This window comes from Rhododendron vialii, chromosome 5a (assembly GCF_030253575.1).
Source record: "Rhododendron vialii isolate Sample 1 chromosome 5a, ASM3025357v1".
NCBI classification, from domain to species: domain Eukaryota; kingdom Viridiplantae; phylum Streptophyta; class Magnoliopsida; order Ericales; family Ericaceae; genus Rhododendron; species Rhododendron vialii.
Window position 1 is genome coordinate 40,344,981 of NC_080561.1, and position 283,487 is coordinate 40,628,467.

The window sequence follows — 283,487 nt, forward strand, 5'->3', positions numbered from 1 at the left end:
CACACCCAAACCCACGCTCAGCAAGTCATTCAATTCCTTCCTATGGCCAACAGCCTCATGCTCCTCTCTCGAGTCGGCGCCGCCGCTAGCAGCGTGTTCGCTTGCAAGATGTGCAACCAGAAGTTCTCGACAACGGGCGGAGACTTCCTCCATGTTCAGGCACCGGAAAAGCCAAAGACGCACGAGTGCTCTATTTGCGGGCTGGAGTTCGCGATAGGGCAGGCGCTTGGGCACTGTCCCACCACCTACGGAAAGGCAGAGGACCGGCCCAATTTGGAGCATTCGGTTGGCAGCGAGAAGAGAGAGAGGTTATTGGATTTGAGTTTGACGCTGGCGCAAATGTTTAGTGTTCTTAACTTGGGGTAAATTTTTGTGCAATGTACTACTCCAATCCGTACTTTTGATTGGGCCCTTTTAATTCAGATAAAAATAAAAATTTGGTAAAATATGCTTCTTTTGTCTTATAGATGATCACCATAGCATTGCACTAATTTTTGCCCGTTTTCGTACGTTATAGTGCAATACCTTTTTTTTTTTGGTTGTTGTCTTTATTAGTTACTGCTTTTAAGATGAAAATTTCCAGTAATGTTGTCATCGATAAAGATGAATTTCATGATTCACTCATTGAAAAACACGTAGGAAGAGATAGGAGATAACACATTATAAGAACTAAAGGCCGGGCACACGCGATGCGAGTGCACGTCAGATTTTGACCTAATTTGCAAATAAACGGGAAGTTAAATCTGACTTGCACACGCATCGCGTGTGCCTGGCCTCTAGTAAACAATTATGGGGGAGGAATGGAAACCTCCAAAGGGGATACCATAGCTCTCTCTCTCTCTCTCTCTCTCTCTCTCTCTCTCTCTCTCTCTCTCTCTCTCTCGTTATAGATGCACGTACAATACTACTTCCTACTACACCATCAATATATGTGTGTGTGTGCACACCCAATTTTTGAACCCACTTGATTTATTAACCCCATTGATCTCTTCGTTCCTTAACGGCTACATTAGCCTTTTTTTACCGAAACTGGGGACGAATCCAACGAAGGATATGACGAATTAAAGCCATGACGCCGACGCAGAAAGCTATTAACGTTCACGGAGAAGCGAGATATGTCCGTCTCAAGTGCGCCATATTCCTCGCCCAAAAACGCTTGTTATACTCTGTGGCTTTGAGGCATGGTCCGTTGAAGTAATGCCCCAACGTGATTTCCTTGCCTAGCTTGTTGAATAGATCGGTGGCGTCCTTGATGGGACTCATGTATTTACGCAATACTCCGGCCTTTTCGAGCACTAGGACATCTTTATCGTCGTCGACGAGCATGTCCATGAGCCTTCAGTAGGACGAAAAGTGCTCCAAAACGCCAGGGAAGCACTGTTCCAAGGCAATGAGGTTCCTGAGGAAGAACTCCGTTGTGCTGTATATCGAGAGAGGCGGGATCACGAAACGAGCCCCACAGCACCACCAAAACAGGCCTTTTGGTTCCATGAACTCCATGTGGAACAGATTCTTTCCTGAGTGCGCGGGAACAAACTTGACGCACTGTTCCAAGGCAATGAGGTTCCTGACTCCTGAGGAAGAACTCCGTCATGCTGTATATCGAGAGAGGTGGGATCACGAAACGAGCCCTACAGCACCACCAAAACAGGCCTTTTGGTTCCATGAACTCCATGTCGAACAGATTCTTTCCTGAGTGCCCGGGAACAAACTTGACGCCTGCATAGAGGAGTTCTGATGCCGAAGGCATGGGTACTATTTCACTGGGAGTACTTTTCACGTTTGTTTGATCCGGAGGTGGAAGGTAATTATCATGTAGGTTATGCTGGATATGATAGTACTTCTTGGCACTTTGAACTTCATCTTCTGCTGCTGTTTTTCTTTTTTCTGATAGGCCATCTTCTGCTGAACCATAATCCTAAGGACACAGTCACCGGGCGAACACCAAGTTTTGGCACTGCTACTACTATTGTTGTTGGAAATTTTAACTGTTGCTGGACTCATCAATTCGCGGTAGTGCCCCACATAATCTGAGAGGTTGCGACTATTCGGGATCCCGCCCACAGTGATTGGGAACAATTTCTCAAGCACAAAGAAAGAAATCTGGTTCTCGAGGAGTACCAAGTCGTTTATGACATTGTAATAGGTCAAACTGTACGTTACCAAAAATCGGAAAGCCCAAAGGGTACCAAGTCGTTTATGACGTTTTTTCAACTACAACTTTTTGTTGAAAAAGAATAAGTTTCATTACGTATTATGTTTTTGAAAACATGGTGATATTTAGCTCATAAAGTTATTCTATCTAAAGTTAGCCATTGCAAATCAAGAATAAGTTCTCAAGGAGTACCAAGTCGTTTATGACGTTGCAACACTCATATTATTATTACTTTCAAAATAATACAACTCACACGCATACACAATGGGGAGAAAATGGAAAGCCCAAAGGGTATTCCCTCTCTTTCTCTCTCTCTCTCTCACTGCTTATTTATAGATGCAACACATATATGCATACTAGTTCCAAGTTCCAGCCACAACATCAAGATGCACACCCACTTGATTTATTAACAGGCCATCTCTCTGTTCCCTAACAGCTACATCGATCCATGGCCGCCTTATTCTTTTTTGACGAAATCGCGGATGAATTGAAGAAACGTCATGACAAAAGCAACGAGGCCAACACAAAAAGCTATGAACGTCCACGGAGAATCAAAATACCTGCGTCTCAAGAGTGCCAGATGCTTCGGCCAAAAACGCTGGCTATACAGGGTGGCTTTGACCATCGTGTCATTGTAGTGGTCTCCTGAAAAAACCAAAATGCCTAGCTTGTTGAATAGATCGGTGGCGCCCTTTCTAGCACCCAAGTAGTTACTCACGACTCTGGCCTTTTCGAGCACTTGGACATCTCTATCAGAGTTCACGAGCATGTCCATGAGCCATGCATAGGACGAAACGTACCTTGAAACGCCAGGGCAGCACTGCTCAAAGGCAATGAGGTTCCTGAGCAATGACTCCGTGTTGTCGACTAGAAAAATTGGTGAGATTTCGAACTGAGCCCTACGAAACCACCGAAACGGGCCTTCTGGTTCCGTGAACTTGACCTTGAACGCGTCATCCTTTGTCTTGCCGGGTACAAACTTGACCCCTGCATAAACGAGTTCTGATGCAGAAGACATGACTCCTACTTCAGCAGTTGGATCGGTTGCCATCTCTTTCTTTTCGGAAGAAAGAATAGGTCGTTTTTCAGGAAGGAAGCCATCATGTAAAATATGGAGGATATGATAGTAATTAGCATTACGGCGATCAATAGAATTACCACTTTGACCATTTTTTTCTTCTTCTGCTGCTGTTGTAGAACTTTCCACTTTGTTGCCAAAAATCCTTAGGACACAGTCACAGGGCGGACACCAAGTTTTCGCGCTACTACTGTCGGGGACACTTTCTTCATGAGCTGGACCGCGGAGCAATAGAGACAAGAATTCATCATATAGAGTCATGTTGCGAAAGTACTTAAACACATAATCAGTGAGCGACCGGTCCTCGAGGAGACTATTCGGTATCCGACCCACAGTGAGCGAGAACAATTTCTCAAGCACAAAGAAAGGTATCTGGTTCTCCAAGGATATCAAGTCACTTTCTACGGCGTAGCGGATCAAGCTGTTATCAAAAATAGGATCGTGTCCCTGCTTTTTGAAATGCCAAATCATTAATCATTTTTTTTTTTTTGCTCGAAAAACGAAATTTTATTAATCTCAAATTTGTAATCAAATTTGTGATACTCCTAAAAAAAAAGTCAAAATATCAACGGACTTGTGTATGTTAAGGGTGTGAAGTTATACAATAGTCTAGTAGTACCGTCACGTGATACTCTGGACTACTTTACAACCATACATTTATGTACAATTTATCATTAAGTGTATGGATGTCATAGGAATATATGGTTGTAAAGTGGTCCAGAGTTCTACGTGGCGGTACTCCCGGACTATTGAATAATTACTCGTTAAGGGTTATTATTATTATTTTGCTCGGCACAGAAAGAAATTCATTAAATAATGAGAAAGGATTAGAAATAACAAAAACAATGTTGGCGCGACGGCATAACAGCCAAGTCAATGATCCCAACGACGTTCGCACCAAAAGCATGGACAAATCATATGTCGCCCACACCCCCAAAGGGATTGTTGAGGCCGGGGTTTGTTATTGCTATATATATGGGGAATTTTTCTATGGTACACAAATCATTTTTTGGTGTATGGCATCTATAAAATTACTTTAGTGATAGTACTCCACATTGTGCGGGAAGCAGGGTTTTCAAAAACGGTCGTTACGTGGCATAACGGCTGTTACGTAACGGGTTTTTGAAGGCCCAATACCGTTACGGGTGAAAATAACAGCGTTACGAAAAAAATTCACGTGCGTATCGATCGTTACACCCCATTACAGGACCATTACACCCATTACAGGACCGTTACACTTGCTAGTCCTTGAAAAAAATTCACGAGTGAAGTGTCCAATTACCTAAACACATTGACTGATGCTCCTAATATCCGTTACTCGTGACCACGACCGTTACGCCGACTGATACCGCAATTTATAACCATGGCGGTAAGTATTCCAGATATATAATACTTACCACTTCATGTGGAATACTTACCACTTTACATGAACTAATTCTACACTGAGTGGTAAGTATGTCATATAGAGTGGTAAGTATTCCATATTGAGTGGCAAGTATTTCTATACTTATATCAGAAATACTTGTTACTCAATGTAGAATATTTATCACTTCTTATGAAATACTTACCACTTAATGTGGAATGCCTTACCACTAAAGTGACTTTTTGGTGTGTATCATAGATGGACGCATGTATGGGATGTGTTTTTTTTTTTTGCTCGGCAAACGAAAGATTTTATATAGCTCGAAGGGGTATATCGAGAAAGAGCATCTTAGCATAAAGAGCTTGGATGCTCCGGAAAAGGAAAACATCCAACAAATAGTTGGATAAACACTTTAGACTACATTACAATTTTAATTTCCGAATTCCGTCTAGAAAAACCTTAAAATCCTCTGCAGAATAGACTTTGATGTTGAATTTCGCCTTCATCCACATAGCTACCCTAGTTCTGACCAAATCCCCCACCTCCCATGGTTGTTTAGAAGAGTTGTTGAAGACAAAGTCATTTGGAACCAACCAAATGGACCATAACGTAGCATAGAAACAGAACTCCCAAATGTGTTTCTCTGTGTTACGATGTAATAATCTTTACATATACATTCATAAAACATGCACTAGTATATACAAAAAAAGAGTATTTTAATTAAGCTACTACTTAAAAAGGATGATAAATGTACCAATTGATGGGAAAAGTAAGATTAATTAGTTTTGTCAACTGAGATAAAAGGAGCTGATGCTTTAAGCTTCCTTACCTTTGAGTTGCCATTGTCTCCGCCATCAATAGGCTTGTTTTCATTATCTTCGACCCGGAGTAATCGTGCTCTGTAGAGAAATTCAAGGATGAAACAACCATCGACCAACATCATTTCCTCATCCAGCTTAACTTCGGCAAGATAGCACTTCTTTGCATCGTTTATTGACTTGTTCATTTCAGCTAAACATTCTTGCAACACAGCGTTTTTCTTCTCCACTGATTCCATGCCCTCCAGCCCTACGGTCAATCGACTAAGTAGGTCATTCGTGTATATCACCTTGATGTGTTGCATGGGTGTTTGGAGGTGTTTGTCGTTTCGGTGAAGAGGGCCGACAGCTATGAGGCGAGGGGTGTAGGCGCGATGATTCACCTTACGAAGATCTTTGGGAACCCTATAAATGCAAGCTGAAGAGAACCATTCAGTTTTCTGGGCACCTTCACCGAGTTTGGCACCGATGGTGGATGTAATGCGCCGAAGACCCTCCCCATTGTCATTCTCCCCTTGGTTCATTTTAGCTATGCGGATTTCCATTTGATCAATGAAATTGAGAAGCAGTTGTGTTATACTTGTGTTATACTTGGTGGTAAATATAGGGAAAACATGGGCATTATCAACAACTTTGGAACTGCCGGATCAAGAGTTCGAGTCTTGATAAGAAATATAATTATGAAGCTAATTGTAAAGTAAGCAAATATTTCTCTATCACGCTACTCGTCGTATTTGTAATAATTTCTAATGATTCTTAAAGATGAACAAACCACTCGTCAAGTTTGGAATAATTTCTAACTATTCCTAAAGAGAGTGAAGAACATTTCTTCATCGATTCCTAATTTGGAGAGGAAGGAAAAATATGTCCTCTTCAAAACTTTTTCCTTTTGCAATTTTTGTCTTGCTTTTCTTACCCTAAAGGTGTAGGTGAACTCTCATAATTCATGCATCTTTTGATTCAAATCCTTTTCTCTTGTTTCAAGTTTTAATTTACATCTAAACCGCTCGTCAAGTTTCGAATGATTTCTAACGATTCCTCAAGAGAATAGACCTCTGATCAAGTTTAGAATGTATTCCTAAAGAGAGAAAAGAAGAGAGTGAAAAAAATATTCACTATTAGATTCCTAATCTGAAAAGAGGAAGGATATAATTATGTCCAGATGTCTATTTCCGTAGCACCATTCACCAGCAAATGGCTTAACAACAAATGACAACCAACTATTAAAACCTAACAGTAAATGATACTTAGATAAGGAAAGGAAGAAAAAGATGCATATATGTGAGAGAAACCACATAATCTGGCTGAAATAGTTACACAAACCACATATTTTGGTTGTTTCGCTGGGGAAAAGCGTATATATTAAAAAATAAACGACTAAAATGTTGCTAGTTTCGAAAATCATCTAACTTAAGATACTGTCTATATATCACCGAAATAACATCTGTGTCGCAAAGTGAGAGGTCACCCGCGAACTATCACCAATCAATCCTCGAGAGGTATGTGCCAAATGTACCCCTGGCTCCGTCAATAACTTCTCGTTGAGTATTACTTCTTTGGAAAGCATCTCCACCACTTGCTTCATTCCTTGTCTTTGATTACAAGCTGCTTGGGTACAAAATAGAGCAACTTTGATGAATCGAATTATCTCGTCCTCCGGGTATTCAGTTAGTTCTGGATCAACAATGTCTAATAACCTACCTTCCTCTCTCAGCTTCCACGCCTGCATCTTTTTCTTTTTTTTCTCGGCAAACGGAACATTTTTATAAAACTCGAAAGGGGTACATCGAGGAAGATCAACCTAAGCCAAAGCTTAGTTGAGCCCAAATTTACAAACACATCCAACCGACAGTTGGAGCTTGTCCTGAGAGTTGGGTTACAATTTTAGTTTGCAGATACCATCTCAGAAAATCTTGAACTCCTCAACGGTGTAGACCTTGATGTCAAACTTCACCTTCATCCACATCGCCACTCTAGTTTTTACTAAATCCCCCACCTCCCAAGCTTGTTTCGTAGAATTGTTAAAAATAGTATCATTCCTTGCCAACCAAAGAGATCACAACATAGCATAGAAGCAAGCTTCCCAAACATGTTTCTCCAGGTTGGAGAAACCATTAACAAACCACCAGTTTGGTAAGTCTGGTACCGAACTTGGGCAAATCCATTTGATATTTCACCAATCTGGGATTATCGACCAAACACTCCACAAGAAATGACAGTGAAGAAACAAATGCTGGTGAGTTTCTAGATTCAGGGAGCATAAAGGGCACAAAGCTAAATGAATTTCACTGATCAAAATTTCTGCTGAGAAGGACAGACTTGGTTATTGCTCTTTCTTTTACTGCCATCCACACAAAGATTTCCACCTTTGGGGGGCCCAAATTCTTCCAAAGAGATGCAAGCAGCGCACTACTGGAGTGGGATTGTAATTTCCATTGCCCATAGGCTGACTTGACAGAAAAAATTCCATCACTTGACCATCTCCATTGCAAAGCAGCCGGTTTCGTCGGATCTATGATAACCCGTTGAAGTCGCACTTTTAGATTATTGAACTCCTGCTTCTCTCGCCCAAATAAATCTCTTCGGAACAATAATTCCCATGCTACCTCAACCCTCAAATTACTGATCCCGCATTTCCTTTTGGGTAGATAAAGAATAAAGTCTAGGATAGTCTTCTTTTAATGGGGATTCACCTAGCCAAACATGATCCCAAAACACCATAGCCTCGCCTGAATTTACTTGGACTCGAAAGCTGTCCCGGATGGAATAGCCCAAAGGGGATGAGGGATTATCCAGAGAACAAATATCTGACCAGATTCTTGACGTAGTGTTAGCGCCATGACCATAGGGTAACCAACAATTAGCATCCAAACCGTATTTTCCGCTGATCACCTTCACCCATAGGGATTCTTTATCCTTACCAAATCTCCCCCGTCACTTTGCCAAAAGAGTAGGGCTGCAAACGATCCGAGCCGCTCGCGAGCGGCTCGGAGCTCGGCTCGATAACGGCTCGGCTCGGCTCGGTTCAAGACAAAAACGAGCCGAGCTCGAGCTCGAGTCCTGGGCTCGTTTCATAAACGAGCCGAGCTCGAGCTAGTCGAAACTCGGCTCGAATTGGCTCGCGAGCTCGATTATATAATATATTTATATATTTTTTTTTTACATATTTATATTTATTTATATATATATTTATATATATTTGTTTCATAAACGAGCCGAACGAGCCGAGCTCGAGCTCCGAAAATACATATCGAGCCGAGCTCGAGCTCGAGTCCTGCAGCTCGTCACGAGCTCGAGCCAACTAAATTTTTGCCGACCCGAGCTCGAACACTCTAAAATTCGGCTCGGCTCGGCTCGTTTGCAGCCCTACAAAAGAGCAAGATTTTGTTGCATCATTTTCTTGACCCCCAATCCCATGCCTGCATCTTTTTGTTACTCCAGTTCACATATCACTGAGATAATGGCTCATAAATCGTCAATATTACCACTTCGAACTTCTGTTGTTGTAGAACCAAAAAGCCCAAGGACACAGTCACTGAGCGAACACCGAGTTTTCGCATTGGCGGATTTTCCTACAGGACTCATCTTGTAGCCATAGCACCGTACTGCACATAATCGGTAAGCGACCAATTCTAGTCGAGACGATTTGGAATCCCAGACACCGTGAATGGGAACAATTTCTCAAGCACAAAGAAAGGAATCTGGTTCTCCAGAAGTACCAAGTCGTTTTTCACGTGGTAGAGGGTCAAAAGGTTACCAAAAATAGGATCCATCTCTTGTCTCTGCGCTTAATTCAAAAATGCAAAATCGTTAATTAAATTTGTATAACCTGGTTTATCAAACAAATTAAACGTTACATTTTCATATATAAATGAAATCTTCTACCATTTTGGAAAATAAAAAACGCAACGAAATCTAGAGACAATATTATTTTCCCTTGCCAATGGTTGACGTCTGGCGAGTTAAAACTTTTTTAACATTTCACCGCAAATTGTATCCTTTCGATTATGAAACGTAAATTTTGTCAATAATATGTATTTTTTCCATGCAAATTGTAATCATTAGGTGAGGAAAAATACTTTTCCCGCAATTTTGAAATTAAAACAACTTATTAATGAGGAAATTTCCCATCACGATGTTTAATCTTTAGGCGTATCTTTGGATGTTTGTTTGCTGCGTTGGATTTTGGGTGTGGTATTTCTTTTTGGGTTTTTGGTCTTGGTTGGCTTCTTGCCAATTAACCTTGAATGGTTTTTCTCTCCCTTAGGATCCTGGTGGTAAATGATTGTCGGAGTTAGTTCTGCTCTTGCTCCGGTTTAATATATGCCTCTTTCTCAGGGTCCTTTTAATCTTTGTAATCTGTTTTCGAAGATTTATAAATTTCTTTGGTCATTCAAAACAAATGTAGTTTTCAAGTTTACTAATTTTTCTATGTTTCTCTTTAGGTGAACAAAATTTACAATAAGACAAAGAATTTTTGACTAAAGTAAACTTAAAAACTTAATACTTGAATAAAATTTGTTTTTAAAATTTAGTAAGAAAAAATTGTTGTATAACGACAATGTCAACCGTAAAAAGGACCAAACAAACGAATCGCGAGTTTGTGTGTTGAAAGCTATGCAAAGAGAGAATATTTCTATCTACATAAAAAATTTTACTTTTCTACTACATAATCTTCGATAATAATCAGGGGCGGCTCCAGAATTTTATTTCAGCAGTGACAAAAATGTATGAATTTTCTTGCATTCAAAATACAATATAAATAATCATATTTGTTATGATTGAAAGTTTATCGGGCCCTAATTTTATTTTATTTTTTTGAGCTACATATAATTTACTTTCAAATTTAAGTGAATTTTTTTTATTCCAGCTTTGGACGATTGATCTAGTGCAGTTAGAGAGAAATTAAATTACATGTAAAATATTGGACAATATTAGATGTATATACACGTTTGATTAATTACAAATGAGGAATCCTCACCTTCCAGTTGAGCAAGAAGAACATAAAAAGTTCTTGAATATTTTATGTTGACTATCGTCAAATAGTCATATAATACTTTCTTTCTTTTTTTAACAGCTAAAGGCAAAAAATTTATTGATATGGAAAAACGGATTACAAGTGAAACAAGAGCGATAGCATCACAACGCAAAGGCAACATCCCAACTATGTTGACACCCTGCCCTGCAACAATCATCTACTACACAGTCCAGAGCTGGTAAGAGATCAACTCAAAAGGAAATAAAAACAAGGACATGGATGTATATAGTCATGTAATACATGTATTTATAGAAAACAAAAGGAAATAAAATAGTCATGTACTACATGTATATATAGAAAACAAATCATAAGGGACCTTAGGTTAGCACCTAAGAGCATCAGCATTGGACTCTTTAATGGGAAACAAATCATATATCAACTCAATTGTGTATGTTAAGGGTGTGTTATTATTATTTTCCGCTTGGCAAAGAAAGAATTTTTTTTAATAATGAAAAAGGATTACCAATAATAAAAAGAATGCGGATACGATGGCATTACTAACAAGTCAATGATTCAAACAACGTGCCACCAAAAGCATGGACAAATCATATGCCATGCACCCACACCCCGAAAGGAATGTTATTTTTAATCTTTATATATAAAGCATGCATGCACTAGTATGAAGAGTATTTTAATTGAGCTAATTAAAAATGATGCTAAAAGTAGCAATTGAGGGGAGAAAAAATAACAAGATTAATTAAGTTTTGTCAACTGATAAAAGAGCTCATGCTTTAAGCTTCCTTACCTTAGAGGTGCGATCTCTGTAGAGAAATTCCAGGATGAAACAACCATCGACCAACATCATTTCCTCATCCAGTGTAACTTCTGCTGCGTAGCTTTTCTTTGCATCATCTATCGATGTCTTCATTTCTGCTAAACATTTTTGTAGCACCGTGAACTTTTTTTGCTTTTGTAATTCAAGGTCCTCAATTCCTGAGGTCAGTCAAGAGAGTAGGTAATTCGTGTAGCTCATTTTGACATGTTGCAAGGGTGTTTGGAGGTGTTTGTCTTCTCGGTGAAGAGGGCCAACAGCGATGAGGTGAGGGGTGTAGGCGCTTGCCTTCAGCTTACGAAGCTTTTCGGGCACCCTATAAATGCAAGCTGAAGAGAAGAAGGATTCAGTTTTCTGGGCACCTTCAACGATTTTCTCAACGATGGTCCATGTAAGGCGCTGAAGAGCCTCCTCCCCTTGACTCATTTCAGTTGGGTGGATTTTGAGTTCCATTTGATCAACGAAACCAAGAAGCAGTTGTGTTTATACTTGGTGGTAGAGGTTTGGGTTTGAGCTAAAGACAGACCCTCTCTATATATACTGTAGATGGCACGAGTGCGTTGGATGTGAGCTAGTGCCCAATACAAGCGTAAGTTTGCCCCCTCGATATACCCTTTGTCGAGTTCAATTAGATAGCAGTAAGTATTTGACAAAAATTAATACTTGATAAAATTGATTCAAGTTTTCCTTGCATCTACAGTTTGGCCTCCTCGATATACCCTTTGTAGAGTTCAATAAAATCTTATTGTCGATCAAAGAAAAAAGTACTTGACAAAAATTTTAATTCTGGTAGAATTGGATAGAGCAAAATTGAAGTTTTTTTATTATCAAGTATTACTGATCAATATTCGATTGAAAAGGAGTTTTGCGTAGTAACTAAATAAATTAATGCATAGAAAATAAGTGACTTGGATTATTGCAACAGATAGAACAAAATTGCTCGTAATTTTTGCATCTTTTGGTTCCAATCCTATTTTCTTGTTCAAGTTTTCTGAAATTTACATATATATAGACTGATCGTGAAGATTGGAATGATTGCTAACGATTCCTAAAGAGAAATAGACCACTCATTAAATTTGGAATGATTTCTACCGAATCCTAAAGAGTGAAAAGAAGAGAGTGCAAAACATTTATTCATCATTAGTTAGATTCCTAATTCGGGGAGAGGAAGGAAAATTTTGTCCTCCTCTTCAGAACCTCTCTTTTTTTTGTAATTTCTCTCTTTTTTCTCTACCCTCTTTTCTCCTCTTTTCCTTTCCTTCCACTTCCAGCAACGAACAAAACCTTCAGATAAAAGATGGAAAGTCGAAAAATAACTTTCATATGCATTCCAATTCAAGTTGTTCTCCGTAAAATGTTCCACTTAGTAACAAAAAGAGTCTACGAAAATACAAATTGAAAATATCATGTAAAGCCCCTATTTTTTTGTTAAACTAATGTGTGGTGTCGGGGTGCCGCTAAATAATTTTTCTTCGTGTGTCAAGTATTAATAAAAAATTTCGCAGATCAAAAAATAATAATTTTTCTTCGTGAGGCAGAGAGAGAATTATTATTGGGGGCACCGAGAGAGAAATTAAACTGTAAGAAAAGAAGCGAGAGATGTACCTGCTGGGTACTTTTCATGTGGGACCACAAATGAAGCGTACTAGTATATTTTTATTTTGTTGATTTGCAAATTGCGGCACATAGGATTGTTTTATTTACTTGGCATGTCCAAATCAAAATTTTAAATAAAGACAAATCAATGAACGATAGAAAATATGGATCATTTGCAACTGTATTCATTAGGATTGTTTATTTCTAAAACGAAACACTGCATGTTTTTTTTTTAGGTAATTGAAACACTTCATATTTACATTTGCCTCTTTATATATATAATAATAACAAATGCATGCAATGATAAAAGGGTGGATGAACAAAATTGCTCTCATAATTCATGCGTCTTTTGATTTCAGTTCCTAATTTTCTTTTGTTTTAAGTTTTTTGAAATTTACATCTAGACTGCTCGTTAGTCGATATATTTGGAATGATTTCTAACGATTCCTAAAGAGAAACAAACCGCTCGTCAAGTTTAGAATAATTTCTAACTATTCCTAAAGATAGTGAAGAACATTTCTTCATTGATTCCTAATTTGGAGAGGAAGGAAAATAATCAAAATATGTCCTCTTCAAAACTTTTTTTGCTTTTGCAATTTTTGTCTTGCTTTTCTTACCCTAAAGGTGTAGGTTAACTCTCATAATTCATGCATCTTTCGTTTCAAATCCTTTTCTCTTATTTTAAGTTATGTGAAATTTACATCTAAACCGCTCTTCAAGTTTGGAATGATTTCTAACCATTCCTCAAGAGAAATATTAGACCACTCATCAAGTTTAGAATGTATTCCAAAAGATAGAGAAAAGAGCTGAGGAAGGATATTTTTATCTGGATGTCTATTTCCGTCGAACCATTCACCAGCAAATGGCAACCAACTATTTAAACCAAACAGTAAATGATACTTTGACAAGGGAAGGAAGAAAAAGATGCATTCGTACATTTGAGACAAACCACATATTCTTCTGCCTGAAATAGTTACACAAAGTAAAAAATCAAAAGCCCCAAATGACTTTTCATCTAAGCCCATTCCCTCACTCTTATATACTTGACATACTAAAGACCACATACAACTGTTGGGCTGACAAAAGGAATTGAACAAGAAGAAACTCCAAATAAGGCAGTTCCGCTAGGGAAAAGCATATATATTAAAGAAAAAGACGACTAAAATGTCACAATTTTTTGGTAGTTCCGAAAATCATCTAACTCGAGATACTGTACATACATCACCGAGGTAATTAACATCTATGTCGCAAAGTGGGAGGTCACTTGTGAACTATCACCAACCAATCCTCGGGATGTATGTGCCAAATGTTTTTTTTATTGAACGGCCAGGAAGAAATTTTATTAAGAAGGAAGAGGTGATACAGGAAATAAGGAAAAAGAAAAGGAAAAACGGCATTACAACACTAAGGATACATCCCAACAAGGTTGGCACCAATATATCCCGGCGACAATCATGTGCCAAGAACCCCAAGCGAGTTGATAAGGAATCAACCAACCTAATAGAGATGGACCCAACAATCAATACAGAGTACATAATCGGAAATACAACCAAAACAACAAATATAGTAACTCCAATAAAGCCCAGAAGAAGCGAAATATGCCAGATCGAATAGCAAGTGATTCTTGAATCACAGTAACCTTAATTTGCGGGTCCACAGCAGTTTTCAGCCTCTGATCGAGTAATCGCTGAAGTCTCTAAACATGTCCCTCATCTCCAGGTTGACAAGGAGAATAACCACTGCAGGAATCAACCAGCTTTGAGTAATCACTAAAATCAGCTTTGTAGAGTTGATTTTATTCGGTCTTTTGTAGGTATGGATAATGTTCTAGTTGTGGATCCATCTGGCATAGCTGGTGGCTTGGCTATACTGTAGAAACGAGGCATGAATGTTAGTTTTGTTTGTAGGAGTAGTTTCTTTATTGAAGTTTTAATAAAAGATGATGAGTCTAATCATGAATGGCATTTGATCAACCTATACGCAAGTTCTATTGATAGCATACGCAAATCCCAGTGAGAAGATCTTCTGAGGTATTGACAGCAGAGAACTGGAGATTGGGTGTTATGGGGAGATTTCAATGACATCTTGTGGACAGATGAGAAGAAAGGGGGAAGGAGACGCGAAGTTTGGTCCCTAAGGGTATTCAGAGATTTTGTTAATAGTCTTGGGGCAGTGGATTTAGGATTTCATGGGTACCCATTTACTTGGTCTAATAGACGTGGTGGTGATGGGCAGGTTAAAGAACGATTGGATCGTGTTCTCGTCGCACCAGGATGGAGGTTGAAATATGACAGGGCAAGGGTGCAGCATTTGTTTGCGGTTGGGTCTGACCATGCGCTGTTATTATTGGATACGAATCCCCCCAAATTTACAGGTATTCGGCAGTTCCAGTTTGACAGTAGATGGGCCAATGATCAAGTTATGATATAGTTTGCAAGGGCTGGCAAAAGACTATTCATGGGTCTAAGATGTTTGAAGTATTTCACAAAGTTCGTAATACCCGTAAAGAATTGAGAGTGTGGAGCAAGGTGAAAAATTTCAATGCTAGGAAAAAAATTAATGAGTTACAAGATAAACTTAAAGCAATTGGAGAAGACCGAGATTCAAGTGATAAAGGCCACATCGGTGTTTTAGAGAAGGAATTGGATGATGCTTGGGTGCAAGAGGAGAGATTTTGGAGGCAAAAAGCAAGAAAATCTTGGCTAGCAGAAGGTGATCACAAAACTGCTTTCTTTCATGCTAAAGTTACTCAGCGACGGTGAAGGAATACTATATCCGGAGTACAAGATTCGAATGGAAATTGGTGTGAAGATCAGGATGCAATTGCTGGGGAATTCGTACAGTACTTCCAATCCCTTTTCCAGACTAAGGGGTCGAGCCATGGTACTACAGTAGTGGATTCAATTCAAGCACGAGTAACAGAGCAGATGAACAATTCTCTCACAAGACAATTTAGTGCTATGGAGATTCGTCAAGCCTTATTTGATATGGATCCTAGTAAAGCACCAGGAGCAGATGGCATGACGGCTGGCTTCTACCAAAAGTATTGGGCGGTAGTTGGGGAGGATGTCACCATGGCGGTTCAGCCATTCTTCCAATCGGGTCATATGCTGAAGAGTTTTAATCACTCGCAGATTGTACTTATCCCTAAAGTCAAAACTCCGGTCCAGGTTTCGCAATTTTGACCTATTTCGCTGTGTAATGTCTTCTATAAAATTATAGCAAAAGCCTTGTCTAACAGATTACGCCATATTCTGCCTAATTTGATTAGTAAGAATCAAAGTGCATTTATCCAGAATAGGCAGATTAGTGATAATATTCTAGTTGCTCACGAAGTGGTCCACTTCCTGAAATAGAAAAAAAAGGGGAAATGTTGGGTGCATGGCTTTGAAGTTAGATGTGGCCAAGGCTTATGATAGAGTAGAATGGCACTATCTCGAGGCTGTCATGATACGTATGGGGTTTCATTCGCAATGGGTGAAATGGATTATGAGCAGTGTGACCACGGTTTCGTATTCCATAACTATAAATGGCCAGCAACATGGTTATGTCAAACCTCAAAGGGGGTTGCGCCAAGGAGATCCCATATCACCGTATCTATTTCTTCTATGTTCGGAGGGGTTTTCATGTTTACTTAAATAGAGGGAGAGGCAAGGGCAACTGAAAGGAATTCAAATTTGCAAAGGAGGGCCATATATTTCTTATCTTCTTTTTGCAGATGACTCTCTTGTCTTTTGCAAGGCTACTAAGGAGGAAAGTGGGGCTGTGAAGGAAGTGTTGGATACATATAGGCAGGCTTCGGGTCAATTAATCAACACTTCGAAATCTTCTATTCTTTTTAGTTCCAATACTGCAACTTATCAATGACAAGAATGTAAAGATCTTGGGGTTCTACAATAGCACGGAGGAAAGGAAATATATGGGCTTACCCTACATCATTGGAAGGTCTAAGAAAGATGCTCTGATGTATCTTAAAGATAGCACCATGGGAAAAATTAAAGGCTGGGATGGATCTTTCACTAACCATGCGGGTAGAGAGGTATTAGCTAAACATTTCTTGTTAGCTCTATCAATCTATGCTATGGCGTGTGTAAAGATTCCACTCGGTCTTTGCAAGTTGTTAAATTCTGTGATTGCAAAGTGTTTTTGGAGTGGTACTGAGGAGAAAAGGAAAATTCATTGGATGAGTTGGGAGAAAATGACACTGGTGAAGGGCATGGGAGGTCTGGGTTTCAGAGATATTGAGGCTTTTAACCTAGCGATGTTAGCAAAGCAAGGATGGCGATTGATGACCGGAGATGATTCACTTTTTTTTAGGGTGTTCAAGGCAAAATATTTCCCTCAAACATCCTTTTTAGAGGCTAATCCAAAGCTATCCTCTTCATGGGCATGGCAAAGTATTGTAGCAAGTAAAGAAGTGATTAGTAAGAACTGGAAGTGGAGAATTGGGACAGGTAATTAGGCTAAGATTTGGGAGGAACCATGGCTTGGGGACTTGAATTATCCTAAAATCCTCACCCCGAAACCTCAAGGTAGCAACTAGAACTATGTTGAAGAGCTTATTAATCACAACCAGATGGTTTGGAAGGAGTCAGTCATTAAGGAGGTGTTTAATTCTAGAGATGTGGAGCACATATTGAGCATTCCTTTGAGTAAGACAGTGCTGGTAGATAAATGTATCTGGAGGGGTACAATAACGGGGTCTTTTACTATCAAGTCAGCCTACGTTATTGGCCAGATCAGTGGATTAGAGGCTGACGAGGATATATGGAAAAGGGTATGGCATATGAAGGCTCCCGCTGTGGGCACACGCCCCAAAGATTTTTCGATTTGTGTCGAAATTGGGTGCACCCTTTTTGGAAAGCACGGCGAAACGCTTACAATTCAAAGTCGTCACTCGTGTTTTAGCGGTGAAATACCCAGGGAACCGAACTTGAAACGTTTGCTATGTTGTTTGATTTTGAAAAGGCGTAGATCGGTCCATCGTCACCTTCGATATCTGAGGTTCGGGAGCCAGGTTACGAGAGGGGAAGGGTTTTATGGCACCCCCCCTCGCCCGATCCGAAAATCGGTCTCTACTCAGGCATCTTGTAAAATATTTGTGTTTTTCTCTCATTAATCATTTTCAGCCAATTAGGGTGGGGGAACAGTTTAAGGGGATTAAAACTGTAACAAGTTGCATTTTATTACAAAAATAATGCAGATGATTGACTTTAATGGAATAAATATAATAGATTGAGAATAAGCACTCGTGAGTGTTTTAAACAGACTGGAACACACTGATTTGGAAACGACAAACGCAGGAGGAAAACCTGCATGCACTGGCGAAGCCACTGCATGCAGAGATAACCAGCGTACGTCGTTTATAGACTGGCATGCGCCGGTAAGCCTAAACCCACAACTTCTATTCTCAATTGCTTGACCGATTCCGAGTCCTAAATTAATGGGTTGCCCCAAGCGTAGGGCGGAGACCGACGTAGCACAATATCCGGTAAGACCGGAGTCGAATCCACAGAGACGGTGATGTGTGCTGACTAAAAATTCGGGTTATTATAATTTAAATGGGCTCTTAGGTAGCCACCCCTTGTCGTTTAATTGAGATTAACTAAAACTAAGATATAACTATTCTTTTAAAAATAATTAAAAAGCAAGGTACGGTCGTAGGGTTCATAGCATTCGCAACCAGTCCGGATTAACCTGCTTCATTCAGTGTCCTTAAAAACGTTTGATTTTAGAGAGAAAAAGATACCCCGAGAGATGCGAACCTTTATGGTCGCCGTTTACCCATGCGCAGCGGAGAATAAGTTTTGGTCCCCCATTCTCCCGTTCACATGGGCTCCGACAATGCCTGGGTTCGTCTAACGAATGTTCTTTACTAACCTAAAATTGCCTTTTCTTTACTGTTTGAAAATAGGAGCAGTGTCCGAACTGGTCACAGCGTGCTAATCATCCCGCAACCCTACCTATACGACTACTCACTAATTATTAAACAAAAAGTAAGAAGCAAAATAAACCCTAGATTGAAACATGCTTCTATTACGCGAGATAGCAAATAAACATAAAATAACAACTAATTAAATACCAGCGAATAACTTTTATTAAAAACAGAAATTAAAACGAGTTACCTCAGTACGATTAATTAAACAAAGCTTTAAAACTTGATAGGAACAAAACGCGGAAGAAAGAAAAAATTATCGGAACAGAAAGAGATCTTGGCAACAGCCCCGTCCGTCCTTTCTCTTCTTTTCCACGGCCTGGTACGTTTTTCTTTTTTTTCCACGGCTGCTACCTACTGAAGCAGTAGGTCAATTGCTTATATAGGGATTGAGGATTTAAATCACACAAAGGTCCTTTGGATTTCATAAAATAACATATGAACCATTCAGTTTTGAATCACTTCGCATTTGAACCCCAAACTTCTTTAAAATCTTCTTTTTAGCCAAAGTCTTAGATAACGGACTCGAGCAACCTATAAACATAAAAACACATAATAAAAAACAGTTAACAAAAATAAAGGACTAATAAATGTAGATTGAAGGGCCAAAATATGTATATTTTGGCACTTATCATCAATCTTCTAGGCTCTGAAAAGGACCAGTGCACACTCAAGGCAAACCACGCAGTTTACAGAGCAAATATTAAGCAGTTACAGATAGCAGAAATAGACTTAGAAACATAAAATAAGCAGAACACCCCATAAACAATGTGGGGAAGTAAACAGAGACCAAGGCTTAGCAGCCATGCAAGGGCCAACCACTGGACCAGTCATGACTGCCGTACGCCAGTCAAAGGACCCCGTACGCCAGTTAGACTGCCTAGTCAGTGCTTGGCTTTGCATTATCTGGGCTCTGGAACATGACCAGAAACACCCCAGAGGCCTTCCAAAACGAATGGAAACATGTATTGAACACTATAACTGAACAATTCTAAAGTACAAAAAGCAAAAAACTGGTTCTTAGCATGTTTTAAGGTGATAAAAGAAAAGCAATAAAGTAAGAAACAAATTGTCACGACTCAAAACTGACCCTAGAAGTCATGACCGGCCAAGCGGGTGTTAAGCCGCCGAAGGCCTGCACATATTCTAGTTTAGAGATTTCTAACATCGGCGTCATTTTAAACCATATAAGCAAAGTATGCGGAAGCGTAGAATAAATAACATAATCCCAGGGCTTCTAAGTGTACAAGTATAATAGTTACAAACCATTAGACAATACACGATTCTCCACGGTTATTCTAACACTTCCTTTAGCCACAACTTGCTATCTACCTTAACCTCAAAAATTGGAAAAAGATTTTCATAAGCCGAAGCTCGGGTGAGAAACGTATACCAAAGTTACAAGTTTGACCATAAAAATACCTCACTTAGAAAAATAATTCAAGAGCAAAGCAACATTTCAAATATTCTCATCAAATTCTCCAGTACATGCATTTTGATCCATAAGCTCATTTCTTTGGTCCAAGAGATGGACCCTTTCATTTCATTTCTCTTTTCAACTTTTACACTTTTGAGCGATAATAGCATTCAACGGTATTTTTGCCAGTCAATTGGAGAGCGACCCCATTAAAGAGTGGTAAGATATCATTACCCGGTGATGCCTGGCTGTATCTCCTACCTTATTACTTCAAGCCACTAGTATCTTTATCCATCCCCTAGCGCTCGGGACACCGTTCAAATGAATCATATTATCACGAGCATGTGCTAGCAACCAGTAAAATTCAAGTTTCCAAAACATATTGCCATGATCTAATTTAACTGAAACTCAAAAGATTTATAAACCAGCCATGGCATGCATTAACTTCAATTAAACCAAGTAGGAAGTTCAAATTCTATATTTTCCAGCAAAATCAAGCAATGGCATCTCATTCCAAAATTTCAGAAAATTCATGTAACTAAGGTATGTGCAACTCACCTTTAAGAAGTGCTTAATTTATCACGTATGCGAGATACTTTATTGAACTGGTACCTACTCCATTGAACTGGTACCTAAGTAGAAATGCACTGATTATCACTAACCCATAAATATTGCTCAGTAATTTGTCTAAATTAGTACACCATTGGAGGACCCGTAATAATACTAGCTTGTGAGGTCGGAGTATGACCTTTTAGGACCTCAATTGAGGGTTAACCACAATCACCATATCGGCAAAAGAAGTTTATGAAGGTTAGGGGACTGAACAAACACAATTTGAGGAGTTGGGCGATCATAAAATTCCAATTGGCTACACTACATCTTTTTCCACAACTCAGAGGCTAATAGTATAGATATTTCAAGACCCAAATTGAACAATCAGATCACTGGGTTTGGTTCGGGAGTTCGCAGGTGCTACTCCAGTAAGCAGTCGGGAAGTTTAATTCAAGTTTCTAAGACTCTCATTGGGGTTTAATTCGTTGTTAGTCTGAATCCTAGTGACAAGTCCCTTTTCCGGAAATAATAATTCTAATTTTGAGATGCAAATGGTTATGGGTTACACTACAGATATATATATATATATTCCTACTCTTATATAAACTAGGGACTGAGAAATGAAGTTTATCGTGAGAAAGAGGAGAGAGATTCCGATGAAATATGAATGGAACGACGGTTGGCAATCAGCTTGGAAAGTTGGAGGAATAGGAGTCGTGCTACTGCTACTTCCTTCTCTATGTTTTCCCTTTTTTTTTTTATTTTGTCTTAAGTTCCCTTAAATTCCCTAGAATATGTCATAGCTATAACATATTGGAAGCTTATGCTGAGTAACCACCCATGTGTCATTCCATTTGAATCACATGAGACACATGGCGTTGTGCATCTAATTGTCACAACTTATGTCCGATCGCGTCCAAATTTCAGTCTGCGAAAATTCTCATAAATTCAACATAGACAAATAAAAATATGAGGACTATCGTGGTGGTGTCCGACTTTTAAGGAAAAATCCCGACTTCAGGTAACTCGTACCATGTAACAGATGTAACTCAATTGTCCCCTAGTGATTACAAAATTAAATCAAAATTCCCACATTCGAATCATTCAGATCACGATACACTTCGCGTCGCCTAACTTACTATTAGAATTAAATTAGAGTGTTGAGTTCCTATTCGGATCACGTGACTAGAATTTAAAAGTCAGGATTTTACACAGATGATCAATAATCCCACGCCAGTAGTGCATGTACTGCCACAACTGGCGTACGGCTTGTTAGTACTGGCGTGTGCCATTGTTCATTTCATACGGCTGTTAATATTCTGCCACCTTAAGGCCAGGACTAGTATTGATTACCAGCCTGGATCTCACTAGCTCCCCTCAGGGGTCGGAACAGAGAGCTACACAAAGGTGGTATACCTTTGGTTTTGAAGTTGATAGGAGGTTTGAACCTTGAACTTGATGTTTGAGAGATGGATGATGAGTGTATGAGTGTGGATGGTGTATAGAGGGGTTGCTTGCTTTCTCTTTCAATGGAGGGAGAGAGAGAAAGTAAGGAAACCAACAATAAAGGGAAGAAGAGGCTTGAAAGCTCTTAAAGGAAGTAACTCCTTGTAAATGAATGCAAGGGGTGTATTTATAGTCAAAAGGTGACTGAGGAAGGACTGAAACCAAATGGGTTAAGGGCTGGTTTGGTTAGTAAGTGTGCCTCCCATGCATTAAATGCATGGGACTAGGTGATGGGAGATGTAGGAGAGAGAAGAGAACGCCTCTGCAGAGTATAATCATCAGGGGACTGTGGACTACGTCAGGGTGGTCACAAAAGTCTCGAGCACGTGGTTGAATAGTGATATTTGATCGGCTTTGACTGGCATACGCCAAACTTACACATGCGTGCACCAGTGATAACTGAGTCAACGGTCGATGACTGACACATGGCAGTTTATCAGCGCACGCCAGCACAGTACTGGGGTAAGCAAGTAGGGCTTGGCTGAGGCCTTTTGGTTCTGGCTTGAAAGGTTTGAAAAGGGTTCGACAATGGTTTGAACAAGGTTCAGGACGCTCAAAGCTCAAATACACCAACAGTCTCGGGATTTTCTTGACCTTAATCATCATTGGGGAGTCGACGATCGTAAATAGACTATTCTAGATGGTCCAAAATAGGGTATCTACACCCGCAAAAATTAAAATGTTTATGTGGCGGTGTTTGCATGGTATTATTCCTGTGAATAGTGCTTTGATACAGCGACAAATACAAGTAGATCCTATTTGTAATCTATGTGGTTTGGCAGAGGAAACACCCTCCCATATGCTCTTTAATTGTGACAGAGCATCTAAAGTTTGGGTATTATCTCCATTTCGCTTGTGTCCGGAGATAACATGCAATGCATAGATTAGAAACATGTGGAAGAGTGTAGGGAATATGCCTATTGGGGAAGTGAAGGAGGAAGCTCTGGATTTATTTGCTACAATTGGTTAGCATGTGTGGATAGCGCGGAACAATTGGGCTTTCAAGCAGAATTGGAAATCGGAAATAAAAATTATGCAAGATGCGTTGGTGGAATTTGATTTTTTTTTGTAGGCCACTAAGAAAGATCAAGCTTCTACTTGTGCCGAGAATTGTGGCAATGCTAAGCTATGGAGACCACCAGTACATGGAAGGATTAAGATAAATGTTGATGGTGCTTTTGATCCGAGTTCTCGTAACAGGGGAGTGGGAGTGGTCTTGAGGAATGTTTCTGGAGATATTTTGAGAGCTATGGCTGTTCCTATTCTAGGAAGCTCATCAGCCGAAATGGTGGAAGCAGAAGGATTTCGCATTGCACTGGCCAGTCCCATTTGTTCATTTGGATGCTCATACTCTGTTGAAGGGGATGCACAAACTGTGATTAACGTGTTACAGGGGAAGAGACAGATTACAGCAAGCCTGGAAGTCATAATTAGTGATACTTTATCTTTTGGTAGTCGTTTTAATTCTTGCTCCTTTATGTTTGTCCCTCGTAACTGTAATAGGGTGGCTAATATTTTAGCCAAATATGCCATATCTTAGGAGACCCCTATAACTTGGCTTTGAGATTTTTCAAGTTGGGTTAATAGGGAAGCCTCCCTCGATGTTTTTTTGATACAGCAATAAAAATAATCACCTATTACCGATTGGAAAAAAAAAAAGATTAGAAGCTGCTTGGGTACAAATTAAAGAGAGCTACTTTGATGAATCGAATTACCTCGTCCTCTGGGTATTCACTTAAATCAAAACCAACAATATAATTAATGACAATTGGCTGCTGGTAACTGTTAATTTGTAGATCACCATTGTATAAATTCACATGCTTGAATTGGACCCTTGGCCAATTGAAAGTGGAAAGCGTCTGACCAAGCATGTCAAATTGGAGATTTATAACTTCTTTACGGAAGGGTGGGAACGTGGGGTTCGCAATGTCGCCATTTGTGAGCCCTATTGAAAGTTTATCACAAAACTCTGAATGATTCATTTTGTAAGATTCGCAGATTAGTATGTATATGAAAAAATCAGTTTGACCTAATATTAATAGGTATATCAAAAATTAAGTTTTGGTTTATAAAATCGAAAGTGTGGATAAAAATTATATATTGACAGGATCTAAGCCGTCGATTTTATAAACCAAAATTTATAGCGTTACATTTTAACCGTCCGAACACAAATTCGTATCTATTTCATTGTAGCCTTACATTGATCAGAAACATTCCCTTAGAGGTACTCTTAATTCTACTTGAAAATCATGACAAAATGTTGATAATCATCCTGAGGGGAATAAGAGATTAGAATTTTCACACCACACTCATATTAATACGTCCAAAATAATACTACAACACACATATATCCAAAAAAAAAAAAATAGTAATACAACACACATCTAATCACACACACTCTCAACCTCACACACATAAACAGTTATGGGGGAGGAATGGAAACCTCCAAAGGGGATACCACAGCTCTCTCTCTCTCTCTCTCTCTCTCTCTCTCAATATACATCTCACAAACACACTAGTTATAGATGCACGTACAATACTACTTCCTACTACACCATCAATATATATGTGTGTGCACACCCAATTTTTTAACCCACTTGATTTATTAACCCCATTGATCTCTTCGTTCCTTAACGGCTACATTAGCCTTTTTTATCGAAACTGCGGACGAATTCAACGAAGGACATGACGAAAGCCATGACGCCGATGCAGAAAGCTATGAACGTCCACGGAGAAGCAAGATACGTCCGTCTCAAGTGTGCCATGTTCCTCGCCCAAAAACGCTTGCTATACTCGTTGGCTTGGCGGCATGGTTTGTTGAAGTAATGCCCCAACGTGATTTCCTTGCCTAGCTTGTTGAATAGATCGGTGGCGTCCTTGGTGGGACCCATGTGGTTACGCAATACTCCGGCCTTTTCGAGCACTAGGACATCTTTATCGTCGTCGACGAGCATGTCCATAAGCCACGCGTAGGACGAAACGTGCTCCGAAACACCAGGGCAGCACTGTTCCAGGGCAATGAGGTTCCTGAGGAAAAACTCCGTCGTGCTGTATATCGTGAGAGGCGGGATCACGAAACGAGCCCCGCAGCACCACCAAAACAGGCCTTTAGGTTCAATGAACTTGATCTCGAACAGATTGCTTCCTGAGTCATCGGGAACAAACTTGACTCCTGCGTAGACGAGTTCTGATGCCGAAGGCATGCGTACTACTTTTCCACTAGGTTTTTTCTGTTTTCTTTGATTAAAAGGAAGGTAACCATCATGTAGGTTATGCAGGATATGATAGTACTTGGAAGTACGCTGATCATTAGTATTACCACTTTGAACTTGTTGTTGTTGTTGTTCTTCTTCTTCTTCCTCTTCTTCACCTTCTTCTCCAACTTCTGCTGCTGTTTTTTTTTGTTTTGATAGGTCATCTTCTGGCGCTGTTGTAGAACCATAAACCCGAAGGACACAGTCACCGGGAGAACACCAAGTTTTTGCGCTGCTACTGTTGTTGGAATTTCGTACTGGCCTCATCTTATAACTGTAGTACCGCAGATAATCGGTGAGCGACCGGTTGTTATCCGGGATCTGACCCACCGTGAGTGGAAATAATTTCTCAAGCACAAAGAAAGGAATCTGGTTCTCCAGGAGTACCAAGTCGTACATCACGTTGTAAAAGTTCAAACTATTACCAAAAATAGGATCTTTTGCACGTTCTCCCTGCTTTTTGAAATGCAAAATCATTAATTACATTTCTATATGGGAAATGATAATGCCAAAACAATTTTTGTTGGTGCCAAAACTCTAGTGCACAAAAGACTTGTACTATTTGTAATGTATAAGACTTTTATGCACTGAAGTTTTGGCACTAACAAAAATGGTTTTGGCATTATTACTACTCTTGTATATAACCTGGTTTATCTGACTAATTATTTTGATTAATTTGATATTATTACATTTCAACAAAAGTAGCCTAGCTAACACTACGAAATCTATAGACAAAATTATTTTTCCTCTGAAATCGTACACATTTGGTGACGGAAAAACTTTTCCTTTTGTGGTTTTATTAAAGAACTAGCGAGGAAAATACTTTTCACCGCAAATTGTATCCGTTCGTTGATGAAACCTAATTTTTGTTGCTTATAAGTATTTTTTTTCCATATTGTATGTAAAAAACTTTACAGATAAAAATATATAGACAATATTTTGAGACCTCCCAAATACTGAAAAGGGACACTTAATTTGGGATGGAGGGAATAGTAAACGAGGAAAATATTTGTCGCTTATTTGTATTTATCGCAATAGGACAATTTTCTTGTAGAATTTCATCTAAAAATATATGTTGTAACATAATTGATCCTAAATATAAATTTTAGGTAGAAGAACTTATGAGAGAACAATGTTTGGAATTAGTAGTTTCGACAAAAGATAACATAAATAGGTTTTTCCCCTTTTTCCAAACTTTTCAGGTATATATACGTTTGATTAATTACAAATGAGGTTTCCTAGGCGGGCACCTAACCATATATCCTCACCATCCAGTTGACCAAGAAGAACATAAAAATCTCATGAATATTTTTATGTTGACTATCGTCAAATAGACAAGTAATACATTTATATATAGAAAACAAATCATGAGGAATCTTAGGTTAGGACTCTTTAATGGGAAATGTGTGCCATGTGATAAAAAGCCAATATATCAACTCAATTGTGTATGTTAAGGGTTTGTTATTAAATAATAAAAAAGGATTACAAATAATAAAAAGAATGAAGGCATGATGGCATCACGTCAATGATCCAAACAATGTTGCCACCAAAAGCATGGACAAATCATATGTCAAAGGGGGAATATTGTTATTTTTAATCTTCACACATATATAACGCATGCATGCACTAATACTGATAATGCGCTCAACCTTATCAAACTAAGAGTGGCATTATGGGTTAAAGGGAGATGCAATCTTGTAGCATATTTTGTTGAAGACTTCAAGAGCCATTTGGAAGGCATTAGAAAGCATAAAATTTGATATGTTGTTTCTTTTTGTTCCCTTTCCTCCAACTCTTGGTTGGTTTTTTTTTTTTATGTTCTCTTTTTGGGACTGTTGGCATGCATATGATTGGATTGGTTTTTTACTTTCAATGATGCTTGTTCTTTCTTTCTCGATATACCCATTATCGAGTTTCTAATAATATTTCTTTGCCTATTTAAAAAAAAAAAAACGCATGCATGCACTAATACTATGTAGAGTATTCTAATGGATGCTAAAAGTAGCAATTGAGAGGGGGAAAACAAGATTTTGTCAACTGATGATGAAAGCGCTGATGCTTCAAGCTAGCTTCCTTACCTTTGTAATGCCATGGGATAATCTGCAGAGAAATTCGAGGATGAAACAACCATCGACCAACAACATTACCTCATCCAGCGCAACGTCTTCTGCGTAGTATTTCTTTGCATCGTCTATCGATGTCTTCATTTCCCCCAAACATTTCTGTAGCACCGTGAACTTTGTCTGCTCTGCTAATTCTTGCAGGTCTTCCATTCCTCTGGTCAGTCGAGAGAGTAGGTAATTCGTGTAGCTCATTTTGACGTGTTGCAAGGATGTTTGAAGGTGTTTGTCTTTTCGGTGAAGAGGGCCAATAGCGATGAGGCGAGGGGTGTAGGCGCTTTCATTCAGCTTACGAAGATATTCAGGCACCCTGTAAATGAACGCCGAAGAGACTAAGGATTCATTTTTGTCGGCACCTTTACCAATTTCTTCTTTGATGGTTGATGTCAATTGCCGAAGATCATTCTCCCCTTGACTCATTTCAGTTGGTTGGATTTGGGTTTCCATTTGATCAACGAAATCAAGTTGCAGTTGTGTTTATACTTGGTGGTATACGTTTGGGTTTGAGCTAAAGACCGACCCTCTCTATATATAGAAGGCTCACAGTATAATTAATGGTGCACCCAATATTTACCCTCTTTTCAAAACTGCCCAGAACCTGCAATCTTATGTGTACGTAGGAATAATAATCGTTCAGCGGGGGAGTGGGGGGAGGGCACGTGTGCGATGCACGCGAGCGTGTGCCCCTCGAATTTTGATCTACATATCGATAAGTGAGAAAAAAAAATGCCGAGCAAAAAAAAAAAAAAAAAAAAAAAAGTGAGAAAAAAAGATCCTACTCTCATAAATGTTCTGTCTTAATAAACGTTAAGAAGTGCAAATTCAAAAACATTAATACCAATAATTCATAAGAGCCATTTTGTTCCCACTCGCCTTGGATGCACGAGGGAAACTTTACTTACATTCGGTGAGCCATGTTACGGATGTTCAAAATCTTTTATTTTGTGCAAATTCATTTGTTATATAAAAATAAATAAAAATAAAGCAGCAGCTCAATTAGACAGCAGTAAGTACTTGATCCAAATTTTTAACTCTTAGGTGTAATTTGGATAGAGCGAAATTGGAGGGTTTCTTATCAAGTATTACTGATATTCAATTGACAAGAAGTTTTGCTTAGTAACTAAATAAATTAATGCATAGAAAATAAGTAACTTTGATTATTTCAACGGAACTCCTAACATACCTTACCAAATGTGGATAAACCTACTGTCACTAAAGGTGAGGGTGAACAAAATTGATGCGTAAGTATACAACTCTTGGTTCCAATCCTTTTTTTCTAATATTTTAAAATATAATGATGGTACTCCTTTGTTAAGTAGGATTTCAAAAAATGGAAAAACAAATGGGTCAGCGGCACAGTATTAGTGATACTATTGCAAATACTAGAAAATTATTCAACAAATTAAGGAAATCAACTGTTATTAACATCCCTCTCTGTTTTTTTTTCTAATGTTTATTTGTTAAACTATTGTGTGGTGTCAGGGCGCAGAACCGCTAAATATTTTTTCTTGGTGAGACAGAAAATTATTCTTGGGGGTAGAGAGAGAGTGTGTGTGAGAGAGAGAGAGAGAACACAGTTCATGTGGGTACTTTTCATGTGGGACCACAAATGTAACTACTCCTATTTTCTTGATTTGCAGCACAAAGAGTTTAATTACTTGGCATGTCCAAATCCAAAATATTATATGCATGAAGACAAATCAATGAATGATGGAAAACATCATTTGCAACAACTGAAGCAAAAATATTGTTTATTAAGTATTGGGACGAAACACTATTTACACTGCCTCTTTATATACCATAGAAGAAATACAACGATAAAGACACGGGTGAACAAAATTACTCTCGCAATTCATGCATCTTTAGATTCAAATCCTTTTCTTTTGTTTTAAGTTTTCTAAAATTTACATCTACACCACGCTCGTCATATTTTGAATGATTTTCTAATGATTCCTAATGAGAAACAAACCGCTCGTCAAGTTTGGAATAATTTCTAACTATTCCTGATTAAAGAGAGTGGACATTTCTTTATCGATTCCTAATTTGAAGCTAGAGGAAGGAAAACTATGTCCTCTTCAAAACTTTTTTTTGCTTTTACAATTTTTGTCTTGCTTTTCTTACCTCAAAGGTGTAGGTGAACTCTCATAATTCATGCATCTTTCGATTCAAGTCCTTTTCTCTTATTTCAAGTTTTCTAAAATTTACATATAAACCACTAGTCAAGTTTGGAATGACTTCTAACAAATCTAGAATGTATTCTTAAAGAGAGAGAAAAGAAGAGAGCGGACAAATATTCACTGCTATTAGATTCCTAATCTGGAAAGAGCTAAGGAAGGATAATTTTGTCCGGATGTCTATTTCCATAGCACCATTCACCAGCAAATGGCTTAACCAACAAATGGCAATCAATTAACTAGTAAAACCGAACAGTAAATGATTAAAAAAAATAAAAAAAGGAAAGGAAAGGAAAGGAAAGGAAGAAAAAGATGCATATATGTGAGATAAACCACATCTTCTGGCTGAAGTAGTACACAAAGTAAAAGCAAAGCCCCAATTGACTTTTCATCCAAACGAACAAGGCTGTTTCGTTGGGGAAAAGCGTATATTAAAGAAAAAGATGACTAAAATGTCACAATTTGGTAGTTCCGAAAATCATCTAACTCAAGATACTGTACATACATCACCGAGGTAACATCTGTGTCGCAAAGTGAGAGGTCGCCCGCGAACTATCACCAACCAATCCCCGAGAGGTATGTGCCAGATGTACCCCTGGCTCCGTCAATAACTTCTCGTTGAGTATTACTTCTTTGGAAAGCATCTCCACCACTTGCTTCATTCCTGGTCTTTGATTACAAGCTGCTTGGGTACAAAATAGAGCAACTTTGATGAATCGAATTACCTCGTCCTCCGGGTATTCAATTAATTCCGGATCAACAATGTCTAGTAACCTGCCTTCCTCTCTCAGCTTCCATGCCTGCATCATTTTGTTACTCCAGTTCACATATCACTGAGATAATGGCTCATGAATTTCATGTCCAGCTAGCGCATATGCATACAAGTATATCTTCAGTTTCTGTTCTAGGTAGTGACTTATCAGCCTCTGAACTTTTAGAATTTCCAGGTCATAGTTATTACATAACCTATTTTATCGTTACTGCACTTTTTCCAAATTTATTTCATGTTTCTCACTTTCCCGACGCTTCTCGTCTGGACAAATCGGTTTATGAAAACTTTTTGACCAAAATCTTTAAAAAAAAAAAAAATCACAGACAACAAAAACTAAGCCCTTACGAAGAGAGTGCTCCAAACAGGTCTGATGCATCATCTGTCGGCCAGCATTTCAACATGGAGAAAGGAACAAAAAGCAAATTCTCATACTCCTAGAAAAGCCACAGGAAAACTGAAGCCCCTTTACACAGCGTGGAAAAAACGTGCAGCAAATCAAGTTTGTTTGGATGGACACTAGGAATACATAAAGCTTGGAATCTTATAAACGTAACTGCAATTCCGTACTGCATTTTCAATGATATTCTTGACAACAAAATAAATGGAATAATACAAGCTATGAACAATGGAGTATGCAATGGCAGAACCTACCCATTCCACCAGAACCAACAAATCCACTTCAAATGTCGATTTACTGCTACTTCTGCCACTTAATATTTCAAGTATAATTAAGCACCCCAAAACTATATACGTCTGCTTTCTTAGTAAGCTGTCCTAACAACGCGTACTCGGGAGCGAGGTATCCCCTGCAAAAACGTAACTGGTGAATAGTGAGATACAGAGAGAAAGCAACGACTAGAAACAAAGACAGGGGACAGGACAACTCACCACAGATAATTATGATGTAAATAATTTTCCATGATGGCGTGGTGACATCATGATAACTTGATAATAATAACATGACAAATAAGGAAAATAAAGAACCATGGAGAGTACCATCTACACTTGCTAGACAGTCATTAAAAGTATCTAAAAATATCTTAAACTATTAGAGTCGCAAAATCCACAATTAGTTTCGAAGAATGCCAACACATGCAAATTTAAGCATTAATTGGATAATGCAGCACTTGTGTGCAGACTACGAATCTGCCGTCAACCTCATCTCATCCCACCATGCAAGCAACCACAATCTAAGTTTCAATACACTAAGTAGAACTGCTTTCGAATACCAAACTTGATAATGCATCAGACTACAATCTGTTCATAATTATATTTACCCATACAGACCATATGTCATCCTTAGTAATAATGCAGAGTGGCTACCTAATTCTTTTTCTATATCTTTTAATTACCAGATCAATACATATTCCTAGTAACTTCAACTACGAAGTCTTGAGTCTACCATGAGAGGCCCACTTACGATAATTCAACAGGCAAATAATTCAGGTATCCCATTTTAATGTTTAATACTCTAGTTCAAATTGCCGTTCAAAATATATTTTAATGTTCAATGTATATGTTATATATATATATATATATTAGATATTTCAAACATATGCTGAAAAGTTTGTGTGGTGTAGTTGGTTAAAGCTTGCGTGTAAAATTTAAGAGACTCGGGTTCGAAACCCCGCAGGAGCAAGAAAGTGAGATTTTTTTCACATACAAGAATGTCTTTCACAACAAAAAATTTCGTCACCGATGGGTCACCTTTGACGAGCCAAAGGGAATAATTTGTGACGAAATTTTTTGTCGTCAAAAAACACAAAAGGTGACGAAGAAAATTTCGTCACCAAGTCAATTTTTCCGTGACAAAATTTTTCGTCACCAAAAGGCACTATATGTGACAAAAAATAGATTTCATCACGAGGTAGGAATCCTCGACAACCTTTAGTCAACAATTTTTTTTTCGTCACCTATATTATTTGTAACGAAAAACATACAATTTGCGACGATTTTCATTCGTCACCTAACGCAATTTTTCTTGTAATGTTACCACACTACTTTCAAAATAATACCACCAACATCCGATCACACACTCAGTCTCTCAACCTCAAACACATAAACAATGGGTGGAAACGGAAACCCCCAACGGGGATGGATCCCCCCCCCCCCCCGACATCTTTTTCAACCCCCGCGTTGGGGTTCCCCCCCCCCCCCCCCCCCCCCCCCCACGACATCATGTACAACCGCCACTACTACAATAATAGATATGGGTCACACTAAGGAGATTCATAAAGATCACGATTTTCAGTAAAAGCGTGATAAAAAATTGTGCTTAAAATTTTTTATCTCAATTTAAGTCCAAAGCTAAGATAAAAAATGGGTTTTTGCGCGGAATAAAAGACCTCGCTCTTGCGGCAAAATAAAAGAAAAACAATCTCACCCTTGCAGCATGATAAAAGATTTTAAGGCAAAAAAAATGAGATAAAATATCTCGCTCTTGTGGCGAGATAAAAGAGAAAAGATCTCACCCTTGTGGCGTGATAAAATTAAAGATTTTATGGCAGAAAAAAGGAGATAAAAATCTCATTCTTGTGGCGAGATAAAAGAGAAAAAACCTCATTCTTGTGGCGTTATAAAATAGAGAAAAGATCTCACTCTTGTAACGTGATAAAAGATTTTAGGGCGGAAAAGAATGAAATAAAAAATTTTGCTCTTGTGGCGAGATAAAAGAAAAAAGATTTCACCCTTGTGGCGTGATAAAAAAATTTAGCCCGAAAAAAAGTGAGATAAATGATCTCACTCTTACGGCGAGATAAAAAGTCTACCCATTAAGGCGCGCGGTTTGAATATTCACGTGGGCAGGTTGGTACTCATTTAGGCGGGCTTTGAAAAGTTGTGTGAGGAAAACGGTGTCGTTTAAGGATCTTGAAAAGTTCTCTTTTTTTCTTACAAAAGATAAGAAGATAAACTCTAATTATACTCACCCCAAAAAATCTTTACGTTTCATCTTCATCTTCACGCCCAAAAAGATTGAGAGAGAGAGAGAAGGCAAATCTAACGACTGGGTTCCACCAGTGCTTAGTTGTGTTTTCAACGAGGGGCGGGCTATTCCACTAGTGCCCGATTTTCACGTGGGCGAGCTGTTATCATTATGGTTAATTGTATTAGTGAAACTTTGTTATTTCGGATTTCTTCCAAATGTTTGACACATTAGGTAAAAAAGAAATTATATTAGTATGACTTAACCTTGTTTGAAAAGGATTAAAATCCAATTGAGAAGCCACTATTGAAATTGAAATTTAATATAAACACAAAATCCATGTAAAATGGTTAGTTTATAAAAAAAATCTAAAGTTTGTTCATAATGTTACAATCTGCAGGTTGCGATAATTTTCATAAAAATATAAAACATACACTACAATAAAAAAACACTATTATCTACTAAATTTACTGGTTAAAACTAAATTTTTTGGCCCAAGAAAATTTTTTGGTGACCAACAACTAATTTTGATTGGCAAAAGATCTGTTGTCATATTTTTAAAATTTTTTAAACAATATTTATATATATTTTAATATCATGTTAATTGCATTTCAAAAAATTCAGCAAATTTGAAGGAAATTTTTTTTTTCTCAGTTTAGGAAGTAAGTATAAATATTTTTGTTTTCTTGATGTAACAAAAGTTCTTGGCTAGCTTAGTGGTAAGAGTTTGAAAAATCAACCAAGAATGCGTGGGTTTGAAACTTGACAATGACAAAAAAAGATGGTCTAGTAAATACAAAGAAAAGATCAAGTGTAATGATTTTTCATTTGGTGTGATCATTTTGAACCCAGCCCTCACTTTATTTCATTTATGCAAAACACGCCCAAAAGAAACAATCACGGCTTATAACCGTGATAAAAGAGAAACGATCATGCCTTTTAGCCGTGATTGTTTCTCTCTTTCAATCACGGTTTATAACCGTGATAAAAAAGAGTGACTTACAATCACATTCAGATTCCCACGGTAGCAAGAGCGTGATGAAAAACTTATAATCACGGCTAATAGCTATGATCTTTATGATTTTATTATAGTAGTGCGCAAAAACACGATACTTATTTATAGATGCAACACGTTTTTACTTCCAACTACAACATCAATATGCCAGAAATCCTATGTGTACCGACCAAAAGTGTAGGGAAACCGTACCGACCGCCGCGCGCGGCCGTCTCCAGCCACTGGACGGCCAATCCGAGCCGGCCAAAAATTTTTAAAAAAAAAACCGAAGGGCCTAACGCGGGAATCAACGGCATCCGAGGTGTGTAAGATGCTTGAACAGATTCTTGTTTGTTTGGTCGGGGACAAACTTGACTCCTGCGTACTCGAGCTCTAACGCCGAAGGCATGAGTACTCCCTCACTAATCATTGGTTTCCCAGTCAATGTCTCATCAGCAGGACGGTATCAATCTTGTAGGTTATGGAGGATATGACAGTAACTAATGCTTTCCTTGTTTTCGTGACTCGTCTTGAAGTCATAGCATCTCCGCAAATAATCGGTGAGCGACCAGTTCTCGTCGGGGCGATTCCGGATTCCATCCACCGTGAGTTGGAACAATTTCTCAAGCACAAAGAAAGGAATCTGGTTCTCCAGGAGTACCAAGTCGTTTTTCACGTTGGACAAGGTCAATGTGTTGCCAAAAATAGGATCTCTTTTTTGTCCCTGCAATTTGAAATATATGCGTGCAAAATCATTAACTAAATTTCCGTAATTAACCTGGTTAATTTATCTGACGAATGATTTCTAATAAATTACTCCAATTAGAGTATTACCCTTCAAAGAAAAGTAGCTTGCCTATCTAATTTTGAGGTTTACTAATTTTTCTACGTTTCTCTTTCGGTGAACAAAATTTACAATAACAAAAATAACTGAAAAAAGGACCAGACCCATGAAGAGTATTTTAACTGAGCTACTTAACAAGGATATGCTAAAAGTAGCAATTGAGGGAGGGGGAAAAAAACAGGAGTAAGTTTCATCAACTGATAAAAGAGCTGATGCTTTTAGATTCCTTAATTACCGTTCGGGTTTGGGTGCGATATCTGTAGAGAAATTCGAGGATGAAACAACCATCGACCAACATCATTTCTGCATCCAGTGTAACTTCTTCTGTGTAGAATTTCTTCGCATAGTCTATCGATGCCTGCATTTCTGCTACACAATTCTGTAGCACCGTCGTCATTGTGTGCACTGCTTCATGGTCCTCCATTCCTGCGGTCAGTCGAGAGAACAGGTAATTCGTGTAGCTCATTTTGACGTGTTGCAAGGGTGTTTGGAGGTGTTTGTCTCCTCGGTGAAGAGGGCCAATAGCGATGAGACGAGGGGTGTAGGCGCTTTTTTTCAGCTTACGAAGCTCTTCAGGCACCCTATAAATGCAAGCTAAATCGAAGACGGATTCAGTTTTCTTGACACCGTCGCCGATTTTTCCAGCGATGGTTGATGTAAGGTGCTGGAGATCATTCTGATCCCCTTGACTCATTTCAGCTAGGTGGATTTCCATTTGATCAATGAAATGCAAGAAGCAGTTGTGTTAGTATAATTTATACTTGGTGGTAGAAGTTTGGGTTTGCCCTAAAGACAGACGCTCTCTATCTATATATAGAAGGCTCACAGTTTAATTGGTGCACTCGTATATTTACCTTTTTCTTAAAAGATAATTGATCTTGACACTCCACTTTTTGTTAATTAACCACACTTTATTATTTGTCTTTTAGTGTTCAAAATACGCATTAGGGGTGAGCATGGATCGGATTGGTTTGGTTTTATAGTAATCCAATAACCAAACCACTACTTACGGATTATGAATTTAGAGAACCAAACCAATCCATAAAATTCATAAAACCAAACCAATCCAAACCATTCAAAGGCGGTTTGGTTTCGGTTTTAAACCACGGTTCGTTTAAAATTGAGATATCATTACTATAAACTATTTTAAGTACTTAAAATTGCATAGATAACTTAAACTAAAAGTAATATTGAAATTAATATATTAAAATCATCAAAACTCACTAACATCAATCAACTAAATAAGAATAGAATACATTACAAAGTAAGTTACCGAGATAAAAGAGTAGGAAATCACTTTACTAAGCCCAAACCATGTATGTTTAGCGTAATGAAATTGTAGGAATAGGAAGTTTAGGAAATTAATATTGAAAGTGAAAGAAAAGAATAGGGTGGTGGAATAGAGTATTAGATAAGGAAATTAAGTTTATTAAGTATATCTAAACAAATTATATACTATATGTATGTGTGTCTATCACACGGTTCGGATTGGTTTGGAACCAGAACCATTAACGTAAATCCATAAACCAAACCATTTAACACGGTTTTTATTTTTTTTAAACCAAGACCTAACCACATCATTAAAAAACCAAACCAAATTATTCGGTTTGGATTGGTTTGGACCGGATTCACGGTTTCATGGTTATTTTGCTCACCCCTAATACGCATAACATTAACACTAAAAGATAAATATTGAAGTGCAATTATCAATATATAGAGTGTCAAAATTATTTTCCTTTTCAAAACTGTCCAGAGCTTGCAATCTCATGTGTAGAAGTACTAATTATTCAGAGAGAGAGAGAGAGAGAGAGGCACGTGATGCACGCGAGCTTTTGCCCAATACAAGCGTAAGTTTGCCCTTCAAATTTAGATCTATTGATAAGTGAGAAAAAGGATCCTACCCAAAGAGTTCGAGTCTTGATAATAAATTATGAAGTTAATTGTACAAGAAAATGATTTTACACTCCTTTTTTTTATAAGTAAAATATGGATAAAGTTTTTTTTTTTTTTGATAAGTAAAATATGGATAAAGTTATGGTCTTTAAAGGTGTGGGCGAATAAAATTGCTCGTAATTCATGCATCTTTTGGTTCAAATCCTTTTTTTTTTCCAAGTTTTTTGAAATTTACATCTAGATAGCTTGACAATGATTTTTAATGATGCCTACAAGGAAATAGACAGTTTGTCAAGTTTGGAATGAATTTTAACGATTCCTAAAGAGAGAAAAGAAGAGAGTTTCATCATTAGATTCTCAATTTGGAGACAGCTTCAAGCAAAATTTTGTCCTCCCGTTCAAACCACTTTTTTTTTTTTTTTGCAAATTTTCTCTTGCTTTTATTACCCTATTTTCTCCCCTCTTTCCTTTCCTTTCACATCTAGCAAAGGACAAAACACTAGATAAAAGATAGAAAGTAGAATATTAACTCACATATGCATTCAAGTTCAAGTAGTTTTTCCTTTCCTTTCACATCCAGCAAAGGACAAAACCCCTAGATAAAAGATGGAAAGTAGAAAATTAACCTTCATAAGCATTCAAGTTCAAGTAGTTTTTCTTAAAATCGTAACAAAAGAGAAAACACAAATTGAAAACATCATGTAAAGCCCCTATTTTTTTGGTAAATATAGGAAAAGGAATGGGCGGAAAAAAAAAAGAGAACTGAAAATCGATCAACAATTTTAAAACCGTCAGGTCAAGAGAGAGTCATGTCATTGGGGCATGGTAAACGAATCAGCTCATCAAGGGATATAGATAGACTCCAATCGAATTACGAGACCTCTCAGCTTTTGTTGCACAAGTTCTTTCTAAGTGGTGTCATGGTGAAGCATAATCGGGTGTTGTGTCCTACAATAACCATAAAGAAAGCATACTCTTTCTTCCTAGGGTTCTTAAGCCAAAGAGGAGGATCGCCATTAGTGTACCAAGTAAAGTATAAGAAAAGAATTTTAGACCATCCGATTCTGAACCAAACACTCGAATCCTCCCCTCTCAGTTATGAAGTTAATTGTAAAGAGATCAAATATTTTCTCTCACAATGATCAAATTAAGTTAAATACTCCTCTTGTCCCATATTGTTTGTCCCCTTTTCTACTATCTCATGTCCCAAATTGTTTGCCCATATTAGAAAATCAAAGTAAAATTTTCTATGATTTTCCTCTTTTACGCTTTTTTCTATAATTGAAATTACAGTCTAATTTGGACAGAAGGACATCACTTGGAAAGCCCAAAATTTTAAAAATAATAAATTGGATTGGAGGGAGTATTAGTGATGCTATTGCAAATAGAAAATTGCGAAAGCTAACTCCCTCTTTAATATTCCGTGACATAAGCGATAATGTAAGCAAGGGACTAGTAATAGTAATGATCCAGTATGTACGTAATAGGCTAGGCTAAAAGTCTATGTAATAATAGTACAAGACAATTATGTGTAATATTCCATGATATAAGCGATGATGTAAGCAAGGGACCCTTTTATGCCTATAAAAGGAGGTTACCTCTCCGATGTAAAACCCAAATAAGTGAGTAATGAAATCAAGGTGTTTCTCAATATATCATGTGTCTTGTATTTACTGTCAATTTGATTCTAACCTTACTCCATTTGTCAACTTCTATGCATCACTCAAAAGGAAATTATTGAACAAAGGAAATTGAATGTTTATTTAGGGCTATAAACGAGCCAAGCTTTGTCAAGCTCGAGCTCAACTCGTTTTCTAAACAAATCAAAAATTTGAGCTCGAGCTCAGCTTGAGCCTTAACAAGCCGAGCCCTTAATGAGTCAAGCTTAGTCATTTATTAAACAAGTCTCTTTAATCGAGTCTTGCCTCCCTTAACGAGCCGAAAACTCGAGCCGAAAACTCAAGCTCAAGCTCAAGCTCATATTGTTTACTAAACGAGTCAAGCAGTGCGTTAACGCACTGAGCATCCCTCTCCTTTTTTTTCCTTTTTGTCTTTTTGTCAAACTAACGAGTGGTGTGGGGGCGCAAGACTACTGAACAATTTTTCTTGGTATCTTGGGGCAGCTGAGGGAGATCAAATAAAACTGTGAGAAACATACTTCATTTGTATCTGTATTCACCAGGAACCACTGTTCAACTGAAGCAAAATATTGTTCATTAGTTGAACGAAAACACTGTTTATTGCGCTCCCTCTTTATATATATTGGAACGAAATGATAAAGGTGTGTATGAACAAAATTTCTCTCGTAATTCATGCATCTTTTAAATTTCAAATTTTAATTCAAATCCTCCTTTTGTTTCAAGTTTCCTAAAATTTACATCTTTATGGCTCATCACATTTGGAATGATTTCTAACAATTCCTAAAGAGAAACGGGCCTCTCCCCTAGTCACTTATGTTGTCATCCCGGCCACTTTTTCACTACAAGAAAAACACATTTTGCGACCAACTTTCGGCGACCAAATTATTTTTTGTCACTGATTGTCAACTTTTGGCGACTAAAATAGTTTTGGTCACTGATCGTACACATTTGCCGACTAAATTCTTTTTTGTCGCCGATTTTGTAGACCTTTGGCGACTAAAACATTTTTAGTCGGCGAAGTGCTACCATTTGGCTACCAACGATCATTTGGTCGCCAAAAACAAACAATTGGCAACCAACCAATAGTCGGCAAAGAAAAACATTAGCCGACAAAAATATTAGTCGGGGAAAGCTACCAATTGGCGACTAAATTCGTTTTGTCGCCGTTTGTGTGAACCTTTGGCGACTAAAACATCTTTAGTCAGCAAAAGGCTACCATTTGGCTACCAAAGGTCATTTTGTAGCCGAAAATTTATATATTATATCATGATAAACTTATATATTTATTCCATCTACTTAACCGAAGTCTAACCCATATACCACCGTTAACTTCTTAATTAAATCTCACTTTTTTTTAAATGGCAACTCCTTAAATCTAATGTTAAATGCTACCTAAGTAACAAAAAAAAAAAAAAGCTCCTTAATTAAATCTCACTTTTCTCCTTACATTTCTTTTTTTTTTAAATTCAGTTTCTCTCTCTTCCATATATTCTCAACAAAGCAAAAAATAAAATAAATTGCTCCTATGAATGGAGAAAACCTTCGTTTAAAATAAAGAAGAGGAAAAATCTAATAGAATTTATCCAATTAACTCTTATGCTAATCTTTACAAGAATCAATCAAATTGCATAATCTTGTTATTCAATAAATCATATACAGTCCAACTTCTAGCTATTGTAAAATGAGTTACCAATATCATTTTTCCCATCTACACCGATGAAAATATTTTTCAATTGCGGCATGACATTCAAACGGCAATGACATTTTTGCTCTGGACTATTTTGAATTTGATTGAACGTCCAAATTAGCTATTCTAATGTTTTCTTTTTTAAGGTTTCCCATTGGCGTTCATCTATTGGATATGTGTTGTTTCGTGTTTTTTTATTGGTTTTTTTGGATTTTTCTCTATTATATTTTTAGACAAAGAAAGATTGTCTAGCCTTATAACTAATTCCTCAATGAGAAAAAAAGGACATTGAATTGTTGGAGTTAATGGTGAAAAGGATTAATTTCCCTACAGTGGAATATGGCTTGGGCTAACTTCCGTTAGTTAGAGGTTAGGCAGATTAAGAAGAAAGGAGCTTAGGCCAATGAAAGGTTGTCGTGTGTCTGAGGTTGGAGGAAGTCCTCCTACTGGGGTAGGAGGAGATCTGCGTTCATCATCTAATCAAATAGCGCGCATCTACAAAATGTACCCGAGCGGATGAAAATAACATGCCGTTTGTGGGTCATTTAGTTTTTCTAAGATGCCCATTGGTACATTGCACAAATTCTCGTCATAAAAACCCCACTATGAAAAAAAAATGAATTACGAAGAACTTCTCAAATCTCTATCTAGCCATGGTTTCTCCATTTTTAACTCCAATGAAAAAAATCCTCCTACGCTACTAAGGCACTAAAAAAATTAGACACTAATTTAATTTACGCTTTCTAGGTCCATTAGCAAGACATAACCACAGGTCCATAAAGCGTTTTAAAAAAAAAGCAAGACAAGAAAAAAGTTGCGTTAAACTCATTTGATATGGGACATGTTCGACTATTATGACCTTAGGCATGTAACAAAATTATAAAATAAAAAAAAAGAAAGAACAAGAAGAAGAAGGTTGCTTCAATGTGATAAAGAAACGGAGTGGGACGAGGATAATTTTTTTAGAAGTTAGAGTTTTTTTTGTCGATGTCGAAGACTCAAAGGTAGTGTTTTAGAGAGTCCTTTTTGGTAGAAGAAAGGATTTCGGTTGGGGTCTTGCGATAGTGGACTATCAATTTAGATTAGGTTCTTAGGAATTTTTGAATTTTAATAAAAAAAACAGTTATATCAGCAATGGAAAATATACGAAGAGGATTTCTGATCATTATATGCTAAAAGGCCATAATTAATATTTATCTCTATGGCTTTTATGATTAAGTTACATTTTTCATTTGTTCATATGGCTCTAATATGAGAGCATAAAGTTAAAAATTAATTATCACTATTTTAGAGCAAATTATAAATAAATGTAATTAATCTAACCATATTTTTACTATATATTATATCATAATAAACATAATTATATTATATATATAATTTTTCGTACATAATATATAATATATAATATAATATTTTATTTTATTTTATATAAATATTGTTTTATAAGTTTTATTTTATTTTCTTATGTAATAAATATATTATCTTCAGGGAAAAAGCACAAGTTAAGCGCGTAGCCCAGTGGTTGTGCGCCCTCATAAGGTAACGGAGGTTGGCGGTTCGATTCTTGGCAAAGACATGTGATTGGATTATTCCACACGTGCCACGTGGAGGATCTAGGTTGGTCCACGTGGCGGTACAAAGACGGAGCCACATGGCACCCAAAAAAATTTTAATATTATTTATTTGGCATGACATTTGGCGTCAAAAACGTTTTAGTCGGGGAAATTTGTATTCGGCGACCAAAAGTTTGGTCGCCGTATGTAAATATGATTTTCGAAAGGGTTTGTATTAATTAGATGCGGCGACTAAAGTTAGTTGCAAATACCTTTCGCGACAAAAGTGTTTTGTCGGGAAAAACAATCTTCGGCGACAAAAAATTTTGGTTGGCAAAAACTTTCCCAGACCAAGTGTCGCCGACCAAAGTGGCGACGAAAAATTTAATCGCGGAAAGGTTTTGGCGACTAAAAATAGTCATTTGGCGACTATTATTTTAGTCGGCAATAGTATTTTTTCTTGTAGTGTTTGGAGTTAAGTTTTCATCCGTAATTCTAAAGAAACCCAACTTTACCCTTATTGTGCTATATTACTTATTTTTTCCCTTCTATATTGACAAAGAATTTTGAGACTAAAATATAAACTTGGAAGTCATTTCCATAATTTTTTTAGGGATATACACAAGAAACAAATTAACCCACCGTTATCCCCTTTCCATTCTTTCTTCCCCAACGAAGTACTACCAACAATAGAGAAGAGGGGAAAGGAGGAGAATGCAAGGCAGCCTTCCATTGCTGTGATCCAGGGCCCCAAACCCGGTAAGGGAACCGATCTTTCAAGATTGCGCCATACACTCGTGAAGCTCAAGCATAATCCACCACCCCACATGAATCCGCCACCATCACCACCTTCATCAGAAACCGAAAAAAATGGCAAAGCGGGGCCGTCACCTCCGGTTGCAGCCAACAATTCTCAGCAGGCCGCTGTTGTAGCTTCCAAGGGTTCTGCTGTTGCTTGAGAAAGGGAGAGAGTAGTTGCATGCTGTATATGATTCTCTCTGTGAAAAGTGTTGGAATTCACCCATGTGGGTGATGGTGATGGCTGGCCAAAGTCAAGAACGGATTTGCTTGAGCAACCACTGATGACTTTTGGTAGCTATTGGAGATCTTGGATATCTCACGCATGGAAGAGCATTGAATGCTCTTGGACGTTTTTCCCTAGTTTCTCCCTACAAATACATGTGGTATTTGAGAGGTTGAGGTGTGGGTAGAAAATCAGAGAATCAGGAATCAGAGAGTGTAGAGCTGTGAGGGTTTCTCCTTCGGGAGGGAGCCGAGCTCCTCCGGTGAGAGAACAGACAGAGAGATACACGAGTGATAGCGAGGCTATTGTATCGATTGTGAGTGATTGTAATCCTCCTCTACAGATAATGAATCCTCTGCCCTCCGTGGATGTACCCGTTGTTTTGGGGAACCACGTATATCTCTGTGTTGTGTGTAATTGGTGTTTGTGTTTGTGTGTGTGTTTTGTTCAAGATCCATACACCAGGCACAACAAAAAGGTATTAATTAACCTAAAGTATATGCTGTTGAGTTGTACTATAGATGACTTAAGTGGCCTTGTTAGTTTGACAGAGAGAGTGCATTTATCTTTTGTGCAAAAGCATAAGTCAACCCTATTGTACTGTGAATTGTTTGCTATGCTTCATTACCTTTGTCCTCGAAATATTTCTGTTAGTTTGTTTCTGGATCATCCTTTAGTTTGAATGTAATTGTTTGCAGAATAGGTCAGTTGAGGATCCAAGTGTTCTCCTTTTTGTTCATTACTCTGTCACGAGTGTATCGCATGACAACGACATTGGTGGTAGTCCAAATGGAGTTTTGCTCCGGCTTTAATTGGACTCCCCACAAGTGGACGGTGAGATTAGGCCTTCAGGATTCATCGAGGTGTGAGTAAGTTACCCGGACACCTAAGTTATCAAAAAAAAAATTCATTCTCTGTGCACCTTCACCAATTTTTTCTTTTGCTCGACTCATTTTTTTTGTTTTGGCGAGTTTCGACTCCATTTCTGTTGGGTGGAATTGCTTTTAATCACGGAAATCAACAAAAAATATCTTCGTTATACTTGGTAGTGTTTTGGATGGAAATGGTAGGGGATTATCTGGGTTTAAGCGAGTAATGGTAGTGTTTTGTATGGAAATTGTACGGGATTATCTGGGTTTAAGCGAGTAATGACAGCCGGCTGCTGGTAACTATGTACTCCTTCCATCCCAATTTGCTTGCCCCTTCGGAAAATCAAGTTTTTATAAATGGAATGATGAGAAATATAATTTGTACTGATTTTTTCAATTTGCCCCTATTTTATGCTTTGACATGACACTTCATGTAGAAAAGAAAGAGTAATATTCACAACTTTTTATGTTAACTTTTCAAAATAGACATTCATTTTGGGACATCCATAAAAGGAAAGAAGGACCAGCAATTTGGGATAGAGGGAGTATAGATCACCAGGACCATATATGGTACCAAACTGGAAAGGGTCTGACCAAGCATGTCAATGACTGTTTGGAAGTTTAAATTTGCAATTTTTGTTGAGCTAACAAACATATAGAACTTCACCTTGAAAGGTTTTAATTGAACTTAGCATGTAAACTCGGATACGATGTTGAAGCAAAGCCAAATGGAACTATTGCGCTTGAAGGTTGAGCAAATCTGCACAACATTAAAATACAAATTCGGAGGCAACTGAATCTTGGAACCATTGGATGCATGTGTGAACCGTCCAGATGCAAATTCATATTTCATTGTAGCCATACATTTATCAGAAACATTACCTTAGAGATACTCTCAATTCTACTTGAAAACCATGATTGATGATCATCTTGAGGGTAATAAGAGATTAGAATTTTCAGAGAACGCTCATATTATTACCACTTTCTGAAGAATACAACACAATTATCAAATAAAAAAAGTATAATAATACAACACGCATCTGATCACACTCTCACTCTCAATCTCGCACACATAAAGTCATAAACAATGGGGGAAGAATGGAAAGGGTATATACCACCTCCCTTAATATACATCACACAAACACACTACTTATAGATGCACACCCAAATTTTGACCCACTTGATTTATTGATCGACCCCATCGATCTCTTGGTTCCTTACCAGCTACATCAGGCTTTTTTAGCGAAATCATGGACGAATTCAACCAAGGATATGACAAAAGCAATGAAGCCGACACCGAAAGCTATGAACGTCCACGGAGAATCAAAATACGTGCGTCTCAGGTGTGCCATATTCTTCGGCCAAAAACGCTTGCTATACTCTGTGGCTTTCATGCGCGTGTCATCGAAGTAACTTCCTAACATAATTTCCTTGCATAGCTTGTTGAATAGATCGGTGGCGTCCTCGGTGGCACCCAACCAGTTCGTCAGGACTCCAGCCTTTTCGAGCACTTGGACATCTTTATCAGTGTTCACGAGCATGTCCATGACTGTTGCGTAGGACGAAACATGATGTGGAACGCCAGGGCAGAACTGTTCAAGGGCAATGAGGTTCCTGAGTAACGACTCCGTGCTGTCATATATCACGAGTGGTGGTATTACAAAACGAACTCTACGAAACCACCAAAATTGGCCTTTAGGTTCAATGAACTTGAACTTGAACAGATCGTTTCCTGCATCGGGAACAAACTTGACTCCTGCATAGACGAGTTCTGACGCCGAAGGCATTTCTATAAGACGAGATGTTTCATTTTTTGTTTGATGATCATGAGGAAGGTAAGAATCATGTAGGTTATGGAGGATATGATAATACTTGGCAGTACGGCAGCGATCATCAATTTTACCACTTTGAACTACTTCTTCTTCTTCTGCTGCTGCTGTACAACCAATAACCCCAAGGACACATTCACTGGGCGAACACCAAGTTTTGGCGCTACTACTGTTGTCTGATTTTCGTATTGGACTCAACCATCCGTCATAGGAGTTCTTCACATAATCGGTGATAGACCAGTTATGATGCGGGATCTTTTCCACCGTGAGCTGGAACAATTTCTCAAGCACAAAGAATGGAATCTGGTTCTCCAAGAGTATCAAGTCGGTTACAACTTTGGTGACGATCAAACTGTTACCACAAATAGGATCTCTCTCTTGTGGCTGCTTTTTGAAATGCAAAATCATTAATTAAATTTGTATAATCTGGTTTATCTAACAAATTATTTGGATTAATTTGATACTTACACTTCAAGAAAAGAAGCCCAGCTAAGGCGATGAAATCTAGAGACAATTATTTTTCCTTGCAAATGTTACACATTCGGTGAGGATATATAACCCTTTTTTTATTTATTAAATAAAAAACTAGCGAGGGAAATACCTTTCACCGCATATTGTTTCCTTTCGATGATGAAACGTAAATTTTGTGGATTATATGTATTTGTTCCACGCAAATTGTACTCATCAGGTGAGGAAAAAACTTTTTCCGCGGTTTTTAAACAAAAGCAAATGATTAACGAGGAAATTCCCCACTAACTTTACTCTGTCGGAGAGGAAAAAAACTCGCTTTTTCTAGATTTTACCCTTTTCTTTTGAATTAAAAAACAATACTGTAGTTAACAATCTCATTTTATTAAAAGGTCTAATAAATATTAGTATTTGTTTTATTTATCAACAATGATACTTATACAACAATCCAAACACAACATCTCACATATATGTAGGGTCCACACATAGTAATGTGTGTAAAGCCTACATGTATGTGAGAGATTGTGTTTGATATTGTGTTTGAATTGTTGTATGAGTATCATTTTTGTTTATTGACAGGCAACAGACTAATAAATATTATTCAATTATCTCAAAAGATGTAGTTTTGAGGTTTACTACTTTTTGTATGTTTCTCTTTCGGTGTACAAAATTTACAATAACAAAAAGAATTTTTGACAAAAGCAAACTTATAAAGTTAATACTTGAATTAAATTTGTTTTCAAATAAACTATTTGGCGATTATTGCATCATAATAATTAAACAAGAAAAATATTTTTTTCTTATTTGTTATAAAAACCGAGGCTGTACGTACATATAGACGGAGTAATTAAGTTGGCGATCTTATGGTTACTTGCAAGCAATGTTTTCAAACCCAAACGATAACAAGTAATAAAATGAATGGGGGCACGATGGCATCACAAACAAGTCAACAACACCCGAACGATGTTACCACCAAAAGCATGGACAAATCATATGCCACCACATCCCAAAAGGGAATAATGTTAATATTATTGAACTTCACATATAAAGCATGCATGCACTATTATGAAGAGTATTTTAATTGAGCTATTTGAAAGAATGCTAAAAGTAGCAATTGAGGGGGGAAAACAAGAGTAAGTTTTATCAACTGAAAAAAGAGCTGATGCTTTAAGCTTCATTACCAGCTCTGAGGAGTGATATCTATAGAGAAATTCCAGGATGAAACAACCATCGACCAACAACATTTCCTCATCCAGTGTAACTTCTTCTGCGTAGCATTTTTTTGCATCGTCTATCAATGTCTTCATTTCCGCTAAACAATTTTGTAGCACCGTGAACTTTCTCTGCTCTGCTAATGCCAGGTCCTTTATTCCTTTGGTTAGTCGAGAGAGTAGGTAATTCGTGTAGCTCATTTTGACAAGTTGCAAAGGTGTTTGGAGGTGTTTGTCGTTTCGGTGAAGAGGGCCAATAGCAATGAAGCGAGGGGTGTAGGCGCTTTCCTTCCCCTTACGAAGATCTTCAGGCACCCTATAAATGCAAGCTGAAGAGAAGAAGGATTCAGTTTTCCGGACACCTTCATCAATTTTTCCAGCGATGGTTGATGTAAGGTGCTGAAGATCATTCTCCCCTTGACTCATTTCAGTTGGGTGGAATTGATTTTGATCAACAAAATCAAGCTACAGTTGTGTTATACTTGGTGGTAGATGTTTGGGTTTGAGCTACAGACAGACCCTCTCTCTATATATAGAAGGCTCAAAGGTGCACTCATATATTTGCCTTCTTTTCAAAACTGCCCAGAACTTAAGAGCAACAATTATTCAGTGGTAGAGAGAGGTTGGAAGAGTAACAATTATTCAGAGGTTGGAAGTGGAAGTGGATGCCTTGGAGGTTAACGTGATTTTAAGGGTACTTTAGAGAAATCAACAAAAAAAAAGACTGTAAAAGGCTTGATCTAAGCAATTTTTCATAAATGCTAACAGAAACTGTGTTATGAAAAATTGCACGGATCAAGCTCTTCTTGATATTTTTTTAAACTGATTTCTCTAAAGTATTCTTAAAATCATGCTTTAAACACATTAAACAGTTCGAATTATCAAAATTTGATCAGAAAATGAGAGGTGCGAACTGTAAGAGGTGTGCACTTGAACAAGATATACTGGGCTTCAAATGCGAATGCCCTTAAATAAGAAAAATGCGGATGTCAAATGCCAGCCATCGGACGTCCATATTTTTCTTGTTTAAATGCAGAGGTAAAAGTGTAGGTGAACAAAATTGCTCTCGTAATTCATACATCTTTTGATTCAAATCATTTTCTTTTGTTTCAAGTTTTCTAGAATTTACATCTAGACCGCTTATCATATTTGGAATGATTTCTAACGATTCCTAAAGAGAAAACAAAACACTTGTCAAGTTTGGAGTAATTTATAATTATTCCTAAAGAGAGTGAACAACATTTCGTCGATTCCTAATTTGGAGAGGAAGGAAAAAATATGACCTCTTCAAAACTTTTTTTCTTTTGCAATTTCTGCTTTGCTTTTCTTACCCTAAAGGTGTAGGTGAACTCTCATAATTCATGCCTCTTTCGATTCAAATCCTTTTCTCTTGTTTCAAGTTTTCTGAAATTTACATCTAACCCACTCGTTAAGTTTGGAATGATTCAAGAGAAATAGACGGCTCATCAAGTTTAGAATGTATTCCTATAGAGAGAAAAAAGAAGAGAGCGAAAAAAACATGGCTACTGATTTTGTCACTCTCTTTTTTGTTAACGCCACTCTCCTACAATTGTATTTTTGTAAAAATATACTTGCAGAGGAGTGGCGTTAACAAAAAAGGGAGTCGCAAAATCATTTTCCAAAAACATTCACTATTAGATTCCTAATCTGGGAAGAGGAAGGATAATTTTGTCCGAATGTCTATTTCTGTAGGCACCATTCACCAACAAATGGCTTAAATGGCAACCAACTATTAAAACCGAACTGTAAATCATACTTAGCTAAGGGAAGCAAGAAAAAGATGCATACATTTGAGACAAACCGTACATATTCTGGCTGAAATAGTTACACAAAGTAAAAATGCAAATTAAGCCCTAAATGACTTTTCATCTAGCGCATTCCGTCACTCTTACTTAACTAAAGACCTTATACAACTGTTAGGGTGACAAAAGGAATAGAACAAGAAGAACCTCCAAATGAACAGGCTGTTTCGCCGGGGAAAAGTATATATTAAGAAAAAGACAGACTAAAATGTCACAATTTGGTAGTTCCGAAAATCATCTAAATAAAGATACTTTACATACATCATCAAAGTAACATCTGTGACGTACATCTGTGTTGCAAAGTGAGACGTTGGGCGAACAATTCATGCATCTTTCATAATTCATGCACCTTTCGATTCAAATCCTTTTCTCTTGTTTCAAGTTTTCTGAGATTTACATCTAAACCACTCGTCAAGTTTGGAATGATTTTTAATGATTCCTGAAGAGAAATAAACCGCTTGTCAAGTCCAGAATGTATTCCTAAAGAGAGACAAAAGAAGAGAGCAAAAAAATATTTCACTATTAGATTTAGATTCCTAATCTGGAAAGAGCTGAGGAAGGATAATTTTGTCTAGATGTCTATTTCCTCTGCAGCACCATATATCCACCAGCAAACGGCTTAACCAATAAATGGCAACCAACTATTAAAACAGAACAGTAAATGATACTATGAAATAGTTACACAAAGTAAAAGGCAAAGCCCCAAATGACTTTTCATCTTAGCCCATTCTTTTTTTTTTTTTTTTGGTAAACTAGGTGCATTAGATAAAATTAGAAAACATACAAGAGTCTTGGGTATGAAACCCCACAAGCGTCATCGCGTAGTTGCGAATTAATACAAATTGGAGCAATATCTAAAATAGGATTACAAGCCATGTTGGCTAAAGCATCAGCACATTTGTTTCCTTCTCGATATATATGATCAATCTTCTCCACTCCTAGCTTCCTCATCAAGAATCTGCAATCATGAACAATATTATTGTAGCAGGCCGAGCGATATGGCTCGAGCTATTTCCGAACGTGACCCAGTACCCGTTTCAACTCCAAGTCATCTTTCTCTCAACGTTCGGAACTGCAACCGTTGCCGAGGGTTTCCGTAGCCGAGGGTCTCGTTAATTACGACTTCCTTAAACGCTCCAGTCCCCGGCACCCGCACGAGCAGGAAATGCGTTCGGTTGGACAGCCGTCGAGATCGCACAACACGCTCGGTTCCGAGCGTTGCGTAGTCGACGTTCCAGCCTGTCTACGTTAGAACAATAGCCGTGACAATGATGATGGTTATGACGTCATCCAAACGGTTATGGGGACAACGATGGGAGCACGTGAAGGTGCCAGCTCATCCTGAAAATGGTTGCAAAACCCTAAACGTGACATAAGAATGATATCAGCCGACGCGTGTCGAGCGTTGGTGCAATCTTGGAGACCAAGCTAAGAGGTTCCCTATAAATATCCCATTATTCCTACTTAGAAGAGGTATGCACAAAGAAAACCCTAGCTCCTAATTCCTAATTTCTCTCTGCAAGAAAACTGACTCTTACACCGGAGGACCTCCGGTGTGGTCTTTAGTCGTGCTTTGTTTTACAGGGCAGAGGGAGGAATCAAGGGCGGATCTCGAACCCACATTTAGAAAGCAAGAACCACTCGGAATGGAGCCTCCACAATTACTTAGGAAATGTCGGGGTTGATCAACTCCCATGATCATTTGGACAGCAGCAAGAGCATCCATTTCAACATAAATTGGAGTAATTTTCCTGTCCAATGCTAGTTGTAATCCGTCACGAAGGGCCCATAACTCAGCCTCCAAACTCTGCATTGGTCTCATTTTTCTACGAAAACCTATAATCCAGTTTCCATGCATGTCCCTGATCAACCCACCACCAGATGCTACGCTTACATCTTTCTTGCATGAGCCATATATCAGTATTTAACTTAAAACAACTGGTCCTTATAGAACTGTTGCGTGACAAAAGGAATGGAACAAGAAGAACCTCCAATCGAACAAGGCTGTTTCGCTGGGAAAAAGCGTAATATTAAATATAAAGACGACTAAAATGGAATCGAACAAGGCTGTTTCGCTGGTACTGCAACTTTGTTCTGGGAACACTCCTGGATGGGAGAGATTCCGTTGAAAGAAGTCTATCCGAGAGTGTTTCTTCTATCAAATCAAAAGATGGAATTGATTAGTAATATGAGGAGTGAGGCAGGCGGGGGTTCCTGGGAGTTGTTGTTCAGAAGAAGGGCGTTTGGGCGAGAGTGACAAGAGCTGGACCATTTAATACAGAGAATTCAAGGGGTGTCTCTAAATCCAACAAGGCCGGACTATTTACAATGGAAATGGTCGGCTGATGGTAACTTTAGCGTTAAATCCGCATATGGGAAATGGGAACAACTATCTCATCCTAATAATGCTCTGCTGGGTTCTCTATGGAAAAATTTGTGCTCACCGAAAGTGGAAGTCTTTGCGTGGATGGTTGTCAAGGAGAAGGTGGCAACCAGGTCACTTCTCTTAAGTAGGATCGTCATCAATGAGATCCAATCAGCTTTGTGTCCTCTTTGTCTGCTGCATTTGGAAACCCATCATCACCTGTTCATCCATTGCCATTTTTCTTGGACTATGTGGTCTATGATTTTGGATTGGTGGAAGGTTAAGTGGGCTTGCCCAGCTTCTGTTCCGATCTTGGCGAGTTGGTGGTTTGATAATGGGTACCGCAAACCGAGAGAAACACATTTGGGAGTCCTGTTTCTATGTTACGTTATGATCCATTTGGTTGGTTCGAAATGACTTGGTCTTCAGCAACTCTTCTAAACAACCATGGGAGGTGGGGGATTTGGTCAAAACTAGGGTAGCTATGTGGATGAAGGCGAAATTCAACATCAAAGTTTATTTTGTGGAGGATTTTAAGGTTTTTCTAGACGGAATCTGGAAATTAAAATTGTAATGTAGTCTAAGGTGTTTATCCAACTATCTGTTGGATGTTTTTTCCTTTTCCGGAGCATCCAAGCTCTTTATGCTAAGATGTTCTTTCTCGATGTACCCTTTCGAGCTATATAAAATGTTTCGTTTGCCGAGCAAAAAAAAAAAAAAAAGACGACTAAAATGTCACATACATCACCGAGGTAACATTTGTGACATCTGTGTCGCAAAGTGAGAGGTCACCCGCAAACTATCACCAGCCAATCCTCAATAACTTCTCGTTGAGAGTTACTTCTTTGGAAAACATCTCAACCACTTGCTTCATTCTTGGTCTTTGATTAGAAGCTGCTTGGGTACAAAATAGAGCAACTTTGATGAATCGATCAATTACCTCATCCTCAGGCTATTCAGTTACTTCCGGATCAACAATGTCTAGTAACCTGCCTTCCTCTCTCACTCTCAGCTTCCATGGCCTCCATCACTTTGTTCCAGTTCACATATCACTGGGATAATGGCGCATGAATTCCATGTCCAGTATATGCATACAAGTATTTCTTCAGTTTCAGCATATATTTGAAATATCTAATATATAACATGTAAGTTTAACATTCAATTAAATATATTTTGGTCATTTTGAACCTTTAGACATTAAAATTATTATTTTCGGTAAATATTAAAGTTGTAGCCCTTTGTGTACAAAATTGTTCAAACTAAATTTGAATTGTGATACCCCGTCCGGATATTTTACTAATTTGAATGTTATGACGGGTTTGGTGGATTGTAATATCTGCACTTTTCATAAATATTTCACCCGTGCATTAAGAAATTTGCTTCATGTAATTAGTAGATTTTTTAGTCTAAAAATATATGATTTTGCATGAAAAGCCGTAGGTGGCAATTTTGTGAGGGGTGGGCACGTGAAAGTGCAATGGCTGTGCATGGGTGATGAGAAGATAAGTGTGGTGGTAAAAGGTAAGAAGACAAAATGAGATAAAAGACAAAGGGGGTGGACATATGTCATCTTTATAGTCATATTTGATGAGTCAACTCACAAGGATAGTATATATTAAGGAGGAAATGGTTTTTCGGGGGGGGGGGGGGGGGGGGGGGGGGGGGGGGCAAGGGAATAGGAAAATTATGAAAAGAGGATAGGGGCACTCGTTAAGAGTGGGAGTGGTTGAGTATTGGCCTATTAATTCTAGTTTGATGAGAGTATGGTAACACCTTAATTTTTTTGAGATTAGGGAATTTGGTTTTGGGGTGTTATATGAATTATCTCAATTGGAGTTCTGAGCAAAGAGTTATGCCCGAGATACATTTGATGACAAAGTGTAATTCATAAATTTTGTCACCAAAGGTACACATTTGGCAACGAAATACATTTTCATCGCTGAAAGCATAAAAAATGAGACGAAATTAATTTTCGTCGCAATAGATAACCATTGGGTGACAAATTTTCGTCGCTAAATAGGTATAACTGGTGACGAAATAATTTCGTCCCGGAAGTTTTCAAAACAGTGACAATTTTTTTTTTTTCGTCGCCAAATATTAGCAAAGAAATTTCATGCTTGAATTGGACCCGATAAAAACTGGAAAGTGTCTGACCAAGCATGTCAATGACTGTTTGGAAGTTTGAATTTGCAATTTCTGTTGAGCTAACAAACATATAGAACTTCACCTTCAAAGGTTTCGAACTCTCATGCAAACTCTTCGGATACGATGTTGAAGCAAAGCCAAATGGATCGAGCTATTGTGCTTGAACAGTTTGAACAAATCTGCAGAGAAAAAAGATTACAAGCACGACTTTAAAACACAAATCCGGACACAACTGCGTCCAAAACCGTTGAATGCAAGTGTGAACCATCCGGACACAAATTTTTATCTCTTTCTTCGTAACCATCCAATGATCAGTAACATTCCCTTAGAGATTAGAATGTTGATGACAAAATGTTGATGATTATGCTGAGGGGATCGTATAAGACATTAGAATTTTCACACAACACTCATATTATTACCACTTCTTCCAAAATACAAGACACAGACAAATTAAATTATTAAAAAAAATAAAAATAAATACTAATACAACACACACATCTGATGATCACACACACAAACAATAGGGGAGGAATGGAAACACCCAAAGGGGATCCCACAGCTCTCTCTCTCTCTCTCTCTCTCTCTCTCAATACATCACATGTGTTCTCTCAATACATCACACGAACACACTACTTGTAGATGCACAATACTACTTCCACCTACACCACTTTTCCTTCTTGAGGAATTTGCGGACGAAATAAAAAACATACATGGCAAAAGAAATGAAGCCGGTAACGAAAGCTCTGAACGTCCACGGAGCAACGAAATACCTGCATGCCGCCATATTCTTTGCCCAACGGCGATTGCTATACCGGGTGGCTTTGATGCACGTATCGGCGAAAATTAACTCTCCAAGTGCAGTTTCCTTGCACAGCGAGGTCAATAGATTAGTGGCGTCCTTTCTAGCACCCAAGTAGTTAATCACGACTCTGGCCTGTTCGAGCGCTTGGACATCTTTATCCGTGTTCACGAGCATGGACATGATGTATGCATAGGACGTAACGTCCGGCGAAACTCCAGGGCAGCACTGTTCGAAGGTAATGAGGTTCCTGAGGTACAACTCCGTGTCGTCCAATATTGAGAGCGGTGGGACTTCGAAACAAGCCCTACGCCACATCGAAAATAGGCCTTTGGGTTCGGTGAACTTGAACCCATGGTTTCCTGATGCATCGGCAACAAACTGGACTCCTCTATAGTTGAGATCTAATGCCGAAGGCATGAGTACTTCTTCATCACTGATTAATTTTCCGTATCCTGATGGCAAAACACGAAGGTAACCGTCGTGTAGGTTATGGAGGATATGATGGTAGTGCTTGGCAGTACTACGGTAGTGATCAATATTTTTACCACTTTGAACTCTTGCTGCTGCTGCTGCTGTTGAACCTGCTGCTGCTGTTGTTGTAGAGCCCAAAACCCCAAGGACACAGTCACTGGGCGAACACCGAGTTTTCGCGTTGGCGGATTTTCCTACTGGACTACTCATCTTCTTGTAGGCATAGCACGACCCCACATAATCGGTGAGCGACCAGTTCTTGTCGGGACGATTCGGAATTTGACCCACCGTGAGCGAGAACAATTTCTCGAGCACAAAGAAAGGAATCTGATTCTCGAGGAGTATCAGGTCGTTTTTCACGTGGTAGAGAGTCAGAAGGTTACCAAAAATAGGATCCGTCGTCTCTCGTCTCTGCTTTAGAAATGCAAAATCGTTAATTAAATTTGTACGTATTACCTGGTTTATCTGACAAATTGTTTGGCTTAATTTGATACTTAACACTTTAACAAAAGCAGCCTAGCTAAGGCAACGTTACATTTTCATATAAATGAAATCTCCTGCCATTTTGGCAAAAAAAAAAAATTAATAACGCAACGAAATCTGGAGACAAAATTATTTTTCCTTGCAAAGGGTTAACGTCCGGCGAGGTAAAACTTTTTTTCAAGGTTTTATTAAAAATAACTAGCGAGGTACAAACATTTCACCGCAAATTGTATCCTTTCGATGATGAAACGTAAATTTTGCCCATAATATGTATTTTTTCCACGCAAAATGTTCTCATTAGGTGAGGAAAAAAACTTTTCCCGCAATTTTAAAATTAAAACAACTTATTAATGAGGAAATTCCCCACCAACTTTACTCTGTCGGTGAGAAAAAACACAATTGGTCGCCTTTTCTAGTAATTGGCGAGAAATAATATTCGTTGCACAGGCAGATTACTCCTAATTGTACTTCAATGAGCAAGTATAGACTTACCTTAAAAACATGAGGTTCACTTTTCATTGGAATGGGAAAAAAATACTGTATTTTTTTTTTTTCTCAGTAAAGAAAATTTTATTGGTTCGAAAAGAATACATCGAGAGAGAAACTCACTAAGCACACACGCTTACTGAGAGAGGAAAACAAAGCGGGAAAACAGGAAAAAAAATAGAGGACCATCCAACAAAAAATTGGATCGCCCCCATCCTCATTGCAAGTTTCACTAGCTACACTTTCTCCTTTCTCATTCCATCAATATAGCCCTTGAAATCTTCCACCGAATGCATCTTAATATCGAACTTCACCTTGACCCACATTGCTACCCTAGTTTTAATTAGCTCCCCAAGATCCTCCACTCGCCAGGACGCATTGTTGAAAACAATCTCATTCCGAGCCAAACAAACAGACCAAATTTGTCACGACCCAAAATCTACCTTGGAAGTCATGACCGGCCAAGCGGGTGTTAAGCCGCCGAAGGCCTGCTCATATTCTAGTTTAGGGATTTCTCGCATCATTGCCAATTAAAACCATATAAGCAAAGAATGCGGAAGCATAGAATAAATAAGATAATCCCAGAGCTTCTAGGTGTACAAGTATAATAAATACAAACCATTAAACACCACTTAATTCTCCACGGTTATTCTAGAACCTCATTCAGTCCACAACTTGCTATTTACCTTAACCTGAAAAATTGGAAAAGGTTTTCATAAGCCGAAGCTCGGGTGAGAAACGTATACAAAAGTTACAAGTTTGACCATAGAAACACCCCACATTATAAAACAGTCAAGGCAACAATTCAAATATTTCATTGATCATCAAGCACATGCATTTTTGTCTGAAAGCTCATTTCTTCGGTCCAAAAGATGGACCTTTTCAGTACATTTCTCTTTCCACTTTTGCACTTTTAAGCGATTATAGCATTCAACGGTATTTTTTGCTAGTCGGTTGGAAAGCGACCCCATTGAAGAGTGGTAAGATATCATTACCCGGTGATGCCTGGCTGCATCTCCTACCTTATTACTTCACGCCACTAGTATCTTTACCCGTCCCCTAGCGCTCGGGACACCGTTCGAATGAATCATATTATCACAAGCATGTACTAGCAACCAGTAAAATTCAAGTTTCCAAAACATATTGCCATGGTCTAATTTAACTGAAACTCAAAAAATTTATAAACCAGCTATCGCATGCATTAACATCAATTAAACCAAGTAGAAAATTCAAATTCCATATTTTTCAGCAAAATCAACTAATGGCATCTCATTCCAAAATTTCAGAAAATACATGTAACTAAGGTATGCGCAACTCACCAAAAAGGATGCGTCTAACTTGACGTGGCACCGAATTAGCCCAAGACACTGGTACCTATACAAAATGTATCACGAATTACTATTTGTTACAGTTGAACTTAATTTAGTAATTGACTTGAATTTCTTCGTCATTAGCCGTCAGGTCGGCACAAGTACAGTTTATGAAGAATTGGTGGAGTCCCCTAATTAACGTAATCAAACTCCTAAATTAGTCTTCTAAATTTAGGCTTACAAACAGTCAAAATAATATCGGTAAACAATCTAATTAAATCATTTTACGGCGGTGAGTTCCGAAGCCGAACTCTTTGCCGGAAGGGGTTTCGCTTGTATGAAAATTATAGAAAGGTTCAGGTATAGTGAGTGCGAGGAGAGAGAGTTATAAATAATTTTTGCCCTAAATCAACTTCCTTTATTATAAACAGTATACATTTCTCTAATTACTAACTATAAAATAGATTAATTGGTGAGAAGATTACCAAAAGAGTTGTAGAAATTCTTCGGTGAAAACAAACGGAAACGAACGGAACCGAAAGCGGTGGGAATCGGCAGGAGCCTCTATCTCCTTTACTAATCTTTTTCTCTTTGCTTTTATCTTTTAGATATATTAATACTTATAATAGTAATATATATACCTCGGTGAGAAAGAAGTGAAACATATTAAGAAGACACCTGTTATTTCCTCATGACTCAGCATAGTACGCATTCCATTAACATGAATTTTGACCAAACGCGTTCGGATTTCAGTCTCCAAAAAATTCCAAAAATTCAACACAGACTAATAATAATTTAAGGGTCATCGTGGCAGTGTCGGATTTTTAAGGTAAAATCCCATCGTTGCATAACTCATACAGTGAGCCGGGTTCCCATTCGGACCACGTGACTATAATTTAAAAAATCAGGATTTTACAAAATTGCAGCATGGAAAGTCGTTTCCCACAAATATTTCTCAAGATTTTTGAAACCACTACCTATCCACCATGTGATTAAATCAATCAGAGAGCCAGGGCACACCCAACAAACATGCCACCAGTCTATCAACAACGACCAAACATCCCAAGAAAATTGACAATGAAGGAAAAGATGTTCCGGAGTTTCGAGATGCACAGAACAGAAGGGGCACAAAATCGATTGTCCATCCGGAATTAAGTCTCTTTGTAGGAGAACCGATCTCGTAGCCACTCTATTCTGAAGAGCTTGCCACGAAAAAATTTCCACTTTTGGGGGGCTAATGCTAGTCCAAATCGAACTCATCACCCGGTTGGTTTCGAAATTCAGTTGCTCCCATCTATTGTAAACAGATTTTACCGAAAAGCAATTGTCAGTCGCCCATCTCCAACTCAGTGCATCGTTTTTGGACAAATCCAAAGTCACACACTGTAACCTCATAAGCAAGTCTTCGACCTGACGAACTTCCCAATCCCTTAGCCTCCTCTGGAAAAGCGTATTCCACCTACCATCACTACTTGTATCACATAAATCTCCAACCACCTTTTCTTTTTGAGTAGAAATAAGGTAGAGGCGAGGGAACTCCTCTTTAAGAGTCGTGTCTCCTAACCAAACCTGGTTCCAAAACAAAATCTTCTGCCCAGAGTGAACCACTAACCTGAAACCTTCCTGAATAATTGACCCGATACTTGAGGAGGGTTCCCCTATCGAACATATGTCCTTCCATATGTTCGAGGCCTAACAACCTCAGTTTGTTAAAAGGTCTAAGGTCCCGTTCCAGATTCTCAAACAAGGACTTAGAAAATAAGTATCCATTTTTAAACTTAAAAATAATTGGCTTACGAAAATATTTTTTTAATTATTTTTGTAGGGTTTGATTGAAATCTATTAAACAAGATCCATATTACATATTTTTTTTATTTTAGTAAGCCTATTATTTTTATTCTTAAAAATTATAAATAAGTACTTATTTTTTAAGGGGGGAATGCGGAACGGGCCCTAATACATATTGCTCAATAATCTCAAACAATGTGGTTTTGAGGTTAAGCATTTTGAGAAAGAAAAATGGAAGTAGAAGTCGATTGAACAAATTTAAGGCATTAATTCCTAAGTCCAAGAAGAAAGGTGAAAAAAGAAGCAAAGTTGTGTTATGTTTAGATCTGTTATTGCAACTGCTGCTTTACCAATTTCTTTTGAAGGCACCAACAGGATTTACCTTAATGAAGCTCAGGGGTGGTCTGTAAACAAGATCGATGGGCCTTCATTGTATGGGTGATGAGGAGTAAGTTATTGGTAGAATCATGGAAGCTGAAGATGAGAAAAGGGCAAAGGGTCATGTTTCTCATCACGATGTTTGATCTTTAATTAGGCATATCTTTGGATGTTGGTTTGCTGTGTTGGATTTTGGGTGTGGTGATTCTTCTTTGGTTTTTGGTCTTGGTTGGCTTCTTGCCAACCTTGAATGGTTTTTCTCTCTCTTTGTCAAGTTTTCATAATAAAACTTCTGTTGCCTATCCAAAAAAAATGGTTTTCTTTTGCCGATCAAAAAAAATGTAGTTTTCAGGTTTACTACTCCCTCCGTCTCTTTTTTAGAGTCCAGTATTCTATTTTGGCTGTCCTTTAATAAGTGTCCATTTTGATAAGTTAGCGGGTAAAAATTTGTGCATTTTCTATTTTGCCCTAAAAGTATATTCCATTTTAAAAAGTTAGTGAGTAAATGTGTAATGAAGATGTCTCCATAAAGGGTAAGTAAGCAAAGTGGAGGTAAAAGTTGATGTGAAATGTGTAATGATGATGATTTCTTAATAAGTTGGAGTTACAAAACTGAATACTTAAAAAGAGACGGATGGAGTAATTTTTCTATGTTTCTCTTTCGGTGAACAAAATTTACTATAAAAAAAAGAATTTTTGACAAAAGTAAACTTAAAAAGTTAACACTTGAATAAATTTTGTTTTTAAAATTTAGTAAGAAAAAATTGTTGTATAACGACAATGCCACGGAAAAAGGACCAAACAAACGAATCACGAGTTTGTGTGTTGAAAGCTATGCAAAGAGAGAATATTTCTATCTACATGGAATTTTTAACTTTTCTACTACATAATCTTCGATAATAATCAGGGGTAGCTCCAAAATTTTATTTCAGCAGTGAAAAAAATGTATGAATTTTCTTGCATTCAAAATACAATATAAATAAATTTATTTGTTATGATTGAAAGTTTGTTGGGCCCTACTTTTTTTTTTTTTTTTGAGCTACATATAATTTACTTACAAATTTAAGTGAATTTTTGTTTATTCCAGCTTTGTACGATTGATCTAGTGCAGTTGGAGGAAAATTGAATTACATGCATGTAAAATATTGGACAGTATTAGATGTATATATACGTTTGATTAATTACAAGTGACGAATCCTAGGCGAGCACCTTCCAGTTGAGCAAAAAGAACATAAAAATTTCTTGAATATTTTATGTTGACTATCGTCAAATAGTCATGTAATTCATGTATATATAGAAAACAAATCAATATATCAACTCAATTGTGTGTGTTAAGGCTGTGTTATTTTTATTTTCTGCTCGGCAAAAAAAGAATTTTTTTAATAATAAAAAATGATTACAAATAATAAAAAGAATGGGGACATGATGGCATCACAAACAAGTCAATGATCCAAATGATGTTGCCACGCCCACACCTCCGAAAGGAATGTTATTTTTAATCTTCAGATATAAAGCATGCATGCTCAATAGTATGAAGAGTATTTTAATTGAGCTACTTAAAAAGGATGCTAAAAGTACCAAATGAGGGAATTCAAAAAACAAGATTAAGTTTTGGTAAATGATAAAAAGGGCTGATGCTTTAAGCGTCCTTACCTTTGAGTTGCTATTGTCTCCTCCATCAATAGGCTTCTTTCCTTCCTTTTCGGCAATTTTCTTAAGTTCGAGTGATCGTGATCTGTAGAGAAATTCAAGGATGAAACAACCATCGACCAACAACATTTCCTCAATATTCAGTACTGTGACTTCTGCTGCGTAGCATTTCTTTGCATCGTCTATCAATGTCTTTATTTCTGCTAAACATTTCTGTAGTACGAACTTTGTCCGCTCTGCTAATTCCAGGCCCTCCATTCCTGCAGTCAGCCGATGGAGTAGGAATTTCGTGTAGCTCATTTTGACGTGTTGCAAGGGTGTTTGGAGGTGTTCGTCATTTTGGTGAAGAGGGCCAATAGCGATGAGGTGAGGGGTGTAGGTGCTTTCCTTCAACTTACGAAGCTTTTCGGGCACCCTATAAATGCAAGCTGAAGAGAAGAAGAATTCAGTTTTCTGGGCACCTACACCGATTTTCTCAACGACGGTCGATGTAAGGCGCTGAAGAGCCTCCTCCCCTTGACTCATTTCAGTTGGGTGGATTTCGAGTTCCATTTGATCAATGAAACCAAGAAGCAGTTGTATTTATACTTGGTGGTAGAGGTTTGGGTTTGAGCTAAAGACAGACCCTCTCTATATATACTGTAGATGTCACGAGTGTGATGGACGCGAGCTAGTGCCCAATACAACCATAAGTTTGCCCCCTCAATATACCATTTGTCGAGTTCAATTAGATAGCAGTAAGTACTTGACAAAAATTAATACTTGATAAAATTGATTCAAGTTTTCCTTGCATCTAGAGTTTGGCCTCCTCGATATACCATTTGTCGAGTTCAATAAAATCTTGTTGCCGATAAAAAAAAAATTACTTGACAAAAATTTTAATTCGGGTAGAATTGGATAGAGCAAAATTGAAGTTTTTTTTTATCTAGTGTTACTGATCAATATTCGATTGAAAAGGAGTTTTGCTTAGTAACTAAATAAATTAATGCATAGAAAATAAGTGACTTTGATTATTGCAACAGAACAAAATTGCTCGTAATTTTTGCATCTTTTGGTTCCAATCCTTTTTTCTTGTTCTAGTTTTCTGAATTTACATATAGACCGATCGTGAAGATTGGAATGATTGCTAACTATTCCTAAAGATAAATTGACCGCTCATTAAGTTTGGAATGATTTATAACGATTCCTAAAGAGAGAAAAGAAGCGAGTGCAAAACATTTCTTCATCATTAGATTCCTAATTTGGGGAGAGGAAGGAAAATTTTGTCCTCCTCTTCAGAACCTCTTTTTTTTTGTAATTTGTAGGGGGATGAAAACAATTGGTACTTCGAATCAATTGGATCGCAACGGCTTATTCGTGCCTCTTCACCGGAACCCTAACTCGTCGTCTGAACCCTAATCTGCAAAATAGACAGGGGGTGAGTGCACCTTTGCCTCTCGTGGCAAAGGCCCTCCGATGCTTTTGTTAAGATCACGTACTTGAAAACTCAATCCTAATTATCAGTAGGAAAGCAATAATAATGCAATGTATTGCGTACCTTTTACCTCTAGGTTTACATCATATTTATAGATTTATGGATGCTTGCTGTCCAAGCATCCATGTTACCATAGGATTCCTAACTCGTATAGGAAACCCAGGATATCAAGGAGTCTCGTTTCCTTTATCAGTTTATGGAAAAGATTTCTTTTAGGATTCTTTTCCTTTAAGAGCCGAACATCCCATATTCGTTGGGTATCTTTCTCAGATCCTATATTCTTGGGATCTTTATCCCTTTATGGGACATGACTACTCTGGAATCTTCCAGAGTATTCCCTCTGCTCCTACTCTCGATTAGAGCTCCTTCCTTGTTCGGCTGTCTCATAGCCGAACAGACTACCTGGATCAGGGACTTCACATGTAACTTGGTTCAAATGTAAACAGAATATCTCCTATCTGCCGAACAGATAGTTTACTCCAGTGACTTGTCGTGTCATTGACCTTTATTCAGCCGAACAGATTGCATGGACCAAGGACTTCACATGTCTTTGTTCCATATCGCTGTTCTTAATACTGCCCGGCGATAAGTCCAGTCGTATTTACCACGTGTTCCCAAACATCACGTGTTCGGTAACTAAATGTATCTGCTCGGGAATACCTCCCTACAATTGCTCCCCAGCTTCATGTATTTACCACTGTTCGGGGGCAATATATGATGCTTAGAAACAGAATTCTATCTAGACCAAACCCTTTTGATCCCGTGCAGTCATAATTTCAATATCTCATTGATGCCTTTTGGCGCCTCTGTCATTATACCATCTCGAGGTAATGACTCTACGTGGCACGTTTCGTATGCCAAGCATTAATTTCGAACTGACATTCTATGAAACGGCATCAGAACGGTTTCTTCTTTCCGTTACTTTTACCTGTAACGGCGTGAGAGGAGACGTTTCGTCTCCGTCTCTTACCCTTAAACCCCTGAAAGGGCTCTTTTTGGGTTTTTACCAAAAACTTAAACGCGCTCCTTCTCTCTCTAGAAACCAGGCGAAAGCATCCCGCTATCCGCCATCGCCGCCACCTGCAAATTCAATTGCACTCCAGGGAATCGTCACATTATTCTTGTAAGATTCTCGTTCTTACTCCATTTCGTCTACTTAGGCTTCCCTCTGAGATCTCACTCTCAGATTCGTGGGTCGTTTTTCTAGGGTTTCAGTTGCACCCTTTTTCAGTCTTTCTTCTTTCCTGAGTATACCCATGGCTGACGATGCTGAGAATCCCTTGAGACCCAGTAAATTTAGGAAATTATGTGAAACCCCTACTGCCATGGCGGCATTTAGGAGGGAATATAACGTTCCAGAGAACGTTGGTCTCGAACTCGCCCCCCTGGGCGCAGATAGAGACGGAGGTTCCTGGGATCGAATGTGTATCCCCATTGTTGCTATCGTCGAAGGCGGAGTTCGATTTCCCCTTCACCCATTACTCCGCCAGATCCTAAACTGGTATCGTCTTACCCCCGTGCAAATATCAACAAACGTTTTTAGGTTGATAATGGGTGTAATAGCTTTGAATAGGATTCTGAGGACCCAGTTAGGAATTTGGGATATTCAGTGGTGGTACAGCATTGTACTAAACCCTGAATACAACACCTATTACTTCAAAGTTAGAAGGGCCGACAAGCGTCTCGTGCTAAACCTGCCAGACTCTGCTCGGGATCATGAAATCGATTTCCTTTACGTCACTGGAGCCTTTGAGCCACTAGGAGAGGATGGTCAGGTGGTGGGTCTCCACTGCCCCCATATATGGGGATACCCACGTATGCTTCTTATTTTTCATCTTTGCTATTTGTTTGTTTGCTGCTTTCTCATAGCTTTCTATTGTGTCTAATTTTTGATTTAATAACTCCGATTGTGCAGCTGAAAACGTCAACAAACGTCCAAGACGAGAGCCTAGTTACGTCCAAACAGAGGACATCAACAAAATCCTTAAATATAAAGGCGAACCTGGTACCCGAACAGCTGGTCGGGGTCGAGACGCTGATATACTGCTGGGATACGACCCTTCGTACAGAGGGGTCATTGACAGAAGACTCGCCCACCCCAGCACTAGTGCCGCGTCTACATCCACTGCTCCCTAACCACACAGTTCAAGGCTTCAAGCTGGTGTCACTCTTGCCGGTCAGTCAGGCGATATTGTTATTCCTGACGGTATACCTCAAACACGTGTGGTACTCAGGAGATCAAGCCGCAGGCAACTCATTGCCGAACAACAACCCGTTCCTCATCAAATTACCAGTCAGTCGTCCTCATCCGGATATTCTCGATCACCTCCAACCTCAGGTACGATGACGCACCAACCCATTAACCTCAGCTCTTTGCTCACTGTCTCCTCATGGGGACGAGGTGCTACCAATAGGGTAGCATCAACTGGCGCCCATCCCCCGCGTTCACGTCGCAATAGGGGGGGATCTGCAAGATCATCATCTTCTCCTCGGGAAGATAGTCCTGTTGAGGCTACCGATGCTCATCGGGACAAACGTCCCAGGAGCGAAGAGACTGGAGAACCTCTCAACCAAACTGTAGTCCAACAACCCCCTTCTTCGAGTACTCCAGTGCTTCCCGAAAGCTGGACCCCTAATCTCATTAGGGGTGATCGGCCTGTTCACATTGGGGACAGTGCCAGCTCTTCGGAGACAGCACTCGCCCTTGCCCAAGGTCTACTGCTCCCTGTAGATATGCAGAAGGAGTCTGAAGCTACTCCTGATCGGCTTGTTGCCACTGGACTTGTCAGTGGTATTAAGGTAATGTGACTTAACTTTTTCCATATAAGTCTTTGTGCATATTTCGTGTACCACGGATATTCTCATTATCTACTATTCGGTGTTTTGTCAGTTCATTCAAAAGATGGTCACATTGGGCCAAAAGTTTGAAGATGCTGATAATGAGAGGATCACATTGCTGAACAACAATACCAGACTGCTTCGTACGATCACTAGACTTGAAAGGGAAAGAGACAAAGCCAAAGCAGACTTCGTCGAGGCCAAAAACAAGCTTGGAGCTGCTGAGGAGGGCCTCAATCAGGCACTGTTGGAGATTGATAACACTAAAAAAGCCTCCTACGAAGAAGGGTACCGGAAGGGTTTTGACACCACAACATCTAGCTACGTCGAACAGATGCCAGCTATTCAGGACCAGATCTGGATTGCCAGCTGGGAAACCTGTCTGACAAAACTAGGGGTTGCTGATGATTCACCCTTCTGGGTTGACAACGAGCTGCCTAGCACCCGTGATCAGAACATCGAAGACATTCCAGAGCCAGCAGGACATCCAGAGGAAGACTTTGAACGGCAAATTGAAGAATTTGCCAATGCTGAGGAAGATATCCCCACGGATGTGGACCCTACTGAAGCTCCTGCTCGGGATGTACCTGTTGAGCCTATTAATTTGGAAGAGAATGTAGTCGAGGGTGGTGCTAACACTGAGATCAACACTGATACCTCAGAGGTCCAGAATGTGGATTGATTTGGTAAGTACATGAACTGTTTTGGTTGCTGGTCCTGCGTGACCATAAGCATATTTTGGCCCTGTGAGGCACCAGTACAGTTAAATACTTTGTTAACACAGATATTCGGCCCTTCGTGGCATAACCTTAATGTTTTGCTCGGCTTCCCTGTTTGCTGCATCTGTTCGGATGCAATTAAGTATTTCGTACTGTTAACCATCATTCGTTTGCATAAGTATTTCGTACTTACACATGATTTCCTGTTCTGAAGTTTAAGTTTCACGTACTTTAAAAACATTTGTTTCCCAGTATCTCGTACTATTTTTTAGTACATACAAGTGTATTCATACTTGTATTCGTTATGTTTCACGTACTCACACAAAAACCTCTAAGTATCACGTACTTAGAACTACTCGTGTGTTGGATAACGTTTAAGTTTTCTCGTACTTTAAAAATCCATACAAGTGTTTCATACTTGTTAAGTATCACGTACTCACATAAAAATGCCTAAGTATCACGTACTTAGAACATCACACAAGTGTTTGTGTTTAAATTTCACGTACTTAAAACTTTGAAAATCTTACAAGTTTACAAGTGTTTCATACTTGTGCTCAAATGTATACCCAAGTTTTACATACTTGAAATTCTATACAAGTGTTTCGTACTTGTATTCGTTAAGTGTCACGTACTTACACAAAAACGCCTAAGTATCACGTACTTAAAGCTTTGAAAATCTTACAAGTGCTTCATACTTGTAAAATCTTACAAGTTTACAAGTGTTTCATACTTGTGCTTCAGTTTCACGTACTGAACTGTATAACTGTATACCCTGCTCCCCAATACGAATGAGGGAAACTAAACTTGCAGTTCGTATTAAAAACAAATACCACAACAGTTATACTAAGAAGCGATTGTATTCATAATCTGCAAAACTCAAGAGGGTATTATTCGTACCCCTTGTAACTAAAATAGTCAAAACTAGAACAAGGGAATTATATTCGTAATTCCCACACAATCACGTAATGCAAATCTAAGACAGATTTTAATACTTTTAAACAAAGAACTTTCGTAGATTATGAACATTCCAAGGCCTTGGAATTGGATCACCATCCAAATCTGCCAATCGATAGGCTCCTATGCCTACAATCTCAGTTACTCTATATGGGCCCTCCCAGTTGGCCCCCAGCTTGCCTTCGTTGGCCACCTTGGTGTTGCCGAGCACTTTTCGTAGCACGAGGTCCCCAACACCAAATTCTCGAGGATGAACATGCTTGTTGTAGCTTTTCATCAGCTGTTCTTGGTAAGAAGCAAGATGAACCAAGGCTTTTTCTCTCCTCTCCTCGGCGAGGTCAAGCTCGATTTCAAGAGCCCTGTCATTGCCTCCACTTTCAACCAAAACTGTCCTGTTGGTCGGCAGGCCTACTTCCAGAGGTATGACAGCCTCTGTTCCATAGGCCAATGAATAGGGGGTCTCTCCCGTAGACCTCCTAGGCGTTGTTCGATGAGCCCACAGGACCATTGACAACTCGTCTGGCCATTTTCCCTTAGCTTTGTCAAGTCTTTTCTTGATTCCATCAAGGATAGTTTTATTAGACGCATCTGCTTGCCCATTACTCTGAGGGTAGGCTGGGGTGGAATAAAAATTTCTTATTCCATATTGGGCACAAAAAGCCTTAAATTTCTTCTGAAATTGGGATCCATTGTCTGTGATCAATGAATAAGGGACCCCAAAACGAGTGATGATGCTTTTCCACACGAACCTTTCTATCATAGGCTCAGTGATTTTGGCCAATGGTTCTGCCTCAATCCACTTCGTAAAATAATCAGTTGCTACAAGCAGGAATTTTCGATTCCCAGTTGCTTTATGCAATGGGCCCACGATATCCATTCCCCATTAGGCAAAAGGCCAGGGACTCGTCAAAGGTACCAGATCCTCGGCAGGCGTTCGAATCATTGGTGAGAATTTTTGGCACTTCTCACAAATCTTTACATAAACCTTTGCATCTTCTTGCATGTGTGGCCACCAATAGCCTTGAGTAATTGCTCGGTGGGCAATGGATCTCCCTCCAGCATGGCTCCCACATGTTCCCTCGTGGATCTCATGAAGGAACTTCTGTACCATCTCAGGATGTACGCATAGCAAATAGGGACCTGTAAAGGATTTCCTATACAACTTACCCTCTGGGGAGAGCCAAAACCTAGCAGATTTGACTCTTATCTTGTGGGCCTCCTTTTTATCAGAAGGGAGTATCTCATCTCGTAAGAACTCCATTATTGGATCCATCCAACTTGGTCCTTGGTTCACGTCCAAGACCAAATCTACACTCTTCCCAATGCTAGGCTCATTTAGGTATTCTACTGCCACCCTTCTCTTGAACTCTGTTGGTACTGCTGCAGCCAACCAAGCTAAAGAATCTGCATGAGCATTCTGTCCAGAACTTATTTGCTCAATATATACCCTCTCGAAGGTATCAAGCAAGTCTTTTGCTGCCTGCACATAGGCTACCATCTTTTCATTCCGAGTCTCGTACTCACCGGACAGTTGATTCACAACAAGCTGGGAATCACAATACACCCTGACCCGTTCTGCTTTAAGGGTCTTCGCACTTCTTAACCCAGCCAAGAGTGCTTCATATTCAGCCACATTATTCGACGCACTGAATCCAAGCTGAACAGAGAGTTCAATCAGAACTCCTTGAGGAGGAAAGAGGACAATTCCAATTCCAGAACCAGTATTACACGCTGATCCATCAACGAATAACTTCCATTCCTTGGGATCCTGTTCGGCTACAGGTTGATCCTTCAAGGATGATGTCCTAGCTGCCTGTTCCTTTCTCGTAGGGGGCAAGGGGGCAACAGTGGGGAAAAATTCTGCCACAAAATCAGCCAACACCTGGCCTTTAATTGCTGTGCGTGGCTGATACTCGAGATCATACTGACTTAACTCCACGGACCACGTCGAGATCCTTCCCGAAAAATCTGCCTTTCGAAGCAGCGATTTTAATGGATATTCAGTATAAACCACAACCTTATGGCTTTGGAAGTAGTGTGGCAATTTCCTGGTTGCTGTCCTAAGTGCCAGGACAAGTTTTTCTAAAGGCAGATATCTCGTCTCTGCATCCAACAATGTCTTGCTAACATAATAAATGGGGATTTGCTCGATCCCCAAATCCCTCAACAAGACTGCACTTACTGCGTGCTCGGAAACAGCTAAGTACAGAATTAAAGACTCACCTGGCTGGGGAGTTGACAATAGTGGGGGTTCGGCCAGGTATTTCTTCAAATCCTGGAAAGCTTGCTCACATTCTGCTCCCCATTCAAATCCCTCCCTCTTTTTCAGTAGCTGAAAAAAGGGTCTGCATTTGTCACTTGACCTGCTGATGAATCTGTTAAGTGCTGCTACCATTCCAGTCAGCCTCTGGACTTCCTTGGTAATTTTGGGACTCTGTAGTCTCTGTAAGGCATCAATTTGATCGGGATTTGCCTCTATCCCTCTCAAAGTTACCAAGTGGCCCAGGAATTTTCCTGAACCAACTCCAAACGCACACTTCGAGGCGTTGAGTTTTAGTTTATACTTCCTCAGGATTTCGAATACTTCCTTTAGATCAGAAATATGCCCTCCCTTTTCTCGACTCTTTACCACCATATCATCTATGTAAACTTCCAAAGTCTTCCCGGTGAGCTTCTTGAACATAATGGTTGCAAGTCTTTGGTATGTAGCCCCAGCATTCCTTAGTCCAAAGGGCATGACACTGTAACAGTATAACCCTCGTGGTGTGATGAACGAAGTCTTCTCTTGATCAGGTTCAAACATAGCAATCTGATGATATCCTCGATATGCATCGAGAAAACTCATTCGCTCGTAACCAGAGGTTGCATCAACCAATTGGTCAATCCTAGGCAAAGGAAAACTGTCCTTAGGACATGCTTTGTTCAGGTCTGTGAAGTCTACGCAGACACGCCACTTTCCATTCTTCTTCTTTACCACAACATTGTTGGATAACCACTCTGGGTAATAGACTTCACGTATTGCCTTGGCCTCCAATAAACGATCGACCTCTTCAATCACAGCATCTACATGCTGTACGGCTGCCCTTCGTTTCTTCTGAATGATCGGCTTATGCAGAGGATCAATGTTTAAATGGTGACAGATCACATCTGCATCCACCCCAGGCATTTTCTCAGGCACCCATGCAAAAACATCCATATAATCTTTTAGGAACTTTACCGATTCAGCCTTTTCATCTGCTGGCAGTGATTCTCCAACTAAAAAATATCTTTCAGGATCAATCTCGTTGATCTGAATCTTTTCCAAGCCCTCAACCACTTTTTCAGCCGGGCTTCTTCCAACATCCTCGATGGTTGGTTGATCTGGTACTTCTAATGTGTGAACATGGTGGACCTTCGGGGCTGTTTTGATGATGGAAATCAAGCACTGCTGTGCCACCTTCTGGTTTCCTTTAAGGACTTCGATCCCGTTTGATCCTGGGAATTTCACCATCTGGTGATAAGTCGAGGAGACTGCTCTCATTTTGTGCAACCACGTCCTCCCTATAATCGCGTTATAGGAAGATGGGACATCGACCACCAAAAAATCTGTTCTCAACACCACTGATCCGGCCCGAACAGGTGACGTTACCTTTCCAATGGGCCAGACTGCTCCTGCACCGAACCCAATTAGAGGTGTTGTTGATTGTTCTAAGTCTGATTGGGCCAGGCCCAGCTTTTTGAATGCATCATAGTACAATACCTCTATACAACTCCCCGAGTCTACCAGAATTCTTTCGATGTCGTATTCCCCAACTCGTAGGGTTACGACCAATGCATCATTGTGGGGTATTTGGACCTCCGCCAAATCATCATCACTGAATGCCATGCTCTCATTGCATACATTAGTCTCTCGCCCTCTCTTGTTTTCCAATCGCATCACGTGCTGATCGTGTTTGACCTGTCTTTGCAACAGCCTCACCTCACTCCTCGTATAAGGTGCAGCTAACCCATGTATCATATGGATCACGCCTTTAGGGTGCTGCTCGTAACCCAACTCCATAACCTTCCCTTTCTCTTTAGGGTCCTCCTGGATAAACTCCTTGAGATAGCCCCGAGAGACCAAATCATCAAGGTGCCTCTTGTATACCTCACAATCCTCGGTCATATGGCCCCAATCTTTGTGATAACTGCAGTGCTGATTCGTAGCACGTTTTGCATCTTTGTCTCCTCCTAGACTTGGGGGCCATTTAAAATATGGCTGATTCTTTATTCGATAAAGAATCTTGTATATTGGCTCCTTCCAAACCGTAGTGATAGAAAAGAAGGACTTGGGGTCAGGAGCTTGCTTGTCCTTGTATGGCTCTTTCTTAGCCTGCCCGTACTCCCTTCTGTCTTTGTAAGACTTGGGTTCTGGCTTATCCACTTTTTTGGCAGGTGCCTTCGGCTGTTCGGCAACCGTCCTGCCATCCTCACGGAGTATGTCATCCTCCATTCTGGCGTGTTGCTCTATCCGTTCCATCAATTTAGCCAAGGTGGCTACTGGATGTTTATTCAATGAACGGCGCAGCTCTCCCCGAACAGGCAAACCAGTTTTGAACGTAGCAATTGCGTACTCCTCACTGCAACTTTCAATCTCGTTGAAAGTTTCCCAGTACTTCTTTGCATAATCTCTAATTTGCTCGTTCTCCTCCTGCTTCATGGTGGAAAGACTCTCAAAAGTCTTTGGGGTCTTTCTGCTTGTTAAGAACCGAGCAGTAAATTCCTCTGCTAGCTGCCTCCATCCTCGTATGGATCGTGGGGCCAACTTATGAAACCAGGATAAAGCTACCTTGCCAAGACTGGAGGGAAACATCTTGCACAAGATGGAATCATCCCCCTCATGCATAAACATGGCCTGTTGATAATGTTGTATGTGAGCTACGGGATCCGTATTTGTCTCGTAAAGTACGAATGCACCGTGCTTCACTCTGCTCGACAACCTTGCTTCTTGTAGCCTCTTTGTAAAGGGGGAGGCTGCAATATTACTTAGGGCCTTGCATGCTGCTTCTCGTGTAGTCACTGTCCCATCCTCTTACTCCTTTGACTTGTGGGCCGAAGCCTTGACCCAGTCAGCATCAGGCCTCTCGTACCTGTCTCGATGATGCTTTCTCGTATCCTCTTCCTCGGGGGTAAAACTTCGGTCTCTGCTCCTCCTTTTTCGTGAAGAAGTCCTTCTCTCTGGTGTTCGGCTTTTACTTTTTCTTCCCCTTTTTCGTAGAGAAGCTTCATGATGCCCTATAACAGGACTTCTGCTCTTGCTTCTGCTCCTTCTTCCTCGTGAAGGAGCTTTTCTGTATTGTACCACAGCATACCTACTGCCTCTAGAATTTCTTCGAGACAGTCCAGAATCCTCCGGATGCTCCCTAATTCTTTCCAATTCTCTGATCTCATGCTCTCGTTTTTTAATCAGACGAGCATACTCCTCGACTTCTTGCCTCTTCCTATCAAGAACGTCGTCACTACGGTGCACACTCCTGGAGTGCGCGATCGATTCATCCCTGTGATGGGATTTACTCTTTCTCGTGGATCTCGAAGCCGTCTCTCCATCTCCTCTATTTTTGGAGTTATGATGCACGGTAAGGGGGCGGTCCTTACTCGTGTTCCTCCTGTGCCCACCCTGGGGCTTTCTCGGAGCCCCAGGTGGAGATTTGTCCCTTCCTTCATCTAACACATCTTTTGGTTCATGCGGTGTTTTTGGAGTTCCTTCCACCATGGTCGTATTTCAAAAGGGAATTCTTTCGTTTCCCACAGACGGCGCCAATTGTAGGAGGATGAAAACAATTGGTACTTCGAATCAATTGGATCGCAACGGCTTATTCGTGCCTCTTCACCGGAACCCTAACTCGTCGTCTGAACCCTAATCTGCAAAATAGACAGGGGGTGAGTGCACCTTTGCCTCTCGTGGCAAAGGCCCTCCGATGCTTTTGTTAGGATCACGTACTTGAAAACTCAATCCTAATTATCAGTAAGAAAGCAATAATAATGCAATGTATTGCGTACCTTTTACCTCTAGGTTTACCTCATATTTATAGATTTATGGATGCTTGCTGTCCAAGCATCCATGTTACCATAGGATTCCTAACTCGTATAGGAAACCCAGGATATCAAGGAGTCTCGTTTCCTTTATCAGTTTATGGAAAAGATTCCTTTTAGGATTCTTTTCCTTTAAGAGCCGAACATCCCATATTCGTTGAGTATCTTTCTCAGATCCTATATTCTTGGGATCTTTATCCCTTTATGGGACATGACTACTCTGGAATCTTCCAGAGTATTCCCTCTGCTCCTACTCTCGATTAGAGCTCCTTCCTTGTTCGGCTGTCTCATAGCCGAACAGACTACCTGGACCAGGGACTTCACATGTAACTTGGTTCAAATGTAAACAGAATATCTCCTATCTGCCGAACAGATAGTTTACTCCAGTGACTTGTCGTGTCATTGACCTTTATTCAGCCGAACAGATTGCATGGACCAAGGACTTCACATGTCTTTGTTCCATATCGCTGTTCTTAATACTGCCCGGCGATAAGTCCAGTCGTATTTACCACGTGTTCCCAAACATCACGTGTTCGGTAACTAAGTGTATCTGCTCGGGAATACCTCCCTACATAATTTTTCTCTTTTTTCTCTACCGTCTTTTTCCTTTCCTTCCACATCCAGCAACGAACAAAACCTTCAGATAAAAGATGGAAAGTTGAAAAATAACTTTCATATGCATTCCAATTCAAGTTGTTCTCTGTAAAATGTTCTACTTCGTAACAAAAAGAATCTAAGAAAATACAAATTGAAAATATCATGTAAAACCCCTATTTTTTTGTTAAACTAATGTGTGGTGTCGGGGCGCCGCTAAATAATTTTTCTTCGTGTGTCAAGTTTTAATAAATTTATTTACCCAAAAACAAGTTTTAATAAAAAAATTCGCAGATCAAAAAATAATAATTTTTCTTCGTGAGGCAGAGAGAGAATTATTATTGGGGGCACCGAGAGAGAAATTAAACTGTAAGAAAAGAAGCGAGAGATGTACCTGCTGGGTACTTTTAATGTGGGACCACAAATGTAGCCTACTAGTATATTTTTATTTTCTTGATTTGCAGCACATAGGATAGTTTTATTCACTTGGCATGTCCAAATCAAAATTTTAAATAAAGACAAATCAATGAACGATAGAAAATATAGATTATTTGCAACTGTATTCATTATAGGAACCACTGTTCAAATGAAGCAAAAATATTGTTTATTTTTTAAACGAAACACTGCATGTTTACATTGCCTCTTTATATATATATAATAATAACAAATGCATGCAATGATAAAAGTGTGGATGAACAAAATTGCACTCTAATTCATGCGTCTTTTGATTTCAGTTCCTAATTTTCTTTTGTTTTAAGTTTTCTAAAATTTACATCGAGACCACTCGTCGATCAATCGATATATTTGGAATGATTTCTAACGATTCCTAAGGAGAAACAAACTGCTCGTCAAGTTTAGAATAATTTTTAACTATTCCTAAAGATAGTGAAGAACATTTCTTCATCGATTCCTAATTTTGACAGGAAGGAAAATAATCAAAATATGTCCTTTTCAAAACTTTTTTGCTTTTGCAATTTTTGTCTTGCTTTTCTTACCCTAAAGGTGTAGGTTAACTCTCATAATTCATGCATCTTTCGTTTCAAATTCTTTTCTCTTGTTTCGAGTTATGTGAAATTAACATCTAAACCGCTCTTCAAGTTTGGAATGATTTCTAACCATTCCTCAAGAGAAATATTAGACCGCTCATCAAGTTTAGAATGTATTCCAAAAGATAGAAAAAAGAGCTGAGGAAGGATAATTTTGTCTGGATGTCTATTTCCGTCGAACCATTCACCAGCAAATGGCAACCAACTATTGAAACCAAACAGTAAATGATACTTTGACAAGGGAAGGAAGAAAAAGATGCATTCGTACATTTGAGACAAACCACATATTCTTCTGCCTGAAATAGTTACACAAAGTAAAAAAGCAAAAGCCCCCAAATGACTTTTCATCTAAGCCCATTTCCTCACTCTTATATACTTGACATACTAAAGACCACATACAACTGTTAGGCTGACAAAAGGAATTGAACAAGAAGAAACTCCAAACGAATAAGGCAGTTCCGCTAGGGAAAAGCATATATATTAAAGAAAAAGACGACTAAAATGTCACAATTTTTTGGTAGTTCCGAAAATCATCTAGCTCGAGATACTATACATACATCACCGAGGTAATTAACATCTGTGTCACAAAGTGGTAGGTCACCCGTGAACTATCACCAACCAATCCTCGGGATGCATGTGCCAGATGTTTTTTTTGTTTTTTTTTGAACGGAAAAGAAGAGATTTTATTAAGAAGGAAGAGGTGATACAAGACATAAGGGAAAAGAAAAGGAAAAACGGCATCACAACGACAAGGATACATCTCAATGAGGTTGGCACCTATCCCGGTGACAATCATGTGCCAAGAACCCCAAGCGAGTTGATAAGGAATCAACCAACCCAACAGAGATGGACCCAACAATCAATACAGAGTACATAATCGGAAATACAACCACAAAACAACAAATATATGTGTGTGCCAATCCTGTGTTCCACTCCCGCATGAAACACGTTGCAATTGACTTCCATTTTGTGCGTGATTTAGTTTCAAAAGGTCTTCTCACAGTCTCTCATGTGGCCACGGCGGACCAGCTAGCTGATGCACTCACCAAACCGTTGTCTCGTGAACGTCTATCTCTTCTATGGTCCAAGATTGGTGTCTCCGATGGGAGCACCATCTTGCGGGGGCGTGTAAAGGATAAGCATCAAAATCTTTCTCGATCACCATAGCAAAGTCCTTGCATCAAGCTTGTTAGTTAGGATAGAGTACATCCAAATGTTGTTTAAATATTTTGTATTCATTGTAAGCCTTATCTTGTAACCTCTTTATATACTCTAGCAAAAGATCAATAAAATTAACAAAGAATTCAGAGCCCTATTATACTTTATAAAATGAAGCCCAGAGGAAGCGAAATGTGCCAAATCGAATAGCAAGTGATTCTTGAATCACAGTAACCTTTGAGGGTCCACAGCAGTTTTCAGCCTCTGATCGAGTAATCGCTGAAGTGTCTAAACATGTCCCTCATCTCCAGGTTGACAAGGAGAATAACCACTGCCGGAATCAACCAGCTTTGAGAAATCACTGAAATCTTGTAGCCACGACCTTCCACAGAGTGTAATCATAGAGTTGTACTATACACAGCAAGTTCGGTTTGAACTCCGAAATGAAAAGAAGTTCAGATTATGGAATAGAAACCATAGCTGATAGCTAGCTCCGTCAATAGCTTCTCGTTGAGTGTTACTTCTTAATTTGGAAAGCCCGCGCATCTCCACCACTTGCTTCATTCCTGGTCTTTGATTAGAAGCTGCTTGGGTACAAATTAAAGAGAGCTACTTTGATGAATGGAAAATTCTAAATCAGCTCAATGCACTACAACAAACATGAGTTTTCATAGCATAATTTAACAGCATTCTTTAAAAAATGCTATCATAGGGTTGCATTTTAAAGGCGCCAGTCTCTATTATAGCGTTCTCGGCACTGTAGCAGCGCGGAAGGATTTCCACAGCGTTCCACCAAACTCAATTACAGCATTCACCCCTAAAAGGCACCAGCTGTCTCTATTTTTTATTTTTTATTGGATCGGCAAGCTGTCTCTATTTTGGGGGAAATATTACACCCCAAAATCAATCCCTTCGTGGGAAATCCCTTTCTCTCTCTTCGCCGTTTCAATTTCAAACCCAACTCTCTCTGTCTCTGAACTTAGCTTCATTAATTTCATCTGCAACAAGCATGGTGTCGCAAAAGATGGAGAATCGATCGATCTATCTGTACGAGTAGATGGACAACCAATGAAAATTCCAATCGATGTGGGAAGAAATGGCATCGATCCCTTCCGGCGTCTCAACCACTACCGTTGCCTCCCTCTCCACTTGCACGCTGCCGTTGCCAAAAAATTTGCACCGTTTTCTTGGAGATAAAGGGCATCACCGTTTTCTTTGGGGTTGAAGAGTCGATAACCCGCTGTGTTCTGTGTCCCTGCCAAAGGTTTGGTCTTCACCTCTATTTTTCCAAATATCTGACCTAAATGGGGTTCTCTCTCTCTCTCTCAATCTGCCATCAAACAGCAGATTGAACCATCGCACAAACTCAGCTACTTCGCAATTAGAGTGAGAAGCTTTCGATCATGTAAAACCCAGCCACAAACCTAGTTGTGGAGTGAGACGCTTTCGAACATGCACCAACCCAACCACTTCGAGAATGATTATCTTAAATACTTGATTGACATATATGTACAGTTTTAGGGTTGGATTTGGGGGTTTTGTGATTCTGAATTGTTAATCAGAAATTAGGGGTTTTGTATGCATAGAAATTAGGGGTTTTGTAGAACGGGTTACTCGTTCTAAGGTGGAACACTTAGCAGTGATATACTGGTACCACTTTTGAGTCCCCTCCGTTAACAAACTACCTGTAGTGACTAGCTTTGGAGTGCTTAGTATATTATGCAATTCCAACCATATGTTACATGGATTCAGAATGCATTAAGCATGTGACCCAAATGAAACACCACAAGCCTGGGTATCTATATGAGCTTGGATATGCATACTATTTCATACACATCTTTCATTTTAGTTCCATTTACATTCGAGTCTAGAGAAAAAAAATGGAAATTGAAAACCTGACCGGTATTATTAAGTCTGTGAGGTTTCACTATTTTATAGCATCTTCAAGACATGAGCACTTTATGAAATAGTGACACCTCCATAAATGGAAGGTGGGGAACGTAAATTTGGCTTGATTAATGGTAAAGCCGTTTCTTAAGCCAAGAAATGACCGACTGTAGGAACTCATTTTTTGGAGACTTCATGCGAAAGAATTGATTTAGATTGGGAAATGGCTTACCATTGTAGTTTCTCTTAAGATGAATATATCCGTATACTCCCCCCGTCCCAAATTATTGTTCTCTTTTCGGTATTCATGCTCTTAGATCAGGTTAACAAATAATGTCTCTACCTAAAATGAAATTCATAACCTATCTGTGTAACTCAATTAGTTGTTTCCAAAGTAGTTTTTAAAATTATTTAAACTAGAATAAAGCATAAACTATGGATGGTTTTTTCAAATGTCTTAAATAGTGTGAAATCAACAGATTGTTAGATTGGGACCAAGGGAGTAAATACTTTGGGTACACCATCTTCGGGTTATACTATTTTTTGAGACTGTCTTTGCGTAACACGCACACGCATGGTATTTGTATTGATTCTATTGAAGTAAGAAATATTACTTAGGGTTAGCAAGTTGTGTAGAGGTTTTTTCAATAGCTATCTGAGACTGAGGCAGTGAGGTTATCTTGTTTATTTGTTCTATTGTACCTATTAGGGAAGAGAAGGGTGACAATTCAGGATTTCAGAGGGAAAACTTTGGTGTCAATCAGGGAGTATTATAGTAAAGATGGCAAAGACCTTCCTTCTACATAAGGTAATAGGTATTGTATTCAACTTGTTGAGGTGTGTTTCTTTGTGTTGTTGGGCTTGTCCATTGTTGCATACTAATTGGAAAAATTGTGGCTGGGTGAGCACATGTCGAGTTTTGTTTGTTATAGGGGATATGAGAAATTTGAATTTGGGATTATGTTTCACCCTGCACAAGTTGGTTTATGAAATCATTAGTTCAGTAACATCTCGGATATTATTGCGCTCCTATTCACTGCCTCTACATTTAGTGACTTTTCTATTGTTGACCATCTGTGTGCGTGCGTTTGTGTGTTTTTTGAAATAACACGTGTGTGTGTGTGTGTGAGAGAGAGAGATGGTAAAGAAAATTCTTGTGTTCTTTAAGACTTCCAGCTTCCTCCTTTAAGAAAGGTGTAATCTTAAATCTGCCCTTAAGCTCTTAGTACCTACTGTCAATGCGTTTGTTATTATCAATCCCCTATAATTTTTGGTCTGAGGTTTTACTCTGTGGGGCTTGGTTTGGGTATGCCCTGCTAATCTGGATGCTTTACTTCAAATGTGGTGTGATTACAAATTGAAATCTGGATGCTTTTCTTTTTTGCTTTGGGTTTCTTATGGTTCCTTTGGTTGGGGTGTTTGTTTCTCTCTGTGTTTGGGTGGTGAGTGGTGTAGTGTATTTGGTTGGGGGCTTCTTTTGTGGTGGCTTGCTGTCTGAGTCTAGTTTTCCTTCTGTTTTGGGCTTCTTTTGGTTTCTTTGGTTGGGGGTGTTTGTTTCTCTCTGTGTTTGGGTGGTCAGTGGGGTTGTATCTTTGGTTGGGGTCTGTTTTGGCTTCCTGTTCCTAGCAGATCCATTTGTGGCTTTTATTTGGGGTGCATCTGCCCTTTTCGGATCTGTATGCTACCTCCTTTTGTGCTGTTGCTGCTTCTGGGCTGGAAGTCTCACTGTCTCCAGGTTCATCCATGATGGTTTCTGTTTATAGTGCTGACAGTTCTGGACTTAGAGCTTTGTCTCTCCAGGTTCAGCACTGTATCTGTTGCTGCTGTTTTGGCTGGTGGACTATTTTGGTTGCTCTTTCAACTCCTAAATCTCGAGAGGTTGATAGAGAATAGATTTATTTATGTACTCTTTAGAGGGCAAAGAGTTGTTCTGTTGCTATTTCTAGGTTTGGAGTTCCTTTGTTTTCAGGCTCAGAGCCTCTGAATTTGGAAACTAATTTCTTTTAAGTTCATCATCTCTTTTGCTGATTTTGCTGTTGTTTGTTTCTGGACTTGGAGCTTTGTGTCTCCAGGTTCAGCCTTGAATCTGGGGCTGCTGTTTCATGTTAGGTACGTTGTTGGCAGATGTTATTTGAGTTGTTCTTTCAACTCCTAAATTTAGGGGGGCTGAGAGTTCCTTCTTTTCTCTTATTTTGGATGAAGACACTTATACCAGTGCTGTTGCTTTCTGCCTCAACTGATGGGCATTATGACACGGTTGTACACTGCTTTTCTCAATAATTGTTTGAGTCCCACTTACTTCTATTGCCAGCAATCCTTTAATCATGTTCATGATCAGTCTACCACTTCAAAGAAATCCCCTTCTCTATGAACTCGATTGATCAGTGTTTAAATAACTTCTGTTCCACCGATTGTAGTCACATGCGGATTTCAATGAAGACCAAGTCAATGCTTTTCTTTGTGATGTTATGACTCATGATCTCTATGATACAATGATGCCTTCTTCTATTAATGTTGTTACCTTGTAAGTGTGGACTATAAGTAATTGCTTACTTGCGGTCTAGAAACAGACAAGGGGGGAAGTACATCAGTACATGATCTTCTTCTTGTTTATGCTTGTTTCTATACTTCTGGTTCAAACATAGTTTTTCCTGTCGTGTTTGGGAGTTCTTGTCGTTGTTTCCTAGAGTATGCCATCACTGCTTTTATGAAACACTTAACATGGTAGATTTTTATGTAGTCTGCAGTTTGTCCAAGGAAGATGCACTTGATACTACAGAATGTCAAGAAAGTATCAAAGGTAGCTATCGCTTTGTGTTGCTTGACATAACCATCTTTTTCATGCTCTTTTTTTTTTTCTTCCCCAAATTGCTACGATGACGTATTATGGTGTTCTCAATTTGCAGCCAGATGGTCACATTCTTTTACTAGATTATGCAATAGAAGATTATGCTCAAGTGTCCAAAATCTATACCTATTACAGCTTATTAATACTTGTTTCCCGCACTTTTCCTGCACACTACTAGAGAGTAGAGAGTGATAGAATTGTTGTACTCACAAATTCTTTTCCACTACTACACGTAATTGTCGTTCTTCAGCTGGTAGCAACTTGGGGCTATTTAACCGCTAGATTGATGTAAAAGATTTAATTTTTTCTAGTCTAGTTGTGAACCATGTCAGTGATTTGTCCCATTTGCTGTCTTTTGAATATTACTAGAGATATGTCTACTATCTGAAGCAGTTATGTTTGCATATCTTTTTAAAGCGCAGATTTTCATGATTAAGATTGGTATCTCTCTCTGGTTGGAAACTTCTACAAAACTTTTTATCTCCAAGTGTTGAACCATCTAAAGGGCATGTTAGTAGTTGCCTTAATCTATGTTAGCTCTTTGATATGTCGAATTATCAATTTCAGCTTTGAACAAGTGTCCTTCAATTTCCTCTGCTTCTGTCAATCAGATATATGGGATTGATGCAACATCTGGAGCTGGTGTTTCAGCTTTGAATATCTCCTCGGGAGATCACGTCTTTGATCTCTGTGCTGCTCCTGGTAAGTCTGTTTTGTAATTAGCTTAATGGCCAATTCATCTACTTTTTCGAACATGAACTTTGTTTGTTGATAGAAGAGTCAATTTAGATTAATACCATCTAGGGGTTCACATTCTAGAAATAAATTTATGAAAGGCAAGAAAGAAAAGTTCTAGTGTCTAGGCAACCCCACTGCTTCACCTTTCCTTTGTTGCTCTAATAAGTTAGCAGAAGACTGAAGATTCTGCTAGTAACCCAAATAAACTCAGAATATCGTCCCAATGCACAAGATAGTTGGCATTTCCTTGCATTTCAAAATCGAAATTGGATTTTCTTGCATAACAAGTAGGATCGAACTTATCAAGAATTGGTAGGAAGTAGAAAATTGAGTTTGCCAAAGATCAATTTCCTGCTGGAGTTTCAGTTTAGTTATCCTCATGATTTGTCTTCTTTAAATTAACCTAGGATTTGATTTGTTTAGTGTACTTGCTTCTTAGTTACAACCATTTCATGAAGTCATCACGAGAGTGCTTATGATAATAACTGTGAGATGATCTTCATATAGTATGTGGCATTACAACAAATTATACTTATGACAGCATGTGGCATTACAACAAATTATACTTATGACAGCATAAAGTTATAGTGGTGAATATATAGCGTTTGATTTTGCAGTTAATCATATTTCTAATATGTTGTGTTCCTTTCAATAATTTTATATTTATAGGTATGTGGATGACTTTGGGAGCAGAAATGGTATAAGCTCGGCAAAGAAGTACGCTTCAAGAAAATCTGCGGCATGAGATTGTTGGCCTAGTACATGATTACATTTTTAGAAAGGGGGAATTACATTAGTTTTTTTTTCAATGAGTCTAATTAGTCGGACTCTTTTATGTAGTTTGTGTTGGAAAATTGTTTTTCCAAGCTAATGTAATGAATCTTTATTCAATATTGTACATTAACGTTCGGATATAGTTGGTATTGTATGGAATAAATTATTTTTATTTCTTAAATGAAATTGTCATGATCTTATTTGAAAATGCACTATATTGGTATTTATGGAATTTTTAAAAAAATGCCAAAAATTGGCTAATATAGCGTTCATGGGAAGTTGTAAAAAGGAGTATAGGATAGCGGGCAAAATATAAGATAGCGTTATGAAGAATGCTGTATTAGTCGATGCTATTAAAAATCTTGGACATATGATAGCGTGCAAAGGATGCTATTAAAAGTTTATCTAAGACAACGGTTAAAGAACGCTATTAAAAGTATGATAAAGACAGCGTGCAAAGAACGCTATAAAAAGGTTGAATATCATAGCGTGCAATGAACGCTATTAAAAGTCTTGACTTTTAATAGCATTGGCTAATAAGGCGTTCTCCGGAACGCTATCTATGACATTCAATAGCGTTTTTCGCACGCTATAAAATGTGATTTTTGTTGTAGTGATGGGCTGACGATAGTAGGTGTATAAATGTGTATTAAAGGATGTAAAAAGTGCAAATAAATACGTGTTTTTCTTGTCTTTAAGTATGTTTATCGTCAACCCAGAGGGCTGACAATAGTAAGACCGTTGATGAATTAATCGAATTACCTCGTCCTCTGGGTATTCACTTAAATCAAAACCAACAATATAATTAATGACAATTGGCTGCTGGTAACTGTTATTTTGTAGGTCACCATAGTATAAATTCACATGCTTGAATTGGACCCATGGCCAATTGAAACTGGAAAGCGTCTGACCAAGCATGTCAAATTGGAGATTAACTTCTTTACGGAAGGGTGCGAAAGTGGGGTTCGTACCGCCGCCATGTGTGGACCCCATTGAAAGTTTATGACAAAAATCTGAATTATTCATTTTGTAGAACCCGCAGAGTAGTGTGTATATGCAAAAAAATCAGTTTGACCCAACATTAATAGGTATATCAAAAATTAAGTTCTAATTTATAAAATCGAAGGCCCGGATAAAAATTATATATTGACAAGATCTAAGCCGTCGATTTTATACACCAAAATTTATAGCGTTTCATTTTAACCATCCAGACACAAATTCTTATCTATTTCATTTTAGCCTTACATTGATCAGAAACATTCCCTTAGAGGTACTCTCAATTCTACCTGAAAACCATGACAAAATGTTGATGATCATCCTGAGGGGAATAAGAGATTAGAATTTTCACACCACACTCATATTATTACTTTCAAAACAATATAATACACATCTGATCACACACTCACACTCACTCTCAACCTCTTACACATAAACAATTATGGGGGAGGAATGGAAACCTCCAAAGGGGATACCACAGCTAGCTCTCTCTCTCTCTCTCTCTCTCTCTCAATATACATCACACAAACACACTATTTATAGATGGACGTACAATACTACTTCCTACTACACCATCAATATATATATGTGTGTGCACACCAATTTTTGAACCCACTTGATTTATTAACCCCATTGATCTCTTCGTTCCTTAACGGCTACATTAGCCTTTTTTACCGAAACTGCGGACGAATCCAACAACAAAGGACATGACGAAAGCCATGACGCCGACGCAGAAAGCTATGAAGGTCCACGGAGAAGCGAGATGCGTCCGTCTCAAGTGTGCCATGTTCCTCGCCCAAAAACGCTTGCTATACTCGGTGGCTTGGCGGCATGGTTTGTTGAAGTAATGCCCCAACTTGCTTTCCTTGACTAGCTTGTTGAATAGATCGGTGGCGTCCTTGGTGGGACCCATGTGGTTACGCAATACTCCGGCCTTTTCGAGCACTAGGACGTCTTTATCGTAGTCGATGAGCATGTCCATGATGTTAAAAAAATGTAATTTGTAATCTTCTAGAATAATGTAGAATAAGTGTCTAAGTTAAAAATAATTAGAAGTGTGTGGAAGTAATAATTGTATTAGAAGTGTGTAGAAGTAATAATTGTATTTATGCACATGGGTAGAATTAGATGATTCTAGAAGATGGGAGATCTTTCATGAAATTAAGCACATGTGCTTATCTCTAGACAATTCTAGAGAAGTGTAGGTTGGTAGAAGTGCTCTATAAATAGAGCCTTGTTGTACTCATTTTGTGTAATGAAAATCTACCAAAAAGCCTTTCACAACTCCTCCTTATAACATCTCTCACTCATCCTTTCCCACTCTCTTGTCCAATTTACTTCAAAATATAACCAAGCACCCCAACAATTTTGGTATCAGAGCCAAGTTTAACCGATCCATCCTTGTCCTTCTTTCATCCACCATGGAGACCAACTCTTCCACTTTCAACTATGCACAAAATCTCATCCCTATATTTGAGGGAGAGAACTATGACTATTGGAGCATCCAAATGCATACTTTATTTGTCTCACAAGAATTGTGGGATCTTGTTGAAAGCGGATACGAGGCACCGGCACATGCCGAAGAAGAAGCAACTTGGACGGAAGCAAGGAAGAAGAAATTCAAGGAGAACAAGAAGAGAGATGCTTTGGCCCTCCTCAACATTCAACGTGGGGTAAGCAAATCTATCTTTCCACGAATTATGGGTGCAAAAACTTCAAAAGAAGCATGGGAGACATTAAAAATTGAATATCAAGGTTATGATAGGGTTATCTCCATTAAACTTCAAACACTTTGGAGAGACTTTGATAATCTAGCAATGAAGGAAAATGAATCCGTTCAAACGTTCTTTTCCCGAGTTGCTGGAATTATCAATCAAATTCGAAGTTATGGAGATACCCTTCCGGATAAAAGAATCGTTGAAAAGGTTCTTAGGAGTTTGCCTCCAAAGTTTGAACATGTTGTAGCCGCTATTGAAGAATCCAAGGATTTGTCTAAACTTACTCGACATGAACTAATGAGTTCTCTCGAGGCCCATGAACAAAGAATGAGCAGGTTCACAAATCAATCATTGGAGCAAGCATTTCAAAGCAAAATCAATTTTGGAGGAAAGAATCAAGAAGATCAAGAGAAGGGCTCATCTCGAGGAGGAGGCATGAACGGACAAAGACAGGGAGGCCAAAATGCATTTCAAGCTCGGAACAAAGGAAAAGGATACGACAATCAGAGAAATCCTAATGGCGGTAACTCTAACTCTTCTTGCATTATTTGCAAAAAATCTAATCATGCATCCAAAGATTGCAGATTTAAATGCAAGAGATGCAAGGTTTCTAATCATTCTGATCGAGATTGCTGGTTCAATCAAGAAAAAAACAAAGCTAATTTTTCAGAAGAAAATGAAGCTGAACACCTATTCTCTTGCATGAATGCTCAACAAGAGTCAGATAACATTTGGTATTTGGATAGTGGATGCAGTAATCATATGACAGGCGATCGTAAAAAGTTTGTGCAGCTGGATGATAAAGTTTCTTCACAAGTGAAGCTCGGAGATGGAAAGCTGCAGAATATCGAAGGAAAAGGAGTTATTGCCGTCTATACCAAGGGAGGTAACAAAAGACTAATTTCTGATGTCTTTTATGTTCCGGGGCTTACTCAAAACTTATTAAGCGTGGGGCAATTACTGCAAAAAGGCTATGCACTTAACTTTGATAGTGATGAGTGCACCATCATTGACAAAAAGAAAAATTTTAAAGTGGCAACAGTCAAAATGACTCCAAATAAAGTTTTTCCGTTAATAATGCCACTTAATGAAAATTTTGCCCTTAAAGGAGAAAAAATTGATGACTCATATTTGTGGCATCTAAGATATGGCCACTTAAATTACAAGGGCATGAGATTACTAAAGGAGAAAAATATGGTGAAAGGGCTACCAAATATTGATAAAATTGATAAAGTTTGTGAGGGATGTATATATGGAAAAATGCATAGACTACCATTTCCAAAGTTCGCTTGGAGAGCTAAAGCGCCTTTGGAATTGGTGCATTCTGATATTTTTGGCCCTACCAGAACACCATCTCTTGGTGGAAAAAGATATTTTCTCCTCTTTGTTGATGACTATACAAGGATGATGTGGCTATACATCCTTGACAAAAAATCAGAAGCTTTCTCTGTATTCCTCAAATTTCAAGCCTTGGTGGAGAGACAAAGCGGAAGACAAATAAAGACACTTCGGACAGATCGTGGTGGCGAATTCATCTACACTCCATTCATGGACTATTGCCAGGAAAAAGGAATCAAGAGGCAACTTACAATCCGGAAAACACCTCAACAAAATGGAGTGGCAGAACGAAAGAACCGGACAATTGCAGAGATGGCACGGAGCATGCTTAAAGGCAAAGGGCTTCCTAACACATTCTGGGCCGAAGCTGTCAATACTGCTGTTTTCATCCTCAACCGTTCTCCCACTAAGGCAGTTCGAAACAAGACACCATATGAGGCGTGGAGCAAAGAGAAGCCTCAGGTAAATTTTCTAAAGATTTTTGGATGCATTGCATATGCATTAGTTCCCTCAGAGAAAAGGGAAAAATTTGACGAAAAAGGGGAGAAATATATTTTCATCGGATATAGTGACGAATCCAAGGGCTATCGTCTCTATAATCCAAACACAAATAAATTTACTATTTCTCAAGATGTAATATTTGATGAAGCTGCGGCGTGGAAGTGGGAGGACAATTCCTTCCAAGAGCCAAAGCTTTTTGAGGCTGATAATGCAGGACATGAGCAAGAAGCTTTGACTCCAGACCCAGGTCCAAATCAAAGCCCACGAACCAATCCAGAGAGCTCATCGTCGGATGATCTCAATCCAATAAGAAAGGTACGTTCCTTACGAGATATATATGATTCTTGTGATTTTGCCTTCTTCACTTGTGAACCACATAATTTTGAGGAAGCAGCAAAAGAAGAAATTTGGCTAAAAGCAATGAATGAAGAAATTGCAACTATCGAGAAAAATCACACGTGGGATCTTGTGGAGCTACCAAAAGGAAAGGACGTAATCGGACTCAAATGGGTCTATAAGACAAAATACAAAGAAGATGGATCAATCCAGAAGCACAAAGCACGCTTAGTAGCAAAAGGCTACTCACAGCAGCCTGGAGTGGATTTCAATGAAACATTTGCTCCTGTCGCTCGCATGGAGACCATCAGAATAGTTCTTGCCTTGGCAGCACATCACGAGCTTCCCGTATATCAGCTCGATGTTAAATCTGCTTTTCTCAATGGTGAACTAGAAGAAGAGGTTTACGTGGAGCAACCACAAGGCTATACAGTCAAAGGAAAAGAAGGCAAAGTGTATCGACTTCGGAAGGCCCTCTACGGCTTGAAGCAAGCACCGCGAGCTTGGAATAGCAATATTGACAAGTACTTCTGTCAAAGCGGATTTCAAAGAAGCCAAAGTGAACCATCCTTATATGTCAAAAAAGGAGGTACGCAAGATTTTCTCATTGTTTGCCTTTATGTTGATGATTTAATCTACACAGGCACCAATGTAGCAATGCTCGATGAATTTAAAAATGCTATGATGAAGGAATATGAGATGACAGATCTAGGCCTTATGAGATATTTTCTCGGCATTCAAGTAAGGCAGTCTAAAGGAGAGATTTTTATCTCTCAAGAAAAATATCTTGAAGACTTATTAAAGAAATTCCGCATGAGCGACTGTAAACCAGTCTCTACACCCCTCTCTTTAAATGAGAAATTGCAATTAAATGATGGAGCGGAGAAGGTCGATGCTACGGCCTATCGAAGATTGGTTGGATCGCTAAACTATCTCACTCATACAAGGCCTGATATTGTGTATTCTGTAAATCTTATCTCGAGATTTATGCACGAGCCGAGCAAGCTACACTATGCAGCAACCAAGCGGATCCTCCGTTATCTCCAAGGGACGAAGAAATTTGGCATCAAGTATACAAAAGAGAATGACTGCAAGCTTATTGGCTACACCGATAGTGATTGGGCCGGATCAATTGACGATCGAAAGAGCACATCTGGCCAAGTATTTTGCTTGGGAACTAAAATTATATATTGGAATTCAAAAAAGCAAAAGACAATTGCCTTGTCCTCAGCAGAAGCAGAATATATTGCAGCAACAGATGCAGCATGTGAAGCTGTATGGCTCAGAAGAATACTTTCTGATATGGAGCATAAAGAAGAAGGCCCTGCAGTCATCTACTGCGATAATATGTCAGCCATAGCAATGAGCAAAAATCCAGTCTTTCATGGCAGGACAAAGCACATTGAGCTCCGACATCACTTTATCAGAGACTTAGTGCAGAAAGGAGAAATTCAGCTTGAGTTCATCAACACGAAGGAGCAGCTAGCTGACATAATGACCAAAGCAGTGGCAACAGATAAATTCTCTCAATTTCAAGAGATCATGAAGATTACAAATTAAGGAGGAATGTTAAAAAAATGTAATTTGTAATCTTCTAGAATAATGTAGAATAAGTGTCTAAGTTAAAAATAATTAGAAGTGTGTGGAAGTAATAATTGTATTAGAAGTGTGTAGAAGTAATAATTGTATTTATGCACATGGGTAGAATTAGATGATTCTAGAAGATGGGAGATCTTTCATGAAATTAAGCACATGTGCTTATCTCTAGACAATTCTAGAGAAGTGTAGGTTGGTAGAAGTGCTCTATAAATAGAGCCTTGTTGTACTCATTTTGTGTAATGAAAATCTACCAAAAAGCCTTTCACAACTCCTCCTTATAACATCTCTCACTCATCCTTTCTCACTCTCTTGTCCAATTTACTTCAAAATATAACCAAGCACCCCAACACATGAGCCATGCGTAGGACGAAAAGTGCTCCAAAACGCCAGGGCAGCACTGTTCCAAGGCAATGAGGTTCCTGAGGAAGAACTCCGTCGTGCTGTATATCGAGAGAGGCGGGATCACAAAACAAGCCCCACAGCACCACCAAAACAGGCCTTTTGGTTCCATGAACTCGATATCGAACAGATTCTTTCCTGGGTGGGCGGGAATAAACTTGACGCCTGCATAGAGGAGTTCTGATGCCGAAGGCATGGGTACTATTTCACTGGGAGTACTTTTCACGTTTGTTTGATCCGGAGGTGGAAGGTAATTATCATGTAGGCTATGCAGGATATGATAGTACTTCTTGGCACTTTGAATTTCATCTTCTGCTGCTGTTTTTCCTTTTTTTTTGATAGGCCATATCTGCTGAACCAAAAATCCCAAGGACACAGCAGTCACCGGGCGAACACCAAGTTTTGGCACTGCTACTACTGTTGTTGTTGGAATTTTGTACTGTTGCTGGACTCATCAATTCGCGGTAGCACCCCACATAAAACGTGAGGTTGTGACTATTCGGGATACCGCCCACGGTGAGTGGGAACAATTTCTCAAGCACAAAGAAAGGAATCTGGTTCTCAAAAAATACCAGGTCATTTAGCACGTTGTAATAGATCAGACTGTTACCAAAAATAGGATTTCTTTCTCGTTCTCCCTGCTTTTTGAAATGCAAAATCATTAATTAAATACTTTTTTTTGTGGTTTTATTAAACAACCAGCGAGGAAAATACTTCTCGCCGTAAATTGTATCCGTTCATGGAGGATTAAGAGTAGGGTGGCAATGTGGATGAAAGAAATGTTCGATATCAAGGTGTATGTAGCGGAGGATTTTAAATGTTTTCTTCAAGCTATTCGTAAGCTGAAGTTCTAATTATGGGTTTGAGGTGTAACACATCCAACCCCTAGCTGGATGGTTTTTTTTAATTTTGGTATTTCCTTTTTCATGGTTGAGCATGTTTGCTCTTCTTTCTTTTTCCCTCAATGTACCCTTTTCGAGATTTCTAAAATTGTTTCGTTTGCCGAGAAAAAAAAATTGTATCCGTTCGTTGATGAAACCTAATTTTTGTCGCTTATAAGTTTTTTTTTCCATATTGTATGTAAAAAACTTACAGATAAAAATATATAGACAATATTTTGAGACCTCCCAAATACTGAAAAGGGACACTTAATTTGGGACAGAGAGAGTAGTAAACAAGGAAAATATTTGTCGCTTATTTGTCATAAAAAGCGAGGCAGTATAGGCGAATGCTTGACGATTTTCTAGTCCTAAATAATGGGTTGCCCCAAGCGTAGGGCAGAGATCGACGTAGCACAATATCCGGTAAGTCCGGAGTCGAATTCACAGAGACGGTGATATGTGCTGACTAAAAACTCGGATTGTTACTTATTTAAACTGGCTCTTAAGTAGCCACCCATTGTCGATTGATGAAAAATTAACTAAACCTAGGAATTGATTGTATTTTTTAAATAATTAAAAGAAAGGTACGGTCATAGAGTTCATAGCACTCGCAACCAGTTCCGGACTCATCTGCTTCATTCAGTGTTCTTAAAAACATTCGACTTTAGAGAGAAAAAGATACCCCGAAGGATGCGAACCTTTATGATTGCTGTTTACCCAAGCGCAGCGGAGAATGAGTTTTGGACCTCCATTCTCCCGTTCACATGGTCTTCGACAATGCCCGAATTCATCTAACGAATGTTTTTTATTAAGCTAAAATTGCTTTTCCTTTATTGTTTAAAAATAGGAGCAGTGCCAGAACTGACCACGGTGTGCTAATCATCCCGCAACCCTACATATACGACTACTCACAAATTATTGCACATGAAATAAAAGAAACTCTAATTTGAGACATGCTTCTTTTGCGCAAAGTGAAAAATAACCAAGAAAAAATAACTAATTTAATACCAATAAATAACTTTTATTAAAAACAAAAATTAAAATTAATTATCGGAGTGCAAATAATTAAACAAAACTTGAAAGCTTGAAAAGAAGAAAACTCAGAAGTAAAATCGTATGTTCTAAAACTACAAAAACAATATTCAGAACAAAACCTCTTTTCCGCCGCCCCGGTTCTTCGTTTTTTTTCCTTTCCACGGGCAGCAGCTTTTTTTTCCTTTTTCACGCCGGGGGAATCTGAAGCCACCAGGGTAAATTATTTATATATATAGGGATCGAAGCCTTTAATCACACAAAGGTCCTTTGGACTTCATGAAATAATAAATGAATCATTTAATTTTAAATTATTTCATATTTAATCTCAAACTTTTTTAAAATCTTCTTTTTATCTAAAGTCTCGGACAACAGGCTCGAGTAACCTATAAACATAAAAACACATAATAAAAATCAGTTAATAAATCTAAAAGACTAATAAATGTAGATTGGATGGCCAAAACATGTATATTTTGACACTTATCAGCGAACAAAGTTGGCGAGCACCTAAGCATATATCCTCACCTTCCAGTTGACCAAGAAGAACATAAAAATCTCTTGAATATTTTTATGTTGACTGTCGTCAAATAGTCAAGTAATAAATTTATATATAGAAAACAAATCATGAGGAATCTTAGGTTAGGACTCTTTAATGGGAAATGTGTACCATGTGATAAAAAGCCAATATATCAACTCAATTGTGTATGTTAAGGGTTTGTTATTATTAAACAATGACAAAGGATTACAAATAATAAAAAGAATGAGGGCACAATGGCATCACGCCAATGATCCGAACGATGTTGCCGCTAAATGTATGGACAAATCATATGCCACCCACACTTCGAAGGGAAATATTGTTATTTTTAATCTTCACACATACAACGCATGCATGCACACTAATACTAGGAAGAGACTGAAGAGTATTTTAATTGACCTACTTAAAAAGGATATGCTAAAAGAAGCAATTGAGAAGGAAAAAGCAAGATTTTGTCAACTGATGAAGATGATAAAAGAGCTGATATATCTATATGTAGAAGGCTCACAGTATAGGAATATTAATCGTTCAGAGAGAGAGGGCCGGGGCACGTGTGCGATGCACGCGAGCTTGTGCGGCTGTGCCCCTCGAATTTTGATCTATATATTGATAAGTGAGAAATAAAAAGATCCAACTCGCATAAATGTTCTGTCTTAATAAAAGTTAAGAAGTGCAAATTGAAAAACATTAATAGCAATAATTCATAAGAGCTATTTTGTTCCCACTCGCCTTGGATGCATGAGGGAAACTTTACTTACATTTAGCGCGCCATGTTACGGATAATCAAAATCTTTTATTTTATGCAAATTCATTTGTTGTTTTAAAAAAAAAAAACAACTCAATTAGATAGCAGTAAGTACTTGATCAAAATTTTTAATTCTTGGGTGTAATTTGGATAGAGCTAAATTGGAGGTTTTTTTTATCAAGTATTACTGATATTCAATTGACAAGACGTTTTGCTTAGTAACTAAATAAATTAATGTATAGAAAATAAGTAACTTTGATTATTTCAACGGAACTCGTAACATATCTTACCAAATGTGGATAAACCTACTGTCACTAAAGGTGAGGGTGAACAAAATGTTGGGTCGAGACCCTGACCTCCAAATCCGCACCCTAAGTATAAGCACGCAAATAAACCAAGCACAAAACGAGAGATATCCAAAAAAAAACTTCGTAATTGTATTATTCACAAATCAAATATAATTTACATGAAAAAATCTCATTGGCACGCCACAACCCGACTGCCATCACTCCTCACTCTCTGTCTCCCTCGTTCCAGTGCTCTCCGATGGTATCTCCGAGGAGCCTTTGGGAGGAGCCCCTCGCTCACTCTCTATCTGCTCTCACCTTTCTGTCTAGCACACACCACACACTGCCAAAGGCAGTCAATACAAAAGGGAAGAAAAGCCAAAGGGGTTTTATCCCCTACACTCACACCCACTCCACTTGGGTATACCCAACACAAAATTGATGCGTGAGCATACAACTTTTGGTTCCAATCCTTTTTTTTCCAATATTTTGAAATATAATGATGGTACTACTTTATTAAGTAGAATTTCAGAAAATGGACAAACAAATGGGTCAGCGGCTCAGTATTAGTGATACTATTGCAAATGCTAGAAAATTTCGATGCTAACTCCCACCCCCTCTCTCTTTTTTATCAACTTCTATACATCACTCAGAAGAAAATTATTCGACAAAGGAAATCAACTGTTATTAACATCCCTCTAATTTTTTTTCTTATGTTTATTTGTTAAACTATTGGGTGGTGTCAGGGCGCAGAACCGCTAAATATTTTTTCTTGGTGAGACAGAGAGAAAATTATTCTTGGGGGCAGAGACAGGAAAAAAATTCCAGTGCGGAGCTGCTACCACATGGTGCCCGCTCGGTGCATCTGGACCGTTCATTGCAATTTTGGACAGCTCGGATTTGAAATGAGAAAAAAGAGAGAGAGTGTGGAGATGAGAGGAGAGAGAGTGTTTTAATATGGGTCGTCCAATACTCTTTTGGAAGGCTCGGATGTGCTCACTCAGACACCACGTCAGCCGAGTGACGTGATACCCACCCGACACTGAAAAATTTCTAGAGGGAGAAGAACCGAGAGATGTACCTACTGGATACTTTTCATGTGGGACCACAAATGTAGTGTACTACTCCTATTTTCTTGATTTGCAGCACAAAGAATTTACTTGGCATGTCCAAATCCAAAAAATTACATGCATGAAAACAAATCAATGAATGATGGAAAACAAAGATCATTCGTAACAACTGAAGCAAAAATATTGTTTATTATTGAGACGAAACACTATTTACACTGCCTCTTTATACCATAGAAGAAATACAACAATAAATATAGGTGAACAAAATTGCTCTGGCAATTCATGCATCTTTAGATTCAAATCCTTTTCTATTATTTCAAGTTTTTTGAAATTTACATCTACACCGCGCTCGTCATATTTGGAATGATTTCTAACAATTCCTAATGAGAAACAAACCGCTCGTCAAGTTTGGAATAATTTCTAACCATTCCTGATTAAAGAGAGTGAACATTTCTTTATCGATTCCTAATTTGGAGAGGAAGGAAAAATATGTCCTTTACAATACTTTTTTTTGCTTTTGCAATTTTGTCTTGCTTTTCTTACCCCAAAGGTGTAGGTGAACTCTCATAATTCATGCCTCTTTCGATTCAAGTCTTTTTCTCTTAGGAGTATTTCAAGTTTTCTAAAATTTACATCTAAACCGCTCGTCAAGTTTGGAATGACTTCTAACAAATCTAGAATGTATTCTTAAAGAGAGAAAAGAAGAGAGAGGACAAATATTCACTGCTATTAGATTCCTAATCTGGAAAGAGCTAAGGAAGGATAATTTTGTCCGGATGTCTATTTCCATAGCACCATTCACCAGCAAATGGCTTAACCAACAAATGGCAATCAATTAACTAGTAAAACCGAACAGTAAATGATTAAAAAAAATAAAAAAGGAAAGGAAAGGAAAGGAAAGGAAGAAAAAGATGCATATATGTGAGATAAACCACATCTTCTGGCTGAAGTAGTACACAAAGTAAAAGCAAAGCCCCAATTGACTTTTCATCCAAACGAACAAGGCTGTTTCTTAAAGAAAAAGATGACTAAAATGTCGCAATTTGGTAGTTCCGAAAATCATCTAACTCAAAATACTGTACATACATCACCGAGGTAACATCTGTGTCGCAAAGTGAGAGGTCGCCCGCGAACTATCACCAACCAATCCCCGAGAGGTATGTGCCAGATGTACTCCTGGCTCCGTCAATAACTTCTCGTTGAGTATTACTTCTTTGGAAAGCATCTCCACCACTTGCTTCATTCCTGGTCTTTGATTACAAGCTGCTTGGGTACAAAATAGAGCAACTTTGATGAATCGAATTACCTCGTCCTCCGGGTATTCAGTTAATTCCGGATCAACAATGTCTAGTAACCTGCCTTCCTCTCTCAGCTTCCATGCCTGCATCATTTTGTTACTCCAGTTCACATATCACTGAGATAATGGCTCATGAATTTCATGTCCAGCTAGCGCATATGCATACAAGTATATCTTCAGTTTCTGTTCTAGGTAGTGACTTATCAGCCTATGAACTTTTAGAAGTTCCAGGTCATAGTTATTACATAACCTATTTTATCTTTACTGCACTTTTTCCAAATTTATTTCATGTCTCTCACTTTCCCAACGCTTCTCGTCTGGACAAATCGGTTTATGAAAACTTTTTGACCAAAATCTTTAAAAAAATAAATAAATTCACAGACAACAAAAATAAGCCCTTACGAAGAGATTGCTCCAAACGAGGTCTGATGCATCATCTGTTGGCCAGCATTTCAACATGGAGAAAGGAACAAAAAGCAAATACTCATATTCCTAGAAAAGCCACGGGAAAACTGAAGCCCCTTTACTCAGCGTGGAAAAAACGTGCAGCAAATCAAGTTTATTTGGATGGACACTAGGAATACATAAAGGTTTGAATCTTATAAATGTAACTCCAATTCTGAATTCCCTATGCATTTTCAATGATATTCTTGACAACAAAATAAATGGAATAATACATGCTATGAACAATGGAGTATGCAATGGCAGAACCTACCCATTCCACCAGAACCAACAGATCCACTCCAAATGTCGATTTACTGCTACTTCTGCCACTTAATATTTCAAGTACAAGCACCCCAAAACTATATACGTCTGCTTTCTTAGTAAGCTGTCCTAACAACGCATACTCAGGAGCGAGGTATCCCCTGCAAAAACGTAACTGATGAATAGTGAGATACAGAGAGAAAGCAACGACTAGAAACAAAGACGGGACAAGACAACTCAACACAGATAATTATGATGTAAATAATTTCCCATGATGGCATGGTGATGTCATGATAACTTGATAATAACATGACAAATAAGGAAAATAAAAAACCATGGAGATTACCATCTACACTTGCTAGACAGTCATTAAAAGTATCTAAAAATATCTTAAATTATTAGGTAAATCCTAACAAGTTACAGACTTTCCCATGGTTGCTTTTAGCAATAGAGTCGCATAATCCGCAATTAGTTTCGAAGAATGCCAACACATGCAAATTTAAGCATTAATTGGATAATGCAGCACTTGTGCGCAGACTATGAATCTGCCGTCTACCTTATCTCATCCCACCATGCAAGCCACCACAATCTAAGTTTCAATACACTAAGTAGAACTGCTTTCGAATACCAAACTTGATAATGCATCAGACTACAATCTGTTCATAATTATATTTACCCATACAGACCATATGTCATCCTTAGTAATAATGCAGAGTGGCTACCTAATTCTTTTTCTATATCTTTTAATTACCAGATCAATACATATTCCTAGTAACTTCAACTACGAAGTCTTGAGTCTACCATGAGAGGCCCACTTACGATAATTCAACAGGCAAATAATTCAGGTATCCCATTGGCATATAGTTATACAAAGGGAAAGTAAAGAAAGATAATGCTCACATTGTTCCTGCCACCCGAGTACTAACGTGAGTGACATTGTCAGGAAACAGTTTTGCCAGCCCAAAATCTCCTATTTTAGAATGGAAGTTTCCATCAAGAAGTATATTGCTGGCCTTAATATCTCGGTGGACAATAGGTGGTTCGGCTTCCTCATGAAGAAATGCAAGACCAGAAGCCGTACCCATACAAATAGTGGCTCTCGTAGGCCAATCCAGAAAGATACCTTTACTCTTTGAACCTGCAATTAAAGACTTCAGAAATTAGTTTAGTCTAAAACTCAATAAGCCGTTATTCTATCATAGTGAACATATAAAGCAACAAATGTTCATGGCAGACAATTTCGAAACCTTAATCCAATCTAGTAATCCAAAAGCGCAAGTAAATACTGACAGATATCACAGATTCTTCTCGGAAGAGAGGAACAAAGAATGAAGGGAATGGAAGCTGGTGTCTTGCTTTCAAACACCCAAATTAGGTTCAATAAACACTAATGTCTTTATTCTTTGACAAGGACTGATTACTTTACTACTATCCGCTCGCCAATTTCCGGAAAAAGGTTGGAGACAACTTGGAGTGAAAAAAGTCTCAAATTTATTACTCCATAGTATGTTTTACTTTACAATTCCTTTTCCCTCAAATTCACTCCAATTGAATTCAGAATAGCCTTGCATCTAATTTGGATTTTTTTGGAATTTACCAAGCAAAGCACTAGCCAGATTGTTGTTCTCGAGATATTCGTAGACCAATATCCGATTGCTGCCCTCAATACAGCAACCAATTAGTTCAACAAGGTTTGGATGACGGATTTTTGAGATCATATTAATCTCTGTCAAAAATTCCTTGGTCCCTTGCTTTGACTCAGCAGACAGACATTTGACGGCAATGCAAGTACCATCCCTTAAAACTCCCTGCAGTTACACAGAATAAAGATGAATAAGCAGCAAATCCCAAAAATTGTGTGGAAGAAAGCCAGAACCAGGCTACAAGAGCATGTGAGCTATCGACAATTTTTTACTCTCTTTCTCTCCCTTCAGCAACTGATACAAAAGTTAAGTGATCATCAAAAAATCACATTGATCTTACCATATAAACAACTCCAAAACCACCACCGCCTATTTTGTTGGATGGATGGAAGTCCCTTGTTGCTGATCGCAGTGAATTATAGCTAAACAGCCTCACATTGTTGGTAACAATCTCTAACCATGCAAAACCACATAAAATACACAAGTGTGTAAAGACGTGCAGAATATTGAGGACACAACGAAAAAGGAAAGGCAAACAAAAGGGGGATTAACAAACAAAACTAAAAGGAATATACAGGAAAGCCGTCCTAATTTTCTTATCAACATGCATAGCTAAATCTTAGACAAGTTTAAGGGTCCATATACACTTGATGCTGACCTCTATGTATTTAGTGATTTCAAGTTGCAATTCTTGTTTATAGGACACCTTCAGTGGTTTTCAAAGACACGTAAGGTTTAGATAGAGCTCTTGAAGTTTTTTCCTTTCCCATCCGGCCTTCATGTGGATTTCAATGAACACTGTCACGTTATTGGCATTTTTAACTTAAACACGAAGATCAGTGCAAACGTTAGTAGCATTCATTTGGTTTCTTGTGAGCGTAAAGTTAAGGCCATGATTAATTAGATAGGCATGAGACCACTCAACAGGCTCATTGTGTTGGCTTCTCCCAAAGTTCCAGTGAGGTGAGTCTCAAAACAAAGTTTTTGTGCCCAAAAAGCATTTGATAGGCATTACACTGCAGTGCACATGAATTTTTTATGATTGATACTTTGATAAACATAGGCTAAGTGGCTAACCACCACTAGTTAAAGTCTGAACTGGAACAGTTTACTAAGCTTGTTCTGATAATGGTACAGTTTAAGGGAGTGGACACACAAACAAAAGAATGAAAATGTTACGCCCATAAAGCTATATATTGAAGAACTATAACTCTGGTTAATGGTAAGCATTCAATGTGAATGCAATAACAGTGGATCGCCTTCAAGAAGAGTATATTAAAAACTCATTCTCAAAGCAAAGATGAAGTAGGCACGCAATTGGTTTAGACACAGACGCATTCCAAAGATTATCCAGGACTCATAAGTTGTGTGCCAATCATATGTTTATCGAGCCATTGCCGGAAATAACTTTTTGTCTTGAAAGTGCACAGCTTCTGTTTTCTGCTAATGGCAAAAACACAAACTCCATTTTGACTTTTGAAGCTGGAAAATTGAAAATTTTCCGCAAATAAAAAAACTGGAAATGAGATTTTTGAAACACTCCATTTTGATAATTGTGGCTTCTGCTTTTGAACAAATAGCTTTTGCTATACGATCAGCTTCAACAGCACCCACTAAGAATTGCCTAATTAAGTTCAAATTTCAGATTATCAAGAAAACAAACTTCAAATGAATCAGACCCATCTCTCTAGCTTAAAAAACAAGAGTCACAAATCAAACAATAAATTGTGCATACCGATGCTCTGGACTATCAATAAAAGAAACATGGTAACGTGCACAGAAATTGAATTGGGTCTCTAGGCCTGCCCTCTCTGATGCCATTTGGCTTTATTTGAGGGCATGGCTCTGCAACAAAATAGGTATAGGGGGGCCACTGTTTCAGTGGTATTCTGAGAGTAGCCACTTTGTGCATAATGCCAAAGGTTAACTCTGTCTCCAATCTTCTCCACATACCCCCAATGATTAGAGACTACATGGGTTCTGTTGTTATTGTTGTACAAATCAAACAATAAAAGAGCACCATGCTCCAACAAGTACATGCTGAAGAATTTCAGCCAAAAATAGAGAAGTTTCATGAAGCCTTTTGATTTTCAATGTAGGTATGCACAAGGTTCTCAAAACAGAATATATATTTAGTCATGTACCGTATTCGTTTCAAGTATGTAGGATTTGTTAGCAAGTACCAAAAATATATAAAGTAAATAAATACAGCCAAAGCTAAACGTATTGAATCATAGGATACATATCGCATAGAAAACAATAACTAAAACATATAGAATGAATTATAAAATTATAACTAAAACGTATCGAATGAACCGTAGGATAAATCTCGCATATCATAGGATTTCGTCATCATGGGTATGCATATAGTTGCATAAAATAAAATAAAAACATGTTCGTATCTTTACCTTCTGCTTGAGTCTCAGTCTTCCGCTTACGTGATCTGCATACTCCAAAGCCACAGTAATTCATCGCTTTCGCTCCCATAAACTTCAATTGGGCCTCCACAGATACAAAACCTGTAACAGAATCCTCTCTTCAATACAGAACTAACCCAACTCTTTTTATGGGTAATCTGCACCAACCCAACTTCCAATCGCACAAACAATTTTTGTTGTACGTATATATCAAGTCTCTTGACCAACTTATGTGCACTTCGACTAATCGAGTGTTAACATCTATGCACAGAATTATTAGTAACCCAAAAAAGACACACCCAATAACAAAAGAACTGCAAATTAGTTCAATCAAAATCAAAACCCAACCTGTGTTCGGAGCAACTTCGAAACCCAGGCAAAGGGAAAACCCAAGATTGTTTTGCAAGGGGAGAACCCTAGACCCTTCGTTGGAGCATAATTGGGGAAGACACATTTATCCAAAAGATATATTAAGTGCTTGTGAATGTGTACGTATAGTATATCACAAGATATGGGGGTTAGTTTTTTCTTCTGGGTTTGGGAAGATTTTAACGGGTGGAGGACAAACGGGACAGCCATAGGGTTGGGCATTAACCCAAGAGTTGGGCAAAAGCGACTGGTGATGGTGACTTGGGTTTACTTAAAGAGATAATATTCTACACGGCCCCTCCGTTCATTCCTGTTGAACGGACCCTCTCTAAATAAACGACACTTCATCCAAACAGAAATTCCTCTCACTCTCACACATGCAACCTCCCTCATGTGATCACAGCTCCCTCTCCTTCTACCTTGTCCTTCGTCCAGCAGCAACCATCGTCCATCGAGCTCCTTACGGCCTTACTCAACCAGGATTTCTGGCGACACACATGTACCTTCCCTCACCTAATCAAGCCCCTTCCCTTCCCGTTTCTTCCGAAGCATCACGTTCCAAACTGAACCAGAACTTGGTCCCTTCCCCTTACCCAACTGCCATCGATCTAGACCAATCGCCGAGATCCGTCGGCTATTGCCTCCCCTTTTCTTCCTTCTCAGTCGATTGCCCCTTCCTGATTAAAGACCCAGTGAGGGATTCAATTATAGATTAACTTCAATATTTATAGCAGAATAATTCATCTGAGGCTTTGATAGGGATTTATAAAATGCATTTCTCAACTGGAAACTCTCATTTCAATGGACGAATGATGGAGTTTCGTGGCAAAACAATTGCGTTCTTTTTTGATACTTGATAGCCCAGGGTGTATGCAATCTGAAACACACTGGACGTACAATTAATATACATGGAGGAATAGTAGATCCCAACTTACGGGTCAGTTCGTTGTTTACTGAGAATCCGTGCAGGTAAAATCCCTTAATCGATCCCATATGTTCAATGATCCCTAAAATTTCATGAAAATTAAGAGCTTCTTTTTCTAATTTATTGGCACGTGTTGATAAATAGTCGGAGAAGAATGAGCGTTGGGGAAGGGGAAGGGGATGAAAGATGGAGTGGGGTTTTCAGTGGAGGCGTTGGCTGTCGGCGGCGTTGCTCGGTGGTCACCGCTAACGAGAGGATGGAGGAGCAAGTAGAAGGAAAGGGAGCTATGATCACATGAGGGAGGTTGCATGTGTGAGAGAGAGGAATTTCTGTTTGGGTGAGGTGTCGTCAATTTAGGAGGGGTCCATTCAACAGGGGTGAACTGAGGGGCCGTGTAGAATATTACTCCTTCTGTCTCATAATGTTTGGCATTTTCAGGAATGCGTGCCATTTTTAAATTGCATATATCTTTCAATCCATAATGTTTTAGGAAATTTTTTGAACTTTGTATAATAGAACAAATTAAACTCTATCAAACAACATCCATATTGCTTATAAAAAAATATTATGGATTAAAAGATATTGTTAATTTTTTCATAAGGCTGAAATAGTGAAAGTGTCAAACATTATGGGACGGAGGGAGTATCTCTTACTTAAATGTGAGGCGGGGGTTGGTAACCCAAAAGCACGGCGATGGCGGCGGGAGAGAGACCAACCGTTTTCACACTTCTGGAGAGAAAAAGAAAGTCGCCCCACCATATCTTACTTTTGTGCATGCGGTAAACGAAGAAACCCTGTTGAGCGTTGACTAACATATTGTGTACAAACACGTCAATAATTTTCGTTGATGTATACAATTTTGAAAAAATAAAAAAGTCGAATTGAACCGAGCTTTGGAATGTTCGTGTTCATTCAGTAAATTTTTAGACGAACTCAAACCAAAATCAAGCTTAATGAAAATTTGACGAGTCGATCTCAATCGAGTTTGCCTAGGCTTGACTTAAACTTGTCCACGAGTCAAAAAATAGATATTTTATCCTCTCATACAACTGTAGGACTGCAAACAAAATTTTATTTTGTAGTTTGTACATAAATAAATTCATCATATATAAAATCCTAAAACCATATTAATTAAGATTTTAAGCTTATAGTAATTTTAAGAGTTTATACATGTACATGTTATAATATATTCATTAGAGATCTTTTCTTTGGCTGTTCATTTCATTTTATTTTTAGGCTCTTGTTTCTTAGGTTGATATAGATATTGTGAACCCTCACATAGTTGATATTGTGTCTAATTTTTTATTTCTCATGATATATATGACATGTAATTCACACCTGCCAAAATTTTGTCTCTCTTGAACTATTTTTGTAAATGAAATCTCTCTCTCATAGATATTCGCGTCTTGGGGTCAACCACGTAACCCGTTCCGTTCATGTAATTTTTCAATCAATTATATCTTGTAATTTATAATGTTTTATGTAATTTTGAAAACATTGTCTTACAAAACTAATTGAAATCTATCAAACAAGATTAATATTTGATATAAAATTCATTGTCAATTTAAATATATAACTCATTTTTTTATCCAATTAGAATTGAACGAATGACTATTAAATCCGGACAAAGGGAGTACCATGCAATAATGGACAAAATTAATTTGGATTTTGATGAAGAGAACAAAAACAAATGTCCAAACGTTCAGCACAAGTTACTAGTCCTTTTTCAAAACCAACGACTGTCTGGAAAACTACGTGGCAAGAAAGGTTGGAAAGAGACTTGGCAACCATTTCACGTATCAAAATTTCCTAACAAATTTCTCTGCTCAATCTTGAAATCATGAAAAGAAGATTGCGGAAAACGTGAAAAGGAAACCAACACGGTTTAGAAAGAAACCCAAGCTATATTTTCTAAGGGGTAGGTTGAAACGATCTTTATTTTTTTGATATAAAGGAACATACTGCCCTATAATAAACGGACCCGGGGTGATATAGTGTACCCATGCACTAGGCTAATCCGGCCGTCTATCTCGGCAATGGATGATTCGGATTTGTAGAAGTTCGAATTATATCCAACCATTCATTATCAAGATCGATGACTCGTATGCGCCCTACAGGGTGCCTAGCAAAGCCTTATACTATAAGAATATTTCCCAATCCATAATAAATGGATCAATGTTTGTGGACCAAGGACGCTCCTAATGATGCTTCTTGGACCATTAGAAAAGTATTCACCGTAAGAAAAAGGGAAAATGACGGCCCAGAACGTGTTTTGATAATTAATACCGGTCAAGGACATGCTAAGAACAATTATTAATGCTGAAAATGTAACAACCCGGATTTTTGCCTCTTTTTTTTTTTTGAATAAATAAATTGTTTTTAATCAGATAATCGATGGTAATCGATTAATTACTTAAAAATGTAATTAGATTAAACCAGAACCTAGATTAATTTTTCGTGACTAAAATTAGTTTAGCAAAAATTTTAATTCAACTTGTAACTATATATGCATATCTTATATCTATATTATAGATATTGTGGATACAAGTAATTATCCCACAAATTATGGGATTTTGTTTCCACAATCCTCATCTGATTCTCTCTCTCTCCTTTGACCGAACCACCTCTATCTCCTACTCCTTATTTTTGGCAGCCATCATCATCTCCTATCTCCCCCTCTGACTCCAATATTTGCCCACCACCATCACTGTAAATATAGGTAGAAAAAGTAAGAGAGAGCCAGAGCTTAGGTTCCAAAAAAAATGGTGGTTGAGAGAGAGAGAATGTAAAAGTGGGTTTCGATATTTTAGAAAAATTCATAGAATTAGAGGAACTCCTACACTTATCCGAGCACCCATTTCGATTGCCATCTTCTAGAACGACCCGAGCACCTCCAAACGAATCCTCAATCATCCGAAGTTAGCGCCGGCATCCCGTTGCTCCGTCGTCTTGCCTGATTTTTTCCGAAGCCGTTTGAAACTGTCCGGAATACCGTTACTTGCTTTATCGGTCGGAACTGAGGTAGAATAATCGTTTCCCTATTTCCCTAAGTATATCCCTACCCGTAAGTGTTAGTTTTAATACTTAGCAACGAGAAAAAAAAAAATTTCAAATCCATGTTGTACCAGAACAGAACCGAAACTTTGTTTTCTTTTCCTCCTACGTGTTCTGTTTCTTTTTGTTTTGAAACCATATAATGTTATTTCACTATTAGCCCTGGACTTTGTTTTCTATTCGATTTAACCCCAAATAGTTTATTGCTTTTACAAGCTAATCTCAACTATGGATTTTACTCCACCGAATACATCTCTCTTGTTATGTAGTGTTAACTTTTAATGTTCACAAATGACAAATGCATGGTATAACTATTCCAATCCTGACCGGGTAAAAAATAAAATAAAATAAAATACTTACACACAGTACATACTTAATAAAGTTAATACTAGCCTAAGTAAGATTCAATATACTTTTGCTAAACAAGATAAAATTTTAATATAAGTTTAAGTTGAGAATATAAGAATACATGGAATATTATTAAAGGAGAAAAACTCATTAAGATAGTGCAAGTCATAATAAAAATCTATAACAAGAACTAGTCGGAAAACTAGACTGACATGATAGTTTAATGAAACCATAAAGATACATTGGTCTGACAAGTTATTAAATCTGTGAAGTTAGTAGGTTATTAGATTAAACCTAATTTTAGAAGGAAAAAAAAAAAAGGGAAATGTACTCTCTCTTTTTTAACAGAAAAGGGAAATGTACTTCCTGGAAACAAAATAAGGGAACATTTTTAACTCTGGGAATAAATACTAATAATTAACCATAAGAATTAGGTTTGACCTTTAACATAATCACATCAACCAATGGACACGTAACATTTCCTAGACTACCAAATTACCTTGAGATTACAAAATTATTAAGTGAACCCTTACCGAAATAAAATTTGTTAACACTTGTTGAATTAGATTTACGTTAATCCAAAAGACATTGGCCCAATCCTAACTTCTACGTGTTTATTTACTCGCACTTATATATTGCCATGCTTATGTTCAAATTGGAATGTATGATGTTATTGGATGAGTCGTTTATGAAATTTTTATGTTGTACATATTAACGCAGACTTAGATTCACTGGGTGATTGCGAGTAGTGACTCACGTAGACAATGTTAAGTAAATGAAAATTGGTAAAGTGTTAAAAGTGTGAGTACTATGTGGATTGTGAATTGAGCCATAGCAATGGCAATGGTAACTTATAGGGCCCTATGTTGAAATGGGTTACCTGTGGGGCCCAATGTTGTGACACTAACGTATATACGTCATGGAAAGTTTCTTTTCGAGGAAGAGAATGGGTCCCATGAGACGGTTATAGTTAGTGAGACGCTAACGTATGATACGTCATGGGAAGTTTCTCCTCGAGGAAAAGAATGGGTCCCATGAGACGGTTATAGTTAGTGAGACGTTAATGTATGATACGTCATGGGAAGTTTCTCTTTGGGGAAGAGAATAGGTCTCATGAGACGGTTGTAGTTAGCGTGGGGTAGTGGATGTCCGACCCTAATGTACGATACGTCATGGGATGACTCGATCCTCCTGTTATGGTCTTAAGTGAGAACATACTCAGTACATAACTTAGATAAGCTCACATAGGACCCTGGTGCAGAATAAACAAGAGGAAGGGTGGACCCATAAGACGATTGTAGTTAGTGGATGTGGGAGGAAAGGATCTCGTGAAGATAATCCTTAGATTTCATGTAAGATGATGGATAGTAAAGAAAAAGACGATGTGCTATTATTCTATACCTCTCGTGTATTATCAATTGTGATATTATTGTTTTTTTTTTTTGAATGCTAATTGTAGAGTAAAGGGTTGGTAGGATTGGGATTATTCTACTGGGTGAATTATCACTCACGAATACGTTTGAATCCTGGTAAATCAGTTGCTTCGGCGATCAATTTGCCAGAGGATGCAGGGTTCAATGATGGAGCTATTTGACACAGGAGGAATGCCAAGACCGGAGACCGAGTATGCTTGAGATCTGTATCAAGAATAGTTGCTCTGAAGATGTTTAAATCAAATGTTAGATTCTTTTTTTGTATTTTTTTTTAGTACATTTTGTATAACGACAAATAGGGGCCTAGTAGTTTATAAAATTTAGTATATTTTAGGGTTAATGCTTCCGAAATTCCTTGAAAAATCGGTGCGTTACAGAAAATGTCCTTAACGGGTATTAATTATCAAAATACGTCATTGGCCGTCAATTTCCCTAAGAAAAATTGGGCCAATAAATCTCACTCTCTTTCTATTAGGCACCTTGAACTCTTATGCATTTGACACAGTTCAAACCTTACCAACTACTACTAATAATGCTAACTTTCGCCAAAAAAAAAAAAAAAACTACCTTTCTATGGCTGGATAAGTTACGTCCATTAGGCCCCCTGCATAATAAATTTGGTGATAGCGTAATAAAACCTTGGGTTTTCTTGGGTTGGGCCTGGCCCACTTTGTTGGGTTAGGTCTTTTAGGTGTTTGAGACTTATTCTTTCGGGTGTTTTTGGGCTTTGTGATCCCATCATGTATATTTTTTAACTATTGGTTAGAACCCTCTCCCCCTAACTTCTTGATGTACTATATCAAGTTTTTTAATATAAATGTTACTTTTGCCGTAAAAAAAAAAAAAAAGCTTGGAATTGAAGGTCCTTCCATGCCATGGGAACTCAGAGTCTCAGACTCTAATAAGACAGACTCCTTCACAACTTAATGCCTAAACATGATAATTAAGAAAGACTATGTTATGTGCTACCGCATCCAAATGGGAATACTTTGAACTCTGCTTGGAATGCTAGAAGGCACAAATTCGATCCCTTTCAGAAATGGACTAATTAGGTGACATGGTTCACAAAAATGTCCAAAGGAGGGCATTCGTCTTTTGGTTGATTGTGCCGCTAGCAAAGGTTAACTACTGGGGGCGGGCTTGAAAGTTGGGGAATGAGGGTGGATGAAGCTTGTTGGTTGCGTAACAACACGAAGGATTCTCATCGGCGCCTTCTATTCGAATGTCCTTACTCGAGAAGTCGAGAACTGTATAGTAAGAAGTTCAGAGCAAAAACAGAAGCACGAGTGTTCCTTGGCACTTTTGAGTGATATTATAGCCTGGATTATACATGTGAAACGGGAAGGATTGAGAATCTCCTTAGCTGCTACCATGTGTTGCCTGTGGGTGTAGAGGAATCAGAGAGTGTTTCACAACAAAGCTACTACAGTACAAAAGAGCATATATAGGCCTGGTGGTCCACATGTTATTTGGTCGGATCAAAGGTTGCAATTTCAAAGCATGCTATCGACACCCCAATAAATGCTGGGGTGGTGGTCTCTCGACTTGGGTCTATAGACCCCTCTGACTCTCCCCCTATGGATTGCTTTTGGCCCCATGTGGAGCTATATGCATCTTTGAATTTCGATTTCCTTGGTGACTCGTCGCAGGTTTGGAGGCTTTATGATTATGCCTAAGGACAGATTGCCGAGCGTGGTCGCCCCCTCCATTCCCTTTTACTAAGCCAAAAAAAATACTACTACAAAAGAGCATATCAAAGATTTCTTTGAGCACCAAAAAGAGGGTGAAGCCTTCTAAGTTGTCCCTTTGTGGGAGTTTGGGATTAGCAAAGAAGAGTACTCCTTGGGTAGTGGGATATTTATTTTGCAAGAAAGTTTTGATGTGTGGCTTTACATTGTTGTACCGTTTGCTCTACCTATTATTTTAGAGGGTTCGGATCATTCAGTTGGTGTCGCAGATCTAGGAGCAGCTGATTTTGAGTAATCAGCCACCGTAGGTTCGAATACGTGGCCACAATGTTCGAGCTCCAATCCGCAAGGTTGGAGAACGTGGCTGCAATTAATGTTGAAGTATGTGACCACAATGTTAGAGAGCCTGGACGCAAGGTTTGAGAGTCCAGCCACAAGATTCGAGTACATTGCCGCTTGGTTTAAGGGGCCGCAAGGTTTGAGTTTATGGACGCAGGTTATATAGTAAGAGGCTGCGAAGTCTTTCCAAAAGACCGCAAGGTTTTAGTACTTGCCTTCTTGGCCGCCATGTTTGAGTACATGGCCGCAAGGTTTTGGTATTTGGTCGCAAGGTTCCATCTGGGTCGGTCACTCGTTTCCCCAGAACGCCAATTTTTCTTTCGTTTGGATTAGTACACAAACTAATCTTTTTGTGAATTCCGCTACATCTATTACTGTAAACACGCCCTGAGTTCCTTCACGGCAGGATCACTCTCTCTCTCTCTCTCGTTGTGTAGAGGGGGCGGGAGTTGGATGGGGGTTTGTTACTCATTTTAAGAAATGAAATTCAAAATACAATGCACAGTTACACAAAACGAAAAAACTGAGACTGCAATTTATTTTGATTTCAGAAATTAGGCTCGTTAACCATATCAAAGATTTCTTGAGCATCCATAAGAGGGTCAAGCCTTCTCACTACTTCTCAGTTGTCTATGAACTGGTTTGGGATTACCTAAGAAAAGTGTAACGAAGATTATTTCACAAGAAAGTCTTGATGTGTGGCCTTGATTGTGAGCAGGTGTTTGTAATCTGGGGAGTGCCCCTAGAATGTTGTCTCTTCGGTTCGAGCATTTAGGAAGTGAAGTACTTGTTTAAAAAGAGAATGAAACAAGAAGCAGAATAGTGCCATGTTTTGGGCCGATTTTGTCGTTCAGATGCAGAAAAGCTATTGCGAAAACTTGTGAGTAGCGAGAGAGAATATCACAGTCCGGCAGCAAATATATGACGTTACGAGAACAATACAATAGGCGAACCAGAGGTTCCTCCACATCGAGTAAGGATCCTGGAAAAAAATGTAGTGAAAAGACAACTTTCCATCAGGTTTTACTAAAACATAAGATACCTCTCCGGGGCCGTTTCTTTCGTGGAGAAGATTACATCTCCCTTTCTTCCTACTTGATCTTACACACAACAGTAAGACAAGTGGACGTAGTCTGGGATCAAAATGCGAGTTTATATACCCGAATCATGACCGATCTCATTGCCAAGATTAGTGTCTTCTACTTCTCTCTCACCCAAGCAATTAGAGCTGTTGTTGAAGCTTGACTCGGAACTGGCATTACTACTTGTTGCAAGAGGAGAGTCCCATGTTGTCCTGCTTTTTGAGGACCCTGATCCCACACTGGACACAGAAGAGTCCGAAATGTTTGTTACTACAGGGCTTAGATTACCTGGAATGCTTCGCCTTATATCCTGCTCAAAAAGACAAGTATCAATTAGTACAAGATTTGCAACAGCACTATTGACCAGAACAAAACTTGATTCTTATTCAATAGAAATGCAGAAGTCCCAAACAATGATAAGTACAACTTGTCCAAAATACTTTCGCCTAGGCATGCGCAGTACCGTCTAGTTTTATGATTTCCTTCTTCATTTTCTGAAAACACAAAAACTTTTTTGGAAATTTTTTTTCATTTTCCAAAAGCAACCCATTTTTCAGGAAACAACAAAATGATATTTCTGCCCAAAAATGTAAACGACATTTATTGCCTTGCAAGTAAACATAAATAATGTGCTATATGGGCATGGTTGGGTTGAGTTTCAACAATTGCAGTTCCTTGCCACTCGAGGAAAGAACAATGACGCGAAAAGCAATGACAAAATTTAGCTTCTTTCACTTCATTTTCTTACAGAGTATCTTTTTGTTTTATCTTTTCTTTCCATCCATAGATCACTTCATAAATCCATGATCCAAAAACAAAGTAAAAGTTAAGCATGCTGATGTACAAGGAAAAGCAGTACGTACCATATGCCTCAAAGCCATGTCTAGGGATGATCTTGAAAGCGTTCTTCCGAAGCCAGATTTTTCTTGGGACGACAGAGACTTCTCTGAGGAATTATTCTTCTTAGAGGTACAGCCATCTTGGTTTGGCGGAGCTAGTTTCCTCATGTTCACCACTCTTTCAACCATCTTAGTGCCCATTACCACAGGGCTCACATCATCATTGCAAGTCGAATCAGCTCTACTCATGGCAACCACACGTATTCCATTGATGTATGCAATACCATTTGAAACCCGTCCTCTTGAAGACGATCGAGCACTAGGTGTAGGTGCCACTGGTCTACCCTTAGAAGCTGAAACCGGCCTTTCTGGCAATGATGTCTTCAAATTTGTGGCACCCGACTTTGTTACTCTATTTTTCAATGTGGGTGTTGTAGATCTAGATGTGGGCTTGGAAGCTGCTAGTGCTGGTACCGAGGGTCTGGCAGTTGGTGTAGATGAGCGGGCCATAGGTCTGGTTGGAGTTGAAGATCTGAACACAGGCTTAATGAAAGGCTGTGTTGCTCGCGAAGTAGGGGTGGAAGCTCTTGGCTTTGCTGTTGTGGGTAATGTGGCTCTTGAAGTAGGTGTGGAAGCTCTTGAGGGCTTTGTTTTGGCGGGTAATGTGGATCGCCCAGTTGGTGTTGCAGATCTAGAAGGTGTTGCAGATCTAGAAGCAGCTGATTTTAGTCCCCCCGTTGAAGATGGTCGTTTATTTGCAGCCATGGAAGCGTTTGAACCAGTGGATAAACCTGGTTGACTGGATGCTTCATTTTTACTCGGAGCTGGTTCTGCAGGGGGATTAGCCAGCTGCAACACAAGAAATTGAGAATAGCACCACATGAGTTTGCAAAATATGAGACATAAATGATCAAGACGCTCTACATTCTAAGTAAACTGGAAACAATCCCAGGCAAAAAAATTCAGAGAGTGATTCATCAGGAGTCCTTACCTCAGACTCTGGAACAGCATGATGACTTCCCGAAATACCAAACTCACCCGTTGCAATTTTTTCCATTTCTGTCTCCAATGAGGGAAACATTGGGTTTCCAGATGCTGTAAGAAGCCTGAATACACAATGACTTCAAGTAATCAGCAACCAGCAAAAGGTGATTTTGCCAGACTAACAGAAGGATCCGAAGCTGATGGAAAGCAATATTGATTGTATCATAACAGCTATCTGTGTCACTGTGTGATCAGGTCTCTGGCCATAAAAATCATATTGGCTTCGAAGGGAATGTAGTTGATGAAAAAAGAAGGCATCCACAACTTCCATGAAAATGTGGAACTCTACATGGCTGATCAAAAAAAAAAGTGGACCTCTACATTGTTTGGGTGGCAGAATATTAGGCTATTTCTTGACTCGTTGACATGCATTGTGATCAAAGGTGTGATTCAATCAATTTGTTCCGTTTCCTTAAAAAATGTACTGCGAGAATCAATTGCGAAAATTCATAGGAAATCAAAAGTAAAAAAAGGCATCCTACGCTGCAAGTGTTGGCATAATTGTGGTCATACAAAAAAATATTTTCCAACTTAATCGGAGAACACAACAGTCAATTTCAGGACCCAATGGGATTGATTGGTACATGCTTAATTTTCTTCATTTTTTGCTCAGCAGCTTAATTTTCTCAGGTACTCTAGTGACAATCATTGAGATACACAACTCAGACGTCGTCAGAGTCTTTACATTTTAGAAGACAAGTGGCACAACATCCAACTAACCCTCCAAGGCAAGAAATCTACTTCTCCCAATAAGTTCATGCCGCGTTATGATACGGTTTAACCAAATCTTTGGATGATATTTGGACTGCTCTCATATGGTTCGATGTAAAATTTTTAATTTGCAGTTGCACACATAAAACAATGCTCACGCGTGCTAATGTTGCATAACCATTAAGTCAAACAGAATACAAAGATTCAATCAAGATACAGGAAATCTGTGAATTGTTATAACTATACCACTCATAATCTGTTTTATCACTTTTGGAGGTCAGGAAATCATCAGCACCGCTCTTCTGTTCAAGCAATGTTGATGTTATACCTTGCGTCAAAGAGTTCTCCCGCATAGATCCTGCATCCAAAAAATACTAGTAACCCATCAATACCAACTCAAGAACAAAAAAAGAAAACAAAACAAAAGTCTCTCTTTCTCAGATTTGAAATCAGATTAGAGCCAATTTATGAGAAACTAAAACAGGTGACCTAAAAGCAGTTGATTCTTCACAATACCGAATTGATCACTGAAATCATTTGGATCCTGAAGAAAATTTTGGCTGGTCTTGTTCTCGTGGCTCCACAAGTCGAGGGAAAATTCCACATCATCGTCCACCTCCTTCATCACCATCCCAATGCTCCTACACTGTACGGATGCCTGCATTTGGGATTCCACCACTTCACAATTACTACTTCTAAATTTCTAATGACCACATCGTAAAAACAGATTCCTACGCATTTTTTACTGAATTCCAAACTAAACCAAAACAAAGTTCTCCCATATGAAAAAGAATGTATGTCAAATCCCTCTAGACTGGTACAACACCCCAAGGCACCCAAAACACACATACACACCCAAACACAAACACACAGAAACGACAATATTCACGTGGTTTGGCAATTGCTTACTCCACAGGCAGCGAATTTGTATTATGGAGGAGATTTTACAATCACTCAAATACCCCAACCTCAGTGTATATCCCCTTACCAAATCACTATCTTTTCTGCTAAAATTCAGAGCTATACAAAATAAAAATAAAAAGGTATATATATAGGTGATAGTTGGTATATCCAAGAAAAGGGCTATGGCTAATCCCAAGTCTAATTTAATACAATCCTCTACAGATCTTCAGCCTTGCACACAAAACATGAGCTCAACAAATCCAAAGACATGATAGCATTTGAACCAAAAGAATTGTGAGATTTCTCCTTGGATCTGAATAAAAGACAGAAGTGATAAAGTTGCAATATTTGGTTGAACTATATCACAAATGAGATCTCTCCATCAGAAATTAGATTTAAAGCAACACCCTTTTTTCCAAGGAAGATTCTTACATCAACATTTCTTTCAAACATGCGCGCTACATATCTACACAGGCCACAAAGTTATTCAAACTTAGTTGAAAACTTGACAAGTTACAAACAACGCATCAGAGATTGACTTGTTTTTCGTTCGAGTCGATTTCAGCTGAGCTCAAGTATGTAGTTGCTTTAGCACACTTACACAAGCTAATATATCTATACGTATACATGTGTGTGTGTGTGTGTGTGTGTGTGTGTATATATATATATATATATAGAGAGAGAGAGAGAGAGAGAGAGAGAGAGAGAGATTTGAGTTGTGGGTTTGTTGTAGAACTTACAGCCATTGATGGAAAAAGCAGTGCTGATAAATGTAAGCAGAGGTGCTCTGTACAGACGTTTGAATCTTTGGAGGTGGATTGAAGATGAACAGAAGCGATCTAGAGAGAGAGAGAGAGAGAGAGAGATGTGGGGGGAAAGACGAGGAAGTTGATTGCTAATAACAGTCTGTTTGCTGTTTGTTTGGTTTTCTACTGATTCCTTTGACGAAGGTTTCTCTCTGTATGTTTCTGACAGTTTCCTTAAACAATGCGAAGATTTGAAATAGTATTTTTTTACACCAACCTCCCTTGAGGTTTCTTGCTAATACCAAAGGCCCCAATCTTTCAACTAATTACACCGGCCGCCCTTAATGCGAATAACGTAGATCAATTAGGTCCACTCCGTTAGCCTTTCATTAGATTTGTGCAGTCCAAGTTAATGACCTTAAGAGAAAAAACCTTGTGTAACTCCTATTTTGCCCTTAAGTTCCTCCCGGGAAATCCATACGAAAGGAATTGAAGCTTTTTGGAAATAAAATGGTTGGAGGGTAAATTGATTTGATTGTAACTTTGACTTTTTAGGACCAAAGGAAATTATTTTCTTGAGGGCAACATGGGAGTGCAAAGATTTAATGAAAAATTTAATGGCAAAATGGGAGCTACACGAACCTCTTTTCCTTTAAGATCGTAACTTGAAATCCACAAATTTAACACAAGACTGAGGGTGGGAGCTACACGAACCTCTTTTTCTTTAAGATCATAGCTTGAAATCCACAAATTTAACACAAGCCTGAGGGAGATCGGTGTAATTGGTTTAAAGGTTAGGGGCGCAGTGTATTTGTCAAAAATCTCAGAGGAGGTTGGTGTAAATTGCCCTCTCTTTTTCAATTTTATAGTCAACTTATGTCCCTAAAGGACAAAACAAGAATAATCCCCGAGGAGAATCAAAATATGTTACTTTATCCAATATGTTGGGTTTAAAATATAAGTAAGTAAATAAGATAACTTTTGGCTTTATTACTTTATCTTTAAAAGTCGTATCATGCTATGGATTAAAAAAAATTACCCATTGCCGTCTAATGAGTTTGATTTAACTACTTTTGAATTACTTATTTTTTAAAATTTTATAAGTAAATGTACAATTGTCTCCAATGACATTTTTTGTTTTTCTGACAGGCGCAATTAAAGACAGATAAACAAAATATGACGGACTTATAACATGTATACATACATACATATATATATACGTATAATGGAATTTAAAAACCAATGTTTTGAATATCGAACCAAACCAGCCAGTCCAACCGATTAGACCGTTGACCGATCTATGCTCGGGCTCAAGTGAACCAGAGAAGAGAAGTGGTAAGATTTTGAAAACTGGTGCGGTTCGCTCACTGGCCCAATTTTCAAAATATAACTAGGAACTTTTGACATATACTGTATATGTATACGGTCTTGCTATTGTCAGCCCACTGGGTTGACGATAAACATACTAGAAGACGAGAAAAATACATATTTTATATACTTTTTATACCCTTTAATACACATTCACACACTCACTATTGTCAGCCCATTGAGCTGATTTTAAAATTTTCCATATGTATATGTTCCTTTAACCAACTTTTTACTTCAGAGGATTTTATTTATAAAAAATAAGGGAACCCATTGCCGTCCAAGTCCTAAACTGATCAAGTTCAATTTAATATACTCCAACTTTCTGCTCTAACTTTTTGGAAGGCTTTTACAGTACATTTGTAATGGTAGGAGTATTAAATTCAAAATCCAAGATAGCCCATTTAATTACATCTGAAGTTCAAATTTCAAAATACTACTGCAACATTGATAAACTTCTTCTAGTGACTACTTTTGGATATTCTTTAGTACGGAGTATTAATCTAGGTTAATTGCAACTCAACAACAATTTGTACAATGTGTGAATGCGACACCACATAATTGATGATTGTAAAATAATTATTCATTCAGTTTTTGATTAGTTCAGCGTCAACGTATTATGCACAGTTGTGGTAGTACTAGGTTTTCTTGGAATGTAAACATGCATCGAATCAACTACCGTGCATTGGGAGTTGGCTAGTTTTGAATTATCCATCTAAAGATGTCTAATGAATGTAAATTTTCGTCGAAAGACACGGTTGAAAACAGATAAACAAAATATACAATAGAAAACATATATTAGGATAGTTTTTTACTTTATTTTCACCTTAACCTAGGAGGGGGGAAAAAACCAGTTAAAACAAACCGAAAATAAAAAGAGGACCAAACCGGTGATTTGATTTGGTTTTTAGGGGTAAACGATTCGGTCCGGTTTTAGTTTGAGCCAACCCAAAAAAATACCTAACCGAACCGTTTACACCCTTACCTCAATCGCACTATATTATTGTTTAAGAAGGTATTCTGAAACGGAACCTAAACCCGTAAGTATTGGAATTGGCAAGAACCATGGTTTAAATAGTCCCACGTAGATAACCAATTATTCTGACTTGAGAGGATTTTGACAAACCAAATAATGGATCATGTATTTACAACTGTCGTCCAAGGCCTAAAGTGAAATTCAATAATTCACTTTCTGCTGTAGTAAGTTTTTTGAAAGGATTTAACAGTACATTTAATGGTATTAAATTCAAAATTCAAAATCCAACTTCAACATATACCTACTTCTAGTAACTACTCTGTGAAATTCTTTATTAATCTTGGTTAGTTGCATATAGTGTGAAAAAAAAATAAGGAAATAATAGAGCAAGTTCACCTACACAACAATGTATACATAATTTGTGAACGTGACACTCGTGATTGGTGATTGTAAAATAATTATTCAGTTGATTGCCAGTTAGTGCAGCGTCAACATATCATAGAAACTTTTATGGCAGTAGACTTTCTCAGACTGCAAATATGCAACAAATCATTCAAATCAACCTAATATCATACCCCATGATGAAGCACTTCGCATATTACAGGTTAGCTAATCTCTTGGTTTTTTTGGACTTTATCTTGGCAAACCAATTATGCATTAATTCAAATCATAGCTCTACGCACAATGCTGGCGAGCTCATGTGATAGCAATTTGTGCCCCTCAATGTTTTTTTTTTTTTTTTCTTTCGGTAAGTTTGTACCCCTAAATGTTAATGCTGATGAAAGTACCCACTTCATCCCATCCCCTAAACTAGGCTAGAATAGAACCGCTTGCAAATTTTTTTCCTATAGCTCGACGCTTTAGAACCTGGTAACCAGAAGTATGTGTACTTGCCGTTCAAAAAAAAAAAAAAAGTCCGGGCATGTTTGATGGTAAGATTATAATCCCCGACCCACGATACAAGGAAACATGCGGGCCACATGCTCTTCAGAATTAGCTAGTCCCACGTTTGACGCCGGGAACTACAGTTCAGAACTAGACTAGAGGTGGATTATGTGTACTCAGAATCTAGAGTAAACCCACTTTGGGAAACTGATCAATTTTTGGGGAGAGAGCAAAAAGAACACTTCGACCCATCTCTTGGACTGAGAGAGAAAAATGTAAGTAAAACAATTAACCAATCCCAAGGGAGAACATGTTCATGCCTTTAATTCAAATTTCTTTCAACTTCTTTTGCTTTTTCTTTCAAAAGATGCCAGACTCAAACGAAGAGTTGTTTCCATGTTTGATTCCTCGGGAAGGACGAGTCAAATTCAATAATTTGAAAGCCAGTCCTTAGAATTCGGATCTCACTTCCCTTTATGCATGTTTCAGTTCGATTTATGAGGACATATAAAGAGCAAATCGATGATTCGAGACATTCATTTTATAAGAATCAAAGGTGTGAAACATTAAATCGATAAGTAAACGGTGGGAAAGTCTTCAATACACACCCCTTTAAAGTGTAACGGTACTATGGTTTACGGTGGCCTTTTTTTTTTCCTTTTGTAACGGTGGCCGCTTGATCGATACATGTGTATGTTTTCCAACATATGATCAACTGTCGATTTCCGAGATGAACAACCAGATCGGCTGCTCAGCACTGCTATCAAACACCCCCGCTTTGACAGCATCTCTTAATCCATGATGAATCCGGTCATACTTGTAACCAGTTATCGGTGATCGGATTAGAAAAGGGAAAAGAGGAGAGAACGAGTCCCTTTTTTTGCCTTTTCTTTTTTTGGCAATTGGAAATATGACCAAGAAAAGACAGATTGTCCACCTGTACATGTATCCGATGAATATTTATTTGTTTATAATCAGGTGGTCTGGACAAGCTTGTTCACACCTTGACTAATCTTGGGACTCTAAAATTAACGACTGGAAAAACCTCCAACAACCGCAAAGGAGTTGATAACACTTGAGAGGTTTCGAACCTGAAACTTTAGAAAAGAGCAAACCCCTAAATCCCAGGCCGACTTCTAATAAATTATTTGGGACAAAGACTCGAGCACCATCGTCACACGGAAAAAGATGGTCATCTTCTACAGAGCCCAAATAATGAATTTTCAAGAGAATTGATTTTAGCCCTCCACAAATTAATCTACACTCCAAAAGTGGGGAGTGAAAATCAATTGCATACAGAGATTAATTTTCGCACTCGACTTTTGGAGTGCAAGATAGTTTTTTTTCTTTTTTTTTCTTTGCTATTGTGCAGATGCTGTAATAATTTGTGGAGACCGAAAATTACTGTCCTTTTTCAATTATTCCAAAACCACACTCAACTGAACATCGGACAAGAAAATTTCAATTTTGGCACTGTTCGTGAGGCTATTTTGTGGTTGCCTAGCAAGTAGCACTGCTGCAGTCCAATGCACAATATTGTGCTGGGCCTGAGTGCTAGGGAGCAAATGAGAAACTGCAAACTAAACCACCACTGAATAAGAGACCCTGACCAGGTCCCGATACTGCAGCGAAAAGAATTGGATGTACACAATCTTATCCCCCAAGCGGAGAGACTATTCGACTCGAACTCGTGACCACCAGGTCACAATGGGGAAACAACCAGGAAATAGAAACCAAGACTCATCATCCAAACATCAGATGACTCAGAGAAATCATTGGAAAATCTACCTGAACGAGAATATTGAGAGGCATCTAAGAAAATCTTGCATAAGAGAAGCCACTAATTGAGCTTTGCGAACTGGTATAAATACCAAAAACAAGATCTAAACTAGGGGTGTAGAACAAAAATGGGAAGGTGCAGAGAATGTACAGTATCAACTCATGAATCGGGAATGGTTAATCTAAAAAAAGTCCAATCAAGGATCATCAACATCGCTTCCACCCGCCTGAGCTTCGGGGCTGAGTATATAGAGGCTTCCATCGGGACCTAAGACTTTGAACCTGTAAAAGAAAAGCAGCAGAAATAACTCAACAAAAATGGCAATGTACAGTGTAAAATTATAGAATCAGTTTTCAACAGCAAGTATTCAAAAACACAATTTTGAAAACATAAACACTCACTATTTTTTTTTTTTGTATATATTGTTAAGTGAAAACGATGTTGAAGAATTTGAAACCATGTAATCAGTGTTTTCTTTAAGCAAAAAGGGTTCTTTCACCAAAAATTCCTTTAAAATATGGGGTGATTCTCCCAGTAAAACAAGTTTTTCTAAGAAAGCGTAAAGAAAAACAAATAGGCACAAATCATTTTTGCACCTCTCGATAATGAATTTCCCTTCCTTGTACTTTTGGCTCTTCTCATAAGCAGCCTCCTAAAGGTCACAAACAGATACATAAGGCAATAGAACAAAGAGACCAAAAGCTGCATCAAAAAACAAATGCAGTCTTACATATTTCCACCCCACAATTGAGCCACATCCAACACAGAATATGTCAACGACGGTATGCATTCCAGTCATCATCATCCTCTCTTCTTTCTCTCCAACATTGACATTCACACTATCAAAATTGAGAAATCATTTGATGCCTTTTACAACAATATAACCACTTGACTGCAAGGAATTCTAGCAACTATGAGGGAGTAGAAATTTTGACAAGCAAAAACAGATCACATAAAACTATCCATTCATGCACTGCAGATGCAAGTATACAATCATTAGACATCAAAATTCAAGAAGGTCCTAGTCTATGTTACATGAGTCCTTCAAATTTTAGAAGTACAAGTGTCTGACACTCGGATAAGGGTAAGAAATCCATGTCGGACATGTTTAGTTGGATTATAACTTGGGGAACATATTTTCCAAGTCAAACTCTAACTAGAAATGCACATAACTCCTGTAATATGAATGAAAAGGTCCAAGTAGCTAAGTAAACACCCATTTCGGATAAAAGTAGACATTATATACTAATGATTTTAAATATACCAGTGTGTCCCCATATCCGTAAAGTAAAACTTAGATGAATCCGATACTTGGACCATACCACACCTGACATCCGTTCCTGAGTCCATGTAACATTGGCCCTAGTTACCAGTAATCTACGAGTTATAGGCGCAGTATTAATTGAACACGGAGCACTGGAATCAAAGGACACTTACACATTATTGAAGAGATAAGCCTTTCCATACCTGCAGTGGAATGACTGGAAGCACAGAAAGCACTAGGTTAGGATTTGTGCCCATCAAGTTACAAGAAGTACTAACAGGCCTCATTAGTCATAAGGACCACCAACAGCATCTCGAAGATGAACAAATTTATACAGATCCCAAAGTTTCTATGAAAATAAGTTGAACTATGAGGAAGCAAAAACTTCCTGCTGTACATGGAAGCATTCTTAAATTACCTAAAAAGGAAGGAAATAACAATGAACAGAACATAAGCTGGTCCACAGTGCGCCAATGATTGACGAATGGATCTCCCCAGGTGATACTTGAATTGCAATATTCATTGGCTGTGTTAGTTTGTCTGGATTAAAACAGGGATTTGGATTTTGGAGTAACTAGACTAAATTCAATAGGACAAATATCTCGTGTACGGCCAAAACTTCTGCGTCTAGAACTAAATATCCCTAATATCCCATGAAATACGAGATATACAATACCTTTGGCATGTGGCATTATTAATCCCCTCACAAATATTTCAATAGGGTTAGTTATTAGCATATTAATCCCCTCCATCTTTGCATATTGGGATGTCCCAAAACATGTGTCCACTTTGCATATTGGGATGTCCCAAAACATGTGTCCACTTTAACAAGTCGAAGCCAAACCTGTGTAGCTTCTCAATAAATATCTTTCACGAAATTGATATGAGCACTTTGAAAACTTGGGATAAAGGGACAATTTTGAATACTTCTTCGTTTGACTTTTGGGGCATCAAATGCAGGTCCTCCTAAAAATTCAGTACTCCCAAAGAGAACTAAAATTGTGTTTCGAAGGGATTATGCAAAAAGCCTCATAAGGAGACTAAGATGCAAAAATAACAATTGGTAAAACCAATATGACTAGTCTATATGGTTTCAAAGGCATTCAAATTTCAGCCAAAGCAAGTAAATTAGAACAAATTACTTAAGAGTGTGCATAGAAACACGCGTAGAGGCACACACAGAGACACCGATATCATAGTCATGGTAATCCGAGTGTTACTCATCACCTGCACCAGGAAGGCTCTTGATGAAGTTAGGAAAATGATATTTGCTTTTAATGGGTATTGATTAAAGGCATCTCAGATTCCATTCAACAGGTTTGCAATGTTAACATCTCCAAATTTGAAGCAAAGATGGAGATGCTCTAAGTGGCCTAATCAAATTGCAGAACTGAAGTCGATCACCATAATCGTTGAAACAAAATTAAACCACAGAAAGGAATCCAGAAAGACAATGTAAAGTGTAGATTCAACCTTAGTGTAATACGGGTCATTATCCCTGTTCAAAAAAGTAATAGGGCTCATAATCCAACTCAAAGTGAATCTGATGATCTGATCCATACATTTAGCTTTATTGACCATTTTACGTAACTTAATTCCAAACTTAGACTCTGACTCTGAAAAACTGTGTTTTCTTTTTCCTGAAAATATCACCCAAGGAACAATTGTTACCTGGAGTACGATATTTTAATCTGGAGAGGATCCTACTCCAATCCAATTTTTATTTTATTTCTCAATTTAATAGTAATGGGTTAAAAACTCAAACGGTAATGGACACTGGCACAGGCATAGATATGTGAGTTATAACACATTACACACACACAGAGAGAGACAGAGAGAGAGAGAGAGAGAGAGAGGGAGATGTACACACACACACAGAGAGAGAGAGAGAGAGAGAGAGAGAGAGAGAGATGTGGGAACCTTAGAAAGGATGTCCTCCGAGAGAGCGAAATGGGTCTGGCAGTGCTTGCAGCTATATAGGTTCCCTTCAAGTTTGATCAGAAAAGGTCTACCCATGTCCAGAATCAAACACTCTCTTCAAAAAACAAAAAGAATAGAAAACGATCTCCTCATCAGAAAATTTACAGATACACGAATATTTGATTAAGAATTAACCCACCCAACGTAAGAGTGAAATTACCGATCAGATCAAGCAAAACCAATAATCGATAACCAAAACAACGCATATACCCATTACAAAGGAGGATTAATCATGTAGAAAAAGATGAGATACGAGAGATATAACGAGATGATTTCAGATTCCATGATGGGCTTACCAGGAGTTAATAAGAGAGTAGAGAGAGAGAGAGAGAGAGAGAGAGAGAGAGAGAGAGCACAAACCGGCTATCATCGTCACAAACCGCCTGAAACCCGCGTCTATTTATAATAGAGAGAGAGAGAGAGAGAGAGAGAGAGAGAAGAGTTCTGGTTAAACATGACTCCCACGTTTTGCGCCAAAATGTTACACTTCCGTTTCCACTTACGTTCCTTCTCCACTAACACTTTCTATCTCGAACTTTTTCAAAGGTAGGAAATAAGCCGGAGCAGTGGTAGATACAAAAGAAATCAACCAGGAAATTATTTCGAATGGACAAATCAACGGTACATATACAATTCAAAGTGAATCTGTACCATTGATTTGCTCTTTCAGAATAGTTTCCGAGTAATTTTTTTTGCAGTTAGAATTTTTCAATAAGCTTTCTTGTATGTACGCATTTAAAAATAATCACAATTCGGTTAACGACACAGATTTTGTGCATTGATCCGGAGACAAATGTACTTATATGAAGTAATTGTTTAATCCATGTAGATCTTGCGACATAATAAGGAGATTATGCGTATCTCAAATAATTATAATAAGGAGATTATGCGTATCTCAAATAATTTCTGACACATTTGTGTTTGAATACCTAGCGTTACTCTTCGATAATTTGATCAGATTGCCTCACAGCTCCTCCCTTACTATTGGTTTGCAATCAAGGAGCAACGATCAGCAGAAAAGTGGAAAAATCACACACGTGCTTTGTTCAGAACATAGGAAAAGAAAGAAAATAATTTTTTGATCGGCGAAAGAAAAAAATTTGGAACCTCAAGAAAGCAAGAGAAGAAAATAACCATAATCAACTTTCTCTGCATTTTCTCTGATAATTAATTTTCTTCCTCTTTTTTTTTTTTTTTCCACACCTTCCAAACAGTGTAAAAACAATGTTGAATGAAATCAAGACAATAAGTACTTATGTTAGGTCTATGAAAACAAGGAGATTATACAGATTTCAACAAATTTCCATGATTAAACAACCTCCCATATGGCATCTAAAACTACAGTATCACCAATGTGAAGTTCCGATTCCAGTTTTTTTCCCTCTGTAATGTCATGCCAACGCCGCACCCGCAAAGATGCTCCTCGTCCTCTTCTCCCTCCATCCATGGTAACTCACAGCCCTCAGAGAGTTTTGAACAGATCAGGCGTAACGTTGACAGTTGCCCGAGGGGGTTGGAGAGCTGATTGCAGTGGCAACGGTTTGGCAAGTTTACACTTCCGCAATTCGCAAAATATCACAAATTTGGCCACAACAAACAACATTAACTTGAAGGGAGTAAAAACGAATTCAACAAAAAAATTAAAAATAAAGAAGCACTTGCAAATATTCGGTTCATATAAAAGAATCCACATATGCATCCACGAGTGTAAAAGAAATAATGAATCATGTCAAAATTCAGAGACGACTGCCATAAGCTTAACATCATGGTCTAAAGGTACAGAAGGAAAACTCAGAGACGAAACAAATTAAGCTTGGTACAACCAAAAATGGCACCTCTAGCAAATGCTCAGAATAAAAATCAATCAAGTAATAAATTTTCTTGACGAAGAGAAACCTGCCGTTGAAAAATAGTTTCACAAGGGAAGTCTGTCTTGAGGAACTCTAGTCGCCACTTTCCCAACTCTCTGGGGAGGCCATACAATGTGGGTAACCCGGCCTTGAACCAAACCCAAAGGAATCTGCCAATATGATAAAATCAGCAACTTCTAATGTTAAAAATAAAAACTGCATAAAATTCGCTGCATACATTGATATAAAGGAGATACTGTTCTACAAACACCAAAGATTTGAAGCTTTATCTTTTCCAATTCTAGCTTGTCACAAATCCCTGCTCCTTGTGCAGAGAATGCTGGATCATCCAGCCTGGATGTCCATTATATTATATAAAAGACAACGTATTTGGCAATCTTCATACACTGAATTGTCTCATGTACTTCACAAACTATATACTGCCCTTACATGATACGAATTATAACTTATGAACAAAAGGGGCTTGAGCGGAAATGAATCCCAGATCTTCAGGTACTCTTACATATTAGCGAGTTAAGCAATCACCACTTCTCTATAAGACCTCGTCAAGCTTACTTTAGCTTATTACAATATGCAGAGTTTACCTATATTGCTCCACAAATACCATCCAATATCTGTAAACTATAGGGCTATCAGACTTGCACATTCATAACAAGGTAAATATGTGAAATACATAGGTCTATTACCACTAATGGGAATAACCTCGGTTAACCGATACTAGAATGAGAGAGGGGTAACATACTGAGCCAAAGGATCTTGAATCCATGCTGGAAGCAAAATTATCTCCCTCAACCCAACAGTGGCCTTCTGGAACCCTTTGAACATCATATGAATATGGACTTGACATCCAGTCACCTGGCAAGGCAACTATTCTCTTTACGTGTTTCTCCTTGTGGTCACTAGGAGAGCTGCAAAAGATATCACAACATCGCAATAAATACTGACATTGAATTTTGCATAAGTATCATATCTCATGCATACATAGAAAATCAAGTACCAAAACTTGCTCTGATCACACAAACCAAAAAGGTACAAACTAGAGACCTGTCGGATAGGGAGAAGGGTGCATTATATGCTCATGTCCATACAAAGTATATTATAAGCTTTGTGACTCTCACATACGTCAACCCTAGTAATGATGAACGTTCGATGTCAGTAATTGATACAAGTCACGGGATTAATGGTACGCATGAACTTTTACAAGCACATCCAGCTCAGTTTTAAGCAACCTAACTAGCATACCCAGACCACCACTTAACAAAAATTACTTTCACAAAGAAACTGGGATTCTACTTGGCAAAAAACTCCGAATACAAGTTAACAACCATAGAAGTTATGTACTTCATACCCTACAGTCTACAGATGACACCAAAAAATGCACAAGAGCTATCAAACAGAAGCAAGTAAAACTTACCAGAAAACTACCACATCACCATGAGAAAATTGGTACTTTTGAAGGCAAAATTTCTCCACCAAAACTCTGTCATCTGCAGCCATGTATCCATAATAGATGTAACAAATTTTGCTTTGTAGTGAGTAACTCGGTCAGAGTGTTAAAATGTTACCAAATGACCCCACAGAAGAGCTGCTACGGGGATTGAAGGTGGGAGACATAGAGGCACCTCGAACAGGAACGATACTGGCATAACGATCTGAAATTGTAAGTGCTACAAGCCCACACGTGAAGCACTTCTTAGCAAAACCCCACAGAAGATTTTGGGTTCCCATATCAATATTTGCACAAAAAAGTGTGCCGTGCAAAGAAGTAACTCATCTGCATAAAAGATGTCAAAATATTAATTATAAGAGCAGTTATTTGCAGTGTTTTGTTTTATAGTGAAATGTCATCTCAGTTTTTTACTTATATGAAACAAAAATGTGCATTTCTTAACCAGTCAAGAAACTCATTAGTTTCTTATTGACTCCAACCTATAGCTATTTCGAAACTTATTTCAAGCAAACCTGCATTCTCTACTTAGATGAGAAAGCCATACCTAGAAAGTCAAATCTTCTCAGAGTATTATGTGGCCCATGTGGGTGTAAAGATCTTGGGCGGATGGGCCATATATGGAATAGGATAATATTTCTCTGGATAGGATTTGGTATTATATCCAGCTGATACAAAGGTTTCCTCTAATCCTGTCCCATGTTTGGGCCAGAGATTTGTGAAGACAAGTGTTTACGGAAATTACTTAACAGAAGTTCTACCAACCAGTTGGTTTGCAGTGAAAATTTTACATTCTGGAACATACAGAAACTCTGAAACATCTTTGACGATAGTCTATGCTTTAAAACATGAGCAGCACCCAAACCAAATTTCCAGTAAAATAACATATACCATTTTGGTCAAAATTATGACACGTTTAACAAGCCCAAATTTTCCAATCATAAACCCCTAATATCCTATTTGAAGATGGAGAATAGATTAGTAAAAATCAATTTGAATCAACAAGAGAGAGGGGCAAAGAAGAAGAACGCTAGAAAATTGCCATATTCATTCTCCCCCCTTTAAAAACAAAGTGTACTGCTATTTCCTCCACTGGATATAGGAGGCATGCAAAATATTTTGATTCCCTCCCTTGTTGTGTACTATATTGGCCATATAAACTTCCAACATACAAACGGATATTTGAATATGGAACCAACATTCCGAAAACAATGCCTACCTCTTTCTGATACACCCAACATGAGCAATGACATGGAAAACACTTCGAGTTCAATCTTATTCTAAGTTTCTTTCTTTCTAAATTACTCCTATATAGCAAGAACATAGAAGTCTCCTTCCAAGATTTTTTGTACTTCTATAGGCTTTAGGCTTTACCCTTTATTGTCCAAATACAATGGGTATGCCTGAGGTCATACAGATTTTACAATTTCAAGAAGAAAAAAAAGAAGATATTTTTCAAGAGAAATGTTCAGTTTATGATGATCGATTTTAGCAATGCGGTTGCTCTTTCATAAAACCCACCAAAGTTTTTGCTACATATAGACATACATATTTTCTATCAACAACATCGATTCTAACATAGAAAGGGGAACACCAATGGCGTGACCAAATCTTCCAAACTGTGTCACGAAAAGTGATTTCCAACATTGTCATGATAAAAAAACAGACTTTACAATTACTTTTATTATCACATGAATCAAACTGTTAGGGCAAAGCAGTAAAACCACTCGAGCTCAACTACCCGCTCCCACACCCCACGTATTCACACACGGCGTGTGTGCCCAACGTCTCGTAAGTACTTAAACTGATATTAATATATGGTAATTAAATACGTGCCGGTGGCTGCAACTTGACTTATTTCAATCATTCATTCAAAGACTAGATTCAACTGAACTTCAAAACAAATTATTTCATCTGAATTATAAACCAGGCGCAACATAAGTGCAGTCATTGATTAAGTTAGACAGTACAGATCATATGGAAAGAGTAGTGCGAGAACTTACGGGTAACAGAGGCAGTGCTACGACGGCCCTACTGACGCAGCTGTGTTGAAACGAAAACCGGAGAGAGAGAGAAAGTCGGGGACTTTTCGATAGACTGCGGCAGTGAGGAATGGGGACGGCGATAACTGGTGGCAGGCGGTGGCTCGGAAAGAGAGTACGGAGAGAAGTTCTAATTAGGGCTCAAGGGAAGGATGAGATGGAAGAAAGATAAAATATGATTCTGGTCCTTCGAGTATACATTGTGTTTTCAATGCGGTCACCAACGTACCGACTTGCACAAATTTGTACCCACCTATCCGATTTCTTATAGCTCATGATGTCTCGACAAATTTACGCGCATCTCATAGCAACTGAGAACCTAATCCTATAATTCACTAGTGGAGGCTAAGGGTCATCATTTAGCCCGAAGGCCCGCGACCCGCCCAAAGCCCGTCGGGCTTTTACTCGGCCCGAGCCCGTAAAACAGGCAGGCTAGCCCGGCCCGTAGTTTGTAATGGGCGGGCTCGGGCCTATGAATTTTTACTCGGCCCGCTCGTCGGCCCGGACCGTGAGCCCGCCGGTGGTACCTCTCCCAAAAGCCCGCCAATGGGCCCGCCTATTAGCCCAAAATCCCACAAAACTCTTTCTTTTTTCCCTTGGTTTAGTTTTGCCCAAAGAAATTTAAACCCGCCCCGCTTTTGGCCTGCCAATTGAGCTAGCCCGTGGGCCGGGTTTGGGCTTCAATTTATGGTAGGTAGCCCGGCCCGCCAAAAAGAAAATGCCCGATCGGCCCGGCCCGTGGGTGGGCTTGGGCAGCAACTTGGCGGGCTGGCCCGGCCCGGCCCAACCCGATGATGACCCTTAGTGGAGGCTCATTTAAAATCGGGATAAAACCTTATATGGTCTAGGTCTCTACGAATTGATAACATTTAGAAGTTTTCGAACTTGAAACTTTGAAGGGAGTAACCCTTAAGTCCCAAATCTTGACCTCGATGTTACCCATAGAGATTCCTATTGTATTTGATTTCGTTCAAGTGGTCCAATCTATAAGAGTATCAACCCATCTCCATAAATCCATTTTGGAGAACCAAAATTTTATTTTGGAGAATCAAATCTCTTTAATCCAACTCCATTTTGAGGTCTCCAAATTAAAATTTCAATTTTCATTCCCAATAATGTCTTCTTCCACTAAATGTAACCCTATCTCCATTGTTTTTTTTCTTTTTCCAAAATCACCATTATAAAATTTATGTTCGAAATCAAATTGTACTAGCAATAATATGTGTCGGACCGCTTTTTTACCATCTCTGCTAAAATCAAGCAATCCAGGCCCAACAAATTCCTCCCTCACGATGACGCTCCCGCGACTCAAACCCATAATTTTCTGGCTCTGATACCACTTGTCGAACTACTTTTCCACCATCTCTCCTAAAACTAATTGGTGTTTTGGAGGGTTTCAATTAAGTCTTTTATGATATTCAACATCACACCCACAAGTCTTTTTTTAGAGCGGTTGCAGGAAGTGATATTGTATAATCAAATCCGTGGGGACACTCTAAACCTAACAACATGTTTCTTACACTATTAATTCCATTTTGTCTAAAATTAATGTTGTAGATTCGGTTTTACGAAATTGATATTATTGAGAAGATATGGATAATACGTTTATACCTAGGCCCCGTTTGATAAACTTATTAAACCTTGGGATTGGACTACCAATCCCAAAGGACTACCAATCCTTTATTTGGTAACCCAAAATGGGTTAGGATTATTAGTCCCTTGGGACTAGAAAGGTGGGCTTTAAGGGGTATTATGAATATCCCGGGAGAGATAGTATTACCAATCCCAACCCAACCCTAACATATTCTCATTACTAATTTCTTCTATCAATCCAATCCCATTATCTAATCTCATCTCAAACAAACATGATATTAATAATTCCATCATCCAATCCCATCTCAAACAAACATACTCATTACTAATCCATTCTCATTATCAATCTCAATCCTAATCGCATCTCCTTACGAATTTCATCCATCTATCACTGTTATCAAACGGGCCTAGTCTATTATTGAATGCGTTTGATAAAACTTTAACACTCAAACAATTGACAGAAAATTTGGAGAAATGTTTTGGAGATGAAAATGTAGATTGGAGTTTGGTATAGATAGTTGCATTCTCTAAACTTATTTTTTCAATATAAGTATCATTTTGAGTCTCCAAAACGGAGATTGTGTGAGAGATGGGTTCGAAATGCTCTTAAAGCTACCTAAATTGACAACTGCGGTTGTAATCAAAAGAGGAAAAAAAAAAACTGATGAGGACCTTGTTCATTGCTCTATGAACATGCCCTTATAAATTAGTAGATTACTATTGAAATATCAAGACAATTATTTGACATAATCGGAATTTTTCGAAACATTAGGAGAGTAATTACATCCGATCCGATATAGCTTCCACATAACCCGACGAACTACAGTAGACATGGTTCCTTACCCGGTCCGTAGTACTGAGTAATACACAATACAAGACAATAGAAAGCGTTAAACCATTAAATTTCACAGTTTTTACAAGTAGGGGACTGAGAGAGAACAGATTCATACAAAGAAAAGGAGCTCAAGAGAAAAACCCAAAGGTGTCAAAAATGGTAGTGTGGAGCGGGTCACTCAGATGGGTCGCCCAGTTGTTGAGCGGGCCTTTCCCGGTAGCCGCGGCCTGGACAGCAAACCCGAGGAAGCCGACCATGGCTAGGCGGGCGTGCTTGATTTCAGCAAGCTGGAGGGTGGCCTTCTTCTCCGGGTCGGCCGCCAGGCCAAGCGGGTCGAAGAAGCTGCCACCCGGGTACAGCCTCTTTTCCGGGTCGAGCTCGGCGTTCCTCTGGAACTCGATGTAGCCGATGACCAGGACCTCGATCCAGATCAATGTGGTGATAGAAAATGGAAGTGGCTGGCCCAGGTAGGATGATCCGTCAATTAGCTCCACCTGAATCGTTAAAACCATCAGCAAGTCTTTTCAGCTGCTTACTTTAACAAAGTGGCCACCAGCTAGTGCATTTTAGTAATGTATCCGGTCTAATAGGCCGACTAATTTGAATTAAATTTTAGACAGCCGTAGGTATTGAACTTTAATACCTTCGTTGCTGATTAACTCTATCTACTTCTTGGATTCGACACGGCAATTATAATTCACTAGCAGAAGTTCAATTAAAGCCGAAACAAAATTTAGTATGGTAACCCGCAGTAACAAAATGGCACGGTGTCCAACACGAATGCAGCGAGCACTTTTTAGTGTCTGTGTGTATCTGACCCTGGATCGAATCGAAATCAGAACTAGGGACATACATCCAACAACTGCGATATGGTACGATTATTAAAATCGATCGTTTCTTGCATATATAGCGATCTTGTATATATAGTCCAATCTGATACTTATATCGTTGAATAATACGACACAACTAACTATGAAAGCATGGATACGTACCTTTCCAGCGTCTTGCCAAGTGACACCGGTGAGCCACTCGACGGTGAGCGCGCCCAGCGTAGCCAACATGGCCCACCGTCCATGGATCAACTCACACTCCCTGAACCTCTGGAGCCCAAACACCTCGCTGTACGGCTGAAACGGCGTCGACTTCACGTCCGAAGTCTCGAACCGGGTCCCTATGACATCCCCGGCCGAGTTCTTCGACAAGTTCTGGTCCAACGAGTCCAAATCAAACTGCAAGTACTCCGCCGGCTTTCCCAGCCCAAACGGGTCAAACCCGTAATCCCCAACCAGACTCCCGTCTAGGTACTCTGGGGCCTTGGCCCCAGGATACCATAGCGGGCGGTCTGTATCTTTCGATACGGACCGCTTTGGTGGGGCTTTCTTTTTGCCGAATCCGAACCGGGCTTGTATCCGAGCTGATGCCCGGATCCTGCCCGAGTTGTTGGGTTGTTTTACGTCAGGGAGGCGTGTGCCGAGGAAAGATGACGTGGCGGCGGCGGAGGTGGTGGTGGCCATGGTTGCGGAATGTGCGCTACTGAGGTGGGGAAGATAGTGGGAATTGAAGTGTGTGAGTTTGGTGATTTTTGGCTTTGGGTTATAGTAAGGGGACATTATCTGGGGTGTGGAAACAGTGGCCGTTGGATTTTGGAGCGTATCCATCTGACGGGTGTGAGAGCCTCGGCCTTATCTACTGCCTTATCTGGTTTGTGGATGCTGGAAATATGTTCCTTTCGCGATGTTGTGGTTGGCATTGCAGAATGCAGATATTCTCTCTCTCTCTCTACATGTTCTTTTCGTGATATTGTGGTTGACATTGCAGAATGCAGATATTTTCTCTCTCTCTAGGATTTCAATATCGGCCCGCTATGTATCTTATTGGCCGCTGCTTAGGAATTTTTCGGTCCTTCGGTATCATTACACTCCACTATATATGAGCTAAAAAAAATTCACACATGTCTCGGCCGCTTTAGGTGCATCGGTCACAAGAATAATTTCCAAAAATTCACACTCACGACACCCAATTTCCACTACATATCATATAATATTCCTATATACTACCGTACGCAATCTGCTATCGTTATTTAAAACCCCCCTCTCTCCCTCTTTCGGGCCCATGATGGGAGATGTGTTTTGCTAAACTTCTACTGGACTTCCATCTTGTTTAGAGCTTTGTGTAGCTCGTAAACTTAGTTTAAAGGCCCGCAATCAAAATTGGGGCATGAAGCATCAAAAAGCATGGGTTTTTTTTTTTAAACCGACGCATGCAAAAAGAGAGTATGTTTTTACAATTGAACAAGCTGGTCTAGAAAATCTTCCTAATAAATGGGTGTTGGTGTCAAATTACGCAAACGATCGATCTTCAGGTCTTGAATTTACCCATCGTACAAATTTTCTAGTGACTCCGAAACTTTCTAGCTCGCATAGATAAATCTTGTAGTAAGTTTCAGTGTTGTGTTTTTTTTTTTTTTTTTGATAGGCACAATTAATTCTAGGATTCATCCCGAAAATACAAAAAAAAAAAAATTAAAAAAATCAGTATAAAACAGTAGAAAAATAAAAGCATTGAGCAACTTCTTCTCGCGATATCTTAATCTACTATTTCACCCCTCAACATTAATAAAAATTCTGTTAGCACGACGCCAACAAAATTACTCCTAATGTTAGATTTGAACGCACTTTTAGTTAGCCCACCTCTTCCTTTTTCTCCATTTGTATATCTTTAACTTCCCATTTTAGGTAGCAAAAGGTGGTCTCGATTATATAATCATTTTTTTTTATCTGTTGCTACTTGCTACGACGTTATAGAGAGAGAGAGAGAGAGATATGAGAGAGCTAATGGAAAGACAAAGAGGGTCAGGGGATAAGTCTCTTGATTCACAAAAAAGACAATAAAAAAGATATATAGCTCCCGTTTGTTTCGATGTAAAATATTTTATTGTAAAATATTTTTTGTGTAAAGTATTTTTTATTGTTTGATTCACATATAAATTTATTATAACAAAACATAAAAGGAAAAATAGGATAATGGTTCACAGATAAATTTACTATAACAAAACATAAAAGGAGAAATAAGGTAAGAAAGGATAAGGGAGGAATGGGAACATAGTCAATGATCTCCGCTTATATACTCCACATGTATGTATACATATTCTCATGATCGATGAAAGGAAGGGGAAAAAAAAAGAAAAAAAATCATATTTACAAAAGAGAAGATCATGGTCATAGATACAATCGAAAGCTCTAGGCTATAGTTTAACTGCCTGTTTCCCTCATGTTGTCTCTCATCCTCATGTTCTCTCTCTCTCTCTCTCTCATTATTCAAGATTAATAATCACTTTATACTTTAATTTTCAGGAGACTAGGAGTGAAGAAAGCGAGAGAGAAGACCGGCGTCTAAAGAGATAAAAATGACTTGTAGGCAATTTAAGAGAAAAACATTTTCAATCATATAAAGTAAAACGTTTTATTGTGAAAAATATTTTCTATTGTTTTTTTCCGGCCAAACAAAGAAAAATAAATAAAATATTTTACATTGAAACAAACGAAGCCAAAAAGAGAGCGAAGAGAGAGAAAAAGGTCAAAGTACATGCATGCATCCTCAATATAAAAATGGGCTCCGTGGTTGAGCTTCCCTTGGAGCTCCTTCATCTACCATATGAAGAACACTTCAAATTTTGTTTTTCCGAATAGATATAGTAGTATATTTTCGAATTTTGTTTTTAGCAGTTTTGTAATAAAATAAAAAGGTCTGCTAAAAATACTCACTTGCCAAACTAGAAATGTAGTAAGAAAATGATTTTCACATTTTTTTTACTATGGCACTCTTTTTCTTGTTTTTTTAATGAAAAAATGCATACAAAACTTTACGGAAAAACAAAAAATAAAGTGCAATAATTATTAAAAAAAAAAAAAGGGTATGAAAATCATTTCTGTACTCCTACTCAGTAATCATTTTCCAGACCATAAAATTTGAAGTCATACTTCAACGAAAAGTCGCCTGCAGGTCCACACGTGTCAACGCAATTGGCTATTGGCACGGACATTATAACTTTTGTCAGTAGCCCAAACCAAACTTGTTGTACCCGGTCACCACCCTTTTCTTTCCAGCAGAAAAGCTATGAGTACCGACCATGGGGAGAGAAATCGTACCGACGGCCGCTGGCGGGCCGTCTCCGGCTACCAGACGGCCGATCCGAGCCGTCCAAAAATTCTAAAAAAAAAAACCAATGGGGCCAATGCTAGAATTAAAGGCATCCGAGGTGTATAGGGTGCTTGATCCAAGCACCCTTTTTTCTTGTATATATGTGTATATACACAAAAAAGGGGTGCTCGGATCAAACACTCTACACACCTTGGATGCCGTTGATTCCCGCGTAAGGCCTGATCGGTTTTTTTTTATAGAATTTTTGGACGGCTCGGATCTGCCGTCCGGCCTGGCCCGCAGGTTGCGGTCGGTACGATTTCCCTTCCCCATGGTCGTTACATATAGCACAACTCTCCCTTTCCGGTGCAAAATCACTCCGGAGTCCGGAGTCTCCTGAGGCGAGGCAGTAGCATAATCCTTTAAAATGACAGGCAATATTTTGCTCTCTTATTATTGTGTGCTCGTGCTTTCTATCTTCACTCTTGCAAATCTAAGTAGGAGTAGTTTGGAATGTATTTTCGAAAGGCCTTTCACTCATGCACACGCATGCAAATTTAGGCAACCACTTAGACCCAAAATTAAAGCATCTCCAATGTGCCTGACCCTAGCGTTTCTAGGCGCATTGTTGTTTTTTTGCACTCAAACCCGAAATTTTAAAGTAAAATCACTTAAAATTCATCTCCAATGGCATACCCTTTTTACCTATCCTTTTTTAATTCTACCCTCTTACCCAAATAATGGGAGACCCAAATCGGTACCTTTTTTTTTAAATACCTCATATCACTTTCTTAGTATTGACAAACGTGCAATTTTGAACCAAATTTTGAAGAAAAAACCTTAAAAATTACTCCTCCAACTCTATTTAATTGTTCTCTACGATTTTGCGTGTATTTTTAACGATTTATATCTCTGGACATATATTATATTTTACATTTTTAAAATCATTGTCTTATAAAAAAATTTGAGATCTATCAAATAAAATCCATAATATATGTTTTTAAAATCATTGTCTTATAGAAAAAATTGAGATCTATCAAACAAGATCTATATTACATATTTTTAAAAATATATGTTAAAAGATATAAACTATTGAAAATATATACAAAATTGTAGTGAACAATTAAATAAGGCCGGAGAGAGTAGGTTTGAAGAAAATGAGCCTTAGGATTGGAGATTCAAACAAGGCCTATGAACCATATTTTTGGGTTAATAAAAAATGGGATAGGCCTGAAGATGCTCTTAGGTGCGGAACTGTAAAGCGTTTACCGGTTGGAATCGGTCACTTTAATCCAGTTCATTTCTTACTCCACTCACTCGGTCGCCTCTCTCTCTCTCTCTCTCTAGGTTTCCTCCATCTGTGGTTTTATTCTTCGCATCTCATTTCTGCTCTGTTTCTTACTCCCTGATCGCCGATCTTCAAGGTATTTCTTCTCTTTAGATCCGTTTCTTTTCTTCAAGTTTTGATACATATGCATCTGTATATCGTTGTATAGTTTTATCCTTTACCCAAATCAAACAAAAAAAGCTTTTTGGCCTTTTTTCCTTCTTTTTTCTGAATTTTTTTTCTATATATTGTTTCAATTTCCGTTTCCTCTAAAAACTGATTTGCAAAAAAAAAAAAAGAAAGAAAGAAAGAAAAGAAAAGAACTTTTTTTAAACAAAGGAAGTCAATTACGGAAAAAATAAAGCTTGAATTTTCAAACTTGGCCTAATTATGTTGTCATGTGAGCTGCAGGTATGTAATTTTGTTGCTTTAATTTCTGGACCACTGTTGTTTTGCCTGAACATTTTCTAGGATAAATCACTGATTTGTTTTCCTCGGTTTCATTTGTTTTTTGATTGGTTTTGTTCGATTTGGTTAACTCAATTCCTTTCCTTGTTCAGTTGTTAGCATTTCTAGGATAGCTGGTTACTTTGAGTTATGTTGAAATTTAGTTCTGTTAAAATTATGTGTTTTCGATGCTCTGGACTATGAAGAGGGTATCATGGTAATGTGCACATAAATTGATTTCGGTCTCTAGGCCGGCCCTCTCTAAAAAATGGGGTCATGGTTGTGCAACAAAACGTCCGTTTAGCTCCTCGGTTCTTGGAGGTACAGGGGGTCACTGTTTTGGTGGTAATCTGCTAGCAGTCACTTTGTGCATGTATTATCAAAGGTTAGGTCGGGCTCCAATCCTCTCCCGTCGATTACCCCAATGATTGGGTACTTGATGGTTTCTGTTATCGTTATTTTTTGTGGTTCTGTTAAAAATGCTTCATTTTGTCTAACGATGAATAGTTGGCTTTGAAAACTCTTTTGTTGCATAGTTCTAGCTATGTTCTTGAACAAATCACTGTGTTGATTTAGCACTCTTGTTTCATACTGTATATTTGTTAAAATTAAGGAATTTACTTGTAGTAATGAAGCCTGTCAAAGGTAAGGCAGCGGTGAACAAAGTCTCCAAGGATGCGTTGAAGACCGTCAACGACAGGTTAGCTATGTTTTGGGCATGAATTTTGGTAATTATGCGTGGAGATTTTAAGGGTATTCAGTTTTTATGGATATGAATTATTTTGTTTATGTAAGGTTATTGGCAAACGGTTTTGAGTTAAGTCCATTGAGTTCTATTGACATTTAAACTGTATTTTCAATTGTGGATACAGTGGTGACAGGAATGTCATAATGATGGATGGTATCTGTGTCTCTTTTTCAGAAAGGTTGGGAAGAGTAGCAAACCACCATCTAAGAAGGTCGGGGCAGCCAAGAAAGACCCCAACAAGCCCAAAAGGCCTCCCAGCGCATTTTTTGTATTCCTGTATGAATTGATTCTCCTTTTGCAGTATTAGTAAAAATTATATTATGGGTTTTCTACGTAGTTGAGAAATATCCTTTGATTTGAGTCTGTAATGTTTCAGGGAGGAGTTTAGAAAGACCTTCAAGGAAAAACATCCTAATGTGAAGGGTGTTGCAGCTGTAAGTTTTTTACGGGCTTAAGTTTTTGCACTCTGTTGTACAATCTATTGCGTAGATCAGCTTGAAGAATGAGATACTAATTTCATATGTATATCGTGTGCTTGAAGGTTGGCAAAGCTGGTGGAGAGAAATGGAAATCCATGTCCAAATCTGTAAGTGCTAAAAAGCTTATCGTAAATTGAATAGGAGCTGTTTGGATGTATTGTTAAAGTGAGATACGAGCATTTTAGTGATTAGCTTTGACTTAAATTTCCTATAGATTTTTTCATATGAAAGCTTGAAAGGTCACTGTGGATAACCCAATTTGATCTGCCCATACCCCCAATGATTGGAGACTACATGGGTTCTGTTGTTGTTGTTGTATATGTATTATTGTAAGTCCAATTTGTTGTCTTATACACAGTGGTTTCGAGGGTTTAATGAATTTAGGTATTGTTCAGTTTTATTCTTATCTAGGAGTCAGACATCTGTGATCTGTGGCTACAAGTTAATTGTGGTTAAATAAGGCTAATTGCTTTGCATATTATTGATCTTGTGTGCTCTTTATGGTTTTGGCAGGAAAAAGCTCCCTATGAAGCCAAAGCTGCCAAAAAGAAGACTGAGTATGAAAAGGTTATGACTGCTTATAACAAGAAGCAGGTGAACATAAGTTGCGATAGCATGCTGACATTGTAATTTATATGTTCAATGTAGTCCCCTTAGATCCCTTACTTTTTTCTGTTATTTTGCTATATTTTCTGCCAGGCAAGCAGGACTGATGATGCTGATGAGGAATCTGAGAAGTCGAAATCTGAGGTTCATGATGATGACGAGGAAAGCGGGGAGGTACTTCCGTCTTCTAGTATTGCATATGTTGTCTCATGATATAGAATTTCTATATTGAAGAAGTCAATGATAGTCGAGTACGGTCATGATTAGCTGAATAATTTAACCTGTGATGTGACCAAAGAAACAACATAGGGACAGGTATGAACTGTTTTAATGAAGCGATGAAAACATGTTCCTTGGAACTTCCAGTGGCAACAACCAAAGACATGTTGTCTCGAGTTTCCCGCATAGCAAATTTTTACAGATTTCCTTGCAAGTACAGTTTTGTGACTGGGGCTTTTCTCAACTATGCATTCTGATGGCCATGAAACTAAAAAATCCTCTACATGAGATGGTTTATTTGTCATGCCTTAGAAATCTTATAGTCAGGTTCACTGGAGAGAACCTCCTGTGTTACAATGTAAAAACCACTTTCTTGCTTCAGATCACGATGTTGAAAATAAGAGACTAACACGAATTTTTGGAACCAAACGTTTTCTTGCTCCCTTTTGCTAATTTGAGTTAACCAATTCCAACTTACACGGCTTGACTTTCTGTAGGAGGATGACGAAGACGAGGAAGACGACGAGGATGAGGATGATGACTGAAAATCGATGTTTCCTGACTTGTATGTGTAAGGCTCATCCAGGGCATACATGATTTGTATGCTCATATTATCTGGTTACAAGTGGTTTCTGGAATGGTTGAACATGAAGAACATACTTTGTGCATTGTTGTATTATCACGTAAGATTTCTGTTTATCTCGGGTGAAAGTATTTCTTAGCACATCTTTTAGTTCTCACCGTCACTCTTTAGCCTGCTTTACATTACATGGCGTTGCGAGCATGTTAGTACCATATTTTCCGAGTAAGAACTATGTAAAGAAATGCTGGTTTCGCTAGGACTAGAATCAGCTTGTTGTCAAGCGTCTAATTTATCTTTTGCTGACATTCTTCAGTTCCCGCTAGATCCAAAGATCTTTCACTAGATATGACCAGGATGACTAATGAGCAACCTTGTGGTTTGGTCGTTAAAGAAGCGTTGCCTGTCTGGTGTATCAAAATGTTGTATTCCCATCTTTTCTTTTTGATGGGCTAACGTTTCATTGAAATTGTCCAATCTTACGAAAAATGGGTCACAAAATTGTTTCACCACAAATTAGCACCTGCCAATTCTGGGTTTACAACAATACTAAGAAAGGAGCAGTTAGATGATTTACAAGTAGGACAGTATTTAGGCTCTATTTGTTTCAGCATCTCGCGTTAGAGGAGCAGTTAGTCTTGAGTCTGCGAGCACAGCATCCGCTGGCTGTCGGCTGTGGTCCATTGTTTGGTTCGGTGGCCATGGTGGACAAGAAGGTATTCAGAAATGGTGGTTGAAGAGAATGAGCGGTGAAATTTTGAAAATTGGATCACTGATTAGGTGGGTTAAGTCATTCTACGTCAATTTTGGGAAAATGAATGGACCTTTACAATGTTTTTCTCAAAGTTTTGGGCAACCAAAAGCACACAATTTGGAATATTCAGTTCAAACAGAGCTTTAGTGAGGAGTTCTGCCCAAATTTTCAAGGGTTTTTTTTATGGCTTTTTGGTTGCTTTCTTGATCTTTACAAGATTCGGGTATGATTTTTACCTCATATTTTTTGTCTCGACAAATAAAATCGATAAAAGTATAAAAAAAATAGACCAAAGTTAAAATATAGTATTCCATTTAAGATGACGAACAAGATCCAAAAATTTGATTTTTTTTCAGACTTTTTGGATCTTTTCGTCTTCTTATATGTGTGACATACATGATTGGAAGCCAATCGAGGCTCGTGGTAACCTAGCTTATTACATCAAATTATCTTGTTTATGCAAATAAAATAATTAACGAAGCCTCAAAATGGTAAATAAATAATGCACTGAAGGTTCCGAAAAAGCTCTCCAACACCACTTTTTTCTTTTTTTATCATCATTTTGAGGTCACCCACTTTCTTTCCAAAGGAAGCCGTGAATCAAGCTGATTGAACTATACACAATTGCTTAATTTGCCATTCTTTTTCCCACAAAGTAGTCAGGGCCTGTCAATTCGGCCGGATCGAACCGATTTCATTTGCAACAGATAGTAGGTACTTATGCAAGGCATGTATTTGATGAAATGAGCTAATTTTAAAGAATTTGAAGAAATAAAAGCTGAAGAATGTGGGCAATAAAGAATTTCTTCTATATTCAAATGGAATAAAATACAGTTCCAACACCAAGTAGAGCCTGCTTACATGTATTAGATGAAATGAGCTAATTTTAAAGAATTTGAAGAAATAAAAGCTGAAGAAAGTGGGCAATAAAGAATTTCTTCTATATTTAAATGGAATAAAATACAGTTCCAACACCAAGTAGAGCCTGCTGACAATGGCCAACATGTATGCACAGGTTAACAAATGAGTGTCTAAAAAAGAGGAACAAACAGAAAACTTATGTACAACAAACCATCTACATTTACAAAACATTCCAGCTACTGAAGAAGCCCTACTCACCGGTAACGGGGATCATAAGCCACGAGCATTGGATCCGGAATGACAAGAGGCAACTTCTCAATGTACATCATCAGCCTCTTCAAATTTTCCTTTGCGATTGAAGTCAGGTCAACATATTCGCAGCCGCTGGTGTAGATCCAAAGGTCACCGGAGTTCACTCTTTTGAGACTATCTCGACAGAAGGGGCACGACTGAGATCGAGCGCGCCTGAAGCAAATATTTGGTACAATGTTAACAGAGTAGATTATTTGAACGCAGCAAATCCAATTCTACAGGAGTTGAAAATTCGACGAAGTTCACAAACTAAACAGCCAAAAGGGTGTCCTAAAATTCAGCTAGGGATGTGCCGCACATGTAAATCTATAAAGATCCTATCAACACCTTAAGACAAACTAAACAGCCAAAAGGGTGTCCTAAAATTCAGCTAGGGATGTGCAGCACATGTAAATCTATAAAGATCCTATCAACACCTTAAGCACCGCACTATCGGCAATTGAAATAGGGTAGTGATTTCCAAAACATAGGGTAGTGATTATTTTCTTACTCCTTTCTGTAAATCTACACTTATTCTTCGCATTATTGATATAAATAAATAACGCCCTTTCCATTGATCACATTTTCACATAGAGACATTGTATGCATACACATGAAAGAAGAAAATGAGTGCAAAAATCAGTTCCCATGAAACCTTTTTGAGACTTTCGGCATTGAAGCCTTTGAGTCGGAATGATAGATTCAGCATCTTCTAGTATTGATTTTGGACATGGATACGATATCTGTAAAATGGTTTAAAAAATCCACGCTCAATCCCAAAGACCATCTTGCTTAAAAGCAAGTATAACCAATCTTTTCTCGCGGCAGCTTAATATGGCAGCCAAAAGTTTAGGCATTGAAGATTTTGCATGCATTGCCTTTTCAGAAGAGAGCATACAAAATATCAGACATTCAGGAACAAGTAAAGAAAGAAAGTTCGAAAATAATGGTATGCCGACCAGCTGACAATCGTCAACAACACAATTTGCTCACCAATTTCTGTAGCACTTCATACACATGGAATGATTGCATTTGGGGAAGACAACCTTGCTGTTTACCTCCAGGCATATGCCACATTCTTCTTCTCTCTCTATCTCAATCTCGGACAGCTTACCCTTGTCCGTCTCATCTCTTCTTTGGTACTTGGCTGCACAAAGCTCTCTCTGTTTCCTATCTTCAACATCGGTGATTCCTCTCTGAAGTTGCAATAAAGAGGGGAATATCACACCTGCCCACAGGGTGAGTTCATGAGGTGGTGAATGACAAGTCTTTCGACCTTGGTCAGAGATGAAGTCCCACAGATAATGGGATAGATACTATAATGAGGGACGGTGTGATTCGAGTACCTGTTCTTATATGAACAAAATCATAATGCAACCAGGAATAAATGAATGCAAACAAAGAGACCTAACATCTAAGAACTCCATAAAACGACTGCTGCGTTGACATGATATTAACTTACCAATTGTCCCAAAAGCTTCAATGGTCAGGGAATTGGTCTTACAGTACCACAACAAAGAGAGTAAGAGTACCATTGTAAATTCGGAATAAAAAGTCCACTCACCGTAGAAATCTCTAATACTAGCTTTTCTTTCATGTAATAACATGGTAGTCTTGCCATCATCATAAGCCTGCAAATTCCCATCATGTTAATGGGGTTCAATCCCAGTCAGCAGGAAAAAAAAAATTGAAGTTATGGATAAAAAATCATAATTGTCATAACAACAGAAGCTGCATATATAGAAAATGTATTGACCTTATAAATAAGGATTCTAAGAAATCCGAGGGCACCGGCAAGGTTACAATCGCTCCATCGAACAAGAAAGAGAAATATTCGTGCGCAAGGACTGTAAGATAATCTCATCTGAAGGCAAGCACCATCATATTCTTGTGGATAATCAGAAGCCCTGTATCTCAAGAGAAAATACTCAAGTCAAACAAAGGAAAAGACCATTGAGCCCTGACAATAGAACTAATACAATCCTCTGCCTTCGGATAAAAAATTATCCGTTTCTGAAATATTTTAGTCCAACCATCAAATAAGAAGCCCATGAGTGCTGGGGGAAGAAACTAAATTTGAGGAAAGGAAGCACACACTTGTGACAAAAAAATGAGGAATAGTCAATACTGATGCCGATAAAATCAACTTTGTGCCCCCGTATCTGGCCTAACGAACCGACTAATTCGGAAAGCAAAGCAATCCCGCCATCCTGACCCAAATTAAAGTCGGGGAAAAGCTCCGTATCGACTGACCCAACATAGAGATTGATGGCACAAGGGTCAGAGTCGAACCCAGTCCAGGAATCAACGCCAAAAAGAATTTTATACCGGGGGTTTCGGCAGAACCTTCGAATCTAATACGTAGGAAGGGGAAAATTTGCAAGTTTGGTCTATTAGTAATTCATAAGCAATCATGAGATCTCCACCAATTGAATTTATACAAGCCTTATTATTCACAAGACAAATACTGAAAAATATAAGAGCAGACATCAGATTTTTGCACTGTGGCTAATTCGAACCTTTCAGCTTCAATTGTTCATTCTGATCAGAAAGGGAAAAAGGAAAAGAATAAATAAATAAATAAAACCTCACACCGACAAGCAACAGATTGCTACAGTTATTAACAAATATATTCTGTGCACCAAAAATCATTATGTCATAGAAAAAGAGAATTTTTTCTCCATGGATCTCCAATTTTGATCGAAATTTACTACTGGTCACAGAGAGAGAGAGAGAGAGAGAGAGAGAGAGAGAGAGAGAGAGAGAGAGAGAGATTTACAGGGTATTAGCATGATGAATATCAGCTTGAAGAGCTTTTAGGGAATCTTTGAAAGACTTTCTCATCGCCCTCCCTCCAAATTCCCAATTCCCATCCAACAAAAACCCCAACCACAAATCTCAAAATCCCTCCCACTCTCTCTGCTCTTCAAAAACCCAAATAGCAATCTTTACACCAAAAACCAATAAAAACCCACATCAAGAAATTCCCAAAAATTGCCCCTTTTTGAACCGGTCTCTTCTTGTAGTGGAACAAAACCCAGAAAAAGGTGCGAGAGTGACACCCAATTCACTGTATCTGTTCCTCTCTCTCTAACAAAAAGAAAGAGAGGCTGCGATTTTCTCTCTCTACAACTCTACATAAATACTTATAAAAACAGGTGTAGGTGTCTCCGTCTAGAAAACACTGGAGGGATGATGCATCTTGGTTTGTGTTTTGGGGTTGCGTTGGCAATGGAAATTCTCTCCCAACTCCGAGGCTGATGAGGTGGGGGCCTCCACTTTCCTCTTTCCCCACAATTTTCGCTTGGCGCGCACGTCATCCACAGCAGTAGTATAGTATTATCTGCTTCTACTGGAGAGTATTACGACTCCACGATGATTACCCGGATATCATTTGCGATTGAGAATAAATTCTTTCAAGGCCGGTGTAAAAGTCTATTTTTCAACCGTAGCATATTGTGGCTTTTACCATATATGTATTGCTGTAATTTGAATCATTCACCTTGTAAAGTCCGTATAGTATTATATTTTTGCGAAAAATAGTTTAATCAAACATCGATAAGTATATAAAAATTTAAATTTTTGTTTATAAAATAAATGATCTGATTCTGCTAACAATTTTAAAGTCAAACTATTTATTACCGTTAATTTTACAAAAAAAAATTCAAAATTTGATATATTGATATCCGAACAAGCTGATTTTTTTAAATGAATTTCTACACTGTAGGCCCAACTAGATTAACGATTAACACATAGTTGAGCCCACAATAACAGCGGTGGGAAAGTGATCTTTCCACCGGCACCGTAAAGAATTTACTCTCCATGCAATTCCCCCCCTTTTATTGAAATGCCCTTTAATTGATGGGTCATCGGTATCGCCAAGTGATGCCTCACACTCCTTAACACCACACCTATAAACAATATTCATATGTAGTAACTCTAGAGCACCTATTAAATTTTTTTTTTAATTAAATAAAAATCCAAGTGAATGATAAGAATGAGTAATTCAAATCCTATTTGTCACGTGGGAGTAACTCTAGAGCACCTAAAAAATTTATTTTCAATTGAATACCCAAGTGAATAATAAAGAGAGTAATTTGGATACTACTAGTGTACATGTGTTGGTAGTCTTCAAAAGTAGTGCTACTAACTAACTAACAACGACCTATAGTTGTGATTAATTTAGCTCTCCACTGCGGACAGTACAATTAATCTCGTAATAATTAGTCAAAATACACGTAAATTAGCAAATTATCAACAAATTATATATGTGCACGATCGATTTTTTTATTGACCAAGACCGTAGGTTAATTTGATTTTTTCATTTTACATGGCAGTAACTCATAGTAATAAACACAAGTATCTCTCTCTAACCCTAAAACAGCCGTTACACTTTCTCTTCGCATTCCCCTCTTTCTTGGGTTTATACCCAAATATGGGCAGTGGGAGGGGAAGGATCAATTCCTGCCTTCAGATCTGGTTTCCCTTCGCCCTTTTCCACCAAAATCGTTTGTCATTCGCCGTCGCACCGCTTCTGGGTTCGTAGTCGCCGGTGGCTTCATGGGTCGCTGACTTAGGAGCTTAATCGGTAGGGGGCTAGGCAAGAGAAGGGTTGTTTAATGACGAAGGGAAGTGTATTTTTTTTTTTACTTTATTTTTTTTCGTCCTAATTTAGTCCGGTTTCTGTCCGGGTTTAGTCCGGTGGTTTGTTGGTCATGGGCTCAGTATTAGTTTTATTATTTGCGAATCTGATGTCGCTAGGCGAGTTTAAAATAGTATTGCACATACTGTGTTCTGATTGTCTTCTCTAATGGTTTGTTTGATCTGTAGTTGCCCATTTGCCCCCTAATGAGATTTCTCTTTGTTGTGTAGACTTTTGCCTCACTATTGAATATAAATTCTCACATTTGAAAACAAAAAAAAAAAAACTCGTAGTAATAACTTTATGGACTAATTAATCAAAATATGGTCCGATACGATCACAGTGAAGTCACAAAAAGCATTCCTCAGACCCTACATACTGTATCAAACAAAATTTGGCCGACACATAATTGCCGAACGAACACGAGAAATGTGAGTGCTAAGACATTCACGTCATTTGGACTGATTTCGGTTGGGTATCACGTGGTGTGCACACGTAGTGTTCGAACAGCTCATTCGGATAATTTAAAAGTGTGTTGGACAGTTCAAATTAAAACCCTCTCTTCTTTTTCTCTCTTCTTTTTTCCTCTCCAAATCGAGCAGTCCAAAATAGAAATAGACGCCTTAGATGTGACGAATAAAAACCACGTGGTACCCATCCGGCACCCAAAAATTTGTCGAGTTTTTACGCTCCGGAATATGTTAGAGAAAGACATGACAGCATGGTTAATTGCTATATGTGGCAACAACTCAACAGAGCCGGGTGTGGTCGTGAGCAAAGACAAACCAACCACAGACCTCCTAGGAAAGGTGATGACTTGTCTCATAAACTGACTGACACGTGACACACATGCAAAAAGCCCAAAAAAAAAAAAAACAAACTGATTTTTGAATCCAAGCCTTATATCAATGGACTCTAGCCAAGTTACCATCTCTTGATCCTTTCCACGTGGGATACTAGGATTTGAATTGAACCCCGTCATGTGTGCTTTAGAATTCAGAGTTATAGATAGCATCTGAAACCCACCGTAAACTAACGTACTAATGTGAGAGCCCATAATGGGCTACAGTCCCACATCGGGAAAATTGTAAAGAATTAAATGAAATATAAAAGAATCCGACCACCTACTATTACTTGAGGTTAATCTTTTTAGCCACGTAATTAAGTGAATGGTTAGCAGGTTAGCCGGGTCGGGTTGCTACAACTAACTCCTCTTTAACCCTGTTGATGTATACAAACTATTTGGAAAAAAAATCATTCCAAGCGTGACATTATATTGTACTAGTTTGAACATGCTTTTAATAATTGTACCTTACGTACCATATTAGGTGATACGTAACAGTTTGTGCGCCTTTTGATAGTCCGGTGACAATGTGAGATGCAAACACGCATGTGTACCAATCGGTTCCCGTTACGTAGTGGTCTGTTTTTCATTCACAGATCGGTTTACAGCCGACTGTTATCGGTGATTTAAACAACTTAATTTTTTTTTTCCCAATCAATGATTTAAAAACTCGAGACTTTTACATCCGACATTTCTTACGTCTCACTCTGGACTCCCGAAATTGTTACACCGCGACATGTAAGGTGTCCCAGGACCGTTAATTAATACTACCTTGCGAGTTTGGTGATTACAACCACTACAATATCACTTATATTTCCTTATTGTGTTGGATAAGAGTGGTTGAAATATTTTTTTTCTCTCTCTTAATTAATATATGAAAATACGTACAAGTATCGTGTGAATTACGTCAAATTGAACAGTTAAAATAGGAGAAAGTTACTAAAAAACAACAAAAAAAAGGAATAAGAGAGGTCAACTGAGCTAATCTAGCCTATTATCGAGTTTAAAGATAATATAAGGGTGAGTTATTGTAAACTTGTTTTTTTTTTTCTTTCTTTTGTGTGTGTTTGTTCTTTTTTAAAATTTTTGTTAGAATTTGCATTATATTTTTTGAATTAATCGTCCGTCTCGGCAAGAGGAGTCTGCAAAGTAAAAAAATTATGACTAAAAGTGAAAAAAGTTCACTAGAGACGAAAAAAATAACCAAACAGCAGTCTTTTTTTTTTGTCTAAAGTGTCGTCTTATATAAACTTTTTCCAACATCGGTTCATGTTTTTATATTTTTTCAATTTGTCTCGTTGAGACGAACGATTATAATTCTAAAAATTACAACAAAAAACAAAACAGAAAATTACGGAAAATAAAAATACCAAAATAACTTCTAGACAAATAAATTTACCAGAACGCAATTAGTAAGTTTTTATAATCCATGAAAGTTCGAGAAAAAAAAAAGCCTTACACCTTTATTTTAATTGGGGATCGCGTCCTCCAAATCTTTATTAAAGCATCACCAATCACTTAATAGAAGTCTCCAAAATTTACACGTGTGCATAAATATCAGAAAAAACAAAAATGAGTATACTCCTGTTGGGTCCATTGTGAGCTCTTTTTGAGTCCACTATGGGACAGAAATCGTTTACTTTTTTGAGCTCGTTGAGAATACTATGTATGTCAAAAATCTTGTGCATCATGTATCGGTTGATATCTTTGGAAAGTATTCATGTTGAAAAAAAAATATAAAAAAACACAAAATAGTACTGAATTGAAATGCATTCATTTAGTACAAAGGCGTTTCGAAAACATACCAAACCGTAATTGACATGGAGTATAGATCATATGACTTTTTGGCATGATCAATGATCTCGACAATCTTTAAAATAAACGGTATGTACCACAATGCGGTGTACAGGATCCTCTCCACTGTTCCAATAAATTTACGTTAGGTTCTCATATCATAGCATAAAAAAGTCAAGTTTCTTACCTATTTGAAAATACTATGTTCATCTAATGGAGATTAAGAAATCTCATCAATCAAACCATCTAACAATAAAATCACACATTAATTAGGTTCTTGATGATCACCGTTATCTTAGGTGGTGTTCCACTTTTAGAATTTTAGTAAATTAATCTTAGGTCCATTATGTGAGCTTCATAAGCCTATAAATACATCTATTAATTTTGTAAGGTCTCAAGTCTATTTTAGGGTACCCTGGGGTTTAAGCAATCATAAGATTTTAAGATGAACTTTTTTATTATAGAATAGGGTACCCTAGGGTTTAGGCATTTTTATAAGGTTTTAGGATGCACTTTCCTATTATAGGGTTTTAGTAGTTTAGACATTTTCATAGGGTTTAGGATTTTAGGTACTTTCATATATAGGGTACCATAGGGTTTAGGTTATGTGGACTTGTGGCTTTACAAAACTATTAGGTGAATTTATAGACTTGTGAAATATCTATAGTGGACTTATCACTAAATCTCCCACTTTTCCTTCATAAAAATTAAGTACTTATTTTCAATTTTCAACCTCAAAAATAATGTATTTATGAAAATAATTTTTTAATTTTTTTTACATTGTTCAAAAGATCTCGTCGAGATCTATCAATCAAGATCCATATTACTTATTTTTTAATTTCACTAAAGCATATTGAAAATAGGTTCTTAAAAAATAAGTACTTATTTTGGAAACCACCAAAATAAGGAATTGGATCCTCCAATGCTTAATTAATTTGGATTGGATTGGACAGGATAAGCCAAATACGGATTGTCCATTACTGCAATTAAAGGTTCGAATCTGCTCGGAGATTTTTACCGTTGAGAGTCTGTATGAATCTCAACCATTGATTATCCCAATGTATGGTGATATGGTCTAGATTTGGAGTCTTTGGGCCTTGTTCATTTTGGGATCCCAAAACTCCCAGGCATGGTTTTTAATAATTTTTTTTTATCTATCTCTCTTCATTTATTACTTTAAAAAATCTTTCTCAAAATCCAAACGGAACAAGATTGTCACCAAAACTTAGACCGAAGAGTGTCCGAACCCCAAAAAACTGCACCTACAAACATACATTTTTCGTATTATTTCTCTCATCAAATCCTATATACTCCATTCACAGCAAATAACAAGTTCGATCAAGTTTTAGAAGGGAAATGATTTTCAATCCCTTTTTTAAGGATTTGGAAATCCTGGTGTGCACGGTCCTGTAAGGCGTCCTGTAAGGTGTACACAGGTCATTGATCTTGACAATGAATGATTGGATATAATCTAAACTTTTACAAATCCTACCCGTCCATTATTTGAATGAAAATCCGAGCCGTCTATTGCCGAGATGGACGGCCGGATTAGCCGCACTACACGTGTAGTGCGGGAGGTGCACTACACCGCCTCCGGGTCTCTTTTTTTTATTATGACACTTTTTTTTGTCTTTTAGTGAATCTTTTTTATTTATTTATCAGCTTTTAGTGAATCTTTCATATGCATTTTTTCACTAAAAGACAAGGAAAAAAGTGTCATAATAAAAAAAGGAAGTGTGAAAATTATTTTCCATTTATAAATGTGGAACTGTGCTAAATTTTTAATACATGCACTGTTTCTTGGACTTTCTACAACCAGCAACTTCACTTGCTCGATCGTAGAATTTTTCATAAGCAGGCAAGAGGAAACTCAACAAATAGCAAAAAACTATCCACAATTATTCAAGGGGAAAATTTCCGAACTAATTATTAAGGAGCCATCTGTCGCATAATCCTCTATTTTCAGCCGCGAGCTCCACAACAAAACAACAAATAGAATATATAGGTATCCACTTCCTCCTCATTTTTCTAATTATAAAACAACAAAGATTTTTTTATTTTTATTTTTTAAATGTTATAGTAGATCCAGCCCGACATTCAAACTGATGTGAAGAAGAAATGAAAGGTGAGAGTAAAAGCTTAACCTTCAAGCAAATGGCAATTAAGTTTCTTAAGAATCGATTTACCAAATAGAATAACTTAAGGATAATTAATTGCCCCCCTTATATTATTGGTTACCCATGATAATGACTTGCCAACCTCAGCTCTGAAAAAACAACAATCATTCGGCGTCATTTGTAGAGTGGGACGCAACCATTTGCTTCCAAAAACACACACGTCAACTAATTTTTTTAGAGAACAAAAAAAGGCTAAACAAAGACGGCAAAATCTAATTTACATCAAGAATAAATTATATCCACCGTCGGTGTAAAATTTTATTTTTCTTCCACCGCCTATTATGGGTCCCGCCGAGTGTTTATATTATTGAGATTATTACCACTAGGTACAGAAAATAAAAAGTATTTCCCATTCAGGTAAGATAGAATACTTAATTATCACTAGATACAGAAAATACATTTACTATTAATGGAAGTGTCACCCTAGGATTTTAGGGTACCCTAAAACCTTAAGGTACATTAGGTTTTAGGATACCATAGAATTTTAGGGTACCTTAGGATTTTAGGGGTTAGAATACCCTAGGGTTTAAGTTAAGCACTTTCATAGAGCCCTAGGGTTTAGGTTTAGACACTTTCATAGGTGCACTTTCTTATTATAGGGTTTTAGCGATTTATGCACTTTTATAGGGTACCTTAGGGTTTAGACATTTTCATAAGATACCCTATGGTTTAGGCACTTTTATAGGGTACTCTAGGGTTTGGGCACTTTTATAGGGTACCTTAGGGTTTGGGCACTTTCATGGTCTTAGGTACTTTCATAGAGTTTTGATGTTTCATTAATTAGAGGTGACCTAGTGGGAAAGATTTTTTATTTTCTGTACCTAGTGGTAAAAAGCCATATTTTGTTGTGATCTAACCGTTCATATTTCTAAGACATGCAATATAGTATTGACATGCAAAAAAATCAACTTGATCGGAAGTCGACAGATATATCAAAATTTGGATTTTAGTTTATAAAATAGACGATCTGATTTCTGTCAATAATAATAAAGATAAACTATCCATTTTACAAAGCAAAATTCAATTTTTGATACTCTTATCGATGTCCGATCAAGTTTATTTTTTTGCATGGATACACTACTATGTGCGGTCTATAAAATGAACGGTTCAAATCAACAATAAACACAAGATATGACCAAAAAAAGTGATGGTGGAAAAGTAAAGTTTTCCACTGCCGGTGAAAATAATTTAATCTCATTTACATCTTGTATCATTACACAAGAGAGATAGTACTCCTACTACATGACTACTAGGGTTTGATTATTGAGGTGATGTTGCAAGAAAGAAATCTTTTATGAATCTTCTAGTTCAAGTGTCGATGATGTGCCTTTGACTAGACCAGAAAGGGAATCAGTAAAAATGCACATAGGCTGATCTGGACACTCCTGACGTTGCGACATAAAAAAATAGATGTTACTAATGAGTTCTAAGGGCACAATAATGGGGTTTCAATTCATTGGGACCCAAACCTTAAAAAGAGGCCTCATTTGTTAAGGTATCATTTGTTTTAAGTACTCCCTTCGTCTTCTTTTTAAAGTCTAGTATTCCATTTTGGAATGTCCCTTAATAAGTATCTATTTTGTAAAGTTAGTGGGTAAAAGTTGATACATTTTTCATTTTGCCTCTAAAAGTATATTCTATTTTGAAAAGTTAGTGAATAAAAATGTAATGATGATGTGAGGGTAAGTAGAGAAAGTAGAGATAAAAGTTGATGTGAAAGATGTAATGATGATGTTTTCTTAATAAATTGGAGTTACGAAGCGGGACACTTAAAAAGGGACGGAGGAAGTACCAAATATGAACAAGGAGTGAACTACCAATCAAAAGATGCCAGATATATAATGTTTTGTTAAAATTCTCATGACCTAGATTAAACTAGCATTGGATATACACTCTGAATACCTTACAAATATACAACACGTAGGGTACGACATACAACACCATCAGAATTGCCAGTACTATTAATCTCATCACTATAAATTTCGATGGAATTATATATCCTATGAAATCATATGACCTTTCACTATTGGTTTTGTCAAACAAATGAACTCTAAGAATCTATGTATACTGATATCCTAAAGAGGTATATAATGTTGCATTCTATTAACTAATATGGCCCTTCACTATTAATCTTGTCAAACAAGCGCCCACCCTTAGAATTCATTTGTAAAAAGGTCTGTGAGATTTCAATCCAACATATTCATTCCTGACCAGTAAAAAACTTCAACTAAATGTAGAAAATATAGTTCCCTTCGGCTTGTAGTCCAAATCTGATGTTCAAATTCGAACAAAGAACTGAACCTAGTAAGACCCAATAATCTGATCCCATCCTATCCTATCCTATCCCAATAATTCGTGAACCCCACTTATCCTCTCTATGCCTATTCTCCATCCCATCCTATCCAATCCTTCTTAGAAAATAATCTGGCAATCAAACGTGTGTTCGTCAGCTATTTGCTCAAGAGTCTTAAGATTCACCCACTTTCTAACTTGAATCACAATGGAATCTTGGTTTTTCCATGACTTGTGGTGGGTTCCATCTTTATCCACTCATCGTACACGCAAAGCAAGCTTAGGCTCAGCTTGCGGGAAGGAAATCACTGTGTCAGGCCAATCAGCCCACATTTCTGACTTGCAGTTGCTCAAAACTCATTTGAATTTATTCAACGAAAGGAACATATTATAAGCAAACCAATGGTCCATATGTGAAACAGGGAAAACAAAAGAGAGAAGCAAATTCACTGCATTTCTGGAATTGTTATAATCTACAAACAATCTCAAAAATAATCGCTCTCGAACACCTCCATATTTCTGATGAGCAAGTATTATGTACAAGATTAAGTGAGGCACAGGATAACAAGAAGAAGAAGATGAAAAAATAGAATGGACCGACATTTGTACCTCGATATCAGTTTGTAGAGTAAACTAGGACCAACCCTTTGTTGTATCTTCGAACATGTTCGGAAAAAGTACACGGAGGCTTTTCGTGTTGAAAAAAACAAAATTATGAATCTGTAACCGTATAGAGTGCCTTCGGGACTAGATTTTTCCCGGATAACAACTTTTCTGATTTCTGATAGACTCCTTCCAATAGCTATTCTTGGTTGATGGACATGTGAATTTCCGCACGATATCCTCACGAGTCATTCTGAAGCAATCTTCAATCTGTGCATCAACCCTGATGCTGAGTAGTAGTTAATTTCCAGACCCCAGGTATTTCAAGCGCAATATTATCTTATTCCCAGAAGACATCCTTCATTCATAAGGAATCAGGAATTGCATGATAGACTGCTTTAGCTGTGACATCTCATTTGGACACCGAACTGTTTATCTCTTTCCAAAAAATTACTGATTCCAGAGCAACCAAAAGCTAATGCTCCTTCAGTTCGATTCCAAATGCACCCACAGTTTTGTCAATCTCTGTACTCTACTTCCACAATAACAAGAAAGGTTGGTATGGTAGGTATTGTAATTCAAGAATCTCGCTCACCATATCGTCTCTGCCTTTGCTGAAAGGATCGTAAAGCCATTACAAATTCGGTTTCTCCAAAATCAGGCCAATGCGATTGGGTGAAGTACAACTCAGTATATGCCAACTGCCACAGCAAAAAGTTGCTAACTCTAAGCTCGCCACTAGTTCGTATAAGTAGATCAGGGTTTGGCATCTCTGCACAGTTTGTTTGCAATTCCTGCTCTATTAGAAACTCATTAATGTCTTCAGGTTCAATAACACCATCTTTAACTTTCAAAGCAATGCTTTGACATGCTTGCACAATGTCATATTTGCCACTGTAGCTAACTGCTACAATCAATTGGAGTCCTGAATTATGCTTTGTCCTCTCCTCAGCATAGGTTATCAGTTCCTTCACTGAATCTGGGAGCTTCGATGTATCCCCGATACAAGAAAACCGAATATTATCCCTGCTGAAAACCATCAGATTAGCTGCTTTTTCAAGCATATATAGCAAAACTATCAGGTACATCCATTTGAATGTTAAAAAAGGTGAAGGCATCCAAGTAGAAAGAAATGAGAACACTAAGAATGAGAGTAATGATATGAGGATCATAATTTTGGGTACCATCTAATGTGCCATCATTGGTGGCACCAATCACGTCACCCGTAGAGCTTTCTGAAATTTAATGATAAACTCTCAGTGATGACCAATAGAAATGATCACGGAGGAGATTTTTCAACTTGAAATGGCCGATTTAAATGAAGTCCCAATCCACAGAAAATCGACAAGTTAAAATCAAGACTAAAATTACTTAAATTGGTGCCTCCTCAGGAAAACTGGAAATAAATGCTAGTATGTTCACCAAGAGATTTTGGCATGAGCAATTTCTGAACAGATACAATTCTCGGTTATGTTGTCCACCTATGGTGCTTCACAATCAAGCTTTAACAAGAAGAATGCAAACCTGCAAAGACAAAAATGAGGGAGTAACTGATGATACATTGATGATGCCATTTACATGAAGGACAATTCAGCCACATAACTAACATAAACACGAAAACCAGTGAGGACTTCCACCTCCAAATACGTTAAATTTTTGTACATTTTGTACAAGAATGGACACAGTAAAGGAATAACATGAACATAGTTATGTCTATGGCAATGCATGATGAAATTGTTGTCTGCTCTGCCATTAATATGCTTCTAGCAAGATGCTTTCGCTCTAGGATAATCTGATTTTTGCTCTTAGATTATACTAAGTTGTATCACCATAGGCTTGTTCGTGTGAAGAAATCATTTGAATCAGTGGGACTTAAATTATAGCTTTTTCTTGATATTATATCTTAACTAAAATCTAACACACAAATATGAATAAAAAAATTGAACTAAACTTCATTTGACTTAAAAGAAAATGTACCTCATGAAATTGTTTACTTCATCCTTCATTCCTCTTTCAAGTAACCTCATCAAGAACCCTACTTCTACCTGCAAAACCCCAACAGAAACAGACCACCGTCAAAGAAATTTCACAATAAGAGTGCTACATACCCAGAACCAGACGCAACGTTTAATATGGGTCCCATACAATGCACCTAAGAGCCACACATATACAACAACTCCAGGTCCAAAGACATAAATGTCTGGGCGCAAACTTGTCAGGAAGCATTCAATAAAGTGGGTCACATACGATCCACTTAAGATTCACAAATATCCAACCGCTCTGTAATCGGATCCGTGTCTGGAAGAAAACATACACAAAGTTATAGTACATGTAGAGTTCATACATACATAGGTTATAAAATTTTCATTACGTACATTGTGTTCGTATATATAATTTCAGACATATACAAGTTATATATCTTTATTCGTATTCAAGTTATAGATGAAATTTTCAAAATAAATTTACAGCGCATGTATGTAGAGTTCATACAAACACACAAGTTATAAAATTTTAATTACACACATATATAATATCATACATACAAGTTATATATGTTTATACATATTCAAGTTATACATGAAATTTTCATTATACAAATATACTCTATGTTCTTGAGCTCATCAAGCCAAATACTGTCAGCTTGGCTCATTTATTAAACGAGCCTAAAATCGAGGGTCAAGTTCCGTTTGCATAACATACCAATCAAACTCGAACGAGCTTTTACTGAGCTGAGCCTCTAACAGTTAGCAAGAAGCTCGGTTAATCATTCGCAGCCCTACTCTCTCACACACACAGGCACAGAAATACATACGAAATTCACACTCAATCGAATACGCACAGTTAAAAATCTGACCTTGGGTCGAAGCCAGTTATCAGAAGAGAAAGCGAAGACGGTAAGAACCCTAATCCCCCACCTGCAACACAGCTCCACCATCCCCTTCAGCGCCCTCAACCCCGCTTCGTAACCCGCCACAACCGGCAACCCCCTCGTCCGGGCCCACCTCCTGTTCCCGTCCATGATCACCGCCACGTGTTCCGGCATCGCCTCCCACCTCAGCCCCGCCGGCAGGCTGACGACGTCGTCTTCCTCCACTCTTCCCCCGACGAAATCGTCTATTGCAACATTCTGGGCGGCGGAGCAGAGGAGGCGGGAGACGGTGCGGTGGTGGAGGCGGAGGAGGAGGGGTGGGAGAGGAGAGAGAGTGGGACTGGTGATGAGGGGAGGAGAGAGAGGGAAGTAGGTTAGGGAGAGCATAGTAGAGTAGAGTAGATTAGTGCTAGGGTTTTGGTATGGTGGTTGTAAGAAGGAGAGCAGGGGATGCATTTGACGCGGGAGAGAGTTTGACTATCTTATGTACGATAGAAACGAATGGTCAGAGACCTTGGACTTCCCGTATGCGACGTCGTTTCATCAGTAAGCCACCACATTCAAAAAGTGTACGAACACAATTTTAAAATACAACTGTATCTCGATCCTCCTTTCGATGTACGTGGATTTCCGACGCAATTTTGTTTTAAAGTTACGTTGATACCATTGATCATAGGAGAAATATCTTACTCAAGTATACGAGGTGTCATATCAAAATGAAAATAATAAAATGTACTATGTGAAGCTTTGTTTGATAAAAATGAAACGGAAAAATAACAAGTATATTGAAATTGAATGCTGAAGTTGTTAAATTGAAAAATTATTTGATAGAAATATTAAGAGGTCAAATGATTTTAATCATTTGATAACTAAGTTAGTGTCAGTAATTTTATTCATAATCGTTCCCTTCTAATTTTTATAATTGGTCGTCATGTGCTACGCAGGCGGTAGAGATACGGTGACTCAATGTGGTGGTGTGGTTTGCTATGGTGGTGATATTGGCCGTGAATTGATCATGATAGGTGTTGGTCGTAGCTAGGGTGAAAGGAAAACATGTTAAACAGAACGGAAAAGGAAAATCAGACCAAAATGGTGTTTGGTTTCATTTTTAGAGGTAATCGGCTCAGTTTGATTTGAGAATGGTAACGGACTATACTAAAATGTAGGGCAAATTTCACTGACCTCCCTTGAGGTTTCTGACACGAACAGAAATCTCCCCTGAGGTTTCTGAAATGACACTGCCCTCCCCTCCTTTACCCGATAATACCAAGGGACCCCCCTGCCGTTAACTTTCCGTTAGAAAATGGATGGAAAATGTGATGTTGTACTATACTTTTTACAATACCTATACTACTCTCATCAGACTCTTTACCCATCTCATTTATAAAATATAAAATACAAACATTTCTACACTTTGCGCTCATTTCACTTTGAGATTTTGTCCTTATTTAAAAGGATTCATATTTGTTAATTTTCTGTCAAACTCTTGTGAATTATTGGTTCGTCTTGATAAGAGGAATTGAAAAAAGTAAAAAATTAAGACTTTTACCAAATATTTTGAGAAATTCAACATTTTGGGTAAAAGTAATAAATTTACTCTTTTGATTCCTTTCGTTGAGACAAACCAATAATCCACAAAAATTTAACGCAAAACTAGCAAATACGAAAAAAATTCAAATATGAACAAAAATCAAAAAGCCTAAAAATCCCACAAACAAGCCTGCATGAAAAAATTGAATATGAACAAAAACTAAAAAGCCTAAAAATCCCACAAACAAACCCACAAATTTTTTTTTCGTGCGGGCTTGTTTGTGGGGCTTTTTAGGCTTTTTGGTTTTTGTTCATATTTGAATTTTTTTCGTATTTGCTAGTTTTGCGTTAAATTTTTGTGGATTATTGGTTTGTCTCAACGAGAGGAATCAAAAGAGTATAAATTTATTACTTTTACCCAAAATATTGAATTTCTCAAAATATTTGGTAAAAGTCTTAATTTTTTACTTTTTTCAATTCCTCTTATCAAGACGAACCAATAATTCACAAGAGTTTGACAGAAAATTAACAAATATGAATCCTTTTAAATAAGGATAAAATCTCAAAGTGAAATGAGCGCAAAGTGTAAAAATGTTTGTATTTTATATTTTATAAATGAGAGGGGTAAAGAGTCTGATGAGAGTAGTATAGGTATTGTAAAAAGTGTAGTACAACATCACCTTTTCCATCCATTTTCTAACGGAAAGTTAACGGCAGGGGGGTCCCTTGGTATTGTCGGGTAAAGGAGGGGAGGGCAGTGTCATTTCAAAAACCTCAGAGGAGGTTTCTGTTCGTGTCAGAAACCTCAGGGGAGGTCAGTGAAATTTGCCCTAAAATGTATAGAACTGTAACGGATTCGTGCAATCACAAACAAAATCGATTTTTAATTAACGTAATCAAATACTACCAAATTCACAACCTGCCGAAATTCAATACGTTGCAGAAAGAAAACTTGATGATATATGTCGGAGAAACATGTCATGACCAAGACAACAAGGTCAGGGTTGTCATTGTTTCGCAAAGTTGGAATTTGCCCTCGCCTGGTACTTGCGATTGTCGAGCGTCTGCCTCTTGGAATACAATCACCACTTATAGAAGAAATATTGACAGTCTACACACAGAGCAAACCAACTCGTCATTGCAGTTTCTAGCACAAAGTCCGAATATTGGCAAAAATTGGCAACTGGTCGGACAACGGAAAGGGTGTGGGTCGCGACTGTTCGTCCCCGGGGAAGACACGGGTGCAACTATTCATAGACACGCCGTTTCAGGAAAACCTGCTTGTTGGGGTAACGCACACACCAATTCGGGTAAAAACTAAATTTGTATTACAATAAATGAATAATTAGTTGAAAAAAAATTGGCCCAAAAGGATATTATTGTAGAAAGGCCCAAGCCCAACCCACATCTGTACCCAGCCCTTTGAGCGCCCTCATGATCTATGGGCTAAAGCCCACTTTGTCCATGCCCTCTCTCCTTACAAATCTGGGAAAATGACGGTCAATGACGTGTTTTGATAATTAATAGCCGTCATTTTCTTAGATTCTGGTGGGTATTAATTATCAAAACACATTATTGGCCATCATTTTCCTTACAATCTGTGCACAGATTATGCACAGATTTCTTTGTGGGGCCCACCACGGGTCCCACACAAATCATCCGAGCCGTTCATTAAATGTAAAACATTTTTTCGAGGGTCCTTGTGAAAAATAATCTCAATCCGATACCTATAGGTGCTTGATCCAATCATATAACTTTTCATTATCCGAAAACCTGAATGAAAAGTTAGATGGTTGGATGAAGCACCTATAGGTATTGGATTGAGCTTATTTTTTACGGGAACCCTTAAAAAAATGTTTTACATTTAATGAACGACTCGAATGATTTGTGTGGGATCCGTGGTGGATCCCACAACGAAATCTGTGCACAATCTTTGTACAGATCGCTGTGTGTGTAGCACAGTTCATTGTTATAAGATATAACAATGCAAACCTCAGGGGGTGTGCGTGAAATTTACTCTTTATCTTTAAGAACAAACCCCAACCAGAGATCCAAAAAAAAAAGAGTCTTTTTACCGTCACACCTATTTATACACTCATTTACGTACCTATATTCACAACAATGGTGGAGCCCGCACACACTATACATCCAGTGTGTACGGGCCTCACCCTTATTATGAGTGTGAGTGTGTAAATGAATGTGGTGTTAGAATTATTATAAAAAAAAATAATCCAACCACAAATATATTCCCATGGCAGATGGTATCCGAACTACATCAGAGGAAGAAAGCAAAGATATTAATGGCTTTTTTGGTCAGAGATATTAGTGGTTTTAGCGATTCCGCTGTAGAGTTGTTCCTCCGTTAAAGGATTGGGGGTGCTGTCAAGCGAGGGTGCCATCCTTGCTTGACAGGGTGCTTGTCAGCGGTGTCGAGCGACCGATCTAGCCGTTCATCTCGGCACTGACGGCTCAGATCTAATCCAAGTACATAAATGGTGTGATTGGCCGCTCGACACAGTTGCCAAGCACCCCCGGTTGGCAGTATCCCCGAGTCCGCAAATTAAATGTATACAAAAAAAATAAACATGCATTGCAATATGAATAAGCATCGACTCTAGAAAAAATTAAAATAACATAATAAAAACTGTAGTAAATGATGTTTGTCATTTGCACATAGAGTACAAAAAAGACTAATATAGTTTTGAAATACTATTTTGGGTCTCATTTCTTCAAAAAAATTGAGGATATGGGACTATTTTATATAGAAAAAAATAACGAAAAAAAATCTAGCAGTAGTGAGTCTATATAAGTTAGGGATAACTTTTTTTACATATAATAATTGCATTTCTAAAATTCTTGTTATGGTGACTACCCCTACTAAACCCCCTAGCTCCATCCTTGTGTCTGCACCTGGACATATATCTTTGGGGGACCAAGTATGATGTGACAATAACTTAACAAGGTAACACGGCAGAGTTATCAATTTCGATAGAAATTTTCCTTTCTCTATCCATGTTTGTTAGATGGGTCTTGAGTCTGGACTCTGCTATAAAAATCTTTCAATCACTAACAGCCACGTTACTAAAACTCTATAAAGCAACAAAGGCTTAACAAAGTCGCATGTCATTATCATAGAACTGATGAGAAGAGTATTTCCTCATCTTTCTGTGTTGATTCCGTTTGTATAACAATGTGAGCTTAACTCGTTCAAAAAATCTTTCAATCACTCACGGCACATATTCCATAAAGCCGTGAAGACTTGGAATTTCCAGATTTGGGCGTGGCTTGAGAAGTGTACAACGGCTGCCACCTCTATCCAATCTTTAACCAAGGAGAGAATTGGAGCCACACTTGAGCAGTCCATGTGCTGAATTCAACAGCAAATTCCGTGACGGCATGTTTTGAAATTCCGTGACGGCATGAAAAACGTGACGGCACGGGTTTATGTTATGATAAATAATGATCAGAATCCATTCGCACATCGACCAAACCACATGCAGTTTAACTGAAGTTTGACCTTTGCCCCTTTCTGTTATATATCTCCATCCACTGCTCGCTGCTCTCTACACCATTCACAGCTCTTGGCTACACAGATAACAGAAAAGCTAGCCAGTACATAGAAATGGTGAGCATACCTGAGATTCAGATACCACTGTCAGTACTGGGTTCAACGCCCAATGCTAGTACTCACTGTTCTAGTATTCCTCTCCTGGGCTATGGAACAGCTTCGTGGCCTTTCGGGGAATCAGAAGAAATAAGGAAGGGATCCATTCTAACGGCTATCAAGCTCGGGTACCGCCATTTCGACACCGCTTCGGTGTACCAGTCCGAGCAGGGCCTCGGTGAAGCGATCTCACGAGCTCTCGAACTCGGACTGATCGAATCTCGCGGCGAGTTGTTCGTCACGTCCAAGCTCTGGTGCTCCGACGTGCACCCCCACCGCGTCCTCCCCGCGCTTCAGGATACGCTGCAGTAAGTTCCATGATTTGTTACCATACTTGATACTCCTTCCGTCCCAAATTGCTCATTCTTTTTGGACAGCCGTGCCACTTAAACAATTGTCTATCTTTTACGATCTAGATATGTCCATCTAAGAGTAAATTGTCTATCTTTCAAGGAAATTAAGTTGATCTCAGTTTTTCACTTGTTGTGTTTAGGAAACTTGGGTTGGAGTATTTGGATCTGTATCTAATTCACTTTCCAGTAAGCATGAAGCCAGCGGGAGGCTATGTGGTGCCTTTCAACCAGAGTGATCTTCTTCCCATGGATTTCAAGTCTGTTTGGGAAGCCATGGAAGAATGTCATAAACTAGGACTCACTAAGAATATTGGAGTGAGCAATTTCTCTGTCAAGAAGCTTCAACAGTTGCTTCTAACGGCAAAGATCCCTCCAGCTGTTAATCAAGTCAGTTTTTTTTATTTATTAATTTATTACTACTTTAATTACAGGCAACAATAGAATACAAGAATCTGAATTATGACGTAAGCAAGTAATTAGTCAACGCTCGTGGTACTCTTAATTATTTACGTGGCGATTACTAGACCTACTTGCATGTGCTTACCATTATATTTGGGGTTGAATCATGCAAGGTGGAGATAAGCCCACTTTGGCAGCAAAAGAAGCTGAGGAAGTTCTGTGAGGACAAGGGCATCCATGTCACTGCATACTCACCTTTAGGTGCTAAAGGAACTCTATGGGGAACCGACCAAGTCATGGAGTGTGAGATACTCAAAGAAATTGCTAGGGCCAAGGGGAAGACTCTTGCTCAGGTAATTAACTAACCTCATGTTCATTCCTACGGATAGTCCAGTTGGTTGGTGAATTTTTTTTGCTTCCCACAAAGTTAATCAGGGTTCGATTCTTGGGATCAAATTGCAAGAAATTTCTTATGAATTCTCTAGTCCCGGCATGAATAGTCTGCCGGCTGCCTTAGACCAAACTGGAAGGAGATTAGTTGAGGTGCATATCTGGCTCAAACACCTTTGACCGTACGTCAAACCCAAAAAAAAAGAAAAAAACTCTTGTTCTCAGTTGGTTCTCCGAGCAGTCTGGGCAACTTATGTTCCACCTCAACTAATTTCTTTCCTCGGTTCGTTCAGAAACAGATCATTCACGTCGGACGAGAATTTACAAGATTACTAGTAGTACTTTTTCCGGCATGACTCCAAGAGTTCAAGGAAAAATTATACTATGCCCCAAGGGCATAGCCACGTGGCGCCCCAGGGGCTCTTTGTACCACACAAATATATGTGGGCCACTTTTAGTGTGGTGCAGAAAGCCCTGGAGCACCACATGGCCATACCCGGAGGCATGGAATAATCTCTCGAGTTCAAGAGTACTGGGGTACGACCTATCACATTGATGTGTACATTACATCAATATTGTACTTTGATGAGTACATTACATCATTGAGGAAAGAGATCACGTGGATCATGTACTTTGGTGTGTACATTACATCGACTTTTTGTTCGTTCGAATGGAGGGGACCATTTGACCTGCCTTTCAGAAATTAGTTGGGGGATCGTAAATGCCTCGTTCATCCTAATTTATACTCCTAAGAATTTGGTTTATCAGTAGTCTGGTGTTAAATTTGGTTCATCTTGTTGACATCGGTGAAACTCATTTTTTCAATGAGAATAGTATTTTACGAGCTCTACAAGATGAATAGTTCAAATCGAAAATTAATGTACTGTGGGACCCAAAATGATGATGGTGTAAAACCCATAGTTTCCAATGTTGGCGGAAGGACTATAATCTCGTGTGATTTTAGCTATTCAAAAGAATTTTTTATGGCTTAGATTAAAAAAAAAAAATAAACCACTTTCTAGGAAGAGTAGTTTCTTCCGGAGAAGAGTCTTTTTAAAATCTAGTCGTTGAAAGTAAAGATGAATGGTTGGAATATAGCAGAAGCTCTCAGCAGTTGGATCGCAGGAAAGCTGAGTCCTATATAAAATGGTCGTATAACTTTTATCTAACCACTCCGGTATGTGTTGATGAATAACGCCCTTGGGTGAAGTTTAGACATTCTCATTGAATAAAAAGAAGAAAAGAGTGAATATTTTTTGTTGATTAATAGGACATTTGCACTTGTGCATTACCGATGCTCTGGATTTTTAATGAAGGAAACAAGGAAATGAGCACAGAAATTGAATCAGGTCTATTAGGCCTGCCTTTTCTATTTCCTTCCGATTTTGATTTGGAACATGGTTCGACGGCATTACTCCTCTTGAGTTCCCCGATTTTCAAAGGTTTAAGGGACATTAATTTAGAGTAGTAAAACTTTCTAAGAACAATCACTTTGCATATATATAGACAAATTGATCTGTCTCCGGTTCTCCCCGCCCATACCCATCAATTGGGGATTATATGAAGCCTGTTATTAGTTTGATATTTTGTTTGATAGTTAATTCAATGAATTCACAGCCCGGTCTATCTGTTAGGCAGCATACTCAATGAACAGACTTATGTGCACAGATTCTATGCCCGTGAAGTCTAAACCTGGTCGTCTGTTTGGCAATCCAACGGTCCAATCTCATCTCGGCACCGTGGAGTTTCCAAGCCGTTCATTGTTGAACGGACGGCTCAGATAGTGCACAGCACCTTACACGCCCCCCATTTGTGAAGTCCTTATCTGGGGTCTGAGTTTGTGTAGATAAGTCAATGCGCATAGGCTTTCTAACCCCCAATTTATTGTTGTTTGTTTGCGTGTGAAAAGGTTTGCTTGAGATGGGTTTACGAGCAGGGAGTGAGCGTACTGGTAAAGAGCTTCAACGAGGAGAGGATGAGAGAAAATCTCAACATATTTGGTTGGAAGCTAAGTTCAGAAGAGTGTCAAAAGATTGATCAAATTCCACAACGGAAGGCGTATCCTGGACTCGAGTTCGTATCCGATGCTGGCCCTTTCAAATCTGTTGAGGAGCTCTGGGATGAAGAAATTTGAATGTTAATGAGTAATATAGTAGTAGAATCTATTAACTACGAATAAGTTGGATTTGGTTACGACCAACGGTTATAACTGCTAGGAATTGTTATTTGTTCTTTTAAAATAACACTTGTTTGGTAATTTCAAGTCCGATCCCACCAACTGCAATCTAAGGTCGCATGTCACCCTGTAAACCAGAGTCTCCTTTCACAGCTATATCACACGAGTTTTATTTTGTTTTGACAAGGCAAAGAAATTATACTCCTATTTTGGCGTGAAAACTTGTCAGATTTTGAAAACTTTACCAAATGGAATTCAGGCAAAGTATATATATCCAAAACAAAGTTGGAGGAAGCAGGAAGGTTTCACTAAGCTCCTACTCTACAACTCAAAACCCAACCCAAATCACCCATACGAAAGACAATTTCATTCAATAAGATACACCCAATCCAAATTGAAATATCCATAATCAAACACGTGCAATTCCTTGCACAAAATAGTCAGGATGGTGTACCTGACCTGCACGAGACATCATCTGAACCAAAATAACAGCAGTTGTGCATGAGGGAGGGTGTGAAGGAAATTCGCACATAGTCTGGGCAAGGAATTCCCTTGCAATATATAAGCATGAGGGAAACTAGAGAAGGTGCATTCTGGAGTTGAATTCTACAGTTCTACTCAAACCTAGTAACTGTGGGTGCGCAGAACGTGCATTGCCACAAGCACGATGACCTTGTGTGGATTTCTTATTGGGGGGAAAATCTGGAAACTGAAACGATTAAGAAAACACGGAGGAAGTCAATTCTCGTCTGGTCGGAGACTCTTTGCTAAAGTTGTGCAGGGAGGTAGGTGGGAGGACGCTGGCGTGGTTTCAGATTCCGAGTGAACACAATTTTGACTTCGACTCCAATGAAGATGAAAACTAGTAAAAAACAGACCCTCGCTTTGCTAACTTATGCACACCACACTATTGAGATGATCTGGTTTGCTGGAAAGTAATGTGCATACTCAAACCTGTCCGGGAACCTGCACAGGGTATTATGCTACAAACAAACATTGATGGGCAATGCCACCAAATTCGGATGTGAGAGTAGATTGAGATGATCACACCTGCGGAAATTGAGAGACAGAGACACAGAGTTCTTCCATACAGGTATAGTCAAGACCTTCGGTACCACAGATATTATTAACTACTTAAACTCATATCAAGGTTCTCACTTCTCAGTGCCATAATGCACCAGTTATGTTATCGACCTACTGCCGATCAGAACAGAAGTCTACAACACTACTTTACCCACTCCCGGGGTTTCCTTTAACGAAAGCACTTCAACACAAAAGAAATCAGGAAAGACAAAACTTTCAAGCATTCTACAAAACTTGGCCTAGAAATGAATCCACCACATTAAGTCCAAACTTACATTATTCCCGTGCCTCCAAGCATGCCTTCAGCCATCAAACTCCTCATGCAGCCACCGTCTGCTTGTTGGCAAATTCAATGCCCTTATCAATACTAGCCTTCAGTTCCGGCTTGAGGGCTTCCAGAGCCTTCTGCTCAAACTCACTCAATCCCTGGAGGTCAGAAGAAATGACTGCCTCAACTCCTTTCTTCCCAAGCTTCACCCTCGATGCAAAGAATGGAAGATCAGTGATTTCAGACTCTACAAAACAACACTCATAGACATCGCTATCTCCGTCAAGAGCACGGAGAGACGATTCGACGAATCTCGCCGCTGCATAAGCCATTGACAGGGTCGCAGACCCCGCCCCAGCCTTCGCCTCCACAACCTCAGTCCCCGCATTTTGAATCCTGACGGTTAGCTGTTGAATTTCCTCATCCGTAAAACTAACCGAAGGTTTCGTTTTTGACAGCAGAGGCAAAATAGTAATCCCTGCATGTCCTCCAATCACCGGGACGTCAACGTCAATAATCCTCAAGTTCTTCTTCTGGGCAACAAATGTGTTTGCCCTAACCACATCAAGAGTCGTGACACCAAAGAGCTTTTTCGGATCATACACCCCCTTCTTCTTCAAAACCTCCGCCGCAATGGGAACTGTTGAGTTAACTGGGTTGCTTATAATGTGGATGAAGGCATCCGGACAGTTATCCGCTACAGCCTCAACCAAGTTCTTCACTATGTTGGCATTTATGTTGAATAGGTCGTCGCGAGTCATACCCGGTTTTCTTGGAACTCCTGCTGGGATAACAACAACATCAACGCCTTTTAGACAACTGCCCAGTTCAGAAGCTCCAGTGAAGTCCAATGTTTGGGAGGGAGTGTTGCAGTGGCTGAGGTCAGCAGCGACTCCCTTGACATTTGCTATATCGTAAAGGTGGAGTGCTGAAACCAATGGGGACATCTTGATCAAAAGCGCTAGTGGTTGACCAATCCCACCAGCTGCTCCAAGAATTGCTACTTTGTAAGAAGCCTGGGGTCGAAAGGTTTTCCCCGGTGTCTGATTTTGTTTCAGGGCCTTCCCCAACAATGATGACCCTGTTGCCGTCTTGAGGCCAGAGAAACTCTTAAGACTGTTCTGGGGATTGAACCTCACACCCCAGGCCTTCGATTGCGGATTGAGGCTCATTTTGGGGCCAAAGGATGCGGTTGAGCCAATTGAAAAGGTTGTCGCTGATGTAGCTTCCATCTTGTACCCTGTCGGGCAATAAGAATATCAGGGGCTTGCATCTAAGGTGTTTGACCACATAAAGTAGCTCATCCACTGAAAAGAACCCATAACAATGACAAAATTCTAAGCATGTATAAACATGCATTCTACTGATTCGAAGTTTTACGTAATGCTAAACTAGGAAGTAGTAATCTTTTCCTACTCAACCAATAAACAAAGATGGATTGCCAGTCAAAGAAAACAAAAAAAACAAAGATGCATTTATTCCTCCAAATGGGCATTAAGGTGTTACAAAGGAACCATCAGAATTGCACAAGATGCTGAACTTTTACCGACTACTGAGTCGAGGTAGTAAAACTAAAGCCTACGTTCCCATTTGATATGAACCAACTCCATCAACCCAATTGGTCACCCTTGTATACTTGGATTGTTGGGGCCCAACCCTCGCCAAAAGGCAATTATTGATCATTTCTTGTTCATTATGAACTCTTCATGTGGTTTTTCTTCCTCCTATGTGGTTTAATGTTGGGCTGATTGTGTAGTTTGTCGTTTGTGTGGTTTGGACTTTCACATGTAGTTGATTGTCCAATTTAATGCACCAACTAAATATTCCCCTATCGACTAGCACTATGAAAACATTCTCATTTGCAAATAAGTGGAAGTTCACAAATCTATGCAGCGTTGAGTTTGGGAGTCACATCCGCAGTAGGTCAAGCAATGTTGCAAGTTTTCAATCTCAAGATGTCTCAACCCTTGCAAAGGTAGCAAAAAGATTCTGAATCTATGGAACCAAACAAATGCTCTTTGACCCCGCAACAAAAAAATTTGATTTAGCAATTAGACTGAAGAGAAACATAATCTGCACGAATAACTATACAACTCAAGAATAAAGACCATTGTATATTTAAACCAGATGCAGAAGTCGGAGACAGGAGTCAAAGAGACAAGGATTAGTTATATCTGAAAAGACTTAGTGACAGACAGTTGGGTTGACAGCTTGTTGAAATCTTGTAGGTAAAAGATGGGATGAGACAGATACATAGCACACAAGTTTGACTTTGGCTGCAGCTAGGACAATAAGAGAGCAGTGAATGAAATGGGCACAAATAAGAGTAAAGGAGTTCACGGTGTCAAAGCCATCACATAACAGTAGAAGAGATGGAATTGCCTAGCTTTCCTTATTTCAGTTAAAATCTTTTACAAACCTAAATCAAAAGCTCTTATGGTCAAACTAATCTCAGGGAGAGAAAAAATATCCACTACTTCCACTAAAAACTGAACCACAGGGAACCTTAAACCTCTATAGCTTTCTACGGAATATAAGTAGATATGATGAATAATACTTTTAGTCTTCACTCTTCAGTCTTGGCAAATATCTGTATGGTGTATTTTCATGTTATGAAGGTGTGAAAACATTATTTTCTTTGTTGAGACTCTCCACTCGTAAATTTTGAATGCAAATTAGAAAACTTCTAATTGAGGAAGAACACACCGGACAACACGTATTTCCACATCAACCAGATGAAACAGTACGGTAATAAGTAATAAGTAATCCAAAGTTGCAATAGCTTATGGTCGGGTTAGTGAAGCTTGACTCAGTCTTGGTCTATCACTTTGTTGACTATTACGGGGTTCAACCTTTTTTAATTGATGAAGAAAACCTTAATGTATACTGATAAGAGTTGCAGCAGCTGATCTAAATCTGGCATTCCCTTAATTCAATGCACAGTGAAAAGTGGTGTGAGCCATGGACATACCGAATTGCACATTTGGAAACCTAACTGCCCTATTTTCTTCATGAGATACATACTGAAAACTCCTGTGAGCCACGAATGTACCCAATTGCACCTTTGGGATAAATATCTGCGTCTTGCATTCTTTGTTCCTACTTAAATTGTTCATCTTTGCGCATCGTTTGTGTTGTGATTTGGCCGATTTTTTAGCATGTTATTTGGGGAAAAGAAAAAGTGACATGCTAATTTTCTTTTACAAATTGAAGGGTTTTTTAACTCACTTTTTTCTTTTCCCAAATGACTAGCGTAACATATTAACTTCATAAATTTATTATTCAATTTAGTGAAATGCTTAAAAAAGATAAGAAAACTGTAAAGGAGGGCAGCAACCAAGACTTGACACATGTACCTACGCATTGTTGGTCAGAAAATAGCGAGTTCAATCACAAACCAAACCAACACAAAACTCACGAATATCCGAAGCTACAAATCCACAAGCCTGGGAAGAAATACAGACTTTCCAAATTTATCAAGTCCTTAGGATATCCGACTGAGCTGATCTTTTATAGGGATTCTTAAGAAATAATCTGAAAAAAATTGAGCAGCTCCAATCATTTGTGTGGGACCTCGAGGTGGGTCCCACACAACGCGGCGTGCAAATGGTGTACCCTAAATGGAGTACCCATAGAAGGACTCTAAGTCAATCGACAAACCAAGCCAACACAAACTCACGAATCTCCAAAGCTACAAATCTACAAGCCTGTGGAAATAAAAATAAAAAACTTTCCAATTCTAGAATCGAATTCATATCAACGGACGGATCGGAACAAATTCATCAATAACAAACCCAACCTCAATCAAAATGTCATTACTATGGAGCACAAAACAATCAGTTAAAGCAAACACGAACTCGCTTTTCTTCGAAGCCTTAAAAAATTTACAAGAATCCGTATAACATCAAACACATCCTTCAAACAAATACGAAGAAGAATTTAGAAGCTCAAAAAAATTAGCAGAAGATTGAATAGGAACGAATGCGATTACCTTTGAGCTAATAGCGAAGAATCGAAATCAAGGGATTGAGATATAGAAGTAGGAACGGGGAGAAATAGTTTACCTAATTCAGCTGGGAAGTGTGGGGGTTAATCGGGGCCCTCTGTTTTGGTTTGGTATCTCCGCCGTTTGGCCTCGTGAAAAACTATGAGAGAGAGAGAGAGAGAGAGAGAGAGAGAGATGAACCAACAGCCGTTGTTTGGGACACGTGATAAAAAAAACAAAAATGCTAGGGGTACATATGAAATGTACATATTATGTACATATCAGTTTTGTGGGGCCCACTTCGGGTTCCACAAAGATAATTCAAACCACTCATTATTTTTCAAACATTTTTTTATGGAGCTCCGTAAAAAATCAGAACAACCCGATATCGGTAAGGATTTTTTCTTAATTTGTGGAGGCGAAACTACTTAACTGATTAGTTTCGCCCTTACAAATTCAGAAAAAATCCTTACCGATATCGGGTTGAGCTGATTTTTTACAGGGCTCCATAAAAAAATATTTTAAAAATAATGAGCGGTTCGGATTATCTTTGTGGGCCCCGAATTGGGCCCCACAAAATCTATATGTACATTGTATGTACATATTGTATGTACCAATAGCAGCACTCTAAAAAAAAGGAGAAATAAACATGTTTGGGTCACCGAATCTCCCTGGGGAATCCAATCGTTCGATTCTTTCTGTTGAGAGATCTTGATCGTTAGCCCGTAGAAGGCTCGTTTGACGGCTGTGATTCAATTTTGAGAAACATGATTTTGGCTCTTTTGACCTTTTTTTTAGTAGTAGTAGTAGTAGTAGCGTGAGTGTGTGTGTGTATATATATATATATATATATATATATATATAAAGTCATGGAATAAATTATAGTACAATAATATGCTCGGATCATCGAAATTCGAACGAAAAAGAGAGGTCTGCATATTATTAAAATGATGTGGTCTTTACGGAAGACTGTATATATACACACACAATTGAATTACTCAATCATTTGCGTGGGGTAATACGCAAACATTGAGTCAAATGTTGTATCAAATGTTTTGTGAACTAACCGGCCCCATATATAAATAGAAATAGAAATAGAGATTCTTTTGTGACTTGTCTTTTTTTTTTTTTTAAGGAAATAGAAATACCATTAAAAAGGACCCATCTTTTAATAGGTTTGTTTGTTGTAATTTTGATAAATTCATGTTAACTTTTTTAAATTAATCATTGGTGTTGACGAGCAACACCTACAAATCATATAATCATGATCAAAAAACTTTTTAAAAAAATGACAAATAATACAAAAAAAAATACCAACTATCATAAAAATGATTAATTTAACCTAAGAAAATTTCTACAGCAACAAATATTCACAAAAATATTTTACAGCGTGTATGTAAAGTGTTCGTGCGAATATTTGCGATCGTAGTAGAATTGATAACCTAAACCCAAGCAAAGTCAGATACAATCACATAGCTGACCTAGCCAAGCCTATGGGCAGCCACCAGCATCAGCCTAAAAACCTTAGTAACAACTACTAGAGCAATATCATTGCACAATAGCCTGAAATATCACAGTAAACTATGAAAAAAAGAAATGAAAAAAAAAAAAAACATCGCTTTCTCGCTCTTACGTGTTCAAGACATGCCTTAAAATTTTTGTCAAGGAGCGACGAAGAGAGGTAATCGATTAACCTACATAGGATTTTTATAATAGCTAATCAAATCGTACTTTTATAGCGTCTGGTTGATAACTTGAAATGTGACTTCAAGCTGTCACTATCCTTAGAACCTTCAAGTAACCTGAAAAGACACAAGCCTTTCGCAAGTATTGTTAACGCGACTCGAACTTATGTCCTCCTGGTCGTCAAATTATACAAGAACAAACTTTTAACCACCAGATCACTGACCGACACACTCCAAAGCACATTGTACACAGGTTAATGCACGTTTCAAAATGTGGTACTCGTCTGTTATTGAACCCTGTTCTTCTTCCTTCACCAACAACCTCCGAGGCAGTACAAGCTTTTCGGTCAGGACGGAATGCAACCAAATTGACAGCCATCTGTGCATCTCTGTCATACCGAACAGCTCCTCTCCTAACTAGAGAAGCACCAAATGCATTCATGTGTCCACCTGCACTTCAATCGTTACAGATGCACTTTCTGAGGCACGATGGAGATGTCTCCAATCATGATAATCATGAATCAGGGTCAGATAGTGATCAAACAGCACCAATTTCTTCAATGGAATGTTCCTTGGGGACCTTCAGGCTTATTTTCTGTGTATCCCATCCACCTACTTTCAACTTTTCCATGAAATTCTGAAACCTATCTTCCAATTCCGCTAAGCTTTGCCCAATCTGATCATAGCAATCAGCATCACTCTTGTAATTCAGATGGAGCCAATATGTCTGCCACACGCTTCGCAAAACCGCTTGACTTGTGGCTCCAACCTGTACAATGTATAATGTCTCTTATATCAAACAGATTAGTAGTTTAGTACCATAGGCCCATAATTGCTCACAGGTGCGGAGTGCATACCTTGAAGGTCACAAACACCTCAAAATCTATCTTGTTCTGTTTGTTCACAACGAGGACATATTTCTCCTTCTCAAATAATTTCAGAAGCATCTTCACCTGTAGCAACCAGATAAAATTCAAGAGTCCATCTCTGTCAGCCTGAGAGCTACTTCATTTCAGATAAATGGCTCTCATGAAACTGATAAATCATCTAATACACAAAATTCAGCACATCAAGAGCTTTTATGTGGCGGTAGATTGCGTTGTCTTCTTTCCTTAATGGCAAAGATCTGTGTCTTGTACTAGAATGTGATCGTGAGATATGTTCAAGTCATTGATTGCTTGATGCATCCGTAAAAATCTTGTATGCTGGGAAAAAGGACACATGTTAAGGGAGTAGCCCAAATGTCATTTCATAAAAAGGTATCAGCAAGGGTTCTTAAGCATAAATTGCCGAGCAAAAAAAAAAAAAGGATTCTTAAGCATAAATTAGAAAGTCATATTCGGCACCACTTCATGCACCACAACATTCAGCATGGCCCGTTTGAGACATGCCCAAAGTCCAGAACTTATCTGCATCACTAGCCTAAGTAGCCATGCCATCAAACCAAGCGTACCTCCAGAGCTATAATAACAGCCTTTGCCAATTCGCAGCTAAGCAAACTCCAGAAAACCTTCGAAAGTGTTTTGAGTACAAATAAATTACTTAAAACTGACTTCTTCAGAAGTTAATTTCGTTCTAATGATCCAAGTACTACAACAATTTTCATAAAACAGAATTTCAAACTCCAGTCCTCCAAGAAGATCAATCTGAAATGAATCTAGTGAACTCTTATGGGCATTTCATGTCAAGTTCAAACATCAGTGACCCCAGATCAAGATGGCCTTTCTATCTCACTTGATGAGGTAAAAAGCACATGATAGTATCAGATACCTAGAACAAATTTGTAGAGTCTACAAGTGGGAAATGAGGCAATACCTTGGAAACAGATATATCCTCACCAAGCATCTCTTTCAAGCAAACTCCAAAGATGATTCGTGGTTTTAAAAATCTTTCCCATGATAAGATATTTTCCCGTCTGTTGCAATCAGCACATCCTGATTCAAAAATACTAGAAATTTCCTTATTGTTTGTTGAATGAAATAACTAGAATGTGACAGGGATGACCCATAACACTACCTGGGACAGAAGAGTGTTTAACATGCAATTCTACCAGCATTCGAGCACGCTTGAGATTTATCTGCAGAAAAGGCGAGTATTAAATATGGTTAGCTAAAAAAAACCTTAACACAAAGATATTGCTTTCACTTCATCTGAACTTCTATTCTCCAGCTCAGCAATGTGTAGGAAAGATTGATTCAAATAGAGAACACCAAAACTTAAGGCTGCAAACAAGCTGAGTCGACCCGGGATTCCAGTGTTTGAGCTCGGCTGATAAAAATTAGTTGAACTTGAGCTTGAGTCAAGCTTATATTTTTTAGCCGACCCGATTTCAAAATAAAAATCAAGCCTAGACTAAAGTCCTATTAAGGATCAAATCAAGAAATGATTAAAATTAATGTACATATCTCCATAAATAGGATTTAACTAGTGTAAAACTGTGCTACGATCCTACCTACACCGAGCAAGGGATATGCTTGAGCTCAGCTAGTTAGTAAACGAGCCTAACGTTTGGCTCGAGCTACTTCACGAAGAAAAAATACTGAACTTCAACAAGCTTTTAACAAACCAGCTCGAGTTGTTCATGGACAACTCAATTTGTGTGCTGCCCTTCTAAAACTCACTCCTTTCAGCTCTACCTATGAAGGGTTGCCTCCCAACTTACATCCAAATGAGAGAGAGAGAGAGAGAGAGAGAGAGAGAGAGAGAGAGAGAGAGAGAGAGAGAGAGAGAGAGAGAGAGAGCATGTGGGATGTCTTACACTGTTAAATTGAAGAACTGAAAGAGATTGATAACGTAACCAAAGGTGCAGAAGCCGCATGGTCATCCATGTCACCACTAACACTGGATAAGAGGTTGAAAGACCAGGTGCATCCTGCATTTATGTTTTGCAAAGTGAGAAGCATTGTCACATAACCTGATTGATCGTATTGTCAGAGCACATAATGTACCAAAAGCAAGATGCCGAGACCAAGGCCAAGCAACTGCGCAGAAACTTCCCAAACTTCCTCCTACCATGTGACCAAAAAAGTTTTTAAAAGAATCTAATCAAGGATAACCTACATGACCTTGTATGATGCACCAGAGAATTGTAGTTCAAGTAATCATAGTACGAATGAATAAAATCATAGTTGAGATAAGTACAGATACCAAACCTTAGCTGCTACTTCTCCCAGATTTCCTGAGATTGCAAAATGGTTTTGAATCACACGAAATGAAGGATCTTTTAGTCCCCTTGCGACAGCCTGATCAAATTATTGGGTAAACGTGAAATCATGATTGTTTTTATAAATCAAGACATTATGCACTTCAAGATTGAAAGACTTATAGGAACACGGACAACATTTTTTTTTTTTGATCGGCAACACACACAACAAAATTACAGTTAAGGTAAGGCTAGAGGGCGAAGACCTACGTTAACTTTTCATTGAATGCAGTCAGTAAAAAAGCCTATGCATTTACGAGATCTAACTAGCGAAACGACATCAAACCCTACTAAGCCTTCTTTCCCATTGGATAGGGTATGCCGGATGCATATTTTTGGCCATTCCACTATGTCTCTAGTTATATGTTTATATGACAAGATACTAAATTTCTAAAACGTATTGAGCTAGCGGTAAACAAAGGGTTAATTCCACGCATCCCCCTTCCATCTCCAGAAAGGAAAATTCTGAACACAAAAAGGCGTATGAAGTGTAATTTTGCATGTAGTCCTCAACTGATCCATTTAAACTACTCGCAAAGTGGGTAGCGTATGGTGCAATATGCTAAACCAAGAAATGGTGTATCGAGGTAAGGTTCCACAATACCTTGGTAAGATTCCCAAGAGATGCCAGGGGTAGAAAATACACAGGGTATAACTGTGTAGTAAGATCAAAGATACTGCATAAAGTAGTGACAAAATTATGTTATGTTGTTTGTTGTTGAACTAGCAGGAATAAGAAAGACTTGATTAGTTCACAACCAAAAGCATATTACAATGACCTTCCTGCACTGCCAATGAAGTCTGCATACATGCGCCACTGTTTAGGATCATCATCAAATAGATTTCCAAACCGGCCACCTGAAAAGATAGGCGATAGCTATAGTTACACATTCAGCAAAGCTCTTTCTGTCCCTCACTCAATTGATAATTTCCACACCGATGAATAACCGCCCAACAGCACCGATGCCATCCTTGGTTACCCATCTGCAGACAAATTCAAGTACCTTTAATTCAGATTCAGACTATGCTCCAAACTTCCAAGATTAACAGAGCGGCTCTCTCTTCCATTGAACTATTGCAATTGCAAATGCACATGCAGCAATTCATATAAAGGGAACAATTTGTCAAGATCTTTTCGCCCATAACTTAAGGCCATGCCATGCCACGCTCTCTCACCAGTGTCCTATACACACCATAACTTGCAACTAAACATTTGAAAAATCATAGGTGACAGAACAGACCATGGAACCCAAAATATAAAAAGTTTACCTAATCGCAGCAGCAGAAGCAGCTGCAGTAGTTCCAGAGAAGCCTACCCCAACAGCCTGCATAGTAAGTCAACTAAATTCATAGCCAAATAGACCCATCTTAAATCTGCAATCTACAATCTACAACTAATCAGCAACAAATGAATACACGTAAACAAGCAAATAGGCCAAATGAATAAACATGCATGGTACAGACATGAACATCATGTCTGTAGAACAGATGTAAATATGGTGACATAATAGAACATTATTTCTGAATATCTGAGAATAGACAAGCCACAGATGTAAACACCACCTAACTAAAATGAAGCTTTATTGAACAAGAGTCAGGACCATAAGAGAACAGATTAAAGGTACTCAGCACCTTTTCACGCTATTCCAATCCTATCGGAAAGTCAAAATTTTATTTACTACATGAGATTTTTTCAAAAAATTGAACGGACGTATAATATCTCGATTCTCAAGCAAAAGACGTAATGTTAAAAAACTGATCTCCTATACCATTCAGGTGAATTTCATTTCAAAAGAATATATGGGAGACTAGACAAGTTAAAGGATACAATTTAGGCTGGTAGGCAAATTTAGCAACATGTCAGAGCTTGTAAGTTCATAACTCACATACCAAAGTGGAATTAATGACCTGGGTTAGATTGACATGCCTTTAAGAGACTTGAAGTCACCAAAGCATGACAAATCCATGCAGTAACATTGGTAGGGAACTGTAACAACATGTATTCCAAGTACTCATCTGACACTGATCCTGCATTAGATGTGAACAAAGGGTTCAGAGAAAGTGTAAAAAGCAGAATATAAACGAAAAATAGCAGGGTAGCAAATAAAACATCCTCGGCAACCAAATCCTACAGGCTACAACTATATATGGTTTGTACGTATTTCCCAACACTCGTGACAACATTGCCCCAATTGAGGTAGTAACCACATTGTTCACAGTGACAAAATTAGGACAGCTAAATGCAGACAACAACTAAACTGATCCAACAAAATCCATTTCAGTATAAATACATCTTACCATCCTTCACAGGATTTCTGTTTTGATAGATAGAAAAGATCCTTAAATTGGATTGTTTCTCACGTTCCAAGTCACATAAACCCATAAACAGAAATGTTCAAACAAGGAGATTATTAGGGAAACTTCCTGCAATTATATACCTATATGTGTATGTTTATGACTATGACTCAAAGTATCGAAGTCTTAAAGAATACAAAGCAGTTAGGGTATGTGTACCTGGGAAACCTGCCGGTAGAATAAAATCTCTGACAATACCTGGCAACCAAGACAATTCCACAATGGCAAGATGTGAACCTTGGAACCCATTAGTTTCAACCCCTTTTTCCTCGGAAAAAATGCTTACTTGCACTTTGTCAAATATGTACCTGTCTTGTAGCAAAACAAATAAAAAGAAGCAACCCACCACTCACCATCCAAAAAACCAAAAGACCATTCACATGAATGCTTTAAGCATGCTAATTTAACTCAATATAGAGACAAGCGCGAGTTCAACTATCATCAATCAGCACAACATCACCAAAGAACCACATTCACTAGCATTAAAAGGAATAGAAGTCATTCAAAATACCTTTTCGAAGTGCCATTTGCGTATCTTTCCATTATAATCACATTTGGTTCTGCCTGCCCTCTGCAACAGACAACCCAAGGAAGCAGTAAAGCATTTTATGGCAGTAATCCTGGACCAATGTAAGAATGCAACCACCAAGTAAGAGTACAAATCCACCAAGCCCATCCAAAAAGAAGGCTCTATTTGGGCAGATAAGAATTCCCAAATGAAGGGATATCATTCAATGAAAATAGATATTCATGTCGATTGACTTTGACAACTTATCACGATGGATTTGAAATAACCACTTAACACGAGTGATTGGAAATCCCTAAAATGAATATCTTCTACCTCAAATTCATCCTTAACACTTGTTTCACAACCATCCTACACCTACAATTCTCCAACTTTTGTCAAAACTGAACATTAAATTCCTTCACTCAAAATCCACAACTATCCACACAGAGCACAAGGATGAAATAAAAAAATTCAACTTTTCGCTCCTTATTTGTATTTGTTTCTATAATGCAGTGAATCTTAAAGGCGATTTTAATAGCTTTTCTCGTGGTCAGTATGCCTATTATTTTATATCCCTTTGAAACACAAGTAGTCTAACTTCTGGAACTGTAGTTATACAAGTATTCCTATCAAAACACATCTTTATCACCTCTAATTCACCTGTCTTACTATTTCCACGAGCCACATATACAAAATAGTATTGCATTTTTTTCAAAGCTGAAGAGTCCTTCATTTGCAATCCACATCTACCCCAACATAGCACAAGAGGAAAACCACAAATTCGAACTTTTTGCTCCATTTTTTATTTTTTTGGCTCGGCAAAAAAAGAGAATTTATTAATCTTTGAACTTTTTCCTCCATATTGTACTTGTCTCTCAATTGTCCTGAGGCTTAAAGGGAGATTCAATTGTTTTTTCTCGTAGTGATTATGCATACGTACCATAAAAAATGCAATGACTTAAATGTTTCGTTTTTTCCAAACAAGTGTAGATTTTTTTTTTCTTGTAATACCTCGCATTTTCAGAATCTTTACGGTTTCCCCGGGATGGCTCAGCGGAAGGGGGAGAAGAGCAGTGAATCTGATTACGATGATGCCGGAATTTCGGTCTTTTCATCAGCTTCTTGGAGGATTCGAATGCAAATGTTGGGGAGCTGAATCGAACGGTACACGCCATAGAGAACTTCGTAATGCCTTCTCTCGGATTGAGTTAGGGTTTCAGCAAGAGAATTGCAGACTTCCACGAGGAAGAAGATTATGGCGCCTTGGCGCGATTGCTCTCTATCGTATCGTGTAACTGTAAACGGTTGAATCCAAAGTAGTTGCGTGGCACCCTTCTTTACCAGCAAAATAAACGCAGAAGCCAATTATTGCTTAAATTCTAAGAAAAAAAAAACAATAAATCAATTTTTTCTGTCTAGGCTAAAAAAAATTGGGTTTCAATCATAATTTTTTACTTTTAGATTCTTCTTGTTCTGAAGAAATAATAATTCACAAAAAAATTGACAAAAAACTAATAAATACGAAAAAAATTTAAATAAGGATAAAAAAATAAGCCAAATAAATTAATAGGCCTAATTCAATGACTTTTTAAAATTCTGAATTGTGAGGGGTTGTCTAAGGAGTGATTTTTTTTTATTAGTGTAATGAGAATATGTAAAAAGTGTTTGAATAATTTGTGCATAATAGATTTTGTGAGTGAAAGAATAATCCAAATCCTAAAAGGTCTTCTAGGTGTATTTTTGGATTATGCATTCTACAGTATAGTTTATTACTTTACTTTTCCGAATGCGATAAGATGTATTTAAGTCTAAAATTTTTAGAATCAGCTCTCGAACGTTCAAAAAGCAAAAATATATAATACGTAATGATAAACTTGATCAACAGAAAACCCCTTAAACGGATTGGAAAAAGGAAAATGATGCTTGACTTCTGGATGGATGAATTCAAAATTGACTTTGGACGCATCTGTATCTGGACTTGTACTCGCATATTTGCGTCTCGAGGTGTTTAATCATCCAAATGAAAGTCATTTCACGATCCAAATCATTTATTTTGGAAGTTGATCAAACATTCATATCTATCTCTCATCTCAAGGAGAATACATTGTATCCATCTAAACCGAACATATTTGTCAGAACAAATATGGACAGTCAAACTCTGACCATGTATTTCTCTTTTCGTAAGTAGTATGATTTAACCAAACTTTTGCCAGTCGGATGTCTGTTTCCATTTGAATGTTTAATTTTACATTTGACCATTGTCATCATCAAAGTCGCTAGGTTATTTATCCTGCCTTGTGAATTTGATCCCACTCCAGACATTGTACAAGGTACTCCATAGGATTGAGGACAATTTCGAAAAGGGAAGTCATCAAACACAACAATTTGTACAACATTGTGCACAATATGCTAATGTGGCACTATTTCACAGGTAATTGAGCGGATTTGTTACTAATACCAAATGAAGCAATGACATGTTGTGCATAATGTTATACAAAGTGTTGTGTTTGTGCCTTCGTCACTTCAGGCGCCGTAGCGGATTGGTAAATATGGCAATTTCTTACTTTTGGAGTCTAAGCCATAATAGGATATGAAATATTTTTTATTCCTTTCTATATACGATGATATGGACAGATGGAACTCTATAGCTACATACTATCCATCATTTTCTTTATTGAAACCCCAAAAATATCCTAAAATTATCAAATGAAGCAAGAAACAACTTGACATGAACAAGAATTGCCATTCATTGACTACTGCACCTGAAATAAAAGCAACAACTCTTGTACCACCTTATTCTAATTTTGAAAACACAAACTAGCCACCAAAAACAGCCAACTTGGATATAACATGATCTCTTAATTTCTTGAGCCTACTCCTCGAAAAACAAGCTCAAATTGTTCCAAACAATATCCATCTCGGACTCTGAAGGCGTGCAACCTCTTATATATATAAACCAACGAAAACGAATAACTCTTTAGGCAAGAAAACCCCATCCAAATCAAAGAATAACAAATGCATCCCATCTGTTGCGCATCTGCATTCCTCATGTGTATAGCCAGGGACTTCAGAAGGCCAAAGCCTGCATTCAACAGCTAATAGTTATGTCTATAGCACCGACTCATTAAGTGCCACCAAGTCACATTATGTGGATGTAGCGCTGATAAACGAACCAAGCTACTCAAGTTCTACTAGTTAAAAGATTATTCGAGTAGGTTTGTTACACGAACAAACCAAGCTTGAATGTTTTTTGAAGTTTCCAAGGTTTCAAACAGAACTTGACCAAGCTACTACTCAACTAGTTCAACTTATGATGCATTAAAAACTCAAACCAATCGAGATTGGCTCGTGTTCGGTACAATTAAAGCTTGTTTGAAAATGCTTTTGAAACTCGTTAAATTTTCAAACCAAGCTTGAACAATTCAGTGCTCAGTTCATTCGGTTGGTTTATCAGCCGTACATGGGTATGGACCATTGAGGCCCACTGATCAAACAGGTGCCAAGCCACATGATACGACTCAATGATATCTTTGGAATACTACTCATATTGAAAGTTTACATGATTATAAGGATGTAATCTAGAGTTAACCAACCTAGCTATCAAGCTCTGAAGATTCCCCCAGTTGATGACTTAACTCCCAAATCGAGGACATTTGCTTGGTCTGAAAGTCATGAAGTAAGGATACGTATGTGTAAGTATACAATTTCAATGTAAATCAAGTCTAAAATGGTCAAAGTGCTTACTGATTGTTGGTGTTGGAGAAACAAAGAAGCATGCCCCAATGACAATGTAGCATAGAAGGAGGACAAACCCTTTCATGTAATGAGAAGTTCCATCCTATAAGGTTAACACTGAAGTATGTTAAATTATTCATAACAATTGTTAACTACGGTCATGAAAAATATCAATGATCTTGCCTGCAAAGTGAAAGCTGTTACAATAATTGACAGAGCAAGAGAGCCGGTTTCAAGGAGATTGAAGTCCAGATCCATCTTAATACCACAAATCCAAGCGGTAACTACGCATAACGGGACCTAAGGCATATTAATTTAAACAACAATCAAAATTGTTTTCCAGTGTCTTTGATCAAGGTCATGGCAGTCTGGATCGGAATAATATGAATGCTTACCACAAACACGGCAATTTGAGTTGCGGATCCCAAAGCAACTCCCAACGATATATCCTGCATTATATAACACAAAGAAGAAAATCAGTAATCAGATTACTGAAACTTAAACCAAATGCTGTAGTCATCGAAGAAAGAGGATATCACTGACCAATTTGTTTTTGAAAGCAAATATGACTGCCCCGGCATGTTCTGCTGCATTTCCAACAATTGGTAGCAAAATTATGCTGATGAAGCTGACTGAGATGCCCCAGGATTCAGATGCATTCTGTTAATGAAATGGGTAGGTGTTTGGTTACTATGAGACATGCAAAAAGAAAGTTATTTTACACTACAGTAAAACAAATTCTGTAAGAAAAGATTGTTTCTAACCGTTGGATGAAGTGCCAAAACAAACAATTAGATAAGATGATTTGGGTTCCAGGGGCATGTTAAAACTCCTAGTTGGAAAAGCGCTTGTTTAGTTACCTCGATTGTGCCCACAACAAATTCAGACAGTAAAGCTATGATGGCAGTCATGGCAGCTAGCCAAGCAAATCCACTCCAGAATCCTATCACTGGTGCTTCTTGCGATGTCAGATCATCACTATCATCTTCTTCCTGGTAATTTGCAAGGATAATAACGAAAGTGAGGCATTCATACGCATATCCAGTTTGTTAGATGCTATACTGTTGGTTCAATTGATGGTGGTGTTAAAAATACAGGCTAGTTGAAAACAGCCGTAGTTATTCAGAACCAAGGGTAGACCTGGGTGCAGGTTGGGTTCATTATTTTAACAAATTCATGACAGAATTTTGTCAGCTGCCAAGGGGTGAAAAAATCCAACTTTAACGCTGTTTCAGGGGGCCCAAAGCTACTGTGAATGGAATGTGATTGATCTTATACAGGTAGAACCGTAGAGGAGCTGTTTTCAAATGTATAGTCCATCCCTTAAGGAAAAACAAACAATCACCTCCTGTGTTTCGAAGACTTGCCGATGTGTCCACAACTGGAAGACAAGGTAAGCAAAGTAGCCAATTAGCATGATAATGCTGCAAACTCTCGACAACAGAAGGGTTGGTTTCGCCGTCATGGCAACAGAATTCCCTGTATATCGGAACATCAAGGGCAGAATGTGGCAAAGCAATGCCATCAACAATAGTAGCGAGTTCACATCCCCTTGTCTCTGTTCAATCCAATGGCCATATTAATAATAAACTTGCTCCATTAAAAAGGTACTTTCAAATTCTTGAAAACAATTTCCGCTAAAAATCGAAAAGATATGAAAAAAATGAGTGTCTTTCGTTTTTTTTAACAGTTTTCTGAGATATAGGGCAAAAAATTATTTTTTCTTACTCTGTCAAATTTTTGTTCCTTTGTAAGGTTGGCAATGCCACCACAAAAGAGTGAGGTGCCAAGGACAAGGAGAAGGTTTGATAGGATGGAACCCAGCAGAGAGTACTTCACCACATCCACTTTGTATTGGATCAGAGCAAATATCGCTATTATAAGCTCCGTTGCATTCCCGCATGTCGCATTCAGAAGCCCTCCCACTGTGAGACCAATTTATTGAAGGTAATTACAAAATGCTAAAGTATATTATCAAGGAATTCGAATAGCGGAATATCATGACATCCAGAACTTCAAATTTCGATATTGAAGGTAATTACAAAATGCTAAAGTATATTATCAAGAAATTCGAATAGCGGAATATCATGACATCCAGAACTTCAAATTTCGAAGAAATATACCTGTGGGACCTGTGTAGTAAGCAATTTGCCTGCAATATTTGAGAAAAATCAGGAACACACATACACATACAAAATAGTATCAGTTGAGTAGCTAGTGCTCGTAAATGAACAAAGATTAATAAAGCAAAAACAAGGTAATACATTCGTTGAGGGGCCTTACTCTGTCAGGAAGCTAACACGTTCCGCTAGAGGGGTGAGTCCTAGTAAGCTCAAAGCAAAAACCCACGGCTGTTTCGGATTACATAAATATATGTGGTTAGATTAAACAATCAGGATACCATCAGCTGCATCAATAAAAATGAAAAGGAATATCACACGTCTATTTTTTAAATAGATTTGTAAGCGGAGACTAGGTTATTATCTACCCCTTTACATCATAGTACACTGACTTTTCATATGAATATTCTAACCAGAATGAAGTGGCAGTGTCAGTGTCAGTTTTAAAAAAGTGACACCACTAGTGATGATCGAACCATATCAACTATCAGTAGATGCCAGAAAACTTACATCTCCAAATCCATAACACTTCGCTACAATAGCTGCTGGAATGGCCGGAAAAAGAACGGAAAGCTTAGTCCCTAAAATGACCTCCTGAAGATTAGCCAGCAACAGTCTAACAAGCCCGCAGGGGACTTTGGAAACCAGGGCCAAATCAGACTTTTTGCGCAGGGATGAGGACGACATGTTGTGCGCCGTCCGGCCATGCCTAGTCTCCTTGCTCAGGCCCTTGATGTTGCCGTTCTCCATTAGCCATGGTTCTGTTGAAGCCATGTCTGGTTAACTGACACAAACAAACGTACTTTTTCTACACACCGTACCAGAATCCAGAACAAGACAGTGAGTGATTCCAGTGAAGTGCAAACTAATATGTCTTTAGTGCAATATGGGGTGGTGTGCATGTGTCTACTGTTATAAATAGGACCGATGACAATACCTTTTAGATGCCTATGTCTTGGTTTATGAACCTTCCACGAAGCTTCCTGTTTTTTTTTTCAGCAAGAGATCGCTTGAACCCACTCCTGTCACATGTCCTCTCTCAGTCGCGCAATGAGGTACTTCAACAAAAAAAAAGAAAAGAAAGAGAGAGGAATATGTCACACAGTGTTCTAAAACTTGCTACTCGGTAGTCGCTCGGCCAGGCACCTTGGAGCGAGTACTCAGCGAGGAATACCTTGTTTTAGAACGCTGATGTCATGTCGTTCAAGACGAGGGGTTCAGGACAGGTGGAGACACAGGACCTTTGCTATATGGTTCTTGATACATGGTGTGTGTGTCTGCGTCCGCATATAAATGAGAATTTTTTTTTGAAATTTTTTGTAAGTCGAGTCTGTTTATAGGAAATGATCAATTGTCCATGTTTGTTTACCAGTCCAATCAGCAAGCTATAAACTTAATTAGGAATCGATTTGCTACTCAACCAGCTATACATATACATTGCAGTCCTCGTGGTGCTATAGGATTTCAGCACATGTACCGTCAATTCCATAATCTAAAATCAGTCCAGTGTAAAACAAAATTCTCCAATATTTAAGTCTGTTTAAGGCCAAAAGTGGAGCAAGAACTCGACTTTTCAAAAGTCTTAACAGTTCTTCTTTAGTTGAATGACCCAACTCACTATAACTTGTTTGCTCTTTTGTTTCTCAGTGGGCACACTGAGAACTTCTTTCCTGAATTAAGATTCCTGTAAATTGAGCATAGTTCAAGTGGCTGTATCCTTAGAAGAGAAGCATTGAACACCGACCCCGTTGGGCTAGCTAACCTAGTGTACTAAGACAAAAGAAGAAACGAATTAAGATTCTTGAGTTGGTTGGCAAACTATCAGAGATTCATATTAGGACCAAACAATCCTTTGGACAGGCCTAATTAACTTGAATCACACGCAATACCTTTCAAGCTCAAATATGTGGCATGTGACTGGGAATGGGTATTTCATTACGAAGCTAATCCCAAGATAACGACATCATAAGATTATGACATTCCATGGGTCGCACAGGGACACGTAGTAGATTATATCTGCACAAATCTACTTTTAAGCTCATATTATCACTATTTAAACAAAATGTGGTGACTCACAAACTATTTAATTTCTTTGTTTCTTGTCTTCAATAAACTATTGCAAATTTCATTTTTTTACATGGTGAACAATAACTGCAAGTTTACTGCAGTGTTGATAACGGTAGACAGATAACTGCTATATTGTTACATTTGACAATAATTGTAATCTTGATTCTAGCTTTAGGCTTTCATTATCTATCTGATACCAACGCAAATAGAAAATACCAGCACTAGTATTTAGAAGGCCTTGTGCATGGTCAGGGGGGAGAACCAAAAAGACAAATAAAGTATGAGAAAAAAAACTTGTACGGAGTACGAAAAATTGTACTCTGGTTATGAAGCTTCCTTGAAATTTCGAGACTCGAAAGAATACAAAATAGATACTTGAGGTGTTGGCAAGTAAACATATTTAGACTCAAAAAGGACAAGCCTCCATGGTAACCATATGTGAAGGCAAATTCTCACTTGACATCAATTCTTGTAGATATTATACTGAGAATATGTAGAATAACAAGAGGATTTGATGGTCACATCTAAGAAGCACCGTATACAACCAAGACATGAGATGTTACGTACAAAGTACACTTGAGCTAGCCAAAATGCCAAATTGAGGAAACTTCTCCCTAGGTTGTGTTGTGGGTCTTAATTCACAACCCAAAGCTGGCCACCGTGACCTATAAATTACGTATCCAAATTGCAAATGCTCTAAGAAACAAATTGTTTTTCATAGTAGTGAAAGGGGAAAGAATAGTTCGTTTTGTGCTCATCTCGTATCATCATTCATCCATTCTGAGTTCTCTAAGCATACAATTCTTTCGCTCGGTTCAGTCTATCGATCAAACTTTTTCTAAGCATTGCATTGTCCCTTATATCTGTGGAAAATTTAGAGGTTTTCCCCCCGAGTGTCATGACTCCAATCCCTTGGTCTTAGCCCTCGAAAAATTTAAAGGATAGTCACTTTTAATTGCCATGGTTATGGGTATTAACTTCATTCGATTTGGTTTCGAAATCCTCTGGTTTCTTTACCGAAATTTTACATACAGTAGATATTTTTCTCATGAATTAGTCAAAGGAATAAGTTCATGCTTCCTACTGGAAGATGAATTGGATTGACACAATCCAGAATTTTTCACTCTGGAGTCAATATGAATACACTTGTTTACAATGTCCATCGACTTATAATGTGATCTTTTACATAATATTCACATGTTTCCCCCTAATTTTCCCTCCTACAGCATGTGGTTCGTTACAGGTGGTTAATGAACCAAGCTATTCAGACGCGACACCTTGAAAGCCATTTTCAAACACATTTTTGAAGCTCAATTATGTTTTTAGCTCAAACACTTCACTACTCAGCTCGATAAGCTTTCACCAGCTAAAATGCCTAAGCTACCCAAACCCAGTTCGCGATTGGCTCTATTAAAACTCGTCGGAGATCAAAATAAATATTTCTCAGTTGAGTTTTCAAACTAAGCTTGAACAAATTCGAGTCCCTCGATTAGTTCAGCACCCGAGATCCTCTTCACCGAGAAATTGGCGTACCCCTATACCGATATATTTTAGGTCGTTAGATTGTGCGATTTTTTTTTGTCCTAAATTTTTTGTACAACTTAATGGCCGAAAATACACCGGGAATTTCGATATAGAAGATTTGATTCCAAGTAATAATTGGAAGGAAATAATATAAAATCTATGTTACTTGGCATGTACCTGCATTGCATAGCGTACACGTAAATTTTCTTGTTCGGCATAAATACACCTATTCTGTTTCATGTTCGTCACTGATTTTGTTCTTGTACCCATCAATTTCGTGTACAATGACCGAAACCTTCCAAAAAGCTTCACTCCAAGAAACCGAGATAGGAATCCGTCCTTATCAAGTGGTTCACCACCGCACCTCACGTACGGACGGCTCCAGAACTTATCCACCACCCCCACACTCACTGATTGCATATCCGCGCCAAACCCGAGCCGGTTTCGTCGAAGCTTCGTCCATCTACTTCAGCATGTGGTGACTCATGACAGAGCCATACGTACAAAGATCGTGGGGGCACTGGCTCTGTCTCTCTCTCTCTGGATTTTAGTCCTAACAGTACCCTACAAATGAATGGGTGAGATGATGCGGTTGGTGGAATTCTAGGGTTTTTTTTTTTGTTACATGATTGAGGAGAAGATCAAGTGGTGGTTATTGAACTTTATGCTTCATTCCAAATTTGTTGCAAGAGTATGTTCCTAGAAGAATTGAATAAAATTTGATTTATTACTACACAATTGATTTGAGTTGATTCTTTTTTTTTTTAATCGGAATCACATTTCATTAAAGCCAAAAATAACAAATTACAGCAAATCCATCCGAAAACTGAGAATGGGCAAACATGCAACAAGCTATCACAAGAAAAAAAAAAAGCTAAGAAAATAGGTGACAAAGGAACACCGGTAAAACCGACATAAATTAGAGGACAGGTCTTAGCATATCTCACCGCCTCAAAGGGTCGAGTCACGAGAGGCCCTCAGCGTATCCCCTGGCTGCCCCGGCCTGAAGCACGCACCAAGTCAGAGACAAACTAAACTGAACCGATGGAAATAGGAATAAACAACAAAGAAGGAAATAAACACAGCCACCACGGAGAACTACCACTGATGCACGCCGGCCAAAACCCCGGCAGAGGAAAACAACCACCCGCCGCCGAAGATGGATGCACCAACTGGATCCTGAACCAGAGCAGTAGAGAGGTCTTCTTCGGAAAGCCCCCGTTGACACGAGTAGGCTCTGGGCACGGAGAAACGAAGAAGAAATCCGCCTGGGCTAAAACTCCAAAATATCGACTCACGGCGCCGATGATTGCGAATCTCCCCTGTGTAGATATTCCCCAAAGCTAAAAACTAGAACGCCGGGCACTAGGGCCAGGCCCCGGCCCTTATCCGCCTACTCCGAAGCCAAGCCCCGCAAGCATTATTCGCCCACCACCTCTACCCACCAGATCTAAGGAAGCCTCGGACCGGTAATAAAACCGAACTGGGAAAACCAATCGGTGAGAACCGGCCAAGCCGGAGAAAACAAAAAACAAAACGCAGCAAATAAAAAAACCCCAACACCCCTCACCTCCTCCACCGAAAACCCCCAAACCCTCACCACCCCACAACCCACATCCCAGCGCCGCACCAACACCTAGAAGATTTGAAAGGCTCGGAGCGGACCAAGCAACCGAAGGATCACTGGCAGAAGCCATGACCACCACGCTGATTGCACCAACACATAAACCCCCAAATCAATGGGTGAAAAACAGTAGCAAATAGGAGAAGAGAGGAGAGAAAGAGAGAGATGGAAGAGAGGAGGAGGAGAGAAGGGGGGACCAAGGGGAGGAGGCGGAGCCTCCTCCCAAACCCTAACCAGAGGCGGATAGTAATTTTTTATGAATTTCTTACTCTAACTTATTACATGATATATGTCTTTAACCGGACAGGAAAGAAAATTAGTTGAGATGCACGTTAGCTTGCTGGTGGCAGTCGGAAAAATAAAAATGAATGGAAGGAGAAAGGAAGGAAAGTAGTTAGATCGCCAGATATAATGTTTCATGAATTTCTTAGTCGAGAAACTTTTAGGTGTCCCCGGTATACGAGAGGGGTTGGTATCCCCTTCGGAAAGTTTCATCGGACTTTAGTAGATACATGATCGACATATGTGAAAATTGCAAAAAAACAAAAACAAAAACAAAACTGGGTTTCAATACAGTGTTTTTTTGATCCAGTTTTGGTTTTCTTCAATTTTCACGTGTGCCGATCATATATTTAATAAAGTCCGATGAACACGATTTTTGATATAATTTAGGTTCTCGCCGAACTCTATAAAATGAACGGAGCCAATCATCCAAATGTGATCAAAAAATTAAAAACTCTCCGGAGGGGATACTAACCCCCTTGAATACCGGAGATACATAAAAGTTTCTCTTCTTAATCTGGCATACATGGTCCGTCTTTGACCAGACTTATAAGGAAATTACTTGAGATACCCATTAGCTAGCCCGATTACCGTCCAAAAAATCAAAGAATGGAAGGAGAAAAAGAAGGGCATGTGGTCTGTGTCAACTTGGCGACTGATGTATGGCCCTTGCGATTCTCTACGATTTACGGAATCGTTTAATTTGGACTCTCGGGTCCGCCATTACCCTACTCCTGTAGATCATGCTTTTCTGAGGTCCCCGGTGGTGGATTTGGACAATCCGCATTATTCATTTTTAGAATTCGTTGACAATATTAATTGTTTCTCCGTCAACCAGATATCGATAATTATAATTTCATAGCACACACTTGTTTTCTCGAAAACTTAATTGGTGTGCACTGATTGGTTCGGGATTCAATTGTTTCGAGATAAATACATTTGCTGAGTGTGCATTTATTGATATCCGATTACTACTAATATTTTGGGACGGTTAACGTCAAATCCGATTTTGCGAAAATAATGGATGAAATGTGATGATGCGATGATATTATGTGAAAATTGGATGCAATGTGTTGATCTCGAGATGTACCTGAAGACACTTTCCTTAAACTTTGGAACATGAGTACATGCTACTGAATGTCATACACGTCAAAGCGCAAAGCTGGCTCGAGTCCGCATGAACTTCTGCTAACATAATGAAGTATAACCAGCACCCCCAACACCCTTTTCTTATGCTTGTGCGGCTATGATAGTCATATTGGGTTCCACAAAAATAGAGCTATAAACCAATTAAGCAGCTCACGAGCTTGACTTGTTAAAGCTCGGCTCGGCTCCTCGAGCTCGAGTTTTTGACTTGTTTAGTAAAAGAGTTGAGCTCGGCTCGACTTGTTCAACCAAAGCTCGGCTCGATTAAAAAGGCTCGTTTAGTAAATGGCTCGGCTCAGTCGTTTACAGCCCTACTGACAGAAGACTGCACCAGGCAAGAAGCACCAAGATAGCTTTTGTTGCCTAATCTCTCATTTTTGCGTCAACGGCTTCAAAATGGCAGCAATTTATTTCAAAGCGGTGACAATTTCTGTTCTATCAAAGCAATTTCACCCAGCAAATTAGAAAGAATCAAGGTAAACGTCCAATTCCAACTACACCAATCAAAGTAACTAGGCAGGCAGTGGCATCCAAAAGCTCAAAAACTTAAAAAGGATACAAATGGAAGTACATAAGTAAATTCTCAGCGTCTGTGATGCCAGCTCTTGGGAAAGTTTAAAACCCCCTATGTAGACCACTGGCGTGTAACTTTTTACAACTAGACAACACAAGAAAAATACTTGAGCCAAAGTTACTAGTATTAGCCCACATCATTTATCATTCACCCATGTCGACTTCTGGTATGGGACGGGTATCACAGGAAGCAAATTAAAGTAGGAGTATGGATCAACTATCATTCAAGAGAGTACGAGTTGAACCGCAGTCTCGCAACTGAGAACTGAAGTTCGGGTTGTTCCCTTGGCAGTTGCTCCAGGCTTAATGCAATACACACGGGAACCTAAATGTTGTACTTCAAGACCTGCATTCTCACACCCATTGAAGAAAAGTGACTCGTCCTCCTTTCCAATTCTGCGTCTCCAACTCATTAGAAATGCTGGATAGGACAGTCCCAACCACTTATCTGTTGCGAAAAAAGTATACATATAATCAGGTACAGAAAACTGTTCTGTGCTTTGTCGAAGCTAATAGAATCAGCAAGCATGTACCTCCGTTCTGTTCATTAATCATCTTGGAATCTGCTTCATTAGCTTTAGGCTTGTAAGACTTGAGGAGAAAGGACAGCGTCTTTATTAGATTAGCATACTGCTTCACATCTACAAGCCACAAAGTTGAAGGAATGAAGAAAAGTTATGAGTGGAATCCGAGAAAAAAGAGAATGCAAGAGTTATAACTTACAAGCTAGTTTTTTTTTTGGTAAGTAATTTCATTTCACCAAAAACACAGCAACTACAAAAACAACGGGGCATCCCCCTGAACAACAATACAATGAACAACAAGGATATACAAGTCAGCCATTATTTATCCTAAAAACTCTAGAGCTAAGTAACCAATCATCACAAATTTGCCTATTAAGGCAAGAAAACTTTACAGAATTGAAACAACAAAGCTTGGCTCTAATCGCATCAAGAATCGCTGCAGCTAGGCCATCTACATCCCTGCTCTTGTTCTGAAATACCGCATGTTACGCTCCCTCCACAGGAAGTAAGAAGTTGCTGCCAAAGATAACTTGTATACAGTACGACAAAAACTTTTACCTTTCCTTTGAGCACTAGCCCAAATAAGCTCCTGATGCAAAAAAAGAGCCCCTCTGGAAATGTTATTTTTACACAAAACACGGCTCCAGATCATTGCAGAAAATTGGCATTCAAAAAACAAATGGGCATGAGACTCTTCACAAGCCATACACAACACACATACTGGATTAATGGATATCCCCCATTTGGCTATTCTATCCTTGGTGGAAAGACGCTCCAAAATTGCAAACCAAAGAATACTCCACCGAGGCACATTCTGGCTAAACCATACTAACAAATGCCAGTGTTTAAAAGAACACCTATGTCTGCATGACTCCCATGCTGTCTTGACAGAGTAACAGACATCTGGAGAAAGAGTCCATCTTACTTTATCCTTAGTCAATGGATTAGGAAGAAAATTTGCAGGAGTGTGATGCATAACCGCCATCATAACTCGACTCCTCTGTCTTGGCCATCGCCAATTCCCCTGAACAATAATGGAGGATACTTTAGCCCTCAAAGCCCTGCCCCTATTTGTAACAATGGAATCTCCGAACTGCTTGTACAATAAACCAAGGGGGTGCCAATTATCAGTCCATAGAAACGTATCTTCTCCATCCCCAATGCAATACCTGATCCAACCTTGGCAAATATCCCTTAATTTGAGAAGCTTCCTTATTACCCATGATGCATCATTCGGTATAGGAATTCCCCAGAGACTATGCCCTTTCAGAATGTACATATGCACCCACTTTACCCATAGCGAATCAGCGTTTAAACTCAAAGCCCAAAGGTGCCTAATATTGGAAGCCTTATTCCATTCTTTAAGGGACCTAAACCCCAGCCCACCTTCATTCTTTGGAACACATAGATGCATCCAACTGACTTTAGTACCCGTATGCTTCATGTCAAAACCCGACCATAAGAAAGCCCCCAACACTCCCTCAATCTCCTTAATAACTTTTTGAGGCAATATAAAGATAGAGCTCCAGTAGGTATGTATACTACAAAGCACAGACTGAATCAATTGGGCCCTTCCCCCATATGATAAAAATTTCTGAGACCAACTTTGAATCCGAGCCAAAATTCTTTCTTTAAGGACAATACAATCAGCAGAGGTAAGCCTTGAGTTGATTAAAGGCACCTCTAAATACTTCACAGGGAGATGACCCTCCGAAATACCCATTAGATAGATAAGAGACAGCTTAAGAGCAGTAGGCACACCAAAAAAGTAACAGGCACTCTTCATCATATTGGGCTGCAAACCAGAATAGCTATGAAACTCCTTGAGGGTATTCATAATGATTCTCAGAGATTCTTCATGAGCACCACAAAAAACAATTAGATCATCTGCAAACATGGCATGGGAGATCCCTAACTCTTGGCATCTCGGATGGAATCTAAAATTACCATTCTCAATGTTAAACTGCAGCAGAGAGGAAAAAGCTTCCATGATAAGTAAGAAAAGGTAGGGGGAGATGGGATCCCCCTGCCTTAGGCCTCTAGCTCCTGGAAAGTACCCCACCAGCACACCATTCATCATCATAGAAAACATGGGAGTAGTAACAAGCCCTAATCCAACCAACAAAAATATGCGGAAAACCCATAGCCGCCATGGTGTCTAACTAAAAATCTCAATCTACAGAATTGAAAGCTTTCATGATATCTATCTTTATGGCACATCTAGGGGGCCCTGCATCTCTGTGATAATTCCTTATCAATTCATGCATAAGAAGAACATTATCTAAAATACTCCTCCCTTTAATGAAAGCAGATTGGGTTTGACTAATGACCAAGGGTAAAGTCTACTGCATCCGGTTTGCAATGATCTTTGTTATGACTTTGTACACCACATTGCAACAAGCAATGGGTCTGTAATCTTTTGCCATAGAAGGATTTGGAATCTTAGGCACCAAGGTCAAGGCTGTAGAGTTCCATTCCCTTAGAATATACCCTTTCTCAAAGAAGAGCATCACAGCTGCAACCAGATCCTGCCCTATTATATCCCAGTTCTGCTGAAAAAAAATTGAACAAAACCCATCCAGTCTTGGAGCCTTATCACCTTTAATAGAATTTAGGGCAGCCCAAATCTCATGAATCAGAATTGGCTTCACTAGGTCCTCTTTCATATGGGTAGGGACTTTCCTTCCAATAATCTGCTGTAAAGAAGCTCTAGCATCGTGTCTTTGCATGAATTTTGTACCCAGAAGACCTTAAAGTATTGGATAACCTCGTGTTGAACGCCCGCAGGTTTATCCAACCGAATTCCATCAGCAGTAACCAAGCTAAGAATCTTGTTCCTTACTCTATGAGAACTAACTTTATGATGAAAGAACTTTGTATTATTATCACCAAGCGCCAACCAATTCACCCTCAACTTTTGTTTTTTAAAAGATTGCTCTGCAGCACTTAATTCCATGTATGTTCTGACAGCATCCTTTTCCAAATCCTTAATGCTATCATCCCCTGGATTTAGTAAACACTGAGCTTGAAGTAATTCCATATTGGATCGAGCCTCTATAACTCTTCCAGAAATATTCGAGAAACATTGGGAATTCAGATTCTTTAAAACAGGCTTCAATCTTTTGAGTTTAAGAGAGAAACCAAGCATTGCAGACCCTGACTGAGGTTGGACCCAAGAGTTTATAACCAAGGCTTTAAACTGATGATTCTTCATCCAGAAATTGTAAAATCTAAAAGGCTTTCTACACCTTGCTTTCTCAAAAACAGTAACCAACAAGGAGCAGTGATCAGAAATACCTGGACATGAGCTATAGCTTCTGATTCAGGGAACAAATCCAGCCAACCACCATTGACCACCACCCTATCTATCCTACTCATATTAGCACCACCACCACCTCTCTGATTAGACCATGTGAACCAGCATCCCTCGGTAACCAACTCCTCCATATTTGTATAAAAAAGGCATTGACAAAATTCAGAAGCAGCAGCACTATCAAACCCCCCCTACTCTTTCAGAGCTTCTCAGAGCAACATTAAAGTCTCCCATCTGGATCCAAGGGGAATCACCAATAGCAGAATACAGAGATCTCATGGTAGACCAGAGAATTCTCCTATCAGCTACAGAATTAGCTCCATAAATAACTGAAGCATAAAACATCATCTGAGTACATAGACAAGTAACTTGTACACAGAGCAATTGAGTAGAACTGAAAATCAAAGAGACATGCAGACGACTAGGGTCCCAACCAAGAATAATCCGAGCAACCTCTTGATTACCAGAGTAATCCAAAAAACACCAAGAGAAAGGAAAACTTCTGTTGCAAATGGTAGAAAGATTATCCTTCCTTGCCTTAGCTTCCAAAACACCACAGAGGCTCAAACGCTGAGAATCAATAAGGGATCTAACCTCTTATTGTTTTAAGGGGTAGTTAATACCCCTTATATTCCAACTAGCAATCCTAAACTTTTTGTTCTTCCTTCCCCCCTTTCCACCACCACCACCACCTTTGGCAGGAACATTACCACCTCCCTTCTTTCCATCAGGAACTGGAATTGGAGTGGACGGAGATTGAGGGACAACAGTGAAATCCGACACAAATTCCATATCCAACATAGCACACTCAACAGTTACCTCAGAGAGTTGCTCTATGTACCGACCATGGAGGAGAGAAATCGTACCGCCGGCCGCCGGCGGGCCGTCTCCGGCCACCGGACGGCCGATCCGAGCCGTCCAAAAATTCTATAAAAAAAAACCGATGGGGCCTAAGCGGGAATCAACGGCATCCGAGGTGTGTAGGGTGCTTGATCCGAGCACCCATTTTTCGTGTATATACACGTATATACATATATACACGAAAAAAGGGTGCTTAGATTAAGCACCCTACACACCTCGGATGCCGTTGATTCCCGCGAAGGCCCCATCGGTTTTTTTTTTTAGAATTTTTGGACGGCTCGGATCGGCCGTCCGGTGGCCGGAGACGGCCCACCGGCGGCCGTCGGTACGGTTTCCCTCCCCCATGGTCGGTACTCATAGCTTTTCTGGTTACCTCATCCGGTAATCCATCACCAGTAGCAACAGGTAGAGCAGTAGCCTCAGGAATTGAACCAACTTCCATATTGAGCCCAATGGCATCCAAAACAGCAATTGCTAGGCACAGAGATTACCTTATCCCCTGAGAAAATAAAAACAGTTTGCTTGCCAATCTCAGCACTAACCAACACAGGAGGAGCATTCTTAGTTGGAGAGGTTGAAACAGCTATACCACTTTTAGTCCTAGTAGAAATAGAGGCAGGCATAACGGCACTAGTATCACTAGTAGAGGCAATGGCTGCCTGAAGAGAAACAGGAGACCGGAGTTCCGATTTCAATTATTAAGAATACTCAATTTAAGAAAATCAATTACGGGCTTTGGAAAAGAATCAGGCTGTCCGACACCATTTGCCTGCTCCTTCAAGTTTAGGGAATAGATGAAGAAGTGGAACTATATTGAAAAACCAAAGAAAACTGGTTTTCAAGGGAAAGATGTCCTTAATAATTTTCATTCCAGTCTTGGAGCCTATATCAATCATTTTACGGAAGGTAAACAACAGATGATAAATCAACAAACTGCCAACGATTTCTTTTCATTTGCAACCCAACTGATAGTATAAGACTTCAACTTCAACCACCACCTGAGCAAAAGCAAGATTTGAACTACTCAAGACCCCTAATGGAGCAAGCATGTAGTTATAATAACATGATTTAGCATGCTAATGACATGAACTGATATGCATGAGTTCAATCCTAAATTACAGTTCATTCCTGTGCTAGCCTACTCCAGACTTCATGTACTCTTTATTGTTTTTTGATTCACAAGAACTTGACAATTATATGTATCTCAGACATACTTGGACATTAAGTCAAAGTCGGACCACATATTTGTAGTACAGTATAGTTAAATCTGCTCAGCCAAATTTAGATTAAGCACTTACACAACAATATATCGCTAGCAATAACCAGATCCCAATCGGGCTCAGCAGATGGAAAGGCATCCCCCCATGAATCTGAAAACACAAAAATGCTTAAATTGTATCAACAAGTGAACAATTAAACAGACACAGATGAGAGATCTACGACAGATATCAGGTCACATATTCATTCCATCACTTGTGTCACTGGAACTCATAAAATCTCGAGAACGAAAGTCAACACTCAAAAGCTCCAAATCCTATCCTTGGGAAAGGTTTTACTGTTTGTCTTCCTTACAGTTCTAGACAAATCAAGAGCCATAATGTTTAATGGGGTTACAGGAGGAAGGACTAACGCTTCACGTGAGGAAGGACAGGAGAAATGCCATTAGCACTACAATTATGAGCTATGTTCTCTGCGATTTCTTGATCATCATAATCTGATGTAGTGATGTCAAGTTGGAACGATTTTCTCAGGAAAATGGCCAAAGCTCCGGTTCCACTGGCACCGAATAGAAGAAGAAACGTCACGAATACAATCAAGGCATGAAAATACTCAAACAAATAGGAAAATTCAGTAACTACACATATCAATTTTGAACACTCTGAGATACATTTGCAAGTAAGGATACAACACAACATACAAAAAGTACACCCAGTTTGTACCCCTTAATAAGGGTCAGGGAGACGTAGATTGGGTACAGCCGTACAGACATAACCTTCAGCACTAAATGCACAAAGTACTTGCCCTCAAACTCGAACTCCCAACCCAAAAGAAGGTTAGTTGGATGAGAAACAACATAGCATAGGAAAAAGGACTAATAAGTGCAAGAAAAACATAGTTGGCTTGACAAAGGCACCAGCCACTTTCTTCACTTTCATATGAATCTAAGTATTCCATGATTATCTCTTGTTTCAGGTCATAATTCCGAAGGTGAGTAGCTTCCACTTTAGTTATCAACCATTGGAGGTTCAAATTCGTCAAACTTAACGCTTGGAAAGATAAAATACAAAAAATTGAGGCAATCCAAAGGCTGCAACTCAAATAATACTAACAAAGAAGCATTGAGTACATAAAAATGGACATGCCTGCCCAATTCAATGGTGCGGCGCCCTTCTACCCACGACCTCTGCTGAACCAACCATTCTGCAAATGAAAATGTCCCTGGCCAAAGCAAATTAGCATTCAGCTCGTGGAAAGAGAATTCTCGAATGAGCAACTCCTGCAAATGACACATACATACAGATGTAAAGAACCTGGTGTTACAACACACTAAGCATGGATCAATACCCAGAAACCACCATTTCGCTAAAGAAACAAGCATGTGATACAATAAGGCTTCATTTGGATAGACATGGATATCAATGAAGGGATTTAACACATTGAGAATAGCTCAAATTTACATCTGGCAACTAAAATCTGCATTTCGATGTTGAGTTTGGGAGCTTTATCATTATGAATTTAAAATCACACGTACTACGAGTTATTTGCAATAAAGATAGAAAGAAAATACAACTTTTCTTCATCTAATCCATCTTCAAATCTACTTTCACAAGCTAACTATAGCTAAACATCTTATACAATTGTTGAAACATAACACAATCCCTGCATTTGAAATCCACAACAATCCAAAAACTAACCACTAGCAAATAACGAAGCAACAGATCATTCCAAAGAAAGAGCAAATATAATCACCCAGCGGTCTAAGATAGGAAAAGACACTAAATACCCACTTTCAAAAAACGAAACTACACTAACCATTCCAGGAAATTGGTGACTTCTCTCCACGTAGCTCTCATGAGTCTTTGCCGTTTCGTCATCTGCAAACAAGACGGTGTACAAGTTCTTCATATACATATATAGGATATACACACCCATAGAGAGAGAGAGAGAGAGAGAGAGAGAGAGAGCTAGCTACCATCGTTGTCATCGAAAAGAGAAGACGGCGAGAAGAGAGCAAAATCCATGGCTATGCCTCTCTGCTCGAAATTAGGAGAATACAGTGGCACGCTGTATAGTGTATACTGTACTTGGGTTTTACCCGAAACCCGTTTTGTTTAACCCAGTTAGTAGGGAGATCCGACCCTGGAAAGGGTCCGCAAGGTTTGACTGAATAGACGCATTTTGGGAAAATGACGGCCAAGGACATGTTTGATAATTAATACCCTTTAAAGATATTTTCAGTATTAATAAATGTTCTCAAATGTTCTCAGCATATCCTTAACGGGTATTAATTATCAAAACACGTCCTGGACCGTCATTTTCCCACGCATTTTTCGAGTACGTGGCCGAGAGTTTGAGTGAGAAACCGCAAGGTTTCGAGTGTATAGCCGTGGCCACAAGTTTTGAGTGAGCACATGGCCGTGAGTTTGAAGGCCCGGCCGCAAGGTTTGGTTAGTTCACTTATTTTTCCGGGAACATCATTTTTATTATTAAACTAAAACATCATAAGAGGCACTAGGGGTACGATTAAACCTACCTCTCTTTAAGATTTAACGCGACCGACGATTCAACGAAGAAAAAAGTGGAGGGTGGCGGCGGTAATGGAAGCTCCAAGGTGGTGGTGTGACCTGCTCCTTCCTTCAATTAGAGTAACTCCTTTCTTCTTATTCTCTCAGCCAAATGGTCCAAGCCACATACTAATAAATTCGACACTAACACTTCGTCCTATTTAAAAGTCATAATTTCAAAAAGCGTAGCCTCTTTGCCCTACAAAGGATAGGCGATGACCAGTAAAAATCGAAGCGCGACAACAAACATTTAAATTATGAAAAAGTTTTCTAAAATTTAGGATCATTACAAGTGCAACCAAATTATGGGTTCAACTAGGAAGATGATACCTCTGTTAATGGGTGGAGAACGGATTTAGGTAGTGTAAATGCTTCTAGTGTATGACAAAAAAAAAATATAGCGTGGTGATAAGACCTAAAATTTACGTGATTGGTTTCTCTCTTTGTTTAATGTCAAAAATTTCTCAAGTAATATCAATTCTTACGGTACCCGTTCGTATGAAGTTTTGCTTCGCCTTTAATTGATTTGATGGACTTTTTATTTTGAAACAGTCAAGTTGTACGCCCGCGAAGCTATAGAAAATAATAAATGCATGCACACCATCTCTCTTTTTTTTTTTGATCCGCCACACCATCTCTCGTTTGATTTGTACACTTTTCAAACAGATAAAGTATAGTCTTTGCTTAATTTGTCTGGAAAAATTAAAATATTTTCTGCGAAAGTGAAGTTTTGTATTCCATTTTAACACCAAGACTTTCCAGTTTCCCCTATGCTTTTCCCTTAAAACGCCACATATACAGACGGAGCTGTCAAACTGTCTTCTTCCCAGAGAGTTGAGGGGAGAGAGAGAGAGAGAGAGAGAGAATGGTGGGACCATCGCGGCCACAATTCGTTCTGTTCGGTTCATCGATAGTGCAGTTCAGTTACAGTGATGAAGGATGGGGTGCTATTCTCGCCGATATCTATTCTCGAAAGGTACAAAACTCTACCGATCCTCGTCCCCTCTTGTTCTTTTTCCTTGTACTTCAGTTGTTTCTTTCTTGAAACCCAATTGGGTTTCACATATCTTGACAAGATAGTGGAGGGTTTCAATTCGATTCCTGTTCTTGTTTGTTTTCTGGGTTCTGTAGATCTTTTGTTTCAGCCCCCTTATGTCACTTCACTTCTGTTTTTGGACAATATGACTCACGTGAGTGGGTTTACTGGTGGTGGGGTTCCACATATCTGTACCTTGTTTATCTGAGTTATTTCGGTTGCTGAAATAAATCTCATAAAAGTATTCATGGTATAGTGCAGATTAAGGAAAATTTGTTTCACCGGAAAATCGCTCAAGAGTTGTTGTGTCCTGTGTGTCGAGAGGATTGAGAGACGTTTCCGCATTTTTTCTTTGACTGTCGGTTTGCACAGATGTTGTGGAGACTATCTCCAATCGGGTACGTTCCTGGTATGAACGGGCACTCTTCGATTTTAGAAGGGGCGGCTACACATGTAGACATGTAGTCCAGAGGGTTCGCTTCCCTCTGGGTTCAAAAGAATGCACTGAATTTTTTTATTTTTTTCGTTTATAAATTAATTTTCCTTAGTATTGTCGGCGTTGGGAAGCTTTGGAGGAAATTGCGTACCTTGGGAATTAATTTAATTCAGAATTATTATCTTATGTTATTAATGGTAGGAATGGTATGCCAGACTGACATTACCCCCTGGTTTTGGTCACTGGGTTTTTTCTAAAATTGCCCAACTAGGGATTCATATGAACCCCTAGGGGTTGAGAGCTGCCAGCTCCTTTGGTCACCTAGGTGAGAAAAGAAAAGAAAGGGTTGTGGTTTCATTTACTGACGAGAAAAGAAAAGAAAGGATTAGGCTTTCTCATCGTCTTATTTGGATACTTCCCATTTCTCTCTCTCCAAATCCCACCACTTTTGGTGAGAAACAAAAATGGCTCATTAAGGGGCTCTTGATTCTCTCACTCTCTCACCCTTCCTCACCTCTTGGGCCATCCAAACATGGGAGATAATCCTCTTTCTCCCAATTTATTTTTCTTTTCTCTTGAAAACCCCCCATCCAAAGGGGCTGAGGGTTTGCTCTTAGGTTCGGAACTTTCTAGGTGTTAATTTTGTGTGGTCAGTCATGCGAGACTTTGCCCCAAGCTCTGCTGGTGGAGGGTGGGATTGGTACCTATGATTGTGTCGAGTCGCGCGTAAGCTGAACCGGGCACTTTTTTTTTTTTTTTTTGAAAGAGAACTAGACACGTTGAGTTTAAAAAAACAAGTGATTTATATGTCCACAAGTCGAGATATATTAGTAGAATTTTGGAGAGTATAGGGTGGTTGGAAAAGAAGAGTAAAATATTGGATATGTGACTCCATCTTTGCTATGCTGAAATTTTCTCTTTTGACTTTGCTATTTATCCACAAAGTAACCATGTTTGCCTTCTCTAAGAATTTGATATCATATGTATACAGTCCCTTTCTATTGGTTTATATGTATTTTATTTTTGAATTGTATCAAGTTTACCAACTTTGGCGCATAGGAGCAATTAATTGATAAAGATCTGATCTTAGTATTTTCTTCTAGTTTAGCTACACTGAGATTTTAATAATGGATTCCCTGTATCGATAGTACTGCTGATTTTTGCTTCAACTGGCGTAGGCAGATATTTTTCTGCGAGGATATGCGGGTTGGAATTCTAGGCGTGCTCTTCAAGTCCTTGATCTAGTTTTTCCCAAGGTATATAGTATGTTTTTTAGATTTCTTTTATCTTTTCTCTTGCTCATTGAGCTGTTGGTGAATAGCTTAGTCGCAAAGAAGCAAGTTCCTTAGTTGGTTTTCTTGTTGGCTCAAGCTTATTTATTTTTATTGTATAATTTACCATCGACTATTAAGCATTCCTTGCTTGACCCAATTACTAGCACTTTGATGCTGATGTTTTGTAAATAATGTCATTTTAGAATGCAGCTGTACAGCCTTCTCTGGTGATAGTCTATCTTGGTGGTAACGATTCAATGCGTCCTAGCCCAAGCGGCCTGGGCCCTCACGTGCCTCTTCCAGAATATATTGAGAACATGAGGAAAATTGCTATTCATCTCAAGGTAATTTTGTTGGAGAGGATACTATTTTGCAGCTATATTGCACAAACGCGATACCTGATAACGTTACCACGTGAAGAGGCCACATCGCATAGATTCTGTATGTATCATTTATACTGTTTGATCTATCATGAGTAACATGCCATCAATGAATAACAAGTAGACAAGGAAATTTTTTCCCTCTTGATTTCCGTGAGCCAACTGAATATTGCAAACAGAGTAGTATGTTGTGCTGAAATGAAAGGAGAAAGGTCTGACAAATCATTTAGAGTTCAAACTTAGATGGAAGTTTGTTTAGCATTGCCGCATGTATTAATTTGGAGTAGTGTTTGATCACTTTCTTGTGGTATGAATTTATAACTGTTTTTTATGGGCCACCCTCGAGCTATACTCTACTCTATTTGTTGCGTAGTTTAACAGAATGCTTTTTTTGTTAGCAGAGCCTTTCGGAGAAGACGCGCGTAATCTTTCTGGGTGCTCCTCCAGTGAATGAGGCAAAAATCCGCGAATTTACAGGGTGCTTTTGTATTGTTTTGAGTTTCTTTTCTTGATATCCTGGAGTTTTTCAGTTCTAACACGGGGCCTGTTTTTTGTTTGCACGTTGAAAAACCAGTAACAAATTTGACAAGTTGGGTCGAACAAACGAGGCCTGCAGAATATATGCAGAAGCGCTAGTAGAGATGTGCCAAGAGATGGATGTCAAGTCGGTGAATCTATGGACAGCAATTCAGACAAGGGATGATTGGTTGACAGCATGCTTTACGTAAGTTAACTTTCACGTAAACAATTCTTATCTTTGTGTGACATCTGACCTTTTCTCATTGAGCAACCTTTATGCTGCCTTTAGTATTCGCTAGATGACACGTAAGATGGATTTACCTAAACTTAGCGATCATTTTGATGTGGTAGGGGGAATTACCTGTGCTATCTGGTGTGTGTGCATTGGATGCAATTCTTGAGATGCCCTCTAGAAAATATGCACATGACACTGTGATTAGTGCCCAGTACACACCTACCAAATCACCATGAGGTGGAAACTATATCTGGTTTGTTTGGACGGTTTTTGAAAGGAATGGAATGGCGTTCCTTGGCCTTGGAATGGCCATTTATGTAAGTTGGTGAATGATGATTCCATTGGTAATGGTATTGGAGATTCTATCATTTTCTTAGTGAACTAAATGTCATAATGAGCATTCCAGGCGAAACACGATTCCACTCCAGCTTCATTCCATTGAACCAAATACTGAGTAATTGCTCAAACATCTAATATCTTTGGCAAGATGACTCAGAAAGTTAGAATACTTGCGTTCTGAGAAACACCATGCTTCACCAGAATACTGGCTTAGCTTCATCGCACTTCTCAAGAGTTGCTTCTGATTGAAATTCAAAAGAGATTCTTCCCCGTGAATCTCAAGGCGTCAACACTTCACATTGCCATGTAATCCTTGTTGGCATAGAGTTTCTTTTGGTTCCATGTGGATCTCATGAAATGACGAGTGTCATCGTGTCATATTGTTGTATCTTAGTTTCTTTTGATTTTTGCAAGATGCTGGCATTGACAACATTCGTTATTTCAAGACACATAGTAAACCTAGGATTATGCTGGCAATCCTATTTTCAGCTTTCCCTTCGAATACTACTGAAAGTAATTGATTTTCTTTTATCCTTCCACTGCACACTTCGTTCTCTAGTAAACCTGCTTTGTTTGACAAGCTGATTTCTGTGTCATTCAGGGATGGGATCCACTTATCATCGGAGGGAAGCAAGATCGTGGTGAGGGAGATATTGACAGTACTCAAAGAGGCCGATTGGGAGCCAAATCTGCACTGGAAGTCATTGCCAACAGAATTTTCTGAAGAGTCGCCATACGATCTTGTTGGTCCTGATGGTAAGACCACTATAAATGTCTCCGAGACCAACTTTCACTGGGAAAACGAATGGGATTAGGTCTTTTGCGAAGCAAGTTATCAAACGAACCCTCTGTTGGCGTTTTATTGACCTGACTCGTACTTGGCTATCTTTTTTTTTTTTCCACTTCCGATTGCGTCCTGTCGAATTTTTAACTTGCAATGTATCATGGTGCTTGTAGAATATTTTACGAGTACATATAAAATACTTTCTTATTCCAATAGCTAATTTGTTGCTTGTAGAACTTATGTTGCTGCAAGTCTTTTTGGGTGGTGATTTTGGTTCCTTGAGTATGGGGGCATTCGGTCTAAATTATTCAATTTAGCATGTTTTTGTCTTTTTGAATTTAATTAATAAAAAAAATTCGCAAAAGACAAAATAGCTCCTCCCAAACTCCTGTGTAGATAGCTCTGTGGGTTTTCCAAATTTTGAGTTAGGGTCGAAACAGATTTTTAACCGTACCGAATCTGATCGGTTAATTTTCAGATCAAACGGATTATCGGATCAGATTTTGCTAATCTAATCCGGATCTAATTCAGTCCATTGACAGTGTCCTACGTCATATGGGGTACGGTTGGGCTTTTAATAGAAGAATCGATGATGGAATCTGCTGTCAGGTTCATTCAAACTATCATTCTGTTGGAATGTGGAAATGTATCACTAAGACATTTATTCTGATCATATAGAATCTTCTCATCCAAGATCTAGTTGCAGCAGATGAAAAGGTTCTTTTCAAACTCTGGTGAAAAGAACGGATTTTTTGGTGGGGTTCGTACTGACAATCTTGGAAGAGTAAAAGCTTCTTATTTGTTGTCATGCGCTCACTCAACTAATCCCAAGTTTATGCAGACAATCTTAAATTTTTTATAGGGCCATAGCTTTATACCACAATATGTTGCTGAATTAGAGACGGACCTAAGTGGGAACACGTGCACACACACGAAATTAAAATATTTTTTTTCTTCATATTTTGTAGTATAAATTACCATAATTATGAAAGTGTATTACTGTTCCTAAATAAGTGTTTGACGTGTAAAACTAGGCTTTATAAAATATGCATATTTTTTATTAAAAAATTTAATTTTTTCACAATCTAATAGAATTCATTGCTATCTATTGATTCGTGAAAAAAATTAATTTTTTTAATGAAACAAATACATCTTTTTGAAGGTCTAATTTGCGCGTCGGACACTTATTTAGGGACGGAGGGAGTAATATATAAACATATACACTTGCATATATCTCAAAAATACATATATAATTAGTTTTATCCCTGAATTTTATTATATGTTGCATTTATACTTGTTGCTTTACAATCTGTTTGTCTATTTAGAGCTATTCTTTATTGATTCTCTTTAAATTTAACCATCTTGGAGAAATATTTTAAAATAAAGTCAATAACAAAACTAGCTCGATTACTTTAAAATTTGTTGACGTTTATTTAAAACATACTTTAAAATTTTTGTCTGAAATCTTGTGTACATTTTTACCTAATTTAACTTAAAGTACGCGTTATAAACTTCTGTAGTTAGTAATGCATGACTTAATTTTGTACGATCTTATTGTGGTTGACTTAAAAAAAAAAAACTTTCTCCATTATAATTAACACGTGCTCTCACTAGGCTATATTCGGCTATATTCCTGGATCCATCCCTGTGCTGATCAAAAGAGAAGAGGAACTGCATTTCTCCTAAAGACAGTAATCTACAATTCCCTGCATAAATAAGACACTATCTTTTGGCGCTGGAAAAGAAAATAAAATCAAAAGGTATCCATCTACAAATAACATAACCAAATTATTTCGTATTCTTAACAACCAAGATCCAAATGATGTCAGTAACATAATCAGCAACAAATGATCAGTGTCCATTTGGTTTGATTATTGTCTTATAATGTGTCTGAAACTAGATGCATTCCAAACGGGCAGTTGTTTGGGTAGAACCTAGAGAAACAAGGCTCTTGATGGTTTGTGTATTTACTGTCAGCAAACGTAGCTAGAGCTGCTTCTCTCCCATCATGCTTAACCTTGTCTTATAATGTGTCTGAAACTAGATGCATTCCAAACGGGCAGTTGTTTGGGTAGAACCTAGAGAAACAAGGCTCTTGATGGTTTGTGTATTTACCGTCAGCAAACGTAGCTAGAGCTGCTTCTCTCCCATCATGCTTAACCAAGAGTTCTCCCACTGGAGAAATCCCAATGGAATAAATGTTCTCCACCGATCAAGCACAAGCTTCTCTACAAAACACCAGAATCCAGTCAATCTGCTCTTCATCGCCTAGAGACTTCTCATACTTGAGATACTTTTTGTACAAGATCTGCATTTGTAAACAAAAAAGCAATGGTCTTTGAAAAAATTTCAGAACAGCCTCCTGAGGAGAAACACTAAAGTAATAAAACTTGTAAATGCTAATGGAATGAAATTGATGGTGAGAAAACTACTTGGAAAACAAGATGAGATATGCACAATGGCATAAATCTTTGTACCCAGGGAGGATTTCAGTATTATTCTCCAAGATACAATAAGCCACCGATACATTCATCTTCTAAGATTCTTCTCGAGGCCCTTCAGAATACACATATCTGCATGCATGAAGTTATTGAACCGAAACACATTAGGAATATAAATATTCGGTTAGCTACAGGAAAAAACTTCGGATAGTTATTAAAGGAACTACCTTTTCTTTTTCTTTTTTTGGTTCTTTCTATTTTGCCCGGCTCCTGTTCTTTTCACCTATGGTGTCTGCTTCTTAAACAATCTCCATGTTTTGACAACCCACATTGACAATGCTGAGTTCTCTATATCATGACATCAAGTGGAAGAATTGAAGCCCTTGCTTCCACTTCAGCAAGAACAGGATGCTACCCATTTTCCCATTCAAAGTCCGAATTTTGAGAAAACTTCATTTGTCAGAGGAATTGTTGGAAAGGAAATGCATGAATTTGAGACAGAAAAGTTTGAGGCAGAACTGCAGGTACGGACACATGATTTGAGTGTTGGGTCAGCTAACATTAAAAATAATAATTGGAACATAGAATTGAACGACGATATAAAGTATACCAATACAAATTGCGAAAATGCTGCAAAAAAGATTATGAGAAAAATGCTATTTCTAAACATGACTTCAACACAAAATATAAAAGCGTGTTTGGCACTAACGCTTGTATTCATTAAAAATAGAACATTCCTCTACGAAAAGGCTTTTCACTTACTTATGGTCACCCTTAAACTCGTTGAGTTAATTCAGAAAAGTCAACACAAATGTTTCTCAATCTCTGTACCTAGACAAAGGAGATCAGGATTCAATTAGTGTAAGGAGGACCAAGAAGCAGCTAAGTAAAGAAACAGAAGCACACGATTTCCTAATCCTTTCTAATAGGTACCCTAAAATATGCATGAAAGTCTTAGGGTCCTGTATAAAGTTCATTAGGCACATTACATTGACCAGCACGCATTCCATGTCTGCAATATTACTTTAGATTTCTCCATGTGAAGGGAGTTGGGGGCATTTTCAATCTTGGTGCCATGAGTATGGTATTGTCTACTGCTTTTTCCGTTGAGATTTAATTTCCCTGAACTTAAACAAATAATATGAAAATTGGGTTTACACCCCTACTGGCTCGCTCACTACCAAGTCAGCATGGAATGCTTTCAGAGACCCTGCTCCCTTGGTTCCATGGGCTTGAATTATCAGGTTCACACATTACGTGCCTGGAGGAGCTATCATAGAATGGATGTCAATCTTGTAGAGTTGGGGTATTACCTCGGATGTTGGATGTATCTCATGTGGAATGTGTAATGAGAGCCATGATCACCTATTTTCCTCTTGCTCCCTCTCGGATAGAGTCCGGGTTTCCTTTCTACAAACTGATTGCGTTTCATTATGGTTCGAAGTGCCCATCGATTAAACTAAGAACGATAGATACTTGTATACATGTATGGAGAGAGAGAGAGAGAGAGAGAGAGAGAGAGAGAGAGAGAGAGAGAGAGAGAGAGAGAGAGAGAGAGAGAGAGAGAGAGAGAAGCCCCAACTCTGAGAAACTGAGATGACGAATCATAAGGTCGAGAAACTCAATGTCACAACATGGGCAGGGTGAGCATCTGAAGGGTTCCTTCACCAAAGGAGGCTACACACCAACCTGGGCAATCACCAACTGCAACGTAATGTTACAATCGATGGAATTTGGTTTGATTCTATTCAGGTGGGCGGGTGGGTCATATGAGGATGTAAAATGTCTTTGAGATAAAAGCATTTGTGCTTTGGGCTTGACCTCAATCCAACTGCAACCTGGGTCCTTTCTCAAACCTATCTTACTCATCATATCCCTCACTTCATTAACTTCACGCCATTTGCCTTTAGAAGCATATATGTTGGACAAAAGAATGTAGTTCACAGGATTTGTAGGCTCTAATTTGAACAATTGTTTGGCGGCAATCTCACCAAATGTCATGTTATTGTGAATTCTACAAAAACTCAGTAAAGCTCCCCAAACACAACCATCGGGCTCAAATGGCATTTTCTTGATCATAGAATAGGCCTCTTCTAGCTTCCCAGCACGACCAAGAAGGCTCACCATACAAGTATAATGTTCCACCCCTGGTTCAATTCCATGCTCTCTGGACATATCGTTAAAGTAGCATCGCCCTTCTTCTGTTAAGCCACTTTGGCTACAAGCAGATAATATACCGGTGAAACTAACCAAGTCGGGCTTCTGCCCACTCCTCTGCATCAAATGAAAGATCTCAATAGCTTCCTTAGCTTTTCCATGCATTGCATACCCGCCCAATATTGCATTCCAACTAACCAAATTTCTCGTAGGCATCCTGTCAAAACAAAGACGAGATGTTTTGATCCTTCCACATTTAGCATACATATCAATCAATGCACTGCCCACGTATACATCATCAGAGATCCCACTCCTGATAGAGAAACCATGAGCGCCCTTCCCATGTATCAATGTTGCAGTGTTTCCACAAGCTGGTAGAAGGCAAGGGATTGTTATCGAGTTTGGCTTCACTCCAGCAATCTGCATCTCTCTGAATAGGTCCAAAGCTTCCATGTCTTTGCCATTTTGAGAACAAGCAGCGATCACTGACGTCCAAGATACAACGTTCAAGTCCACCCCTTTGTCCTTGAATTGCCCAAATACCGTCAATGCCTCATCCACAAGGCCATTTCTCGAAAGCCCACTAACTAGTGCACTGCAAGCGCCCACATCCAATGCTTCCATTTCATCAAACACTTGTGACATCTGCGAACTAGACCCACACTTCCCATACATATCTATTAAGGAGCTAACAATGCATTTGTCCGATACCATTCCCATCTTGATCACATACCCATGAATTTGATTACCCAAAATCAAATCCTCCAAATCCCCCACTGCAGGAAGAACACTTGATATACCAGTCCCATTATGCTTTAAACCTCGTGAATGCATCTTTCGAAACATCGACACTGATTCCGAATAGTACCCACTTTGATTGAATCCTGCGATCAACCCATTACAACAAACTAAGTTCGGCTCGATCCCTTTATTCTCCATGTCCTCAAAGACCTCCTTTGCCTCGCTTACATGCCCAAATCGAGCATACCCGGCGACTAAAGCACTCCAAGAAACCACATCTGGTTCAGACATTGCATCGAGCAGTTTGCGGGCATCTTTTAATTGACTGCATCTGACATACATATGAACCAAGGATGACTGAACAAATGGATCCGAATCAGACCCGGATACGGACGCAATGGCATGAACCTGTCGTCCAGCTTTGATGTTGGACAGAGCAGTGCATGCCTTGACTACTGTGGGGAAGAGAAAGGCGTCAGGGACACGGCCTTGATACAGCAGTCGTGAAAGCAAACTCAGGACTCGTTTGAAGTCATTGAGTTTCGAACAAGCATAGATGAGGGAGTGAATAGAGGAAGAGGACGAGGGTGTTTGCATCAGCTAAACAGAGGTGATTTACGTAGAGTGAAAGGAGCTTGGTCACATATAAACTGAGTACTATGCACCTTACCTTGATCACCTTCACTTTGATTTCGCCAAAGTTAGTGCTATCTCACTGAAACTGAACTGTAATGGCTTGAACTCGCATTATAATTGGAATGCTTTCAGAGACCCTGCTCCCTTGGTTTTCTTGGGCTAGAATTATCAGGTCCGCACATTACGCGCCTAGATGGAATGTGTAATGAGAGCCATGATCATCAATTTTCCACTTGCTCCATCTCGGATAGAGTCCTGGTTTCCTTTCTACGAACTGATTGCGTTTCGTTATGGATACATATATGGAGAGAGAGAGAGAGAGAGAGAGAGAGAGAGAGAGAGAGAGGCAGGCCCCAACTTCGAAAAGTTCTCTGAGAAACGAAGAAGAAGAGGAGTAAACTGAAACACAAACAACCAACAAGTATATTTATATGCCCGACGAAACCGTGTTCCATAAACGCGTTCCACAAACGCGATTCTCGTGTTTCTGAATTGCTAAACAGAATTTTCCGGCTATGAGTAAAAAGTATGCGGCCACGAGTAAAAATTTGCGGTCATGAGTAAAACCGAAGCATGTTTGCAGTTTGCGCTTTCAGAATTAACAGGGAAAGCGTGATACGTATGTGCGTTTCTACATAAGCGCATATGGGTAACGAGAAAGCAAAAGCTTGTGGCCATAACTATACAAAAGTTTACGGCCATAGCTATACAAAGTTTACGGCCAGAAATCAAATAGAACCGCGTTTACAGTTCATGCTTTCCGTATTCCTTCTTCCCACGCCAAAATGCACAAAGCTTCAATTATTATCGGATCAGATTTTGCTTTTTATTTTTGAACAGCGAAGAAGAATTTTATTAATAGTAGAGGAAAGGAGAGTACAGATAAAAGGCTAAGAGAAAGCATCACAACGCAAAGACAATATCCTACGTTGGCACCTTGTCCCGCGACAATCATCTACATCTCAGCCCGCAAGTTGATAAGAGATCAACTTGAAAAACACAAAAAAAAGTGGGAACAGCAAACATGTCAAAGTCTACATATATCAAGCCCATTAAAACCTAACTGACAAGTAGGCTAACAAAACATATTATCAATCCCAGTAATGAATTCTCCAATCTATATTTCGCTTGACCAAAAAAAAAAAAGAATTCTCCAATCTTGAGAAGCAGCACTTGATTCCAAGTTTCAGCAGAGTAGTAACACTGTCAAACTCCAAACAAGCAAGCCAAGAATCCAGTATTGAAATGCAGCTAGGTAGTCACCAACATGGACTCCAGAGAACAGCATAGGAGCAGAGCACAACCAAACTAAATCCAAAAGCGATAGATTTCCGAAAATTGCTTCAGCAGCACATCCTCATATAGAGATAAGGAAAGGATAGCACAGACCTTAGCAACCAAAGAGATGATTCACGCCATGAATTGCAGATGGTTCGCCAGGAGACACCTAGCATCAAAGGCAAGTAAGCCCCATCATATGCTAATCACACACCCAAGTTTATTTCACACACACGCACACCCAGATGCACAACACACACACCCAGGAGACACACACACACACAACGCACCCACACAACACACACACAACTGAGTTATCCGGATTTCACATTAGAGTGAAGCCTGAATATGATATCGTCCATTGAGTATACAGACCCCTCCTTGTTTGATGTCACCCAAAAAGCCACCCTTGCTTTAATGAGGTCAGTAGTTTCCATCCAATCCACAGTCTTGTTTTCAAAAACCAGCTGATTTCTAGCATCCCACACAGTCCAAATCACTTTAATGGAATAGACTCCCAAATAATTTTATGCTTTGACTTGACAAACCACAGTCTTGTTTTCAAAAACCAGCTGATTTCTAGCATCCCACACAGTCCAAATCACTGTAAATGGAATAGACTCCCAAATAATTTTATGCTTCGACTTGATAATCCCAGCCTTCCACCAATGGAGTACGCCTGCAAAAGTTGGTGGGGGCACCCATTGCATACCCCACCATGGTAAAATCTCTGTCCAGGTATCCCATACAGGTTTGCAAAAATATAGGAGATGATCAACAGATTCCAAGCTTTCCTTACAAAATTTGCACAAGGTATCCTCATCACTCTGAATAATCCCAATCCTCAACAAAAATTCAGAAGTTTTGATTCTTCCCAAGTATGCTAGCCAACCAAAAATTTCACTCTAGGTGGAGCCACATTCTTCCAGATGAGTTCAAAAGTTTCATCATGATTTGAATGAGATGAAAATGCTAAATTGTAGATGGATTTAACAGAGAATTTACCAGAGCTAGTGGCCTGCCATAGAAGTTGATCAGGTACATCTCTTGGTTCAGCAACCCCAGATTGATCCAGAAGCTCATTCAACTCATCCAATTTCACCAGTTCCCAATCACAAAGATCTCTCCTGAAATGGAAGTCCCATTTTTGCAGTTCCATTTTCCTTGCTAGGACTTGGCTCAGCAATTCATCATTGTTTGTCATCATTGTTTGCTAATTGAATCTGGATCTAATTCGGTCCATTGACGGAGTACTACATCATATGTAGTACGGTTGGACTTTTTATAGAAGAATCGAAGTACAGTTGGCTTTTCATAGAAGAATGGAAGATGGAATCCGCTGTCAAGTTCATTCTAACTATCGGTTCTGTTGGAATGTGAAAATGAATCAATGAGAGATTTATTCTGATCTTATAGCATCTTCTGATCCAAGATCTAGTTGCAGCAGATGAAAAAGTTCTTTTCGAACTCTAGTGAAAATGGGAATTGATAATGAAATAATGTCACTAGGGGGGGTTGGACCATAGAGAGCCAAAAAACAAAAAAGTTGGATTGGGATTCTCAGCCGTTTTGAGAAAAAAAACATGCCGAATAGTCCATGCGTGTGGACCCCACTCGTCTGCTTGGATACATTCATGAAGAACTTAATGTGTAAACTATTCTTTCAAATATTAGTTCAATTAGATATCGCTAAGTGCTTAACCAGAAACACTTGTATTGGTTCAAATGTTTTAGACCAAAATTCTAGACAAATAATTGGATGTTTGGATAAAAAAAACTTGCTGACATCATATTGAATTCATTTTTGCATGGAAGGTTTGCATATCAAGTCCTACAAAATGAAGGGCTCCGATCACCAAAGAGGGATCGGGGCATGGTCCACCAGGTGTGGTGTTCCTGAAACATGATATCTTGGTGCAGTAAAATTTTGTAGAAGCAAACTGGCGTGACATGACTTCCTCATTACATAAGATAAATAGATGAAACAACCCAACACATTTATGCAACAAGGAACCAATGTGAATGCCAAATCAGGCTTACACAACACTCCTTCACAAGAGAAATAGGCTCCTTAATGTAGCAATCAACAGTCAATCGAACACAAACTATATATCCGATGGAAATATTTAAGATTCTCCATTTGTTAGAAATCAACTCAAAAAGTGAATAGAAACAACTACATTGTTAAAATGAAACAAGAAAGAAAAAAAAACTACTTTCAGGCTAGTCAATGGGACATTCATTATGGTAATTAAAGATCACCTGAAGATCAACTTCTAGTCAATCTAATGCAGCTACAATCCAACAAGACAAAGCTATGCTGCTTAGATAAGCATAAGCACAGAAAGACGTTATGCAGATGCAACTGACAAGGAGTGTCTAACATGAATTCACCCTTACTTTTTATCTCATTTCTTCTTGTTAAGCACCAATTCATTGTGGAGGTTTGATTCGCTAGATTTTTTGAGTGACTTCCACGATGATTTCACCGTAGTTAGTGCATCCCACCAGTCTGATTCCATCTTTTTATATACGTTCCACAGGGAAACTTCCAATCACTTGGATCTCCGATTTCATTATAAATCCATCCATCAAAGCTTCAAAAGAGACTACTATGAGGCGCAGTTAAGCTACCACAACTCACATACGCATGAACAGAGAGCATATAAAACAGGCGCTCATAACCGAGTCAGTTCCACAAATTCCATTCTTCCTTTTTTGTGTGGTTCTTGTAGAGCACAACTTCATTGGTTTCCATGACTGGAAGCAGGGTCCCAGTATACAAGTAAATACCACATCGATACGGAAACCGGCCAAAATAAAGATCTGCAGTATCCCGGGTCTTCAAATCATACGAAAAGAGCTTGAAATCACCAGATCGTTTATGGTCTAAGACTACCAATTCACCATTTTTCGCACATCCCACTATATTGATTTCACCTTTTTCGTATGCTCCCATATAATGTCCAGTCCATGGAAAAGATCCAATTTTAAATTGGTTAGTCCAAGAACTTTGATCTTCAATCAACACCCACACGTCACAGCATTTGTCATCAGGATAAATAAACACAGCAAGTTTATCCTCCAATTCTGTAATTTGCCAGATAACACTTTGATCCCAAGTCACATCCCCGCACACTGGCATTCTTATTTTTCTAAACACCTCATCTGCCATGTCGAAGGACATAACAATATCTTGTCCTTCAAAATCAATCACTTCATAAGGTGGGATTATACATGCCCGCCAATAGAAAACTCCTTTCAACATTGCTGGAGCAGAAGCTCCAACAAAAAGCACAACGCTACCAAACCCCCCGAAATCATTCATCTCCCCAAAGAACGCCGAAAGCTTAACGACGTCAATTTCTCTCCAAGTTCCAGTGCTCATTGCGTACAGGTCAGCACGAACAACAGCTCTCCTGACGGAACTATAATAAGCCACAATCCTTATCAACTTGTAATCATTAGCACTGGAGTGGTAGCCAAACCCAAAACTAACCATGTCAACCATCGTTTTACAACCATTGTAAAACGGATCAGGATCATCCAACCATTGCCATTCGGAATTCAGAATTTCACGAAACTGTCTGGTGGAGGGATTGCATAGAATCAAGGGAAATCCAGAGGGAGATAGACTTATGCAAACCAACCCATTACAGGTACCCCCAATGGAAATCGGGATACGGATAGATCTTCGCTCAGGATTTATCGGAGCGCTCCAACTCAAGGATGGGAAATCGAGATTGACAGCGCCGTTATTAAACCCATCATTGAAAAATAAAGACATTTCATGATAGTAAGAGGTTATGAGGACAGAGGAGGGATTGAGAGTGGACTGGATTTGAAGATGTTTGGAAATAAAATCCGGGGTTTCGATGAGATCATACTAGGTTTTGCATACGGACTTGAATCGCAAGAGGGATTTCACCGGCAACCTCGATAGGATTTCAATCGTTATGTCAGTCGGCAGAACGGACGTCGCTGTCGGTACATCCGATGGTCTACTCGCCATGGCTGTTCTTCTCTTCTTTTACGTCAACAGAGATTTGTTGCTAGAATCTGCCCAGTGCCCCTGGACTGATTTCGACCTAACTAGACGTGAAATTACCCTGTGTGTTGAAAAATAAATTTGGTGTTCCACTTTTCCAAAAAATGTATTTTTGAAAAAATAAGATAATTTCAAACTCATATATAATGAAAAAAAAAATATTTATTTATTTTTTTTTGCACCGTTTAAAATATCTTAATGAGATCTATCAAACAAGATTCATATTGGTAGGAAAATTATTTGCACAAACACATAAATTTTAAGCTTAAAATTATCTTCTTCTTCCAAAAAGTATTTTTTCTTAAAAGCGGAACACCTTTAGTCCACCTAAAAGGGTCCACGTCGTTTTGGGCCTTTCGGCCATCCGAGCATCCTTTTTGCTACTCAGCCAACCATTCTTTCCTCTTGTCATCTGCCTATATTTGGGTGTCGAAAATATGGTTGGACAGCTAAAATGTGCTACCGGATACTACGTGTACAATATCCTATTTGTATCCAAAAATTTCTCCCGATAATTATTACTAGGAGTGGTTTCCTAAATCATTTATTGTTATTAACTCTTTTGTTTAAATATTTTTTTGGTAATTTTTACTTTCATTACTTCTTCTTCTTCTTCTTCTTCTTTTTTTTTTTTTTCAAGAAAAAAAGGGGGAGAGAAAGAGGGGGAAAATGTAAAATTTGAAAATAAAAAATAGGATTAAAGTAATTTTCGATAAATAATAAGAAAAAAGAACTTTATTGCATATTTATTTACCAATAAAAAAAGAAAGAGTTAAAAGTAATTTTTGAATGTAAAAAGTAAAAAAAAAAAAGAAGTTAACGCCTTCCGTTAGCTCCATCCGTTACAAACTAACGGAATTGGACGGCAGGGGTCTAATTGCTCACGGAATGCTAAGTTTAGGTGTTTTTTTGTTAATAGTGAAAGTTCAGGTGTTTTTTTGCGAGTTGTCAAAAAGTTCAGGGGTTTTTTTTGAAATTTTCCCTTTTTCTTAAAAGCGGAACACCTTTGGTCCACCTAAAAGGGTCCACGTCGTTTTGGGCCTTTCGGCCATCCGAGCATCATTTTTGCTACTCAGCCGATCATTCTCTCCTCTTTTCATCTACTTATATCTGGGTGTCGAAAATATGGTTGGACGGCTAAAATGTGCTACCGGATACTACGTGTACAATATCCTATTTGTATCCAAAAATTTCTCCCGATAATTATTACTAGGAGTAGTTTCCTAAATCATTTATTGTTAAATAGGTTCCATTCTCTTAACTCTTTTGTTTAAATATTTTTTTGGTAATTTTTACTTTCATTACTTATTCTTCTTTTTTTTTTTTTTTGTAGTAATTTTGTTGACCGGCATTGAAAAAAGTTCATGTAAAACGACACTATACACACAAAAGACAGTTAATTTGTATTTTCTTGGTCAAACTTTTTTTTTTTGCTTTTATTTGTAATTTTTTATTTTTTAAACTCCTCTTGTCGAGACTGATTATTAGTCCAAAAAAATGTAAATAAAACAAAAATTCAAAAAATACGAACAAAATGTTAAAGGAGAATGGAGCCTTCTCGTATGGGGGTTGTTTTTTTTGTTTTGCATTATTGCAAACCTCACACGATTGATTCAGTGTTGTATTTATTTGAATATGATTTCTATGTTCGTTTTTTACTGGGAAAATTTCAAAAAAGCCCCTGAACTTTCTGACAACTTGCAAAAAAACACCTGAACTTTCACTATTAACAAAAAAACACCTAAACTTTGCATTCCGTTAGCAATTAAACCCCTGCCGTCCAATTCCGTCAATTTTTAACGGATGGAGCTAACGGAAGGCGTTAACTTTTTATTTTTTTTTACTTTTTACATTCAAAAATTACTTTTAACTCTTTCTTTTTTTTATTGGTAAATAAATATGCCATAAAGTTCTTTTTTTTCCTTACTATTTATCAAAAATTACTTTAACTCTATTTTTTACTATTTACAAAAATAACTTTAACCACCATCTTTTTTGTTACTTTCAAATTGTACCTTTCCCCTTCTCTCTCTCTCTCTCTCTCTCCCTCTTTTTTTTTTTAGAACTTTAACCCCACTCCACCAATCAACTACCAAAGCTCTAGATCTAATTTTAGAAATTCGAAATTACTCTTTTTTTTAGCATTCTTGTTTTTTATATTTTTTACTTCCAAAATTACTTTTAACTCTTTATTTTTAGTAGTAAATAAATATGAAATAAAGTTTTTTTTCTTACTATTTATCAAAACTTACTTTAACTCTAATCTTTACTATTTATAATAATAACTTTAACCCATTTTTACTATTTATTGCATATTTATTTATGACTAAAAAAAAGAATGAGTTAAAAATAATTTTTGGAAGTAAAAGTACTAAAAAAAAGAAAAGGTTACAAAGAGGAGGTTAAAAGAACTTTTGAATTTCTGAAATTGTGGCTAAGGCTTTGGCGGTTGGTTGTGGGGTTAATTGGTGGTGTGGAGTTGATTCTAATAAGCAAAAAAAGGGGGGGAGGTAAAATTTGAAAATAAAAAATATGGTTAAAGTAATTTTTGATAAATAGTAAGAAAAAAAAGAACTTTATTGTATATTTATTTACCAATAAAAAAAAGAAAGCGTTAAAAGTAATTTTTGAATTAAAAAGTAAAAAAAAATAAAAAGTTAACGCCTTCCGTTAGCTCCATCCGTTAAAAATTGACGGAATTGGACGGCAGGGGTTTAATTGCTAACGGAATGCAAAGTTTAGGTGTTTTTTTGTTAATAGTGAAAGTTCAGGTGTTTTTTTGCAAGTTGTCAGAAAGTTTAGGGGCTTTTTTGAAATTTTCCCTTTTTTACTTGGTGATCTTTCACTCGTTTTGTGTTATGGTTTAACCGATTTCTCAACATCATTCTTATTTGTGTATTGATGCAAAGTCCCTTCAACTGGAACTTAAAATTCTAACCCAAATTGAGCCCCTAAGAATGTACTGACTTGTCCCATTCACTTTCACAGAAGAACATTCCAGAGGGTACAAGGAAGAAGATGAGAGAGTATCATCAAGAATGTAAATTGCTACCGGAAACATGGCCTAATGCGGAATATGCCTCTTGGTTCAGTTCTTCATTTAGCATGGCCGAAACATCAGGCATTTGACACTGAAAAATATAGGATGTTAAATATAGCAATTTCACCGAATTAAAGCCGGTCCCTCGTTTTTGGGTGAAGCCGAATATTGTGTGATTGACGCTGGAAAAATGGATCGAAGTTTAATTCTGGGCCAATCCTTCAGTTCGCGAGGCCGAATATATAAGATGCTAATCTTCTTTAAATTTCTTCCTCCAGCTATCCAGAGGGGAACTTACCTTCTTGTTGCGAGAATGGACGCGGACAAAAAAGAGGAGAATCCCGAAGGTCGTTAAAGAAAGAAGAGAATCCTGAAAGGCCGTTGAAGAAAGAGGAGAATCCAGAAAGGAAGTGGTTTTGGGAGGAGATGACGGGGGTGGACTGGACCATCCTCGGCTTTAGTATTATTCTGGAAGTTTGCGTGGGCTGTTCTGCGGAGGATGGCGAGAATTGTAGATGATCAGGCCGACAAAGACAAGTTCACGACCGGTCAACACATTGTCGAATATGTATTGTTTGCGACGCTGGTTGCAAAATGTACTTTCCTTCGGTAGGCCCAAAGGCCATCCAATTGTCTTTTTCAAGAGAGACGTGTGGCTTATTGATTCATTTCGATAAGAGAAATCGAAAAAATAATTTTTCTTTTACTTTTATCCAAATATTTTGAAAAATAATTACTCCACTTTTTAGCAAAAAAATTCAAAATTTTGAAAATGACCATTGAACGGCCTTTGGGCCTACCGCACGAAGAAAAGTACATTTTGAGACAAGCGTCGCAAACGACACATATTCGACAATGTGTTTACCAGTCGTGAACTCATCTTTGTCGGCCTGGTCATATGCAATTCTCGCCATCCTCTGCAGAACTGCCACGCAACTTCCAGAATGATACTAAAGCCGAGGATGGTCCAGTCTATCCACGTCATCGCCTCCCAAAACCACTTCCTTTTGGGATTCTCCTTTTTTTGATCGGCCTTTCGGGATTCTCCTCTTTCTTCGACAGCCTTTCGGGATTCTCCTCTTTTTTTCGGTGTCCATTTTCACTAAAAGAAGATCAATGCATTTCGATATCGTATCAACCAATATTCGACCAATATGATTGTTGGCGTGATCAATAATTTTGAGGAGCTCTAATGAACGGCACGGATGAACAACTCAGATGATATAAACGGCGAAGATGAGATTTGGATCGTTGGATTGCCTAATGGACGGCTCGAATGCTGCATAACACAGTGTTATGCGGTTGACGCACAGCATCATCCCCCAATTGGTGGTTAATAGTTACAATGAGAGTCGAGCACCGCTTCCATGAAAACTCGAACTCAGGACCTCTCTTTTAAGAGGGAGAAAAAGAAACCAACCACACAAGGTGATGTTTTTTCAATGATTGAAACGGTTCATATTTTGAATATTGTGAAGACATATACGCTCTTGTAAAAAAAATTAATTTGATCAGATATCAATAGCTATGTTAACAATTCACATTTGTCTTTAAATTTATTGAGTCGACTAGGTTGTTTTAGATTTGTTTCAAAACGTAACGAGCTTAAAAAACACATGTTTGAGTTTGACTTATTTATTGCTAGAAATGATTTCAAACGAATTTTGATGAATCGAACACGAGTCAAGCTCGAATAAGCAGTTTACGTAAAAACTAAACAACAAATCAGGTGATGATCTGCGCAAATTGCATCCTGGTGCCGGAATCGAAACCAGCACGTCCCGACACTGTGGATATGGAAGGGGATGAGAAAGAAATGCTCCAACAAGCACAAGCTCGGCTTGCCAATACGAGAGGGAAGTAGGCCAAAAGGAAAGCTAGGGGTAAGCAACTTGAAGAGGCCAGAAGGCTTGCTTCACTGCAGAAAAGGAGAGAACTCAAGGCTGCTGGCATTCATACTTTCCTTGTGATGTTTCCAATGATAATCGATCCGTGGTACAACCGAAGTTTCCCACCGCCGTCGGAAATCTAGAAGGCAAAAGAAGACGGGAGAGTATCATCAAGAAAGTAGATAGCAAGCAACAGATCCTTCAGAGGCAATGTAAGGTTACACACGCCGCTGAAAATGGTGTGCTTACATGCTGTGTGATTGGTGATGTCGGATGGAGATTGCAGCGACAGAGGATGAATTTGGGAAATAAAGCATGGTTGGTGTGGTCGGGGTGCTGGAAGTTGACGAGGAGGTAGACAATGAAGATGAACAACAATACGCAGACGACTATGGAAACAACTAAAAGCACAGAAGTTGAAATCACTCATTGCCACTCGCTGGCAAATCAATTAGATTGGGATAGGTCTCTGATATCTGTTTTTTTCCAAGAGCAGAGGGGGAGAGGCACCGATATTAAGTAGTAGGAAACACGTTTAACAAACACGCCTTTTAAAGTTTGGTTGATCGTGTTCACGGGCAATCTATTCAACACACACACACACATATAAAGTGAGTGAGTTTAATTTCTCATGCAGTTTTCAGCCTTTGGACTGTTGATAATTTTTGTCCTCTGTGAAAAGTCGCTTTTTTTCCCCATTGCGTTCTTAACCATTGCAGTGGTCATGAATCATGATATCTTGGGGCAGCAAAATTTTGTAGAAACAAACTGGACAATAAACCAAACATTTAACAAAAAAAAATCGGTGAATAAGATGACTACCTTCTTACATAAGATAAAGAGATGAAGCAACTCAACACATTTACGCCTCTAAGAAACAATTTTGCAGCAATGTAAAGAGATGAAGCAACTCAACACATTTATGCCTCAACACATTTACACCTCTAAGAAACAATTCTGCAGCAATGTAAAGAGATGAAGCAACTCAACACATTTACGCCTCTAAGAAACAATTTCGCAGCAATGTGCAAGCACCAAATCAGGCTTACACAAGACTCCTTAAAAAAAAAGGACAAATATTGGAGGAAAAGCAAAAGCTATGCTCCTTAGATAAGCATAAGTAGAGAAAGACTTTTGCAAATGTAACTGATAAGCATAAGTAGAGAAAGCTATGCTCCAGTGTCTTTCGCGATGATTTCACCGTATTGAGCAAATCCCACCGGTCTGATCCCATCTTTTTCTACACGTTCCACAGGGCCTGCAATATGTGGAAAAGGCCCAACTTTCAATCGCTTAGTCCAGGATTTCCAATTTCATTCTAAAAATCCATGTATCAACGCTTCAAAAAAGACTACCATGAGGCATAGTTAAGCTACCAACTCAAATAAGCATGAACAGAGAGCATTTAAAACAGGAGCTCATACCTGAGTCAGTTCCACAAATTCCATGCTTCCTTTTTTGTGTGGTTCTTGTTGAGCACAACTTCATTGGTTTCCATGACTGGAAGCAGGGTCCCAGTATACAAGTAAATACCACATCGATACGGAAACCAACCAAAATAAAGATCTGCAGTATCCCGGGTCTTCAAATCATACGAAAAGAGCTTGAAATCACCAGATGCTTTATGGTCTACGACTACCAATTCACCATTTTTCGCACATCCCACTATACTGATTTCACATTTTTCGTATGCTCCCATATAATGTCCAGTCCATGGAAAAGATCCAATTTTAAATTGGTTAGTCCAAGAACTTTGGTCTTCATTCAACATCCACACGTCACAGCATTTGTCATCCGGATAAATAAACACAGCAAGTTTATCCTTCAATTCTATAATTTGCCAGAGAATACTTTGATCCCAAGTATAATCCCCACACACTGGCATTCTTATTTTTCTAAACACCTCATCTGCCATGTCAAAGGACATAACAATCTCTTGTCCTTCAATCTGTTCAGAAGCATAAGTTGAGATTATACATCCCCGCCAATAGAAAACTCCGTTCAACATTGCTGGAGCAGCTCCACGAATAAGCACAACGGTACCAACCCCCCCGAAATCATTCTGAAAAAACACCGAAAGCTTATCAACGTCAATCTCTCTCCAAGTTTCAGTGCTCATCGTGTACAGGTCAGCACGGACAAAAAATCTCTCGGGTCTAGAATAAACCACAATCCTTATCAACTTGTAATCATTAGCACTGGAGTGGTAGCCAAACCCAAAACTAACCCCGTCAACCATCTTATCACCATTGTCATCCGGATAAGGATCATCCAACCATTGCCATTCGGAATTTGGAATTTCCCGAAACTGTCTGGTGCAGGGATTCCATAGAATCAAGGGAAATCCATAGTGAGATAGACTTATGCAAACCAAACCATTACAGGTCCCAACAGAAACAGGGAAACGTCTTCGCCCAGAATTTTTACTATCAATCCGATCCAACAAGGGGAAATCGAGATTGACAGCGCCGTTAATAAACCCAACATTGAAGAACAAAGACGCTGTGTGTTTCTGGGTTTCACGATGGTAAGAGGTTACGAGGACAGAGGGGGGATTGAGAGTGGACTGGGTTTGAAGATGTTTGGAAATAAAATCAGGGGTTTCGATGAGATCGTACCAGGTTTTGCACACGGACTTGAATCGCAAGAGGGATTTCACTGGCAACCTCGATAGGATTTCGATCGTCATCTCCGACGGCAGATCGGACGTCGCCGTCGGTAGATCCGATGGGCTGTTCGCCATGGCTGTTCTTCTCTTCTCTTCGTTTACGTCTACAGAGTTTTGTTGCTGAAACTTCCAAGGGGGACTGATTTTGGACCTACCTATACGTGAAATTATCCAGTGTGTCGAAAAAGGATTTTAGTCCACCTCCACCTCGTTTCGGCCCTGTCCAATTACGAGGAGAGAAACTTATTCAGGCGTGAATAACCTATTTATGGTTTCGTGCAATTTTATCGTTCATTTGCGAAATCAATAATTGAGATTGCTTTTTAATTTTGACAGGTCAAAATTATTTTCAATTCAAACCGTTCAAAATTCTTTTAGACGACCGCGATTGGGCTCCGTAAATAAGTTTTTCTGAATTATTAGTAGTTTCCTGAATCATTTATTGTTAAAATAGGTTTCATTCTCTCTTAGGCTTAATTTGGATGGCAGCAATCTTGAGAATTTGACACCATACTTTCATGATTTCGACGTTTGGAAGGAACATGAATAGAAATGTGATGTCACACTCTCAGGATTTCCATGTTTGGGAGAGACGGAATAAAATTGTAATTCCTGACGACACATCCGACCAGGAAGGTTGTAATACATTTTTACATGAGTTGTGATTTATGTGAATGGTTACAACACCCATTAGTTTGGGATGTGTTCATTAAGAAGAGAATGTGATTGTTGGAAAATGATGTGAAACATTGGGTGCTTCCAAGCGATATGATCATTCTAATTAAATGTTTTCATAAAAGGTTGAAGAGGCATGTGTCCTTTTAATTAATTGTCTTTAGTAGACATGACATTTCCTAACTAGTGTATTTAAAAGACATGACTATCCCTAACGTGTGTCCAGATTGAGTAAGAATCTTATCATTCTCTTATCCCATGGAAATCTTTAATTTCTGGCTTAATCAATAAAAAAAAGGAAATATTGACTATGATAAAAAAAATTACGATTGAAAATTATGATTTTTAATAAACACAAAAATAAAGCAATAAGAGGATCAGTTTAATCGAACACCGGCAAGTGCTTGATCCGGAAACCCTCGTCTTGGTTTAAAAGTTTGTACCAATATTCTGAGCCAGTAATCGGATGTTTGGGTAAAATAAAAACTTGCCGATATTGGAACTGGAAAATGGTCCATGGGAGTGAACTGTTTGGTCCAGTTTTTATCCAAACGGGAAAGAAACTGAGTCCAAAAAAGTATAGCAAAAACCACAATAAAAAGAAAAAGCTAATCACAACCATTGTGGTGGTAATGAATCATGATGATCTTGGCGTACTGAAACATAGGCTCCTTAATACAGCAAACAACAGTCATTGGAACAGATCGAACCTATATCACATGAAAAACATTAGAACCCTCCATCCGTTAGTAAATCAACTTAAATACTGTACTGCACGAAACAAGAGAAAAAGAAAAACTATTTTCAGGCTCGTAAATGGGACACATAATTACAGCAATGGAAACGTATACCAAATGATCGATTTATAGTCAAGTTAATGCAGCTTCGATCCAACACAAAAACAAAAAACTACGCTCCTTAGATAAGTAACCATAAGTAGAGAAAGCATTCACTTATGCAACTGGCAAGGAGTCTTCCACATGAATTCATCACCACATTTTCTCCCGTTTCTTCTTGTTAAGCATGAACTCATTGTAGTGCTTGAGATCATTTTCATGACCGGAAGTACAGTCTCCGCGCATAAATAATGCCTCATGGGTACCCAAATTGAGAAAAAGCAAGATTCGTGTGTTGGCTCTGGGAAAGATCCAAAAAGAAGTTTGACTTGCCAGACTCTTTTACTGTAATTTCACCATATTTAGCGCATCCCACTGGTCTGATTGCATCTTTTTCTCCGCGTCCCACAGGGCCTGCAATACGTGGAAAAGGTCCAACTTTCAATTGCTTCAAAAGAGACTACTACGAGACATAGTTAGACAACGATACCTAAAATAACTAAGTATGAACAATAAAAGCATTCAAAACATGAGCTCACAAATTCAATGTTTAGTTGGTTTGCATGAGTGGAAGCAGGTTCTCCGTATACAAGTAAATCTCAGCTGGAAACTGAATCCAACCAAAATAAAGATTGGTAGTTTTCCCGGTCTCTGGATCGTACGAAAAGAGCTTTAAGTCACCACTTGCACTATGGTCTGTCACTACGAATTCACCATTTTTCACACCGCTCACCACAGTCAGCGGCGGAGCTAGCATAGGTTCACTGGGGCAGAGGCCCCCACTATATTCTTTGAGGTGGTGGTGGTTGGTTTTTTTTTTAATTAAATTTTGAGTTTTTTAAATGACAATTTATACTAAAGACTTTGCAAAACTGGAAATTAGTTTATTTGTTCGTTATTTGGCATTAACTTTACCTCTTAAATCTACCATTATGATTATTGAGAGGGCGTTTTCAAACATGAATCATGTAAAAAATGTGTAATGCAAACAAATTAGTGAATAATTGATGAGCGATGGCATGATTGCATACTTATTAGTAGTAGATAATTATGAAAGCATTCACAATAAACTACTATCATGCACAACTTTCAAAACATGAAAACTAGCCATGCTCTTCCGTAAAATCTTACATAATTTGTTTTAGTTTTATTGATCAATTGTCAATACGCAATTTTGTTAGTATTTTCACCAGAAAAAAGTTCTTATTGCCATAATATCGTTACCTAAGAAAATTTATCTTTATCTTTGTGTTCGTGTTTCGTTGTGCCCCCACTTATTCGTACTTCTAGCTACGTCACTGACCACAGTGAAGTCTGTGATATCAACTTTAAATTGGTAAGTCCAAGAACTTTGGTCTTCATTCAACACCCACACATCAAAGCATCTGGAATCAGAATAAAACACCACAGCAAGTTTATCCTTCAATTCTGCAATTTGCAAGTTAATTTCATCCCAGGTCTCGACCAAGCATGGTGGCGGTAATCCTATTTTTCTGAACACCTCATCACCCATGTCAAAGGACACAACAATCGCTTCACCAGTTGGGATTACACATGCCAGCCGATAGCAAACTCCTTTCAAGACAGTTGAAGCAGAAGATTCAACAATTCGCACATGGCTACCAAACCCCCCAAAATCATTCATCTCCTTAAAGAACACCAAAACCTTATCGTCACCGATTTCTGCCCAAGTATCAGTACTCATCACGTACAAATCAGCTCGGATATTGTCTCTCGTGGTAGGAGTAGAATAAACCATAACCCTAATCAACTTGTAATCATTCGCACTGGGATGAAAACCAAACTAACCTGCTTAACATTCGGATAACCATTGTAATCTGGATCATCCCAACCAGCTTTTGCAAACTGATTTGAATCGCAAGAGGGATTTCACTGGCAATCTTGAGAGGATTTCAATCGCTATCTCGAACGGCAGATGGATTGTCACCCTTGCTACGGTGGATTGGCTGCCCTCCATAGCTTCTCTTCCTCTTCTCGGCTTCTACGGAGTTTTCCTCTACCTTTCCTCGGCATTTTAGAAAGACGTCAACCCACTGATTAGAACCAGGGAAAATGGGGAAAGGAAAGGAAAATAAAAAAAATTCGTCAATGGAGAAGGGGAAATAAACTCCGAAGGAAACTATATTAATTTGAACAAACTTGAAGGAACGAACATAAACTTCTCCGCCGCTCAAACTCGAATAGTTTGGTTCGTTTATCTGCGGTACTCTCAAATACATACCCCATAAAAACACCAGACAATGACATGGCCGAAAATAAGGTGGACTCGTTTTATTTTAATTTATCTTTGTTTTTTTAGCTCTAATACTTGTGTCGCTTAACTTTTTACCACTTTTTAAAAGATGTCTTTATTACAAAAAAATAGTGTTCGCTAATTTTACGTTAAATTTTTATGAATTATTAATTCGTCTTAATGAGAAGAATTGAAAAAAAAAAATTCCCAAATATGTTTCGAAATATCCAATTTTAAGAAAAAAAAGTCAACTTTTTTTACCTTTTTTTTTTGTGCTAAAAGTGATTATTTTTCAAAATATTTGAATAAAAGTCATAATTTTTTAATTTTCTGATTAGATATGAGACAAATCGAAAAAACTCAAAAAGTGAGACACGAAAAACTAACAATTGCAAAAAAATTTTGAATAAGGCAAAACAAAAAAATTCAAAAATCTACACCTGGTTTGGTTCCTATCTCATCTCGTCTCACCTCATCTCATTTTCCTTTGTAAATGTTTCTCAATATATTTTTTTCTCTATCTCTTTCCATTTATTCTCACTCATTACATCAAAAATAACTTTAAAAAATAGGAACCAAACAAGGTGTAGTCTTTAGTGGAACAACACCTAAAAAAGCCTTGTGCGACGCAGACGAGTAGGCGTACCCGTTTTAAATGGGCTACATCATTGGTCGAAGCCCAAGTCCATAGGTAGACCCGGTCCACATTAGAAGAGAAGCCGACAAGAAGAAGAAGAGAAGCCATGGAGGAGGGCAGCCAATCCACAGGAGCAAGGGCGACGTTCCATCTACCGTTGGAGATAACCATTGAAATCCTCTCAAGATTGCCAGTGAAATCCCTCTTGCGATTCAAATCCGTTTGCAAAGACTGGTATGATCTGATCAAAACCCCTGATTTCATTTCCAAGCATTTCCAAACCCAGTCCACTCTCAGCTCCACCTCTCTTCTCGTAACCACGTACAATCGCGTAAACGAAAACTACGCCATGTCTTTAGTTTTCAACGATGGGTTTCGTAGCGACGGCCCTATCAATCTCGATTTCCCATTTATGAATAGGAGGAGGACTACTCTTTGCAGGTGGTGGGAGAAACCTATGAAAAATTACCTCTCTATTGGGGGTATCTGTAATGGTTTGGTTTGCATAAGTTTATCTCCCTTTGGATATCCCTTGATTCTGTGCAACCCCGCCACCAGACAGTTTCGGGAAATTCGGCATTCCGAACGGCAATATTTGGATGATCCGGATTACTATGGTTATGCAGACATTAAGCGGATTAGTTATGGGTTTGGCTACCATCCCAGTGCTAATGATTTTGAAGTTGGTTAGGATTGTGCTTTATTCTAGATCAATGGAGGAGGAGGACGCCTTTGTCCAAGCTGATCTTTATGTGATGAGGACTGATACTTGGAGAGAAATCGATGCCGATAAGGTTTCGGTGTTCCTTGGGGAGACGAATAATAGCTACGTGCAAATTGGTGGATCTTGTGCTTCAGCGGTTTTGAATGGAGTTTTCTATTGGCCAGCGTGTGTAATGCCAACTAATGAAGTGATTGTTGTGTCTTTTGACATGGGTGATGAGGTGTTCAGAAGAATAAGTACACCAGTGTGTTTGGATGAGACTTGGGACGAAATTAACTGGCGAATAACGGAATTGAAGTATAAACTTGCTCTTGTTATTCATCCCGATGACAGACGCTTTGATGTGTGGGTGTTGAATGAAGACCAGGGTTCTTGGACGAACCAATTTAAAATGGGATCTTTTCCAAGGATTCCACCGTATGTGGGATGTGGGGAAAATGGTGAAATCACAGTGGTGGGAGGTATGAAAAATGGTGAATTGGTAGTGACGGACCATAAAGTATCTAGTGATTTAAAGCTCTTTTTGTATGATCTGAAGGCCCGGGAAACTACTGATCTTTATTTTGGCCGGGTTCCGTATCCTTCTGATATTTACTTGTATACGGGGACCCTGCTTCCAATCATGGAAACCAATGAAGCCATGCTCAACAAGAAGAACCAAAAAAGGAAGCATTGCATTTGTGGAACTGACTCAGGTGTGAGCTCATGTTCTGAACGCTTTCCCTATTCATGCTTATTTTAGTTGTGGTAGCTTAACTATGCCTCATAGCAGTGTCTTTTCAAGACTTGCGATCAGACTAGTGGGATGTGCTGAATATGGTGAAAGACGCTAAAAAGTTGTGCAATTCAAGTCTCTTGTTGGGTCGTCCCGAGAGCCAAGACACTAAGAATCTTCATTTTGCCATTTTGAATTCTTTATACAGCAAGATTTTACCAGTCATGACATTGAAGTCAAGCACAACAATGAGCTCGTGAACAAGAAGAGAGAAGGGAAAACGTAGCAGTGAATTCATGTACAAGACTCCTGTGTCACTTGCGGCCGTGAATCTTGCACATGCTTGTTTAAGGAGCATAGTTTTTGTCTCCCTCTTCTTTCTTTTTTTTTAATTTTTTTTTTTAATTATTGAAGCAGCATATGCCTCAAAGTGTCCCGTTACAAGCCTAAACTAGTTCTTTGTGTAGTTCAATAAGCAACTAATAACTAATTTGTCTCAGTTGAGTATGAAGTTGGTTTATGAATGGATGGAGATTTTGAATTTTTCCATGTAATGTAGCATCTGCTTCAATGACTCTTGACTGTTGCACATTTTTTCTTATACGCTAAATGTGTTTCCTTGTTTCATCTCTCGATCTTCTGCCAGAAGGTCATCTTATTCTCGATCTTCTCCAGCTAAAACATAAATGCGTTGGCCACTTGTTCATGAACTGTTCATTTTGTTATTGTTATGCCATTTAAAACTGCCACATTTGTTTCGCAGAGGGAACAATCATTACTTTTTGTTAATGTATTCCGAGTGAGAGAACATAATCTGCAGTTACCAATTAGTTCTCTGTGTTTATTTTTGTTGTTTTTCTGGTCAATAGGAGCGGATGGGAGAAGGAAAAGTTGTGAAACACAGCGTAAGCCTCGATCTTGGCATCACACTTTCTAAGGGAGTGTTTTAACCACTCGACCAATCCCTACTTGTCAGTTAGCAATTAGCTTAGACGCAATTAATCACACAATTAGCGAAGAGAACAGAAAAATTGGCAAATCATTGCCATTCACCCCCAGTTTGGATTGTTGCGTCGATCACTTGCTTTCTGCAACGACTTCTGTAATACCAAATGAGCCAGTCGTAGAGGTTGTCTATGAGCGTTTTTGGCAAAGTGTGAAACTTCTAAGCAAGTGTGGCTCGAACAAGTCTAAAAGTTAGGCTCCAATTTGTTCCTTGAGCAGAACAAGCCAAGGTGAAACAAATTTTTAATGATTCGGGGACTTTTTACAGAAGATTCAAAGATGGAATCCACTGTCAAGTTCATTCAAACTATTGTTCTCATCATTCTCAACTTGAAAATGGAAAAACAGCATGTTTCAGTTCTGTTTTAAAGCGCAGAGTGGATCAACTGTTGGAAAGCGGGAATGAATCAACGAGGTGCTTGTTCCGATCTTTTATCATCTCCTCAGAGAAAATCTAGTTGCAGCAGATGGAAGTGTTTCTTTTGGGAATCAATAGTGTAAGTAATGTCACAACAGAGGTGAACCAAAGACAGCTACCAAAAAAAAAAGAGAGTCGGACTAAGCTTCACTGCCATTTTGGAGGAAAAACTGGACGGCACAGTCCAGGTGCATGGACACCACTGCTGTCCCTCTGTAATAACCAGATCCGTTTATGTAAGACTTAATGGGCAAACAATTACTGCAAATTATTACTTTAATCGGATATCAACAAGTGCTTGATCAAGAAACACTTGTCTTGGTTCAAAAGTTAGTACCAAAATTCCGAACCAATAATTGGATGTCTGGATAAGAAACTTGCCGATGTCAGATTAAAGTCATAGTTTACATGGATGGTTTGCACTTTAAATCTAACAAAATGAAGAGCTCCAAGGCACCATCAAAGAGGGCTGTTCGGTCCAGTTTTTTTCCAAACAGCAAAGAAACCGAGTCCAGAAAAGTATAGCAAAGAAACTGAATCCAGAAAAGTGTAGCAAAGAAATAGAAGGTACAAGAAAAGAAAATCAAAAGCATTGTAGTGGTCATGATCATGATGATCTTGGTGTAGTAAATTCAGTAGAAACGAATTGGTCAAATAACCAAAACAATTAAGAAAATCTTGGTGAATAAACAGATGAAACAACCCAACACAATTATGCTACAAAGAACAAATGCAAAGCAATGTGCCTGCACAAAATCAGGGTTACCCAAAACTCACTCACATGAAACATAGGCTTCTGAATGCAGCAATCAACAGTCATTGGAACAGAAACGATAACACAGGAAAAACATTAGAGTTATCCATCCGTTAGTAAGTCAACTTAAATAATCAATTGAATGAAACAAGGAAAAAACGAAAAAACTAATTTCAGGCACATGAATGGTACGCTAATTATAGTATTAAAAAGTACCAAAAGATCAATATATAGTCAAGTTAATGCAGCTTCAACCCAACACAAAAACAAAAACTATGCTCCTTAGATAACCGTAAGTAGAGTAAGCTTTCACAGATGCAATGACAAGAAGTCATTGTGTTGGTTGACAACATTTTCGTGACAGGAAGTATAGTCTCCGTGTATAAATAATGGCGTATAGGTACCCAAACTGAGCAAAACAAGATTCTTGGTGTATTGGCTCTCGGGATGATCCAAAAAGAGGTTTCACTTGCCAGATTCTTTTAGTGTCTTTCACCATAAAGTGCTTCCCACCGATCTAATCGTATCTTTTTCTCCGTCAACACTGGGCCTGCAATACGTGCAAAATTCCAACCTTTGATTACTTCCAGGATCTCCCACTTCATTCTAAACCCGTACATCAAAGCTTCCAAAAGAGTATATACTATGAGGCATAGTTTGCCTACCACAACAAACATAAGCGTGAACAGTGAAAGCATTCAAAACATGAGTTCACACCTGAGTCAGTTACACAAATTCAATGCTTCGGTGGTTTGCATGACTGGAAGCAGGGTCTCCGTATACAAGTAAATAGCAGATCCATACGGAACCCAACCAAAATAAAGATCCGTTCTTTTGCAGGTCTCTAGATCATATGAAAAGAGCTTTAAGTCACCACTTCCACTATGGTCTATCACTACGAATTCACCATTGTTCGCACATCCTACCACTCTGATTTCACCATTCTCCCCATATCTCACATAACGTGAAATCCTTGGAAAAGATCCAACTTTGAATTGGTTAGTCCATGATTTCTGGTCTTCATTCAACACCCAGACATCAAGGCATCTTTCATTCGAATGAATAACCAGAGCAAGTTTATCCTTAAGTTCTGTAAATTGCCAGATTTTTTGATACGTCAGTTTTGTAAATCGCCAGATTGTTTCATTAAAACCCCTACCCAAAAACACCGGTGTTCTTATTTTCCTAAACACCTCATCGCCCATGTTGAAGGACATAACAATCACTTCATCAGAGGGGATTACAAATGCAGGCCAATAGAAAACTCCATTTATGACTGCTGAAGCAGAAGATTCACCAATTTGCACGTAGCTAGTAAACCGCCCAAAATTATTCATCTCCCCAAAAAAGACCGAGACCTTATCGACATGGATTTCTCTCCACGTATCAGTACTCATCACGTACAGATCAGCTTCGATAACGGGTTCCCCGGCGTAACTAAAATAAAGCACAATCCTTATCAACTTGTAATCATTAGCACTGGGATGGAAGCCAAACCCAAAACTGACCCGCTTAACCGTTTCACCATAAACATTGAAATCCATCTCATCCGGCCATACCCATTTGGAATTTGGAATTTCCCGAAACTGTCCGGTGGAGGGATTACATAGAATCAAGGGATATAAATCGGGAGAGAAATGTATGCAAACTAAGCCATTACAGATACCCACAATATAGAAATAATTCATCCCAGTATACTTGTTAATCCTTCCATTCAGAAAAGGGGCAAAATCGAGATTGATAGGGCCGTTAATGAGCCCATCATTGAAAAGTAAAGACATTTGATGGGTTTCTGTTTCACGATTGTAACCGGTTACTAGGAGAGAGGTGCGATTGATAGTGGACTGGGTTTGGAGATGTTTGGCAACAAAATCATGGGTTTTGATCAGATCATACCAGTTTTTGCATACGGACTTGAATCGCAAGAGGGATTTCACTGGCAATCTGGAGAGGATTACAATGGTTATCTCAAACGGCAGATGGAACGTGGTCCTCGCTACAGTTGATTGGCTACTAGCCATAGCTGCTTCTTGTTCTTGTTCTTGTTCTTCTGATTCTTGGCCTGAAACCCAAATTAAACCCACAGAATTTAGCTCACTTTCTCACACAGATGCTCATTTCTTCCGAGTTGAGTAGAACCCTTGTTGAAGCTTCAACTTTGTTTGTCGGGCATGTAATGTGGGCCGGATCTTACCATGGATTGGGCTTCGACCCACTCCATCCTTTCCTCGTACCTCTACTTGAAATCCAAGGGGTTGAGAAAGATGTAGTCCACTTAAAATGGGTCCACCTCGTTTTCGCCCACATTTGATGTTTTTCGGGCCCACTATAATGAATATTTTTTTTTAGTTTTTCACCAAATGTTAGAGGTTAGTTGTTAATAGTTACAACGAGAGCCGAACACCTCATCAATGAAAATTCGAACTCTCCTTTAAGAGGGAGAAAAAGGAACCAACCACACTAGGTGGTGTTCTTCCAATGATTGAAATAGTTCATATTTTCAAAATTTGTGAAGCCATATGCTCCTGTAAAAAAATTAACTTGATCAGATATCAATAGCAACAATTCACATTTGTCTTTAAGCTTATTGAGCCGACTAGTAGGTTGTTTGAAATTTGTTTTCAAAATGTAACGAGCTTAACAAACACATGTATGAGTTTGACTCATTTATTTCTAGAAATGGCTTCGAACGGATTTTTAACGAACCGCGAATAACCAGCTTACATAAAAGCCAAAAAAAAAAAAAAAAAAAAAAAAATTTAACCAAACGGCAAGATTCCTTAGATTTTTATCTTCGGATTTTGTTGCTATTTTCACAGTTTTGGCTTTCGTTTTCGTACAAGTAAATTCTGATGATAAGTACTACTTTTTTTGTTTTTTGTTTTCAAAAGTTCTTAGACTGAGTGGACTAGGGAAGGAAGAAGAAGAAAAGCTGCCCGGGCAATGGAGGATGATTGCCCCGATTCTTGGTCGTACTGCGTCCCTTGAATGATAAGAAAAATCACTTGATGCTGCGTGTGCCAAGAATGAAAACTACTAGGCAGGTGATGATCCACGCAAGTTGCATCCCGGTGATATTGACCCAACCCCCATAATCGAAACCAGCATGTCCGGACACTGTGGATATGGATGGGGATGAGAAAGAAATGCTCCAACAAGCACAAGCCCGGCTAGCCAATACCAGAGGGTAGAAGGCCAAAAGGAAAGCCAGGAGGAAGCAACTTGAAGAGGCCAGAAGGGCTTGCTTCACTGCAGAAAAGGAGAGAACTCAAGGCTGCTGGTATTCATACTTGCCTTATGACATTCTAATGATAGTCAATCAGTGGTACAACCGAAGTTTCCCATCACCGTCGGAAATCTGGAAGGTGAAAGAAGGGTTGATGCAGAAGCACGGCTAAGAAAGCGAGATATTGCAGGGAACGCCGGGACTACCATCAGATATAATGCAAGCTCAAATGCTTATCGATCCTCTTGAAAAAGTTAGAAAGCGGCCAAACCTGAATATTCCTGCACCCCAAATTGGGGACCGGGATTTGGAAGCAATTGCAAAGTTGATTTATGCACGAGGCGATCGGTTTTGAGTCTCAAAGATTGCAAGACGGGTTATCTCTACACCCGTTTAGTTCTAGAAAATGTCCGGGCTTTGTGTTTATGTACATTGAGTCTATCTATGCATGCAAGGTGAATCGAGCCTTAAGGGAAGCTGAACAACATTTGGCTAGGTACTGTTAGAGCTCCTAGGCAGCCTGTTTCTCAGGGGAATGCCCCGTAGTGGTTGTCGGTTTTCTTTCTGATCAATGAAATTATTTACCTGAAAAATAAAACATTTGGCTATGTAATCTTTTGTGTTGATGCTATTGTCCACCTCGAAAAAAAACATAAAAAGAAAAAAAGAAAGCAAAGAAACATTCTGAAGAGAAAGGCAAGGAGGCGAAAGTATATATAGCTCGATGGCTAAGGCACGCTGTGAACTCGATGGTTGAGGCGCATGATTTACTTAGAAGGGTACACTTTCACATTTCTATGATTCCTAGTTTCTATAAGAAATGCAGTGATCCTTTGTCTTTTGTTAGCCACCAAGGCTACAGAATTTGCAATTTAGCATTAACAAAAACCATCACCAAGAACTGATGATCGTGAAGCCGTAGTTACAAATACAACTACAATTCCATGACAAACAAAGAGAAAAGAAGACCTGCACATTCATACTCCAAAAAATAGCAATGGGTGCACCAACACCAAAACATTAGCCTCACCCGATGATACATCAATTGGAAGTTAAAAGCATAGGCTCCAAAATATAACAGTCAACATTGTATACATCAAGTGTCGAACATATATTACATATTCAAAAGAAAATACTTTCAGGCTCAAACATGGAACACTGAATCTTAGTTACAAAAGGGTTCTCAATATTAGTTTCCAAAAGAGACTACTTTGAGCATAACTAAGAAACCGCAACCAAAATAACCATGAACAGAGAAAGCATTCAAAACAGCAACTCACAAGTCACACCTGAGTTGCTTCCGCAAATTAAGTGCTTTCCTATTCCTGTCCTACTTGTTGAGTGCGATTTCATTGGCTTGCATAACTGGAAGTAGAGTCCCCGCATACAAATAAACAAAAGATAGAAACCAAACCGGACCACAATAAAGATCCATTGTTTCCCGGGTCTTTGTATCATATGAAAAGAGCTTTAGCTCACCAGTATATTTATGCTCGGTCACTAACAATTCACCATTTTTCCCACCTCCCACCGCTGTAATATGACCATCTACCTCGTATCCCATATCACTTGCAATCCTCGGAAAAGGCCCGACTTTAATTTGGTTGGTCCAACAACTCTCGTTTTCATTCAACACCCACACATCGAAGCCGCTTTCATCATGAGATATAACCAGGGCAATTTTATCATCTAATTCTGTAAATTGCCAGTTATATAGATTCCCCCTCTCATGCAAACACTCTGGTGTTCTTATTCTGCTGAACACCTCAGTACCCATGTCAAAGGACATAACAACCACTTGATCAGTTGGGACTACACGTGCAGGCCAATAGAAAACTCCATTCAAGGCTGTAGCAGAAGATCCACCGATTTGCACGATGCTATCATACTCCCCCCCTTCATTCATCTCCCCCAAGAACAACGACAACTTACGAAAATCAATTTCTGTCCAAGTATCGGTGCTCATAATATACAGATCAGCTCGGATATTGTATTTGCTGGTAGGAGTAGAATAAAGCCCAATCCTAATCAACTTGTAATCATTAGCACTGGGATGGAAGCCAAACCCAAAACTAACCTGGCCACCATAAGAATTCTCATCGTTCCATTCGGAATTCGGAATCTCCCGAAACTTTCTGGTGGAGGGATTGCATAGAAACAAACGATATCCAAAGCAAGATAGACTTACGCAAACCAAACCATTACATATACCCGCAATAACAAGATAATTCTCCCCACCATACCCAGAAGTGCGACGATAATCCCTTATATCCAGAAATGGGAAATCGAGATTGATAGGGCCGTTGTTAAACCCATCGTTGTAGATCAATGAGATTTCCTGGTTTTCGGTTACAAGATTTAAAGAAGTTTCTAGGAGAGGGGTGTGATGGCGAGTGGAATGGGTTAGAAGATGTTTGGAAATGAAATGAGGGGTTTTGATGAGATCATACCAGGTTTTGCATACGGACTTGAATCGCAAGAGGGATTTCACTGGCAACCTCGATAGGATTTCAATCGTCATCTCAAACGGCAGTTTGAACGCGGTCGTTCCCACAATTGATTGGCTACCCTCCATAGCTGGCTTCTTCGAGTCTTCTACTGATGACCCAGTTTTCTCTATTTTCCTTTGGGCTGAGTAGAAGTAGAACACTAGAACCCTCGACCAAGCTTCAATTTTATTTTTTCGGGCATCATTTATTTTGGGCCGGATCTACCCCACGTTTATTTGTCAAGAAATTATGCCTTGTTTTTTATGGTATTTTGAAGAGAAAAAAAATAACTCAAAAAACACTATTATTTCTACTCTCAATTGTTACTCTTATTTCTATCTCTATCTCTAATTATTACCCTAATTTCTCTCTTTATCTCTAATTATTATAATAATTTCTCTCTCAATTCATTACCCATATCTCTAATCATTGCTCTAATTTCTCTCTCCACTCATTATCCAAAAACCAAACTAAAAAACTTTCAAGACATCATCCAATCAAAGGCTAAAGGAAAATAATATTTCCTGAAAAAACTGTAGTGAGGTGAAGTAAATAAAAGGAAAGTTATTTTTGGGCGAGAAAACACTTTAGTATTTTGGGCCGGATCTAACCCACGTTACTACTTTGTTTGGTTTTGAGTTTTGAAAATTATTTTTGATATAATGAGTGATAATTATTTTCGAGTTGAGTAGAACCCTTGTCTGTAAAGTAAATGTAAAGTAAATGAAAGGAAAATGTATTTTCTTTTATACGTTCACTTGATAATAAAGATTTGCGGCGCGCATTTGCCATACTAGTTTAAGAACCAGACTCTTTTGCCTGGGCGTACCCAGTGCACGACTTTTTGGTATATTAATTTGTGCGTACGTTCTCATTTTTTCTTCTTCGGTCGATGGGATGAGAAAAATTTAGATGCAATGATAATTTGTGACGCTCCGTGTACATAAAGTGGGATTTGCATAAATACTACATGTAAGTCCCATCCCATGTTACGAATAACTAGTATCTATTATTTTTTTCTCCCCAATAGGATGGTATGGGAGAAGTGGAAGTTGCAAATCAAAACACAAGTATTTTTTTGAAATTAAATGTGATATATTGTAAAAGAATGATCTGTCTCGTAAAACGGAAAATAAATATACTTAAAAAAGAATAGGTGTTCCATTTTCTTTTAAAACATTCTTTTTTAAAAATAATGTAATTTCAAGCTAAAAAATCATGTGTTGCAAATAATTTTTCTTCCAATATGGATCTTGTTTGATAGATCTCATTGAAATATTTTAAACGGTACAAAAAAATGAAAAATTATTTTTCATTTTCGTTATATTTGAGTTTAAAATTATATTTTTTTTAAAAAAAAGGTTTAGAAAGAAAGCGGAACGGGAACCTTAGCAGAATGGGGTAATCAACAGCACAACTCCTGAATCTTAATTAGCAGTTAGCTTAAATGCACTTAATTGTACTCCTAGCAAATAGAACGATAAAGTTAGCAAATTACGACATTGACTCCCTGTTTGAATTGTGTGGTTGCAGAGGATGCCTGTAGTCATAGTTGCAATTTCAAATGTGGAAACTTCATGCATCTCGAAATGTCCCAAATGTTATCAAATGATAACATATTTCACTTTCAAGTAATGTGAGACTATATTTTTCTTAAAATTTCCCCTCACATTCCAATGCATTCAATTTCAGATAATTGTGTCGAATAGATTGCGATCTAGCATTGCACGCTTTTATTTTAACAAGATTAATGCATTTCAAAATTATATTGTATCAAAGGGAATGCGATCAACGCGATTTTTATTCCTGTCGATGTTCTTGGCAAGATCTAAAATATGAATAGTTCCACAAATGGCTCTAACTTGGACCATTGAAGGGTACCCAGAAAAGGTCTACAAATGGCTCAAACTTAGACCGAGGAGGGTGTAACCAGACGGGAGCTCAATTCAGGGCTGTAAACGAACCGAGCAGCTCGCGAGCTCGGCTAGACTCGTTTAGTAAACAAGTCGAGCTCGAGCTTGAAGTTTCGGCTCGTTTAATAAACAAGCTGAGCTTGAGCTCGAGTTTTCGGCTCGTTCAACAAAAGCTCGCCTCGTTAATGGAGGCTCGGCTCGATAAAAGAGACTCGTTCAATAAATGACTATGCTTGGCTCGTTAAAGCTCGTGCCGAGCTCGAGCTCTAGTTTTTGACTCGTTTAGTAAACGAATCGAGCTCGAGCTCGACAAAGTTCGGCTTGCCTCGCTTACAACCCTAGCTGATCAATCCGACAAATTTTCCAGTGTCTAAAATGCAGAATGAACAATAAAATGCTCCTTCTACCTGCATGGGAAAAACAGAGAGAACTGTTGATTGAGAAAACTCTGAGCAGGCGTTACATTTTGTTGCAAAATCTTGAGAAATCTTGGACGAAGGTTCCATTTGTGATTGCATTCCCCCAAAGACAAAAACTCATCTTGCTTCCAAGAGAAGCCAAGTGGAGCCAAGGTGATGTGCAAATCATTAATTTGTTCTGTAAACCAAATACGCGTAGAAACTTCTATATACCCAAAAACTAGCCCACAAATAAATCCTTTTTGGGCCACACACAAATTGTTATTGGGCAAACAAATGCCTTGTTTGGATGTTGTTTTGAAAATTTTTGAGTTTGATTTTTGGGTAATGATAGCGGAGTGAGAAATTAGGATAATGATTGGAGAAAAAGATAACGATTGGACAAATTGTTATTGGGCAAACAAATGCCTTGTTTGGATGATTCTAAGTTATGATCCAAACAAGGCAAAAGTATTAGGCCTCCACAAAACTTACATAAGAAGGGAAACCCAACACTTTGAGCATAATTAACCAACCTCAATCAAAATAACTATGAACAGAGAAAACATTCAATAAAGAGCAACTCACTAGTCACACATGAGTTGCTTCAGCAAATTAAGTGCTTTCCTATTCTTGTTCTACTTGTTGAGCACGATTTTATTGGCTTGCATGACTGAAAATAGAGTCCCCTCACACAAATAAACACAAGATAGATACGGAACCTGACCACAATAAAAATCTATAGTTTCCCGGGTCTTTGTATCATATGAAAAGAGTTTTAGCTCACCAGAATATTTATGCTCAGTCACTAACAATTCACCATTTTTCCCACCTCCCACCATTGTAATATGACTGTCTACCTTGTATCCCATATCACTTGCAATCCTCGGAAAAGGCCCAACTTCAATATGGTTAGTCCAACAACTCTTGTTTTCATCCAACACCCACACATCGAAGCCCCCTTCATTAGGAGAAACAAGCAGAGCAATTTTATCATGTAATTCTGTAAATTGCCAGTTAGTTAGATTCCCTTTCTTATGCAAACACTCTGTGTTGTTATTCTTCTGAACACCTCATCACCAATGTCGAAGGACATAACAACCACTTGATCAGTTGGGAGTACATGTGCAGGCCAATAGAAAACTCCATTCAAGGCTATAGCAGAAGATACACCGATTTGCACGATGCTATCATACAGCCCTCATTCATTCATCTCCTCCAAGAACAACAACATCTTATTAAAATCAATTTTCGTCCAAGTATCGGTGCTCATAACATACAGATCACCTCGGACATTGTATTCCCTGATAAAAGGACTAGAACAAAGCACAATCATAATGAAGCTAACCTGGATTGTTATTATCAAAGCCGTCCACACAAAAGCTTAATTCCTGTATCACTGGATTTTTGTCCAAGAAATGAAGCTGTCGTTTATGGCCTTTTACCAAATGCAGCATCCGGGAAGTGTGATGAATATCCCCTCTGAAACATGCTTTTATTCCCTCAAAGCCAAAGAGCCCACATCACACAAATAGATTTCGAAATGTATTCGTCATCAGGAGGAGCCAGATGGAACCAATCCTTTAACCACACATTGATAGCTACAGGAGAACCGGTTTCAAAATCAAGACGGAGGGAAGGCCCTTTCCACACATGGTTTGAAAATTCAGATTCAAACATCCGGTGTTCAATCGATACCGCAAGCACATCTATAGGCCCTTTCCACACATGGTTGGACTTCTTACAGAAGAACCGAAAATGGGATTAATCCGATGTCAGGTTCATTCAATCTTTCGTTCTCATCATTCTCAACTTGTAAAGGGAAAAACAGCCTGTTCTAATTCTGTATTTGAAGCACCGAGGGGATCAACGGAAGCAGAAATGACAATGACATTTGTTGTTGTTGGGTTTTGTCCATGTGATGTGATGTGAAAATGAAAACAGAGGGAATTTATTTAAGTGTATGGGAAATTGTTGGTGGAATTAATTGGCTTTGGGTGATGCATCTCAACAAGTCCCATGGAGCATTTTTGGAAGCCTCTCGGCAGATGAAGAGATGAAGAGGTCATGCCTATTTATTTGGTCTTCTTGTGCCGTGTGTAGAAAAGAGTGAAGAAGGCAGAGATTACAAAAGAAAAGTCAATACTTTGTTGTGTGGCTCTACATCTTCATGCTTGAAATATGTAAAGTGCATTGATTGCATGGGTTGGACTGTTGGAGCCTATATAATAGCATTGAGGGTGAGTTTTTAGGAAGGTTACGAGAGGAAGAGAAATTACAGTGTGTGCAAGTGTGAGAGCCGAGAGGGTTAAGAAAGGGGCTGTAACAGTGAAGAAAAGGAGTGTGGGAAAAATACCAAGTGAGGGTGTATTTGTATCTCACCATTGTACTCTTCATTGTTATAGTGGATTACTCTCTCTCTCCGTGGACGTACCTGAGTTTGGGGAACCACGTAATCTTGTGTCTCTTTTGTGTGTGATTGCTTTTCGTTACGCTTCCGTTGTGCGGGTGATCGGGTATTTTACCCAACAAAGTGGTATCAGAGCTACGGTATGGCGGGGAGAAGCACCGGGTTCGCGGTTGAGCTTTTCAATGGGCACAATGATTTTACTCTTTGGCAACAAAGGGTGAGGAATATTTTGGTGAGAGAAGGTTTGGTGAAGGCTCTCAAGCTAAAATCCGAAAAGCCAGAAGAAATGAAGGAAGATAAATGGGAAGAGATGAGAGAGCTTGCAAATAGCACCATCCAATTGTATCTCGGGAATAACACTCTCCGAGAAGTCATCAATGAAACGGATCCGGCGGAACTTTGGGCGAAGTTGGAGAGTAGGTACAAGTCCAAGTCTTTGACGAATAGGTTGTCGTTAAAGAAGCAATTGTATGCGTTAAGTATGTCCGAGGGAGGAAATATTAATGAGCACTTGGATGAGTTCAATCGGCTAATAACGGAGTTGGAAGCCATTGGCTCAAAGATTGAGGAAGAAGATAAGGCGATCATTTTGTTGGTTTCCTTGCCAATATCGTATGAGCATCTCCAAACTACATTGTTGTTTGGGAAAGACACTCTCGGACTTGATGAGGTTATTGCTACACTCCTATCCCATGAGTCGATGCGGAGGAAGGAGAGCGAGAGGATATCGGAGGATCGTGCCATGGTTGCATCTTCCGGTAGTCAAGCTAGAGGGCGGACGACCGAAAGGCAAAATGGGTCCAAGCCAAGGGGGCGTTCACACTCATGAGGTGGCGAGTCGCGGGCCGTTGACAAAAGGAAATGCTATTTTTGTAACGAAGAAGGCCATATATTGAAGTTTTGCCCAAAGCTCAAAGTGAAGATAGATGAAGAGAAGGAAAAATCCAAAGCGGTGGTTGTTGAGAGCTTTGCCGAAAATGAAGGTGATTTGCTTACGGTGACTTCCGAAGGTACGGCGCATTTTGATTGGGTTATGGATTCCGGTTGTTCTTTCCATTTGTGTTCAAATAGAAAATATTTTTATTCGTATGAGACTTGTGATGGAAGTACTGTTAGGATGGCAAACAACACGGTGAATAAAGTTGTTAGCATAGGAATGGTACGTTTTCGTATGGCCGATGGAAGAGTTGTGAGGTTGACCGGAGTTCGACATGTGCCGGGACTAAGAAAAAATTTAATTTCTTTGGGAATGTTACATTCAAAGGGTTGTAGTTTTGCGACAAGGGATGATGTTCTTGAGGTTTTCAAGAATGATAAAGTGATGTTGCAAGGAAAAATGGAGGGCAATCTTTACAAGCTTCAAGGTCGAGTTGAAGTATGGCGTGCAAATGGTGGATACTGAGCAAGAAAAAATTATGGGCGTCGGGTTACACAAGTATGGCGTGTGAAGGTGCAAACAAGCGAGGCATTATGTGTGAGCAACATTGAGAAGGAAGTGCCTCAATTGTTGCTTTTTGAAAAAGTTGAAGGAAATTTGTGTGCAAGGAAAAGGGTCTCTTTTGAACCAAATTTGATTTTCAATATTTTTTATTAGGCACCCGGTCGAGGGGGTGCGAGGCGCCCGAGCGAGGGGGTGCGATATCACATGAGCAAAAGGGGGTGTTTGTTGGGTTTTGTCCATGTGATGTGATGTGAAAATGAAAACAGAGGGAATTTATTTAAGTGTATAGGAAATTGTTGGTGGAATTAATTGGCTTTGGGTGATGCATCTCAACAAGTCCCATGGAGCATTTTTGGAAGGCTCTCGGCAGATGAAGAGATGAAGAGGTCATGCCTATTTATTTGGTCTTCTTGTGCCGTGTGTAGAAAAGAGTGAAGAAGGCAGAGATTACAAAAGAAAAGTCAACACTTTGTTGTGTGGCTCTACATCTTCATGCTTGGAATATGAAAAGTGCATTGATTGCATGGGTTGGACTGTTGGAGCCTATATAATAGCATTGAGGGTGAGTTTTTAGGAAGGTTACGAGAGGAAGAGAAATTACAGTGTGTGCAAGTGTGAGAGCCGAGAGGGTTAAGAAAGAGGTTGTAATGGTGAAGAAAAGTAGCGTGGGAAAAATACCAAGTGAGGGTGTATTTGTATCTCATCATTGTACTCTTCATTGTTATAGTGGATTACTCTCTCTCTCCGTGGACGTACCCGAGTTTAGGGAACCATGTAATCTTGTGTCTCTTTTGTGTGTGATTGTTTTTCGTTACGCTTCGGTTGTGCGGGTGATCGGGTATTTTACCCAACAGTTGTGATATTGTAACCATCTTTTGATCCAAGATCTAGTTGCGGCAGATGAAGTTCTTTTCGAATGTTTGGAGAGTGGACTCCGGTCTTGATTAGAGTCATCAAAAAGAGTGGATTCTGGTGAAATTGGAAGCAACTTGAAGAGGCCAGAAGGCTTGCTTGACTGCAGTAAAGGAGAAAACTCAAGGCAGCTGGCATTCATACTTGCCTTTATATGAAAACAAGAACTACCATTTGAGAAGTGTGTTAGAAGTGTTTATTAGAGAAAGTGGGTTTGTCCCACATCGTTTATTTTATGTATGTGTAACTCTCCAGAGTAATATAAATAAAGGTATATGTGTAAGAGTTCATTAACACCCTATACACTTTTCCTCATCTCTAATAACATGGTATCAAAGCCTAACCTTAACCCTAATCCTAAACCACCACAATCCTAATACACCACCATCTTAACCTTAGTCCTAAACCATACCCTAGCCTCTGCCTTAACCCTAACCCTAATCCTAGTTCACGATTACTGTTCATCGCGCACTGTTCATGATTACTGTTCATCGCGTACTGTTCACGTTCACGATACTGTTCATCGCGTACTGTTCACGATTACCGCGTACTGTTCACCGACGTACTGTTCACGAGTTACTGTTCATCGCCTTTACAGTTACTGTTCATCCCTGTTTCGGCGACGATCTTCATCACCAGGCCCTGTTTTCTCGTCTTTGCAATTTCCGTTGATGTTTCTCTCATTCTGGTAACTATTTTCTATAATGTTCTTGTCAAGTATCTCCGTCATGTGGTGGACTAGTGGTTGTGAAGAATATATTATATTGGGGTTGTTGATATTGGGTATCTATCCAGCCTGGTGACTGGTCCGATGTTAGTCTATTAGTTGATTTTGTTGATCAGTAGTTATCGGTATTTTGCTTTGGTTGCGTACTGGTTATTTGCTAGTTATTGGTTGTTACCCCTCCATTGTTCGGTAGAATGTCTGAGAAGAAGGATTCTGATTCTGGTACTGTTTCTAGCCCTAATTCTACTCCTGTTGGTAGCGTATCAAGTGGTTCTTGGTCTCGCGAAAGGCGCCCTATTACCTCCACACCATTAAATGGAGGCAATTATGTTCTTTGGGCTAAAGCTGTTGAGGTGTATTATATGGGTCAGACTGAGGACTCTTTTTTGACAGATGAGCCTCCTGCTACTGCTGAACCTACATATAGGGCATGGAAAGCTGTTGATGCCCGTGTTCGTTCAGAATTATGGAATAGTATGACGGAACAGGTTGCTAGTACGCTGATGTTCTGTGATACAGCTAGAGAGGTGTGGACACAGGCACAGGAGTTGTATTTAGGTGTCGACAATCTCCGTCGCACATATGATCTTCATCAGTCTTTCTTTAATATATCTCAGGGTGATGATTCTTTTGAGGATTATTATGCTAAGTTTCGGTTCATTTGTAATGAATTGGATATATGTGAGCCACTTACTGCTGATATTCAGGTTATACGGCGCCATCGTGAACGTATGAGGGTTACTCGTTTTTTATCCAGTGCATCATCCACTTTTGGCCCTGTGGGTAATCAGATTTTGGGAAATCGTGACTTACCTCCACTCAGCGAGGTATTCAGTCGTCTCCGACAGTCATCGTCTATTTCTGCACCGACTTCTGGTCATTCTGCTTTGTCTTCCGCTATTTCTGACAGATCTGCTTTGTCTGTCAGCCATGGTCGCGGTCGCAGTCGTGATTCTGGATTTAGTAGTCGTGGCCGCGATTATGGGGTGAGTGGTCGTGGCTTTGGCAGCCGTGATTCTGGGTTTGGAGGTCGTGGTCGTGATTCTGGAGGCCGTAGTTTTGGTCGTGGTCGTGGCTTTGGTGGCCGTGACTCTGGTTTTGATAATCGTGGGGGTCGCATATCAGGGGGGGGGGGGGGGCCGCGGTCGCGGCCGTGATTCAAGATTTTGCACTCATTGTTGGGGAACAAATCATACGGTGGAGTTCTGTTATAATCTTCACGGCTTTCCCCAGGCTTATCAGGCTACTATCTCTCAGGATACTGAACAGTTTACTCCATCCTCTGCCGATGTGGCTATTTCAGCCGAGGAGTACCAACGTTTTTTGTCATTTCAGGCTGCGACAGGATCCTCTACTGCTACGCTCGCTCAGACCGGTTCATCCGTTGCTTGTGTTGCCTCATCTTCTTCCTCTCCTTGGGTTATTGACTCAGCAGCCACAGATCATATGACTGGTACATCTGCTTTCTTTGATCACCAACCGGTTGGTAAAACACCTCATGTCACCTTAGCCGATGGCTCTACCACTGTTGTTACTGGCTTCGGTTCAGTTCCTGTCACTTCTTCTTTTACTTTATCATCTGTATTACATGTTCCTCGTTTCCCGTTTAATCTTATGTCTGTGAGCCGTCTTACAAAATCTTTAAATTGTTCCGTCACATTTCTTCCTCATGGCTGTGTTTTTCAGGATCTCAAGACGGGGAGGAAGATTGGTGGGGGCATTGAGCGAGGTGGCTTATATTACTTGACTGTTTCTCAGCCTGTAGCTCTTCAGACATCAGAGTCTCCATACCAACAGCACTGTCGTCTTGGTCATCCCTCTCTTCAGAGTTTGAAGCACCTCGTGCCCTCCTGTCGTTCCATTAATAAGTTGGTTTGTGAAGTCTGTGAGTTTAGTAAACACCGTAGAGTCTCTTTTTTACCTAGGGTTGAGCGTCGTGCGTCGCGTCCTTTTCAGTTAGTTCATTCAGACATTTGGGGGCCTATTCATGTGCCTAGTGTTTCTGGTTTTCAGTATTATGTTATTTTTGTGGATGATTTTTCTCGTCTTACATATCTTTATCTAATGAAAGAGCGGTCTGAATTGAAATCTATTTTTAAAACTTTTTACATGGAAGTCAAAAATCAGTTTGATACTTGTGTTAAGATATTTCGTTCTGATAATGCCCGTGAATATTTTCACCATCTTCTTTCTCATTTTTTCGATGATCATGGCATTATTCACCAATCGTCGTGCTCTCGGACTCCACAACAAAATGGAGTTGCTGAGCGCAAGATTCGGCACTTGTCCGAGGTTATGCGTGCCTTATTATTTCAAATGCAGGTTCCTAAGTCGTATTGGAGTGACGCCGTTCTCACTGCATGTTATCTAATCAACCGTATGCCCTCTACGATCTTAGGTGGTAAGGTTCCTCATACGGTCTTGTTTCCCGGTAGGCCTCTCCACTCTTTACCCCCTCGAGTTTTTGGGTGCACCAGTTATGTTCATGCTCTTGATCCTGATAGGAGTAAACTTGATCCTCGATCTTTTAGGTGTATCTTTCTGGGATACTCACACACCCAGAAAGGCTATCGATGTTACTCTCCTACTTTACGTCGTCACTTTGTCTGTGCTGATGTCACGTTCAATGAGTCCTTGCCATATTATTCGGACCCTGTTGCTATCAATGATCTTTTTACACTCGAGTCTGTGTTACCTATGGCTGTTCCTACTGGCACTGTTTCACCCCAACCTTTGCAGGTATATGTTCGTCGTTTCCCAGCATCAGCACCGCCACCGCCTCAAGCACCGCCACCACCTCCGCCTACAGAACCATTACAGTCTGGCGAACTCTCAGTGCCCCCGTCTCCGTCTTCTTCCCCGTCGCCGGATCCACCTGCTCCTCGATATCCGACTCGTGAGAATCGTCGTCCCCCGGCAAAATATGGTTTTTCTACTCTCTCTAGCACTTCTCATCCTATTTCTCGGTTTCTCTCTTATACTCATTTCTCTCCGTCCCTTCGTGCTTTCACTACTACTGTTTCCTCCGTTTTTGTTCCTAAAACTGTTCAGGAGGCATTATCTCGGTCTGAGTGGCGGATAGCTATGGTGGATGAAATGTCTGCTCTTCATACTAATGACACATGGGAGTTGGTTACTCTTCCTGCTGGGAAATCTACTGTTGGCTGTCGTTGGGTCTATACTGTCAAGTATCTACCTGATGGCACTATTGAGCGTCACAAAGCTCGCCTGGTTGCTAAAGGCTACACCCAAACTTATGGTATTGATTATTCCGAAACGTTCTCTCCTGTTGCCAAGCTTGGCTCTGTACGAATTCTTATTTCTCTTGCCGCCACTCTTGGCTGGCCGTTGTATCAGCTTGATGTCAAAATGCCTTTCTCCATGGCGATCTCCAGGAGGAAGTCTATATGGAGCAACCACCTGGGTTTGTTGCTCAGGGGGAGCATCATAAGGTATGTCGTCTTTGCAAGGCACTTTATGGACTTAAGCAATCTCCTCGAGCGTGGTTTGGCAAGTTTAGTGAGGCTATTTTGAGATTTGGCATGCATCGAAGTCAATCAGATCATTCTGTGTTTTCCCTTATGTCGGCTCGAGGGAAAGTATTGCTCATTGTCTATGTAGATGACATTATTATTACTGGAGATGATCAGAAAGGGATTGGTGAGTTGAAACAGTTCTTACATAGTCAGTTTCACACTAAAGACTTGGGTAAGCTACGATATTTCTTGGGTATTGAGGTAGCAAGGTCAAAGGATGGGATTAGTTTGTCCCAGAGGAAATATGTGTTGGATATTCTAGGGGAGACAGGTTTGCTCGGAGCCAAACCTGTGGAGACTCCAATGGATCCTAATGTCAAACTTTGCGTTGATCAGGGGGAGGAATTTTCTCATCCAGACCAATATCGTCGCTTGGTTGGTAAGTTGAATTATCTTACCAATACACGTCCTGATATCTCATTTGCTGTTAGTATGGTGAGTCAGTTTATGTCTGCTCCTCGTCTTCCACATTGGGAAGCTTGTATTCGTATTGTGAAGTATCTTAAGGCTCATCCTGGACGTGGTTTATTTTACTGTTCCAATGGTCATTTGCGTGTTGAGGCATTTACTGATGCAGATTGGGCAGGGTCACCTTCTGATAGACGTTCAACAACTGGTTACTGTACATTTGTTGGTGGCAACTTAGTTACTTGGAAAAGTAAGAAACAGACTGTTGTTGCAAGGTCTAGTGCAGAAGCAGAGTATTGTGCCATGGCTCATACTACATGTGAAGTTGTTTGGTTGAGATCATTTCTTGAGGAGCTGGGATTTCGGGTGCAGTTACCCATTCCTATGTATTGTGACAATCAGGCGGCAATACATATCGCTTCGAACCCTGTGTTTCATGAGAGAACCAAACATATTGAGGTAGATTGTCATATCGTTCGAGAGAAGGTTGATGCTGGTGTGTTGGCTATGCCTTTTGTGTCCACAGGTGCTCAGATAGCAGATGTTTTTACTAAATCACTGTTTAAACCTCGTTTAGAATTTTTATGTAACAAGCTGGGAATTTGTGATATCTATTCTCCAGCTTGAGGGGGAGTGTTAGAAGTGTTTATTAGAGAAAGTGGGTTTGTCCCACATCGTCTATCTTATGTATGTGTAACTCTCCAGAGTAATATAAATAAAGGTATATGTGTAAGGGTTCATTAACACCCTATACACTTTTCCTCATCTCTAATAACAAAGTGTATCTGTATAAATTTTCAAGGTGCAAAATTAGCTGTTTCTTGCCTTGAAAGACTAATTTTTTTATTTGCTGCATGATTTGTGCTTCTATTTCCCATTGCCGTCAAACCTCGAAAGCGGAAGTATGAGGCATTTTATGGTGAGATGAATGCAGAAGAAGTGGAAAGGTTTGTCGGTTCGTTCCTTAATGGGGATGTAAAGCTCACCAACACGTGGCAAAAACCAAAAATCAAGTGAGAAATTTAGCGGCATCACAATCAGAGTTGCCTTTTTATTGGAATTCGATATAGATAGTTGAAAAGCTAGTGCTACTTGCTTGATCATCTTTTTTTTTTTTGTCAAACGGAATAGATACTTACTTGATCATCAGTTTCCAGTCCATAGTGAAATTGGCCTGGCTTCAGACTCTGGAAGAGGTTTCTGTCTAAGGATGTAGGATGGAAGAAGAAAAGAAGGGGCATGGTCGGGCAGGAGGGGAAGATATGACATATCTATGTTAAACATAATTCAAGCTCTTCTATTCTAGTTCTGTTCCTTCCCGATACAGAACCTCGATGGATTGCATGCAAGGAAAACCTCGATGGATTGCACGCAAGGAAAACCGATGAATTACATGATGCTTCAAATTTCAATGCGTTACATGCGACTACAATAAAGTCATTAGGGGTGTGCACGGGTCGGGCGGGTCGGGTTTGGCCCCGACCCGACCCGACATGTCGGGTATCATTATTTTTTGGCCCCAAACCCGAACCGAACAAGTGGGAATAACCGTCCGCGTGCCCGATTTTTTTGGTCGGTCGAGTCTGACCAAAATCAAATTAATCTATATGAATTGATCGGTTTTGGTCGGGTAAGAAACTCAGCACCTCGAACCGAAAACTGATTTTTACCAAAAATGGACCCGTACCCAACCAAACCACATGTTCGGCCCTGCCCGAGACCCCTCGGGTCGGGTCGGGTTACGGGTTTTTTACACACCCCTAAAAGTCATAATCAGTGAGGTAGTGGTGGTGGTGAAGCAAGAGGAGGGAAGAAGCTGGGCGATTGGGCAGGAGGGGAAGAGTCTAACATATCTATGTTTAGTGCAGTGCGCCTAAGGCGCAAGTACATGCGCCCCAGACGCACTCTTATGCGCCCAGGCGCACCTCAAAGCTGCAAAAGGCTTAACTTCATAGGTTTGTCATGGACGCTCCCGAACTCCGATTTGCGCGTGATTTGAACCGTTGAAAAGTTTGTTGAATCTAATTTCTAACCAAAGTACTTTGGATCTAAAATTATTTTGAAATTAAAATTTTTTAGAATTTTATCCTTAATGGGTCAAGAAAATAGATTATTTTGGCCAAATCCTTGCATCATCCTTCTTTTGAATCAAATCAAAACCTATTTGGTATTGATATAGAAGGTATGAAAATTACTAAGAGATGGTCGAATCAAAAAATTAAGGTAAGTGAGCTTTGACTACGAAAAGTGAGCTTTGACTACTAAAAAAATGTTTTTGTGCCCTTCTACTCATTTCAAATTTCATTCGGTATCCACTTCCTAGTTCAAACATATTACTTTATTAATTTAGAGTTTCATAGAGTTAATTGGGCTTTACACAATTCATCAAAGCATACGAAAAAAGTTTCATCATGGAGATTCGCCAAAATTCGGACTCGTACATTTATGAAGCGAAATATGGATATCCACAAACACTATAACTTGATCAATACTTACGACTACCACACCACCGCTACCACCACTACCATCATTAATTGACCACCCTTCGACCTCACCATTTCTGTTTCGACCACCTCATGACCACGTCGACCACTATCACTTCACCACCGCACCATCAGCGCACCACTCCATCATTTCACACATTACCGGCCACCACCACAACTAGGTCTCTACCACTCTACCACCATCACTCCACCACTAGTCGCGCACCATTATTTCACCACCACCATTAAAAAGATACCCCATACTTGCAGCTTCTAATTTTTGATGCTCTTTGTGGAGAGACCACTAGTGTTTGTGTCATTGGTGTTTATACGTCGTCCAGAGCGAAAGGCAAGCTGGATAAGATTCTATCAGAGTTTAGTCAAATAACTCAATTGATGCTGCTTTGTGGTGACTATAAAGGAAACTATCCTTCCTTTTCCTTCCTCTCCTATTTCTTCCTTTAGTATGGTCTCCCCCTTCGTGTCCTGTTTCATCAATGCCCTGGCCGTCTCCCTGCTGTGACATCAAATAAAATTGGAACGATGCATCTCTCTCTCAAACTACTAAAATTTCACTAATTAACACTCACTTCATTTAAGCGCTGTTTGAGTAAATTTGAGATGCAATATTGGAAGTTCTTACTTCCTTTGTCGCAGATAAAAAAAAGTACTAGGAGTTTTTACCGTTGCCTTTTTAGAGCTGAAGTTCTTTAAGAACTCTTCTTTTAAATATTCAAAATCTAAAGATAGACGTGTTATACTTTATATGAATACAAGAACTACCATTTGAGAAGTATATCTGTATAAAATTCTCAAGGTGTGAAATTTACAGTAACAAGACTAAATGTTAGCTGTGACAAAACATAAATTCGTGCGAATGTTGGCTGGGTTGAACAAATTCAACTTGGGTGAGTCAGTGTTTCTCCCAAATATATTCCTTCGAGGGTTTGGCAACTGCTCTAAAAGACTAATTTCTTTATTTGCTGCATGATTTGTGCTTCTAGCTTTCTCAGAAACCACTATGAAGGCGATGGAATCTGGCCTCCATTTCCGGAGACTCTATTTCCCATGTGCTTTCTGTCATTTCTAAACTCACTCGATATATATATCAGGATTCAAATCATCAGACGAAGTCTTAATCGCCTTCAAACCTCGAAAGAGGAAGTATGCGGCATTTGATGGTGAGATGAATGCAAAGGAAGTGGAAAGGTTTGTGAGTTCGGTCCTTAATGGGGGCGTAAAGTTCACCAAGATGCAGCAGAAACCCAAGATGACGGAAGAAGAAAAGAAGGGGCATGGTCGGGCAGGAGAGGAAGAGATCATGACATATCTATGTTTTGTGCAATGCGCCATAGACGCAATTATATGCGTCCCAGGCGCACGCCTATGCGGCCCGGGCGCACTTCTAAGCTTAAAAAAAGGCTGAACTTCGCTAGCTTTGCGCAGAGGGCCTCAGGCGCACTACTATGCACTCCAGGCAATTGCATACATCTCAGGCGCTAGCTCCTCAAAGCTTCACAAAAAAGGCCTAACTTCGCAGGCTTGCCATGAGTACTCCCGAACTTCGATTTGTGCATGATTTTAATCATTGAAAAGTTTGTTGAGTCTAATTTCTAACCTAAGTAATTTGGATCCAAAATTATATTGAAATTGAAAGATTTGAAATTTTTTAATGCGGGCTATGCTTCGCACTGAGGCCCAATTACGTGCGCCTAGGGCGCACCTTAAAGTTGCAAAAAAGGCCTAACTTTGCAAGTTTGCCACATTCAAAAGCTAGTGCTACTTTGCTTGATCATCAGTTTCCAGTCTGAAGTAAAATTGGCCTGGTTTCAAACTCAAGAAGATGCTTGACCTGGGAAGAGGTTTCTGTTTTAGAATGTAGGTGGTGATAGTGGCGATGAAGTATTGCTAGTGGAAAAGTGATGGTGGTGGTATGGTGATTCGATACTGGTGGTGGTGAAACAATGGCTATGAGGCGGTGATAGTTGTGATTGGTTCTTGGTCTAGCCGTCTAGGTGGTGAGGTAGTGGTGGTGGTGAAGGAAGGTGACGGAAGAATAAAAGAAGGGGCATGGTCGGGCAGGATGGGAAGAGATGACATATCTTATGTTTTGTGCAATGCGGCTCGGGCGCAGTTACATGCGTCCCAAGAGCACGCATATGCGCCCCGGGCGCACCTCTAAGCTTAAAAAAAGGCTTAACTTCGCGGGCATGGCACGAACACTTTCGAACTCTGATTTGGTCGTGATTTTAATTGTTGAAAAAGCTTGTTGTGTCTAATTTCTAACCCAAATAATTTGGATCCAAAATTAGTTTGGAATTAAAGATTTAAAAATTTTAATGCGGGCTATGTTAGGCGTAATTACATGCGCCCCGCGGCAATTACATGCATCCCAGGCGCACGCCTCTGCGCCCCAGGCGCACCTCAAAGCTGTAAAAAAATAAAAATGTAACTTCACAGGCTTACCACGAACACTCCCGAACTCCGATTTGTGTGTGATTTTTACCATTAAAAAACTTGTTGAGTCTAATTTCTAACCAAAGTAACTTGGATCCAAAATTATTTTGAAATTAAAGATTTGAATTTTTTTAATGCGGGCTATGTTTTGCACAGTGCGCCTTAGGCGCAATTACCTGCACCCTAGGTGCACTCCTTTGCACCCGGGCGCACAACAAAGCTGTAAAAAAAAGGCCCAACTTTGCGAGGTTGCCACGGACACTCCCGAACTCCGATTTGTATGCGATTTGGACCGTTGAAAAGCTTGTTGAGTTTAATTTCTAACCGAAGTGATTTGGATACAAAATTATTTTGAGGTTAAAAGATTTCAAAATTTTATCCATTTGGCAAAATCCTTACATCAACCTTCTTTTAAATCGAATCAAAACCTATTTGGTATAGATATAGAGGGTATAAAAAATTCGAGAAACCAAGGATTTGAAAAAGAAGGCTTTTGGTCTAGCGGAAATTTTGGATTCGGGAGCCACGTTTCAAACGGGGAAGGTTTTGTTGAAAAAGCACACCGCTCGCCCGGTTAAAACCAATCTTTACTTAGCATTTTAAATGGGGGAATTTAATATCGTTTGAAAAACTTAACTTTTGAATAAACAAATATGGGAAAGGGACATGGGATTATATACAACATGCATGTTGGCGTGCCAGGTGTGCCCACTGTTCAATGTGAATGATGAATGAAGAATATACAGAAGTGAAATAACAACATTACAGCTGTGAGACCCGACTCTTTTTTTTTAAAAGAAAAGAAGTAGGCTTATTAAAAGTGAATTTTATTTTTTTATGTGGGCCTCCAATGTGGATTCCTAAAACTCTAGGGATGTATTTGTAAAAAAAAAACAAATGTGTGTGCTGGTGTGCACGTGGAAGGCAAAGGAGGTGCTAGTGTGCATGTGTGGGATATATATATTTATATCTTCTAATAGAAAAGAAAGAATTCAAACGGAAGAGAAAAAAAAAACGTACAGGAGAGAAAGAAAAAAAAAGGGCGTGGAGAGAAGAATCTGGAAGGAGAGGATTGGTGTTAACGGAAGTCCTAATCTCGGTAGGTAATTTTGGGATTTTGATATCTGTTGGGTTCAAGTACTCCTAACTAGGGCTATTCTTTGTTCCTTTTCTCTGCTGGAATTGTTAGTTGTGATTGTAAGTATTTTTAGTCTCTCTTTTAAGTGAATATGAAAGATTTGATTTTCGGGTTAGAGAGGATGAATTTTGATTAAATTGGTTAATCAGGAAAAAAAAAAAGAAAAAAAAGAAAAGAAAGAAAGACACGAATTGGGGCAGTGGCGTTTTTGCCGTTGTTTGTTATTACTGTTAATGGTTGTCAATGGCTATCTGGAAAAAAATTATCCCATGTGGAAGGGTCATTAACGTGTCCGGCACATAGCGTGTTAATGTCTCTAATGGAGACTTGTAATGCAAATTAACTTTACTTATGTTTCTGAACATGTCAAAACCTGATCTCGAACTGATTTTTACTGCGAGAAACTGGATGTTGTTGCTGGATATAAGTTGTGTAACTGCTGAAATTTTCTTGTAATCTGTCAGGCTTTGAACCGGAATGCTAAAAAGCAATGCTCAAGTGCTAAATAGCTTATAAGAGTTGGAATATGATGCTAACTGTTGGATATTTGTATTTGTAACTTATAATAGTTTAAATTTTCTTAATATTTGGAGTTGGGAATTGAAGTATACTTTTTAGGGAGTTTCCCAATTGTGACCGAGGAAAAGAGTGTTCCATTTGAGTAATTGATTGTGTTTTCCTTATGGTTTCAACTCCATATTCACATGTGTGGATTTATGTGTTGTATGCCAGGTTCGGAAGCGGCGACGAGCACCGTGACTCCACGTAGGGAGTGAGCTCGTGTTGGTATCTTTTTGACTGGACCTCGAGGTGGGTGTTCTTATTTTTAATAGTGGAAGATGAGACACGGTGTAGAGTTATTTTTCGTATTGAAATGGTTAATATTTGGCTTGAGCTCCTAAGCGAGAATATGATCGTAGCCTTAGTGGCGTTATAATATGGCCTTAGTGGCGTTATTGAATATTGCCTTAGTGGCGTGAATAAATATTGCCTTAGTGGCGTGACGACTCTTGCCTTAGTGGCGTAAAGAGTATTGCCTTAGTGGCGTTGATGTGGAAATTGCCTTAGTGGCGTTATGAATATTACATAATGGAACGTTATTGTGGGCTGGATAATCTTGTTTAAATTGTTTGATAGCACTTGTCTTTATTGCTTCTCTTATTACAGATAAGAACATTCACTGAGCGTGTTGATAGCTCACACCCCCACAGTGATTTCTTTTCAGGTGCGTGACGGCACGCGGGTCCATTGCAGAGTCTAGACAGGAGTTGTGTTTATAGAAGTCTAGCTTTTTGACTCTTTTGATTATGTGCCTATTTTTGAAGCTTGTATATGTTGTAAATACCTATGGGCACGTCTTGTATGACAGTTATTCCTGTATATATGCAAGTTAGGTTTTTTTTTTATGAGTTGGACACCTGCTGGTGTTTTTTTTATTTACTGTTGAGTAGGGCCAAGGTGTGGATCCACCCCATTTGGAAAAATAATTTAGCGTGGTGTTTTCCGGGATGGGGTGTGACAACAGCAGTTTGCCAATATCACGTGAAACATCGCACGACGAACCAGATACATCACACAGTGTAACTAAGAAACCGTGCGGTGTAACTGTCTACACATTCCAGAATCAGTTCACATTTATGTGACAAAACAAAACCATAGGTCAGCAAAATAGTTTTTTATGTTTTCCGATTCTCTGAAAAATGATTTACGACTTCCTTTTATTCATCTTATCATGTAAAACAATATTAAAGTTTTTTGAGATGTTGAAAGATTTAATAAAGTAAAAAAGATGACTTTTAACATGAAACTTGACTCTGGAATGTGTCTGCACAATCTTTAAATAACATTAGCCAAAATAGAAAAGGAAATAAAAATAATTAATAAAATAATAATAAACAGTACTAAAAATAATGCATGGTGCAATATACTACGCCGGGTGGTTTTCTAAAACACCGCACGGTGTAACGTATCCAGTGCAAAAATCGTTTTTGGTTACTTTCTAAATGTAAAACTCGTTTGAGGCCAAAACCCAGTATAGAATGACTAGGACAGGCCTCAGCGAGCTCCTCTCAAGGCCAAAATATGATTTAGCCCAAGGAATTTATTTATACCTTTTGTTCAAGGCATGGATGTGTGCTTGAAAATAGAGGAAGGGAGGTTAATGGATTGGAGACCCCCAAAATCAATTGGATTTATTAGTTTATGGAGATTTGAGTGAGTTTTGTGAAGATTTGATAAGCTTTTGTAGAAAGAATAAGAAGAAAAATTAGTTTGAGACTGATTTTGTAATAGACTAGCTTGTGGGCTGATGTAGAGAGAGAAAAAGAGAGAAGAGGGATCAAGGGTGTATGTGGTTGTATGTTAGCACCTTGATTTCCAAGGCTTGCTAAGCTTGGCTAGCCGTGGCACCTTGCACCCTTGCCAACCGGTGGAAACAAAGGCATGAGGCAGGCATGTCTTTACAAGGTGACCCGACGGTGTCGGTTGGTGTCAGCACTGGTCCTTAAGGCAAGTGGCAGTCGTGATGCACGTGATGGCCTGATGATATCGAGGCAGGGATGCTAAACGGGAAGCAGGCTTGTGGGACAAGGCAATCGAGAAAAACGGCTAAGTATTGGGAGCTGGGGTTGGATTCACAAAATTGGCCAGGCAACCTTGAGTTTGCTCGGGCAAAACGGAGGCAGACTTGAGTTGGCTCAGGCAAAACGGTTATTGACGGTTAACAACGTTCTGCACATGTTGCTGGGAGCATGGGACAGGTGTCCAAGGCAGAAACAGGCTGCATGTGTTGCTGGCAGCAAGGGACAGGTGTCCAAGGCAGAAACAGGCAGTTATCGGCAGTTATCTCCAGGCAGTTTCATGTTTTAGTGTGCTGGCAGATTTTGGCACTGCCAGCACAGCCCTAGGGCAGTTGGGGGTGTCAACTGCAAGATCATGGGTTGGCCCCATGATCTCATGTACTTAGTGGCAATGTTTTTATGATTGTAAGCCTATTTTAGGCAAGCATTTTCGTAGCCTAAGGCAGAGGGGATGTTCTGTCTAGGTTCTTGAGTGTATTCCTTTGTAAGTTGGTGCTTAATAAAGGTTGGGACGGTTCCCGTAACTCTTGAGTGTGTTTTTAGACGTTCAAACATATTGGGTGTGTGAGTAAACACTAGTTGGCTGAGACCAAGTTGTTGGCAAACTTGGTGCCATCACGGGAAGATTTCTAGTCGAAAAACAGCCCCGTGACATTGTCTATAGTGGTGTGAAATGGCTGAAAATGAGTGCATATATAGTGGTTTTTAGGAGTTGGGGTCATTTATAGGGGGAAGTATAGGGCATATATATGCTTGGAGTGCACCCGAAGGCAAAAAAAACATACTCTAACCGCTCTGCTGTGCGTGTCTGACGCACATAAGAATCTGCCAGACGCTCCAAAGTACTGCACGACATTTTGGAATACCACCCGGTACTCTAAAGTACTGCACGACACTCCAAAGTGCCTTGCAGTGCTCTAAAATGCCGCTCGGTGTTTCAAAATGCCGTGCAATATTTCTAAAATGTTGTGCAATATTTTTTCATAGCACATCACATTGAACTTTGCGGCGGCTCCCCGGACACTCCCGAACTCGGATTTGAATGTGATTTGAAGCGTTGGAAAGCTTGTTAAGCCCTCTTTCTAACCCAATTGGTTTCACTCAAAAATATTTTATACATTGAAATGTGTGCCAATTTTACCCTCACGGTATCACGGAAAAAGTTATTTTTTACAAAGCAAACGCATTTTTCTCTTTTGCAATTGAACCGGGGCCCACCCTATATGTTTGGAAAGAGGTTTTCTTGAGGTTCGTGAAGGAGTAACGATCCAAGCCTTGAAGCTATGTTTTTTCCTTATTTCAACATAGGAGAATTTAAAGATTATTCGGGGGTCCAAATTGGGGTTTCTACACATACGAAAAATAGTTCATGATGGGGGTTTGCCAAAAGTTGGACTTGTTTCTATGCTTTGTGCAGAGCTCCTCAGGCGCAATTACATGCGCCCTAGGCACACTCATATGCACCCCGGGCGCAAGTCAAAGCTGCAAAAAAGGCCTAACTTAGCGGGCTTGCCACGGGTACTCCCGAACTCTAATTTTCGCGTGACTTGAATCATTGAAAAGCTTGCTGAGTCGAATATCTATCCCAGGTAATTTTGAAACTTAAAAATATGAAAATTTTATCCTTAACGGGTCAAAAAAAAAAATTATTTTGGCAAAGTCCTCACATCACCCTTCTTTTAAATCATGTATGGTATTGATATAGAGGGTATATTGGAAATTACTAAGAGATGGTGGAATCAAACAATTAAGAAAATAGAGCTTTGACTATGAAAAGTGGGTCGAAGGCAAACCGATTGAAAGATCGTCGAAGCCACTAAGGCTAAAAGACGTTTTTTCCCCCTTCTACTCATTCCAAATTCTATTTGGTACTCACTCCCTTATTCTAACATATTCCTTTATTAATTAAGAGTTTCATAGAGTTAATTGGGGTTTTACACCCTTCATTTCATCATGGGAATTCGCCAAAAGTCAGACTTGTACTTTTATAAAGCTAAATATGGATTTCCACACCACAAACACTATAACTTGACCACTACTTATGACTACCACATCACTGCTACCACCACTACTTACTTCTCCGTACAAATTCAACGTGGGTAGTGTTTCTTGTTGTAAAAGACTAATTTTTTTATTTGCTGCATGATTTGCGCTTCTATTTCCCATGTGCTTTTGGATGCATCTAAGCATCTGTCATTTCTAAACTCACTCGATAAATCAGGATTCAAATCATCAAACAAAGTCTTGATTGCCTTCAAACCTCGAAAGGGGAGGTATGATGCTTTTGATGGCGAGATGAATGCAGAGTAAGTGGAAAGGTTTGTCGGCTTGGTCCTTAATGGGGACGTAAAGTTCGCCAAGACGCAGCAGAAACCCAAAATCAAGTGAGAAATTTAGCGGCGTCACAATCAGAGTTGCCTTTTTATTGGAATTCGATATAGATAGTTGAAAAGCTAGTGCTACTTGCTTGATCATCTTTTTTTTTTTTGGTCAAACGGAATAGATACTTGCTTGATCTTCAGTTTTCCAGTCCATAGTGAAATTGGCCTGGCTTCAGACTCAGGTAGAGGTTTCTGTTTAAGGATGTACGAGGGAAGAAGAAAAGAAGGGGAATGGTCGGGCAGGAGGGGAAGATATGACATATCTATGTTTTGTGCAATGCGCCTCAAGCGCAAATACATGCGTCCAAGGTGCATGCCTATGCGCCCCGGGCGCACCTCTAAGCTTAAAAAAAGGCTTAACTTCGTTGGCTTGGGACGAACACTCCCGAACTCCGATTTTCTCGTGATTTTAATTGTTGAACAATCTTGTTGAGTTTAATTTCTAACCCAAATAATTTGAATCCAAAATCAGTTTGAAATTAAAAGATTTGAAAATTTTAATATAGGCTACGTGTTGCGAGTGCGCCTCAGGCTTTGCGTGATTCACTGAAGAAGGGTACACTTTCACAGGGTAATATCTTTTTACAGACTAGATTGCTGAAATGATCGGGCGTGTAATGATATTAAACTGATGTATATTGGTTATGCTCCAACTAAATCTTCTCTTCTGTTTTTTGTATTTCAGTGCACCATGATATGACTGGACCCCATTACATCATATACGCTGGACATAATTCCTAGTTACTACTACCTGCAGGCAATCAACTCATCATGGAACACTGCATTGTAGTGACAAAAGGGTTCTTAATATTAGTTTCTGAAATAGTCTACTTTGAGCATAATTAAGAAACCGCAACCAAAATAACCATGAACAGAGAAAGCCATCAAAACAGCAACTCAAAAGTCACACCTGAGTTGCTTCCGCCAATTAAGTGCTTTGCTTCTTGTTCTACTTGTTGAGCACGATTTTACTGGCTTGCATAACTGGAAGTAGAGTCCCTGCATACATATAAACAGTAGATCCATACGGAACCTTACCACAATAAAGATCCATAGCTTCCTGGGTCTTTGTATCATATGAAAAGAGCTGCAGCTCACCAAAATAATTATGCTCAGTCACTAACAATTCACCATTTTTCCCACCTCCCACAACTGTAATATCACCATCTAACTCGTATCCCATATCACTTGCAATCCTCAGAAAAGGCCCAACTTTAATTTGGTTAGTCCAACAACTCTCGTTTTCATTCAACACCCACACATCGAAGCTCCTTTCATCAGGAGAAACAACCAATTTTACAATCCAACTCTGTAAATTCCCAGTTAGTTAAATTCAGAATCATATGCAAACACTATGGTTTTCTTATTCTTCTGAACACCTCATTACCCATGTCGAAAGACATAACAACCACTTGATCAGTTGAGACTATTTCTGCAAGCCAATGGAAAACTCCATTCAAGGTTGTAGTAGGAGATCCAGCTATTTGCACGATGCTATCACACTCCCTCGATTCATTCATCTCCCCCAAGAGCAACGACAGCTTATTAAAATCAATTTCCGTCCAAGTATTGGTGCTCATAACATAGAAATTAGCTCGGATATTGTATTTCCTGATAGGAGTAGAATAAAGCACAATCCTAATCAACTTGTATTCATTAGTACTGGGATGGAAGCCAAACCCAAGACTGACCTGCTTAACCGTTTCATAAGCATTGTAATCCACCTCATTCCGAATTTCCTGAAAACCGTTTCATAAGCATTGTAATCCACCTCATTCCGAATTTCCTGAAACTGTCTGGTGGAGGGATTGCATATAATCAAGGGATATATATAGGGAGAGTAATATATGCAAACTAAACCATTACAGATACCCACAATATAGGAATAATTCATCCCGGCATACTCGTTAATCCTCCCATTCAGAAATGGGAAATCGAGATTGATCGGGTCGCTATTCAGCTCATCATAGGTTGCATGCATGTCATGTGTCCTTGCTTCATGTTGAAGCAAAATGGCTGCAGGCCTTAAGTTGCTGGTGAGCAACTTGCTACTTTGAGCTGCTTGTGAGCAGCTAGCTGGAGAGAACATTCTAGGCCATTGAGCTGCTTGTGAGTAGCTTGCTAGAGAGAACCTTCTAGGCCTTTGAGCTGCTTGTGAGCAGCTTGCTTCTCAAGCATGACTAGGCAGCTTATGGCCTTTTTGACTTCTCTATTTCTTCCTCACCGGTGTTATTGGGGATTATAACAAGATGTCTTGCTCTTGCAAGTTAGTTGATGATTTTGATGCTCGTAGCATTTTTTTGTCTCGCCATGCTTTATGATTCGATCGAGTACGAGACTTTTGAATTTTTTGTCTATCTGTCACGAGGGGCAAGACGGTGTGGCACGTCATAAGGAATGAAGATGATAGAGAAAACATGAAATATTTGTGTGTAGGGAGAAATGTTTTGTTTTCCATCAAAGATGTGATTTCTTCCTCCCCGGACATGGTATATTGTGTTCTTATTCTAGTGTTGCTGCTTCTTTTCTTTTTCTCTTTTAAATAAATAGATGGTTGTAGGTTAATTTTGATCAAGGTTAAAGATTTAGTTTTAGTTTTATCAATTGTTTCCATTGATTTGGGGTATAGCATTTGTTTTACACCTTTTTTATGGGATCGTAACCTCCCTATAGATCGCCAGCAAAGAATTGCTCCTGGTTGCACAGTTTTGCTTATGGCTGTGACAAATTGCTCTTGGCCGCAAAGAATTACTTCTGGCCGCAAAGAATTGCTCTTGGCTGCGAAATGTTGCCCTAGGCCGCGAAGGATTGCTCCTGGCCACAAAGAATTACTCATGGCTACAAAGTTTTGCTCTTCTCCGCGAAGAATTACTCCTGACCGCAAATTTTTGCTCATGGCCACGAAGATGTCTCAGGGTTTGATTTAGATTGTCTCGTTCTCGTTATCACCTGCATGTCCTCACCTAATTTTGTGCACAAATAATTGACCTCCTTAATTCGTAATGGATAGTCGGTGTCGTTTTATATAAGATTGGCCAGAACTAGCTATTTCATATGCAGAACCACCATATGTAGCTTGTTGCTTTTAGGTAACCATGCAAATTTTTAGCAAAACCATTTCCAATTGCAATTACAAGATAATAACCATGTGTGAAAACGTGTTTAAGTAAGTTAACCTCTATTTTCTTTACAACATTATCTTTGGCTACCTCGAATTAAGTCAGTTCATGGCTTCGTTCTGATGCTATCGTAGTGTCTTTTAGTTACTCAGAATTTCGAGACAATTATGTGTATCTTGACTATTCCGGGGACCAATACCCCTACCATTCACTAGTAGAACCAAACTAAAATTGGCTATTATATTTTAAAGTAATGCATCTCAAAATTTCTCTCAAGTCATGACGGAATTCTCTCAGGTGGCATACTCTGAAATCTCTTATGTATTGCAAACTCATATTAAACCTACTCTGAGTTTATCTAGATTAAACGAAGGTCTAGAGTTTGAATTGCGAAGAGTGTAAACTGTGGCGACTCTAAAATTTGTGATTAAGATAAGTGTTAGTGGTTATTAGTTACTAGTTAGATTACGACACAGGCCGACCGTAGATCCGGCCATCTGCCCATAGGCACTTAGGCCCCCTCCCAATGCCGATGGGCCACAGGCCCGTTCGCATTAAAAAGGCATAAATTTTGTTTACATCAACTAAATCTACTAATTAGAATTTCGTGATTAAAAAAATAGAGAGAGGGAGAGACGAATAGATATATACATTTTGTTACCAAGAACTACGAGATCACCCTTTCATTTTGGGGTGACGTTGGGATAGTACCATTCGAGAAATTTTTATTCATGCTTTTCCCGAAGGTCTGGAGAAAATTGCAATCAATAGGATTTCACTAATCCTCCTTTCCCAAAAGGAAAAGCGTGAAAGCTGGTGGCCGCGTGTGAATTCATTCAAGGCATGGGGCTGCTTGATTCATTTTTTTTTCTTTTCCTCAAGGATCAGGAGATTGGATCAAGCCTGTAGAGACCCGAATAATTTTAAAATTTTTGAAATATTTATTAAATGACTAATTGGAAGAATATGGTTTATTAGGTGATTTATTGAATTGGAGACTAAAGTGAAAGAATTGAGAATTGAGGGGTGAATGTGTGGTTTAAATGATACATGTGTATATGATGGGCGTGTGTGTGATGTGGGAGAACATTTTCCCATCTCCTCATCTCTCTCTGCCGTCCCCCTCCCTCTCTCCACCATCCCTCCCTCTCTCTCCTCTCCTCCCACTCAAAACCTCACTCAATCTTGCAAAACCTTCAAGGATTGACCACCCTCCGACCTTCCGATCGTGTTTTGAAGCTTGAATCGAAGATTTGGAGCTCAAGAAAGCTAGGGATTGTTCGAATCTCAAAGATCTTTGTTATCGTCTTGAGGTAGGGACTTCTTTACCTCTTTTGTGTGTATATATCTTGAAATGGTGTAGAAATCATGCTTGGATCGTTCCCCTTTGGTGCTTTGAATGTTTGTCAAAATTGCAGAAAATCGCATCGAAACGGCGGGGTATTGATACCCAAATATGGGGTATCGATACCCCATCCTTCTCTGGATTTCCAGCTGACCAGGTATTGATACCTGATTTCGGGGTATCAATACCCCTTGTTGTTCTGGACAGCTTTGATGCTATTTGAGTTTTCTTCGATCGTTTCAACCCCAATCGATTCTAAACCCTTTTGGATACATTCTAGCCTATCTTTTGCTTATCTAATTGATGTCCTATGATTAATTGATGTTATTCGTGATCCTTAGGCCTTCCGTTAGTAAGAAATGATAAGGGACTAATTAATTAAAGCTTGTTATTTCACGTATTATTGATCGGTTGAATGTTTATGAATGTTTGTGACATCTTTATGATATGGTTGGCATTTCGTAACATATTTTGGGTTGGATTGTGGTCTTGGGAGAGTCATAACTTGTAAGTCGAGTGAGGAAATGGTCATTTGTGTCGGGAGTTAATTTAGGAAGTCTCGTAACGCAAGGGGTGGTAATACGAAGACTTAGACGGTCTCGTAACGCAAGGGGTGGTAATACGGTGACCCGAGTTGTAGGGATCACTGTGACGCAAGGGGTGGTAACACGGTAATCCTCATGGTGTTATACGGTAACGCAAGGGGTGGAAATACCGATAGAAGGGATTTTGGGCATTGGTGCATCGTATCGAGGTTATTGAGTCGTTTGACATTAAGTGAACTTAGTGACATTTCAAGCTATATGCATGTGATAGAATGATCATGTTGAACGTTGGGAATATCCTTAAATCACTTGTTTCCATTATTTGAGTTGTACCTCTTGCCTTCATTTCTCCTGCACATTTCATCATATTTACATATAGAACTGGTAAAGGTTTTCCTACTGGGCTAGTATAGCTCAACCTAATCTTTCTTTTCAGGACAAAATGCTGGACAATAGCTTGCATGCTATGTATGCTTGGGAATGAAAGACATTTTGGAAGTTAATCTCACGTAGTTACTTAGCATCTTTGTATTAACTTTATTTTGACAGAGATGTAACTGTAACTCATTATCTTAATCCTTTTGACTAAACGTTTGTAATATTCTAAACAGGATCGTACTTGCATTTATGTATTTTTGGGGCCAAAGCGCCAAAGTTGTAAACCTTTGATCGTGGGGATTTGATTTGTAATTTAAGACAGGTGGGAACTTTTTTTGGGTAATATGTAAGATAGGCGAGGCTCTTTATTTAAAATGTATTACTTAATTATGTTGAAAATTGAGGGCGTGACAAAGCCGTTAGAAGAATGCTTAGTATAAATAACTCACTTCTTGGTCTACAACCCCCTCAGTCTCTACGAATGCCCCCGATTTCAAACTTTCGAACATTCAAATGTTTAGATAAGGAAATTCCATTTACTACGGACGAATTCAAATATATATATATATATATATATATATATATATATATATATATCTCTCTCTCTCTCTCTCTCTCTCAAATATATTTGGACACAATAAATATGCCTTAATTCAAGCAAATATTTCATGGTAAATGGTACAAATTATTTATCATGGAATGAAAATAACAAACAAACATATTTCATGGTAAATGATACACATAATTTACCATGAAAACTAAAAGCATTATAACTGTAATGGTGGGAAAAACTCCATCTGATTGTACGAATAGTGCCCTTTTATTAGGTTAACTTGATATGAAAAATTAGTGAAAAACTCAATCAAACAAAGGGAGCATGATATATTCGACTCCTAACAGTTTCGTTTACTTTTGTACTGGGTTTCCCTCAAATAAACTCTACGTTTACATACCCAAATCCAAAATCAATGCAAATAGTAAATACAGTCCAAAAAAGACTAATTAATTCATAGAATCGAAATTTTATTGCATCCCATACAAAAAACAAAACCAAAAAAAAAAAAAAAAGTGCAAATGTGTAGTACAATTCCCAAGTACGTAAAGTAAAACGTGAAGAAATCCCCAAACAGGGGCTTTAGTAGGAAATGTCAAACTCAACCCCTAAGGAACAATCAAAATTTTCTACTTGCAACTGATATTCTGGAGGGACTGTGTTGCGGTATTCAACTCCATTGCACAAATCATGTCGAAAGCCTTCTTTTTTTTGAAAATCAACATCAACTCCACTTTCCCAGTCAATTTCGATCGGCTGCTCAAAGGCACAATTCCTGTGCTTAGATCATTTGCCAGTTGCGAATTTCCAACTAGATTGGTGGAAGGAAGTTAAGTGCAATGGTAAACTTTTTGGTCCTTCGGAATTGGGCTTTCGATTTGGGAATAACAACACTCCCAACCTCAGCTTCGCCATAGCAGAAATACATGAATTGTGCTGTTGTCATACTTGTAGGGGCCAAAATTTGTGTTCTTGATCCCAAGTGCAAAGTTGGTTTTAAGATTGAAGGAAGTGTTGGTGGTTGGGATATCAAACGTGTCGAAGGTGGCGGATATGACCCGGAACTTTGGATTTCAGACTTTCATGACCGTCATGGAGAAGAGGAGTACGATTCCAAACTGGAAAACGATGAAGACTACGCTATAGAGTAGCCATTTTTTGTGCTTCTGGTGACGGAGCTCCTTGGCATCAAATGCCGTGGCTTATTTATTGCTCCTTGGCATCGAATTGCACTTGGGGCCACTACGAATTGCACTTGGTCACATTAAATACCTTTTGGCCACATCGAAATGTACTTGGCCGCATCGAATTACACTTGTCCATGTTGAACTACACTTGGTTGCGTCGAATTACACTTGGATGCTTTAAATTGCACTTGCCCGCATCCAATTTGAAGCGGCCAAGTGCAGTTCCACGTGGCCAAATGCAATTCGTAGCGGCCAAGTGTAATTTGATGCGGCTAAGTCAATTAAACGCGGCCAAGTGCAATTCATAGCGGCCAACTGTAATTAAACGCGGCCAAGTCCAATTAGCAGCAGCCAAATGTAATTCGACGCGGCCAAGTAATTTGAATTCCCTTCACTATTCTCTCAATTCAACTAGCAAAACAAAAACCAAATTCTCAAAACAAGTCCTATGGCAGTGGAATACAAAGCAGGGTATCCCTTGGCACCCGCCAACGGTTATTACTGGAGCGACCAAGAGCGGGCAAAGCAACCTCATCCGATCTCCGAAGCTAGAAATGTAAGAAATGGTTGTTATATGGCGTGGCCTTTGTCATTTTCCAAACCGGAATCATCGTACTCTCCACAATGACGGTTATGAAAGTCCGAACTCCTCAATTCCGGGGTTAGTTCTGCCACGTTTGGCGCTTCCAATGTCCAAACAACCACCCCTTCTTTCAATATAACAATGAACACTGCTGTTGGGGTCAAGAACACAAATTTTGGCCCTTATAAATACGAAAACTCCATTGTCAATTTCTTCTATAAGGGTACGCCAGTTGGGAGTGCTAAAATACCAAATTCAAAAGCCTTTCTCCGATCCACCAAAAACATAATTGTTTCAGTAAACCTGGTTAACTACGAAGCTGGGAATACCAAATGACTTTGGACGGAAAGGTGGACCTCATGTTCATTTTCAAGAGGAAGAAAGCTACTAATTTGGATTGCACCGTGGACGTCAATATCAGGATAAGGCAACTTCAGAATGTCCAGTGCCACAGATGCTGGTGTTAAATTGATTACATGTATATTAATTTGTTTTCCAGAGGGGTACGTACTATTACATGTTTACAATAGTCTCCCTTTTTTGTTTTATTGGCTACTACAGCCTGTGTTGGTCACTTATGGACATTCTTTTAGTTGTGTTATGGATTTTGAGATTGAAATTGAATGTTTTAGAGTCAATTTCCTTCATTGCTGTTATATAGCATCGTTTTAGAGACTTGCTAATTGATATAGTTTTTTTGATCGGCAAAAGTTACCATTTATTAGGAAACTTGACAGGGTAACATCAAGATCAGGGAACGGGGAGGGGAATCCAACCAATGTTGGATAAATGGGCAGAGCCCAACAGCCAGAGGGCATGATGCCCAAACAACTAAAGGCCTCTTAGCCCAGATACTACATTAAAAATCAAACAAATACAAAGGCCTTCAAATGCCAGATTGAAAAATAAATGCCAAATAACCCGCCATTTAACCCGCCAAAGTGGGCTAGATCTAGCCCAAGAATACCCAAAACCTACCCAAGACTTCTGTGGTTCTTCATTGCAGCGCTGCCCCACCTCTGGCGACTAGACCACTGATAGAACCACCAAACAACCCGAATAGTGCTTTGACAAATAAAACCACCGCGCCACCATTGGCCACCACGAGAGAAGGCACCATCCGCTTACCACCCATCTGCCGCGGAAGCTCATCGAGCCTTTAGGTAATGACTGATGCATCCAACAATGCAACCGGCGGGAGACCGACGCCAGCCATGTCCAGACCACTAGATCCACCTAGCTGTTAGGCCAAGAACTGGAATACCCAAGAGAGACCGCCAATAGATCCAAAGCACGGACGAAACACAACCGGGAGGGGAGTGCCGGAAATAAAACAACAGAATAAGAAGAAAACGCAGAAGGCTAGAGGAGGGGGCCAAAAAAAAAATAGAGGGAAGAGGGAAAGACAGAGGATCTAAGAACCATACCGAAGACGCCGACCTCGTTGGACGTCCTAAACCTTGGTGTGCACTGCCGTGAAGAACAGTTTATCGTCTCCTAAAAATAGACGGGATAAACGGACACTGAGATCCATAAACGCAAGTATGGATTTACACTCTGCCGCGTCGAATTGCACTTAGACGCAACGAATTGCACCGGGGCATTACGAATTACTCTTGGCCACATCGAATTGCACTTGGCCACATCAAATTGCACCGGGCCACTACGAATTATTCTTGGCCGCATCAAATTGCACTTGTCAGCTACGAATTGCACTTGGCCGCATCAAATTGCTCTTTGCCGCATCGAATTGTACTTGACCGCATCGAATTGCTCTTGGCCGCATTGAATTACTCTTGGCCTCTAAAACAAAAGTTTTTATTCGAAATCCACTTTCAAAATTATTCGTTCGACAAAAGCTCGCATCGTTAATGGAGGATTGGCTCGATTAAAGAGACTCGTTTAATAAAATGACTATGCTCGGCTCCTTAAAGCTCGAGCTCGAGCTCCAGTTTTTGACTCGTTTAGTAAACGAACCAAGCTCAAGCCCGACAAAGTTCGGCTTGCCTCGCTTACAACCCTAGCTGATCAATCCGACAAATTTGCCAGACACTGTTGCAAAATCTTGAGAAATTTTGGACGAAGGTTGCAATTGTGATTGCATTCCCCCAAAGACAAAAACTCATCTAGCTTCCAAGAGAAGCCAAGCGGTGCCAAGGTCATCTGCAAATCATGTGTTCTGTAAAACAAATATGTGTAGAAACTTCTATATACCCAAAACTAGCCCACAAATAAATCCTTTTTGGGCCACACACAAATTGTTATTGGGCAAACAAATGCCTTGTTTGGATGATGTTTTGAAAATTTTTGAGTTTGATTTTTGGGTAATGAGTGGAGAGAGAAATTAGAATAATGATTGGAGATAAAGGTTATATATGATTGGACAAATTGTTATTGGGCAAGCAAATGCCTTGTTTGGATGATTCAAATTATGATCCAAACAAGGCAAAAATATTAGGTCTCCAAAAAATTCACATAAGAAGGGAAACCCAACACAAGTCACACATGAGTTGCTTCCGCAAATTAAGTGCTTTCCTATTCTTGTTCTACTTGTTGAGCACGATTTTATTGGCTTGCATGACTGGAAATAGAGTCCCCTCACACAAATAAACACAAGATAGATATGGAATCTGACCACAATAAAGATCTATAGTTTCCCAGGTCTATGTATCGTATGAAAAGAATTTTAGCTCACCAGAATATTTATGCTCAGTCACAAACAATTCACCATTTTTCCCACCTTCCACCACTGTAATATGACCATCTACATCGTATCCCATATCAATTGCAATCCTCGAAAAAGGCCCACCTTCAATATGGTTAGTCAAAACACTCTCGTTTTCATCCAACACCCACACATCGAAGCCCCCTTCATCAGGAGAAACAATTAGAGCAATTTTATCATGTAATTCTGTAAATTGCCAGCTAGTTAGATTACCTTTCTTTTGCAAACACTCTGTGTTGTTATTCTTCTGAACACCTCATCACCCATGTTGAAGGACATAACAACCACATGATCAGTTGGGAGTACATGTGCAGGGCAACAGAAAACTCCATTCAAGGCTGTAGCAGAAGATACACCGATTTGCACGATGCTATCATACAGCCCTCATTCATTCATCTCACCCAAGAACAACGACATCTCATTAAAATCAATTTTCGTCCGAGTATCTGTGCTCATAACATACAGATCAGCTCGGGCATTGTATTCCCTGATAAAAGGTCTAGAACAAAGCACAATCCTAATCAACTAACCTGGTCACCAAACAACCCTGCGATTGTTATTATCAAAGCCGCCCACGCAAAAGCTTAATTCCTGTATCACAGGATTTTTGTCCAAGAAATGAAGCTGTCGTTTATGGCCTTTTACCAAATGCAGTATCCGGGAAACATGATTTTATTCCCCGCAAAGCCAAAGAGCCCACGTCACACAAATAGATTTCGAAATGTATTCGTCATCAGGAGGAGCCAGATGGAACCAATCCTTTAACCACACATATATAGCTGCAGGAGATCCAGTTTCAAAATCAAGACGGAGGGAAGGTCCTTTCCCCACATGGTTTGGAAATTCAGATTCAAACATCCGTTGTTCAATCGATACCGCAAGCACATCTATTATCTATAGGCCCTTTCCAGACATGGTTGGACTTTTTACAGTAGAACTGAAGATGGGAATAATCCGTTGTCAGGTTCATTCAATCTTTCGTTCTCATCATTCTCAACTTGTAAAGGGAAAAACAGCCTGTTCTAATTCTGTTTTCGAAGCACCGAGGAGATCAACGGTTGGAAAGCAGAAATGACAATGACATTTGTTGTGATCTTGTAACCATCTTTTGATCCAAGGTCTAGTTGCAGCAGACGAAGAAGTTCTTTTCGAATGTTTGGAGAGTGGACTTCGGTCTTGATCAGCGTTGTCAAAAAGAGTGGATTCCGGTGAAATTGGAAGCAACTTGAAGAGGCCAGAAGGCTTGCTTCCCTGCAGAAAAGGAGTGGACTCAAGGCAGCTGGAATTCATACTTGCCTTTATATGAAAACGAGAACTACCATTTGAGAAGTGTATCTGTATAAAATTTTCAAGGTGCGAAATTAGCTGTTTCTTGCCTTAAAAAGACTAATTTTTTTATTTGCTGCATGATTTGTGCTTCTATTTCCCATTGCCTTCAAACCTCGAAAGGGGAAGTATGAGGCATTTGATGGTGAGATGAATGCAGAAGAAGTGGAAAGGTTTGTCGGTTCAGTCCTTAATGGGGGTGTAAAGTTCACCAAGACATGGCAGAAACCCAAAATCAAGTGAGAAATTTAGCGGCATCAAAATCACAGTTGCCTTTTTATTGGAATTCGATATAGATAGTTGAAAAGCTAGTGTTGCTTGCTTGATCATCCTTTTTTTTTTTTTCTGGTCAAACAGAATAGATACTTGCTTGATCATCAATTTCTAGTTCATAGTGAAATTGGCCTGGCTTCAGACTCAGGAAGAGGTTTCTGTTTAAGGATGTAGGATGGAAGAAGAAAAGAAGGGGCATGGTCGGGCCGGAGGGAAAGATATGACATATCTATGTTGACATAATTCAAGCTCTTCTATTCTAGTTCTGTTCCTTCCCGATACAAAACCTCGATGGATCGATTGCATGTAAGGAAAACCGATGAATTACATGATGCTTCAAATTTCTATGTGTTACATACGACTACAATAAAGTCATGATCGGTGAGGTAGTGGTGGTGGTGAAGCAAGAGGAGAGAAGAAGAAGAGATGGCGGGGCGATTGGGCAGGAGGGGAAGAGTCGACATAACTATATTTAGTGCAGTGCGCCTACGGCGCAAGTACATGCGCCCCAGACGCACTTTTATGCGCCCGGGCACACCTCAAAGCTGCAAAAAAGGCCTAATTTCGCAGGCTTGTCACGGACGCTCCTGAACTCCGATTTGCGCGTGATTTGAACCGTTGAAAAGCTTATTGAATCTAATTTCTAACCAAAGTACTTTGGATCTAAAATTATTTTGAAATTAAATTTTTTTAGAATTTTATCCTTAATGGGTCAAAAAAATAGATTACTTTGGCAAAATTCTTGCATCACCCTTTTTTGAATCAAATCAAAACCTATTTGGTATTGATATAGAGGGTATGAAAATTACTAAGAGATAGTGGAATCAAAAATTTAGGTAATTGAGCTTTGACTACGAAAAGTGGGTTCAATAGATCGTTGGACCCAATAAGGCTAAAAAAATATTTTTGCGCCCTTCTACTCATTCCAAATTTCACGCCCATTTACACATTCTAAGTTCCGTTTGATGCACATATCCCTAGTTCTATGGTACTCCTTCATTGGGCTCTCCACACTTTATTAAATAATAAAAAACCGTTTCATCATCAGGATTCACCCTAGGCGAGATTTGTGGTGAGGGTGAGAGATAACCAGACGGAGTCGAGCTCAAAGGAGTGCTCCTCGGGAGAGTCTTTTTTTTTTTTTTTTGTAATGTTATTGCATATGATCCAATATTAGTTAAGTTTTCTCCCAATTCGTGTGTGAGTGTTTGATTTTAATACTTGACACGCTACACGAGTCCACTCAATGAGCACTCTTATGCTCGAACAACCCTTGGAGAAACTTCGTATGGGCTTCTTGTGCCTCTCTTATGCTTTCAAAATCGTTATAATGTTTGAAGGATTTCCTTCTTTTAGTCACTCTCTAATTCGGACTAGAATAACTCAGTTAAAAAAACAAATTAAAAATATTTGTTGCATCGCATGTGCCTCAGACGCATTTTAAGTTGCGCCCGGGCACATTCAAATTTTCTATCCTTTTTTAATGTGCCTCAGGCGCAATTGAATCATGCCCCGGGTGCATTCTTATTTCTCCCATTTTGTAGGGCGCCTCAAGCGAATTTCAACTGCATGTTGGGAGCATTCAGTTTTTTTCTGTTGATGTAATTTCATTCCTACATACAACATCCAGTGGCTCATAATTTAAAGAATTTGAAGGTGCGATTGATTTCTACAAACAAACCCATGAATTGATCATTAGGCTTCAACGCAGCTCCACCTCGGCTACTCTCTGTGCTTCTTCAACTCCATCCCACCTTGCAGCAACAGCTTGAACTTTACTGAGTGTAATAGCTAGCCACCATTTTTAGGTTCCAAATATAAGAGCCCTTTTGCTACATATTCCCCTCATTTTGTGGTTCCCATGAACTTTATAGGCTGCCAATAGCGCTCCCAAAATCCTACCACATGGAAAAGTCACTAGTTTCACAATTATACCAAATGCCCAATCCATGACCGGCCCAACAAATCCTCCTTCAGCTTCCCATTCCGAATCTCCATTTCATGGCATAAACGACTCTACAGCCGTCACCTAGATGACTAGAGTGGCTACAAGCAGATAATAAGCTCAAGAAGGTCATACTATTCGGCTCCATTCCTTCTTCTGCCATTTAACAACAAAATTGCAGGGCTTCAAAACCTAGCCCATGGTCGTATTATATCAGCTCTCCATCAATAAGACCTGATATAATAGCACTCCAAGTAATGCTGTTCTCCATGTCCCCAAACTTTAATTTGCATAAAAATCCAACAATGAAGTTTGGACAACACTGTGATGAAGTCCCATTTTCAAAAGCAAAATCAGACCTTTTGCCTTGAAAAAGAGTAACATTCTTCCCGGAAGCTGAGATACGCAAGGTCAATGTCCCACTGCTTGGCCTTACTTCACCTTGCAGTTTGTTAAAACAATTGTCAACTTCCACAATATCCTGTCTTGAAATGTACCAAGAAATCAAGATATTGTCAACTTGGATTTTAATTGAATAGGCCTTTTAGCTAGTTAACTGATTTTCTTGTAACGAAAGCATAACAAACAAAGAATGCCGCCATTGATGAGATATAATTTGATGATGAGTAATTTAATTTACAATCCATATGAAATTCGCAATGAAGTGATTTGATTGGAGATCGATTTAAGTTGTTCAATGAAATCTTCATGGAGGGAACTCTTGGAAACCCTTTGCACTGGCTTCTTGTGCGTCTCTTTTGCTTGAAAAATCCTTACACTAATTAATGTTTAAAGGCTGGCCCTTTATAGTCTCCAGCCAACGAGGACTAAAACGAACCAGTAAAAAAAAATTTGCATCACGTGCGCCTCGGGCGTATTTGAATTGTGCCAAGGGCGTGCATCCTGATTAATTTGCACAATTTTGTAAGGCACATTTTAGTCGCACCCCGGCTGGGCGCACCCAGAATTTTTTCTTTTTTATAATGTGTCTTAGGCGCAATTGAATTGCTCCCTGGGCACATCCTATTTTTTCCCTTTCTGTAATGCGCCTCAGGCGCATATGAATTACGCCATGGGAGCATTCAGTACGTTTTTCTTTTTTGATGTAATGAACTACTGAAATAAACATTTTGTTTTTCATAAAAACGGCCAAGTAGCATACCAAAGCACCAACATTTCACATAGAAATCCATCATTCTGATTCAAAACACATTTATAGTTGTTGCCAAACAATGTGTCATTCAGATTGATACTTCCAAAAAAAATACCAATTGCAAGCAAGGATATCGCTTGGTTCAATGTGGGGAAACAGAAACTATATGTTCAACTCCCATTTAGGGTTGGATCCCGCCATCTTTTAGTACTATAAGAACACTATTTATTGATTTATAATGGGTCTTGATCCAATTTAAAATGGGAAACATACAAGCGTTTTGCTGGAACGAATTATATTTTGACACATCGAGGGTAAAATGGTCACTTCATTAGATATACAAACAAGTTCAACTTTGCGCACTCCCTTTTGTCCAGGCGCATTACAATGCGCCCCGGGCGTACCATGAACATTGCAAACAAGTTCAACTTTGCGGACTCGCCCCAAACAGTTCCGAACTCCAATTTGCTCGTGGATTGATTTGTTAGAAAGCTCGTACAATCTAGTTTCCTACCAAATTTGTTCCAATGAAGGAAAAAAAATTTACATCGAAATACATGACATTTTTACCCTAAATTAGTCGAAAAACAAATTCTTTCAATAAAACGCTCGTATCGTTTTTATTTTAAATCAGATTAAGACCAATTATATAATGATAAATAAGGTTGTAACTCTATTAAAAGATGAAGGAAATAGCCAATTAAAATAATAAAATTTTATTTATGAAAAGTCGGTCGAAGGGAGACCGATTCAAAGATCACTGGAGCAACAAAGGCTAAAGTTCGTTTTCATGCCCATTTACACATTCAAAGTTCCGTTTGACGCACATATCCCTTGTTCTATGGTACTCCTTTATTGGGCTCTCCACACTTCATTAAATAATCAAAAACCGTTTCATCATCAGGATTCACCCTGGGCAAGATTTGTGGTGAGGGTGAGAGATAACCAAATGGAGTCGAGCTCAAAAGAGTGCTCCTCTGTAGAGTCTTTTTTTTTTTTGTAATGTTATTGCGTATGATCCAATAATAGTTAAGTTTTCTCCTAATTCGTGTGTGAGTGTTTGATTTTGATACTCGACAGGCTACACGAGTCCACTCAATGAGCATTCTTATGCTCGAACAACCCTTGGAGTCACTTCGTATGGGCTTCTTTTGCCTCTCTTATGCTTTCAAAATCGTTATAATGTTTGAAGGTTTTCCTTCTTTAAGTCCCTCTCCAATTCGGACTAGAATAACTTAGTTAAAAAAAAAAAATTTAAAAATATTTGTTGCATTGCATGTGCCTCAGACGCATTTTAAGTTGCGCCCGGGCGCATTCACATTTTCAATCCTTTTTTAATGTGCCTCAGGCGCAATTGAATCATGCCCTGGGTGCATTCTTATTTCTCCCATTTTGTAGGGCACCTTGAGTGAATTTCAACTGCACGTTGGGAGCATTCAGTTTTTTTCTGTTGATGTAATTTCATTCCTACATATAACATCCAGTGGCTCATAATTTAAAGAATTTGAAGGTGCGATTGATTTCTAGAAATGAACCCATGAATTGATCATTAGGCTTCAACGCAGCTCCACCTCGGCTACTCACTGTGCTTCTTCAACTCTATCCCACCTTGCAGCAACAGCTTGAACTTTACTGAGTGTAATAGCTAGCCACAATTTTTAGGTTCCAAATATAAGAGCCATTTTGCTACATATTCCCCTCATTTTGTGGTTCCCATGAACTCTATAGGCTGCCAATAGCGCTCCCAAAATCCTACCACATGGAAAAGTCACTAGTTTCACAATTATACCAAATGCCCAATCCATGACCGGCCCAACAAATCCTCCTTCAGCTTCCCATTCCGAATCTCCATTTCGTGGCATAAACGACTCTACAGCTGTCACCTAGATGACTAGAGTGGCTACAAGCAGATAATAAGCTCAAGAAGGTCATACTATTCGGCTCCATTCCTTCTTCTGCCATTTAACAACAAAATTGCAGGGCTTCAAAACCTAGCCCATGGTTGTATTATATCAGCTCTCCATCAATAAGACCTGATATAATAGCACTCCAAGTAATGCTGTTCTCCATGTCCCCAAACTTTAATTTGCATAAAAATCCAACAATGAAGTTTGGACAACACTGTGATGAAGTCCCATTTTCAAAAGCAAAATCAGACCCTTTGCCTTGAAAAAGATTAACATTCTTCCCGGAAGCTGAGATACGCAAGGTCAATGTCCACTGCTTGGCCACGCAAGGTCAATGTCCCACTGCTTGGCCTTACTTCACCTTACAGTTTGTTAAAACAATTGTCAACTTCCACAATATCCTGTCTTGAAATGTACCAAGAAATAAAGATATTGTCAACTTGGATTTTAATTGAATAGGCCTTTTAGCTAGTTAACTGATTTTCTTGTAACAAAAGCATAACAAACAAAGAATGCCGCCATTGATGAGATATAATTTGATGATGAGTAATTTAATTTACAATCCATATGAAATTCTCAGTGAAGTGATTTGATTGGAGATCGATTTAAGTTTTTCAATGAAATCTTCATGGATGGAACGCTTGGAAACCCTTTGCACTGGCTTCTTGTGCGTCTCTTTTGCTTGAAAAATCCTTACACTAATTAATGTTTAAAGGCTGGCCCTTTATAGTCTCCAGCCAACTAGGACTAAAACGAACCAGTAAACAAAAATTTGCATCACGTGCGCCTCGGGCGTATTTGAATTGTGCAAAGGGCGTGCATCCTGATTAATTTGCACAATTTTCGTAAGGCACATTTTAGTCGCGCCCCGGCTGGGCGCACCCAGAATTTTTTCTTTTTTGTGATGTCTCTTAGGCGCAATTGAATTGCTCCCTGGGCACATCCTATTTTTTCCCTTTTTGTAATGCGCCTCAGGCGCATATGAATTGCGCCATGGGAGCATTCAGTACGTTTTTCTTTTTTGATGCAATGAACTACTGAAATAAACATCTAGTTTTTCATAAAAATAGCCAAGAGGCATACCAATGCACCAACATTTCACATAGAAATCCATAATTCTTATTCAAAACACATTTATAGTTGTTGCCAAACAATGGATCATTCAGATTGATACTTCCAAAAAAAATACCAATTGCAAGCAAGGATATCACTTGGTCCAATGTGGGGAAACAGAAACTCTATGTTCAACTCCCATTTAGGGTTGGATCCCGCCATCTTTTAGTACTTTAAAAACACTATTTATTGATTTTTAATGGGTCTTGATCCAATTTAAAATGAGAAACATACAAGCGTTTCGCCGGAACGAATTATATTTTGACCCATCGAGGGTAAAATGGTCACTTCATTCGATATACAATTTTTTTTTATCTAAACTACTTGGGCTGGAAAGTAAATCGGACAAGCTTTCTAACGGTTCAAACCAAGCAAAAATTTGAGTTCGGGATTATCCGGGGCAAGTCCTTAAAGTTTTACTTGTTATGCAGCATTACAATGCGTCTGACGCGCACTCCCTTGCGCCCAGGCGCATTACAATGCGCCCCGGGCGCATCATGAACATTGCAAACAAGTTCAACTTTGCGGACTCGCCCCAGACACTCTCGAACTCCAATTTGCTCATGGATTGAACCGTTAGAAAGCTTGTCCAATCTAATTTCCTACCGAATTGGTTCCAATGAAAAAAAAAATTTACATCGAAATACATGACATTTTTACCCTCAATTGGTCGAAAAACAAATTCTTTCAATAAAACGCTCGTATCGTTTTTATTTTAAATCGGTTTAAGACCAATTATATAATGATAAATAAGGTTGTAACTGTATTAAAAGATGATGGAAACAGCCAATTAAAATAATGAAATTTTATTTATGAAAAGTCAGTCGAAGGGAGACTGATTCAAAGATCATTGGAGCAACAAAGGCTAAAGTTCGTTTTCACGCTCATTTACACATTCTAAGTTCCGTTTGACGCACATATCCCTAGTTCTATGGTACTCCTTCATTGGGCTCTCCACACTTCATTAAATAATCAAAAACTGTTCCATCATCTGGATTCACCCTAGGCGAGATTTGTGGTGAGGGTGAGAAATAATCAGACAGAGTCCAGCTCAAAGGAGGTCTCCTCTGGAGAGTCATTTTTTTTTTTTTGTAATGTTATTGTGTATGATCCAATCACAGTTATGTTTTCTCCCAATTCGTGTGTGAGTGTTTGATTTTGATCCTCGACACGCTACACGAGTCCACTCAATGAACACTCTTATGCTCGAACAACCCTTGGAGTCACTTTGTATGGGCTTCTTGTGCCTCTCTTATGCTTTCAAAACCATTATAATGTTTGAAGGATTAGCTTCTTTTAGTCTCTCTCCAATTCGGACTAGAATAACTCAGTTAAAAAAACAAATTAAAAATATTTGTTGCATCGCATGTGCCTCAGACGCATTTTAAGTTGCGCCCGGGCGCATTCACATATTCAATCCTTTTTTAATGTGCCTTAGGTGCAATTGAATCATACCCGGGTGCATTCTTATTTCTCCCATTTTGTAGGGTGCCTCAAGCGAATTTCAACTGCACGTTGGGAGCATTACGTTTTTTTCTGTTAATGTAATTTCATTCCTACATATAACATCCAGTGGCTCATTGATTTAAAGAATTTGAAGGTGCGATTGATTTCTAGAAACAAACCCATGGATTGATCATTAGGCTTCAACGTAGCTCCACCTCGGCTACTCTCCGTACTTCTTCAACTCTACCCCACCTCTCAGCAACAGCTTGAACTTTACTGAGTGTAATAGCTAGCCACCATTTTTAGGTTCCAAATATAAGAGCCATTTTGCTACATATTCCCCTCATTTTTTGGTTCCCATGAACTCTACAGGCTGCCAATAGCGCTCCCAAAATCCTACCACATGGAAAAGTCACTAGTTTCAGAATCATACCAAATGCCCATTCCATGACCGACCCAACAAATCCTCCTTCAGCTTCCCATTCCGAATCTCCATTTCATGGCATAAACGACTCTACGGCCTTCACCTAGATGGCTAGAGTGGCTACAAGCAAATAATAAGCTCAAGAAGGTCAAACTATTCGGATCCATTCCTTCTTCTGCCATTTAACGACAAAATTGCGGGGCTTCAAAACCTAGCCCATGTCGTATTATATCAGCTCTCCATCAATAAGACCTGATATAATAGCACTCCAAGTAATCCTGTTCTCCATGTCCCCAAAATTTTAATTTGCATAAAAATCCAACAATGAAGTTTTGATAACACTGTGATGAAGTTCCATTTTCAATAGCAAAATCAGACCTTTTGCCTTGAAAAAGATTAACATTCTTCCCGAAAGCTGAGATACGCAAGGCCAATGTCCCACTGCTTGGCCTTACTTCACCTTGCAGTTTGTTAAAACAATTGTCAAGTTCCACAATATCCTGTCTTGAAATGTACCAAGAAATCAAGATATTGTCAACTTGCATTTTAATTGAATAGGCCTTTTAGCTAGTTAACTGATTTTCTTGTAACAAAAGCATAACAAACAAAGAATGCTGCCATTGATGAGAAATAATTTGATGATGAGTGATTTAATATACAATCCATATGAAATTCTCAGCGAAGTGATTTGATTGGAGATCGATTTAAGTTGTTCAATGAAATCTTCATGGATGGAACTCTTGGAAACCCATTGCACTGGCTTCTTGTGCGTCTCTTTTGCTTGAAAAATCCTTACACTAATTAATGTTTAAAGGCTGGCCCTTTATAGTCTCCAACCAACCAGGACTAAAACGAACCAGTAAAAAAAAATTTGCATCACATTTGCCTCGGGCGTATTTGAATTGTTCCAAGGGCGTGCATCATGATTACTTTGCACAATTTTCGTAAGGCACATTTTAGTCGCGCCCCGGCTGGGCGCACCCAGAATTTCTTCTTTTTTGTAATGTGTTTCAGGCGCAATTGAATTGCTCCCTGGGCACATCCTATTTTTTCCCTTTCTATAATGCGCCTGAGGCGCAATTGAATTGCTCCCTGGGCACATCCTATTTTTTCCCTTTCTATAATGCGCCTGAGGCGCATGTGAATTGCGCCATGGGAGCATTCAGTACGTTTTTCTTTTTTGATGTAATGAACTACTGAATTAAACATTTAGTTTTTCATAAAAACAGCCAAGAGGCATACCCTTGCACCAACATTTCACATAGAAATCCATCATTCTTATTCAAAACGCATTTATAGTTGTTGCCAAACAATGTATCATTCAGATTGATACTTCCAAAAAAAATACCAATTACAAGCAAGAATATCGCTTGGTTTAATGTGGGGAAACAAAAACTATATGTTCAACTCCCATTTAGGGTTGGATCCCGCCATCGTTTAGTACTTTAAAAACACTATTTATTTATTTATAATGGGTCTTGATCCAATTTAAAATGAGAAACGTACAAGTGTTTTGCCGGAACGAATTATATTTTGACCCATCGAGGGTAAAATGGTCACTTCATTAGATATACAAATTTTTTTTTTATCTAAACTACTTGGGCTGGAAAGTAAATCGGTCAAGCTTTCTAACGGTTCAAACCAAGCAAAAATTGGAGTTCGAGAGTGTCCGGGGCAAGTCCTCAAAGTTTAACTTGTTATGCAGCATTACATTACGCCTCAGGCGCACTCCCTTGCGCCCAGCCGCACTCCCTTGCGCCCAGGCGCATTATGAACATTGCAAACAAGTTCAACTTTGCGGACTCGCCCCAGACACTTCCGAACTCCAGTTTGCTCGTGGATTGAACTGCTAGAAAGCTCGTCCAATCTAATTTTCTACCAAATTGGTTCCAATGAAAAAAAAAATTTACATCGAAATACATGACATTTTTACCCTCAATTGGTCGAAAAACAAATTCTTTCAATAAATGCTCGTATTGTTTTTATTTTAAATCGGATTAAGACCAATTATATATTGATAAATAAGAATGTAACTGTATTAAAAGATGATGGAAACGGCCAATTAAAATAATGAAATTTTATTTATGAAAAGTCGATCGAAGGGAGACCGATTCAAAGATCATTGGAGCAACAAAGGCTAAAGTTCGTTTTCACACCCATTTACACCCATTTACACATTCTAAGTTTCGTTTGACGCACATATCCCTAGTTCTATGGTACTCCTTCATTGGGCTCTCCACACTTCATTAAATAATCAAAAACCGTTTCATCATCAAGATTCACCCTAGGCGAGATTTGTGGTGAGGGTGAGAGATAACCAGATGGAGTCGAGCTCAAAGGAGTGCCCCTCTGGAGAGTATTTTTTTTTTTTGGTAATATAATTGCGTATGAACCAATAATAGTCGAGCTCAATGTCCCACTGCTTGGCCTTACTTCACCTTGCAGTTTGTTAAAACAATTGTCAACTTCCACAGTATCCTGTCTTGAAATGTACCAAGAAATCAAGATATTGTCAACTTGCATTTTAATTGAATAGGCCTTTTAGCTAGTTAACTGATTTTCTTGTAACGAAAGAAAAACAAACAAAGAATGCCACCATTGATGAGAAATAATTTGATGATTAGTAATTTTACATTCCATATGAAATTCTCGGTGAAGTGATTTGATTGGAGATCAATTTAAGTTGTTCAATGAAATCTTCATGGATGGAACGCTTGGAAACCCTTTGCACTGGCTTCTTGTGCGTCTCTTTTGCTTGAAAAATCCTTACACTAACTAATGTTTAAAGGCTGGCCCTTCATAGTCTCCAGCCAACCAGGACTAAAACGAACCAGTAAAAAAAAATTTGCATCACATGCGCCTCGGGCGTATTTGAATTGTGCCAAGGGTGTGCATCCTGATTAATTTGCACAATTTTGGTAAGGCACATTTTAGTCGCGCCCTGGCTAGGCGCACCAAGATTTTCTTCTTTTTTGTAATGTGTCTCAGGCGCAATTGAATTGCTCCCTGGGCACATCCTATTTTTTCCCTTTCTGTAATGCGCCTCAGGCGCATATGAATTGCGCCATGGGAGCATTCGGTACGTTTTTCTTTTTTGATGTAATGAACTATTGAAATAAACATTTAGTTTTTCATAAAAACAGCCAAGAGGCATACCAATGCACCAACATTTCACATAGAAATCCATCATTCTAATTAAAAACACATTTATAGTTGTTGCCAAACAATGTATTATTCAGATTGATACTTCCAAAAAAAATACCAATTGCAAGCAAGAATATCGCTTGGTTCAATGTGGGGAAACAGAAACTCTATGTTCAACTCCCATTTAGGGTTGGATCCCGCCATCGTTTAGCACTTTAAAAACACTATTTATTGATTTATAATGGGTCTTGATCCAATTTAAAATGAGAAACATACAAGCTTTTGCCGGAACGAATTATATTTTGACTCATCGAGGGTAAAATGGTCACTTTATTAGATATACAAATTATTTTTTATCCAAACTACTTGGGCTGGAAAGCAAATTGGATAAGCTTTCTAATGGTTCAAACCAAGCAAAAATTGGAGTTCGGGAGTGTCCAGGGCAAGTCCTCAAAGTTTAACATGTTATGCAGCATTACAATGCGCCTCAGGCGCACTCCTTTGCGCCCATGCGCATTACAATGCGGCCCGGGCGTATCATGAACATTGCAAACAAGTTCAACTTTGCGGACTTGCCCCAGACACTCCCGAACTCTAATTTGCTCGTGGATTGAACCGTTAGAAGGCTCATCCAATCAGCTTTATCGTACTCTGCGAGCCCTACAAGATAAACGCTTCATATATTACTATAATATACGCATAGTGGGATCCACAATTGATGGTGGTGGTTTGATTTTCCAGGTAAGGTGGATGGAATTTACACTCCCTAAAATATGCAAGTGAAGTCATTCTTTAACATTGAAGCATTTTAGACAGGACACTCTGACAAATAAACTTCCAAAATAATTACACTATTGATGTCTGATTGGAAATTTTTAAATATTCATCCTCTTTAGTCATACTACATAAGTATACATTCCGTCAACTTTTCGTGCTTATGTTTTAATCCTTTCAATGTGTGAATTACCCTTCTTACCCTTTTGTACTATTTATCGCCATTGCTATTTCCATTGGTTTCCTGTGGAACATTCTCTCTATGGCGATTTCCAACCGCAATGTGATTTCTTCCTCACCGTTGTTATTGGGGATTATAACAAGATGTCTTGCTCTTGCAAGTTTCTTGATGATTTTGATGCTCGTAGCATTTTTCTGTCTCGCCATGCTTTATGATTCGATCGAGTACGAGACTTTTGAATTTTTTGTCTATCTGTCACAAGGTGCAAGACGGTGTGGCACGTCATAAGGAATGAAGATGATTGAGAAAACATGAAATATTTGCGTGTAGAGAGAAATGTTTTGTTTTCCATCAAAGATGTGATTTCTTCCTCCGCGAACATGGTATATTGTGTTCTTATTCTAGTGTTGCTGCTTCTTTTCTTTTTTAAATAAATAGATGGTTGTAGGTTAATTTTGATCAAGGACAAAGATTTAGCTTTAGTTTTATCAATCGTTTCCAATGATTTGGGGTATAGCATTTGTTTTTCACCTTTTTTATGGGATTGTAGCCTCCCTATAGATCGCCAGCAAAGAATTGCTCCCGGCTGCACAGTTTTGCTCATGGCCACGAAAAATTGCTCTTGGCCGCGAAATTTTGCTCTAGGCCACGAAGAATTGCTCCTAGCCAATTACTCATGGCCGCAAAGTTTTGCTTTTGACCGTGAAGAATTACTCCTGACCACAAATTTTTGCTCATGGCCATGAAGATGTCTCAGGGTTTGATTTAGATCATCTCGTTCACGTTATCACCTGCTTGTCCTCACCTAATTTTGTGTACAAATAATTGACCTCCTTAAT

The 283,487-nt window shown here is 38.9% G+C and overlaps 26 protein-coding genes, 1 long non-coding RNA gene, 1 other non-coding gene and 1 pseudogene across 49 annotated transcripts in view; 7 read left to right on the forward strand and 22 right to left on the reverse strand.

The window, feature by feature from the left end:
• Positions 1-406, forward strand: part of LOC131325970 (zinc finger protein ZAT12-like) — a 491-nt gene extending 85 nt beyond the window's left edge. The window contains exon 1 of the mRNA XM_058358495.1: positions 1-406. This exon is cut by the window's left edge and continues 85 nt beyond it. Coding sequence (XP_058214478.1) covers positions 43-366 — 324 coding nt within the window. The 5' untranslated portion in view covers positions 1-42 and the 3' untranslated portion in view covers positions 367-406.
• A 2,065-nt stretch (positions 407-2,471) lies between these two features.
• On the reverse strand, positions 2,472-7,143 carry LOC131327928 (uncharacterized). The gene is made up of 5 exons (XM_058361048.1): positions 6,848-7,143; positions 5,426-6,053; positions 5,127-5,239; positions 4,631-4,739; positions 2,472-3,680 (listed from the first exon to the last, which is right to left on the reverse strand). The coding sequence occupies exons 1-5, from the start codon at positions 7,141-7,143 to the stop codon at positions 2,613-2,615; spliced, it is 2,214 nt and encodes a 737-aa protein (XP_058217031.1). The 3' UTR covers positions 2,472-2,612.
• A 17,544-nt stretch (positions 7,144-24,687) lies between these two features.
• LOC131327930 (UPF0481 protein At3g47200-like) lies at positions 24,688-28,086 on the reverse strand. Its single transcript, XM_058361049.1, has 2 exons — positions 27,563-28,086; positions 24,688-25,958 (listed from the first exon to the last, which is right to left on the reverse strand). Exons 1-2 carry the CDS (start codon positions 28,049-28,051, stop codon positions 24,873-24,875), a joined length of 1,575 nt encoding a protein of 524 aa, XP_058217032.1. The 5' UTR covers positions 28,052-28,086; the 3' UTR covers positions 24,688-24,872.
• Positions 28,087-30,269: 2,183 nt separating this feature from the next.
• On the reverse strand, positions 30,270-100,383 carry LOC131325968 (putative serine/threonine-protein kinase). 2 transcript variants are annotated; one of them, XM_058358491.1, is made up of 9 exons: positions 100,115-100,383; positions 99,758-99,868; positions 97,690-97,802; positions 97,304-97,514; positions 96,607-96,844; positions 95,717-95,867; positions 94,826-95,085; positions 52,426-52,460; positions 30,270-30,292 (listed from the first exon to the last, which is right to left on the reverse strand). In XM_058358491.1, exons 1-9 carry the CDS (start codon positions 100,218-100,220, stop codon positions 30,285-30,287), a joined length of 1,233 nt encoding a protein of 410 aa, XP_058214474.1. In that variant the 5' UTR covers positions 100,221-100,383; the 3' UTR covers positions 30,270-30,284. The 2 variants fall into 2 exon arrangements, with proteins under 2 accessions (XP_058214474.1, XP_058214475.1); XM_058358492.1 differs by lacking the exons at positions 30,270-30,292; positions 52,426-52,460 and having other exon boundaries at positions 94,595-95,085; positions 100,115-100,382.
• Positions 34,814-36,053, reverse strand: LOC131326780 (UPF0481 protein At3g47200-like). Its single transcript, XM_058359659.1, has 3 exons — positions 35,510-36,053; positions 35,345-35,397; positions 34,814-35,191 (listed from the first exon to the last, which is right to left on the reverse strand). Exons 1-3 carry the CDS (start codon positions 36,024-36,026, stop codon positions 34,934-34,936), a joined length of 828 nt encoding a protein of 275 aa, XP_058215642.1. The 5' UTR covers positions 36,027-36,053; the 3' UTR covers positions 34,814-34,933.
• Positions 45,102-48,019, reverse strand: LOC131325966 (UPF0481 protein At3g47200-like). Its single transcript, XM_058358490.1, has 2 exons — positions 47,456-48,019; positions 45,102-46,193 (listed from the first exon to the last, which is right to left on the reverse strand). The coding sequence occupies exons 1-2, from the start codon at positions 47,909-47,911 to the stop codon at positions 45,207-45,209; spliced, it is 1,443 nt and encodes a 480-aa protein (XP_058214473.1). The 5' UTR covers positions 47,912-48,019; the 3' UTR covers positions 45,102-45,206.
• Positions 54,219-61,763, reverse strand: LOC131325964 (UPF0481 protein At3g47200-like). The gene is made up of 2 exons (XM_058358488.1): positions 61,190-61,763; positions 54,219-55,502 (listed from the first exon to the last, which is right to left on the reverse strand). The coding sequence occupies exons 1-2, from the start codon at positions 61,736-61,738 to the stop codon at positions 54,468-54,470; spliced, it is 1,584 nt and encodes a 527-aa protein (XP_058214471.1). The 5' UTR covers positions 61,739-61,763; the 3' UTR covers positions 54,219-54,467.
• Positions 77,864-82,407, forward strand: LOC131325971 (uncharacterized). 3 transcript variants are annotated; one of them, XM_058358496.1, is made up of 4 exons: positions 77,864-78,715; positions 80,325-80,431; positions 80,655-80,707; positions 80,814-81,360. In XM_058358496.1, the coding sequence occupies exons 1-4, from the start codon at positions 78,689-78,691 to the stop codon at positions 80,945-80,947; spliced, it is 321 nt and encodes a 106-aa protein (XP_058214479.1). In that variant the 5' UTR covers positions 77,864-78,688; the 3' UTR covers positions 80,948-81,360. The 3 variants fall into 3 exon arrangements, 1 of the variants encoding a protein (XP_058214479.1); XR_009199886.1 differs by lacking the exons at positions 80,325-80,431; positions 80,655-80,707; positions 80,814-81,360 and adding exons at positions 81,367-81,457; positions 82,163-82,407; XR_009199887.1 differs by lacking the exon at positions 80,325-80,431.
• Positions 99,101-99,207, forward strand: LOC131328144 (small nucleolar RNA snoR100). The gene has a single exon (XR_009200423.1). It is a non-coding gene; the product is annotated as a small nucleolar RNA snoR100 (small nucleolar RNA).
• An 8,405-nt stretch (positions 100,384-108,788) lies between the features above and the next one.
• Positions 108,789-113,444, reverse strand: LOC131325974 (uncharacterized). Its single transcript, XM_058358497.1, has 6 exons — positions 113,242-113,444; positions 112,115-112,256; positions 111,845-111,956; positions 110,835-110,949; positions 109,868-110,692; positions 108,789-109,314 (listed from the first exon to the last, which is right to left on the reverse strand). The coding sequence occupies exons 1-6, from the start codon at positions 113,245-113,247 to the stop codon at positions 109,075-109,077; spliced, it is 1,440 nt and encodes a 479-aa protein (XP_058214480.1). The 5' UTR covers positions 113,248-113,444; the 3' UTR covers positions 108,789-109,074.
• Positions 113,445-118,274: 4,830 nt separating this feature from the next.
• Positions 118,275-122,013, reverse strand: LOC131325975 (protein yippee-like). 4 transcript variants are annotated; one of them, XM_058358498.1, is made up of 6 exons: positions 121,858-122,013; positions 121,438-121,552; positions 119,691-119,734; positions 118,984-119,092; positions 118,850-118,905; positions 118,275-118,534 (listed from the first exon to the last, which is right to left on the reverse strand). In XM_058358498.1, the coding sequence occupies exons 2-6, from the start codon at positions 121,531-121,533 to the stop codon at positions 118,450-118,452; spliced, it is 390 nt and encodes a 129-aa protein (XP_058214481.1). In that variant the 5' UTR covers positions 121,534-121,552; positions 121,858-122,013; the 3' UTR covers positions 118,275-118,449. The 4 variants fall into 4 exon arrangements, with proteins under 4 accessions (XP_058214481.1, XP_058214482.1, XP_058214483.1 ...); XM_058358499.1 differs by having other exon boundaries at positions 121,794-121,878; XM_058358500.1 differs by lacking the exon at positions 121,858-122,013 and adding an exon at positions 121,708-121,814.
• A 1,142-nt stretch (positions 122,014-123,155) lies between these two features.
• On the reverse strand, positions 123,156-127,091 carry LOC131325977 (uncharacterized). Of its 2 annotated transcripts, XM_058358503.1 has the most exons (6): positions 126,819-127,064; positions 125,363-125,507; positions 124,934-125,142; positions 124,783-124,855; positions 124,111-124,276; positions 123,156-123,517 (listed from the first exon to the last, which is right to left on the reverse strand). In XM_058358503.1, exons 3-6 carry the CDS (start codon positions 125,094-125,096, stop codon positions 123,413-123,415), a joined length of 507 nt encoding a protein of 168 aa, XP_058214486.1. In that variant the 5' UTR covers positions 125,097-125,142; positions 125,363-125,507; positions 126,819-127,064; the 3' UTR covers positions 123,156-123,412. The 2 variants fall into 2 exon arrangements, with proteins under 2 accessions (XP_058214486.1, XP_058214485.1); XM_058358502.1 differs by lacking the exon at positions 125,363-125,507 and having other exon boundaries at positions 126,819-127,091.
• A 2,099-nt stretch (positions 127,092-129,190) lies between these two features.
• On the reverse strand, positions 129,191-131,101 carry LOC131325978 (chlorophyll a-b binding protein CP29.2, chloroplastic-like). Its single transcript, XM_058358505.1, has 2 exons — positions 130,278-131,101; positions 129,191-129,779 (listed from the first exon to the last, which is right to left on the reverse strand). Exons 1-2 carry the CDS (start codon positions 130,941-130,943, stop codon positions 129,414-129,416), a joined length of 1,032 nt encoding a protein of 343 aa, XP_058214488.1. The 5' UTR covers positions 130,944-131,101; the 3' UTR covers positions 129,191-129,413.
• A 3,489-nt stretch (positions 131,102-134,590) lies between these two features.
• LOC131325993 (high mobility group B protein 1-like) lies at positions 134,591-219,670 on the forward strand. Of its 6 annotated transcripts, none has more exons than XM_058358532.1 (8): positions 134,591-134,849; positions 135,827-135,899; positions 136,122-136,223; positions 136,324-136,381; positions 136,489-136,533; positions 136,940-137,020; positions 137,126-137,206; positions 137,749-137,977. In XM_058358532.1, exons 2-8 carry the CDS (start codon positions 135,829-135,831, stop codon positions 137,794-137,796), a joined length of 486 nt encoding a protein of 161 aa, XP_058214515.1. In that variant the 5' UTR covers positions 134,591-134,849; positions 135,827-135,828; the 3' UTR covers positions 137,797-137,977. The 6 variants fall into 6 exon arrangements, with proteins under 6 accessions (XP_058214515.1, XP_058214517.1, XP_058214518.1 ...); XM_058358534.1 differs by lacking the exon at positions 137,749-137,977 and adding an exon at positions 219,635-219,670 and having other exon boundaries at positions 134,637-134,849; XM_058358535.1 differs by lacking the exon at positions 137,749-137,977 and adding an exon at positions 199,468-199,491 and having other exon boundaries at positions 134,637-134,849.
• LOC131325992 (E3 ubiquitin-protein ligase AIRP2) lies at positions 139,506-143,077 on the reverse strand. Its single transcript, XM_058358527.1, has 5 exons — positions 142,517-143,077; positions 141,494-141,644; positions 141,302-141,368; positions 140,731-140,965; positions 139,506-139,911 (listed from the first exon to the last, which is right to left on the reverse strand). The coding sequence occupies exons 1-5, from the start codon at positions 142,579-142,581 to the stop codon at positions 139,701-139,703; spliced, it is 729 nt and encodes a 242-aa protein (XP_058214510.1). The 5' UTR covers positions 142,582-143,077; the 3' UTR covers positions 139,506-139,700.
• On the reverse strand, positions 151,911-155,456 carry LOC131325987 (cis-prenyltransferase 4, chloroplastic-like). 2 transcript variants are annotated; one of them, XM_058358522.1, is made up of 3 exons: positions 154,944-155,456; positions 154,067-154,134; positions 151,911-153,115 (listed from the first exon to the last, which is right to left on the reverse strand). In XM_058358522.1, exons 1-3 carry the CDS (start codon positions 155,412-155,414, stop codon positions 152,668-152,670), a joined length of 987 nt encoding a protein of 328 aa, XP_058214505.1. In that variant the 5' UTR covers positions 155,415-155,456; the 3' UTR covers positions 151,911-152,667. The 2 variants fall into 2 exon arrangements, with proteins under 2 accessions (XP_058214505.1, XP_058214504.1); XM_058358521.1 differs by having other exon boundaries at positions 151,911-153,118; positions 154,944-155,441.
• LOC131325986 (non-functional NADPH-dependent codeinone reductase 2-like) lies at positions 159,770-163,583 on the forward strand. Its single transcript, XM_058358520.1, has 4 exons — positions 159,770-160,460; positions 160,646-160,892; positions 161,078-161,257; positions 163,204-163,583. The coding sequence occupies exons 1-4, from the start codon at positions 160,111-160,113 to the stop codon at positions 163,426-163,428; spliced, it is 1,002 nt and encodes a 333-aa protein (XP_058214503.1). The 5' UTR covers positions 159,770-160,110; the 3' UTR covers positions 163,429-163,583.
• LOC131325985 (malate dehydrogenase, chloroplastic) lies at positions 164,567-166,053 on the reverse strand. The gene has a single exon (XM_058358519.1). It carries the CDS (start codon positions 166,051-166,053, stop codon positions 164,872-164,874), a length of 1,182 nt encoding a protein of 393 aa, XP_058214502.1. The 3' UTR covers positions 164,567-164,871.
• Positions 170,492-177,857, reverse strand: LOC131325979 (protein root UVB sensitive 5). 3 transcript variants are annotated; one of them, XM_058358506.1, is made up of 15 exons: positions 177,568-177,857; positions 176,560-176,619; positions 176,208-176,356; positions 175,621-175,721; positions 174,963-175,018; positions 174,631-174,677; positions 174,473-174,551; positions 174,298-174,370; positions 173,644-173,733; positions 173,440-173,499; positions 173,250-173,363; positions 172,508-172,568; positions 172,307-172,425; positions 171,349-171,444; positions 170,492-171,260 (listed from the first exon to the last, which is right to left on the reverse strand). In XM_058358506.1, exons 1-15 carry the CDS (start codon positions 177,729-177,731, stop codon positions 171,030-171,032), a joined length of 1,500 nt encoding a protein of 499 aa, XP_058214489.1. In that variant the 5' UTR covers positions 177,732-177,857; the 3' UTR covers positions 170,492-171,029. The 3 variants fall into 3 exon arrangements, with proteins under 3 accessions (XP_058214489.1, XP_058214491.1, XP_058214490.1); XM_058358508.1 differs by having other exon boundaries at positions 176,560-176,668; positions 177,568-177,616; XM_058358507.1 differs by lacking the exon at positions 173,440-173,499 and having other exon boundaries at positions 177,568-177,792.
• LOC131325980 (vacuolar cation/proton exchanger 3-like) lies at positions 179,280-186,734 on the reverse strand. Of its 4 annotated transcripts, none has more exons than XM_058358511.1 (13): positions 186,180-186,734; positions 182,922-183,172; positions 182,575-182,642; positions 182,415-182,443; positions 182,020-182,216; positions 181,637-181,849; positions 181,152-181,283; positions 180,835-180,951; positions 180,687-180,740; positions 180,475-180,591; positions 180,301-180,394; positions 180,150-180,218; positions 179,280-179,638 (listed from the first exon to the last, which is right to left on the reverse strand). In XM_058358511.1, exons 2-12 carry the CDS (start codon positions 183,159-183,161, stop codon positions 180,157-180,159), a joined length of 1,323 nt encoding a protein of 440 aa, XP_058214494.1. In that variant the 5' UTR covers positions 183,162-183,172; positions 186,180-186,734; the 3' UTR covers positions 179,280-179,638; positions 180,150-180,156. The 4 variants fall into 4 exon arrangements, with proteins under 4 accessions (XP_058214494.1, XP_058214495.1, XP_058214492.1 ...); XM_058358512.1 differs by lacking the exon at positions 186,180-186,734 and adding an exon at positions 183,349-183,428; XM_058358509.1 differs by lacking the exon at positions 186,180-186,734 and having other exon boundaries at positions 182,922-183,317.
• LOC131325989 (uncharacterized) lies at positions 189,579-197,615 on the reverse strand. Its single transcript, XM_058358524.1, has 7 exons — positions 197,519-197,615; positions 197,359-197,420; positions 196,689-196,822; positions 195,956-196,101; positions 195,624-195,695; positions 190,161-190,268; positions 189,579-190,075 (listed from the first exon to the last, which is right to left on the reverse strand). Exons 1-7 carry the CDS (start codon positions 197,565-197,567, stop codon positions 189,852-189,854), a joined length of 795 nt encoding a protein of 264 aa, XP_058214507.1. The 5' UTR covers positions 197,568-197,615; the 3' UTR covers positions 189,579-189,851.
• LOC131325991 (GDSL esterase/lipase WDL1-like) lies at positions 198,885-203,326 on the forward strand. Of its 2 annotated transcripts, none has more exons than XM_058358525.1 (6): positions 198,885-199,086; positions 200,761-200,838; positions 201,060-201,200; positions 201,638-201,714; positions 201,811-201,960; positions 202,931-203,326. In XM_058358525.1, exons 1-6 carry the CDS (start codon positions 198,976-198,978, stop codon positions 203,142-203,144), a joined length of 771 nt encoding a protein of 256 aa, XP_058214508.1. In that variant the 5' UTR covers positions 198,885-198,975; the 3' UTR covers positions 203,145-203,326. The 2 variants fall into 2 exon arrangements, with proteins under 2 accessions (XP_058214508.1, XP_058214509.1); XM_058358526.1 differs by lacking the exon at positions 198,885-199,086 and adding an exon at positions 199,473-199,555 and having other exon boundaries at positions 200,765-200,838.
• LOC131325994 (uncharacterized) lies at positions 204,875-206,310 on the reverse strand. The gene is made up of 2 exons (XR_009199890.1): positions 205,591-206,310; positions 204,875-205,421 (listed from the first exon to the last, which is right to left on the reverse strand). It is a non-coding gene; the product is annotated as an uncharacterized LOC131325994 (long non-coding RNA).
• Positions 207,046-211,570, reverse strand: LOC131326781 (pentatricopeptide repeat-containing protein At1g20230-like; annotated as a pseudogene).
• Positions 210,595-222,217, reverse strand: LOC131325982 (F-box/kelch-repeat protein At3g23880-like). Of its 3 annotated transcripts, none has more exons than XM_058358515.1 (2): positions 220,768-222,183; positions 210,595-211,619 (listed from the first exon to the last, which is right to left on the reverse strand). In XM_058358515.1, exon 1 carries the CDS (start codon positions 222,084-222,086, stop codon positions 220,773-220,775), a length of 1,314 nt encoding a protein of 437 aa, XP_058214498.1. In that variant the 5' UTR covers positions 222,087-222,183; the 3' UTR covers positions 210,595-211,619; positions 220,768-220,772. The 3 variants fall into 3 exon arrangements, with proteins under 3 accessions (XP_058214498.1, XP_058214497.1, XP_058214496.1); XM_058358514.1 differs by lacking the exon at positions 210,595-211,619 and adding an exon at positions 220,146-220,601 and having other exon boundaries at positions 220,768-222,217; XM_058358513.1 differs by lacking the exon at positions 210,595-211,619 and adding an exon at positions 220,246-220,661.
• Positions 222,218-226,490: 4,273 nt separating this feature from the next.
• On the forward strand, positions 226,491-228,317 carry LOC131325988 (uncharacterized). Its single transcript, XM_058358523.1, has 2 exons — positions 226,491-227,832; positions 228,061-228,317. The coding sequence occupies exons 1-2, from the start codon at positions 227,013-227,015 to the stop codon at positions 228,078-228,080; spliced, it is 840 nt and encodes a 279-aa protein (XP_058214506.1). The 5' UTR covers positions 226,491-227,012; the 3' UTR covers positions 228,081-228,317.
• A 1,898-nt stretch (positions 228,318-230,215) lies between these two features.
• LOC131325983 (F-box/kelch-repeat protein At3g23880-like) lies at positions 230,216-232,259 on the reverse strand. The gene is made up of 2 exons (XM_058358516.1): positions 230,747-232,259; positions 230,216-230,579 (listed from the first exon to the last, which is right to left on the reverse strand). Exon 1 carries the CDS (start codon positions 232,048-232,050, stop codon positions 230,752-230,754), a length of 1,299 nt encoding a protein of 432 aa, XP_058214499.1. The 5' UTR covers positions 232,051-232,259; the 3' UTR covers positions 230,216-230,579; positions 230,747-230,751.
• Positions 232,260-234,300: 2,041 nt separating this feature from the next.
• On the reverse strand, positions 234,301-235,943 carry LOC131325984 (F-box/kelch-repeat protein At3g23880-like). Its single transcript, XM_058358518.1, has one exon. The coding sequence runs from the start codon at positions 235,828-235,830 to the stop codon at positions 234,586-234,588; it is 1,245 nt and encodes a 414-aa protein (XP_058214501.1). The 5' UTR covers positions 235,831-235,943; the 3' UTR covers positions 234,301-234,585.
• A 23,487-nt stretch (positions 235,944-259,430) lies between these two features.
• Positions 259,431-260,470, reverse strand: LOC131325995 (F-box/kelch-repeat protein At3g06240-like). Its single transcript, XM_058358536.1, has 2 exons — positions 260,299-260,470; positions 259,431-260,251 (listed from the first exon to the last, which is right to left on the reverse strand). Exons 1-2 carry the CDS (start codon positions 260,419-260,421, stop codon positions 259,880-259,882), a joined length of 495 nt encoding a protein of 164 aa, XP_058214519.1. The 5' UTR covers positions 260,422-260,470; the 3' UTR covers positions 259,431-259,879.
• Positions 260,471-283,487: the final 23,017 nt, after the last annotated feature.

What these genes read in the sequence shown, in the direction of transcription:
- LOC131325966 (XM_058358490.1), bottom strand. Translation starts at nt 47,911, where the DNA reads ATGAGTCAAGGGGAGAATGATCTTCAGCACCTTACATCAACCATCGCT. An exon ending in GATATCACTCCTCAGAGCTG is followed by an intron (nt 46,194 to 47,455) that starts GTAATGAAGCTT and finishes CATTTCAAAAAG; the next exon opens with CAGCCACAAGAGAGAGATCC.
- LOC131325984 (XM_058358518.1), bottom strand. Translation starts at nt 235,830, where the DNA reads ATGGAGGGTAGCCAATCAATTGTGGGAACGACCGCGTTCAAACTGCCG.
- LOC131325989 (XM_058358524.1), bottom strand. Translation starts at nt 197,567, where the DNA reads ATGGATTTTGCTCTCTTCTCGCCGTCTTCTCTTTTCGATGACAACGAT. An exon ending in GTCACCAATTTCCTGGAATG is followed by an intron (nt 196,823 to 197,358) that starts GTTAGTGTAGTT and finishes TGTCATTTGCAG; the next exon opens with GAGTTGCTCATTCGAGAATT. An exon ending in CGCACCATTGAATTGGGCAG is followed by an intron (nt 196,102 to 196,688) that starts GCATGTCCATTT and finishes ATTCGGTGCCAG; the next exon opens with TGGAACCGGAGCTTTGGCCA.
- LOC131325988 (XM_058358523.1), top strand. Translation starts at nt 227,013, where the DNA reads ATGATCCGGATTACTATGGTTATGCAGACATTAAGCGGATTAGTTATG. An exon ending in CATTTGTGGAACTGACTCAG is followed by an intron (nt 227,833 to 228,060) that starts GTGTGAGCTCAT and finishes TTCTTTATACAG; the next exon opens with CAAGATTTTACCAGTCATGA.
- LOC131325974 (XM_058358497.1), bottom strand. An exon ending in TGATTTCAGTGATCAATTCG is followed by an intron (nt 111,957 to 112,114) that starts GTATTGTGAAGA and finishes TTTTGGATGCAG; the next exon opens with GATCTATGCGGGAGAACTCT. An exon ending in ACATGGCTTTGAGGCATATG is followed by an intron (nt 109,315 to 109,867) that starts GTACGTACTGCT and finishes CTTTTTGAGCAG; the next exon opens with GATATAAGGCGAAGCATTCC.
- LOC131327930 (XM_058361049.1), bottom strand. Translation starts at nt 28,051, where the DNA reads ATGGAAACCCAAATCCAACCAACTGAAATGAGTCAAGGGGAGAATGAT. An exon ending in TATCCCATGGCATTACAAAG is followed by an intron (nt 25,959 to 27,562) that starts GTAAGGAAGCTA and finishes ATGTAATTAATG; the next exon opens with ATTTTGCATTTCAAAAAGCA.
- LOC131325968 (XM_058358491.1), bottom strand. Translation starts at nt 100,220, where the DNA reads ATGTGTCTTCCCCAATTATGCTCCAACGAAGGGTCTAGGGTTCTCCCC. An exon ending in TCTGGCTAGTGCTTTGCTTG is followed by an intron (nt 96,845 to 97,303) that starts GTAAATTCCAAA and finishes CTTTAATTGCAG; the next exon opens with GTTCAAAGAGTAAAGGTATC. An exon ending in TGTTGGTTCTGGTGGAATGG is followed by an intron (nt 95,086 to 95,716) that starts GTAGGTTCTGCC and finishes AAAATGATGCAG; the next exon opens with GCATGGAAGCTGAGAGAGGA.
- LOC131325975 (XM_058358498.1), bottom strand. Translation starts at nt 121,533, where the DNA reads ATGGGTAGACCTTTTCTGATCAAACTTGAAGGGAACCTATATAGCTGC. An exon ending in CGGAGGACATCCTTTCTAAG is followed by an intron (nt 119,735 to 121,437) that starts GTTCCCACATCT and finishes CTGTGCTTCCAG; the next exon opens with TCATTCCACTGCAGGTATGG. An exon ending in GCTTATCTCTTCAATAATGT is followed by an intron (nt 119,093 to 119,690) that starts GTAAGTGTCCTT and finishes CAATTTTGATAG; the next exon opens with TGTGAATGTCAATGTTGGAG.
- LOC131325978 (XM_058358505.1), bottom strand. Translation starts at nt 130,943, where the DNA reads ATGGATACGCTCCAAAATCCAACGGCCACTGTTTCCACACCCCAGATA. An exon ending in CTTGGCAAGACGCTGGAAAG is followed by an intron (nt 129,780 to 130,277) that starts GTACGTATCCAT and finishes TTAACGATTCAG; the next exon opens with GTGGAGCTAATTGACGGATC.
- LOC131327928 (XM_058361048.1), bottom strand. Translation starts at nt 7,143, where the DNA reads ATGCAGGCGTGGAAGCTGAGAGAGGAAGGTAGGTTATTAGACATTGTT. An exon ending in GCGACACAGATGTTATTTCG is followed by an intron (nt 6,054 to 6,847) that starts GTGATATATAGA and finishes TTGATCCGGCAG; the next exon opens with TTCCAAAGTTGTTGATAATG. An exon ending in GAGACAATGGCAACTCAAAG is followed by an intron (nt 5,240 to 5,425) that starts GTAAGGAAGCTT and finishes ATCGTAACACAG; the next exon opens with AGAAACACATTTGGGAGTTC.
- LOC131325979 (XM_058358506.1), bottom strand. Translation starts at nt 177,731, where the DNA reads ATGGCGTGTACCGTTCGATTCAGCTCCCCAACATTTGCATTCGAATCC. An exon ending in TTCATTGGCAGTGCAGGAAG is followed by an intron (nt 174,371 to 174,472) that starts GTCATTGTAATA and finishes TACTTTATGCAG; the next exon opens with TATCTTTGATCTTACTACAC. An exon ending in CAGTTCTTCAATTTAACAGT is followed by an intron (nt 172,569 to 173,249) that starts GTAAGACATCCC and finishes CCTTTTCTGCAG; the next exon opens with ATAAATCTCAAGCGTGCTCG.
- LOC131326780 (XM_058359659.1), bottom strand. Translation starts at nt 36,026, where the DNA reads ATGGAAATCCACCTAGCTGAAATGAGTCAAGGGGATCAGAATGATCTC. An exon ending in AAGCATCAGCTCTTTTATCA is followed by an intron (nt 35,398 to 35,509) that starts GTTGATGAAACT and finishes TCCTTTTTTCAG; the next exon opens with TTATTTTTGTTATTGTAAAT. An exon ending in AGAGAAACGTAGAAAAATTA is followed by an intron (nt 35,192 to 35,344) that starts GTAAACCTCAAA and finishes TTCAAATTGCAG; the next exon opens with GGACAAAAAAGAGATCCTAT.
- LOC131325995 (XM_058358536.1), bottom strand. Translation starts at nt 260,421, where the DNA reads ATGAATTATTCCTATATTGTGGGTATCTGTAATGGTTTAGTTTGCATA. An exon ending in TTCAGGAAATTCGGAATGAG is followed by an intron (nt 260,252 to 260,298) that starts GTGGATTACAAT and finishes ATTCGGAATGAG; the next exon opens with GTGGATTACAATGCTTATGA.
- LOC131325964 (XM_058358488.1), bottom strand. Translation starts at nt 61,738, where the DNA reads ATGGAACTCGAAATCCACCCAACTGAAATGAGTCAAGGGGAGGAGGCT. An exon ending in GAGACAATAGCAACTCAAAG is followed by an intron (nt 55,503 to 61,189) that starts GTAAGGACGCTT and finishes TTTCTAAAGCAG; the next exon opens with AGACGAGAGACGACGGATCC.
- LOC131325986 (XM_058358520.1), top strand. Translation starts at nt 160,111, where the DNA reads ATGGTGAGCATACCTGAGATTCAGATACCACTGTCAGTACTGGGTTCA. An exon ending in GCGCTTCAGGATACGCTGCA is followed by an intron (nt 160,461 to 160,645) that starts GTAAGTTCCATG and finishes TGTTGTGTTTAG; the next exon opens with GAAACTTGGGTTGGAGTATT. An exon ending in TCCCTCCAGCTGTTAATCAA is followed by an intron (nt 160,893 to 161,077) that starts GTCAGTTTTTTT and finishes GAATCATGCAAG; the next exon opens with GTGGAGATAAGCCCACTTTG.
- LOC131325987 (XM_058358521.1), bottom strand. Translation starts at nt 155,414, where the DNA reads ATGCATCCCCTGCTCTCCTTCTTACAACCACCATACCAAAACCCTAGC. An exon ending in ATAACTGGCTTCGACCCAAG is followed by an intron (nt 154,135 to 154,943) that starts GTCAGATTTTTA and finishes GGGGTTTTGCAG; the next exon opens with GTAGAAGTAGGGTTCTTGAT. An exon ending in GAAGTAAACAATTTCATGAG is followed by an intron (nt 153,119 to 154,066) that starts GTACATTTTCTT and finishes GATGGTTTTCAG; the next exon opens with CAGGGATAATATTCGGTTTT.
- LOC131325985 (XM_058358519.1), bottom strand. Translation starts at nt 166,053, where the DNA reads ATGGAAGCTACATCAGCGACAACCTTTTCAATTGGCTCAACCGCATCC.
- LOC131325983 (XM_058358516.1), bottom strand. Translation starts at nt 232,050, where the DNA reads ATGGCTAGTAGCCAATCAACTGTAGCGAGGACCACGTTCCATCTGCCG.
- LOC131325977 (XM_058358502.1), bottom strand. Translation starts at nt 125,096, where the DNA reads ATGGGAACCCAAAATCTTCTGTGGGGTTTTGCTAAGAAGTGCTTCACG. An exon ending in CTCTTCTGTGGGGTCATTTG is followed by an intron (nt 124,856 to 124,933) that starts GTAACATTTTAA and finishes ACATGGCTGCAG; the next exon opens with ATGACAGAGTTTTGGTGGAG. An exon ending in GGTGATGTGGTAGTTTTCTG is followed by an intron (nt 124,277 to 124,782) that starts GTAAGTTTTACT and finishes TATCTTTTGCAG; the next exon opens with CTCTCCTAGTGACCACAAGG.
- LOC131325991 (XM_058358525.1), top strand. Translation starts at nt 198,976, where the DNA reads ATGGTGGGACCATCGCGGCCACAATTCGTTCTGTTCGGTTCATCGATA. An exon ending in CCGATATCTATTCTCGAAAG is followed by an intron (nt 199,087 to 200,760) that starts GTACAAAACTCT and finishes CAACTGGCGTAG; the next exon opens with GCAGATATTTTTCTGCGAGG. An exon ending in TGGTTGACAGCATGCTTTAC is followed by an intron (nt 201,961 to 202,930) that starts GTAAGTTAACTT and finishes TGTGTCATTCAG; the next exon opens with GGATGGGATCCACTTATCAT.
- LOC131325982 (XM_058358515.1), bottom strand. Translation starts at nt 222,086, where the DNA reads ATGGCGAACAGCCCATCGGATCTACCGACGGCGACGTCCGATCTGCCG.
- LOC131325993 (XM_058358532.1), top strand. Translation starts at nt 135,829, where the DNA reads ATGAAGCCTGTCAAAGGTAAGGCAGCGGTGAACAAAGTCTCCAAGGAT. An exon ending in TTGAAGACCGTCAACGACAG is followed by an intron (nt 135,900 to 136,121) that starts GTTAGCTATGTT and finishes TCTCTTTTTCAG; the next exon opens with AAAGGTTGGGAAGAGTAGCA. An exon ending in CTGCTTATAACAAGAAGCAG is followed by an intron (nt 137,021 to 137,125) that starts GTGAACATAAGT and finishes ATTTTCTGCCAG; the next exon opens with GCAAGCAGGACTGATGATGC.
- LOC131325971 (XM_058358496.1), top strand. Translation starts at nt 78,689, where the DNA reads ATGGCAAAGACCTTCCTTCTACATAAG. An exon ending in TCTATTAATGTTGTTACCTT is followed by an intron (nt 80,432 to 80,654) that starts GTAAGTGTGGAC and finishes TGTAGTCTGCAG; the next exon opens with TTTGTCCAAGGAAGATGCAC. An exon ending in ATGTCAAGAAAGTATCAAAG is followed by an intron (nt 80,708 to 80,813) that starts GTAGCTATCGCT and finishes CTCAATTTGCAG; the next exon opens with CCAGATGGTCACATTCTTTT.
- LOC131325992 (XM_058358527.1), bottom strand. Translation starts at nt 142,581, where the DNA reads ATGAGAAAGTCTTTCAAAGATTCCCTAAAAGCTCTTCAAGCTGATATT. An exon ending in TTAGAATCCTTATTTATAAG is followed by an intron (nt 141,369 to 141,493) that starts GTCAATACATTT and finishes GGGAATTTGCAG; the next exon opens with GCTTATGATGATGGCAAGAC. An exon ending in TAGTATTAGAGATTTCTACG is followed by an intron (nt 140,966 to 141,301) that starts GTGAGTGGACTT and finishes CCCTGTGGGCAG; the next exon opens with GTGTGATATTCCCCTCTTTA.
- LOC131325980 (XM_058358509.1), bottom strand. Translation starts at nt 183,185, where the DNA reads ATGGCTTCAACAGAACCATGGCTAATGGAGAACGGCAACATCAAGGGC. An exon ending in AAGTCTTCGAAACACAGGAG is followed by an intron (nt 181,284 to 181,636) that starts GTGATTGTTTGT and finishes GCAAATTACCAG; the next exon opens with GAAGAAGATGATAGTGATGA. An exon ending in TTGTTGTGGGCACAATCGAG is followed by an intron (nt 180,952 to 181,151) that starts GTAACTAAACAA and finishes TTTCATTAACAG; the next exon opens with AATGCATCTGAATCCTGGGG.